Source organism: Schistocerca cancellata, chromosome 8 (genome assembly GCF_023864275.1).
Source record: "Schistocerca cancellata isolate TAMUIC-IGC-003103 chromosome 8, iqSchCanc2.1, whole genome shotgun sequence".
Lineage (NCBI taxonomy): Eukaryota > Metazoa > Arthropoda > Insecta > Orthoptera > Acrididae > Schistocerca > Schistocerca cancellata.
The window spans coordinates 256,246,011-256,534,368 of record NC_064633.1 but is presented as its reverse complement, the minus strand read 5'-3'; positions in this window follow the sequence as shown (position 1 = coordinate 256,534,368).

Genomic DNA, 288,358 nt, shown 5'->3' with positions numbered 1-288,358 from the left:
TAATGTTCTCGGTATTCTCATTCCTGCTACTTCTCATAGTTTTTGTCTTTCTTAGATTTACCCTCAATTCATATTCTGTAGCTATTAGACCGTTCATTCCATTCAACACATACTGTAATTCTTCTTCACTTTCACTGAGGATAGCAATTTCACCAGCGAATCTTATCATTGATATCCTTTCAACTTGAATTTTTATTCCACTCTTCAATTTCTCTAATTCCTCCTTGGTATATAGACTGAACAGTAGGGGCGAAAGACTATATCCCTGGCTGACACCCTTCTTAATCCCAGAACTTCGTTCTTGGTCGTCCACCTCTTGGCTCTAGCACATGTTGTATAGTACCCATCTCTTTCTCTATAGGTTACCCCTACTTTGCTAAAAAATTCGAACATCTTGCACCATCTGATGTTATCGAACGCTTTTTCCAGGTCGACAGATCTTATTAATGTGTCTTCCCTTTTCTTTAGTCTTATCAACAGCAACGTCAGAACTGCCTCTCTTGTGCCTTTGCCTTTCCTAACAGTCGCTGATCGCTATCCTCAGTTCTCCTTTCTATTCTTCTGTGAACTGTTCTTGTCAGAAACTTGGATGCATGAGCTGTTAGCCTGAATGTGGAAACGGTGGAATTATTTGGATTATACTTTTCCCGAAGTCAGCTGGTACACCACCAGGCTCACACATCCTATACATCAACGTAAACAGTTGTTTTGTTGCCACATCCCCCAATGTTTTTAAACATTCTGCACCACCTCATCGTATGTCTTCCAAAGTTCTTTTAAATCCTTATTCTAATACTGGATCCTCAGTTTGTTCTAAATCGACTCCTGTTTCTTCTATCAGATCAGACAAACTTCCCCTCATAGAGGCCTTGAATTTACTCTTTCCATCTGTCTGCTCTCTCTTCTGCATTTAACAGCGGACTTCCCATTGCACTCTTAATGTTACCACTCTTGTTTTTAATTTCACAGAAGCTTGTTTTAACTTTTCTCTATTCTGGGTCAGTGCTTCCGACAACCTCCCGATTTTTTCATCTTTTCATGCAGCCGTTTCGTCTTAGCTTCAGTGCACTTCATATTTATTTCATTCCTCAGCGGCTTTTATTTCCGCATTCCTAAATTTCCTTGAACATTTTTGTACTTCCTTTTTCCACCGATCAACTGAACTATTTCTTCTATTATCCGTAGTTTTTTCGCAGTTACTTTCTTTGTACCTATTTTCTTCTTGCCGACTTCTGATTGCGCTTTTGAGGCATGTCCATTCTGCTTCTACTGAACTGTTTACTGGTTTCTTCCCAGTTACATTTTTTGCACCTACTTTTTTCTTCCTGAATTCTCTGATTGCCCTTTTTAGAGAAGTTCATTCCTCTTCAACTGAACTGCCTACTGAGGTATTCGTTATCACAGTATCTATATTCTCAGTGAACTTCAAGCGTAATTCTTCATCCCTTAGTACTTTCGTATCCCATTTCTTTCTGTATTGACTCTTCCTGACTAACATTTTAAACTTTAGCCTACTCCTTATCACAACTAGAATGTGATCTGAGTCTATATCTGCTCTTGGGTACGCCTTCAATCGTCTGATTTCGGAATCTATGCCGGAACACGATGCAACCTAACCGAAATCTTCGCGTATCTCCCGGCCTTTTCCAAGTATACCTTCTGGTCTACTGATTCTTGAACAGAGTATTCGCTATTACAAGCAGTAATTTATTGCAGAACTTGATTAATCTGTCTCCTCTATCATTCCTAGTACCAAGCCCATAGTCTCCCGTAATTCTTTCTTCTACTCCTTCCCCTGCAGCAGCATTCCAGTCCCCGAAATTTATTAGATTTTCATTACCCTTTTGTACTGAATTACCCGATCAGTATCATCATATACTTTCTCTTCCTCTTCTGCTTGCAATGTCGGCATGTTTAACTGAATTGTCGTCGTCGGTATTGGTTCGCTGTCATTTCTGATGACAACATCCCTATCACTGAACTGTCGACAATAATGGGCTCTCTGTCCTACCCTCCTCTTCATAACGCGTCCTACTCCCTGACTACTCACTGAATCTCCCCCTCCTCCACCCTCCCATGTGTAGACTGAGCTTTTGCATTTCCCGTTTCAGATTTTCTATCTTCCCTACCACGTTCAAATTTCTGACAATCCGCGCTTCGACTTGTAGAACGTTATCCTTTCTAACATTCTGCGTGGTGTCTGTTTGTTCTATATCGTGTCTCCCTACCACTTTCGCGCAACGACGCTCTGAGCGTGTTCTTTTTAGGGAATTGACTAGATTGAACCTGGGACCTGATGCTGGTAAGGAGACGCCAGACCACACAAGACATGTAGAGTTCAGAAGAGTTCAGTGAGACTAGCGATGATATAACCAAATACTTAATGATTTCAGTGTCAGCTCCACTGCACTCCCTGTAAAAGAATCTTAATACTAACTAAATTTAGTGGAAGGGGTTCAAGGCTTTCCTATTTTTAGTTAGCTGGTAAAATAACGTCGAAAAAGCAGTTAAGTTTACCATTGGAAATTTTATTCTACTCACAAAACATTGTTTATAAATTGCACTATTGATAAAAGGAAATGTTTTAATACAGGATGATAAAAACCAACTGCGTTCAACAAAAATGTGAACGAATATTCCCTGAATGGGTTTCCAAGTTCTACAATGGATCGAAGGATGACCTATGCCATATTACATCTATAATCTAGGTTTAAATTAAGTTTCACAAAAGAGAAAACTATCAAAATGGTCTACAGTGACCCTCAATTATCTTTAATTACCTATCTAACCTGTCGTAAATTACAGTGGCTGATGTGGCTTCTCAATAACTGTATAACAGAAAAATCATCACGTTTCAGATTTTTACAAGTGGCAAATGTGAACACCATGAGCTTTAATTGACGATCGACACTAGTATCATGCAAAAAAGGGGGTGTAACAGATGAGACTTCTGCAGTTCTGAGTGAAGCTTTATGCACTGTTATGCAGCATCGCGTGTGTTCATTACCTTGTCGGTGTTCGTCAGGGGGCGGCGGGCAGCACAGCTCTGCTCACCTCGCCGTCTCGGAAGCAACTCTCCCCTAACTTCTCCTTACTACAATTTACCGAAGTTCGTTTAAAAAAACTATCTGGCTGTGTTTTCATCTGACCAATCAGGGTCTCAATGTTAACCTTAAGCTCCACCTACAAAAATTCTGTCTATCCAATGAGAAACGTTATACTTGTCGTGGTGGGGCAATGTTTTTAACGTTTGCAACGTAACAGAGACGAGAAAAAGTCTCACGCTAAAACTTGCAGCTGGTGTGGTCCTTTTAATGTTATCATAAGATCTATACTGTTCTTCTGGAGGGCTCTATCTTTTAACATGGGCTGGGGGGTGGTCCTGACGTAACAGAGGCGCGAAAAAGTCTCACGCTAAAACATGCGGCTGGGGTGGCCCTTTTTGTGTTATCGTAAGATCTATACTGTTCTTCTGGAGGGCTCTAGCTTTTAACATGATCTGGGGGGTGGTCCTAACGGTTAGCTGGCGACGTGGGTGTCCGTCCCTTATCGTAGGGCCTTCTAACTTAACACGGTTCTGCTCTCGGCTTCTGTCCTCGTTTCTCCCCTCGGAACTGCGTCTGTCTCACGGTTGGAAGGTATGACATGCATTTAGGCATTCTTGTGTTAGTCTGTGGTATTCCATTTGCTCACTCGTTACTCGTATTACTTTGGTTAATTTAATGTCACGATTTATTCGGAGCTATGTGACATACTACTGGATTTGCTTATCATGGCAGGGTTTTCATAGAAGGTGTTGGATTTGCCTGACACCTTACACCTTGCGTCGGTTATTCAATCTTTTTCTCATGGTTACCTCCCCCCTGGCAGTACCCTCCAGGAGATCCTTTCGTTGGTTATTCAGTCTTTTTCTCATGGTCACCTACCCCTTGGCAGTCCCCTCCAGGAGATCCGAATGCGGATTACTCCAGAATCTTTTGCTAATGGAGTGATTATCACGACATTTTTTATTTAAAGGCCACATGTCCTGCGGATACACATTATGTGCCTTTAACGTCGTGGTTTCCATTGCCTTCTGCATCCTCATGCTATTGATCATTGGTGATCCTTCCGCCTTTAGGGGCATTTTCCACCGCAAGAGCAAGAGAGTGCCCTGAACCACTGTCCGCTCCTCCGCCCTCTTTGACAAGGACGTTGACAGAATGAGGTTGACTTCTTATGCCAAAAGTCTTCGGCCGCCTATGCTGATGATTTTTATTGAGAATCTAAGCTGTGGTGGGATTTGAAACCGGGACCGTGATCGTTTTGATTAGTAATCAAAGACGCTACCCCTAGATCTCCGCTTTATCAAACACCAAACCATGGGATTGATTACCAAACAACTGAGACAACTCAGTCATCCTTTTGATCAACCTGTATTTTCTCCCTACAGTCTGCCTTGATGCTGGTGCAGCACCGTGATAAATAATCAGCCGCAACATTATTGATGTCTCTTATGTGTCTAACGTCTGCGGAGGACTGTGCTCTGAAGTCCGCTATGCGACACTGGCGGGGCGATGTTAGGTCTGTCATCTTGGAAAAGCCTGCTGAAAGCGGCATTTGATCTGTATAAATTGTAAAGTGATTGCCTTCAAGATATTCTTTGAATAATTTATCAGCTGCGTGAACGGCTAGCAATTCGCGGTCTATAGTGATCCATTGGCGCTGTGCTTCTGTCAAGAGGCGGGAAGAATCGTCAAGGGTTGCCAATCACCACTGATCCTCTCTTGTAGCTTCACGCCGACTGCCTCCTGGCTGGGGTCGACCATGACTGCCAATCTGGCATCGTGAATGGGACGGTGTAATAGCACAGCTTTCTCCATAGCATCCTTAACATCCTTAAAGATCTCCAGTAGATCCTCGTTCCACGGTACCTTCTTGATCGCTGAGGTCAAATTTTCCTTCAGAAGGGCAGTCTAAGGAGCCTCTTTCGCAGCTGCTTGTGCAATATGGCGTCGGCAGAAAATAATCGTATCCAAGAATTTTAGTAATTTCTTTAAAGTCCTCGGAACCGAGAAGTGACGAATGGGCTGGACTCTTTCAGACCCCGAGAAACTGTACGCTTTCTTTCTCGAAAATTCACTTGTCCCTGTTGATTGCCACTCCGAACTCCTTAAAACTCTGGAAAAGTGTTCGTAGGGGCACCTTAAGTTGTTCCTTATTGTCGGAGAAGACGAGAATGTCGTCTACGTAACAGTATAGAAATTGAAGCGAAGAACCTGGTGAATGAACCTTTGCCTTCATTGAGCGGCATTGTTAAGACTAAAAGGCATAAAGTTGAAATGCAGTAATGATAGCAGTCTTCTTCTCAGCGCCCTTTGCGACCAGAATACGTGCATACGCCTTGCGGAAGTCGATTATGATCAAAAGACTCGCTCCTGTTATGGCGTTGTTGCAGTCTGCCACCTGAAGTAACAGTTATTTATCGGGAATAGTACGGGGATTTAGGACTCTATAATCTTCGCACATGAGTCATTTTACGTTCTTCATTCTGACTAGGTCGATAGGTGATGCCTATCTGACAGAGACACGATGCCTTCAGTAATCTGTCTCTCTATGTCATCCTTAGCTAAGGCAAACGTTTCTGGCGTGACCGGGCCATAATTGGAGGACGGGTGAAGTTCGAATGTAGTGCTGAGTGTCGTGCTGCAAGCCGTTCCCGGTTTCTGATTTCTATAATCTTGCAGTACCGCATACATCCGCTGGAATCTCGCGCCAATTGAGCTACTTCTAGGAGTCGGTCAGGAGACAAGTCTGGTGTCCGTAGGAAGAATCGCAAAAAAGTCAGTCCTCAAGATCGGTTGCGTCATGTTTGCCACTAGGAATGATCATGAGACTGTGTTGTAGCCCAAGATGGAGGGTCAAAACTTTTCTTCCTGTGATCTCAATTCTGAAATTATTTGCCGCCATTAGAGTTATCGAAGCCTTGGAAGCGTTGCCTGTGAAACTTCTAGCTGGTAACACACAGCAGTCAGAGCCTGTGTCTATCAAAAACGTTGTTCCAGACCTGTTGTCCCTCACAAATAACGGGCGAGACTGCTTCTCGGTTGCGCACTCAAGGGCAGTCTGTTATGTCAGTTGTCTCCTATCCACCAGCTACAGCTCCCCAAAACTATAGTTTTCAAATCCCTCAATAAATGTTATACACTATCTTCTCGTAGGCCTCTGAGGTGTTTAGTAGTCAGTGACTTCTGCCGGCGTAAAACATTTCCTTGAGTGCATTGCGTCCCGTGCGTTCAGTTACACGTCACAGATACGTGACCTTTTGACTGCCGCTCGTCGAACAGCGAGCCCGCAGAAATCTTCCCACGTGACGTAGCCTGGTACATCCTGCATTGCTTACATCCGGTAGGGATCGGCGTCTGTAACCCTGGCGTGGTAGACGCGGGAGAAAAAGAAGTAGGGCGATTTTTTTTTGCCGACGACAACATACGCCTTTCTGGGGTCAGCGACTGGTGTACTGGTTTGCGTTTCTGTCTAAATGGCGATGGAACCAACATCACAAAGTTTGAACCGAGGGTTTTTGTTTATCTGTATTTACTTTTGTTACCGGAGTGGCTATTCACTCGCTTTTCAGAGGCGCCACCGTGGCATGTAATTCCCTCACACACTTCGTCAATTTCCAGAATGAGATTTTCACTCTGCAGCGGAGTGTGCGCTGATATGAATCTGCCAGGAAGTTTCACTCCGCCAATTGCTCTACTTTGCTGAGGGGCATGGTTGGCATCGTTCCTGAATCGGGGCCGCCTTGACCTTCGTTACTGGTAGTGCACGGTTCGGGGCCTTCAGCCATACCCATCTGTTTCAAAAAGTCACAACTGTTACGCTCTGAATATTTATCCATGACGTCGGATTTGTCGGGTAAGAAGGCCAAGTGTAATTCATTGTGCTGCTGATTGTTGTTGGTAGCGGCTTACGCCATTATAGCCGTAGGAAAGCCTCAAGCAACAAATCATTGCCAACTACTTTTTTTTTCTTTATTGTGTTTCAATTCCCCATCGGGGCGGGCTGGCAGCAGCATATGCGCTGCTCTTCAGCCGAAAGACATAGAACAAGCAATAGAAGACATTTAAAAATAATATAAAGGAGAAAACAAGGTGTACACAGATATAAAAAATGGGGAACATTATGGAAGACAATAGATAAAAAGGGGCGACTGTAAAATGGAGATGAAAACCGTAAAAAAGTAGCGCAGACAAGAAACCACACACTGGGACAATTAAAAAGAAAGGCGCGGTATGACCGGAGCATAAAAGTATCGACGGATGGCGTGGCACGTAACAATCACTGACAGTAACACCTCTCGACGCACAGGAGAACTGCACCAAACACAATACTGACGTGGCACACTGATGATGATCAAGACGGAAGGTCTGCCAGGCGCAAGGAGATGAGGTAGAAGGGAAGAAGGAGGAGTGGGGAAGACAGGAGGGGAGATGGGCGGGGGGCGCGCCGAGAAGGGCCAGGGAGGGAGGGACGTGGGAGGGAGAGAGGCAAGGATGGGGTGCAGGGTCTCGGGGGGGGGGGGGGGAGGGATCAACTAGTGATTTTAGTGCGGTATATACGATATTGCAGTGCCTGTGTTATTCGAGTACAAAGCTCCTTTGGACATGCACGCAATTGCTAATTCATTTAATGTAGTGATTTTAGTTGTGCCAACACTTGCTATGTCGACATCTCATCAGTCAGCGTCACCTGTAACGGTTTATACAATCTGCACTCCGGAGTTAAAAGTATACTCTTTGATTAAACCCGCTTTTAGCATATCGTAACTCTGTGAACTTAACGAGTCCTCTTCTCGTGTAATTTTTGCCTTCCAAATGTGCCATCACACAATCAAACATGTCGAGTGACGCTAGGACCCCATGTTGCAAAAGTATCTCCCTACCTATCTGAGCCATAGGTGCGCTCGTTTCGTCAGAAGCTGGGAAGTTTATCATTTCCGAAGTTCCTATCTTGCATTATAAAGACTGTACGTTCATTTGAAGAGTTTGTCTCTGCTTTTGTGTCCTGTATAGACATAATCGCTGCTCTGGCTCCGACTTGATTGTAGCGCCGTCGGTATTGTTTATCATGATTCTAGTTCTTAGCCGGAGTCACCACTGTAAATATCTACCTAAAGTGAACAGAAACGACGACGAGAAAGAATAAGCTCATACTTACATAATAACTCAATACATTCACGCTAAATCTCAAATTACAAACACTGCTAATTAGCACCAAAACATATCGATAGCGAGCGCCAAAACCATAGACCAAGAAGTTCAAACACACTGAAACAAATCACTACCGTCTATATCCACTGATCGATACCACTTGTCGCTACGAGATCACCTATAGCAACGATTCTCCAACTTTTTTGCTGACAGAGCCTTTTTGAAAGACTAAATATTTTATGGATACCTGCAGTAAGTAAAACATAGGTATATGTTCAGTCCTTAATTATAATCGTTTAACGAATATCATACAAAAATTTGTACATATACACTACTGTCTCATATAACAATATAAAGAGCAACACACAATATTACATTACACAAAATATAACTAAGGATTCCACTGAAAACTAATGAAATTTTTGATTAATTGTTTAATGCCTGGCTTGATAGAGCAGAATTGGAGACACGTCTCAAGTTCAACATAAAGCGTACTGCAGTATTTCGTCTTTTTAGCTGCATATGCTGAGAATCCCGTTTCAGGCAAGTATGCTGCTGGGAGCGAGAAAAGAAGAGCCAGGGCATGGGTGCCAAATTTTAGATATAATCACGCACCATGCACTGACAATCATTAAATGACATTTTTTGAGCAATGGTTTCATGCTTGAATCTGATATCATTTCTAGAAGGTAGCATAGATTTCATTTGACAAATTTTCTGGCTTCTGCAAATTCGGTACAAAAGGACCCAGAACGCTTGAATTCATTTTCAGTTTTGCATTCTACTCTTCAGGAAAATATCTGTCAAAAGATGCGCGCACATCATGTGCACAATGAACTAATCGTCCATATATTTCATTCGGTACTTCTGCTGTCTCATCAACAAACGCGTTCAGCATTAAAGAGCTTCCTGTTTCTCTCTAACCAATTCGAAAATCTGATTTTTTAGGGCGATTATATTGTTAGTAATACTGCAAACTGCTGTCCGTTTTCCTTTTAAACATAGACGTAACTCATTAATTTTTCCAAATACATCTACCAAAAAAGCTAGTCTGAACAATAAAGTCACTTCGCTGAAACCGTTAATATAAAAGAAATGTCACTCATAAAAGCTTCTAATTCAGATCTTAGTACGAATAATGTTATGATTTTACCCCGAGATAACCATCTAACTTCGGAGTAGAGCACTATTGTTTTATATAGACTTCCACAATGTTTACACATCATTGAAAACAATATGCACTCAAGAGGGCGTGATTTAACGTAATTGATTAATTTTACTGCTTCATCATGAACCAGTTTTAGATCTGGCAGCATCATCTTTATCACAAGTGATTGTGTATGCGGGACACAATGGCTGGAACTACAGTTTGGTTCTCCACTTGTTAGTGATACGGCTTCTTCTGTTTTACCAGTCATTACCTTGGACCCATCCGTACAAATATTGATCCACACTGCATGGTTTTCTTCAAAAAATTTATTCATCGTGTTAAAAAAAAATTTTCCTGTAGTGCTAGTGGGCGTCGATGTGCACGTAAGCATGTCTTCTTCGAGTGAATATCTATACAGAGGGGTCCAAAAAAATGTATCCACTGTTTAAAAGTCCATAACTGGCAAACTAATTGACGGAGTGGACTCATCTTTGCTAGTGTAATAGCTTGTAGTTCCGGCAATCACCACACAAGCGTTATATTGCGTTGTTTTGTTTTGTCAGATGACAATCGCTAGATAGTTTTTTGTTCTTAGTTGCATCTAGTTACTCGAGTAAACATGGCTGGCTCAAGGCTTACAATCGATGAAAGGAAATCAGTTTTGAAGTGGTATTTTAAGTACGAAAACATTAATGAGGCGAAATGAACATCAAACAGAGCCACCGACACGTTTAACGATTCGTCGCATTAGAGACAAATTTGAAGCCGAAGGCTGTGTTAAAGAAGTACACAAACAACGATCTGGACGATCTGTAAGAGTAACAAATCCAGCTAACTCCCGTCGTGTGTTACAACAAATCACTCGCTCACCACAGAAGTCTGTAAGACAGTGTGCCTGTGAAACTGGAGTGAGTCGCTCAAGTGTTCGACGAATTTTGAAGACAGCAAAGTGGAAGTGCTACATCCCACGATTTCTACACGCAATGAGCGAAGACGACCCAGATCGTAGAATGGAGTACTGCGAGAGTTTTACTAACATGGTGCGCAACGGTGAAGAGTTTGCAGAGATGATTGTGTGGTCTGATGAGGCACAGTTCAAATTCAGTGGTGCAGTAAATCGCCACAATTGCATCTACTGGGCCGCCGAAAATCCGAACGTCCATGTAGACAAAGCCATGAATTTGCCAGGAGTAAATGTGTGGTGTGGGATGTCTTACCGGGGCTTGATTGGGCCATTCTTCTTTGATGGCACAGTTACCGGTGAGGAGTACCTTCAGAAGCTTCAGACATCCATTTTACCTGCCATCCGAGACTTATATGGAGGCGGAAGAGTTTACTTTCAACAAGATGGTACGCCAGCCCACTACCAAAATCGTATTAGGGCATATCTCGATGAAAATCTGCCAGGAAGATGGATAGGCCGTAGAGGTGCTGTGGAGTATCCACCACGTTCCCCAGACCTAACTCCTCTGGACTTTTACCTGTGGGGAACACTAAAGGACGTCATTTATCGTCAAAAGCCACGCATGTTGGATGAACTTCGAGACTCCATCGTACATTCACGTGCAAGTATCCAACTGAATACGTTGCAGTCAGTATTTAGTGCTGCTGTTCGGTGGCATCGTTTGTGTGTGGATGTTAATGGTGACCAATTCGAACACCTACAGTGATATCTTTAAGTTGGACTTTAAGCTACACTTTCACCAAAAATGAGACAACTCCATCAATTAGTTTGCAAATTATGGACTTTTCAACATTGGATACATTTTTTGGACCCCTCCGTATTGATATTGTGCAGTTATCTGCAACAAGGCCAATCCAACAATATCAGTCGACTCATATATTGGAAAAATGAATTTGCTGTGCTGAAGGTGGCAAAGTAGTTCTTATTTGATATAATCTGCACCAGCGGCAATGTAGAAAGACACTTTGCAGCACCTAATATACACTGTTATGTCCGACAAACATTGTTTTATTAATTTCTCAATGACAGTGTGCGCTTTACCCACTTGTGCAATACAATAAATCACCAAATACGATGCCTTTTTCATTCACGCCTTGGGTAACAAACTTCACAGTTTTCTGGCTTCTTAATAAGTCGTTTTTTTCTTATCTGTAAAAAATTCTTCATTCTTGTCTTTGCAATTCGTATGTATAGTATCTAAAAGTTAGCACATCTTAACAGGTATCACCGAAATATTCGGAAGTAGCTTGCTATGTAACATTCAGAGAGGTGAGCTGTAAGAATCAACAAATCGTAGATTGATTTTTTCCGGGTTTAGTGAGTCGTTAGATATTTTACTGCTCGAAACCATGCATCTGGAAGTCGTTACGTTTCATTCTTGAATCTCAAAACGTTGGTCAGATATCTTTCATGTGTAATGCCACATCTTCGACACAAACCTCCTTTGAACTTGCGATGCACAGTTTTGTAGTTTTTGACCATAGCATGGATGTAGATTTTTATTTTGCCGTTTGTATTCTCATTTCCAGCTGTTACGCACTTAAAGCAAAAGTAGTTTTTATTAAACGAACACTGAGATGATATTAATAACAGTTGTTGTTCTCAGTGTGTGAGAAGATTGCTGTACTTTGTTCTTAGGTTGATTTTGTTTCGGTGGAGCCTTCACAGAGGCCTTGCGGAACCTCAGGGCCCCGTGTTGATCTACGGAATTCGCTTGCAAAATACTGTACGTGCACTTGCAAAGAAAAAATACGCCATAAGATACTTCTTCAGCGAACACACAGCGCTCAGTAGCAGTGCTCTACTGATTTGGTGAGCAATGGTGTAATTTTAGTGCGATTTCCGGTTTATATTTGAAGAGAAATGGTGTGATTGTCGTGCGACATTTGCCGTGTACTGTAGCACATCAGCACCGGCCGTCACTGGAGCCTATTCGGAACAGACGCACTGCTGACGTTCGCCATTTTCGCCGTGTAAAGCTGGGCTCAGCCTCATGCGCTGAGATGGGGAGGCACCCCCTAGAGGGCAGCCTGTCGGCGCAGCTGGATCAGCTCGCTGTAATCTGCGCATCCCTGAGACAGAGCAAGGCACCTTTCGCGGACGTCATGAACATACAGCGCGGGGTCCATCACCGCTCGCACCGTCAACAGTCAAATGGAACAGTGTTTCTAATACAAGGACTGAAAAAAAAAAACAGGAAGAAATCGATGCTAAACACCAAGAGGAAATACTGCGTCTTAAGCAGAGTGCCTGACGTAATTAATCTTTTGTCAAGTGCGCATATATGAGAGTCATTCAGCAGTTAGACAAAGCGATAGGCGACAACACTTGGTTCAAATGGCTCTGAGCACAATGGGACTTAACTGCTGAGGTCATCAGTCCCCTATAACTTAGAACTACTTAAACCTAACTAACCTAAGGACATCACACACATCCATGCCCGAGGCAGGATTCGAACCTGCGACCGTAGCAGTCACGCGGTTACAGACTGTAGCGCCTAGAACCGCTCGGCCACTCCGGCCGGCAGGCAACGACACTGTAGTTTTACCTTGACCCAGAATGTTGCCGAGGCCTTAGTACTCGTCTTAATAGACATATTCAGTTTTTCTCTCGTAAACGGAAAAGGAGCGCAGTCCAACGTACTCCTTCTCTCATTAATGTCACATAGGTCACTCCTGGCCCAACTTTTTCTTCCCTGTATGTCAATAACATGCCATCGGTTGCCTCCTTCTCTATCACTTATATGCCGATGAAATGCAGCTTTACCTAAGTGACTTGAAGATCGTTCAAATACAAGATGATCTGTCTAAAATGATAACATGGGCACATAATGTGAAAAAGCCATAAGTAATCTTAGTATCCTATTAGAAATTCCTTGAACAGTTCCCTTCCATTTTGAAGTGCAGAAATGGACCAAAAATACTTTAGATATTGCAATACCTGTGTGATCCTGTCGACATAAAAGTTTTCTGGGTATGGTACCGCGTCATAATGTAAAAAACTACTGCTGCTGGAGAAAAACCAACGTTTCGGCCACGGTTGCAGCGGCCTTCTTCTGGGTCTGTGTGATTCTGATTACTATGCAAAGTTCCTTTGGGCATTGTAAATTGTCCGTGTCTTTAGAAGTCAGACCTGGAAGCTGGAGAGGTCTGGAGAGATTGAATAAGTCTCCTTATCCGTTCTTCCCACCAAACTGTCGTCTAATAAAGTTTCGTCCCCAGCGCGGAAGACAGCTCATCGGTCGTAGGATCTTCTTCGATGAAGGCTGCTATACTGTCAACTTGAAGCTGCGATTGTACTTTTTATGGGATGCCACATGCCCAGGTTAGTCTCTGTATCTGCAGAGGGCGAGATCTGTAGTACTGACAATGACAGTAGGCGATACCTCACATTAATGTATCGTGTTTGTTTATGTTTTAAATAATCACACATGTTACACTGTCTTTTAACACACGACATAGCTTTCTTAACTGTACGGTAATTGTTCCATCCAATTTCCGATATAGAGTTCGACGTGTCCGGCTCTGAAGAACGACCGAGACATAGTTACGCGTCCGTCCATCTAGAATGCCCGAAACAGAGTTACATGTCCGTCACTCCAGAACGCCCGAAACAGTGAATAGTGCAGCCGAAGTTCTTCGTTTCCCAGACGCGCCGAAGCGACCCGAAGGTATCTGAAGCACTTCAGTTGTAATATCGTTACTCTTATGTTTCTGAAAACTAGTGAAATTCAGTAAACAAAAATGAGAGATTGTCATACTAAAAAGTTGATTAAATACAATGGAAAGTATACAAATAATGAATGAGTGAAGTTAGGCGTTTTGGCGCCTACCACCCGAACGCGTCAGCCAATCACAAGCAAAGTACAATAGGCGGGCTCTCCCATGGGACTGGTACATACTGTACCATCTGTCATTTGTACCTCACTCCCTCTGTACGATGCTACTCCGAGGGTATCAAGCTGCATCAAGGCGAACTTCGAGCAAAAGAAAATACTGGCGTCCACAGCCAGGAATATCACACATTCCCCTCCTTCTTTTATTTCCGAAATTGGCCTGTTCTCGAAGATAACTAATACATTTGGAAATGAGAAAATTTTGCGCAAAATTAAAAAAAAATGAAGTTTCTGATCTCTCAGTAGCTCCCTCACTCTCTCATTCATGCCAATTCTTTAAAATAAAAATAACTAGGAAACTGTTTCTCCTTAAATATCCCTCCAATTAACCAAAACCATTGACTTACTACTGCTAAACTTATACTTTCTCATCTTGTTCTCTCAAAAAACCTTAACTAAACACACATTACATCATGATCTTCTTCTTCCTACAAAATATGACTTATGATTTTCAGCTCGTAGCTGTCCTTTAAATTTTCTGTAGTCTTGTTATTCAACAATAAACATCGGCACCTGGATCATTAAATCTCTTCATAAACACTCACTACACTTACTGATGCTTATATATGATAGGAACTAAATAATATACGTAGTCAGCGCAGTGCCGTCCATCTTTACACAACACCCGTCTTTCATCTAATATTAGCGCAATCCATCCACTTTTATCTAGTAACACTTACATTTTTTATCCAACATTAGTGCAGGCCATCCACTTTCACCTAATAACACTCACTATTTTTTTTTACTAATGCCAGCACTGGACCGTCCACATACGTTGTTTACTATCACATGGCTCAGAAATGCTCTAAATTATGACAGCATGTAAGTGTCCTTACATAAAATTAATATATAAATGTTACATAGTTTTACAATATCTACTATATTGCATTGATTGCAATGCATTAATATTTACAAAGCCTTTGTCACCACCATAGTGATTACAGGGCTTTCACTTGAATTGCTTCCTCACGTTTGTTTTCCTAACCTTGACTCATCGGTCAGTGCACTCTCGCACCACTTGTTACTATTTTGTCTTTACACATCTGGAATGACTCATCCCATTCAGCGTTAACTTTCATTCAAGTTGATATTGGCGCTCGGCGCACCGCTATCTTATGTCTACGTATTGAAAACGAAAATGATATGAGAATATCTCCTATTTTATACTTCAGGTTTTATTTTTATTTCAATCGATAACTTAACTAGGAATTCAAACAAGGTTCACAGGTCTTTTGAGATAACTGAAGATACCCTAGATCGTGATAACAGAGAGAAATAGTGAAACAAATCCTGTTGTCTTAATTCGTTCGTAGCTTATTATGGACTTTTCTGCTTAAACATGTAGAAACTGTGAATATAACAAATATTTCTCATGTGCTTTATGTATTTGTAGCTATGTACTTATTATTGTCCGTGTCCTGTGTGAGATTCATGTCTTGTGTTCATTAGCTGTGTGGGTAACGTTTCTGCGTCGTGTACAATTAATAATAATTCTTTGGCGGAAATACCTCGCCTACTAATCCTTAAATATGTGGCCGACTCTCACGTCACCTATTACCTGCTTATTCCCTGTCATCATATTTGATAGGTCGACTTCTGTGGTCGATCCAAAACTCTTTCATTTCATTGATATACGAGTGGTCGGCTTCTCTCGTCAATCCAAAACTCTTTCATCATCATTTTAACTGCGGCTTGTAATCACTTGCAGACCATCTACCAATTGTTGCTAATAAAGTTTAATCTAGTCGTCTCAGGACCATTGTGTATTGTTTGTTCTAATTGTGCCCACTTCCATTGTTTGGCACCATCCTCTTCCTCTGCGTCGGCTGCAAGCTAGCTAAATAAAGAAATATAGAAGATCGTTTTCTCTGTATATATGCGTATGTAATTTCTTTGTGTTTCATAACATACATAAAAAGTATTTGTACGTAGTTTACAGGGTGTTCTCCTTCCTGAATGGATGATGATCTTAAGTCCTATAGCCTAGGTTCTATACTTGTTTTGCAAATTTTATGCTGCATGTTATTTTTTGTTATACATAAGTATAGTCTACGATTGGTTGCTTAACTATTTAGTTAGTGTGTCATTTGTTTCAATTGATTCCTTTTTTGTCTGTTTTTTATCTTTATATCTTGAACAGAGAAGAAGGATAGATGACAGATTTTAGTTCAGAATCATAAAGAGGGAAGAACTAACAGCGTGAAAAGAAAGGAAGTAAACCGCTAGTTAACTAGGGTACCTGGTAGGCGTCATCTACCTAGCAATGCAAAGAGTACTATTGCTCCTGTGATTATCTTTACGGCGTTCTGCACTCCACCTGTTTTTACGCCAGCCTTCCGGCACTTGTCTGTCGCCTGAAAGCACGTCCAGGAGGTTGTTCACTTCACTTTTGTTGGTTCAAATGGCTCTGAGCACTATGGGACTTAACTTCTGAGGTCATCAGTCCCCTAGATCTTGGAACTACTTAAATCTAACTAATCTAAGGACATCAAACACATCCATGCCCAAGACAGGATTCGAACCTGCGACCGTAGCGGTCGCGCGGCTCCAGACTGTACCGCCTAGAACCGCTCGGCCACCTCGGCTGGCTCACTTTTGTTGACTTGAATTAGTTTCTCCTTTACAGATACTGGAAACTTACGAACTATTATTTCCAGTAGGTCAGAGTCACGTAAAGGATTAGTTAAATACTAGTTCTTTACCCTGTAGTGCTGGAAGAACTCTTTATAACTTTTGCAGCCACTGTTTTCAAAGCTCTTAGCTTCAAATAGTTCTGTTCTTATACTGTTTTGTTTAATTATGGACCAGTATTGGTTTAAGAATGCTCTAACAAATTCCTGGTATGTTTTACATGTGTTACTGGCTCCTCTTCCCCATGGTATTGCGTCCCCTTCAAAACGACTGACTACAAAATTGATTTTTTGCTGTTCTGTCATGTTGTCAGGTAAGATGCTCTCAAACTGACGAATGAAATCATGATGTGTACTACCTTTGCTAGAAAAGTTATGAAATTTGTAAGCAATGGAATTACTGGCTACTTCATTAATATGAACAACACCATTACGTTTTTCCCGTTCAACCCATGGTTCAAGTTTCTGTTTTAACACAACTTCCATATTATCTATATTTTTACTCACCTTACTTAGTAGAGGTATGTTTTCTACCTTCTGTTCTATTTCTCTCAAAAGACTCTGAATCGTATTTGTGTTACCATTACAAACAGATCCTATTCGTGATACTTTACAGCTAAGGACTACGTTTTCGTCCTTTGAATCTACGACTCATTTGTTCTGCATTTCATGGGTGTGTTTGCAGGTCTTATTCATTCTACTATGATCATTACTTAATTTAATGACTTCATCCCTGACTGACAATACAAAATTATCTTGGTCTTGCATGAGATCATTTATTTTTGCTACTTCATCATCAATCTTATAATTAACCTCTTGCTTACACTTGTGTGATTTTGACCTCATTCTTTACTCTCATGTTCAATTTTTTTCTCACTAGTTTTATGAAAATCAATCCTGGTCTCTAAATGTTTAAACCTACGATTGATTTTCGCTTCTCCTCTTTTGTTTCTTCTATTTTATCAGCAATTAACTTTTCCGCTTGTTATTTCTTTTCTTCTAGCCCTGTTTTTAATTCTTTTTGCCCCTGTTCTATCTTTTCTTCGAGCCCTATTTTTAATTCTTTTTGACCAGATACTAGCTCCATTGATATTTCAACCATACTTTTATTATTATCTTTTGTAGACAATGTATCTTGTAGTCAATGTATCAGCTGATGCTGTTCCAAGGCTTAATCCGCTTTTTCTACTTGTTGATTAATTAGCAATGATGGTATCAGAGTTATCATCTCTGACATCACCATTCATCTTATTTAACTCATCATTATCATTCATGCCATCTACGTCTCTCGAAATTCACTATTGCTGCTATTTGATATTAAGTTTTGTTGGAAAACTTGAGTTTCAACATCAGATGCTTCTGGTAAATAGCTTTCGTCCATTTGATTTTGTACACTTTTCTCTTTACTTACATTACTAATTTCATCCGACATGTAATGTAATAGGTTTGCTTCTTCAATTTCATTATAATGACGCTGCAATGCCTTCTTACTTCTAAGATTGTACCGTGTTTCGTTTTCCCCCAACATTCTGTTATTAAAGAAATTATTACGAAACAATTTATTAAAGTTCTTAAAAATCCCTATGGTTGTCAGTACTAGCTTCCTCTCGCTAGCTGCAAAGTGATAGAGTACACGCTACCTTCTCCTGCGCAATTCTGCTGCTCGCCACATAGTTTTGTTCGTGTTGGGTGTCTTCGACAGCGATAGTCGACCACAGACTCCTGTACCTGCTGTTTGCCGCTCTCTGACCTGCTGCAGCTGGTGGAAGCGACAGCTGTACGCTGCTCTACTAACTGCTCCCTGAAGCGTTGTTTCTCGTAGCGGTGGAATAAAATGTAATCCCTTTGGACCGCGCACACACTTATAACTTTACACTTCGATCTGTGTTTTCGCATTTTCGCTTTCAACTAAGCGTTGTGGATTAATTAGCGGCATTTATAATTATTTTGACCTAACAGTCCAAAGAAATTTACAAAAGTCGAAACAGGATATAATTTCACAGTTCACACAGTGTGGTTTTTTATCTTTTTCACTGTTCATATACTGTTGATTCAAGCGTTATATGATAATTATGACAGTCCACTGTTCTCACTACGATTTTCACGTCTGACCCAGTTCACAGTTCTCGTTAACGAAAAGAAGCCTCTTCTTTAAATATACGTTACCCACCAGGGTCGCCATGTATAAATTATGCGTGTGTTTGGAAGTCAGATCTGGAAGCTGGTGAGATGTGGAGAGACTGAATAAGAGTCCCTAACCGTTCTTTCCACCAAGCTGTCATCATCTAAAGTTGTGTCCCTACCACAGAAGACAGCTCGTCGGTCGTGGGATCTTCTTCGATGGATGCTGCAATGCTGCCAACTTGAACCTGTGATTGTGTTTTTTTATGGGGCGTCTCTTGCCCAGGTTGGTCTCTGTATCTACAGAGAGCAAGATCTACTGACAATGATTGTAGGCGACACCTGTATGCTGTTTATTTATGTATTAAATAATCAGACATGTTACACTGTCTTCTACACCACTTCACATAGCTTTCTTAATTGTACGGTAACTGTTCCATCCAATTTCCGATGTAGAGTACGACATGTCCTGCTCTGAAGAATGACCGAAACATAGTTACGTGTCTGTCCCTCTAGAACTTTCGAAACAGAGTTACATGTCCGTCACTCCAGAACGCCCGAAACAGAGTGACTAGTGCAGCCGCAGTACTTCGTTTCCCAGGCGCGCCAAACCGACCCGAAGGTGTCCGAAACACTTCGCATGCAATATTATTCTCTTATATTTCTCAAAAATAGTGAAATTCAGTAAAAAAAATGATATACTCGTAGGGTAACCCTGAGAAATTGTCACGCTAGAAAGTGGGTTAAAAACAATGAAAAATATATAAATAATTAATGAGAGAAGTTAGGCGTTTTGGCGCCTAGCACCTTAACGTGCCGACTAATCAGAAGCAAATTCAGTACAATTGAAGGGCTCTCCCACGGGACTGGTACATACTATACCATCTGTCGTTTGTACCTACTCCACTTTTGTACCATATGCTACTTTGCGTGTATCAAGCTGCATCAAGGCGCCATGAATATCACAACATGCAAGCATGCATACAGTCGCCGTGTGCAGGAAGACTTCCGTTGGCCTGTGTGCCCTCAAAAAGTTTAGGAAACGTACTTAGTTTCATGATGCATGAATCAATTGCCCGATAAATCGTAACGATAGAGGACGAGATTTAATATTCGCACCGCACGTTGATTTGTATATATGGCTAGGTACTGAACATTTATAATAATTTTTCTTTGTTATTATTATTATTATTAGGCTGTGACTTAGTGATTTCTGCCCATCTTCGTTTACACATTGATATAACAGAAATTTTTTACGATGTGGAAGGAGTTGTCAAGAAGAAACTTTCTGAGCTATTTTCTGTTTTAATGTTGAAGTCTGTCAGACATTTTATATCAATATGTAAGTTATCGAACATCTTGGTAGCGGCATTATCCATCGTTCTTTGTGCTATAGGCAACCTTAACGTGGAGTAATGAATGTCGTTTTCTTTCTGGTATTGTAATTATGATCATCAATGTTCCCTTTGAACTGCGGTGAATTATTTACAACAAAATTCATAAGGGAATAAGTATACTATGAAGCAGTAGTCAGAATGCGCCCAAATCCTTAAACAGATGTGCACTAGATGCTCGTGAGTGATGTAATGCTTCATGCAACAGTATTTTATTCATCCGAGAACTTTTAAAAGTTGAATGTTAATAAAGATAGCTCACTTTCTCAAGGACTGCATAGATAACAGATTCGTTATTATCTCTGAGGTGGCTTAGGTGCCTCACATTTGTTCTAAGAACATATGAATTATTATTACTGATCTATTGTACTTTTTGTCGAGAAGAATTTAGACAGAGCAGCTATTTTAAGAATGTTTTATTTGTTCTCAAATAATAATTAACGTTTTAATTTCAGGGGTGTCAATAATTTTTACCTTGTACCCAGTAGTCCCTTGTGCTAGTGAGACTATTTTCACTGGATTCGATATTAGCCGACTCTGTAATTTAGTTAATAATCTGGTCGATGTTTGTGAAGGAATCGTCACTGATAATTCGCCACGGAGGCACAAATTTAAAACCATCAATCGAACCCACTGTGTTTTACTTTAAGTGTATTGTAAAATATGAAGCTCGATTACTATTCCGTGAGCTCGATTTCTGCTTTTGACTATTTTATGCTCCTTAGATAACGAGGCATTAAGCTGTCTCAGCGGGTGGCTATACTTCGTGACGCCTATTGATAGTATTTCGGAGCACATCTAAATTTATTTTTGCCCACTCAGTACATAAAATTAGCAGATAACTGGCTAATTGATGTGTACAGATGGTCTGGCGCAAACTGAATTTTTCCTTGTCTCTACTCTCTTTGCTGTGTCAGAAAAAGTAACATCACAGTAAGAAAAAATGGCTCTGAGCACTATGGGACTTAACTTCTGTGGTCATCAGTCCCTAAGAACTTAGAACTACTTAAACCTAACTAACCTAAGGGTATCACACACATCCATGCCCGAGGCAGGATTCGAACCTGCGACCGTAGCGGTCGCGCGGTTCTAGACTGTAGCGCCTAGAACCGCTCGGTCACCCCGGCCGGCTCACAGTGAGAATCACATATTGTTCTTACAGTACGTTTTGGAGCGATGGAGACTTTCTTTCTTAAAGATGAGTTATCCATACGACATTATTGAATGGAAGTGTGTAAAATACGCCAACTTACTGATTTGTCTCTGTCCAAGATTTGTAGGTCAAATATGGCTGAACTAATTTGCTTTGGAGTTCCAGAATTTGTTTTGGAGTTCCAGAATGTGCTTTTTACAGTTCAATTTCTGATCAGTATGGATACCTAACGGTTTTGTAGTTTCCACCCAATTTATTAGTTCCTCAGCATGTGTTACAACTATCATTGATGTAGTGCCACTACATATGCAGACCTGAATGTTTGTGTTTGTTTCAAATTGAGGGTGAGACCATTCGCAGAAAACCAGTCAATGGTACTTTCAAAAATTTCGTTTATTACTTCTTCTGTTACTGTGTACATGCTTGGACTGATTACAATACTAGTGTCATCTGCAAAAAGAAATAATTCTGTCAGATGCATATTAGACGAAAGATCGTTTACACATATGAGGAACACTAGTGGACCTAAGATTTACCCATGGGGAACCCCATATGTGATTTCTCCCCAGTCAGAATAATGACCCCAGAGTACATTGCTTGAATTACTAAGTACAACTTCCTGCGTTCTTTTGGTTGGGTTGGTTGGCTATACCATGAATCCCAAAAAACTTCAAATTAAATAGGAGAATATTATGATTCACACAGTCAAATGCCTTAGATATGTCACAGAAAATACTAGTTGGCGTTATTTTCTAAAATATGGTGAGTGAACATGGAAACGGCACAGGAGGTGGAAAGTAGATTTGTTGCACTGAACTTCCACTATACTGGCCTAATTCGGCATGGCACGAGTAGTGAAAACGGACGTTTCAAACAACCATGAATGTGTGCGTTACATCTGCAACATTCTATCACAATGAGTGTGCTTAAGGATACGAAATGAATTCTATAACCAGTTATAGGCGATGGCTGATGGGATGCAAAGAGCGACGCCGCTGAAAAGTGGATGATGGGAAATGAATATTTTCGAGTAATCGGTTACTGTATTGACTGTGGAAGTCTGTTTGGCTTTGGTCGATGCCTGGAGAACGCTACCTGCAATCAAGGCTAGTGTCAACAGTGAAGTACGGAGGAGGTGGTAATACAGGATAGGGGAGATTTTATTGGTTAGTGTGTGTTTTTTTTTATTGTGATTAAGAAAATATCAGATGTGGAAGCATACGAACTCATTTTACGTCATTATGCACTGCATGCAGCAGAGAAACTGTTTGGGGCCGATGATAGTATCAGTCTGACACTGCTCACTATCATAAAGTAGCGTCTGTGAGGCAACTGAATGTGGAAGTGAAATTCTTGAAATGGACTCGTCTGGCCAGAATCCTGACCTGAACCCAACGGAAGAGCTTTGGGATGATTTAGAAGTCGTCTTCCAGAGTCCATCACTTCCTTTTCTGGCACAGCTCTTAAGGAAGAACGGCTGCCCTTCTTCCACAGATATTTAGACACCTCACTGAATGTCTCCAGCAGATTTAAAGGCGTCATTAAGGTAAAGAATGGACAAATTCCACATTAATTTTCACTAATAAATGGTCGGACCAGATAGCTTAGGGTAGTGACCAAACGTTTAATAAAGCAAGGAGAGAAAATTTCTTAAAAAATATGGCGCAAAGGACAAAGAGCTGATTTGTACTGCTATCCAAGATTGTCTCTACCAAAAGAATAATTCACATCTACCAAAATGTTCTGTTTTCGTTCTAAGATTTCACCTGCTACTACTTTTATGCGAGAAGGCTTGTGGCTGTAAGATCAGCGCGTCACATTTTGGCGCTGCGAGCGGTCACCACATTTCTATTGTAAGGTTAAATCTGAAAGTTGAGGCGGCTATGTGTGCTCACGCACATGTATTGGACTCTGCTAATGGAGAAAATCTTTGGAATAAGGGAAATCCCAAAAACAGAGAACTTTAGTGTTGTTGTTTTCTGTATTTGATCGTAGGCCACTATGCCGAGAGAACTGTCTGACCCGCTCCCACCCAACCCCACCCCCCAAAAAATAAACGGGGTGTATGGAATGTTCTCTTTCCTCTACCTTCCTCTGAAGTGGGGACAGGCAGATAGTTGCACTGTCCGAATTGTGCTCGTATCCCTACGTTTGTCGCCATGAAAGAGGGTTCCTTGCACTGTTTGGTATAAATAATGTTAACAGTTGTGTGTATACAAATGTATGCGATTTTTTAATGATACACAGCTACACAAGTCGATCAAACTATCATTTCAGTACACACTCTGACAAATAATCGCACTAGGCCTTCGTATTTTATCTGAGATTTCATTCTCTGCCCTGAAGAGCAGAGAGGACGGTTAGGGCACCAACATATTGCATATTCAGCCGAATTAAACGAACTAGTAGTGGAATTCCATTCGGGAATATTTAGAGTAGATTTGTGGTTATGGTATTTATCGTATATACAAGAGAAATATCCTAAGATCCGTCGACGAAAGGAGGGATTGGAGGTGTCTTTAATTTCTGGAATTATACGTGCCAGATAGTTATATGAAGGCTTAGGACACTGTGTCGGTTTATGTGCTAAGAAGATACTAACTGTTTATGAGATATGAAACGAGTAAATTCGATAACATCGGTGAAATATTCAGCTCATCTACCTATATCCCTTCTTCTGTTGTACATTTTATTCTCTACGAGGCCGAATGTTTGAGTAATGTCAGCTAAATACAAAGTCAGCCGTAGTGGAGGAGGGAGAGACCGAGTAGGAAATATTTGGGACGGGATTTCCTGTTCTGTCATTATTTTTCGGCCAATACATGACAGACAAATATTTGCAGCCTAATTTCTGTTAACTTTTATTTTCTTTTCTGTCCACAGAGTAAAAGCCAATACTAACTCTTCATGGACACTACACCTATGTCAATAGCCTCTAAAAGTGAGGGCATAATAAGCATTTTGCTTAACAAACCAAATGGGGAAAGAGTTTATGCTAATAACGATCTGCACACACACACACACACACACACACACACACACACACACACACACAACACACACACACACACACACACACACACACACACACACATACGCGCGCGCGCGCGCACACACACGCACAGATACATATAGTGTGCTTCAGATAAGATGTTTTTCTCTGTAACTCACAACATAATGACCGAAAGGAACATTTATTTAGATAGTTAAGGAAGGGAATGTCATTCATTTTTAAGTAAAACATTTATCCATTGAAGACATAAAGTCTGAAAATAAGCCCGTTATCATATTTTGGCTCTCTATTTTACAGGTCCGTCTTGATCACACAAACTTTTACACTTCACTAAATCTATAAAAACCTGGTGCTACATAAGAAAGATAAAAAAGTGTTTACATGATTAACAGCCATGTATACCAGACATACATATCAAAAAGATTCTGATATAGTTTCAACGTCAGGCTAAACATCTAGGTACATAGTAAGTGCTGGTGATGATCAGAATACGTCTGGTATTTGTACACCGGAACTGATACTAGCAGAGGGCACTATAGCTAGGGTACATAATCATTAACGCAAATGTAAAGATTAAAATGCGGTATACGTATTCATTAATTGAAATTACTTCACATGCCAAAACAATAATCTAACTATAAAACACGTACTGATATACTGTACATGGAATTAGATCCATACTTAAAATCCACATAATAAGTGCAATTACTAAAAATGTGAAGCTCATAAGCTGGCAAAGTAAAACACATCTATAAAACGAAATGTTTCGTTTGTTACAGATCCGAAAAAAATGGTTCAAATGGCTGTGAGCACTATGCGACTTAACACCTGAGGTCATCAGTCGCCTAGAACTTAGAACTAATTAAACCTAACCAATCTAAGGACATCACACATATCCATGCCCGAGGCAGGATTCGAACCTGCGGCCGTAGCGGTCACGCGGTTCCAGACTGAAGCGCCTAGAACCGCAGGGCCACACCGGCCGGCTACAGATCCGAAGACAGCAGTAATAGTGAAGTGTAAAAGTTTGTGTGATCAAGACGGACCTGTAAAATACAGAAGTAAAACATTGTTGCAAAATAACATCTTCGGTTTCTCTACTGATAATGCGTGTGATTTTCCTTCGTTAGTAACTCAGCAGTGATTAAGACGGCTTCTTTTTTTACTTCTGTTATTTACTGGGAAAAGACAACCGAAAATGTGAAGTAGTATAAATTAGTAGGTGATTTCAGCTCTTCCAAATGTGCCGCATACATACGATCCGGCGAAGAAATGTCCGTTATGTTACAATAATATGGCGGTTTGCGCCTCGTTTCTTCTCTTTGTAAGCTACTCATCATCATCATCTTGGACAGTTTCCAGCCACTGGCTGGGTCTGTCGGGAACACAAGCCTCTCCATCGTGTTCTCCCCCTCTTCCACCTTCGTCCAGTTCCCTCCTCTTCTCATCACACATTCCTTCACTCCCTTCACCCATCTATCCCTTGGTCTTCCTCTGGGCCTCTTCCCCTCCAGTTGCAGATCAAACATCCTCTTTGGAATTCTTCCCTCATCCATTCTCTTCATGTGTCCATACCACTGCAGTCTTGATTTTTCTATCCTGTCCTGTACTGGTTCCTCCTTTAGTCTTTCCCTCACATACATATTTCGCAATCTGTCTCGTCTTGTTACACCCAACCTGCTCCTCTGGAACTTCATTTCACTAGCCTGTATTCTACTTTTGTCGCTTTCGTGCATTACCCATGTCTCACTTCCGTATGCCAATACGGGGACAAAGTAGGTTCGGTATATAATTCCCTTGGATTTCTGTGGCACCTCCTTGCTCCAAATAAGCCCCCTAATGCATTTGTAGAACTGCCCAGCTTTTCTGCACCTTTCATTTATTTGCATTGCGTTTCCCCCCTTACTTTAAATCACGCTTCCCAGGTATTTGAAGTTCTCTACCAATTGTAGTTTTTCCCCTCCACAAGTTATATCCACATTTGGCCTATTCTTTTTCCTTGTTGTGACGATTATTTCACTTTTCTTTGCAGAGAAATGCATTCCATATTGTGCTGCCGTTGCCTCCCATGCATCTAACTGCTCTTGCACCTCCTTCTCGCAATTTCCCCATAACATCAGGTCATCGGCAAAAAGCACTGCTTTCATTTTATGATCTCCAATTGCATCAGATACTTGCTGTAGGATTTCATCCATAACAATAATAAACAATAAAGGCGAAAGTGCACTTCCCTGTCGCAGCCCATTTTCCAGCTTGAACCATGCAGTACGTTCCCTCCCCACTTTCACACAACTCTCACTTCCCTCATACATTTTTCTGACTTTTCGTGTTATCTCTTCATCTATACCTTTTGCGTTCAGCACATCCCAGAGCTTGTCCCTACAGATACTGTCATACGCCTTCTCAATATCCAAAAAGGCCATGATTAAGTCCTTCCCGTACTCATAGTGCCTCTCCTGCAGTTGCCTTACCGCAAATTGTAAGCTACTCCGCCTTGTAATTCTTAAATCATGCCACTTTCTTAAATGTCGTAAATACCAACTGACGGCCAATTCCAGGTACGAATAAAGTTGTTATTCTTGACAGAATGCTGATTCTAAATTCTAGCTCCCTAACCCGTTGTAGCTAACGCTACTGCTCGGTTGCTTGCGCTTTCGTATGGTACTCGTAAAATTTTGAGCCCATTTCTCGGAGATGCTTCAGAAGCCCACTATACTGGAGCAGCTCTCGTTGCATCTGAGCACCTACTATAACCGTGCGAAAGACGGACAAGTCGGCGACCCATTGGGAGAACGTCTCCTTGCGAAGCACGGCAGAGACCGATCCAATATAAACACTGCTGTGGAAGTGCATGTATGGCAGTTACGATAGTACTGTCGCTTTTTTCGTATATTACAGCAACAATTTAAACCGCACCCTAAGGCACGGTCGCATTGTCTGCCTGCCCCTGAGAGAAGATGGCACTGGATGCCTGAGACGGTGAGCGCCACGGGTCTGCCGAGATTTCAGGCGTCGCGACACAGTGTGGCGTGAGTCGGGACGCTGCAGTGACCGCAGCCAGTGTCCCGGTCTTCCGCTCGCTGGCGGCGCGTCCCAGACGGCCCATTGTCCGGGCTGCGTGCGACCCTCAAACTTTTCCAGTTACGGATGCCGGGGTCCAGAGGCGACCCTGCCACCGTCCGCAGGGAGCTGGGTCCACCTTATAATGGAGCTCGCGGCGTGCTTGTTATGTTTACCTAATGAGCGTCGCGAGCAGCTCTGAACAAACTACTGTTACTAACACAAAAACGCTCTTCAGCTGCACTTCATGAAGGCATCTACACAATGAAACTCGCTTGCTGTGGCTGTATATTATGTATCAATTGATTTTTGCCAAACCAAGCACTACTGATGCAGCTTTAGATGGCTTGGTTTGAAAATGAACTTGGTAGTTCGAAACTCGTCGCCAGCATAACAAAATGGAACTGTGACAGGATTACCATATAGAATTTATGGAATCCAAGTTGCCATTCCTGTCATTACTTTGTACTGGGTTGGTTGGTTGGTTTGGGGAAGGAGACCAGACAGCGTGGTCATCGGTCTCATCGGATTAGGGAAGGATGGGGAAGGAAGTCGGCCGTGCCCTTTCAGAGGAACCATCCCGGCATTGGCCTGGAGTGATTTAGGGAAATCACGGAAAACCTAAATCAGGGTGGCCGGACGCGGGATTGAACCGTCGTCCTCCCGAATGCGAGTCCAGTGTCTAACCACTGCGCCACCTCGCTCGGTTTTTTACTGGGAATAACCAGGATGACAGAACATGAGATAAGACATCAGGACGTGCCATGTTGACTGGCACATTTGCCTTTCCCCATAGCCAGAGAGCCACACTCACAGGTGATTGCTGCGAGCTCTGTGGGGGAGGGGGGGGGGGGGCTGGAGCGTAGCAGTGACTGACGGAACGCAAGTCTATTGGTGTGAAGCCTCCTCCAAGCTGAATGGCCGAGCAGCTGTCCCGGGCCAGAGGACAGCGCCTCCTCTGGAGGTGGAGAAAGGGGCTTCTGCATTCCAAAAGGAGTACTACCTACGTACTCTACTAGCCGACAGCTGCATATGGGGTTAAGTGATACAGTATAGTGAAGAGTACAGTAATGCACTGACTAACAAGTGAATTTATTAACTAGTAATATTACGCTCAGAAGACCCTTGTTCTCAGCACATTTTATGGCTATTGTGTGATGGCGTGCTGGGCTTGCAAATGTGTTCTATAAAGGCAGGAGCCATTTTGATTTTGTTAATTAAATGATGTAAGCGTGACTGATTTGTATGTGTTATTGTAGAGAAGATGATATTGTCTTATGTGTGACTAATTTGGTTATGCCATGATGTTTGGTTTGTGAAAGTGATAGTCCTGTAGGTAGTCGGTAGTAGCTTGTCGTAGTGACTAGTTTGTGGAGGGAGAAGCTGTAGACGTATGTTTAGCTGCGTGCTATGTAGGTGAACTTAATTAAGCCTGAGAGTTGCCTTAGTGTTCTATAGTTAATTGCAGAAGCTACATTTATTATGTTTTCCTATTTGTGGCCAAAGGCTATTCATTGTAATTATTACTATTACCGCCCGGTTTTGCGTACTGGGGCTAAATTGATTTTCTATCTGTTTTATTGTGTTGAAGCCGTTTTAATGGTTACTGCCTTTTTTGAACCCTGCTGTCTAGAACTATATTGGGCTCAACTTAAGCTCTGTTCTTTTGTCAAGAGGATTTTATGTTTAATATATCAGACGTTAAAGTGAGCCCACTGCCGCACAGCACCAATCTCTAACCCCACTCCATTCAAATCCTAGGCAACAAGGGGATAACTATCATCGTACTAGAGGGACACAGGAAAAGAAATCGTGGATGGTGACATCAACCAAGACAGAAGAGTGACGATAAAAAAGCCACGAAGCAAAGCTGCAGCGTCTCAAGGGAGCCGTGAATACATTAACTTTGACGGTTAGTCATAAAGTCTTGTTCATCACATTGGCAAGAAAGAGCTACAAGACTTATTTCTCGTTTGTTTGCAAGGTGCTCTTGTGCAGTGCTGGCACGCATTGAAATTCGCGCGCGTCAACACCGTAGCACGCAGCAATATCGGCGGAATCAAAACGGATTATTCCATCGAAAAGTTGGGCCATTGTACTCTAATTAGCTATCAGCATTAGAAGGGGAACAACGATGCAATAACCCACGTTGAGTTGGTGCAAGTGTTCGATAGTAACGCACAGTTGTATGGCTCAGTGGTCGGGCTACACAGACTTTTCCAGTGTAGTCAAACATGTATCTGAATGACGAAGGTCGAAATAATAGACAGTTTCTCTGTAAATAACTGGGAACTGCAAGGAAGAAGTGGAAAGAATAAAACCAGTGAGGGAACATATTTCAGTATCTTAGGCGATCTGGACATGAAAGGGTCACAGGCCACTGGGCTCTGCCACTGCTGATAGCCATTAAAAGAGCCCGCTGAACCGAGGCCACAACGGAAATGTTACGGCTACATGAGGGGAATCTAGATAACTTCTTTGGCTGCAGAACCACCTTATACGAGTGCTAGTTGCATCACTATGATCCACAGACAAAGGAACACCAAGCAGTGCAAGAATGATGATTCACCACCATCGAAACAGGTTAAGATCGAACCATCGCTGTGATAAGTAATTTTTGGAACCGCCGTGGTGTGGTTCTACAGTTGGCAACGGCGTTGATGGCCTCTGGGCCAGGGATGCGCAGTAGACAGCTGTACAGCTAGCCAGTCGGCGGTAAATCTATTCCACAGTCTGTACTGTGTAAACTTCCTTCATGTTTGACTGTTCTGTCGTGTTTTACAAGCGCCAAACTACGACTGACTGAGTTTTTGTGGTATTCTGTGTGTTCTGTCAGTTTTTCATAATGGCTGAAAGATTTAGAAGGCGCCAAGTGTTTCACAGACAGTCATGGGACCTTGTTTTTAAAGTGTATTCGCTCTTCAAATGTGAGGCAGACTCAGGCGAGCCAGTCTGTGACGTTACCAAAGTGCAGGAAGGTACTAGTTGCCGTCTATGTACTTTCAGTCTAGTTGACGTCGTAGCATTCCTAGTGAGCTGCGCGGCCAGAGCCCATCAGCGCTGTCACCGACTACAACAGATTAAATGCCCAACTGCGAAACCATCACAGGGGCATACTACCAATTTCACTTGATTACGTTACGAGGGGTAGTCGAGACGAAGTGCAGTGGGAAGCAGTACAAGGTGGTTTTACAACGCGACACGCAACAGCTCGTTCTGCACAGGACACATGATGCTTCTTTGGGCGATCAATTTGAAATCTGCCTTCGGAGGACAAAGCGGATCAGGTTGTGGAAAGGGGCGAAGATCAGTTACTGTTAGTTACACAAGAACGCACAACTTTATTCCTCGGAAACCAATGCACAGTTTTCTGCTTAAAACAACAAGGATCAATTCACAGCTGAGGGCCCAAGTAATTTCTCAATAATAAAGTTTAAATAATTCCTTTCTAAGGCACAAGAATTTAGACAAACAGCTGAAGGCCTGTCTTAAGTAAAATTAAAATATCTTCTTGGGTAAAGGCCCATATAATATCTCAGATCAGCAAAGGAAATTCTTTAAAAGGCAAGCATTTACAAATCTCGGCTAAAAACCACATTAAGGAAATTTAAATTAATTCTTTGGCTGAAAGCCCAATAATATTTCAACATAATAAAAGCTACCTTTGAAGACAAACATTTACACAGTACAACAGAAAACCGTCTTAAGAAAACTGGAAATATCTTGACAGCTGAAGTCCCAAACAATTATTCAAAATAATTAAAGACAAACCTTAAGATAAGCATTTACACAGTATGGCTGAAGGCTATTTTAAGAATTCAAGATAATTAAAGGGAAACCTTACAGGCAGGAATTTACACAATACTGCTGAAAGCCAGAGATTTCATAACAGGTTCACTGATTACTCAACTCCAGTATGCAGGTTCTGTGGGCGACGAACTTTGAAGCTCTCGCAGCTAGTGGCACACAACTCCAACCGTGCGTGCACACTGCCAGCGGCCCCGGCCTGACCGCACACTGCAGAGACTTCCTCGCTGCTCCATCGCAACTGACTGACTGGCTACTCCAGTACGCAGACAGCATTCATATGCTCAGCGGAGATCACAGAATCTACACACAGTTCCACGTAAACACTTGCACCAAGAACTCTGACAATCCTAAAACCAATTACTGTGGAACAACAAGGAGAAATGACAAGTAACACACACACAGAGTTTGCATAAACAGTCGGTGACCAAATACACTACGTCCGATGAGACGACCAACCGAACGACCAACCAACGCTCGTTCCCGCTCTAGTCTCCTTCTGTTGGACAGTGCCTGTGTTTTGCCAGTGGTGGGCGAGTACTGGCTGTCCGGGTCTCACTGGCGCTTCATCCGCACTGAACCCCAGACACACGACGACCCAGAAATACTAGCGGTCGCTCCAGAGATAGTACCACAGCGCTCTTGGCGATGAGCACTGCTGCCGCCATTCACGGGAAAGCAAACCAGCAACCTAGTGACACCAGTAAATCGAATTAAAAGAAAACGAGGTGACAAACCATAAATACAAGATGACGAGCAATAAACGGCACGACTGCTAGCCACGCACAAGGAACAGTCCTATGGCAGGTTTTTCATGAAACATGACATTCGCATGTGGGAATGTTTGGCATCTACATCCGTAGTCCCTGCCGACTCACCGACATTGGGAAAATGTGTTGCACTGAAGTATGAATAGGCAGGGAGGGACTAACATCTCCATGAATTTCCATTATGAAATGTCAATTTTTTCGAAATGATGAAAAGAGAAATTTGTTAACACCTAATATAAATGTAAATGTTAAGAAGTCTTTTGTGAACGCATTTGTGTAGAGCGCAGCGTAATATGGTGGTGAAACGTGGAAGGAGAACAGTTTACATAAGAAAAAACTAATTTTCGGCATGTGGTTCTCCAACAGAATGATGAAGATTACGACGGCGTAGTGAAAAGTAATACCTGCGAATTTTTTCATGTGAGAACTCTTAAAGCTTCTTAAATAAAACAAACTTTATCAGCATTGTACCTGTTTGTTCTTCGTGTCTATATATTTGTAGCTCAACATAGGAACCCTGACGACGAACTTATTTCCCGAACGAGAGACCAGTTTGTTGATAGCGTCGCTGTAGAATGTTTGAGTTTGTTGATGGGGCCATAACCTCTCCTCCGCTTGCACCATTCCATCTCTGTAAATCTGAAATCTTCGAAGGTGTTGTTCAAGTTTAGGAAACAGATGAAAGTAGGATGGAGCCAAGTCTGTACTGTGTGCGGGATGATCGACGAGATGGATCCAAGGCGTCACATTGTTGCAGATGTCGCAGCGATCGTGTGTGGTCTGGCATTGTCATACTGACGGAGAGGATGCTCTATGTGTGGACGGACTGTTCGAATTCGTGCTTTCCATTGCTCACGCACCGAAGTAGTTACGTTAGACAGCTTCATGACACAAGCTACAATCTGGAGTCCTCTGGCGGCAGAGAGTTGCATCTTGCCACAGCGAGGCGGGAAAGCCGACAAAGTAAATTCCATGGCACATAATACCTCAACCGATTTTGCGAACAGAATAAAAAATTGGGAGGCATTACGTTGCAGCATGCCCTAGTAGATAGGTTAACGTAATAACTAATGAGATAGTCAGTCAATAGAACTATAGAGAAATGTCATTTTTATACAACTTTAGGCATCAAGAAATCGTGAGTTTGGTAATGGAGAGAAGCGTGGGGGTTAAGAACTGCAGGCATTGAGCAAGTCCTGACTACAGTAAGCAGGTTCAGATGGATGTTGCAGTAGCTACGCAGAGGTGACGGGGCGACCACAGGATAGTCCATTTTTTTCTTGAGTCATTAGTCTTCTTGCTGATTTGATGCTGGCCAGAGTGGCCGTGCGGTTCTAGGCGCTACAGTCTGGAACCGCTCGACCGCTACGGTAGCAGGTTCGAATCCTGCCTCGGCCATGGATGTGTGTGATGCCCTTAGGTTAGTTAGGTTTAAGTAGTTCTACGTTCTATGGGGCTGATGACCACAGATGTTAAGTCCCATAGTGCTCAGAGCCATTTGAACCATTTTTGAACTGATTTTATGCCTCCCGCCACGAATTCCTCTCCTGTGCCAACCTCTTCATGTCGGATTAGCACTTGCAACCTACATTCTCAATTATCTGCTAGTTGTGTTCCAAACTCTGTCTTCCTCTACAACTTTTACGCTCTACAGCCCCCTCTAGTGCCAAAGAATTATTCCCTGATGTCTTAACATATGTCCTACGATCCTGTCCCTTCTTTTTGTTAGTGTTTTCCATATTTTCCCCTCCTCACCGAATCTGCGGAGAACCTTCTCATTCCTCACTTTATCAGTCGATGTAGTTTTCAGCATTCTGCTAAACCACTATATCTCAAAAAGTTCGAGTCTCTTGTTTCCCAGTTTTCTCACAGTCCATGTTTCACTACCATACAGTGCTGTGCTCCAAACGTCCATTCTTAGAAATTTTTTCCTCAAATTAAGGACTATGTTTGATACTAACAGACTTCTCCAGGCCAGGAATGCCCTTTTGTCCAGTGCTAGACTGCTTATTATGTACACCTAGCTCCGTCCGTCGAGGGTTATTTTGCTACCTAGGTACCAGAATTCCTTAACTTCATCACCAATACTGCTGTTTAGTTTCACACTCCTTTCATTTTTGCTACTCATCATTACGTCTTTCTTTACTTTACCTATAATCCCTATTCTGTACTCATTACACTGTTCATTCCATTCAACAGATACTGTAATTCTTCTTAACTTTCTCTGAGGATATTAATGTAACCAGCGAATCTTATCACTGATATCCTTTCACCTTGAAATTTAATTCCAGTCTTGAATGCTTCTTTTATTTCCTTAATTGCCTCTTCAATACACAGGTTGTACAGTAGGGGTGAAAGACTACGTCCCCCTCGTATAGTCTCTTTAATCCGAGCACTTCGTACTTGATCTGCCACTCTCGTTTTCCCCCTCTTGGTTCTTAAAAAAACATATTGCATATTACTTCCCCGACAACTTTTTTTCAGAATTTCGAAAATCTTGTACAATTTTACATTGTCGAACGCTTTTTTCAGGTCGACAAAGGCTATGAACGTGTAGTGATTTTCCTTTAATCTTGCTACCATTATCATCCGCAGTGTCGTAATTGCCTCTGTAGTGTCTTTATCTTTCCTAAAGCCAAACTGATCGTCATCTAACACACCCTCAATTTTCTTTTTCAGTCTTTTGTAAACTATTCTATTCAGCACACTGAGCTATTAAACTGACTGCGTGATAATTCTCGCAATCTTTGGAATTGTGTGGTTGATTTTTTTCCGAAAGTCAGATGATATATTACCACATTCATACATTCTGCACACCAACGTGAGTGGTCGTTCTTTATCACTTTCCCCAATGATTTTAGAAATTCTGATGGAATGTTCTCCATCCCTTCTGCCTTATTTTTTTAGTCCTCCAGAGCTATTTATATTCTAGTTCTAATACAGGCTCTAATCTCTTCTACATCGATTCCTGTTTCTTATTCTATCACGTCATCAGACAAGTCATCCCCCTCATATAGGCCTTCAATGTATTATTTCCACCTGTCCGCTCTTTCCTCCGCACTCAATAACGAAATTCCTATTATTACTTTCAGTCTTTTCGCCTTAACTTCCTTGCACTTCTTGGCTATTTCATTCCTAATTGACTTTTGTTCCTGTATTCCTGCATTCCTCTTTACATTTTTGTACTTTATCCTTTCAGCGATCAACTGAAATATTTCTTCTGTTACCCATGGCTCCTTCGCAGTTATCTTCTTAGTACCTAAGTTTTAATTTCCAACTTTTGTGATTGCCCTTTTTAGAGATGTCCAATCCCCTTCAACTCAGCTTACTGAACTATTCCTTATTGGAAATCTATAGTTAAGAGAACTTCAGATGTATTTCATTCCTCAGTACTTACAGATTCCACTTCTTTGAGCATTGATACTTCCTGACTAGTCTTTTAAACTTCAGCCTACTCTTCATCACTTCTAAATATGATCTGAGTCAATATCTGCTCCTGCGTACGCCATACAATCCAGTATATGATTTCATAATCTGTGCCTGACCATGATATAATCTGACTGAAATCTTCCCGCATCTCCCGACCTTTTCCAAGTATTCTCCCTCCTCTTGTGATTCTTGAACAGAGTATTCGCTATTATTAGCTGAAATTTTTTGCAGAACTCAATTAGTTTTTCACCTGTCTCATTCCTAGTACCTAGTTCATATTCTCCCGTAAACCCTTCTTCTACTCCTTCCCCTACAACCGAATTCCAATGCCCCATGACTACTACATTTTCATCTCCTTTTACGCACTGAATTATCCGTTCAGTGTTCTCATATACTTTTTCTACCTCTTCACCGTCGGCTTGCGACGCCACCATGTACACCTTAACTATCGTTATCGATGTTGGTTTGTTGTAGATTCTGATGCGAACCACCGTATCACTGAACTGTTCACAGGAGCTCACTGTCTGCCCTGCCTTCCTATTCATAACGAATAATACTCCCGTTATACCATTTTCTGCCGCTGTTGGTATTACCCTGCACTCATATGACGAGAAATCCTTGTCTTCTTTCCATTTCACTTAACTGACCCCCACTGTATCTAAGTTGAGCCTTAGTGTTCCCCTTTTCAGATTTCCTAGCTTCCCTACCACATTCGAACTTCTGGCATTCCATCATCTGACTCGTAGAGCTGTCATTCCGTTGGTTGGGATAGACCAGCAAGAATATACAACTAGTATTTGGACCGAAGACCGCAACAGAAACAATAATAACAACGAATATTAGTTGGGACCATTCACATAGGTACCCACTTTATTTACTGCTATTTTGGACGGATATTTTACTTGGCAAGCATTGTTGGTTTGAGAACGAGCATATCCCAAAACCGCTCACCGACTAAATAAGCATCTATTTTAGTTGCAACTCTGTCTCTTTTTGCATCACAATAACAATTAAGTCGTTGCTGTTAAGTTTTTTACCAAGAAAAAAACTATCTTGCTTACTACGTTGTACATAGCAAGCGACATGCATGGTGTACCTTTTCAATTCGGTTAATCTTTTGACTTTATATATATGTATATATATATATGTATATAAAGTCAAAAGATTAACCGAATTGAAATTATATATATAATCTTTACGGCATACGAGTTGAATCATGTAAAAAATAAAGAAATATAAATTCTTTCATAGAAATATGTATAAGTTCAATTTCTACTTTGCTAACTGCGAAGTGACTTTTCAAACCACTATATAAACACTATGGGGTCAGAATTAGTACTTACAGCATTACTGGTATTCTGATACACTTAAATTCGTAATTTACGATTTCACGACATATTTCAGAGGTTTATGTCTTGATTTTGCTGAAGCTTGATTCCAGTAAGAACTCAGCATTGTAGGTCCTGAAAGTTGAAAATTACCGAACGTTTAATTCATGTGCACAAAATTGATGACAATAAGGTTTACAAGTGCTAGAAACTTGAAGCCCAATGTGTTCCAGCTTTCCTCACTTACCGTACAGTAAGGGTACCGTGACGTTCATGTCCGCATGTCCTGATCGGAGCGTGTTCGCCGTGCTATTGGACTAATAGAGTACCCACGACCGTAGATTTTGACACGGCCACGTGTGGCTTTCTGAAAATGGTAATTCCACGTTTTTGTAGGTGCAGCAGTACAGTGGGATTTCCCGCCAACCATTTTTGCATCGTGGGTTTTCCGACCAATGCTGATTTACGCCAGTCGTTGTCAACAGCGGATGTGTTGTCACCGTCAGTCAGGCAGAGCCTTTGCCGACAGCATTCGTTTATGTGTAAGGTACTTGAGTTCTCTTCACCTTGAGTAATGGAAATAATTACGGCGGAGGGAGTTAACAGGGTCTTCTCAAAAATGGCCATCACCACCTGGTGTACAGAGAATGTGATGAGAATACGAAATGGCTATGCGTGGATTCCGAACATAACAAGCACCGAGGTGGTTTAGAAATTGCTAATATCAGAATCTTGGTTGAACAGCAGTATTCTTGCTCACCTGATAAAGTGAGTGAGATTAAGAAACGGATGTATAATTGCATGAAAGGAGTCCTCGAAGAAAAGAAAGTGCCTATTTTCCAAATTTGAATAAGGAATTATAAGATTTGAAAGATAAAGGTTTAGATTGCATCGGAAATACTTCAATTTATGGGACCTCCAAGACGGAATTCTGTACAAGAATAAGCGAAATGATTGGAGCGAACAAGACCCATAGAAACATTTAGCAGATTCAGCTGAGCGAAGACATTTCGAAATTAACTGAAGGTAAATAGTTTTTTCGGAAATTGATAATAGGTCTATTCCTGACAAAAGAATCCCGATGCTCGGCTGTGGAACCTACACACATTGTAGCGGAAGCACAGAAAAAGAAAGGAAGGTATTTCCTGTTTTATTTTCTTTGTTTCCAGACAAAAGCCAAAACACATATGAAAAACATTTTTTCTGGATTGAAAATTAAGATGCCTGGATAGTCAGCGGGAACTAAACAGTAAACTTCGAAATTGCTGCAATTAAAGCTATGAAAACAATGTTGCCCGAAAACACCTTTCCGGTTGCAGTTCTCTCTTCAATTTCTGTGGAAGATTACAAGAACTAGACCTAATACAGAAATACAGTTATAGAGAAGTACGACTGTTTTGCCAAAAGTGTACTGTAATAGTACGTCTTCCTTCAAACAGTGTCGATGAAGAGTGGATGGTATTAATGGAGGAAATGCCCACTGGAGAGGAGGTTCAAATGGTTCAAATGGCTCTGAGCACTATGGGACTTAACTACTGAGGTCATCAGTCCCCTAGAACTTAGAACTACTTAAACCTAACTAACCTAAGGACATCACACACATCCATGCCCGAGGCAGGATTCGAACCTGCGACCGTAGCGGTCACGCGGTTTCAAACTGAAGCGCTTAGAACCGCACGGCCACACCGGCCGGCGCTGGAGAGGAGGTCATGAAATCCAAAGAATAATCCGGTCTATCAGTGGGTGGAATATCTCAGTGTACCAATTGAAATGTGTAATGTTTTTAACCAGCGGCACAGGACCGCGAATTATGTCGAAAACTGGCATATGAAAATAGACCCTTCAATAAGTACAAACTATCTTATTGTATACTTTCTGATAAAAAAAGTGTACGAGGAAGCAGCAAATTCTATATTTGAAACTAAAAAATATTTAAATTGTCTGCCTCTTCAAAATAGTAGAAGAACACACATACATTTTGATAAGAGGCTAAAAGGCACTGTAAGAATATATAGCGACTCGGAGGCATTAATAAGATGTTTAAAGTTTCTGGCGTTCTTACACAAAATCGAGTGAGAAATTAAAATTAATAATAAAAGACTGGAAGTTTAATCATTCTTTGGACCAACGTTGTAGAAAGGAAAAAAGATAAAACATATATAAAAAATAAAAAGGCAAAAATAAAATAATAAAAAAGCCAGTCGTAACCCCGAATAGGTTATTAAGAGATGTTCGTATTACAAAACGGTCGGCAGAGCATCCCCACTGTTACAGCTTCCTTCGACGGTCGTGGAACCCGTGACTTACATGTTTGTGGTCGTAAACACCACACTGACTTCGCGCGTCGCCACGACCACGGTTAGAAAACCGACGAGGCAATGGAAGCGTGAGAAGTGGAAATCCAAGCACCTAAATGGTCGGCTGACGACGAGGCTGCTTCTGAGGCCGAGAAATTGGTATATGATAGGCTGATACAGATAATGACAGCTATCTTTTTGCGAGAAGGAATTTCAGGAGTCAGAAAGCAGCGACACCGTTTTACAACTACTTTAAAGACGATACTTGTGGTACACACGCCACATCTGTGATGTTATTCCTTTAGACACTAGATGCACATTTTTTTATTACAGATTTGTGTAAATTAATAAAACTAAATAATAAATAATAAACAACATACGAGGACTCGAAGAAAGGTCACTGAGGAGTACTACAATGCATGAGCTGTTAACCTGAATGTGGAATAAATCCCGCACCTGCTGGCTCTAGCAAACGGTGGAATTATGTGGATTGTGCTTTTCCCGAAGTCAGCTGGAACACCACCAGGCTCACACATCCTATACATCAACGTGAATCGTTGTTTTGTTGCCACATCCTCCAGTGTTTTTAGACATTCTGCATTACTTCATCGTAAGTCCTCCAAAGTTCTTTTAAATTCTGATTCTAATACTGGATCCTCAATTTCTGCTAAATGGACTCCTGTTTCTTCATCTATCACATCAGACAAACTTCCCCCTTATAGAGCCCTTCAATGTACTCTTTCCATCTATCTGCTCTCTCCTCTGCATTAAACAGTAGTCTTCCCATTTCACTGTTATTGTAACCACACTAGTTTTTACTTTCATCGAAGGTTGTCTTAAGTTTTCTATATGCTGGGTCAGTCCTTCAGACAACCTTTCGATCTCTTCACATTTTTCATGCGGCTGTTTCGTCTTACCTTCCCTGCACTTTGTATTTATTTCATTCCTCAACGTCTTTTATTTCCGTATTCCAGGGTGTTTAAATGTTTATTTCTTTTGAGTCATCAGACTTCTGACTAGAGTGATGCAACCCGCCACGAATTCCTCTCTTGTGCACTTACTGCCTATGTCCTCAATTATCTGCTGGATGTATTCCGGTATCTGTCTTCCTCTACAGTTTTTACACTCTACAGCTTCCTCTAGTACTATGGAAGTAATTCCCTGATGTCTTAAAAAAATGTGCTATCATCCTGACCCTTCTCCTTGTCAGCGATTCTGCGGTGGATCTCCTCGTTCCTTACCTTAATAGTGTACCTAATTTTCAACATTCATCTGTAACACCACATCTCAAATGCTTCGATTCTCTTGTGTTCGGGTTTTCCCACAGTCCATGTTTCACTGCCATAAAATGCTGTGCGCTCCAAACGTAGATTCTCAGAAATTTCTTCCTCAAATTGAGGCCTACATTTGACACCAGTTCACTTCTTTTGGCCAGGCATGCTACTTTTGTCAATGATAGTCTGCTTCTGATGTCCTCCTTGCTTGGTCCGTCATTGGTTGTTTTGCTGCCTAGATAGTAAAAGTCCTTAACTTCATCTACTTCGTGACCATCAATCCTGATGTTAAGTTTCTCGCTGTTATCATTTCTGTTACTTCTCATTACTTGCGTCATTCATCGATTTACTCTCAATCAATATTCCATACTCATTAGAGTATTCATTTCAATCAGCAGATCATGTAATTCAGGATAGCAATGTCATCAGCTAATGGTATCACTGATATCCTTCCACAATGAATTTTTATTCCACTCCCTAACCTTTCTCTTACTTCCATAATTGCTTCTTCAATATACATACTGAACAGTAGGGGCGAAAGACTACATACCTGTCTTACACCCTTTTTAATCCGAGCCCTAGAAGCCTGTAACGGGAATTTCCGACCACCCTGTGTTAGCCGCCTCTCCTCATAGCTTACCAACACTTTCGTCAGAATTTAGAACAACTTGCACCATTTAAATTGTCGAACGCTTTTTCCAGGTCGACAAATCCTATGAACGTGTCTAGATTTTTCTTTGGTATTGCTTCCATTACCAACCGCAGTGACAGAATTGCCTCTCTGGTGCCTTTACCTTTCCTAAAGCCAAACTTCCGTCATCTAACACGTCCTCAATTTTCGTTTCCATTCTTCTGCGTATTAATCTTGTAAACAACTTGGAAGCATGAGCTATTAAACTGATTGTGCGATAATCTTGCTCTTGTCGGCTCTTGCAATCTTCGCAATTGTGTGAGTATTATTCTTACGAAAGTTAGAGGGTATGTCGCCAGACTCATACGTTCTATACACCAACATAAATAGTCGTTTTGTTGCCACTTCCCAAACGCTTTTAGAATGTGTGATGGTATGTTATCTACCACTTCTGCCTTATTTGATCTTAATTCCTCCAGAGTTCACTTAAATTCTGATTCTAATACTGGATTCCCTATCTCTTCTAAAACGATTCCTGTTTCTTTTTGTATCACACCGACAAATCTTTCCCCTCATAGACGCCTTCAATGTACTCTTTCACCAATCCGCTCTTTCATCTGCATGTAACAGTGGAATTCCCGTTGAACTGTTGCCACTCTTGCTTTCAATATCACCGAAAGTTCTTTCGACTTCCATATATGCTGAGTCAGTCCTTCCGACAGCCATTTTCTTCGATTTCTTCGCATTTTTCATGTAACCATTTCGTCTTTTCTTCCCTGCACTTCCCATTTATTTCATTCCACAGCGACATGTCTTTTTGTTTTTCTAAATTTCCCTGAACGTTTTTGTACTTCCTTCTCTCATCAATCGACTGAACTATTTCTTCTGTTACCCATTGTTTTTTGGCAGATAACTTCATTGTACCTGTGTTTTCCTTTCCAATTTTTATGACAGCCCCTTTTTTAGAGATGTCCATTCCCCTTCAACTGTGCTGTCCACTGAGCTATTCGTTAATCCTGTATCTATAGACTTAGAGAACTTCAAGAACTTACGACCCTCTTCAACTGTTGGCGGCCCCTATCAGTCGACAGATGAGGTCGGCTTGGACGCTTTTGTGCTGTGCGTGTACCTTCACGTTTCCACTTCACTATCACATCGGAAACAGTGGACTAGTGACGTTTAGGAGTGTGGAAATCTCGCTTACGGACGTATGGCACAAGTGACATCCAATCACCTGAACACGTTCGAAGTCTGTGTATTCCGCGGAGCGCCCCATTCTTCTCTCTCAGAATGCCTAATGACTACTAAGGTTGCTGATATGAAGCACCTGGCAGTAGGTGGCAGCATAATGCAGCTAATGCAAAACGTATGTTTTTGGGGTGTCCGGATACTTTTGATCAAATAGTGTATCTCTCTCTCTCTTCACCTTCAGTTGCGATGCCGGCGTGTGTACTTTAACTACCGGTGTCGGTTTTGGTCTTTTGTCGATTCTGATAAGAACAACCATATCACTGAATGTTCACAGTAACAAATTCTCTGCTCTACCTTCCTATTCATAACGAATCCTTTGCCCGTTGTACCATTTTCTGCTGCTGTTGGTATTACCGTTTACTCAGCCGACCAGAAATCCTTGCCTTCTTTCCATTTCACTTCACTGATCTCTATTACATCTAGGTTGAGCCTTAGCATTTCCCTTTTCAGAATGTCTAGCTTCCCTACCACGTCCAAGCATCTGACGTTCCACGCCCCGATTTGTTCTTTTTTTCTTTTTTTTTTTTTCATAGCATCTCCCCATTGGCAGTCCCCTTCCGGAGTTCCGAATGTGGGACTATTCCGGAATATTTTGCCAATGGGGTGATCATCATGTCACTTTTTCAATTACACTACTCAATTACTGCTATTTGGAAAAAAAATAGGAAAAGATAGAAAGGCATGAATACATAAACGGCAAGAAAGATAAGACAGGAAGCATCAAAAACAAAGGGACTGCCAAAGATTACGGGGAAGACACTGCGAGATAGAGAGATTAGTGAAAGTACTGGAAAAGGATATAAAGTGGACTCCATTAACGAGTGGGTACGTAAGAGAAAGCGTGAATGGAGTGAACAAAAAGACGGTATGGATTAACTGACGATGGGGAAACTCGCAAATAAATAAATAAATAAATACCTAGTAAACGAAATGTTGGCCGTCCGAGGAAAAGATGGAAAGATGGAGCGACAATGCTAGGATAGACTGGGCAGTAATGAAGGAAACAGGCTCTAGCCTAGGAAGAAACGAATAAGAAGAAGATTCTTAATTAGATGTTCTGTCAGCGTGTTAGTTTCTCATTCATCCTGAATGTTTCAATCTACCTCAGGAAAACATGTTTACCACTTCAGAACAGGAGAACATGCTAGCCATTTAGACAACACAGCCATACATGGCCAACGTTTGCAGTGCATTATTCTGCCAAGTCGTTATCCTTGCACAAGATTCTGTAGGGCATGCAGAAATGTCGCCTAACAAGTGATGGATACCGTGTCTGAGAGTCTCTTTGTGTCGCACTCGTCTGCAGATCTTCCTCGATTAGAGAGGGCCAACGGCAGCGTTTCTTGTACCATTTGTGCTTGTCAGTGCCATTTACAAGAATCGCGACGCTGACACACCGCTACAAGCGGCCGTGGTCTAAGAAATGACGGCAACTCTTTTACAGTTATTAAGAAGTAGGTAAAAAGACGAAGGCTAGTAGAAATGCTTGGGTAACGGGAGAACTATTGAATTTAATTGATGAAAGGAGAAAATATAAAAATGCGGTAAATGAAGCAGGCAAAAAGGAATACAAACGTCTCAAAAATGAGATCGTCAGGAAGTGCAAAATGGCTAAGCAGGGAAGGCTAGAGGACAAATGTATGGATGTAGAGGCTTATCTCACTAGGGATAAGATAGATACTGCCTACAGGAAAATTAAAGAGACCTTTGGAGAAAAGAGAACCACTTGTATGAATATCAAGAGCTCAGATGGAAACCCATTTCTAAGCAAAGAAGGGAAAGCAGAAAGGTGGAAGGAGTATATAGAGGGTCTATACAAGGGCGACGTATTTGAGGACAATATTATGGAAATGGAAGAGAATGTAGATGAAGACGAAATGGAAGATACAATACTGCGTGAAGAGTTTGACAGAGCACTGAAAGACCTGAGTCGAAACAAGGCCCCGGTAGTAGACAACATTCAATTAGAACTACTGATGACCTTGGGAGAGCCAACCCTGACAAAACTCTACCATCTGGTGAGCAAGATCTATGAGACAGGCGAAATACCCTCAGACTTCAAGAAGAATATAATAATTCCAATCCCAAAGAAAGCAGGTGTTGACAGATGTGAAAATTACCGAACAATCAGTTTAATAAGCCACAGCTGCAAAATACTAACGCGAATTCTTTACAGACGAATGGAAAAACTAGTAGAAGCCAACCTCGGGGAAGATCAGTTTGGATTCCGTAGAAATTTTGGAACACGTGAGGCAATACTGACCTTACGACTTATCTTAGAAGAAAGATTAAGGAAAGGCAAACCTACGTTTCTAGCAGTTGTAGACTTAGAGAAAGCTTTTGACAATGTTGACTGGAATACTCTCTTTCAAATTCTGAAGGTGGCAGGGGTAAAATACAGGGAGCGAAAGGCTATTTTCAATTTGTACAGAAACCAGATGGCAGTTATAAGAGTCGAGAGACATGAAAGGGAAGGAGCGGTTGGGAAGGGAGTGAGACAGGGTTGTAGCCTCTCCCCGATGTTATTCAATCTGTATATTGAGCAAGCAGTAAAGGAAAGAAAAGAAAAATTCGGAGTGGGTATTAAAATCCATGGAGAAGAAATAAAAACTTTGAGGTTCGCCGATGCCATTGTAATTCTCTCAGTGACAGCAAAGGACTTGGAAGAGCAGTTGAATGGAATGGACAGTGTCTTGAAAGGAGGATATAAGATGAACATCAACAAAAGCAAAACGAGGATAATGGAATGTAGTCGAATTAAGTCGGGTGATGCTGAGGGAATTATATTAGGAAATGAGACACTTAAAGTAGTAAAGGAGTTTTGCTATTTGGGAGCAAAATAACTGATGATGGTCAAAGTAGAGAGGATATAAAATGTAGACTGGCAATGGCAAGAAAAGCGTTTCTGAAGAAGAAAATTTGTTATCATCGAGTATAGATTCAAGTGTCAGGAAGTCGTTTCTGAAAGTATTTGTATGGAGTGTAGCCATGTATGGAAGTGAAACATGGACGATAAATAGTTTGGACAAGAATAGAATAGAAGCTTTAGAAATGTGGTGCTACAGAAGAATGCTGAAGATTAGATGGGTAGATCACATAACTAATGAGGAGGTATTGAATAGAATTGGGGAGAAGAGGAGTTTGTGGCACAACTTGACAAGAAGAAGGGACCGGTTGGTAGGACATGTTTTGAGGCATCAAGGGATCACAAATTTAGCATTGGAGTGTAGTGTGGAGGGTCAAAATCATAGAGGGAGACCAAGAGATGAATACACTAAGCAGATTCAGAAGGGCGTAGGTTGCACTAAGTACTGGGAGATGAAGAAGCTTGCACAGGATTGAGTAGCATGGAGAGCTGCATCAAACCAGTCTCAGGACTGAAGACCACAACAATAACAACAACAACAAGTACTCTAATGCATTCTATACCTCTTTAAAATAAAAGATCCTAGGTGTTGCCTTGAGCATCAGGCAATTATAAATGAGAAATCAAGTGAATAAACCCAATGTTAAAGTCAACTGAGGAATTTGAGATAAATTCGACGAGACGTTTTACGCCTGGAAGTATTATAAAAACAGAAGACAGGTGGTTCGTGGGTTACTGGAAAAGCAACTGCTCTTCACTCATGTATTTAAACAGTGATTATTCTGAATTGCGGACTGGCCTCCTGAGGATACAGCTGTGGCAGTATCGGGCACAAAAACACCTTAAAATAACATTTGCAGAGAATGAAGCTCTGGGAATGTTACTGTAAGTCACACTTCCGTTTTCCTGAGAAACTGAATAACGATACTCCAGAATAACACAAAGTGTATAATCCAGTTTTCACCCTTGCAAAATACACATTCGTCCTGTTTGACTTCTTGTACTGTATGGTGACTCGTCAGCTGAATTAGGCCACTAATGGACGTACATAATCACTTTGACAACACATGTAATGATTTTCAAGTAGCGAGTGTAAGAATCCATCATCATCTGAAACTCACGACGAATAGTATAGTGCTGCTTTCCACGTACCTAAAATGCTTACCGCATAGTGGTTGCAGAAATCAGGGTGTCCGTAAATAAAAGGGAATACGCGGGCATGCGCAAACACATTCATGGGTCTCCTTTCTGAGTTTCTGATGTTGTCTTTTTTCCTCAATTTACGTTTCGACAGGGTGTACCATTTAGAGCGTACGACGGAAATTGTGCGCCATTTTTATTCCGATTGGTTAACAATGCTTGATGTCGCTCAGTTGTCATCTAGAGACACTCCGGTTAGTAAATGATGTGTTGGCAAATATGCCAACACCTTGTAGATAGAGGAGGCCGAAATGCACGCTATAATCTAACGCAGACGGGCGTGAGGTCTGAAACAGGATACGTTATGAATGCTATAAAGAAAAGTACGTAGCTGCGGTTATACTTAACTTTAATCCATCATTTGTATACAGCATTCTTGATGATACAAGTGAGACTCTCTATAGAAATGGTTAATGGCGCCTTGCTAGGTCGTAGCCATGGACTTAGCTAAAGGCTATTCTAACTATCTCTCGGCAAATGAGAGAAAGGCTTCATCAGTGCAGTCGCTAGCAAAGTCGTCGTACAACTGGGGCGAGTGCTAGTACGTCTCTCTAGACCTGCCGTGTGGTGGCGCTCGGTCTGCAATTACTGACAGTGGCGACACGCGGGTCCGACATGTACTAATGGACCGCGGCCGATTTAAAGCTACCACCTAGCAAGTGTGGTGTCTGGCGGTGACACCACAGTAAAAATGATTAGCTTTACCGTTCAAAAACGTGCTGTAATCTTTAAAATTTATTACAAATACTAGAAAGTCCTTTAGCAAGTTTTTCACAAATTGCGGACTGGTTAAAGTTGGGGAAACGTACTCAGTTCATCAATTATTCGATGAGTAATTGAAAATTTGAGAAAACTGGACCAGTTGCTGAAGTTGTGGCACGAAATCGACATCGTACAAACCAGTCTGCTGGAAATATTGTCTCAGTAAATGGTAGTGAAGCCTCTTTATCTATACCAGGGCCGGCCAAACGCTGCATAGTGTGCAGACGTGCAGAAGTGCTGCACATGTGCGCACGTGTGCGACAGCGAGCGACAGCGACATCTGTTATTAGACATGTGTCCTAAATGAACGGCGGCGGCTCCACTTCCCTGTGGTGCAAGCAAGAGCGCAACATATCCAGTGTCATTTACCCCTGGTGACCGTAACCGTAACAGAGAAGTACTGAGAAACGGCAAGTACTGTGAAAAAGCAATGAACGGGAGATCTGTGTTCTCAGTCGTTTAAAAATGACTGGGAACTGCAATTCTTTTTTGTAGCAATTGGCGAAAACTCACAGTGTTTGCCGTGCCGCCTAATAATAGGCGTCCAGAGTAAGTTTTCAATTGAAAGACATTACAATACGTATTACAAAGACGAGTGTAGTGTACTCAACAGTGAAGAACGGCAAGCAAAATTAAATGTCCTTCAGAAAATGGATGAGACACATCAACTCGATTTTACTGTACTTCAAAGTAACTGATACTTCTTGAACTCTTAGTTTCTTGTGTTACATTTATGTCTGTTTTACTGTACGCTGTACAATGTACAGTTTTCAATTTTCCAGAATGGCAACCACACTAAATCTTCACTGCGAGCAAGTTTTAAAATCGCATTAAGAATTGCACAATCTGGGAAACCATTTTCCGAAGGGGAGTTTGTGAAGGGGTGTCTTATTGATGCTGCCGAACTTGTGTGTCCCACGAACGTTAGCAGGTTTCAAGAAGTCAGTCTATCCAAACAAACAGTGACAAGACGTATCAGTGCTATGGCCGGCGATCTGCACAGGCAGCTAATAAATAAGGCTAAATACTTTGTTGCTTTCTCTGTTCCGCTCGATGAAGCAACAGGTCTTACAGTTACAGCCCAGGTTGTGATATACATACTAGGTGTCGATAACGCACTTTGTGTAACAGAGGAGCGACATCTGTGCGCAGAAACATGCACTACATGAACGCTGACGGCTGCGGCGTGCACGCTGTGAGCCGGAAGTTGCACATGTGCAAGAGCACCGCACGCGTGCAGAATTTCTGGCCGGACCTGATCTACACCCTTACAGCGTTTAACTGACACAACAACTACTCCCAATTGACCAAATTGCACCTGTCCGAATTCGCAGATTGAATGTTGGAAAATTAAAATTTGGATGACAGTTTTCCGACGAATGAACATTTATCAATGCGCATTTCCAGGAGGACGTCTACGTCAACAAGCATCCTCGTAAAACGCTTCCGCAGCAAATACATGTGTAACCTTACCACAACCTCCGGCATACACTGTTACCGACCGTAATTACGTGTACCTAAGTTATCGAGAAGACATCGATTTCAAAGAAAATAATCAGAAATTTTGTGGAAGAGTGAACAACTAATCGGTAATATATTGCTAATAACGAGATATGAGTGCAAACATACGTAATTTCAATTATTAATTTTAAATGGTTGGTCAAATTTGTGATCAATGAAGAAACTGTAATTAAAGGAAATTTTAATTTTGTAGTGAAATAGTACGATCGCCAGTGTTAGAGTTCACAATTACTTCCTGAAGGCAATTAGCCTTGACGGAATTTAACAATCAGTAATAGGGATATGGGCAACGACGGGTAATAGCTAACAAAAACATTCACTTCAAAAAAATTATAGTGTTAAATGATGTGATGACTTTGATTAATCAACAAGAAATGAACTTTGAATTTAAGAGAGAAAATTCTGCTATGCTTTCTGATAAACGTATTATCTTTTACATTAATAAGATATTTCATTCTTTATGTGATGCTCGAACTTAATAGGATAAAGAAACGGTTGTAGGTGACATCGATCTGGTTTAACAATCTTTATCAAATTATTGTTAAAGTTCATACAATTTGCTATTGACCCAAACGATCGAAAATACTGGCAAACTAGAAATCTCGTCTTCCAGATGCATATATTACTTATGCGCGCTCTGGTAAAACAATCCTCTTCCTTTTTAATTGTCTTGAATCTACAACGCTGGAGCTATATGCGTTTGCGTCTTCCTTCCATCGCAGCTAAATAACATCTTACTCTGTTCGCTATTGACTCGCTAGTTTCCGTGCGTGGCCCAATGTGTTTCTCTTACCTTTCATACAACATAATTATATCTCTGACGTTAACAGGGCGTCTATTATACAAAAGTTACAAAAAAATTTCATTCGTTTGTATCGCATTAATTTGACTATATTGAATTGAAAATATTCAAGGTGATTCCGTGATGTTAAAAACTTTCAGTGATGATAGAGAAGGATAAACGTATCAATTGGAGGTAAGGGACCATAGCCCGGAAACGATTTAGCCGAAAGCTACATTGTGGAGAGAAAAGTCATGGTATACCTCCTAATATCGTGTCAGACCTCCTCTTGCCCTGCCCAGTGCAGCAGCTCGAAATGGCATGGCCTCGCGCCGGCCGGAGTGGCCGTGCGGTTCTGGGCGCTACAGTCTGTAGCCGAGCGACCGCTACGGTCGCAGGTTCGAATCCTGCCTCGGGCATGGATGTGTGTGATGTCCTTAGGTTAGTTAGGTTTAATTAGTTCTAAGTTCTAGGCGACTGATGACCTCAGAAGTTAAGTCGCATAGTGCTCAGAGCCATTTGAACCATTTGGCATGGCCTCAACAAGTCGCTAAGTCTCTGCAAGTCCCTGCAGAAGTATTGAGCCATGCCGCCTCTATGGCAGTTCATAATAGCGAAAGAGTTGCCGATGCAGGATTCTGTGGACGAAGTGACCTCTCGGTTATGTCTCATAAATGTCCAGCAATCTGGATGGCCAAACCATTCTTTCGAACTGTCCAGAACGTTTACAAACCAATCGCGAACAACTTGTGGCCCAGTGACATGGTGGTTTGTCCTACATAAACATTCCTCATTGTTTGGGAACACGAAGTCAGTGAATCGCTACAGATGGTCTCCAGTTAGCCGAACGTAGCCGTTTTCAGTAAGCGATCAGTTTATTTGGACCAGAGGACCCAATCCATTCCTTGTTAACACAACCCACACCATTATGGAGCGACTAAAAGTTTGCACAATGCCTTGTTGACAACTTGGGTTGTCTGCGCAACTCTCTAACCCTACCGTCAGATCTTACCAACTGAAATAGGGACTCATCTAATGAGGACACGATTTTTCAGTCGTCTATGATTCAACCGTCATGATCTCAAGCCCAGGAGAGGCACCGGCCGCTGTGGCCGAGCGGTTCTAGGCGCTTCAGTCCTGAACCGCGCTGCTGTTACAGTCGCAGATTCGTATCCTGCCTCGGTCATGGATGTGTGTAATGTCCTTAGATTAGTTACGTTTAAGTAGTTCTAAGTCTAGAGGACTGATGACCTCAGATGTTAAGTCCCATAGTGTTCGGAGCCATCTGAAACCAGGAGAAGCGCTACAGGCGATATCGTGCTCTTAACAAAGGCACTAGCTTCGGTCGTTTGCTGACATAGGCCATTAACGCCAAATTTCACCTCACGTTCCTGACGGATACATTTTTCGTATGTCCCACATAGGTCACTCCGGTTATTTCGCGCAGGGTTACTTGTCTGTTAGCACGGACAGCTCTACGCAAACGCCGGTGGTCTTGGTCGTTAAGTGAAGGCCGTCAGCCACTGTGTAATTCGCTATGAGAGGTAATGTCTGAAATGTGGAATTCTAGGCACACTCCTGATGCTGTGGATCTCGGGATATTCAAATGCCTAACGATTTCCGAATTCGAATGTACCATACGGGTACCTAAAACTACCATTCCGCTTTCAGAGTCGGTTAATTACCGTGGTGCAGACACGGTAGCTGCTATACACAGTTCAGGAGTGCATAAATTGACTTGTGATCATGCCCCGTTTATTAAGTGAGATAAAATGGGAGATATTTTAGTGTCACGCACAAAGAAAATTTAGTGGGAAAAAGAGGCACTAATGTACATAATTCCAATTTTGCTGATCATTTGTTAATTTCCGGTCACAAACAGGAAATCGTTGTAGAAATCTCCATGTTACATAGGCAAACAGAAGGTCGTACGCTCAACGTAATCGAAGAGCTGGAGCTTTTCAAGCATATTTTAAGGACGATGGGCTTCATCCTCAATGAACAGTTACAATTAAGTAACAAACATTTTTATAATGGTTTTAATTCGCTACTCGCTTAATTTTGATTCTTCTATTTTTTTACTATATTTTTATGCCTCTAGTTCCGAAACATCATTTTCTTCGAAACTCATAGAGGTGTTCTACTGTAGGTAACTTCATGCAGATGTTTGGGGGATTGTACAGCTGTTTGTATAAATTTTCTATAATATTCTGCCCTTTACATTATAGAAATTTCTGTGAAGCCTAATAGATGGCTCTTATACTTCATCTGATTGACTACTGTGTATTTTCAAAAATACGTTAAGCTCTCTTCCTCTGTAATTTTTTATAGTTAACCATCTTTAATTATTTCTGTTATAATGTTTCAATGGGCACATGTCACTGCCCGCGCTCGATAGGCGGCGAAACTTGTACTGTTTTCGTGGCAGCAATGTAAGCTATTGGGCCGATCAGAACGCGTTTTATTTTAGTTTGACTTGAGCATAGCTGCTCTAAATCACTTTCTCGCAATGTAATTATATGTAAGTGACCTTGTACGTCATGACAATTGTCATCTTGGTTAATGTGCATTTTATCATAGTTAATTTTCTATCTATTATTTTATAGCGTTTATCAAAATTTCATTCTGATGTAGACACCCTTAGTAGGAGTCGAAACCTACGTTAGTGTACCGAACAGTTATTTGCAACCGGTTGGCTGTATAATTCCTATGTTTGAAAATTATTTACAATTGCTGAGAAAGAGCCATGTTTAAAACTGTATTTTATACTTCTTAGTCCGTTTTAAAAACGTATTATATTAAAACGTTTTTATTTAAATAATTTTTTTCTGCTTATTAGTCTTCTGCGTCAATTTTTTGAATCGATTTCGTTCTTACTGATGAGTTACAACAGAGACATGAGTCGAATTTCAGGATTACTTTGGTTTCTCTTCACCAGAATCAACTAAAACATTGCTCCACCGTACAAGCATTTCGCGAAATATCTCTAAGGTAAAAATGAGAGATGATCGTTGTCACGTAGGAACATCCAGCAACCGTTCTTACCACGGAACATTCGCAAGTGGAACAGGTTAACGGAGAAATAGCAGCGGTACACAAATTTGCCCTCCGCTACACATCAGACACGAAAGCAGATTATTAGAGCATTGCCATCGAGTTCTGAGCTATGTTGAAAGTTTTAAGTCTCTACTCCTCGGGAAATTGGTTTAAGGTCAATTGCAAAATTTGTAGCAAACAAACAGCCAAGTAGAGGGCCTAATAAAAACGTGTTAATAATTCAACTTTTTAACTGACTTACACATCTTTTAAAAAAATGAAATTGTGCATGCGTTTTGAGACGTATTTTATGTCTATTCTGAGCCATCGATACATCTGTGGCACTAGTGGTGTTGTTATGATCTGTCATCCAGTCAGAACCTAGAGTGTTCATGTGAACCCACAGTGTCACTGCCCACGTAAACGCTGAATACGGGACAACAGTCTCAAATCTGCTAGCGACATCTAGAGTTGACATCACAGTACATACAATTCATGTAAAAAGGTATTGCGGGAAATTCGACTGTGAGTGAACTGTAGAACTTAGTAATACTGACAGAAAGGTATCAAGTAGGGTCGTTACTTTTAGTAAGAATATTACTGTGATGAAACTGGCAGTTGATTCTGAATTAGATTTCTCGATACGTTAAATCTGCAGCTTGAATTAGCTACTTTAGCTAGAGCGCTAATTACGGCCTAGACTAGGTGCGGGCAACCTTTGGAGATCCGAGAGGCCGATTCGCATACTTAATTAGAATAAGCTTAAGGGAGGCCTCGATCATGTGGCATATTCATTTAAAACTATAGAGTCCGTGACGCTCATATTTTTGCGGTAACGCACCGATATGAATGGCAATCCTTTCCCGACATGCCACGATTCCAAATTACGCCTAATAACATTTTTTTTAATAGTACAGTCATTTCATATTCGCCCCATCTTCAGATATATCTCTTTAAGTGTTGTCAGCATTGCTTCTTTACGTATGACGTTTTAGAACAGGCGTCTTAAAAACTTACGTTGCGAAATTCTGCAACGCCGTTAGTGAAGAAACAGTGTTCAAGACACGGAAGTAAATATAAACATATGAAGATAGGGTGCTAGGAGTCCTGAAATGTCATCATGAAAAAATGAACTCCTATAAAAACCACTGATTCACAATAAATTACAGGAAAATTCAACTGTTGCAGTGTTCTAATACGTCCACACACACTCTCTCTCCCACGACCTGCTTCCGCAATCTGGACTGATACTAATCGCGGGTTGGATCAAGCACGCAGGACACCGGTTGCCCATCCGTGTTCTACTCCGTGTAAACGGAAAATGGTTAATTCAACAATTTTTAAACAGCTCCTTAACCATTTCCACACTCTGTCTTCATCATTTACTTACATTTTTACGGCCTCTTTGTGCAGCGACCACTTTCAATGAGCTTAAAATCTTCTTTTCAGCGTAATATACTGCACGTTTTATTAAGTTGCTGTTTGCAGTGAAGCATCATGAGCATTATGTTCTCTTCGTACACTATCTACAAACTGCGCGAGACGGCAGTCGACTTGTAAGACAAAAATTCGGAAGGAATTTCATATTCATAGATAAATACTTCAGTTTTAGTCTATAAAAGCATGACACTAGCATTTATACCAAAGATTCGGCAAAACTCTCCGAAATTAGCTAAGATTTCACACTTTAAAAATAAGCAGATTATACGTAATTCTAGGGACACCTGCTTACTTTTAAAGGAATAAACTAATCAGATGTGTGCTATATTGAAAATGGAAGATTAACCGAATAGAAACGTTCACAAAAGATGAAGTGGGGGTGGATAGCGTTGTTGACTGCTAGTCAAAACGTCCTCTGTCCCGACTTCGAACCCTGCCAGTGCTTAAAATTTGAACAATAATCATGAGTAATGGCGGCCAGAATTTCCGGCATATGAAGTTACCCTCATTCTGCCAATGGCTTTGACAAATAGGGCGGAGGTATGGACAGAGGTTCAGGCAGGGAAACTGCCCCTAAAAGGCGGAAAAATAAGAAGTGATCAACGGAATGCAGAAGGCAATAGAAATTACTGAATTAAGGACACGTACTGTGTATCCACAGTACATGTGGCCTGTGATTGAAAAAGTGTCGTGATGATCTCTCCACTGGCAAAAGGTTCAGGACTAATCCCCCATTTGGATCTCCAGGAGGAGACAGCCAAGAGGTAGGTGATAATGAGAAAAATATTGAATAACCAACGAACGGATGAGGTTCTACATTTGGAGCATGGAATGTCAGTAGTTTGACCGTGAGAGGGAAGCTAGTCAATCTGAAAAGAGAAATGCAAAGGTTCAGTCTAGATGTAGTAGGGACCAGTGAAATGAAATGGGGAGGACCAGGATTTCTGGTCACACGATTGCAGGGTAATCAGCAGCAGAAAAAGTTTTGTAGGATTCTGCAGGAGTAGGAGGTTGGGGCGGAGAGTGAGTTACTGCCAACATTTCAGTGACAGGGTTGTTCCCATCAGAATCGACAGAAAACCAACACCGAAAATGGTAGTTGAGGTATACATACCGACGTCGTAAGCCGAAAATGAAGAGATAAAGTATATTAGAATGTTGAAAGGATAATTCGGTACGTGAAGGGAAATGAAAACCTAATAGTTATGGGGGATTGGAATTCGGTTGTTGAGGAAGAAGCAGAAGAAAGGGTCACAGGAGTATATGGGCTTGGTAGTAGTAATGACAGAGGAGAAAGACCAGTGGAGTTTTCCAATCAATTTCAGCTAGTAATAACGAACACTCTGTTGGAGAATCAAAAGAGGAGAAGGTGTATTTGGAAAAGGCCGGGAGATATGGGAAGATTTCAGATACAGTACCTCATGGTAAGGCAGAGATTACATCAGATATTGGACTGCGTGGCGTACCCAGCAGCAGATACAGACACAGATCACAATTTAGTAACGATGAAGGGTGGGCTGATGTTTGTGAGCCTAGTCAGGAGGAATCAATGCGTAAAGTAATGGGATATGGAACTACTAAAGTATTAAGAGATACGTTTGAAGTTCTCTGAGACTAGAGATTCTACAACAAGAATAGATCAATCCGCAGTTCAGTTGAAGAGGAATGGACATCTGTAAAATGGGCTATCTCAGAAGTTGGAAAGAAAAACACAGATACAAGGAAGGTAATTGAATTACCTTTCGATTACATATGTAAACAGTGCACGGGGTGGTCGTAACAATTTATTATGACATGTTTTCTGAATACTGCCTCACCTGAAAAAAGGGCCGGTATCGCGCTTGTAATGGTATCCAAACGTATTATTAAATGTAGTTTTCGTCTATTTTTGAACAAATCTACCTACATCTACATCTACATTTATACTCCGCAAGCCACCCAACGGTGTGTAGCGGAGGGCACTTTACGTGCCACTGTCATTACCTCCCTTTCCTGTTCCAGTTGCGTATGGTTCGCGGGAAGAACGACTGTCTGAAAGCCTCTGTGCGCGCTCTAATCTCTCTAATTTTACATTCGTGATCTCCTCGGGAGGTATAAGTAGGGGGAAGCAATATATTTGATACCTCATCCAGAAACGCACCCTCTCGAAACCTGGCGAGCAAGCTACACCGCGATGCAGAGCGCCTCTCTTGCAGAGTCTGCCACTTGAGTTTGTTAAACATCTCCGTAACGCTATCACGGTTACCAAATAACCCTGTGACGAAACGCGCCGCTCTTCTTTGGATCTTCTCTATCTCCTCCGTCAACCCGATCTGGTACGGATCCCACACTGATGAGCAATACTCAAGTATAGGTCGAACGAATGTTTTGTAAGCCAGCTCCTTTGTTGATGGACTACATTTTCTAAGGACTCTCCCAATGAATCTCAACCTGGTACCCGCCTTACCAACAATTAATTTTATATGATCATTCCACTTCAAATCGTTCCGTACGCATACTCCCAGATATTTTACAGAAGTAACTGCTACCAGTGTTTTTTCCGCTATCATATAATCATACAATAAAGGATCCTTCTTTCTATGTATTCGCAATACATTACATTTGTCTATGTTATGGGTCAGTTGCCACTCCCTGCACCAAGTGCCTATCCGCTGCAGATCTTCCTGCATTTCGCTACAATTTTCTAATGCTGCAACTTCTCTGTATACTACAGCATCATCCGCGAAAAGCCGCATGGAACTTCCGACACTATCTACTAGGTCATTTATATATATTGTGAAAAGCAATGGTCCCATAACACTCCCCTGTGGCACGCCAGAGGTTACTTTAACGTCTGTAGACGTCTTTCCGTTGATAACAACATGCTGTGTTCTGTTTGCTAAAAACTCTTCAATCCAGCCTACCTCCTGTAGGAATATGTGGCACATCTTTTTAAATTCACTATAATCAATAATCCTCCTGAGAAACAACGCGTATTTTGATGGTGAAGCCTCAAGAACATCAATCTCTGGAAAGGTAGCTGATGTTACGCTGGCAGAAAATGAAGGTCGATGGATGTTAAAGGTCGATGGATGTACGAGATCTTTTGTTAAAGAGAAACATCCAGTTTGTATCATGAGGAGAAAAACTCGCGACCGCCGCTTGTGTAGCTGTGTGGAAGCTGGCCTAAAAGGATACAAGGGTTGCATAAATGTCATCGCCATCAAGGCGCCAACACACTGTGGAGTCAACACAATGGCTGGCGACAGAGACTCCTCTTCGTTACAACCAAAACTATGCTGCTAACAACCTAAATATACAGGCGATCAAAAAGTTCTCGTTCTGTATAATCCGGAATCATGCTAGTCAGCAAAACTGCCGTGACCATGAGACAATCATCCCACCGATGTACCAGATTCAAGATATCTCTGTGATAAATCACCGTGTCCTGCTGCGTGAAGAAGACCGTTCGACAGGTATCTTCAACCTTCAAGACTGTTTTTAAGGGACCGGAGGTGTAATAATCGCAAGGAGAGAGGTCAGCATTGTACCGCTGGTGCTCGAGTGTTTTGCACTGCAGATCGACTGACATCTTGTGTCGAATCGCGACTTGTCGCTCCATTCCGAACTTGGTTTTCGACGTACACGCTGCCCCATACACAGTATTCATTCGCCAATGGGTACCTACTAGTGTTTGTTCTTGGCGACTTGTTTTTTAGTCGTCAATCTTATGACTGGTTTGATGCGGCCCACCACTATTTCCTCTCCTGTACTAACCTCTTTATCTCAGAGTAGCACTTGCAGTCTACGTCCTCAATGATCTACTGGATGTATTCGAATCTCTGTTTTCCTCTACAGGTTTTTCTTTCTACATCTCTCTCTGGTATCATGGAAGTTATTCCGTGATGTCTTAACAGGTATCATGCCATTATGTCCATTTTTCTTGTCAGTATTTTCCATATATTCCTTTCCTCGCCGATTCTCCAGAAAACCTTCTCATTCCTTACCTTATCAACTGTACATAGTTTTCAACATTCTTGTGTAGCACCACAGCTCAAATGCTTCGACCAAACTTGGTATCGGAGTGGTTAGCACAATGGACTCGCATTCGGGAAGACGACGGTTCAAATTCGCGTCCGCCCATCTTGATTTAGCGCTTCCGTGATTTCACTCTATCGTTTAAGGCAAATGCCAGGATGGTTCCCTTGAAATGGCACAATCGCTTTCCTGCTCCATGCTTCCATAATCCGAGATTCTGTTAAGACTTAAATGACCTCGTTGTCGACGGGACGTAAAAAACAAATATACTCCTCATCCTCATGCTTCTCTAATGTCCGATTTTATTTTTTTCCGGTTTTTACGCGGTCCATGTTTCACTAGCATGCAATTTCTTCATCAAATTAAAGACTATGTTCGATATTAGTACATTTCTCCTGGCCAGGAATGCTCTTTTTCCCAGAGTTAGTCTTCTTTTCGTGCCATCCTTGCTCAGACCACCATGGGTTATTTTGCTGCCTAGGTAGCAGAATTCCTTAACTTCATTTACTGCGTTATCACCAATCCTGATGTCAAGTTTCTCACTGTTCTCCCTTTTGCTACTTCTCATTACTTTCGTTTTCCTTCCATTTACTCTCAGGCCATATTCCGCAGTTCGTTAGACCGTTCAAGAGATTCTGTAATGCTTCTTCAATGCCACTGAGGGTAGCAATACCATCGTCGAATCTTATGATTGACATCCTTCCACTGTGGATCTTAATTCCGCTCTTGAACCTTTCTTTTATTTTCATAATTCCTTCTTAGCTGTATACACTCATGCTCATAAATTAAGGATAATTGCAGAATGTGGTAGCATAGGCACATAGGGAACACACACAACACAGATCTGTAAGTCCACGGTATTGGTGATCAGTTGAGAAAACCGTCCCGAAACACATGTGCTACAAAACGCAACTGTTTCCTGCGCAGGTACCCCGACATCAGTGTGGGATATGATCATCATGCACACGTACAAAGGCCACACAACGGGTTGGCATACTCTGGATCAGGTGGTCGGGCAGCTGCTGGGGTATAGCCTCCCATTCTTGCACCAGTGCCTGTCAGAGCTCCTGAAGTGTCGTAGGGGTTTGAAGACGTGCAGCGATACTTCGACCTAGAGCATCCCAGACGTGCTCGATGAGGTTTAGGTCTGGAGAACAGGCGGGCCACCCCATTCGCCTGATATCTTCTGTTTCAAGGTACTCCTCCACGATGGCAGCTCGGTGGGGCCGTGCGTTATCAGCCATCAGGAGGAAGGTGGGATCAACTGTACCCCTGAAAAGGCGGACATACTGGGGCAAAATGACGTCCCAATACACCGGACCTTTTACATTTCCTCTATCAAAGACATGCAGTGGTGTACGTGCACCAATCATAATCCCACCCCACACCATCAAACCACGACCTCCATACAGGTCCCTTTAAAGGACATTAAGGGGTTGCTATCTGGTTCCTGGTTCACGCAAGATGAAAAACCGGCGAGAATCACTGTTCAGACTATACCTGGACTCGTCCGTGAACAAAACCTTAGAGCATTGTTCCAATGACGATGTACTGTGTTCTTGACACCAGACCTTACGTGCTCACCCGTGAACAGGGGTCAGTGGAATGCATCTTGCAGGTCTCTAGTCGAATAAACCATGTCTGTTTAGTCGTCTGGAGACTGTGTGTCTGGAGACAACAGTTCCAGTGGCTGCGGTAAGGTCCCGAGCACGGCTGCCTGCAGTACTCCGTGGCAGTCTGCGGGCACTTATGGTAAGATATCGGTGTTCTTGTGGTTGTAGACTGTAGACGTCCCGTACTGTACTCCTGGACACGTTTCCTCGTTTCCTGTCTGCTGGAATCGTTGCCATAATCTTGAGATCACACTCTGTGGCACACGGAGGATCCGTGCTACGATCTGCTGTGTTTGATCAGCCTCCAGTCGGCCTAGTTTTCTACCCTTCGTAACGACATCAATATGTGTGTTCTTTGAGCCATTTACAACACAGTCACCATTAGAACGTCTAAATACGTCTGCACACTTACTTGCTGCACCATACTCTGACATGCACCAACACACCTCTGCGTTTGTGGACTGTTACCAGCACCACCGTACGACGACCGCAGGTCAAATTCACCGCATGGTCAAACCCAGAAACCCCCACCAGAGCGTTGTTTCACCATGCATCAGCATCATCATTAATTTATGAGCATGTGTACAGATTGAAAGATAGAGGTGAAAGACTAAATCCCTGCCTCACGTCCTTTTTAATCCGAGCACTTCGTACTCGATCCTGCACTCTTATTATTCTATCATGGTTCTTATACATATTGTATATTACCCATCTTTCCCTACAGCTTACTGTGGGGTCCTGCCCACTCGTCTCGTATAGGGTGCCTAAAAGATGCTGCGTTCTCGGAATGCCATACAACAATTCTAACAAATCACATTACTAGATTTTATTACAGTAAAGAAGATCGACAATACTTAACTTTATATTACAAGACGGTGTCGCAAGCGATGGGCGATAGGCAAACAGTCAGTAACTTTCTCTATACACTACGTCCATACAAGCAATGGATATCGATCACTAACAACTGCTATCGTAGTGCTCTCCTAGTGCCGGTCTAGTACTGTGCGGCCGAGGCTGCCAGGAGCGGCGCTTATATTCTCTTCTTGTAGAGGCCGCCACTGTCGTGGTGCGGGCTGTTGGCTGACGTCGACTCACAGCCTTCTCTGCTCTTGTGTTTTTCATCTTCGTGGCGTCGTTTATCGATACGCCGGAACACTTACACTCATTTTTCTCAAAATTTCCAGTATATTACACCATTTGACATTTCGAACCCTTTTTCCAAGTCGACAAATTCCATGAACAGGTCTTTATTTTTCCTTAGACTTACTTCCATTATCAATCGCAACGTTAGATTTACCGGAATTACCTCAATGGTGCTTTCAGCTTTCCTAAGGCCTCACTGATCGTCACTTAAGACGTCCTCAGTTTTCTTTCCCATTGTTCTGTACATTATTCTTGTCAGCAGCTTGGATACAAGAGATGTTAAGCTGATCTAGCGATAATTCGCGCACTTATCAGCTCTTGCAGTCTTAAAAATTGTGTGGATAACATTTTTCCGAAAGTCAGATGGTATATCGATAGACACATACAGACACCAACATGAATCGTTATGTTGACACTTCCCTTAGGATTTTAGAAATTCTGATGGAATGTTATGTATCCCTTTTGCCTTATTCGATTTTAAATGTTCTAATCCTCTTTTAAATTCTGATTCCAATACGGCATCCGCTATCTCTTTTATATTGACCCCTGTATCTTGTTCTGTCACGCCATCAATGCCTTCAATGTACGCTTTCCTCTTACCCGCTCTCTCTTCTGCGTTTAACAGTGGAAACCCTATCGCACTCTTAATGTTACCAGAAATCATTTTCCTCTCCATTTCACTTCATTAACCCGCACTATATCTAGATTGAGCCTTTGCATGTCCCTTTTCAGATTTTCTAGCCTTCCTACCACGTTCAAACCTCTGACATTCCACTCCTCGACGCTTAGAAGGTTCTCTTTGGTTATTCAATCTATTTCTCATGGTCACCTCGCCCTTGGTAATTCCCTGCCTGAGTTCCGAATGGGGGACTAGCCCGGAATCTTTTGTCAGTGGGAAGCTCTTCATGACACTTTTTCAATTACAGACTACATGTCCTGTGGACACACGTTACGTGTCTTTAATGGAGTGTCTTTTGCATCCTCATGCCGTTGGTCACTGCTGGTCTTTCCACCTTTTCGGGGCAGTTTCCCACCCCAAGGGCAAGAGAGTGCTCTGAACCTCTGTCTGTTCTTCCAGCCTCTTTGATAAAGCCGCTGCCAGAATGAGGGTAACTTCTTATGCCGGAAGCCTTAGGCCGCCATTTATGATCGCTTTTATTCAAAATTTAAGTTGTGGCGGGGCTCGAACAGGGACGAAGACATTTCTGTTGTAGTCAGTGACCCTACCCTTAGGCCACCACATATATAGGGAACGACCTCCGGCTAGATGGTGAATCTCTACCATTTCCATCGTCCTGTGGAATTTCCTTCTACATTATCTTCTTTTTGCCAATCAATTTATGTCATCCAGTGACGGAACAGATATTCTCTTGCTCCAGATCTTCGTTAACGATAATACTAATACTATCCTTGTTATCTCCAATCCTTTCGAACGTGTCTCACAAAAAATCACCAATTTTGCATCAGTTTATTATGTAGTTGTTCTGCCTCGACGCAGGTAAAGGAATCTGAATTTAACGAGGCAGTTAATGTTGACTAAGGAAAATAGCTAAATATTGATATTAAATAAGGAAACTGTCATACTGGCATGAAAACTTAATTGTGTAACTTCCTTTTAAATAGAAAGCTTCTATGTAATATCTTGAATGAATGCCTGAACTGGAAATGCGTACAAAACTGGAGTTATCGTGTAGCGTGTTGTAATTGCAAGTGGTGTGCTTACTCTGTGTTACTGATAGCAAAAAGTTTATACGAACTAACTGGGCATTGCAACTTCCAATACCAATAAGGAAATACAGTCATTGCAAAATGCATTCAGCAGGAATGTGTCAATAAATTTTCCCCTTCCTGGGACAATGAATTCACGGTGTTCTTATTTCAATTTCCAGGAGTGTATATAGTGCGGCATTATGGGAGGAAGGATAATTGGCTCCCATTTTGTCGATGGCAATCTAAATGGTGCAATGTATGCTGATTTCCCACGTAATGTTCTACCAATGTTACTACAAGAGGTTTCACTGCATGACAGAATGATGAATGTCCGGCACACAGCTCGCGTGCGGTTGAAGCGGTATTGAATAGCATATTTCATGACAGGTGGATTGGTCATCGAAGCACCGTACCATTACCCGCACGTTCACCGGATCTGACGTCCCCGGATTTCTTTCTGTGGGGAAAGTTGAAGGATATTTGCTATCGTGATCCACCGACAACGCCTGATAACGTGCGTCAGCGCACTGTCAATGCACGTGCGAACACTACGGAAGGCGAACTACTCGCTGTTGAGAGGAATGTCGCTACACGTATTACCAAATGCTTTGAGGTTGACGGACATCATTTTGAGCATTTATTGCATTAATGTGTTATGTGTTGTTTACAGGTAATCACGCTGTAACAGCATGCGTTCTCAGAAATGATAAGTTCACAAAGGTACATGTATCACATTGGAACAACCGAAATAAAATGTTCAAACTTACCTACGTTCTGTATTTTAATTTAAAAAACCTACCTATTACCAACTGTTCGTCTAAAATAGTGAGCCATATGTTTGTGACTATTACAGTGCCATCTATCACAAAGTGAAAATAGTGGTCCAACTAAAACATTCATATTTCTTTATGTACTACACGAATATGTATTAAAAATGGGGGTTCCTATTTTTAAAAAACGCAGTTGATGTCCGTTTGAGCTATGGTAGCGCCATCTAGCGGGCCAACCATAGCGCCATCTGGTTTCCCCCTTCAAGCTAGACAAGTTTCGTTCTTTGTAGTGTTTTTTCGTTTGACGCTTATTTCGTGAGATATTTGGCCCAGTCACGATCAATGGACCACCCTGTATATGACAGTTAGCATCTTCTGTCCCATTCGGATAATTTCTTCGTGCTAAGTTGGAAGTCTTCCTATTGGGGTAGTGGCCGCTATTAAACATGAATAAAATATATTAATGTGACAATGACGGCTAACCACCACTAACAACTGAATCAAAAGCGATATTGTAAATAACTTGTATTTATTGTAAATTATCTCATGATAGAAATTAGATCATATTAAACATATCATGAATGAAAACAAATTAAACAAATTGTACACTGTTCTTAGATATAATACACTGGTAAGATTGGCTCTCAGATCTTAATGTTAAGTTCATGCGAAGTTAGATTAATTATGCCCCTGGATAAGAAAATGGTAAATGCGATCTGACTGCGTTCCTATAATCTCTTTTGTGCCTGAAATAATACGTACTTCGGACACCACCACTAAGAAACAAACCAAACAACATGCAAAAGGACAAATAACCAATAACGAATCGTAAGCAAAACTGCACGGTTGCTCAGTGGATGGCAAGAACACGATCCAACAACTATTTCTGAACTTTACTGCCGCTGCTACAAGTTTTACAATACTGTCTACCAGCGTTCTGGCTCCGTCGATACTGTTGGGCCGACGACTGCAGCTACAAAGTCGCTGAATTGAGATAGGTCTCTCAAATATCTTGAGCAGAATAAACTACTCAGAAACTACTAATACCACAAGCCCTATATTTCCTCTAAATGGTATACAACGCTTTCAAGACTGGCTCAACCACCTTTAAGATGCAGCCCAGTGTGTCTTGTACTAACGTGCAATACCAGTATGATAGCTCTGTGCACTGGTTGACTACGTTCAATGGTGATTGCCAGCCTATAAGGCGGAATCAACTGCAATTATCCTAGTATTCAATGCAATGCCTATTGTGGACGCTGATGTCCTACTGTAGCTGCAGACTCTAGATCATACAGCACAGTATTCAGAATCTATGTCCCTATCGCAGAGCTACCGAACTTTGCGACTGTCCGCTTTCACGGCACAAGACGCTCGCCCATGCCCGCTCCGCCCGATGCTCTTACGACAATTTTGCCGCCAAACTCTAATCAGCCGATCCCGACGCTGCAAAGGCCTCCCACATCTCCCTCGTGGAGTGATACAATTTCTCCACCTATCCAAAAATTTCTCTGTTCAAACAGCGGGCGTTGACCCTCAGCGTTTCCCGCACTTTCGTATGAACTGCCCAATCAGAGCTCAGCCCATTTTCCGCTAAAACAGCGCGCGACCGGGCGGCGCCAGCGCGTACGTTGGACGCTCTCTGTCTGCTCGACATTTCCCCTCTCTCTCTCACCTGGCACCCGGCGGTGTTCCTTTTGATGCTTGCCGGTCACTGGCCCCATCCCCTGGGACCCCCGGCCCCTGCACAATGCTCTTCTGGCGCTCGCCGGCCTTCGCCTCTCTGGCTGTGCTCGTCCACTCCTTGCCTCCACTGGCAAATCCACTTTGCTTGCACCTACAGCATGCAACTAAATATTATCATTACCAAAGCCCGTAGTATTTCAGACATGTGTTTAATCATCACGTGTCTCTCTTTATAATCCACCTAATAAGACTAATTAACCATTATATGTGTTTATTTACTTCAAACATGCAGAATAATCTGCGAAATGAACGTCACAAATGAAAGCCACCTTTCAAAGTCGCTCATTTTTTTGTCTTAGAGTGTATTTAAAATATTGTTATATGCGCCACACCATAGTAGCGCACATAAATCGATTCTAGTCTGCTCATGTCGGCCGGTACATACATAATTCTTATTTTAGATACGGTCATAACGATTAAATCGCACAGAATGTGTCGCATATTATATGGGAAGGTTTGTGGGCGCAGGGAAAAATGCAGGGTGTTTGGATCGAACTGCTTGGGGTGGGAGTAGGCGCTAGCTAATGGAGTGGTCTCGGAAGGAGAGGAATACGTGGCTAGAAGGCTAAGACGGCAAAGCAGGGCAGGGGCGAGGGAAATATGGATTGAGATTAGGGGGGCGACTGGCGGTGATCGCTGCGGCGGCTAACGCGGCGAATGCCAGGTCGCTGGGTCAGCGGCGAGGCGGCCGCTTTTTCGCCGCGCTGCCGGCCGTCCGGTTTATTTTTCCGGCGGCCGCGGCAGGCAGACGGCCGTGTTTGCGGGCTGAGCGACGCGCGCAAATGTTTGCTCACTCCCGCATGCGGAGCGGGCCGCGCCGTGACGGATTAACATGCGGACCGCGCCGCGCCGCGCCGCGCCGCGCAGCGCAGCCCTACGCCGCGGAACGCTAAGCGCGTAGCTCCACCACCACCACCAGCACTGCCTGTGCCATCCAGTAATTACCGGCGGCCACCGCTGGCCTTCCCGTCGACTTGCCGCTCCGGCGACCTCGGGTAATTTCACTCGTGGTACTTCCTCACGCCGCAGTCTCTGCATAAATGTAGAGCTCCACCTTCATAGCAACATACTGACAGGTAGGGCAAGAATTTAAAACTTGCAAGATCCCCTCGCTTCTAAACTGATACCGTTATTACTCAGCTTAGCCGCGAGTTCTTAGAGGGTGGTATACAGGGTGTTACAAAAAGGTACGGCCAAACTTTCAGGAAACATTCCTCACACACAAATAAAGAAAAGATGTTATGTGGACATGTGTCCGGAAACGCTTAATTTCCATGTTAGAGCTCATTTTAGTTTCGTCAGTATGTACTGTACTTCCTCGATTCACCGCCAGTTGGCCCAATTGAAGGAAGGTAATGTTGACTTCGGTGCTTGCGTTGACATGCGACTCATTGCTCTACAGTACTAGCGTCAAGCACATCAGTACGTAGCATCAACATGTTAGTGTTCATCACGAACGTGGTTTTGCAGTCAGTGCAATGTTTACAAATGCGGAGATGGCAGATGCCGATTTGATGTATGGATTAGCTCGGGGAAATAGCCGTGGCGCGGTACGTTTTAATCGAGACAGATTTCCAGAATGAAGGTGTCCCGACAGGAAGACGTTCGAAGCAATTGATCGGCATCTTAGGGAGCACAGAACATTCCAGCCTATGACTCGCGACTGGGGAAGACCTAGAACGACGAGGACACTTGCAATGGATGAGGCAATTCTTCGTGCAGTTGACCATAACCCTAATGTCAGCGTCAGAGAAGTTGCTGCTGTACAAGGTAACGTTGACCACGTCACTGTATGGAAAGTGCTGCGGGAGAACCAGTTGTTTCCCTACTATGTACAGCGTGTGCAGGCACTATCGGCAGCTGATTGGCCTCCACGGGTACACTTCTGCGAATGGTTCATCCAACAATGTGTCAATCCTGATTTCAGTGCAAATGTTCTCTTTACGGATGAGACTTCATTCCAACGTGACCAAATTGTAAATTTTCACAATCAACATGTGTGGGCTGACGAGAATCCGCACGCAATTGTGCAATCACGTCATCAACACAGCTTTTCTGTGAACGTTTGGGGAGGCATTGTTGGTGATGTCTTGATTGGGCCCCATGTTCTTCCACCTACGCTCAATGGAGCACGTTATCATGATTTCATACGGGATACTCTACCTGTGCTGCTGGAACATGCGCTTTTACAAGTACGACACAACATGTGGTTCATGCACGAAGGAGCTCCTGCACATTTCAGTCGAAGTGTTCGTACGCTTCTCAACAACAGATTAGGTGACCGATGGATTGGTAGAGGCGGACCAATTCCACTTACTAATGTTCTCCAAGCACTGCAGCGCTAAAACTGCAGCCACAACACACACACAAATTTTCAAAAATGCATCGACAACTTAAAGTATGATAGTTTCTGCTAAATAAAACTGTAATCTTCCATGGCGTTGACATTGTTTTAAATATACTGGGCATAGCAAAAATTACAATGAACAGTAATAAAATACTATACAGAACAGTCTTGATCGTATAATAATACATTTATTCATAAGTGGTGACAGGTACGACCGGACCATACACGTAATATAATACACACAAAAAATAATTTGTACGATGTTGTACTGAGTGATTATGTGTGGAGACGATGGCACAGAGCAGGAACCGCAGATACGGCTCTCTGACGTCGGCAGCTCACTATGTGGCAGTTGGCTTGCCCATCGCTGTCACCCTAAGTCATCTTTAGCCAACAGGATATAACGTATGCGACATATGTCAGACGGTATGAATATAAACCTTAATACTACACTGGGGATCACCGTAAGTTATTTCTAAATAAAAATTTATATGCTAAACAGTTAAAAGTTCACATAATACAACGTGAAAAAGTATAATTTAACAGTCAGTGGCATCAGTTAACATATTCGTAGGCTGCTTCCAGCAGGACTTAGTGTACACGAAAGATATCCACGATAGAGTATTTCATGAAATATTTATTTACTCGCATATTAAGATACCTCGTATTTTATTCTCAATGCAGAAAAAACTTTTCCAAACAACCATTTGTAATTAAATTCAAAACAGTGACTATCCATCACTCTGTGCCTATTACTAAGTTCTCTCAATTACTGGAAATATGTCTTCTACAGTTTGTAACACGCATGCAATGTTAACGTGTGGCGCTGAAGGGCGACTTGCAACCAACGCATATATGAAGACCGTACTAATAGAATACTGTGCAGTAACGGCACAGCATCTTTGATCGGTATCGGTAAATCATCCGTGTCGCTAGGTAGCCAGCGGTGTCCTGAAACCCATCTTTGGCGTACGTAATGTCCCGCACAGGGCAGTACACTAACTGGGATTTTCTCTGCCTCGTGATGACTGGGTGTTGTGTGATGTCCTTAAGTTAGTTAGGTTTAAGTAGTTCTAAGTTCTAGGGGACTGATGACCATAGATGTTAAGTCCCATAGTGCTCAGAGCCATTTGAACCACTAACTTGTAACTGGTGTCATTGGCTGCTCAGTTATACTTCTTTTACATTGTATTACACTACTGGCCATTAATATTGCTACATCACGAAGGTGACGCGCTACAGACGCGAAATTTAACCGGCAGGAAGAAGATGCTATGATATTCATATAATTAGCTTTTCAGAGCATCCACACAAGGTTAGCGCCGGTGGCGACACCTACAACGTGCTGACATGAGGAAACTTTCCAACCGATTTCTCATACACAGACAGCAGTTCACCGGCGTTGCCTGGTGAAACGTTGTTGTGATGCCTCGTGTAAGGAGGTGAAATGCCTACCATCACGTGTCCGGCTTTGATAAAGGTCGGGTTGTAGCCTATCGCGATTGCGGTTTATCGTATCGCGACAATGCTGCTCGCGTTGGTCGAGATCCAATGACTGTTAGCAGAATGTGGAATCGGTGGGTTCAGGAGGGTAATACGGAACGCCGTGCTGGATCCCAACGGCCTCGTATCACTAACAGTCGAGATGACAGGCATTTTACCCGTATGGCTATAACGGATCGTGCAGCCAAGTCTCGATCCCTGAGTCAACAGATGGGGACGTTCGCAAGACAACAACCATCTGCACGAACAGTTCGACGACGTTTTCAGCAGCACGGACTATCAGCTCGGAGACCATGGCTGCGGTTACCCTTGACGCTGTATCACAGACAGGAGCGCCTGCGATGGTGTACTCAACGACGAACCTGGGTGCACGAATGGCAAAACGTCATTTTTTTGGATGAATCCAGGTTCTGTTTACAGCATCGTGGTGGTCGCATCCGTGTTTGGCGACATCGCGATGAACGCACATTGAAAGCGTGTAATCGTCATCGCCATACTGGCGTATCACCCGGCGTGATGGTAAGGGGTGCAATCGGTTACACGACTGGGTCACCTGTTGTTTGCATTGACGGCAGTTTGAACAGTGGGCGTTACATTTCAGATGTGTTACGACCCGTGGCTCTACCCTTCATTCGATCCCTGCGAAACTCTTCATTTCAGCACGATAATGCACGACCGCAAGTTGAAAGTCCTGTACGGGCGTTTCTGGATACAGAAAATGTTCGACTGCTGCCCTGGCCAGCATATTCTCCAGATCTCTCACCAATTGAAAAGGTCTTGTGAATGGTGGCCGAGCAACTGGCTCGTCACAATACTCCAGTCACTACTCTTGATGAAATGTGGTATCGTGTTGAAGTTGCATGGGCAGCTGTACCTGTAAACGCCATCCATGCCCTGTTTGACTAAATGCCCAGGCTTATCAAGGCCTTTATTAGGGCCAGTGGTGGTTGTTCTGGGTACTGATTTCTCCGGATCTATGCACCCAAATTGCGTGAAAATGTAATGACATGTCAGTTCCAGTATAATATATTTGTCCAATGAATACCCGTTTATCATTTGCATTTCTCCTTGGTGTAGCAATTTTAATGGCCAGTAGTGTATGTAAACATTGAACTACATAAGAGATAAATGGTTGTTTAGATGTACCTTACAACAATAACAAGCATAGCATTACGATTTGTTGACGTATGTCGTATACGCATACTCTGCAAGGGACAACTGGACTGCTGTTATTGGCACAGGTTTCGAAAATCGTAGCTTAATTACCTAAACATTGTTTATCCAATCTTATAATGAAATTTTAAAACTTCCATACTTACGAAATGTTTACTAAATCATGTTTTTATTTCGAAGAAAAGCTTGTACACAGGGTTCATTACACATAATTTGTCTCGGTGTAGTGTATTTTGAAACAAGTGGTTCAAATGGCTCTGAGCACTATGGGACTTCATCTGAGGTCATCAGTCCCCTAGAACTTAGAACTATTTAAACCTAACTAACGTAAGGACATCACACACATCCATGCCCGAGGCAGCATTCGAACCTGCTACCGTAGCAGTCACATGGTTCCGGATTGAAGCTCCTAGAACCACTCGCCTACAAAAAAAATTGGTTCAAATGGATCTGAGCGCTATGGGACTTAACATCTGTGGTCATCAGTCCCCTAGCACTTAGAACTACTTAAACCCAACTAGCCTAAGGACATCACACACATCCATGCCCGAGGGAGGACTCGACCTTCCGACGGGGTGAGCCGCGCGAAGCGTGACAAGAGGCCTTAAACTGCGCGGCTATCCCGCGCCGCGGATGAATGGAAGACCCTAGCACAAGAACTGGTTTCCAGTCTTGTGACTGGTATGGGAGCACGTTACCGAGGATGCACTGTCGTCCGTGATAATCACAACCCTATTAAGGACCATGTCCCGCCTTTTCTAATGTCCAAGTGATGCGTATCACCTTTATCAGTATTAAGATCATTAGTAGCTTCAAGCAGAGATGATGCATAACTTTATCACAGCATAGATAACATACCTTTCAAAATTCTAAAATCACTGTGGAAAATCATAATCACATGACTGTTATCAAGTTGGTCTGTGGAATCTGAATCTAGAGATGAAACACTTTTGGAAAAAATATCATACACACGATCCCAGAGATAGCAGAGAGAGGTAAGTGCGAGAACTGGCACAATCTGCATCTAAACTGCTGACAAGAACAGTGTACAGAGCATTGGAAAGGAGAGGGTCCGTTATATGGCTATTACTTCTGCTTTAGGAAATCCAAAGGCAACAGAGATGCATTTATGACACTGATCTTGGCAAACACAGAAAAATCAAGATACGTTCGTTGAATTTGCCGATATAGTAAAAATGACTGACGATGTAAAATTGTGAAAGAGTTTCAGGGAAAAAGATGTAAGCAATACGGAAAGACGGGGAATATACAATCTGTGCAAGAACCAAAAGTGGAAAATACTTACGTAAGACCAAGAATGAGGTGCTCGAATTAAAAAGGGGTAAGACAGTGATGGAACCTTGTGCTGTACTGTTCCAGCCATACATCGAAAAAGAACTGACAGAAATAAAAGAAAGGTTCGGGAATGGGTTAAAATTTAGGGTGAAAAAATGTTCAATGATAAGTTTCGCTGATGACATTGCTATCCTCAGTGAAAGTGAAGAAGAATTGCGGGACAAAGAATGTCATGTACTTCCGATTTTACTTAATAGGTGAACAGTAAGAACGTAAACTTTACTGTCTGTGGAAGGTATTTTAGAGAACATTAACTTAGAATATTGTCACAGAGTAGTCACTGCAGGTTCAAGTATACCACTGTGAGAATGTTCTTTACACACATTAGTATACTAACGGTTTCCATCTTCTCGGTTTAAAAATAAGTTAAAATCTACGTTCCAGCCTAAAAATATACAGTTATCAGGCCGGACACCTTCCCAAACCTGAAACGGTTGTTCTCAATGCTATATTCATTTGGCATTTGGAATATTTCATTACTATTTCTTATTCCTGGAACATTCAAGGGAATGGCGTGTTGGAAAGTTTGTATTCATTGCGTCTGCTCCTTACCATTTTGGAATACATGTTACGAGAAAATGTAAGCTGTATTTATCCATGCAGATTTAATAATGTTTCGATTGTTTTAAATAGGGAATTCAGGTATTTTCCGTAAACACAAATGTGGTCGGTAACTAGAGAGTGGAAGATCACGCAACGGGAGAGTTCGGTGCTGCACATCATACAGCGTCACGCACAGAAACCATGCGAAAATTAATCGATTTTATTATTTTCTTTTTTTTTTTTTAGTTGCCACTTCGTATCGGCATTTAATTCATGTACAAATAGATGAAGAGAACGCAAATTTACGAAGTGGTGAAACAGGTGCAAAGTTTATTTGGTGTTGTCTACAGTAGGGTATCCTTTCGTTCAGGAATTGCATAATAATACGGTTCACTTCCGGCTCATACAGTACGTTTAAACCAGTATAAAGCGTTTTAATTTTTAACCGTGGCTCCACACTTTACCTTGCAAATATTTAGCGTTGACCTTTCGATTTTAACATTTCGTTCTTCATATTCAGCAAGGCCAAATATTTACTCTGTCAGTTGCTCTGTCAGTTGCAGCTTTCAGTGTATCTCGACCGAAGTAATAAAGAAATTTTTATACAAGTTAGCCTTCGCAGCAGAAAATATAGTAAGTAAAACAGTGGTTGATGGTAAATTTGAGAATTTATTTTCGTGTAAAATTATTGTAATTGAAACAGAAGGTAATTGAAGTCGGCAGTATGAGAATAGTGGCATAACACGCAGCACAAATCTAGGAAACTTTTGCATTGGCATAGTTATAGTGTTTAATTTTCATATTTCGCACCGTGTCATAATGTGTAGCCGGGCCGTCGTGATGGATCTTAAGAGGTTTTTATGAGTGTTCCTCGGGAAACAACTTGAGAAAGGAAGGCATTTTTAAAAGCCAAATATTTTGAAGCTACGGAGCATCGAAAATATGAGAATCGTATCGGGATCCAAACTGTCCGCACATGTCATCAACTGCTCCTATCAGTATCAGTGAAAACATAAAATAATACGAGGTTGAAGAAGTCGATTGTTGTCTTTACTGTTAAGAAAAAGAAACTTAAATAACAACGTAAAACGAAAGTAAACATGAATTACTTACGGATGAAGAATTGAGCACTATTAGTCTACTTGATATTATAGATTAACCACCGGATACCTGTGATCCGTCGCATTCAATCAAAGACACCAGTCGTTGTGGGAGCGTCTCCTTATGCTGTCACTAAGGCTGCATAGAATACAATTTTTAAATGTTCCTAGATAACGCTTGATTGCATAGAATTTCCTGGCGTTGTTTCCCCTGTTCTCGATTAGTTTATCCTGCCAGCCTCCGCCATGCGTCGACGTTTCTCAGTTTTGCCTTGAATCTTTCTGCATGTTAAAATACGAAATACGTATATTTAAATACATTCACAAAATTTTTTAAAAATATGTTCTTCCTTGGATCCACATGTAGAGCGTAAGCAGCAATACTATTAAGCGACACAACCGAACACAAATATACTGCTGATGTTATCTGCACGTAAGAAGAGCAGTGGGGGAACAACCAGTCCGCATACTGTGACGGAAGAATTACGTGACAGCCCGAAAGTGAATGTGTGGGTCTGTTACTTTTTCTCAGAAAAAAAATTAATTCTAACATTTACCTTGATATGCTGAAGCTGTTTGCGTTACCACAACTGACTGACCGTCAAACACGGTCGTTTTCGAACAAGATGGTGCACCACCACGCTGTGCTCAGGCTGTGCGAGAATTATTAAATCAGGTGTGCCCAGAACGATGGATCAGCAGGGGTGGTTCAAATGCCTTGACTCCTACGTCGCCTGACATTACACCAGTGGACTTTTTTCCATGGGGGTATATCAAGGTCAGAGTCTACCAAACGTTTGTCAAGCACTTCAGTGAATTAAAGAACCGAATTGTTGCTGTCATTGTCACAGATGATGTGGGTATGTTACACTGACTGCGGATAGAGCTTGTATACAGACTGGATGTTGTGCGTGCTACGAAAAAAGCACAAGTAGAAAATGACTGAATCGCACAAAAATTGTGAGACGATGTGTTACATAATATTTTATGTAGCTCGGATGTTGTAACACATTAAAATTGTACCGTATTTCTAGAGACACCTTGTGCTTTAGGAAGAGTGCTTAGGACAGAATCATCTAGCACCTACAATCTAAAAATATATTAAACCCTGATTTACGACGGTTAAATTATTTAGTGCTTAGAAACACCTTTGTTGATGGATTTGTATTTTAGGCGGAAATATTCTGCCCCATAAGCCATGGGTCTTCCGAGGTGGGATGTTAGCGTGCCTTGAAGATACAGATAGTAGTAGCAGTAATAAGGAGAGGCTAGACAAAACTGTCGTTCCTGAAGAGGAACATCAGCCTTTTCTGTAGCTGTAAGGGACTACAGTTGGGATGACTAACTGCTCTGGCCTTCCAACATTAGCAAACGTTAAAAGCAAGGGGAAACTACAGTTGTTCTATTTCCCGAGGACATGCAGCTCTAGTATAAAGTTTAATGATGATGGGATCGTCTTTGATAATATGAAGGTAAAATAGTCCTCCATTCGGAACTCTAAGCGGAGACTACTCTCGGGGATGTTGTCATCAGACGAAACAACCCTGACGCATTCTACTCATCAAAGCGTGGAATGTTAGAGCTCTTAATCTGGAAGACAGATTAGGGAACAGGTCGAAGCTAGTGAAATTTAGTGAACTGCAGTGCCTGGAAGAAAAAGATAGCTGATCGGATCTTTACAGGATTATCAATATAAAATCAAATATAGTGACTCAGGTATACGTCTAATAACGAAAAAAAAGATTGTGGATGAACTACGATGAATAGTATAGTGACAAACAACCCTGTCTGAGTAACATCCGCAACTGAGCATTATACCAGAGGTTGAAAATTCTGCTACAGTTGTAAGATTCTTTTATTTAACACGCGACCGGTTTCGGGCTCTTATACGCACATCTTCAGGTGTTGTAACTTGGTGCTGTGACCCCGAGTGCCGCGGTGGACGTGTACAAGACGGAAGAGCACGAAACCGATCTTGTGTTAAGTTAAAGAACCTTAGAACCGCAGCGGTATTTTCAACCTCTGGTATAGTGACAGAATTATCCCAGCCCAAATAGTCGGTAATCCAAGACCCACAATAAGAATACAAATATGTAAGTCTGTCAGCTCCACAGATGGTAAAGAAATTTATTTAATGTGTGTTGTGTGATGAGATAAAAGTAAATATTATTCATTAGTAGACACGAAGATTTAATTATGTTTGGGGACTGGAATTCGATTGCAGGAAAAGAGAAGAAAGAGTAGTGGGATAATACGGAATGGAGGAAATAAATTAAATGGGGACCTGCCTAGTAGACTTTTGCACATAACAGGATTTTGTTTTAGAGAATGAAAGCAGGATACATACGTGGAAGAGACATAGAGTAACCGGTGGGTTTTGGGTACATTATATAATAGTAAGATAGATATTTGGAAACCAGATTTTAAACTATGAAACATTTCCAGGGCAATAGTTACTCTGGCCATAATTTAATGGCTAAAATCTGGAGATTAAAACTGAAACTGAAGAAATTGCAGAAATGCGGAAATTCTGGCATGTATTAACTTAAAGAGCCAATGGTTACTAAGAGTTTCAAAGAAAGTATTAGACAACGGTTGACAGAAACGAGGGAAAAGAATGCAATGGAGGGCCATTAGAAACGCTTAGACAATACTCGATGACAGAATGAAATATAATAATGCAGCATATGAAACAAGCGAAAGGGATAACAAACGTCTTATAAATGAGATTGACAAAGTGCAAAACGGTGACGCAGGAATGGGTAGAGGAGAATGCAAAGCTGTAGAAGGACATCCGACTATACGAAAGACAAATGTCACCCACTGGTAAATTAAGGAAGGCTTTGGAGAAAAGAGAAGCTGTTGTATTAACATCAAGAGCTCAGATGGCAAACCAGTACTCAGCGAAGAAGGGAATTCTGAAACGTCGAAGAAATATACAGAAGGGCTGTTTTAAGGATCAAACTTGAAGACTATATTACGGAAAGAGAAGGGGAAGTAGTTGATGACAGGGGTGATAAGAAACAACGAGAAGAATTTGACAGAGTAATCAAAGACCTGAGTCAGAAAAACGTGAAGTAAACGACGTTCACACATAATTACTGAGATTCTTGGGAGAGCAAGCCGGGGCAGAAGTATTTCACCTTGTAAAATAACCTCAGACATCAAGAAAATATAACAGTCCCAGATACAAAGGAGCCAGGTGTGAATGTTACCGAACTATCAGTACAAATACTCAAGAGATTCTGGTGTTCACAGTTAGACAGTTCAACTAACCGTGGACACCAGGATACCCTGACGAACATCCCAGCAGGCAGGACCTGATATAGAAGCCTAGAATATTTTACCGTCAATGACAACGACGACAAAACCCTGCAGACTTACATGCTGACACTAATTCTTTACTGAAGAATGGAAAGTCTATAAGAAGCCGACCTCGCAGAAGACATGTTTTGGTACTAGAGAAACGTAGGAAAACGTGAGGCAATACTAAATGATCCTTTTATCTTAGGAATTAGACGGATGAATGGTGAACCAATGATTATAGTATTTATAGATTTACAGAAAACTTTTGACCATTGTGACTGGAATATAATCTTCGAAATTCTTAAGGGAGCGGCGATAATAGTCTGGGTGCGGAATGTTACTTACCATTTGTACGGCAACGAGACTGTAGTTACAATAGTCGATGGACACGAAAGGGAAGCAGTTGTAGGAGTGAGATGGGTTGCAGCCTGCTCACGATGTTATTTAATCTATGCACTGAGGAAAATTTGAAGGATACTGAGGAGAAATTTGATACGTGAAGAAAAGTTTAATGCAAACAAATAAAGAACCGCTGCTGACTGCACTGTAATTGTGTCAGACATGGTAAAAGACTAGCTGAAAGAAATGGGTAGCGTGCTGAAAAGGTGTTGTAAGATGAACATCAATAAAACCAAAACAAGGATAATGAAATGCAATCCAGTTAAATCACGCGATGCTGAGGGAATTAGGTAATAAAACGAGAGACTAAATGTGAAGCATGAGTTTTCCTACTTGGACAGCAAACTAAATAACGGCGATCGAAGTTGTAAAACACAGACTGACAGTAACTAGAAAATGACTTGTCCGTACGGTAGTCGTGTGTGGAAGTGAAATGTGGACGACAAATCGTACAGATAAGAACAGAACAGAGCTTTTGAAGGGTGATGGTACAAAACAATGCTAAAGATTAGATGGGTGGATAGAATAACTAATGAGAAGTAGGTGAATCGACCTGGAGGAAAATTGTTATGGAAGAACTTGAATAAAAGAAGAGGTCAGTGGGTAGGACACATCGCAAAGCTTCCAGAAATCGTAAATTTGGCGATAGAGCGAAGAGTAGGGATGAAAGCTGTAGGAGGACAAGCCTTGACTACAGTAAGTTTGAAGTGGTTAAGTATCGTTCAGTGCAGATGTCGACTCGGACTGTAAATCATTGATCCTAGAGGTGTCCAGTTTTGACGGCATATAGTCCTCCTCGTGCGCGGCGCTCCCGTACGGTCATGTTGTATTTCCGTGCACCGGCGAGAAGCACCCGAGCACGGCGGCCCGAGTGTCTCTTCTGCGAAGATAAACGCCAAGCACCCTTCAACATCTTGAAACCGACCCGCCTACGTCTCACTGTCTTACATGAAATGTATTCGCATTTGAACAACCATTAGCTGTATCAGTGAATTACGACAATGAAAACTGATGTCGTACTAGAACTCTAACCCGCATTTCCCGCTTTAAGTGGCCGGTAGCATTAACCGCCTTGGCTATCCATGCACGTCTCATGGCCAGTCTCAGACTTTGACAAGTCGTCGTTACTACGTCGCTATCAGTACTCGTACACACATCATGCAATTCCTCTTGCACTGCAATATCGTATTTATCCGCCGATACCAGTCAGCGACTTTCAATTAAAAAAATGTCCTCCCCTGTGCAGGAATTACATAATGTGTATAATGATACAAGGTGTGACGCAGGAACGACGACATAAACTGATCAGTCACAACATTATGACCACCGACCTACCTAATATCGATATAAATCCATCCAGACGACTGCAGCGTCACCGGGCGAGGAATGACTGCTAGTCGTACACAAGCACGGTGCATGTAGTATCAGAGAGCGTGTTGTCCGTGTATAGAGTGCGGAAGGCGCGTGATCTGTTTAAGTTTCACCGAGGGCAGATTGTGATGGCCCGGAGGCTCGGCAAGAGCATTTTGGAGGCTGCACCATTTGACACGTGATCGAGGAATGCTGTGGTGAGTGTCTTCAGTAAGTGGCGATACCAACTTGAAACCACATTCGACGTCATGAGGATTTGCGGCCACCCCTCATTACAGACGTCGGACACCGTAGCTTGGGCAGACCGGCAAAACAGGAAAGGCTTCCAACTGTGGCGGAAGTAACAGAGTTTACTGCTATCCAGAGATTTGTACTCTGGCTAGCAGTAAACACTGTGTCTAAACATGCAGTGCACAGAATACTCCTAACGATGCGCCTCCGAGCCGACGACCCATACATGTGCCAACGTTAACATAACGGCATCGGCAACTACGACTGAAATGGTCACATGACTAATCCGTCGTCTTCAAGAGGAACAGCTCCTTGACACCTATACTGCGGGTCGGATACAAATTGGCTGCGGCTACTGTGGGAAACATCCACGTGGGCATTCATGCCTCCAGTGGGGCTCGTGCAAGGCACCATGACAACCAAGGAGTGTCGTGCACTGGTTGCAGACTTACGTAAACCCCTTCATGATGATCATGTTTCCCGACGGCAGCGACATTTTTCAACAAGATAATGCGCCATGTCAGAAGGCCAGGAGTGCGATGGAATGATTCGAGGAATACATTGGCGGGTTCCAGTTAATGTGGTGGCCCTCCAACTTCGAGATCTGAATCCGGTCGAACACATCTGGGATGTGACTGAACGGAGCGTCGGGACTAATCGCTCCACTCCCCAGAATTTACTCCTTGTGTATGCAGATGTGATGCCAACGCCCTCCAGTGGCCTACCAAGGCATTATGGTTTCCATGCCACGACGCGTCGACGCTGTTATTCGTGTCAAAGGTGGACAAACCGGCTATCAGGTAGATGGTCATAGTGTTCTGGCTGATCAGTGTGTGGGAGTTTCGGTCTGGCCGTGGGTCGCGCGATGCTTCCCAAAGCAGTTACGGCGACCGTTCGCGTAAAGCAGGAAATCGGGGTTCTAGTCCCGGTCCTTATTCAGCTGACGGTTGTTCGTTCGTATTCGCCGCTGCAAATGCGTTTCATGTATTTCATAACGGCTGCAACAGCATCAGTGCCCCGTTCTCCTGCCTGAAGACTGCAGTAACATGTTCATTATATCTACGAATATAGTGACTTCTTAAGCGCGTTTTAAGACTAAAGAGGGGCTGCATGTTTTCTGTGAGAGAGCGTGATTGAGTGTACAGTAGAAAACCATCTGTGGTCAACTTAACTAGTAGGTGATTCGTGGAAGTACTGCAAAATTTTACGAAAGATGGAGAGCTTCAGCAACAGTTCGTTAGCGTTCCAGAACTAATTTGATACCTCTTTCCCTTCCATGATAAGATCGAGTAGGTGATGACTAGTGCCACCTAGGATGGTGCTGCTGTTCTGTGTTCTTTTACATCCAGACGACGATCGAACTATTCTGAACTGTCGTATTGTGAACACAATACGAGCTTACGGAAAATGAAGCTAGCCTTGTATCTGGGTTAGTGATTTCCTAATCAAAAGAACTCAGAATGTCTGTCTCAATGGAAGAAATGGATGGCTGGACAGACACTAGTAGTTTGCCCTAGACGTAAAAAGGTTGAGTGTATGTCTCGCTCTCTATGTGTTTCTGAGCTATCAGTATTCTGACGCAGTCATCCACGAATACCTCTCCTACGCTAACATCATCGTCTCAGAGTAGCACTTGAAATCTAAAGTCTCAATTATTTCTTGAATGTTTTTAAAAATCTGTCTGCCACCATAGTTACCCTCTACAACTCCTCTTGTACCAAGGAGGTTATTTCCTGATGCCCTAACAAACGTCCTACCATCCTCACCTTATCCCTTCTTGTCAGTGTCATGTCCCTCTGTTCTGCGATTCTGCCGAGAGCCTAATTATTCTTCATCAGTCCTCCCAAATTTTATCATTCATCTGTAGCGCCACAGCTCAAACGCTTCGATTCTCTTCTATTCCGGCTTTTCCACTACCTGTGACTCGGTACCATACAATGCTGTACTCCAAATGTACGTTAACAGAAATTTCTCCCTTAAATTAACCCCTATGTTTGATACCAGCAGTCTTCTCTTGGCCAGGAATGCCGTCTTTGCCTGTGCTGGTGTGTTTTTTATGTCCTCGTAGCGTTGCCCATCATGGGCTTTTGCTTCCAAGGGAACACAACTTCGTGTTCTGGGTAAGAAGCAATTATGGTGTTAAGTTTCTCGTTGTTCTCATTTATTCCTTTTTTAGTTTACCCAAAATATTCTGTAGTTAAATACATGTGATCATGCGCCAGGAGCGATCTAAAATGATACGAACATAAAAAAAACTACTTGTGGGATTAGAAGATGTCAGACTGATATCCACTGGAAGAACTGCAAAGGAATGTGGCTCGCTTACGAATTAGGAAGTTTCGCGGGCAAATAATGCAATATATTTTTCTCTTAAAGCGCGTTGATTTTATTCAGGATTCCAATTCTCCATATTATTCCTCACTCTTTTTGCTACAAAACCCTATGTTTCAACATAATCTCCGTTGAATGCGACGGCCTTAAACCACGTTACTGAGAGGGCCTGTATGCCCACATGGTATCATTCTACTCGACGACGTCGGAGCCAACGTCTTGCTGCATCAATAACATTCCCATCATCCACGTACTGCTTCCTATCGGATGCGTCTTTCGCTGCGACAAACTGATGGAAACCATAAGGTGCTAGATCTGGACTGCAGGTTGAATGAGGAAAAACAATCCAATGAAGTTTTGTGAGCTGCTTGTGTGATGCCTTGGGTTTCAATGGAGAAGTTAGTTTGCATTTTTGTTGATCGTTGCACATAAGGGAAGACATAAAATAGAATGACCCCTTCAGAGTCCCAGAAGTTCGTCGTCATAGGTTTACCGGCCGAGGGTGCGGCTTTGAACTTTTTCTTCAGAGGGGAGGTGGTGTGGCGCCACTCCATGGATTGCCGATTTGTTTCCTGTTCTAAGTGATGAACCAGTCTTTAATCGCCTGTGACGATGTTAAAAATATTGTCACGATCAGCTTCGTAGCGTGCAAGCAATTATGCACGGATGGTCCTTTGTTATTCTTCATGGTCACCTGGTAGGCGGCGAGGAACTCAGCGCACACAAGTTTCAGCAACCCAAATGGTGTACAAAGTGTGTCAACTCTACCAAAAAAGACATACAGTTGAACAGCGAGGTGTTTGATTACGAGCCGTCAATCACCCTGTATGAAAGCGCTCTCACGTTCCAACATTGCGGAAGTCTCAGCTATATTCGGTCGGCCGGCTCGTGGGAGATCGGTCAGGGTAGCACAACCTTGTTGCCGTGACGGCAGACGCCTCGTCCAACGGCTCAACGTGCTTTTTCTTCACGGTCCGGTTTCTGTAAATACTGTGCAAACACCTATCCACACCTGCGATGCTCTGGATTTCCGCCTAAAGAAACTGAACGACAGCTCTCTGGTTGGAACGCACCTCAGTTAAAGACGCCATTTTGAAAGCTACGTAGAGCGCCGCCACGTCTCGGAACTTCATGAAACTATAGCAGCCGAAGCGGAAGTGTTCCACGATGCCCCAAAACAAATTCCGCATTTTGTCAACCAAATCTGACCGAGAAGGAAAACATGATGCATTAGATAGCTCTGGAACCTCCTCGTCAATGTACTCTGTCTTAAATGAAAATGGAGTATATATGAACACTTTCCAAGAATGTGACTAGCATTAGGAAAAGTAATTATCTTCATTTAGCTAGATAAAATATAGGGTTATAAATACAAAATGAAGTAGGGTAATGCAGGAGAAGGTTTAGTCAACTTCTTCCTCTTTTGCTTGCGCCCTTGTCGCACATCGTGCTTAGTGTCGGCGTGGCTACGATCGGATTTGGCATTGTTACTTAAAGGGGTGGCTGGATGCCCTTCCTGCTGCCACCTCGTAACCCTCTGGATGGAATCAGTGTACCCCAGCTGTCAGTGTCTAGTGCAAACCATGAAATAGTGCGGACGTGTTTCAACTGTCTGCGAGTCATGTAACTGAGGCTGGACGTGGGGACCAGCTCAGTATTCACCTATTGGGATGTGGAAAACCGCCTAAAAACCACATCTAGACTGGCCGGCACACCAGCTTTCGTCGTTAATCCGGAGCTGGAGCGCCCACCCCAGTCCAGGAAGCAGCACATTAGCGCTCTCGGCTAACCTGGTGGGTGCAGGAGTAGGTTTAGTAATGAATAAAAAATAGGAGCGCGCGTAATCTACTACGAACAGCATAGTGAACGCATTATTGTAGCAAAGATAGACACGAAGTTCACGCCTATCACAGTAGTACAAGTTTATATGCCAACTAGCTCCGCAGATGACGAAGAGATCGAAGAAATGTATGATGAGATAAAAGAAATTACTCAGATAGTGAAGGGAGAGTAGTAGGAAAAGGAAGAGAAGGAAAATTTGTAAATGAAACTGGAATGGGGATAAGGAATGGAAGAGGAAGCCGCCTTGTAGAACTCTGCACAGTGCATAAATTAATCATAGCTGACACTTCGTTTAAAAATCATGGAAGAGGGTTCTATACGGGGAAGAGGCCTGAGGACACTGGAAAGTTTCGGATTATATAATGGGAAGACAGAGATTTAGGAACCAGGTTTTAAATTGTAAGACATTCCTAGGGGCAGATGTGGACTCCGACCACATTCTATTGGATATGAACTGTAGATTAAAACTGAAGAAACTGCGAAAAAGTGTGAATTTAAGGAAATGGGTCCAGATAAACTGAAAGCACCAGAGGTTGTAGAGAGTTCCAGAGAGAGCATTAGGGAATGATTGACAAGAACGTGGGAAAAACTGCAGTAGATGAAAAATGGGTAACTTGGAGAGATGAAATACTAAAGGCAGCAGAGGATCAAGTAGGTAAAAAGACGAGGACTAGTAGAAATCCTTGTGGAAATAGAAAAGATATTGAACTTAATTGTTGAAAGTAGAAAATATAAAAGTGCAGTACATGAGGTAGGCAAAAAGGAACACAAATCTCTCAAAAATGAGATCGGCAGGAAGCGCAGAATGGCTAAGCAGGAATGGCTAGAGGACAAATGTAAGGATGTAGAGGCATATATCACCAGGGGTAAGATGGTACTGCCTACACGAATTTTAAAGAGACCATTGGAGAAAAGAGAACCACTTGTATGAATATTAAGAGCTCAGATGGAAATCCAGTTCTAAGCAAAGAAGGAAAAGCAGAAAGGTGGAGGGAGTATACAAAGGGTCTATACAAGGGCGATGTACTTGAGGACGATATTATGGACATGAAAGAGGTCATAGACGGAGATGGAATGGGAGATATGATACTGCGTGAGAAATTTGACAGAGCACTGAAAGACCGCAGTCCAAACAAGGCTCCGGGAGTAGACAACATTCCATTAGAACTATTGATAGCCTTTGGAGGACCAGCCTTGACATAACTCTACCAGATTTCAAGAAGAACATAATAATTCCAATCCTAAAGAAAACAGGTATTGACAGGTGTGAAAATTACCCAACTATCAGTTTTATAAGTCACGGCTGCAAAATAGTAACACGAATTGTTTAGAGACAAATGGAAAAACTGGTGGTAGCCGACCTCGGGCGAGGATCAATTTGGATTCTGGAGAAATGTAGGATCACGCGAGGCAATGCTGACCCTACGATTTCTCATAGAAGATAGGTTAAGGAAAGGCAAACCTTCGTTTCTAGTATTTGTAGACTTAGTGAAGGCTCTTGCAATGTTGACTGGAATACTCTCTTTCGAATTCTGAAGGTGGCACGTGTGAAATATAGGGAGCGAAAGGCTATTTACAATTTTTATAGAAATCTGATGGCAGTTATAAGAATCGAGGGGCATGAAAGTGAAGCAGTGGTTGAGAAGGGAGTGAGACGGGGTTGTAGCCTATCCCCGATGTTATTCAATCTGTATATTGAGCGAGCAGTAAAGGAAACAAGAGAAAAATTTGGAGTAGGAATTATAATCCACGGAGAAGAAATAAAAACTTTGAGGTGTGCTGACAACATTGTAATTCTGTCGGAGACAGCAATTGCCCTGGAAGGGCAGCTGAACGGAATGGACAGTGTCCTGAAAGGGGTATATAATATGAACATAAACAAAAGTGAAACGAGGATAATTGAATGTAGTCGAATTAGGTCGGTGTTGCTGAAGGAATTAGATTGGGAAATGAGACACTTAAAGTAGTAGATGAGTTTTGCTATTTGGGGAGCAAAATAACTGACGATGGTCGAAGTAGAGAGGATTTAAAATGTAGACTGGCAATTTCAATGAGAGCGTTTCTGAAGAAGATAAATTTCTTAACATTGAGTATAGATTTAAGTATCAGAAAGTAATTTCTGAAAGTATTTGTATGGAGTGTAGCCATGTATGGAAGTGAATCATGGACGATAATTACTTTGGATGAGAAGAGAATAGAAGCTTTCGTAATGTGATGCTACAGAAGAATGCTGAAGATTAGATGGGTAGATCACGTAACTAATGAGGAGGAACTGAACAGAATTGGGGAAAAGAGGAATTTATTGGCTAGAACCACTTGATTAGAAGGAGGGATCGGTTGATAGGACATGTTTTGAGGTATCAAGGGATCACCAATATAGTATTGGAGGGCAGTTTGGAGGGTAAAAAAAGTAGGTGACCAAGAGATGAATGTACTAAGCAGATTCAGAAGGATATAAGTTGTAGTAGTTGGTTGGAGATTAAGAAGCTTGCGCAGGATTGAGTAGCATAGAGGGGTGCATCAACCAGTCTCTGCAGAGACGACTACAACAACAACAGCGTTAATTACGTGTTACATTGATGATATTCACGATAAGCGTTATGTTGTAGAAAATGTCACCTGAACAAACGGTGAACACACATTACAAACAATGAAAAAATATTTACATTCTGACTATTTAAAAGATTTTTTATGTATACGTGACAAATTATTTCTAATCAAGAATTTATATATGGTACAGAACGAATAGTTAAAGAGAAACAAATTTAATATACAAAAAGAAACACTCCTGCTACTAGTCAGATATTTTACTTCCATGCATGTATTATCAACAGTTTTAATAGCTCCATTTTTCACCTATTTCTGTGTCAGAGTTAGGTTCATTAAAGAGTAATGCAGATATTTTTTTAATCTTTTATGCTAGTGTTGTAGCTGTGAATATCTGTGTTACTCTCAAACTCAGATGGATTATTACTAATGAAGGTCATAAGTGAATAACTTTAACGTGAAGCTATGGTTAATACGTCTGTCATGAAGCAACATAAGAAAACAATGTCCACTTCTGCACAGTTTTGTATGGAACTAACCACGAATATATGACGATATATTGTATTTAGGATAGAGAAGACACGTTGATTCATAGCTTGATATATTAAAAATAAAAAGAAAGCATCAGAATAGGCATCTAGAACTCTTACTGAAGAACCACATGGGTCTGATCACTGCCAAAATAGCTAGTGGAATTTCTGGGTTTATCTCCTCCTCACTCCATCGCTATGCTTCATGGTTACATCATTTATACCTCTGCTCCTGTGTAATAATAAATAATACCTTATTCACAACATTGTGTAGTCAGAATATATTTAACTTGCAATCTAATCTATTACCGCCATTATAAAATAATAAACTATTTAATCTATAATCTATTAAATATTATGCCAAAACGCCCTATACAGTCAGATAATTTTTCGTTACATATTTAAAATCTTGATGTATTTATTTTGTGGATGTAGGTTCTTTGTTTAATAGTACACCAGTCAGTATTCTATGATACCAGCAGCCATTAATAACATCTTTGAATCAGTAACGACAGTAAAGGCGTACTAAGATTACTCATAGGTCGTAAAACCAAAAAAAGATATGTGAAACAGCCCGCCGGTGTGGCCGAGCTGTTCTAGGAGCTTCAATCTGGAACCGCGCGACCGCTACGGTCGCAGGCTCGAATCCTGCCTCGGTCATGGATGTGTGTGATGTCCTTAGGTTAGTTAGGTTTAAGTAGTTCTAAGTTCTAGGGGACTGATGACCTTAGATGTTATTGTCCCATAGTGCTCAGAGCCCTTTTTTATGCGAAACAGGAAAAAACTGTTATTTCTATGTTACACCAAGAACACATAGTCAAGGCATTTAAAACAGTATTTCCCAACATATACTATCTTGAGCTCGACGTATATGGTACGAGAAGATTCCACTTTTTAATTGCGTTGGAAATTAGGAAGGATATTCTAATTCCGTGAACTATTCGGTCACTCCGTGTACATTGAATGAAAAACTGATACAAGTAGAGTAATGAAATTTGCGAATACATTTGTCTAGGTAACTTATTCAAGTGATTAACATTGCACATTCAGCGGTTAATGTAAGCGCGAGGTTAGCCATTGTAGATGTGAAATGCTGGTACATTAATAAGCGATGCAACCGTCAGAATGTTGAATGCAAGCATGCAAACATGCACGCATCGTGTTGCACAGGTGCCGAATGTCAGTTAATGCTGCTTGCAGATGACGTTGGAGGTATCGTCCGATGAGTTCCACATGCACTCGATCGGAGACAGATCTGGCGATCGAGCAGACCAGTGCTACACGTCGACACTCTGTGGAGTATTGCGGCACAACAGCGGTATGTGGGCGAGGGTTCTCCTGGCACGCTGTTCATGTATGGGATCACAACATGTCGAATCACCAGACTGACGTATAAGTTAGGAATCAGTGTGTTTGGGATAACCACGATAGTGCTCCTGCTGTTGTGCGAAATAGCACCCCAGGCCATAACTGCAGATGTAGGTTCAGTGTGTCTAGCACGTGAACAGGTCGGCTGTAGGCCCTCTACTTGCCTTCCTCTAACCAATACGAGGCCATCATTGACACAGAGGCAGAACCAGCTTTCGTCAGGAAACACAACAGACCTTACCCAACAGCGGTGGTTTGGTATTAGTTGGTTGCAAACTACAGTTTCTGGCTCAGATCTGTCCTTGAAGTAACCTAGCCGTAACAGTTTGTTGTGTCACCGTGGTGTCAACTGCTGCTGCTCAAATTGGTGCCGCAGATACAGTAGAATGCGGCAGAGCCATACCTCGAACATGATTGTCTTCCTTGTGGGTGCTCCCACGTCGTCGTCTGGAGGCCATTCGTCTTGCGACCGTAGATTCTCGTGATCAGCGCTGCCAGCGATCACGTACAGTGGCTGCATTTATATCAGTTCTTTCTACTGAAGGAACATCCAGCTTCCAGTAGCCCTATTACACGACCTAGTTCAAAGTCAGTGGGGGATTGATAATGGTTTCTTCGTCGACTTACTGGCTTTCTTGACTATCATCAGCTCACCAGGACCAATCTCAAAGGTGATAAACGCCCACGACCAGCACAAAACTAAGCTAGTCTGATACGCATCCTTGTGGTGGCGCTTCTAGCGCCACTCTTATGCGACTTACGCGGCATCTGAGTAGACATCGTCTTTCAGCTGTAGATATACGCCTACCACTGCTGCTTGGTGTTGCGATTTTTGTCCATCGGTGCACAGTTTCTACTCTCCACGAAAGTTTCTACAACTGCAACCCATTTTTCGTATTAAGATACAAAATATGTCTCATGTGATCAAACGTGGAAAATACAGTTAATAAGGATATACTTTGAAGCGTATCTGGTGAACTTGAAGTGGCAATACTCGATTTGTCAGTAGGCTTATTACCCTCATCTAAGAGCACATTTTGCACGCTTATTTTCTTCGATTCTTTCTTAATTACCTGTGCTAATGGTCACGTAAGTTTGCATCTTTCAAACGGTCAGTAAATGTGACTCTCGTGAATGCAGGAATAGCGTCGCCGATGAAATGATTTTTCAGCCATTGAGACGTGAGGTAAATTCCTCTCAGAACTACGTTCACAGTCAAGTAATCTTTCTGAACAAGAACTCTTGGGAATTCTCATCGCTACTGAAGCGACAAATGTTGTAAATGTTCAATTGTATGAATCCTTTACATTGCTGAAAGGGAAATACGAGCGGAAATAAATTTCATTATCTCAGTGGCGTTAACAGTGACTCTGGCTGAAATGTACTTCTTAGTTCCATCTAACGCTTATAACAACTTTGAATGGACTGCACTGTGAACTTCTGAAGGTTGTTGTTGTTGTGGTCTTCAGTCCTGAGACTGGTTTGATGCAGCTCTCCATGCTACTCTATCCTGTGCAAGCTTCTTCATCTCCCAGTATCTACTGCAACCTACATCCTTCTGAATCTGCTTAGTGTATTCATCTCTTGGTCTCCCTCTACGATTTTTACCCTCCACATTGCCCTCCAATGCTAAATTTGTGATCCCTTGATGCCTCAAAACATGTCCTACCAACCGATCCCTTCTTCTAGTCAAGTTGTGCCACAAACTTCTCTTCTCCCCAATCCTATTCAATACCTCCTCATTAGTTACGTGATCTACCCACTTAATCTTCAGCATTCTTCTGTAGCACCACATTTCGAAAGCTTCTATTCTCTTCTTGTCCAAACTAGTTATCGTCCATGTTTCACTTCCATACATGGCTACACTCCATACAAATACTTTCAGAAATGACTTCCTGACACTTAAATCTATACTCGATGTTAACAAATTCCTCTTCTTGAGAAACGCTTTCCTTGCCATTGCCAGTCTACATTTTATATCCTCTCTACTTCGACCATCATCGGTTATTTTACTCCCTAAATAGCAAAACTCCTTTACTACTTTAAGTGTCTCATTTCCTAATCTAATTCCGTCAGCATCACCCGACTTAATTTGACTACATTCCATTATCCTCGTTTTGCTTTTGTTGATGTTCATCTTATATCCTCCTTTCAAGACACTGTCCATTCCGTTCAACTGCTCTTCCAAGTCCTTTGCTGTCTCTGACAGAATTACAATGTCATCGGCGAACCTCAAAGTTTTTACTTCTTCTCCATGAATTTTAATACCTACTCCGAATTTTTCTTTTGTTTCCTTTACTGCTTGCTCAATATACAGATTGAATAACATCGGGGAGAGGCTACAACCCTGTCTTACTCCTTTCCCAACCACTGCTTCCCTTTCATGCCCCTCGACTCTTATAACTGCCATCTGGTTTCTGTACAAACTGTAAATAGCCTTTCGTCCCTGTATTTTACCCCTGCCACCTTCAGAATTTGAAAGAGAGTATTCCAGTTAACATTGTCAAAAGCTTTCTCTAAGTCTACAAATGCTAGAACCGTAGGTTTGCCGTTTCTTAATCTTTCTTCTAAGATAAGTCGTAAGGTCAGTATTGACTCACGTGTTCCAACATTTCTACGGAATCCAAACTGATCTTCCCCGAGGTCGGCTTCTACCAGTTTTTCCATTCGTCTGTAAAGAATTCGCGTTAGTATTTTGCAGCTGTGACTTATTAAACTGATAGTTCGGTAATTTTCACATCTGTCAACACCTGCTTTCTTTGGGATTGGAATTATTATATTCTTCTTGAAGTCTGAGGGTATTTCTCCTGTCTCATACATCGTGCTCACCAGATGGTAGAGTTTTGTCATGACTGGCTCTCCCGAGGCCATCAGTAGTTCAAATGGAATGTTGTCTACTCCCGGGGCCTTGTTTCGACTCAGGTCTTTCAGTGCTCTGTCAAACTCTTCACGCAGTATCTTATCTCCCATTTCGTCTTCATCTACATCCTCTTCCATTTCCATAATATTGTCCTCAAGTACATCGCCCTTGTATAGACCCTCTATATACTCCTTCCACCTTTCTGCCTTCCCTTCTTTGCTTAGAACTGGGTTGCCATCTGAGCTCTTGATATTCATACAAGTGGTTCTCTTCTCTCCAAAGGTCTCTTTAATTTTCCTGTAGGCAGTATCTATCTTACCCCTAGTGAGACAAGTCTCTACATCCTTACATTTGTCCTCTAGCCATCCCTGCTTAGCCATTTTGCACTTCCTGTCGATATCATTTTTGAGACGTTTGTATTCCTTTTTGCCTGCTTCATTTACTGCATTTTTATATTTTCTCCTTTCATCAATTAAATTCAATATTTCTTCTGTTACCCAAGGATTTCTATTAGCCCTCGTCTTTTTACCTACTTGATCCTCTGCTGCCTTCACTACTTCATCCCTCAGAGCTACCCATTCTTCTTCTACTGTATTTCTTTCCCCCATTCCTGTCAATTGTTCCCTTATGCTCTCCCTGAAACTCTCTACAACCTCTGGTTCTTTCAGTTTATCCAGGTCCCATCTCCTTAAATTCCCACTTTTTTGCAGTTTCTTCAGTTTCAATCTGCAGTTCATAACCAATAGATTGTGGTCAGAATCCACATCTGCCCCAGGAAATGTCTTACAATTTAAAACATGGTTCCTAAATCTCTGTCTTACCATTATATAATCAATCTGATACCTTTTAGTATCTCCAGGATTCTTCCAGGTATACAACCTTCTTTTATGATTCTTGAACCAAGTGTTGGCTATGATTAAGTTATGCTCTGTGCAAAATTCTACAAGGCGGCTTCCTCTTTCATTCATTCCCCCCAATCCATATTCACCTACTATGTTTCCTTCTCTCCCTTTTCCTACTGACGAATTCCAGTCACCCATGACTATTAAATTTTCGTCTCCCTTCACTACCTGAATAATTTCTTTTATCTCGTCATACATTTCATCTATTTCTTCATCATCTGCAGAGGTAGTTGGCATATAAACTTGTACTACTGTAGTAGGCATGGGCTTTGTGTCTATCTTGGCCACAATAATGCGTTCACTATGCTGTTTGTAGTAGCTAACCCGCACTCCTATTTTTTTATTCATTATTAAACCTACCCCTGCATTAACCCTATTTGATTTTGTATTTATAACCCTGTAATCATCTGACCAAAAGTCTTGTTCCTCCTGCCACCGAACTTCACTAATTCCCAGTATATCTAACTTTAACCTATCCATTTCCCTTTTTAAATTTTCTAACCTACCTGCCCGATTAAGGGATCTGACATTCCACGCTCCGATCCGTAGAATGCCAGTTTTCTTTCTCCTGATAACGACGTCCTCCTGAGTAGTCCCCGCCCGGAGATCCGAATGGGGGATTATTTTACCTCCGGAATATTTTACCCAAGAGGACGCCATCATCATTTAATCATACAGTAGAGCTGCATGTCCTCGGGAAAAATTACGGCTGTAGTTTCCCCTTGCTTTCAGCCGTTCGCAGTACCAGCACAGCAAGGCCGTTTTGGTTAATGTTACAAGGCCAGATCAGTCAATCATCCAGACTGTTGCCCCTGCAACTACTGAAAAGGCTGCTGCCCCTCTTCAGGAACCACATGTTTGTCTGGCCTCTCAACAGATACCCCTCCGTTGTGGTTGCACCTACGGTACGGCCATCTGTATCGCTGAGGCACGCAAGCCTCCCCACCAACGGCAAGGTCCATGGTTCATGGGCGGGCTTCTGAAGGTATGAGGGATAAAAGACAACGAGCGAAGATTATTTGCAAATTGTGCTGAAACTAAACTGTAGTTGTAAGAGTCGAAGGACATGTAAGGGACGCTGTGATTGGAAAGGGAATGAGACGCGTTTGCAGCTAGCCATCGACGTTATTCAATCGGCACATTGAGCAAGCAGTAAGGAAATCAACGAGAAATTTGAAAAAGGAATTAATGTTTAGTGAGAAGCATAAAAAACTTTGAGGTATGCCGATGTAATTTTAATTCCATCAGAGACAGCAAATGACTTGGAAGAGCACTTGATCGGAAAGAATAATGTCTTGAAAAGAAACTACACTGTTAATATTAACAAAAGTAGAACACGAGTGGCGGACTGTAGTCGAATTAAATCAAATTATACAGAAATAATTAGATTAGAAAATGTGACAGCAAAATAACTTATAATGGCCGAAGAAGAGGAGATATCAAATGTAGACTGGCTATAGCACGAAATTGCTTTCTGAAACAGAGAAATTTGGTAATTTCTAATATAAATGTAAGCAGAGAACGTACGCACAGTTGGGAATATGAACCTCCTTCGGCTGTGTATTGGAATGACGAGAATGAAAATTTGTGTCGGACAGGACTCGTCGCTTTACACAAGCGCTTGCCTTAACTGCTTCGGTCATCCGAGTACGGATCATGGCCACGCAATATCTTCCATATGTCCTCAGACAAGCGTCACACCATGCACTTGTACGCTACGTATATCCTCGTGCATGAAGGACATATTTATTGAGAGTAGAGAGTCTAGTATTGGCCAATAAATATGAAATAGCAGTGGCTTTCTTATTAAGGAATAAGACGCAATGTTCTTTTGTACATACCAGAATGTCCGAAGAAGCGCTTCTGTAAAGGAGAGCTTCTGTAAAGTTTGAAAGGTAGGAGACGAGATACTGGCAGAAGTAAAGCTGTGAGGACGGGCCGTGAGTTGTGCTTGGGTAGCTCAGATGGTAGAGCACTTGTCCGCGAAAGGCATAGGTCCCGAGTTCGAGTCTCGCTCCGGCAAATAGTTTTAATCTGCCAGCAAGTTTCATGTCCGAAGACACATTGTACCGTACTTATATTCTGTATAGCTCTACGCGTTAGGAAGCTCCTTCTGAAGTTTTTTGTATGGAGTGTAGCCTCATAAGTAAGCGAAACGTGGGTCACAAACAGCTCGAACAAGAAGAGAGTAAATCTGGAAATATGGCGCTACAAAAGAATACTAAAGATGAGACGGGTAGCTCGTGTAACTAACAGAATCTAATTGGAAAAATATATTTATGGCACAAACTGACTAAAAGAAGGCATCATCTGATAAGACACACTATGTGATCAAAAGTATCCGGACAGCCCCGAAAACATGTTTTTCATATTAGGTGCATTGTGCTGCCACCTATTGCCAGGTAATCCATATCAGCGACCCCAGTAGTCATTAGATATCGTGAGAGAGCAGAATGGGGAGCTCCACGGAACTCACGGACTTCGAACGTAGTCAGGTGATTGGGTGTCACTTGCGTCATACGTCTGTACGCGAGATTTCCACACTCCTAAACATGCCTAGGTCCACTGTTTCCGATGTTATAATGAAGCGGAAACGTGAAGGGACACGTACAGCACAAAATCGTACAGGCCGAACTCGTCTGTTGAACGACAGAGAGCGCCGACAGTTGAAGAGAGTCGTAATGTGTAACAGGCAGACATCTATCCAGACCTTCGCACAGGTATTCCAAACTGTATCAGGATCCACTGCAAGTACTATGACAGTTGGGAGGTGAGAAAACTTGGATTACATGGTCGAGCGGCTGCTCGTAAGCCACACATCACGCCGGTAAATGCCAAACGACGCCTCGCTTGTTGTAAGGAGCGTAAACATTGGACGAATGAACAGTGGAAAAACGTTATGTGGAGTGACGAATCACGTTACAGTATGTGGCGATCCGATGGCAGGGTGTGGGTATGGCGAATGCCCGGTGAACGTCATCTGCCAGCGTGTGTAGTGCCAATAGTAATATTCGGAGACGGTGATGTTACGGTGTGGTCGTGTTTTTCATGGAGGGGCCTTGCACCCCTTGTTGTTTTGCGTGGCACTATCACAGCACAGGCCTACACTGATGTTTTGGTTCAAATGGCTCTGAGCACTATGGGACTTAACTTCTGAGGTCATCAGTCCCTTAGAACTTAGAACTTCTTAAATCTAACTAACCTAAGGACATCACATACATCCATGCCCGAGGTAGGATTCAAACTTGCGACCGTAGTGGTCGCGCGGTTCCAGACTGTAGCGCCTAGAACCGCTCGGCCATCCAAACCGGCACACTTATGTTTTAAGGACCTTCTTGCTTTCCACTGTTGAGGAGCAATCTGGGAATGGTGATTGCATCTTTCAACACGATCGATCGTCTGTTGGTAATGCACGGCCTATGTCGGAGTGGTTACACGACAATAACATTTCTATAATGAACTGGCCTACACAGAATCATGACCTGAATCCTATAGAACACCTTTGGAATGTTTTGGAACGCCGACTTTGTGCCAGTCCTCACCAACCGACATCGATACCTCTCCTCAGTGCAGCACCCTGTGAAGAATGGGCTGCTGTTCCCCAAGAAACCTTCCAGCACGGTGACTGAACGTATGCTTGCGAGAGTGGAAGCCGTCATGAAGGCTAAGGATCGGCCAACACCATATTGAATTGCAGCATCACCGATGGAGGGCACCACGAACTTGTAAGTCATTTTCAACCAGGTATTTGGATACTTTTGATCAGATAGTGTATAATGAACCATCAAAAAATCGTCAGTCTAGTAACAAAGAATTAGGGACAATAATCGTAGTGGGAGACCCAGGAATGAATGCATAAAGTAAGTTTCATATAAGCTCACACTCCGCTGCAGAGTGAAAAAATTCATTCTGGAATACTGTAAGTAATTTCAAAGTGGTGTAGCTTGCAGTAGGTATTTGGAGCTCAAGAAGCTTGCGCAGGATAGAGTAGCGTAGAGGACTCCATCAAAGCACCCTTCAAAAGAATAGTCCGATCGAATACTACAAGGTTAAAATAAATCATCTTCATCTAGAGGTGCTGTAGACCAAAAATGAAAATCAACGAGAGAGCAAAAGAATGAGACATAAAGAAAGTTCGTTTACTGAAGACTTCTTACTCTGTTACGAGTGTTACTTTGATTAACGAACAATAATAACTGAAATATCGGCAGCCGGCTATCGCTGCAGGTTGCCGCAGAACGCGGTCTGTTTCCGCCACGGACAGACGCTTTCGGCTGCGCGTCGGCTCTTTCCGGCTGATGCTGTGTCACCGCGCGTCATGTCTGAAATCCGATATTTCGCACAGGCTTTGCGCGCTTTGTTATGGAAGCTCAGAATGAAATGCTAACTCCATTCTCCCCCTGTCATTATATTCGTCGCCCGCGCAGCTCCCGGGCCCGGTCGCGCACAATGTTACATGTCTCTGCAGCCATTTATTTACTGCGGAGCCTGCCGGATGCGATACGGGACCGCTCACGTATTGTGTCAGATGAGAGGGTTAACATTTGGTATTTCATCTCTCAAGAACAATATGTCATATGGAACGCGTGGAGTTTCATTGTCGAACGATCATTGTTTCTGTAAAAAAATCAGGGTACTTTGTAGATAGTCAGGGGGAGCGCACGAACTCCGGCTCGGGTTGAATTGCAGGGACATCCTACGGAGTGAGTAACTGATTCACTATTGAGCCAGAAAAACCGAGCTGTGAGTGAACACATATACCTGAGAGGGCAGGGGGAGGCTATTTTAGCTAACACCGATTGCATGTCACCGACGTTTTTTGTGAAAAGCCCCAACGTTTTTACAATCAACCTGTTCAGTGTTTCTGCATGTAAAGAACAGGACGTCCTGCGAATAATTCGGATCATGAACGTATTTTCTGGAAGTTTCCTTGAAGTTTTCTTCAGAATGAATGAGTCGGCAGTAGTCGTTGAATTATCTAATTTTCTTTCCAGTTTCTCGCTGCCATCCATATTATCAGGTGGCTTATAAAACTCGTGTTCGGCCGACTACTCAGTATCGTCCAACAGCCTCTGGTCTTTACACTAGATCTATTGCTGCAAAACAGCCATACAAGATCGAAGTACAATTACAGTAGTAAGTAGGCTGTTTATGTTTTCTTATCGGCAACGTTACGTAGCGCTCGGTATGAAAATCACTGGCTGTGCTGTGTGCAGTCTGTAGCTAGTTTGCATTGTTGTCTGCCATTGTAGTGTTGGGCAGCGGCAGCTGGATGTGAACAGCGCGTAGCGTTGCGCAGCTGGAGGTGAGCCGCCAGCAGTGGTGGATGTGGGGAGAGAAATGGCGGAGTTTAGAAATTTGTAAGACTGGATGCTATGTATATTATGATTTTTCAACACTATTAAGATCTATTAAATAATTATTTTATGATCCACATTCTTCGAAAAAGGAGCTCTTGGAATGGAAAGAACAATAAGAAGGGACTGATAACAATAACTGCATATATAATTTTCTTTTCAAGTACTTGGTAATTTTTTTTTAGAATTAGTTTTTGTGGTGCACGACTTTAATTACATAGACATTAAGATGTGAATAGACATTTCTCGTACCTGCATTGTTGTCTTTAGTGTACTATTTTTTCTGCTTGAGCTTTGTCATGCTTAGGTATAAGTTATAGCATTTACTGCTGCTGTTTGCCAGGCATAGTGCTACTGAATTTTAATTTGTGTTACTCTTCTAAGCCAGTTTACTACTGATTTATTTTTGTTGTTTGCTGCACATTGCCTTATATTAGTTGTAATATTGCAATTGCTTTGCCTATTTAAATTTTTGTCATTGATGTTTGTGTTAATTGTTTTGTGCTGCTGCATTGCCTCGTCCCTTAGTTTAGCATCTGAGCTCAGTAGATTTAAGTTAGCTTAAGAGGAGGTAGCCTATAAGAGAATGAGTTGCGATGAATTTGAAGAAATGCACTGAGAGGTTATTCGAGAAAAATACAGAAAGCATGCTTGGATAGGATTTTTTGGTGGAAGCAAAGGTTGAAATAAGACGAAAGATCTATGGAATGAAGTTTTGGGTTGGACTGCAGTACCAAATGTTACACTGAAAACAAACCGTGTCCTTTCCTTTTGTGTTATCCCACTATGTTTTTGTGTACCCTTGTGTATTTGTTTTCTTCCTGTCTCTGCGTAGTTTCATAGAAGTTTTTCTTCTTCTAATACTAAGCTATATTCACTATGATGAGGAATAATGTTATCCACAAATATAATTGGCGTTAATAATATGTTATTTACCTTGTAAATATGCTTAGACATTATTTATTCTGTTTTGTTTTAATGCTCATGTGTGAAGTTGATGTTTCGCAAGTTATTCTGATCTTTTATGTATGTACTCATGTCATAATTCCTGTAACACTGATGTATATGTTATTTCTATTCTTTTGTAAAGCCTGTATTACTACAAATGTTATCTGTATTGTTATGTTTTTAATGATGTATTTTGTACCTTTGTTATTGTATTCTTATGTTATAATATTGTAATTGACACCAGTTCATCAAATTAAGTAACTTGTAAGCATTCATTTCACTGCACACATTTCTGTTGGTCATAGTAATGCACAATATGTGGGAAGTTGGGACTGTTAGTGTTTGCACGTGTGTTACTAATTCAGCAAGGGACTGGATAACAGCATTGCTGGTTCTAAGGACAATTCCAAAAACTTTGTGCGTGCACAAGTGGTGGTTTATGGACTTGCTATCTTCTCTGCAAGACTCTTCGATGGTGATTGTGCACCTGCACAGTCGCAGCAGATGGCTGCTGGCCATCGCTACAAGGACTACAGTGGGTCTACACCTTTGCTGACTCACCAATACCATTATTTCTACAAGGACTACAGTGGGTCTACACCTTTGTTGACTCACCAATACCATTATTTCTACAAGGACTACAGTGAGTCTACACCTTTGCTGACTCACCAGTACCATTATTTCTACAAGGACTGAAGTGGGTCTGCGCCTCTGGTGGCCCACCAATACCATATTGTCTACCAGGACTACAGTGGGTCTGTTCTGTGATGATCTACCTACCAATATTCTTCAAAACTTCGACTGACTCTGCGCTGGGTTTGCTCTGTTGTGGCCCATTACCTGTCTGCATATCAAGAGTCAGCACTGTCTTTCCGTTGGAAGGACAGCACTACTTCTTCGAGACTGCATGGAAATCCACTACTTCTGTGTGCAATTTCTTTTACTAATGAGACTTTGTGAAAAAAAACTGTAATTCCTATTATGATGAATGATCAGGACTATCTTTATGGACTGTGAGAAAATTTTAGCTTTTGACCAACATTATATCAATAAGTGTGTGCATTTGATATCTTTGTTGTTGTAATTATAAAAAAAAATTATCAAATCATTATTGGCCACTGCCCAAAACTATTTGTAAAATTTTTTGTGGGGAGCATGGGGGCTATGTAAGTAAGCTGTTTATGTTTTCTTATCGGCAACGTTACGTATCGCTCGGTATGAAAATCACTGGCTGTGCTGTGTGCAGTCTGTAGCTAGTTTTCATTGTTGTCTGCCATTGTAGTGTTGGGCAGCGGCAGCTGGATGTGAACAGCGCGTAGCTTTGCGCAGTTGGAGGTGAGCCGCCAGCAGTGGTGGATGTGGGGAGAGAAATGGCGGAGTTTTGAAATTTGTAAGACTGGATGCTATGTATATTATGATTTTTCAACACTATTAAGGTAAATACATTGTTTGTTCTCTATTAAAATCTTTCATTTGCTAACTATGCCTATCAGTAGTTAGTGCCTTCAGTAGTTTGAATCTTTTATTTAGCTGGCAGTAGTGGCGCTCGCTGTATTGCAGTAGTTCGAGTAACGAAGATTTTTGGTGAGGTAAGTGATTTGTGAAAGGTACAGGTTAATGTTAGTCAGGGCCATTCCATTGTAGGGATTTCTGAAAGTCAGATTGCGTTGCGCTAAAAAATATTGTGTGTCAGTTTAAGCACAGTCTTATATAATAGTTCTAAACGGGTAGTTTCACTGTAATACAAGGAATCAGAAATTTTACACATTACGATAAACATAGTCACTTATCAAACGCCTCAGTTTAGTGCAGAATTCTGTACGATAACTTTCTTATATTCGGTGGCAGAGTTTATACTCACACGTTGCGTTTGTTTCATCATGAGTTGTTACAAATAAGATCTGCCATTCTGGTAATCACGTGTCTCATCTTGAAGTTTTTCTTTGTCCATGTTCTGTCAGTCTTGTCCCCTGTGGCATAAAATCCAAGAGGTATGTCTTGCCTTTATTTCTTCAATGTTTCTTAATAGATTTTACGACGCCTTGGTGTGGGTAGCATCAAGTTTGTCCGCAGGTCCTCAGTGACAAATTCCCTCGCTAAAGGGTATACGAGACTGGATTCTGCAGCTTTTGACTCTCCGTATCGATTTTTTTATGTAAGACCCCTTTAGTATTTCTAGCGTTGTTAGATTTTTTACTGTAAGATGTGATCCGATGATCTTTTATATTTGGCGAGATTTTGGCTCTGTATAGTCCCACTGCCACCTCTAGGCAGACATATCTCATGTTTTGTATTTCGTGAATAGCCATTACTGCTTGCACTGCTTTCTCTGCAACATGTTTTGTGAAACAGTTTGCACTTGTTCGTATCGAGAAGCATAGGTATTTGAAGACTGCTATAATTTTAATTTTCTCTCCCGTATGAAGGTCTATGCCGGTGCACGTGCTTTTCTTTGATTTGTCAGCTATACCATTTATGTTTTTCCCACATTTATTTCGAAATCGTGTTTGGTCCACCAATATTCCGTATCGTTTATGGTTTCCTGCAGCTCTGTAAGGTCTTTTGAGCCTAGTACAACGTCGTCTGAATTTGCGTGTAAAGTTAAGCTCCCTCTGGGTATTATTACAATTACTTCCGCTACAAGGATAAAGCAGAGTTATTGAGTTCTAGGGTTTTTATTGTGTCCTTTATGCCGCAGGAGTAATAGCTGGAACAAAGCAGAGCAAATAGCTTGTTTTTTGTTTGTAAGACTTTTGTTCATGAATAATGACATCTAGGTCGCTTAATCGGTCAGCGCACGACAGTGCACTGTACCAATATGTTACAAAAAAGCCGCGCACGAAAATGCGAAGTTTCACGGGATAGTATATCGGGTTCTATTCATCACAAAGATGAAAAATCAAGACTTTTAGAGAGCCCTTGTATTCCTATCGGAGCATAATGTAGTTATCCTTCAGTACAGAGTCAAAATTCACACATTGCCTACTTCTTCCAGCCGAAGCAAATTGAGAAAATCGATTGGTGCTTTTGCATTAGGTTTGGTCTAGGGTAGACCTAAGGCGGCTTTTACTTTGTTCGTGGTCAGATCTTGAGAAAATTCCAAAAACCCATGACTTTTGGGCACGAGAAGGACCAACTGTGGGGATAGCCACTTCCATATTTTCTATTTATGACAGATCGTCGAAATTTGTCATATACGATGATATTTACCATATAAGATATTCTCTGAGAACTTCGAAACATCTTTCGATATCACTATCCGCTACCGAGATCCAGAGAATGAAGATACCGTACTTACTAAGAAAACCGTAAAAAATGGTTTCTAGCATTTTTTGCGCCATAGGCAGCAATTATATAAATGACCAACCGTAGCAAATCGTTCAAATTTTAACTGTAAATTTTGTAGATAGTCACATATATACGCCTTTTTCCGTTTTCGAACACCTATCCATTATAGAGATACAACCGAAAAACCAAGATTTTTGGGTAATACGAGTAAAAGTACCAATTGCGCGGATGGCCACTTCTGTAATTTCTGTTCATGACAGATTATCAAAATTTTTATCGTATGTTATTAAGATGATGATTTCGGGGAATATTGAAACTGTTTCGGTACCATTATCCGTTAACGAGATCGAGAGGCTCAAAGTTACCGTACTTAAGGATGTAATATCCAGTCTGAGGCGTAAATGTAGATTTAACTGACGTAGTAAATACACGGAAAGGGTTACAGGGTCATAAGCCCATCTCAAGGGTTCTGAAGTAACCAAACTATCTTTATAGTCAGAATTTTTTCACAAATAAAACTTTATGACGCACTGATTCCTATAAAAATATGGCTAAAGCGTAACTACAGTGCAACAAATGGGCTGAAAAGGTTCTGAAATGAACTTAAAATACATTGGCGAGGTTTAACACTCAGGTACGGGGAGGGCGAATTTTGGACCGAAATTTTAAACATTTGGGTGTAGGAGGATAAAAATAAGTTAGATTCCTGTCAGTTTGTGAACTGCCGAGGTTTGGTAGGTACAGTGTCAGTGGGAAAGGAAAGAAAAATGAGACGGTATAAGTGAGAGAGGGGACCATGACAGAAAGATGTACTGCAAATCAGTGGGAGGAAAAGGGCACAATGAGGTAGAGGTATATATAGACAGTGGTAGTGAGAAGGAGGTGCTAAGTCCTAAAGTTTATTTACGAAGAGGGACTGGGTAAAATGATTTATTGTTTTGTGTTAAGAAAAAAGCGCAAATATATTATAACGTCAAAGTTTCTGGTGAAGAGTACGGAGTGAGAACTGAGACAGCTGGTTTCTCCATATCCGTTAGTCATATACAGAGGAGCATATTTCCCTTTTGTGTGCTCCAGTGACAGTATTTTCCATCTGGTACATTATTATTTGTTACGACAGGTTGAGGCTACTACCACCATCAGATCCCGAGCTTACAACTCGAGGAACCAAGTTCGCTGTCTACTGCATTTAAATCTATAAGGAAGCCGGGCTTTACCAATTTATTACCTTTATTAATAAGTGCGACGTCATTACGTTGATGGTCATTCAACTAGTTGCAAATGTTATAAGAGACGGCGTTATGCGTTATGGAAACGTTTACTGCTAAATTTCCAGAAATTCATGTTTTAAGAAAGGACACGAAAACGATTACTTTCATCCACATATTAGTAACAGTGTCACAGTTAAAGAAACACTTATGTTTTGCGGAATCAGAGACAAAGTGACAGGAAAAGGAAATCATACGACAATTTTTCTGCAGTCGTACTTGCAGCTGCATGATTTTTGAATGTAGCTGGCAATACGGAATTTGTAGTTATAACTAGCGTGGACTGTACTTCACAATGCCTAATGCTGTATCTCGTCCGATAAAAGTATAAATTTCGACAGCAGTAAGAAAGGAAGGTTTCTAGAACATTTTTATCTAATTTACGATCTCTACCGCTAACCACAGGTAAGATAATAATTTTATTAACTGATCTCTTTCGTAATTGTGCTCTGTCTCTCTCCTTGGATTCTCTCTGTCGCTCCCGCCCCCTCTCTGCACTCCTTCCCCCTAGCCTTGTGTTTCGGGAGAGTCCAATAGCGCTTGAGTATCGGCACCCTTCGGTCAATCAGCCGGGGGACTTCGCGTGGAGTAGCTTGTCATACTGTCGATTGCCTACACACTGGCAGCGCTAGTCGCCCACCAACATCAACAGCAGCAGCGGCAGCAGCAGCGGCAGCAGCAGCAGGCAGCTAGTGAATATCAGCAAAAAAATATTAGTACTTTCCAAATACTGACATTGTCAAAATGTATTGTTACTCTTATAACTGTTTATTTCAGCGCCTGTAAGTCATGTGTTCAGTTGAAGACACGCCTGCATTGAGCAAGAAGGAATTCGACCAGGCTATCTGCCGTAAACAGCAGACATATGTGATCATAGCTCTCTACATCGGGAATGGAAGGCCACGACAGTTGCGGAATATAAGAATATTTTTCTTGCAAATAATGGACATGCAGCAGAATCCAAAGAAGCTGCATTTTGTGACAGACACACCTCGCTGCCTGTACTGGAATTGTGTGGCATCCTGAAATGCCAAGTTCATCAAGGCACTGTTGGTCCCCATCGCCCACTCCTCGACGGCGATTCGGCGTAGATCCCTCAGAGTGGTTGGTGGGTCACGTAGTCCATAAACAGGCCTTGTAAATCTATCCCAGGCATGTTCGATAGGATTCATGTCTGGAAAACATGCTGGCCACTCTAGCCCAGCGATGTCGTTATCCTGGAGGAAGACATTCACAAGATGTGCACGATGAGGGCGCGAATTGTCGTCCATGAAGACGAATGCCTCACCAATATGCTGCCGATATGGTTGCACTATGGGTCGGAGGATGGCATTCACGTATCGTACAGCCGCTAGGGCACCTTCCATGACCACCAGCGGCGTACGTCAGCCGCACGCAATGCCACCCCAAAACAGCAGGGAACCTCCACCATGCTAACTCGCTGGACAGTGTGTCTAAGGCGTTCAGCCTGACCGGATTGGCTCCAAACACGTCTCCGATGATTGTCTGGTTGAAGGCATATGCGACATTCATCGGCGGAGAGAACGTGATGCCAATCCTGAGCGGTCCATTTGTTGAGCCCATCTGTACCGCGCTGCATGATGTCGTGGTTGCAAAGGTGAACCCCGCCATGCACACCTACTGCGCATAGTTTTAGTCTTACTGTGGCAGCACGAAAAGCATTATTCAACATGATGGCGTTGCTGTCAGGGTTCCTCCGAGCCATAATCCGTATGTTGCGATCATCCACTGCAGTAGAAGCCCTTTGGCGCCCTGAGCGAGGCATGTCATCGGCAGTTCCTATCTCTCTGTACCTCCTCCATGTCCGAACAACATCGCTTTGGTTCGCTCCGAGACGCCTGGACACTTCCCTTGTTGAGAGCCCTTCCTGGCCAAAGTAACAATGCGGACGCGATCGAACCGCGGTACTGACCGTCTAGGCATGGTGTACCTCCTTCCTGGTGGAATGATTGGATGATGATGATGATGTTTGGTTTGTGGGGCGCTCAACTGCGTGGTTATCAGCGCCCGTACAATTTCCCAATCTTTGCTCAGTCCAATTTCGCCACTTTCCTGGATGATGATGAAATGATGAGGACAACACAAACACCCAGTCATCTCGAGGCAGGTGAAAATCCCTGACCCCGCCGGGAATCGAACCCGGGACCCCGTGCTCGGGAAGCGAGAACGCTACCGCGAGACCACGAGCGGCGGACGGAATGATTGGAACTGATCGGCTGGTGCACTGCTCAAGACAAAGGGGTGTGATGATAAATCTGGATGTCAAAGCTGAATGCGGTACAAAGTAGTTATTTTAAATCGAAAGGATCGTCGTTTCCAATACGATCATTGTTTTGATGATATCTCCTCATCACTCGTGGCACATATTTGAATAAATTCTTACTTACGATTGGGAATTGTATCTCAGAATGTTAATTAATGCAATCAGAATGCTGAAGGGATTATCTTTGTTATACAAGCAGTTACTGTATGCCCGTAATATGCAATGACCATTGTCTACTTTATCATACAACCAACTCTTTATTTTTGACAGCTTACTATTGAAATCGGTTTTCCTTTTCGAATGTTTCTTCATACTTAATGTCTTCTGCTGTCTACCATTTTACATTTTTGTGTAGGTGATCAGCAATTCATACCTCACAATAAAATTCGTCGACAAAGTGCGAATATGAATTTTTTTGGCTTTGTGAGTAACTTTAAAACGTGTTTCTACAACAACTGCTACACTGGCAACACACACGGACATACATATACGGAAGCGCCAAAGAAACTGGTATAGACATGCGTATTCAAATACGTACGGCGATATGTAAACATGCTGAATACTCCACTGCGGTCGGCGACGTGTATAGAATACAACAAGTGTCTGGCGCAGTTGTTATATCGGTTACTGCTGCTGCAACGGCAGGTTATCAAGATTTAAGTGAGTTTGAGCGTAGTGCTATAGTTTGCGCACGAGTGATGGAACACAGCATCTCCGAGGCAGCGATGAAGTGGGGATTTTTCCGGACATCCAGTTCCCCAATGAACTGTGATTATCAGCAGTCCGGTGAAACATCAAATCTCCGACATCGCTGCGGCTGGAAAAAGAGCCTGCAAGAACGGGACCAACGACGACTGAAGAGAATCGTCCAACATTTCAGAAGTGCAAGCTTTCCGCAAATTGCTGCAGATTTCAATGATGGGCCATCAACAAGTGTCAGCGTGCGAACCATTGAACGAAATGTCATCGATATGGACTTTCGGAGCCCAAGGTCCACTCGTGTACCCTTGATGACAGCATGACACAAAACTTCACGCCTGGTCTGGACCCGTCAACACCGATATTCGACTGCTGATGACTGGAAACATGTTGAATGGTCGGACGAGTCTCGTTTCAAATTGAATCGAGCGGTTGGATGTGTAAGGGTATGGAGACAGCCTCATGAATCCATGGATCCTGCGCCGGCCGCTGGTGGCCGAGCGGTTCTGGCGCTACAGTCTGGAACCGCGCGACCGCTACGTTCGCTGGTTCGAATCCTGCCTCGGGCATTGATGTGTGTGTTGTCCTTAGGTTAGTTAGGTTTAAGTAGTTCTAAGTTCTAGGGGACTCAGCAGTTGAGTCCCATAGTGCTCAGAGCCATTTGAAACATTTGAACCATGGATCTTGCATATTGTAAGCAGGGGACTATGTAGGCTGGTGCAGGGTCTGTTAATGGTGTGGGACGTCTGCAGTTGGATTGATATGGGACCCCTGATACGTCTAGATACGACTCTGACAGGTGACATGTATGTAAGCATCCTGTCTAATCACCTACCATGTCCTTCGGGAGGACGACTGTTCAATCCCGCGTCCGGCCATCCTGATTTAGGTTTTCCGTGATTTCCCTAAATCGCTCCACGCAAATGCTGGGATGGTTCCTTTGTAAGGGCACTGCCGACTTCCTTCCCCATCCTTCCCTAGTCCGATGAGACCGATGACCTCGCTGTTTGGTCTCTTCCCACCAACCAACCAACCAACCAACCAACCACCTACCATGTCCACTATGCATTCCGACGGATTTGGGCAGTCCCAGCGGGACAATGCGACACCCCACACTTCCAGAATTACTACAGTGTGGCTCCAGGAACACTCTTCTGAGTTTAAACACTTCCGCTTGCAACCAGACTCCGCACACATGAACATTATTGAGCATATCTGGGATGCCTTGCAACGTGCTGTTCTGAAGAGATGCCGGCCGGTGTGGCCGTGCGGTTAAAGGCGCTTCAATCTGGAACCGCGTGACCCCTACGGTCGCAGGTTCGAATCCTGCCTCGGGCATGGATGTGTGTGATGTCCTTAGGTTAGTTAGGTTTAAGTAGTTCTAAGTTCTAGGGGACTGATGACCACAGATGTTAAGTCCCATAGTGCTCAGAGCTATTTGAACCATTTTCTGAAGAGATATCCACCCCCTCGTAATCTTACGAATTTACGGACAGCTCTGCAGGATTTGAGGTGTCGGTTCCCTCCAGCATACTTCAGACATTACTCGAGTCCATGCCACGTCGTGCTGCAGCACTTCTGCGTGCTCGCGGTGGCCCAACACGATATTATGCAGGTGTACCGGTTTCTTTTGTTCTTCAGTGCACATCATGAGTGTACGCGTGTGAGCGCGCGCGCATATTGTGTGTGTGTGTGTGTGTGTGTGTGTGTGTGTGTGTGTGTGTGTGTGTGTGTGTGCACGATTATTTTCCCCAGAATTTCGAACGTTACACCATTTTACGTTGTCGAACGCTTTTTGCAGTTCGACAAATCCTATGAACGTGTCTTGATTTTTCTTTAGTCTTGCTTCTATTATCGACCGCAACGTCAAAATTGCCTCTCTGGTGCCTTTACTTTTCCTATAGCCAAACTGATCGTCATCTAACACATCCTAAGTTTTCTTTTCCATTCTTCAATATATTATTCTTGTAAGCAACGGATGCATTAGCTGCTAAACTGATTGTGCAATAATTTTCGCACTTGTCAGCTCTTGCAGTCCTCGGAATTGTGAGGATGACTTTTTCCGAAAGTCAGATGCTATGTCGCCAGACTTACACATCCTGCACACCAGCGTGAAAAGTCGTTTTGTTGCCACTTCACCCAGTAATTTGAGACATGAAATATTCTTAATCCCTACTCGCTAATTCGATATTAAGTCTTCCAAAACTTTTTGATATTCTGTTTCTAATACTGGATCCCCTATCTCTTCTAAGTCGACTCCTGTTTCTTCTTCTATCACCTCAGGCGAATCTTCTTTCTCACAGAGGCCTTAAATGTACTCTGTATACCTATTCGCTCTGTGTTTAACAGAGACATTTCCTTTGCACTCTTAATGTTAGTGCCCTTGCTTTTAATTTCACAGAAGGTAGTTCTGACTTTACTATATAATTTATTTTTCGATTTCTTCACATTTTTCAAGCAGCCATTTCGTCTTAACTTCCCTGCACTTCCTATTTATTTCACTTCTCAGCGACTTGTATTTTTGTGTACCTGAATTTGCCTGAACACTTTTATGCTTCCTTCTTTCATCAATGACCTGAAGTATTTCTTTTGTACATCAAAACTAGACATGATTGTCTTATTGGGATTGCCGCGATCGTTCTTTCAATAAAAATATGGCATTCCAATCTTTGATCGCTATTTTTTATTTTCAATGACCGGTTTCAGGCTACCTGCCCATCTTAAGATATGTCAGATAAAGTTAAAAATATAATTAACAATCGAGTTATAGTTACTGACAGAAGTATCTTAGTTTACAAAAGTAAATGTTGGAATGTATTAAATACCAACATGCCTTATATTGCAGTTACAGAGTAACCTCTCAGTACAGAACTATTGGTTCGCTGCCTTAACTGTAGTAATTTTTAGTCTGTTAAAACCTTATATCACAGTTTGGAGAAACCTGGTTGGTATAAGTAAAAAGTGCCCTCTATCTGTAAGAACTGTGAATATGTACTAAGCTGTTATTTTTTTACCATACATATTAATGGCGAATATACTTTTTAATAATAAGACAATTTTAAAGAAATCACATATGAATAATTTTTGTAAAGTGGACCATGAACTGAAATAATTTACACTAATTAAATTTTTTTAAAGATCTTTAAAATATACACTCCTGGAAATTTAAATAAGAACACCGTGAATTCATTGTACCAGGAAGGGGAAACTTTATTGACACATTCCTGGGGTCAGATACATCACATGATCACACTGACAGAACCACAGGCACATAGACACAGGCAACAGAGCATGCACAATGTCGGCACTAGTACAGTGTATATCCACCTTTCGCAGCAATGCAGGCTGCTATTCTCCCATGGAGACGATCGTAGAGATGCTGGATGTACTCCTGTGGAACGGCTTGCCATGCCATTTCCACCTGGCGCCTCATTTGGACCAGCGTTCGTGCTGGACGTGCAGACCGCGTGAGACGACGCTTCATCCAGTCCCAAACATGCTCAATGGGGGACAGATCCGGAGATCTTGCTGGCCAGGGTAGTTGACTTACACCTTCTAGAGCACGTTGGGTGGCACGGGATACATGCGGACGTGCATTGTCCTGTTGGAACAGCAAGTTCCCTTGCCGGTCTAGGAATGGTAGAACGATCGGTTCGATGACGGTTTGGATGTACCGTGCACTATTCAGTGTCCCCTCGACGATCACCAGTGGTGTACGGCCAGTGTAGGAGATCGCTCCCCACACCATGATGCCGGGTGTTGGCCCTGTGTGCCTCGGTCGTATGCAGTCCTGATTGTGGGGCTCACCTGCACGGCGCCAAACACGCATACGACCATCATTGGCACCAAGGCAGAAGCGACTCTCATCGCTGAAGACGACACGTCTCCATTCGTCCCTCCATTCACGCCTGTCGCGACACCACTGGAGGCGGGCTGCACGATGTTGGGGCGTGAGCGGAAGACGGCCTAACGGTGTGCGGGACCGTAGCCCAGCTTCATGGAGACGGTTGCGAATGGTCCTCGCCGATACCCCAGGAGCAACAGTGTCCCTAATTTGCTGGGAAGTGGCGGTGCGGTCCCCTACGGAACTGCGTAGGATCCTACGGTCTTGGCGTGCATCCGTGCGTCGCTGCGGTCCGGTCCCAGGTCGACGGGCACGTGCACCTTCCACCGACCACTGGCGACAACATCGATGTACTGTGGAGACCTCACGCCACACGTGTTGAGCAATTCGGCGGTACGTCCACCCGGCCTCCCGCATGCCCACTATACGCCCTCGCTCAAAGTCCGTCAACTGCACATACGGTTCACGTCCACGCTGTCGCGGCATGCTACCAGTGTTAAAGACTGCTATGGAGCTCCGTATGCCACGGCAAACTGGCTGACACTGACGGCGGCGGTGCACAAATGCTGCGCAGCTAGCGCCATTCGACGGCCAACACCGCGGTTCCTGGTGTGTCCGCTGTGCCGTGCGTGTGATCATTGCTTGTACAGCCCTCTCGCAGTGTCCGGAGCAAGTATGGTGGGTCTGACACACCGGTGTCAATGTGTTCTTTTTTCCATTTCCAGGAGTATATATATATATATATATATATATATATATATATATATATATATATATATATATATATGCAATACCATATTGGTATTGATTGGTAATGGAGAGGATTTCCCTGCATAAGAACGTATACAGCGCCACGGCAAGTCCTCTTCCGCCGCGCCCAGTTCACCTCGCCGCCAGTAGGCTGAGGGCCGTTCCGCTGCAGCTGGTTCTTACTGGAGCGTGCTGTTGCATTCAAGACTAAGCCTAAAACATGTTTTTAAAAATTTCATAACTCCTGTGCATAAAATCACTTTGCTCATTAAGTAGTGTGTCTAGGTTTTTCATTTGATGAGCATATACTTCAATCTCTTCGAGCACGTTGAGATAGAGACTTTTTGGAGCTTTATGTAGCACCTCCATTTGTTCAATTATATTGCTCACTTCATATTTACTATCCATTAGATGCGCTTCAAATGCTGTCCGATTGATATGACTGCAATATTCCCCGTATCGAATTTCAAAATTCCGCCCTGTCTGCCTTATATAATAACTGTCACATTCAGCACATTTGATCTTGTACACTCCGGAATTGTTGCATTCTCCATCCGGCCTTCTCCAAGTATACTTCCTCCTGTTATGGTTATTGAACAGAATATTCGCTACTACTTGATGAAATTTATTTCAAAAATCAATTAGTCTTTCGTCTCTCTTATCCCTTGTCCTAAGACTATATTCTCCTGTAATCTTTTCTTCTCCTTCCCCTACAACTGCATTCCAATCCGTCATGACTATTAGATTTTCATACCCCTTTATGTACTGTATTACCCTTTCTATATCCTCATAAACTTTCTCTGTCTCTTCATCTTCAGCTTGCGACGTTGGAGTGTATACCTGAACTATCGTTGTCGGCGTTGGTTTGCTGGCGATTCTGATAACAACAATCTTACCACTGAACTGTTGATAGTAACACACTCTCTGTCCTATCTTCCTATTCATAACGAATCCTGGTGCCATTATACGCTTTTTCTGCTGCTGCTGATATTACCCTATACTCATCTGACAAGAAATCCTTGTCTTCTTTCCATTTCATTTCACTGACCCCTACTATATCTAGACTGAGCCGTGGAATTTTCCATTTTCAGATTTTGTAGCTTCCCTACCACGTTCAAGCTTCTGACATTCCACGCCCCGACTTGTACAACGTTGTCGTTTCGTTGATTATCTAATCATTTTCTCATGGTCACCTCCCGTTTGGCAGCCCTTTCCTGGAGATTCGAATGGGGGACTATTCCGGAATCTTGTGCCAATGGCGAGATGATCATTACACTTTTTCAATTACATTCCACATGTCCTGTGGATGCAAGTTACGTGCCTTTAATGTGATGTTTTCCATATCCTTCAGCATCACCATAAAGTCGATCACCACTGATTCTTCCGCATTTAGGGGCAGCTCAAATTATTTATTTCTGATTTTAGGGATTCGTGACTTAGTAGAATACTAGTCGCTCGATCAATTGTGAACAAACGTAAACTGAGCTATAAGGTGAAAAGAGAATGCATTCACAACAGCATCACCTGTTCTTGGTTTGCGAAAAATGTCATACTTAATGCACCCTTCTATTAATTGAAGGTTTAAATCCAAATGTTTCAATGACTGATTGGCCGCCATTTGTTCATGCGTGAAAGATAATTTGGGATGCACTTACAAAATTCATCCGTTAGTACACTTGCATCTTCATCCAGGGCGTTAAAAACGATTAAAATATCACCGACTTATCTACAGCAGTCCAGTACTTTCTAAGCAAGAGGGGCCTTCTGCTTAAGCCGCACGGGATTAGCCGAGCGGTCTAGGCGCTGCAGTCATGGACCGTGCCGCTGATCCCGGCTGAGGTTCGAGTCCTCCCTCGGGCATGGGTGTGTGTGTTTGTCCTTAGGATAATTTAGGTTAAGTAGTGTGTAAGCTTAGGGACTGATGGCCTTAGCAGTTAAGTCCCATAAGATTTCACACACTTTTTTTTTTGGACTTCTGCTTAAAACAAGTGCATTCCGAACTGTTGACGAGCTAGGTGCCCCTCTAAACGGTTCCCCATGGGTAACCTACATACATGGCTAACCGATATATATATGCAGTTGTAAGAAAACAAGTAGTTATAGGAATTGGGGATTTTAAGGAGAGGTGTGTACTTCAGACATTATATTTTACCATAGTGTTTAATTAGCCTTCATTATGTAAATGATGGCCACATACCAGGCACAACTAGCGACATCGTTTGGTACTTACAATCAGCTGTTCAGTCACGTCAGAACAGAACGCGGCTCGCTGTCGCAGACGACACGCCGCGTTACGTGGGTGTTCTTTACTCTTGTGCGATAAGCCTGTTCACCGCAAGTCTATCCACACACCGGTTTTCTCCGTTATTTGGTGAGTGCGACTGTGTAATCACTCCCTGTTAGGTTCTTCGTGCCTATAGTTACCTATTTTAGAACGAATTTTTATTAAAAAAAACTTACTTTTTCAGGCTTCTGGTTTTGTATTTGACGGCTGCAGTTAAGCTCCATTCAATGTTTAGTTTTTGACTAGTGCGGCTTACACTGTCTAAAAATCACTCCGTCTTCAGGCCGTAAGTGGCCCATCGGGACCATCCGATTGCCGTGTCATCCTCAGCTATGTATGCCCATAGGAGGGGCGTGTGGTCAGCACACCGCTCGCTCGGTAGTTACGATGGTTTTATTTGACCGGAGCCGCTACTATTCGGTCGAGTAGCTCTCAATTGGCATCACGAGGCTGAGTGCACCCCTCAAAATGGCAGCAGCGTATGGCGGCCCGGATGGTCACCCATCCAAGTGCCGGCCACGGTGATCTGACGGCAAGGCCAGTGCCTTACACTGTTTAAGGGAAGTTATTTTTACATGTTACTTTTATCAATAATTTCTGAGAAGGGTTGGGTAGGCTCGTGGTCACAAATTACGTCGTACATACGTTATTGTTATTTTATAGAATTCTGAAGATGCTCCAAAAGCGCTGAACTCGTCAATTTTAAAATAAATACCTGCAACAGAAACTGCCTTTTATTTGTAAATTTGATTAAGACTCTTGAACCATGCTGGAAAAGGATTGAAGAAACATTTTGCTTTCTTAGGCGAAGGCGGGTCAGCATATTGGTAGACGCCTTGGATTTGCGATTCACTACGTGAGAGACAATGCATAAAAGGGTATTTGGGGATATTCTACACTCTCTCTACGTTGATGCAGTTACGAAATGCACTTGCTGATGCCACATTTTTATTCTCTGTTCTGCGGAATTATCTACGGGTATTGGTGCTAAATTCCTATGACTATTGCTTCTAGGCATATAAACATTAAGCAAAGTGTAGTAGAAGAGCTACAGTTACTTATGACTGAGGAAGCAGTAGATTTTGTGTGTGTGTGTGTTGTTCTTAGCATAAGTTAGTTTAAGTTAGACTAAGTAGTATGTAAGCCTAGGGACCGATTATCTTAGCAGTTTCGTCCCATAGGAACTTACCACAAATTTCCAAAAAATTCCTACTGCTCTCTCTGAAATTCTCGACAACCTCTCGTTTTTTCAACTTATCAAGGTACCGTCTCTTTAATTTCCTACCTTTTTGCCATTTCTTCAGTTTTAATCTACTGTTCATAGTCAATAAATAGTGGTCAAAGTCCGCATCTCCTTCAAGTTTGAAATCTGGTTCCGAAAATTCAGTCTTAGCATTATACGAGTATAATGAATCTGAAATCTTATGGTGTCTCAAGGTGTCTTCCACGTATACAAGCTTCATTCATGATTTTTAAACCAAGTGTTTAAGATGATTAAATTATGCTCTGAGCAAAATTCTACTATGTGGCTTCCTCTTTCTTTACATTTCCACAATCCATATTCATCTCGTACTCTTCCTTCTGTTCCTTATCCTAATATTGAACTCCACTCCCCTATCACAATTAAAATTTCGTCTCCTATAACTATCTGAATAATTTATTTTATCCCATAATATATTTCGTCAATCTCTTCATTATCTGCGGATGTAGTTTGCATGTAAACTTGTATTATTGAGGTGGATATTGGCTTAGTGCCTATCTTGCTACTACACTTTGTTCAAATCATATTGCATTCTTTTTCTGGATAGCAATCAACTCAGGTAGTTTGTCAGTCAGTTTATTCCGCATTCGTTTCAAGTATGTCAAAACTGGTGGCAGAGGCCGGCCGAAGTGGCCGTGCGGTTAAAGGCGCTGCAGTCTGGAACCGCAAGACCGCTACGGTCGCAGGTTCGAATCCTGCCTCGGGCATGGATGTTTGTGATGTCCTTAGGTTAGTTAGGTTTAACTAGTTCTAAGTTCTAGGGGACTAATGACCTCAGCAGTTGAGTCCCATAGTGCTCAGAGCCATTTGAACCATTTTTGGTGGCAGAGACAGGTATTCACGAGGGATAATTCTGACTGTCTTGTCTGTAAATTACTTCGAGCATATATTTAGAAAACTGACTGTTGAGGACAACATAGCAACAACTGGACAGGAATTTTTCGAATCAATGGACTTATTGGAGGGCATCAGTAATCTTAAGGTTGCGATAGATTAAGTAACTACAGATTTTGCAAAGAATGTTAAGTCTGACAGGAAAAAATGGCAGAGTACGTGAGTAGTCAATGTCAAATGTTACCTCTGGGAACGAAGACGGGAGCCCAAAAGAACACAATTTAAAAACATTGTTCAATGCGCCTTAGACCAGAATGTGCCGCTAGGTTTTAAGGAATGGGAAACACGCATCGTGGTTCATCACCCGTGAAAAAAAGTTGCTAAGAAAGCAAATACGATGACAAAGGTTGAAACGAAATCAAAATGAATGTAAAAGCAATCGGAGAAGCATTCAGTTAACTCGGAAATAAAATTTTGCCAGTCAATCAGACCAAAAATTCTAAAAAGCTCTGGTCTTACATAAAGTCAGTTGTTTCACTGTCTGTTATGAAGGTGTTTTTATGGGCCACATGAGGGTAGCAATAGGACTCAATATATTAGATGGCTGCAGATTCCTTCCACGGTTCTCTCTCTGAAACTGTATATGCAGACACGCAAGACTGGGCCAGCTGCTCTTGTCACCGTATAATAGGCTTTATGGCTCATCGAAATGTATTGTATCATTGTTGAGGTAAAATGCCAAGAAAGTATTTCTCCTTTGTGGCAGCGAACGAAAAGTTTCATATCAGTTAATTCATGTGAAGTACTTTTCAACCAAAGCCTCACATTCTACGCTTCATATTAGTTGCTCGTCACAGTTGATGAATGTGGGCAGAAAGCCGAACTGTTACTCAGTTCGTGAGCATGGAGTCACATCTGCCAGACATTGTGTGGCCTTTACACAGTGTAATGATATGCAGGGTCGCCGACCATGGAAGTAGTGGAAAGTGTTAGGTATATTTAGACAAATTTTGCGTAACACTAAACCAGCTGTTACACAGGCTGGGTCTGGGAAAGTTGCTACATTACGAGCATGTAGGAAAGTAGCTGCCTTTCGTGTAGTCGCTGACATTACGGACGTTTCTTTCGTATTTAATGCACATCAAACTGTTACATTCCTGCAGCATCCCATTTTTGTGTCCAAATGGAATTGTCCTTATTTATGTCGTATCCTCTGCGTACTGATAATGAGCTGCACTCCCCGTTGGGCAATGAAGATATGATTTACGTGGCCTCATGTTTTGAAAATCGTAGACACAAGTAAGGGGGTCCAACGATGTACATGTTATGGGCTGAAACAATTGATTGTTTTTCTTTTTTTTTTGAGTCATGAAATTTCTGACTTGTTTCACGCAACCCGACACGAATTCCTCTCCTGCGCCTCCCTCTTCATCTCAGAGCAGCACTTGGCACTTACATCCTACGTCCCCAATTATTTGTTGGACATATCCCGACCTCTGTCTTCTACTCTCTCCGGTACCAAGGAAGTTTTTCCCCGATGTATTAACACATATTATATCATCATCCCCTTTCTATTTCTCAGTGTTACCCATGCGTTCCTTTCTTAGCCGATACAGTGAATAACCTCTTTATTCCTCACCATACCAGTCCACGCAACTGTCAACATAGTTCCGTAGCACCACTTCTCAAACGCTTCGATTCTCTTCCTTTCCGCTTTTCCAACAGTTTGTGATTCACTACCATACAATGCTCCAAACATAGCTTCTCAGAAATTTCTTCCTTAAATTAAAGCTTATGCTTAATACCGACAGACGTCTCTTGGCCTGAAATGTCCTCTTTTCCTGTGCTGATATGCTTCTTATATACTCATTGCTTCGTCCACCAAGGGTTATTTTACTTTCAAGGTAGCAAAATTCTTTCGTCTTGTTTGTGATTACTAATTTTGATTTTAAGTTCCTCGGTAAACTCATTTCTGCTACTTGCACTATCTTCTGCTGCCTTCTGTTTACTCTCAGTTCATATTCTATACACATTTGGCTGCTCATTTAGTTTAGAAGATCTTGTAATTCATCTTCTCCTTCACAGGGGACATCAATGTCATCAGTGAATCTTATCATTCTGAATTATAGTTGCACTTTCGAACTATTATTTCCCTTATTTCTTCCTCGATGTATACGTTGAACAGCAGGGGCGTTAGATTGCATCCTTGTCTTACACCATTTTTAAACTGAACATTTCCATCTTGAGCTTCCAGTCTCTTTGTTCGCTCTTGGTTCTTGTACATATCGTATATCACTGGTAACTCTTGTCGACACCTTTTCTGTGTCTAAAAATCCAATGAACGTGTCTGGAGGTTTCTTCAATCTTGCTTCTACTATCAACCGAAACGTCAGAACTCTCTCTGGCGCCTTTACCTTTTCTAAAGATAAACTGATCATCATGTAACAGACCCTCAGATTTCTTTTCCGTTCTTCTGTATAATACTCTTGTCAGAAACTTGGGTGCATGAACTGTGAAGCTGGCTGTAATATAATTGTCGTGCTTGATGGCTCTTGCTGTCTTCCGAACTGTGTGGATAACGTTTCTCCGAAAGTCTGATGGTATACTGCCAGTCTCATACATTTTACACACCAGCGTGAACAGCTCTTTTGTTGCTACTTCCATAATTGATTTTAGAAATTCCGCTGGTATGTAATCGACCTCTTCTGCCTTATTTGATCTTAGGTCTTTTAAATTCTAGTTCTAGTACTGGACCCTGATCTCTTCCATGTCTACTTCGTTTCTTCCTATATCACGTCATCATACAGGTCTTCCCCTCGTAGAGGCCTTCAGTGTGCGTCCACCTATCTGCTGTCTCCTCTGCGTTAAACAGCGAATTCCCATTGCACTGTTAATGCTACCGCCCTTGCTCTTAATTTCACCGAAGTTTGTTTTGAATTTTCTGTATGCTGAGTCAGTCCTTCTGACGATCATTTCTTTTTCGATTTCTTCCCATTTTTCTGCAGCCGCTTCTCCTGTGCTTCCCTTCACATCCTTTTTATGTCACTCTTTGTGATTTATGTTGGTGTATTCTTGTTTTACCATGAACTTTCTGGACTTCGTTTGTCGAACAATTGAACTGTTTCACCTGTTACCCAAGCTTTAGTCGAAATTATCTTCCTAGTACGTATGTGTGTCTTGCCAACACTTGTGATTATTCTCTTTTGAGATGTCCACTCCTCTTCAACTGAACTGGCTACTGTGCTATTCCATACCGCAGTCTACACATCCTTAGCGAACTTCGAACGCCGTCTCATTATAGTATTTCTGTATCCAAAGTCTTTTCATTGATTCAAACATATGATTCTCTCACACTTCGTTCTACTCGTCATCATTTTTAAATTATGAACTTAGATTCTATATGATCCAGGATATGCCTGAGAATCCATTGTCCGATTTCGGAGACATCTGATTATAATGTAATAAAAAAAAGATAAATTAAAAATAGCTTCAGCAGTCTGTATTCCCAACTTCATTTATTTATTTAATTCTGCGAGTATTTTCCGCCATTTTCAGGCTCCGTAACCGACCTGTAGCAAGTTGGACGCAACATAAAATAAAATTACAAATACAGACTGCTGAAGGAGTTCTTTATTCGCTATTTTATACTGAACAGCCGAAATTCCGCAACCGTCCTGTATGAACGTGGACTTACAAAGACATGATGTAATCCAGCTGGAATCTTGTAACAACTCCAGATCTTTCTAACGTATAGCTTTTCCGTTGTTATTTCTGAATAGTGTATTGGCTAATACACACTCAATAGTCAATTTGTGATTCTTCTTTTTCATTTCTATTAGCAAGCCCATATTTTCGTGTAACTTTCTTCTAATATTTCCTGTATAGCCGCATTCCAAGCCCTCCACGATTGTTAGATTTTCATCTCCCTGCACATAGTAAATTACCCGTTCAGTACCCTCGCATCGTGTGTAGGTTTAATAATCTTGTGTTTGCGACTTCGGCATATATGCCGAAAGTATTGTTGTCATAGTTCGTGTGCTGTCGAGTCCCCATCACTGGACTGTCCACAGCAATCCTACTGCCGATACACCATTTTCTACAGCAGTTGATATTACCCCTTCATTCTTCTGATGAGGAACCATTACCATCTTTCCATTTCACTTCGCTAACCCCCATTATATATGGAATGAGCTTAGCATTTCGATTATGAGATTTCCTAGCTTCTCTGCCGCACTGGAAGTTCCAGCATTCAATACTCAGTCCCAAAGAATATGAATCCTTTCTTTGGTTCATCCGTCTTCTGTTCATGATCACCTCTCCCTTTGCTGTCCTCTCCTGTGAATCTTTCAACAATGCAGAAATAATCATGACGCTTTTTTATTAACAGACCACATGTCCTGTGGATACACATAATGTATCTTTAATGCAGCTGTTTCCGTAACGTTCTGCACTCTCTATTAACTAATCTTTGCCGTTTCTTCATCTTTTACGGCAAGACTTCGCACTGAAGCTCCGTCAGCTCATCTGGTCTGTTTGACGAACGAGTCAGATTTCTTATGGGGGAAGTTTTCTGCCGCTAATGCTGGTGATTTTTGTTAAAAATTAAATCAGTGTCATGTTTGAAAATGGGACCTTGGATGTTTTGATTACTATTCGAAGACGCTACCCCTATATCACGGGTCATAATCAGTTGATAGGTATATGAAACTAAAGAAAAGGGTAAACATCTGTGCAGATGACAGTCCTAACACAGCTACTCAGTTACATCCTCCAGTAATCTGTAGCCTCCCTCATAAGCTATTTTAATATCCAAGTCAAGTGGTGAAACTACAAGTAAATCCAAGGAAAGGCATTATCATTCTCATTGGCCACAGTACTTTGACTCGATATTTCCATTCCTATGCCATAATCGTAATCTAACCAATTTACGTACTAACAAAAAAAAACCTCAGACAAGAAATGATAAAATTAGACTTGGAAAATGAAGTACTCAAAACCAATAACAGCCTAAAACAAACAAAGTTAGTTAGAATCTCTGCTAGTAATTTATAACGTCTAACAATTATCATTCTACGTTAATCTTTACTTAAAAATTCGTCCAATCTGAATATAACGATAGCGCCAGAAATTCTGCAATATAAATTTCAGGCATCACATGAAATACTATAGTATTAAGCACTCCACATGACCTGTGAGCGCAGGCTTCCCCAACCTAAATTGAAAACAACTGAAGTTCTGCATACAAATATGTGAAACAGCACATCAGTCCTATACTTAAATAAAAAAACAATGTCAGCACAAACTGTTCTAACCACACATATTGATTCCAACCTGCTGAATTTGGTGAAAGCCTGCCAATGCCACTGCCGGCAACCAACACGATGATATCTGGCGATACCTGCTCAGTGGCGCACTCTCCTCCCAACTGAACAACATCTTGCTATGACTGGTTGGCAATGCAGCGTCTTCCCGACACTATAACATATGGCAATGCCTGCCTGACAGTGGAGCCTCCTCCTGATCCAATGGCGTCTCGCGATGCTCTCCTGGCAGTATAAACTCCTCCCGATTCGATGGCATCCAGCGACACCCGTCCAGTGGTGCAGGTTCCTCCCAACACGATAAAATTTGGCAACGCCTGCCCAGTGGCACTCGATGGCATATGGTGACTCTGCCTGGCGGTACAGCCCCTGATCCAATGGCGTCTAGGGATGCTTTCCTGGCAGTATACACCCCTCCCCATTCGATGGCATTCAGCGACATCCGCCCAGCGGTGCAGCTTTCTCCCAGCACCATAAAATATGGCAACGCCTGCCCAGTGGCACTCGATGGCATATGGTAACACCTGCCTAGCGGTACAGCCCCTCCTGACTCGACAGCATCTGGAGATACCTTCCCAGTGCCACAGTCTCCTCCCTCCTCGACAGCACCTGGCGACCTATGCCTTATGGAGCAACCTCCTCCTGACTCGACGACATCCTGCATTACCTACGGGTTGGCGCAGCCTCCTCCTCACTCTATGGTATTTAGTGACACGTGCTCGGCTGCACAGCCTCTTCCAGACTCGGTATCATCCTGTCATGCCTATCTTGTGAACACCCTCTTCGCAACTCGACAGCATCTGGCAACAACTGCTTGGAATTGCAGTCTCCTTCCAGATCGACAGCATCTTGTATTGGCTGCCCATCACCACAGCCTCCTCCTGATGGCGTTGTCTGCTATTGAATCGCTGTCAGCTGGCGCCACGTGCCTGGTGGCGCAGCCTCCTCCCTAATCAATGGCATTAGGTGATGCCTGCCTGGCACTGCGCATTTCTCCTGACTGTACAGCATCTGGCGACACCTGGCCATCAATGCAGCCTCCTTCTGAATCAATGGCATCCAGCGATACCTCCCTGGCAGTACTGTTCCATATACAGTGGAATCCAGTGATACCCGCCCAGCAGTCCAGCCTCCTACTGATTTAATGACACCCAGCAGCAGCTGCTTGGTGGTGAAGCCTCCTCCAGAATCGACAGCATGAAGCGATGATTGCCTGGCAATACAGCCTCCAGACCCCTTATTTGTCAATTCCACACTGCCACCAAGAGACTCTGCTGTTCGTGCCAATCTGGCGCTCGTTACTGATGATAAAATACTGTTTTCACCCCTGCAAGATGTGCTCTTAATAGCCTACATCCAACGGCCTTGTCAAAGAGGGCAGATGAGCGAACAGATGTTCAGGGCACTTTCTTGCCCCTAAAGGCGGAAGAATCAGCAATGTTAAACGACATGAGGATGCAGAAGGCGATGGAAACCACTGCACTAAAAACATATAATGTGTATCCACAGAATATGCAGGTTGTAATTGAAAAAGTGTAATGATGATCTCTAGATTGGCAAAACATTCTTGACTAGACCCCTATCGGGATCTCTGGGAGCGGACTACCAAGGGGAGGTGACCTTGAAAAGGATAATGTTCTACGACTTGCGGTGTGGAATGCCAAAAGTCTGAACGTCGCAGAAAAAGCTAGAAAATCTAAACAGGGAAATGCTAAGGCTAAATACAGATACATTATGGGTCGGTGAAGTGAAATGCGAAGAAGACGAGGATTTATGGTCAGATGAGTGTAGGTAGTATCAACAACAGCAGAAAATGGAATAACGATATTGGATTTGTTATGAACAGGCACGTAGCGGAGAGATAGTGTTGCTGTGAACACTCCAGTGATAGGGCTGTTGTCATCATAATCAACAGCAAACCAACACCGACAACGATAGTTCAGGTATACATGCTGAAAATGAAGAGATAGAGAAATTATACGAGGATACTGAACGGGTAATTCAGTTCGTAAAGGGAAATGAAAATCTAGCTGTCATGGGGGATTGGAAGGTGGTTGTAGGGAAATGAGTAGAAGGAAGGGTTAGAGGAGAATATGGGTTTGGCACTAGGAATGAGGAAGGAGAAAGATTGATTGAATTCAGCAACAAATTTTAGTTACTAATAGCGAATACGCTGTTCAGGAATCACGAGAGGAGGAGATATGCTTGGAAAAGACCGGAGATACGGGAAGATTGCAGATTATATCATGGTCAGACGAATATCCTGAAAGCAGAAAAATGTTCAAATGTGTGTAAAATCTTATGGCACTTAACTGCTAAGGTCATCAGTCCCTATGCTTACACATTACTTAACCTAAATTATCCTAATGACAAACATACACACCCATGCCCGAGGGAGGACTCGAACCTCCTCCAGGATCAGGCAGATACTGGATTGTAAGGCATGCCCCGGAGTGGATATAGACTCAGATCACAATTTAGTAGAGATGAAAAGTAGGCTGAAGTTTGAAAGACTATTCAGGAAGAATCACTCCGCAAAGGAGTGGAATATGGAAGTGCTAAGGAATGAAGAGATACACTTGAAGGTTTCTAAGGCGATACTGCGATAGGGTATGGCTCAGTGCACAGTTCAATTAAAGGGAAATTTCCCTACAACCACCTTCCAATCCCCCATGACAGCTAGAATTTCATTTCTCTTTACGAACTGAATTACCCGTTCAGTATCCTCCTATAATTTCTCTATCTCTTCATTTTCAGGATGTATACTTGAACTATCGTTGTCGGTGTTGGTTTGCTGTTGATTATGATGACAACAGCCCTATCACTGGAGTGTTCACAGCAACACTATCTCTGCGCTACGTGCCTATTCATAACAAATCTAATATCGTTATTCCAATTTCTGCTGTTGTTGATACTCCCTACACTCATCTGAACAGAAATCCTCGTCTTCTTCGCATTTCACTTCACCGTCCCATAATGCATCTGTATTTAGCCTTAGCATTTCCCTGTTTAGATTTTCTAGCTTTCCCTGCGACGTTCAGACTTTTGACATTCCACACCGCAAGTCGTAGAACATTATTCTTTTCAAGGTCACCTCCCCTTGGTAGTCCGCTCCCATAGATCCCAGTAGGGGTCTAGTCAAGAATGTTTTGCCAATCTAGAGATTATCATTACACTTTTTCAATTACAGCCTGCATCTTCTGTGGATACACATTATATGTCTTTAGTGCAGTGGTTTCCATCGCCTTCTGCATCCTCATGTCGTTTAACATTGCTGATTCTTCCGTCTTTAGAGGCAAGAAAGTGCCCTGAACATCTGTCCGCTCATCTGCCCTCTTTGACAAGGCCGTTGGATGCAGGCTGTTAAGAGCACATCTTGCAGGGGTGAAAACAGTACTTTATCATCAGTAACGAGCGCCAGTTCGGCACGATCAGCAGAGTCTCTTGGCAGCACCACTGTGGACGACGGCGGAGCGGATAAGATGGTAGTCATCTCGCACTGTGGTCACTTTGTGTCGTCCAATACCGTGTCGGACCTATGTACTGCTGTCTTTTCTCGACTAGTTCCACATACGCCTCACTGTTGAAGCAGCGTGCCCTGTACGAGACGCAATGTCACGGAACGACATGTTCACCTCCTGGGGAGAAATCAACGCACTCATATGCCGACATTTCACCCTGTGATGTGAGGGAGGCATAGTGGCACTTGGTTACACGTTTCCACTTCGTACGACGGCTCCGCACTGACTGAGCATTGCGCAACGCTGACCTGTCCCGTCAAACGAAAGAGGGTGCTTTTGGGCCTACGTGCACACCACCTATCTGCCATTTAAATCACTTATTAACGTCCCGCTGTTCTACACACCCTCTTATAGTGACGTGTTGCAGACCATTTCTTCTTTTTTTACAAACAGTAGTTAAGAATGATGAAGCAATACTGAGCAAGGTATTAAATTCTGAGAACATTGGGGCATCTACATACAAGTCGTCTTCAGAAGAAAAAGGTAACTATCTACACTCATGCTCATAAATTAAGGATAATAGCAGAATGTGGTGCCACACAACGTGGCACTACACAAAACTGGCGCTAATAGCATAGGAACATAGGGACCACACACGACACAGATCTGTAAGTCCATGGTATTTGAGATAAGGTAAGAAAACCGTCACGAAACACATGTGATACAAAACGCCACTGTTTCCTGCGCATGTACCCCGACATCAATATGAGATATGACCGCCATGCGCACGTACACAGTCAGCACAACGGGTTTGTATACAGTGGATCAGGTGGTCGAGCAGCTGCTGGGTTATAGACTCCCATTCTTGCACCAGTGCTTGTCAGAGATCCTGAAGTGTTGTAGGGGTTTGAAGACGTGCAGCGATACGTCGACCTAGAGCATCCCAGACGTTGTCGATGGGGTTTATATCTGGAGAACAGACAAGACACTCCATTCGCCTGATATCTTCTGCTTCAAGGTACTCCTCTACAATGGCAGCTCGGTGGGGCCGTGCGTCATCAGGAGGAGGGTGGGACCCACTGCACCCCTGAAAAGGCGGACATACTGGTGACCTGTTACAGTTCCTCTGTCAAAGACATGCAGGGGTGTATGTGCACCAACCATAATATCACCCCACACCATCAAACCACAACCTCCATACAGGTCCCTTTCAAGGAAATTAATTGGTTGCTATCTGGTTCCTGGTCACGCCAGATGAAAACCCGGCGATAATCACTGATCAGACTACACCTGAACTCCGTGAATATAACCTGGGACCACTGTTCCAGTGACCATGTATTGTGTTCTTGACATCAGGCTTTATGTGCTCTCCTGTGACCAGGGGTCAGTGGAATACACCTTGCAGGTCTCCGGGCGAATAAGCCACGTTTGTTCAGTCGTCTGTAGATCACTGTTCCAGTGGCTGCGGTAGGGTCCCGAGCAAGGCTACCTGAAGTACTCCGTGGCCGTCTGCGGGCACTGATAGTGAGGTATCGGTCTTCTTGTGGTGTTGTAGACTGTGGACGTCCCGTACTGTAGCACCTGAACACGTTTCCTGTCTGCTGGAATCGTTGCCATAATCTTGAGATCACACTTTGTGGTACACGGAGGGCCCGTGCTACGGCCTGCTGTGTTTGGCCAGCCTCCAGTCACCCTAGTATTTTACCCCTCATAACGTCATCAATGTGTGTTCTTTGAGCCATTTTCAACACACAGTCACCATTAGCACGTCTGAAAACGTCTGCACACTTACTCGCTGCACCGTACTCTGACATGCACCAACACACTGCTGCCAGCGCCACGCCTCATGCAAAATGCACCGCATGGTCATACCCAGATGTGATTTAAACCCGCAAATCGCCCACCAGAGCGTTGCTTCACCATGTATCAGCATTAGCCTTAATTTATGAGCATGAGTGTACAGTGAGGGTAGGCACTTGTTACAAAATACTCTTCCTCTGTTCCACTCCGCTCCCTAACGACACCGAGCGAGGTGGCGCAGTGGTTAGCACACTGGACTCGCATTCGGGAGGACGACGGTTCAATCCCGCGTCAGGCCATCCTGATTTAGGTTTTCCGTGATTTCCCTAAATCACTCCAGGCAAATGCTGGGATGGTTCCTTTCAAAGGGCACGGCCGACATCCTTCCCTCATCCGATGAGACCGATGACCTTGCTGTCTGGACTCCTCCCCCAAACAACCCAACCACTCCCTAACGACACTTTTTTCACCCCTTACGTGTATATTAATGTACTATAACTGTATCGCAAATATGTGCATTGTTTGTATAAAATTGTCATATCAGCAGTAATTTTCTTTGTAGGGTGATTTGAAAATCAAACTAGTAACCATCAAGAAACTAAAAAAGATAATTCTCAATGCAACTTATGAAGGAGCTACAACTATTAATTTCAAACGAATATCTGTTGAAAGAAATTACTAAGGAAAGGAAAGTCTAATTAGTAGTGTTGACTGCACGAATATGATTTGTCATTGTCGAAGTTAATGAAGGACGCAGATGTATAACATGCAGCGGATGAGAACTGTCAGTTGGAATACAATCAGTCCGATACTGCACATCACAGACGCCACGTTCTCACATGTCCATTATGACGAACGCTAATGAGCGCGTGCAGTCTGCTACATAGGGAATGACATTTATCTCAGATATTTGTGTACCCGTCACCAGTGATAATGTGAAAAACCCTCATTAAAAGTTTCGTTCAGTAAAATAAAACACGCAGAATATTACCTGGTAGGAGGAGCAGAATAGGACGGAACTGAAGAAGCACTACTACACTGACAGAAATGTCCGTGGAGGATAACCAGCAAAAATTAATGTCAGACACGTACCGACGTGATAAAAATCATGGGATAGCGATATGCACATATATCGTTGGCTGTACTATAGCGTACACAAGATACAAAAGGCCGCTGCATTGGCGGAGCTGTCATTCGTGAGAAAACGTATCCGACGTGATTATGGCCGCATCACAGGAAGTAACAGATCCTGAACGAGAAATGGTGGTTGGAGCTAGAAGTGCTGTGGGTTTCTCCACCAGACATCACGGCGCCTAGAGTTTAATCAGCCATAGATTGCCCGCCTCGCAGGCACACCGAAGCACTACACAACCGACATGCAATATTGATGAACGGCCACAACAACAACCACAACAGCAACACCACAGCAAAGACACCTGCGGCCACCAGGGGCCACTACCAGCCCACATAAACATAAGGAAGAGGTCGCTGCAGATCCCAGAACTATTTTCACGCGTCAGACCACGTGATGGAAAATAGTTCCGAGGTACTCATCCGCCGAAGCGCTATATAGGCCGGCGCTCGGCTGCATATCGACAGTTCATCGACCGCCAGCAAACATGGATAGCTGCCGCCCCGGCAGCCTGGCTTGGATCTTCTTGCTGATCTCTGGATTAGGCTTGGTATATCAGAGAAGTCTTTGGCGGAGACTAGTAGGAAATTATTTCAGTTGTTTTCTGTATTATTCTTGTCTGTAGTTGTGATTCGAAGACGGATCCCTGTTTTGTGTTGGTGTTATACTTGGAGAATTTGTTTTGGTTAATTGAACACTTCAATAAATTGTTTTCGGACTTTGATCGTTAGTTTCTTCTGCTTACGCACACATAGCAAGAAGCATGGGATATCAGGCATTACCTCTCACCACGACCAACAGAGTGATGATTGAGTGGCGTTGTCAGTGTTAACAGACAAGCAGCACTGCATGAAATAACGCTAGAAATCAATGTGGGACGGACGACTAATACATCAGTTAGGAACGTTTGGCGTAAATGGGCTGTGGCAGCAGACGACCGATGCGAGTGCCTTTGCTAGCAGGTGTCCAGGGCTCGTGAGCATTTCGGTTGGACCCTAGACGGCTGGGGAACAGTGACCTCGTCAGATCAGTCCCGATTTCAGTTGGTAAGGTTAGTATTTTTAACGTCCCAGCACCATCGAGGTCATTAGAGACGGAGCGCAAGCTTGGAATAGGGAAGGATGGAAAGCGGCCATGCCCTTTCAGAGGAACCATCCCGGCAATTGCCTTAAGCGATAGCGATTTATGGAAATAACTGAAAACCTAAATCAAGACGAATGAAAGTGGGTTTGAACCGTCTTCCAATATGCTAACCACTGTGGCATCACGATTGATCAGTCAGTTGGTAAGAGCTAACGGTAGAGTTAGTGTAGTGCAGATCATATGAAACAAAGTTGTAAACAAGGCTGATGATGACTCCATAACGGTATGGACTGTGTTTACGTGGAATGGACTGCGTCCTCTGGTCCATCGGAAACTGTTATTGACCGGAAATGGCTACTTTCGGCTACTTGGAGACATAAAGCCGTTCATGAACTTCATGTTATGGATGACAATGCGCCATCCACGGCCACAATTGTTTGTGACTGATTTGAAGAAAATTCTGGACAATTCGAGTGAAAAATTTGGCCGCTCAGATCGCCCTACGTGATTCCCCTCGAACATTTATGGGATATCATCGAGAGATCAGTTCGTGCACAACATCCAGCACCGGCAACACTTTTGCGTTCATAGACTGCTATAGAGGCAGCATGGCTCATTATTTCTGCAGTGTGGTATAGTAGTGCGTATGACGTCTAGGTTACTATGCCTTTATCGTAATCTCGTTCCCCGAGTCTAGCTGATAAGTTACACGACAAAAAGAAATAGTCAATTCGTTTCTCGTTTTCTGTTTTTGATTAAAGCGGCCCACCGTTACATCCTCTCCTCTGCTAAACTTAACTTTCATCCAGCGTCCTGAATTATTTCTTGGATCCATTAGAATATGTCTTTGTCTGTAGTTTTCGATCTCAACAGCTGCCTCTATCACCACTGAAATTATTCCTTGATAACTTAACGTATGTTCTGTCATTATGTCCCTTGTACTAGTCCTTTCCACAAAATTTTCTTAGACCCTGCGGAGAACCGCCTAATCTCTGAGTTTATTGGTCTATTTAATTTTCAGCATCATTATGACACCAAATCGCTGGCAATCTAATTTTATTTTCCTTTCCGTTTTTCTCTTCCTCTATATGACGCTCCAGACGTACATTCTCAGATTGTTTTTCTTTTTTTTCCCCCTCAAATTAAGACATATATTTGATAATACGAGGGAGTTCTGGAAATCAATGCCTCCGAATATTTTATGTGGACTGTCTTAATGTTTTTTAAATGAGTCAAACTTTACTGACACTCTACATCTTTATTCTTCGTATCCGCACATTTGCAGCCCTTTGACGCCAGAGGTCACAGATTTGTAGCGTATAACAGGGCGGTAGGTAACGTAACAATGTCTGTGCGTGAGGAACAGTGTCCTGTAATCTAGTTTCGAATTGGAAGAGTTCGTCCAGAGGTGGAGCACCCTCTGCTTCAGTCTGACAATGCCAGACCACACACGAGCGCTGCGAAATCTGCAACAATCCGACTCCTTGGTTTCACTGTCGTCGATCGTCCCATATACAGTCCCTATTTGGCCCTATCCGATTTTCATCTATTTTCAAAATTTGAAGACCTTCGATGAATTCACTTTGATACTGATGAAGCGGTGCAAGCAGAGGTGAGGCGTGGCTACGTCAACGAATTCAAACATTCTACAGTGACGGTACCAACAAATTGGTCTCTCTTTTTACGGACCTTCAGAATGCTGAAGGTGAAATAGGACCACAACTTTTTATTTATTGAAATAAATGGTTCGAATTTCAAATGGAAATGCAGATAGTTTAACATACAATAGGCAAGCTCCAGTGAACAGTACTAAGAGAATCATTTTCTCTTCGTACTGTTCACTATCGCCAACGGCCTTGTCGCAGTGGTAACCCCGGTTCCCGTCAGACCACCGAAGTTAAGCGCATTTGGGCTGGGCGCTGTTGGCAAGCGGGGTGCACTCAGCCCTTGAGGCAAACTAAGGAGCTACTTGATTGAGAAGTAGCTGCTCCGGTCTCGGAAACTGACATACACGGCCGGGAGAGCGGTGTGCTGACCACATGCTCCACCCCTCCCCCTCGCACCACCAAATCCGCATCCAGTGGCGCCTGTGGGCTTAGGATGACACGGCGGCCGGTCGGTACCTTTGGGCCTTCTTGGCCTGTTCTGGAGGAGTTAAGCTTTTTTTTTTTTTACTATCGACAAATAATGAGATACGACGGAAGTCCAACCATTTACTTCAAACTGGTCACTCGCTGGGAGAAATGTATTCTTCGCCAGAGTGACTATGATCAGAAATAAATATGTAGATATGAAGAACAAATATGCTGAATATTAATAAGGTTAGTTTTACTTTAAAACATTTAAGAGTGTTCCCATAAAAAATCAGAGGCTTTACTTTGCAACACGTCCTCGTCATTATCATCTTTTACTTACAAATGTCCCTTTTTTTTTTTTTTTTTTTTTTTTTTTTCCGTGAATCAGTATACTTCTCATATCTTCATTGGATCGTCTGTCATGTGTTAATTTGATTCCAAGGTAGAAGATATCCTTCACTTTGTCTGCTGCGTGGTCCCCAGTTTAGACATTAAGTTTATCGCTAACGTTGCTGCCGCTATTACTCATTACTTTAGTCTTCCTTTGGTATATTCTCAGTTCATAATGTGTGCTCATTAAACTACTCGTTCAACAGAGTACGTGTTATTCCTTTTGAAATTCGATTGAGATACCAGTATTTGAACGCAACTTTTTTTTTTTTTTTCTTATCCTCTCCCCGTGAATTTTAATACTACTCTAGTCATTATTTCTTCATTGATTCTTCAACATAGAGGAGAAAGACTACATCGTTGCGGTTGCGCTTCATTCGATCTGAGCACCTCTGTCTTACACTAATATTCTTTCCTCTTAGTTCCTGTACGTATTGTATATTACTCCTCTTTTACAACAACTCATACCTGTTTCCCTAAGGTTTTCAGATATCTTATACTACAATACATTGTCTAACGCTTTTCACCGAGACAAATCCTTCGAAAATATCTTTATTTGTCTTATGTTTTGCCTCGATTGTAAAGTCTAACATTGGAACTGCCACTCTGGCGTCTTTACTTTTCCTAAAGCCAAAGATATCATCATCTAACAAAGCCTCATTTTTATTCTGTATATTTTTCATGTGAACAGCTTGGATGCATAAACTGTTAAGCTAATTGTGCGATAGTTAACGCAATTATTTCCTGTATCTTTGTGGTTGCATGGAAAACCGAACGGCTGACACTGACGTTTATTAAATAATAATTTTCTATAAATTTTATATTACAGTCTGTAAGCTTCTGATTGGTGGTATCGCTTCAGTCCTATTACAATGTTCCAGCGAATTGTTTGGCATATTACGAGGTGAAAGTTGTGTTAGGTGCTTAAACGTTTATTAGTGACTACTTACATGTAGCACAGCCCTCAGTTCACGTCACTTGTTTTTGGTATGGTTTCACAAGACTACTACCACCTCTTGTCTGGAATTGCTAGGTGTAACGGGAGAATAGGTAATTTTCTCCTTATTTCCTAGCGAGAAGTGTAGTAGGCCATTTGACCTTCCTAATGTATTGGTTACTTTATTACATTTCATTTACTGTTGCACACTGTTCCAGTTAATTTGACATTTCTGTCACACAACGCTACTTGTTTTGCATACTTTTTTATATGCAGACGTTACTTCGTCAGGTCATTGGGGTGCCTCGATGATGCTGCGGGAGACTCTATGCAAGGGCCGGCCAGAAATTGTGCACGCGTGCGCTGCTCTTGCACATGTGCAACTTCCGGGTCACAGCGTGCACGCGGCAGCCGTCAGCGTTCATGTAGTGCATGTCCCTACACACAGATGTCGCTCCTCTGTTACACAAAGTGCGTTATCGACACCTCGTATGTATATCACAACCTGGGCTGTAACTGTAAGACCTGTTGCTTCATCGAGCGCAACAGAGAAAGCAACGAAGTATTTAGCCTTATTTATTAGCTGCCTGTTCAGATCGCCGGCCATAGCACTGATACATCTTGTCACTGTTTGGATAGACTGGTTTCTTGAAACCTGTTAACGTTCGTGGGACACACAAGTTCTGCAGAATCAATCAGACACCCTTTCACAAACTCCCCTTCGGAAAAGGGTTTCCCAGATTGTGCAATTCTTAATGCGATAATAAAACTTGCTCGCAGTGATGATTTAGTGTGGTTGTAATTCTGGAAAATTGAAAACAGTACATTGTACAGCGTACAGTAAAACAGACATAAATGTAATACAAGAAACTAAGAGGTCAAGAAGTAGCAGTTAATTTGACGTACAGTGAAATCGAGTTCATGTGTCTCATCCATTTTCTGAAGAACATTTAATTTTGCTTGCCGTTCGCCACTGTTGAGTGCACTACACTCGTCTTTGTGATATTTATTGTAGTGTCTTTCAATTGAAAGCTTACGCTGGACGCCTATTATTCGGCGGCACAGCAAACTCTGAGTTTTCACCAACGGCTGCAAAAAAGAATTGCAGTTCGCAGTCATTTTTAAAAGACTGAGAACATAGATCTCCCGTCCTTTGCTTTTTCACAGTACTTGCCATTTCTCAGTACTTCTCTGTTAAGGTTACGGTCACCAGGGGTAAACGAGACTGGATATGTTGCGCTCTTGCTTGTACCACAGGGAAGTGGAGCCGCCGCCGTTCATTTAGGACACATATCTAATAACAGATGTCGCTGTCGCACACGTGAGCACATGTACAGCACTTCCGCACCTCTGCACACTGTGCAGCGTTTGGCCGGCCCTGCTCTATGCTATGCCACGTCTCTGGGGCGACAGACCCCAGATAATCAAAATGTCTCGTAGTGGGTGTTGTTGCTTCAGTGGCAGCGAGCTGTTTTTGTGTGTATGGTACTACTACTTCTATGATGGTCTCAATTACTTCCCTGATGGTCTCCATACGCATTTACAAGTGCATATACCTGATCCTCGCACATCTAAGTGCTCCAGTGATTAGCCATAGGCCTCGGTTTCGTAGGATTTGCAGCGGTTTGAGATTGTTGTTACGGATGGTATCCCACGAGGAGCATCCGTATAAAGCTGACGGCAGGATCTTTGTTCGTTAGAGGCGTAACATAGTCATCACATTCAGATGTTCACTCTATAGAAGTGGCTATAATTGCAGAAACAGTGCATGGTGGTGTTTCTTTTTTTCCCGAATGTAGTCCTTGACGAGCAGGTTCCGGTCCAATGTCATTCCCAGCTATTTCACCTGATTTGTCTATGGGCGTGCGATGTTGTGTTATGTCACTCATTCACCTTCCTTTGGTACACAAACTGCAACAGATTTCAGCTGGAAGTGATAAATACAAATTGCAATAGTGCCAGTATCCGATTAGCATTCACGTTCAGAAATACACTCGAGTATGTTCCGAGAAGCTTCAACCGGTTTCACTGTGTATTTAAAAATGATTATGATTCTGTTAAGCGTTTAATCACATGTGTATGAACAGGGCGACAGGGCGTATTATTCATTAATTCAATATCAAACAAGTAAACTTTGAATGTCTGCGATATAATACAGAAACTTAGTTTATATGAGTGTAAGTAATAGACACGTGCTTCCAATTAACACGTTTCTTTCCCAGAATTTCTGTCCAGTCTGTGAATATTATCGATGTATCTCATTAATACCGTTCTTATGTTTCGTTACTGGTGTAGGCGGCACCTATTATCGGTTATCATTTTCAACACTATTATATAAAAATAATTTCGCAGTATTCAATTAACGCAGCAGCAAAGCATTTAATATCAGAAGAAGCGTTGCTCTGTTGCACATAGCGCACTCGACCAGCCGGAAACGTCTCGCTGCCTATGCATATTTTAATTGGCTGACGGGCACTGACAGTGACGACTAGCTCGTGCGACCATGACTAAATGCAAATTAGAACTAGCATCGATACGCTACCTCATAAAGATGTCATGACAGTTCTTTCATAGGCATATGGTGTTATTAATATGCCTTACTAACAGTGCTGAAAAGTACAAGAAATAATTCTCATATTGTAACGATATCTGTAAAAAGAAAAGTTCTCATCGAGTTTCTGGAGGAGACGCGGGTGATACAGTAGCAAATGTCAGTTAGACCATATCTCTCTCTCTCTCTCTCTCTCTCTCTCTCTCTCTCTCTCTCTCTCAATGTGTGTTATTCGTCTTGAAGTTGAGAGTGGGACCATTAGTAAGAATACACTGAAAACTATTATAGAGTGGTTTCCTGTAAATGGTGTCACTCCCAGTTAAAAAAAAAATCGCGCCCTTTAAATTTCCTCACCTGTAGAGGTACTACATCAATGATAAATTTAAGACACGATGAGGAAATTACAGATAAACTGCACAATTCTAAATTTTTAGCTGTCCATATTAAGGAGAAATTAAACTGAAAGACACGCATTTTTGAACTCAAAACAACTAAGTGCAGCTACAGTGCCACTTCGAATCATTGCAAATGTTGGGGAGAGAAAACTCAGATACTTAACGTATTTTGCGGAGTTTCTTTCAAAAATGTGGTATGAAATGATACTCTGGGATAACTAATCCTTATAAAAGAAAGTTTCCATTGCTGGAAAACTTACTGTGAGGATAGTAAATGGTGTACATCCATTATGATCTTGAAGACAAGTATTTAAGGCGTTTTGATTACTGATTGACAGTATATTTATTCTCTCATGAAGTTTACTATCAATAACTCACTAACGGTCAGATGAACAACGATGTACATAGTTACAATACCAGAAGACGGAATGACAATTATTATTCCACATTAAGATTGTATTTATCACAAAAATATGTACATGATGCTGCCACCACGAATTTTACTCACTTGCCCAGCTATATAAAATGACTGACAGACAGCGAATTTAAGTCTTAAAACAAACTGACAAAAAAATTTCTTCTATTCTGTAGGTGAATTTATATTTTTATTTAATGAAATTACAACCAAATAGCCATATACAGTTACTTTGCTTAAGATTTTCATTTAAATTCACATTTTACATTTTTGCATATTCATTTATCGATTTCACTCTTTTTATTGCACAGTTCTGTGATTTCGTTCACAGGCTTAGTTACACAGTTCACATACACATGTTGTGGTTGGGTCGTGATAAGTTCTGTTTTTGCCAATTAAATGATGAAAGCCGTGAATAGAAAGTCTAGTTACATGTCGCTGTTCGAAGTTTGCTGCTGTCCATAAGCGGTTCGTCATTGCTTCGGTGCCATAGAACTCCGGCCATATTTTTTCTCGTTTGTCCTCCCAGATCTTCAGTTGCTTTCTGGAAGCCCAGGTGTGTGGCATCACATATATAGAAGTTCGATGTCTTCAGTTAGGAATGTCTCTTTCGCTAGCAGGTACACTAGTCTAGATCTTGTTGTCTATGAGAGACCTTGTACTTTTTTTAGATAAGTTGATTTTACCTTTTCTAGATTTTTCCTGTCAGGTGGTCCATATAACATCCATCCCACAGGCCAGAATTGGCAAGATTTTTGTGTTGAATAATTTCATGGCTGTTTGTAGACTCAGTAGGCGGATGTTTTTGATGTCCTGTATTGCTATTATTGGTTGGGCTGCGCGTTCTGTTGTAAGTTTTGTGAAGCATTTGGCTGTTTGTTGCAATGTCACCCTTAGGTATTTAAAGTCTGATGAGATTTTTATTTTTTGTCCTCTGATGCTGATTTCCGTATTCTTGGGTGTTTTGAATCTTTTTCTGAAAATTACCATTTCTGTCTTTGTTACATTTATGTGTAGTTTGTGTTCACTGCACCATTTGTCTATTTTCTCGATGATTCTCTGCAGCTTCTGTATATCTGTTGAACCTCTCGGCTATGATGTCAGCGTATGCATATACATATACATCTTCATTTTCTCCAATTCGGAGTACTTCTTCAGTGGCAAGAATGTACAGCAAAGGGCTCATTGGGTCACCCTGTAAGACTTTCTATTTATGTGATATGGAAAAAGGTGATGAACAAGAATTACTAATTCACATCTATATTTTTTAAAGAAAACTCGTAAATTGTCAGCATATAGTCACATTAACATGAAAATATTTAATACTAATGTAAAGTGACTGGTTCCACAACATTACGGTTAATCGTAGAAACGATCGACGGTAAATAAAACTAATTATTATAATCTTCCTCTCATTACTGGTAAAATAGCCCTTTGCTTAAATGTACCAATGCACTTAAACTTCTATCTAAACATATTAAGTGCAGCTCATGGTATATATCAAGATGTCATTTACCAAATATTGCGTTCCATTCTTCATGTAAGGTTTCGCAACAAAGAGTCAGTGTTAATATCTAAACAGTGTGTACCCCAGTAAAGGAAACTGAAGTGAAATAAAACAGATGTTTATTTTTCGTTTAAATCACTTTCTATTCAGAATAGACTCATTGTGAGCCAATGCGCAACTGGAAGCGTTGGAAAAACTGTTCGAAGCATTTCTGATACTCAACCTTGAAATTGCCTGCAGTACCATAATTGCAACCTTCTGATTATGTGAAATAATGTCAAAACGCTTTTCTTTCATTGCCATTTTCATGTTTGGAAATAATCAGAAGTCGCACGAAGACAAATTAGTCATATAAGGAGGGTGTTAAAGCACCAAGACACATTTTTGGGCCAGGAAATCTCGTTCGATCTTGCTTGTTATCTAATGCATTGACGCGCAATAACACCACGTGCCTTCATTCTGGTGTTGACATCGACTCTAAAAATCCTCGCCCATAAACGGTTTAAAACATCAAAGTAGTAATCTACATTCGGCATTTGTCAATCTGGAGTGAATTATTGACGGATGATTCTGACAGAAAGAAACAGTGAGGACTGTCTTCACACGACTTTTCTGAAACCGGAATTTTTTCGTTTTTGGAGATTCTGGACTTTAGTATTCCAAGTTTTGGCACTTTGTAAGTTACTCATACTGGCAACACAATGTTTTATCACCCGCTAATTTGCAAGACATGAAGTCTGGATCCCTAGCGGTCGACCTTTTCATGTATCTGCAGAGTTCCATTGTGGAATCTTTTCAAATGTCAGTGGGTGAGTAGTGCACAAATTTTCAGCTAGAATGCCATGCACAGTTAGTTTATGATTTTCAGTGAGCTCTTCAGTTAACATGATAAAAGCACAAAGATCATTTCAAAGAATTTGAGTCACTCTTTGAAAAATTTCTCCGACTCGAACTGTCAGAACCACTTCTGGACGTCGATCACCTTCAGTGCTCTCTGCACCATCACCAGACCCTGCGTATCACAAACATTTTTATAACTCTTTTTCTTCGCTGCCATAAACAGTTTGTAACTTTCCAAAGTGCTTGCGTCACTTATACCCCGTTTAAAATAAAACTTGATGTTCGCACATAGTTCCATTACTCCTTGCACGACCGAAGTTCAAAATATACTGTTAACCTTTCGGTTATTACGAGCAGTCTCTGATTCCAGTGCTGTTAAATTTAAAATGGAAGATAGTAAAAATACCACTGTAGCTGAGTCAAGCATCCGTTCACGTATGGAATTTGTATTTACGCGAATATAAAATCGGTCACCTTTCCTCTGGTAAAAACAGCGTACGTTACAGGTTAAACGTGAACCATAAATAAATAAATTCGTCCATTTGGCTTTTGCACTGATGAACGTAAATTACCTTTACGTGGAGCGTGCTGCGTCGATTGCTTCCTTCATTGGCAAGACATTCTGTTCGTATTTTAAGAGTGGGGTAGCTACAAATGGACGCCCGCAACTATAAGTGGTCGATCAAAGTTTCGCACAGTAGTGAAAGTGTGAGCATTATTTTCATAATAAATGGCTAAGTATTAATACAACCAAAAGAAATTAACGAATTAATACACTTTTCCTCATTAAGAATTCTATTACGACCGAAACTACGTTATCGTCTACGTGTAAGACATTACTTCTGAATTTATTTCGTGAAGGAGATATGAAAACGAGGTTATCAGCAAAGGGGCACATATTTTCGCTCGTCTTGTTTGGACTGAGGTACTGAGGCAAGTATTGTTTTTAAAATGATATGGCACAGGCTTTTAACGGTGTTCCTAGCCCATTAAGTAGACAATAAAGTGATACAGAAAGAACTTTTCGCAAAAAAATCAGCGAAATGTGCTGAAATTAACTGGCAAGGCAACCGGATTGTGCTGTGCCTGTGTAAGCACCGTCAAGCGGGGTTCTCATGCCAGACTCAGACTGTATACACACACACACACACACACACACACACACACACGTGATTAAAGGAGTTTACACCAGAATATCGGATCAGACCGAGTCGCCACTCCATTCCAACACATTAATCACATACGTGTGCAATGTATTTCAAAGCCAACAGTAACAGCTGATATATCACTGTAATCAACTTTTAACGAATGTCAGCTGCAGTTAAAAATGTATACCAATCCATTAAAGTGTTTTCTAGAGGCACGAGTAGTAATCGTGTGCTAAAATTACATGCCCCCCTCCTTGTACTGTCATTTGCTGAGAATCTCGTTTAAATCACTTGAACCATTCATGCTGTAACACTAAAACATAGTGCGATGCAGTATTATTTTGTATTTTTTGTATTTTGTCCATTTATCATTGATGTAAATATTGACTGCTTCTTTATGTATTAATTGAAATATTGTGACATTATTTTAGTACAAATTGTTGAAAACGAATTTTATAAAATTCGAGAGTAGACACACTTGGCAGCATCAGTGATCTTGCTTTATATGAAGCCAACGATTCGTTCTGAATTGTAATGGGACTCGGAACTATAGTAAAGAGGTGCCGTGATGCTACAAACGTGAAGCAGACGTCCGTCATGTTAGCTTGTGGTGGAAGTATTATGATAAAAAATAATGCCAGCTTGCATTATGTAAGGATGAATTATTCTGATTATAGTGTAAAGTGTAAAGGAATCTAATTTCATTATTAAGGGGTTCGTTGAAGCCATATTTTCTGTCATATACACTCCTGGAAATTGAAATAAGAACACCGTGAATTCATTGTCCCAGGAAGGGGAAACTTTATTGACACATTCCTGGGGTCAGATACATCACATGATCACACTGACAGAACCACAGGCAACAGAGCATGCACAATGTCGGCATTAGTACAGTGTATATCCACCTTTCGCAGCAATGCAGGCTGCTATTCTCCCATGGAGACGATCGTAGAGATGCTGGATGTAGTCCTGTGGAACGGCTTGCCATGCCATTTCCACCTGGCGCCTCAGTTGGACCAGCGTTCGTGCTGGACGTGCAGACCGCGTGAGACGACGCTTCATCCAGTCCCAAACATGCTCAATGAGGGACAGATCCGGAGATCTTGCTGGCCAGGGTAGTTGACTTACACCTTCTAGAGCACGTTGGGTGGCACGGGATACATGCGGACGTGCATTGTCCTGTTGGAACAGCAAGTTCCCTTGCCGGTCTAGGAATGGTAGAAAGATGGGTTCGATGACGGTTTGGATGTACCGTGCACTATTCTGTGTCCCCTCGACGATCACCAGTGGTGTACGGCCAGTGTAGGAGATCGCTCCCCCACACCATGATGCCGGGTGTTGGCCCTGTGTGCCTCGGTCGTATGCAGTCCTGATTGTGGCGCTCACCTGCACGGCGCCAAACACGCATACGACCATCATTGGCACCAAGGCAGAAGCGACTCTCATCGCTGAAGACGACACGTCTCCATTCGTCCCTCCATTCACGCCTGTCGCGACACCACTGGAGGCGGGCTGCACGATGTTGGGGCGTGAGCGGAAGACGGCCTAACGGTGTGCGGTCCTCGCCGATACCCCAGGAGCAACAGTGTCCCTAATTTGCTGGGAAGTGGCGGTGCGGTCCCCTACGGCACTGCGTAGGATCCTACGGTCTTGGCGTGCATCCGTGCGTCGCTGCGGTCCTGTCCCAGGTCGACGGGCACGTGCACCTTCCGCCGACCACTGGCGACCACATCGATGTACTGTGGAGACCTCACGCCCCACGTGTTGAGCAATTCGGCGGTACGTCCACCCGGCCTCCCACATGCCCACTATACGCCCTCGCTCAAAGTCCGTCAACTGCACATACGGTTCACGTCCACGCTGTCGCGGCATGCTACCAGTGTTAAAGACTGTGATGGAGCTCCGTATACCACGGCAAACTGGCTGACACTGACGGCGGCGGTGCACAAATGTTGCGCAGCTAGCGCCATTCGACGGCCAACACCGCGGTTCCTGGTGTGTCCGCTGTGCCGTGCGTGTGATCATTGCTTGTACAGCCCTCTCGCAGTGTCCGGAGCAAGTATGGTGGGTCTGACACACCGGTGTCAATGTGTTCTTTTTTCAATTTCCAGGAGTGTATATATGACGTTTGGTTGTGCTGTTTACTTTTACTGTAGTGATTTTATTTCTGTCATTTAACTTTAGATTTCCTGTTAGTCCCATTCCGAAAGCTCTCTGGCTGAACCTTGTGAGAAGAAAGGACTACAATCTGAGCAAACGTAGCAAAACATGTTCTCAAAATTTTTGGGAAGAGAATATAGGCTGTACATTAGTTTCGTCGCTGCGTATTAATGGAACTATTGGATTACGAAAGCAACATTTTCACTTCACGAACTCACTCTTGGGCATGTAGTGAACCCAGGAAGAGGGGTTATGATACTATGTGAGGATTATATAAATGGCTTTTTGATTAGAGATAGAGATCCCTTGGATCAAAGTTATACACAAGATGAACTTGTCTGATTCTGACACTATAATTATGTGTGTTAAAAGTAGTTACGTAATTTGGGACTGTAGGTATGAAAGTGTACAATCCATGAGCTACTGATGTTTATGTGGACACGTGGCTCTTGGATACGGAACGTGGCTTTAATTAATGAAAGGGAACACTCAAAGGACACAAAGTGAGAACGATTTGACCACAGATGTCGGTCATTGTTGCTCGACAAATGTTGCATGCTGGACAGTGTTGCGGTATAGTGGCCGAGTGTGTGTGTGTCGCTCGAAAACACTATACGGATAAATCTAGGCAGAACTTAGTAAGACGCCCTGTGACTGTTTGCGGAAGCGTGGCAGTTTATTTGAGAACCCCAGATATAGCTTTAATTCGATTTCGACGATGTCTCCTCTGGAGATGGTGTATTCTCAATGAATTTTCGTGTATGGTTTCGGATCTTTGTAATTAGACTGATCATTCCGAATCACCTATGGCATAGTGAAGTAAATTTAGCGGCGTAATACTTCTGCTACCATATAGATTTGGTTTGTTTAACCCATTCCGTTCAAGGAGTGTATGTGATTGATTATACATGCTTGTTATACGAATGTTGGACATTCACTTGCTGCTGCTCTTGAAGATTCCTTCCAAACGTTCTTTCAGTACTCAAGATTACACACTCTCTCATATATAAGAAAGGATTCACAGCCATACTTTCAGATGTCTTTGATGAAATCAGTAAGACGTCGCGCTCACGTCTAGAACGCTAATTTTAAGACGAATTTTTAGTGAATTATCTTAATACTGCTTCCTCTACTATACAAAAATGAACTCAAAATTTCACAATATTAGAGCTGTTACAGATCAATGTGTTTCTTCATTGAGCTATAACTCAATCATAAAGCAAACCAACGTACATTACATACTAGAGATAACATGCTGATTACACGAAATTCGATCATGAAGTTCAGTCTATGTAAGTAAATTAAGGTTGGACATCTTCTCTTGACTTTTTCATTGGTGTTCCTAGAGACTCACCTGAATGGGAAAGCTAAAAGTTACTTCATTTCAAGTTTGCTCTAGCTGCCAGTATTATGTAATTCTAGTGCAAAAGAAATTCAAGCCTGAGAGCATAATAGTAGTAGAGATATAATGTAAAGTATGTAACAGTGCATGTCATGCTAGCTGCTGTAAATTTTTAACTTTCAATGCAAGAGAACTTTACAGACTGACTTATTGACACACAAGTATTTAACAACCTGAAACCTATGACACCAATATCAGCCAGGTAAACCCAAAACTTGAGCATGGGCGGATGTATTTATAAATGCATCTTATTTTGTGTGTCACTTGATTATGGAGGAACGACGATTCAAGTATTAAAGTCTTCAACCCAAGACTTGTGGATATTTAAAGTGAGCAGTATAGATTAATATTGAAGATAATTTCCCCCAGTGCAGGCTACGCAATGTCTCTTTTTGTAATTATACGATTTGTGTGGGGTAGAGCAGGCATGTGTTATCGTGTTCTTTCTTTATTACTATTTTGTAACAAACTATACACCTGTTATAATCGCTTAGATTAGTGGCTAAAATTAAATTTTAACTTCACATGTACTTTATACTAGATGTTGAGAACTATAAGGCCTAAGCCTCACCGTCAGAGTTTGATTGAGGTTGTAGCATTCTTCTGAACTTTGTTGACCTTATGGTGAATCATCTTTATCTAGATCTGTAGCCCCACACTGTATGTATGTATCAACATTAACAAAACGTTTTCTCACAGATTTCTTGGATGTTCAGTTCCATAAGATCCCAAAGCACAAAACATAATTTTGTTGGTCTGTGCTGCTCAATTGTTGTATAGGGTTGACAGCATAATTTAGTTCCTAAGTCATTTAAGTAGAAGTAATGCTTCATAACTGAAGGTGTATTGGCAGTTTTGTCTGAACCTAAAACCACCGAATGTACTTAATGAAAATGATTATATCGAAGTCATAACTGTGTGCATTTAGTATATGTTCCTTACTAGTGGGGCATGTTCTGGTTCTAATTTCCCATTAATTACAAACATTACAACAGTCAAAATACACTAGATACTAGCCTATATATGAAAATTACGTGACTTAACATAAATAATAAATATAATTTTAAATATTAATTAACATTTCATAAGGGAGTGGCTACATTACTTTTTAATAAGTGAAGGCTGTTGATACTTGGCTAAAAACAAATGGTTCAAATGGCTCTGAGCACTATGGGACTCAACTTCTGAGGTCATTAGTCCCCTAGAACTTAGAACTAGTTAAACCTAACTAACCTAAGGACATCACAAACATCCATGCCCGAGGCAGGATTCGAACCTGCGACCGTAGCGGTCTTGCGGTTCCAGACTGCAGCGCCTTGAACCGCACGGCTACTTCGGCCGGCGGCTAAAAAGTTTAGGCCCTTAAGACCAGTGATTTTTTTATAAATTTGATTTTCGTGTACATATATTTTACCTCCAAACTTACTTTTCATGCTTTGGGCTCTTAAGGTTCTAAGTGCTTCATAAATACTCGGAATTAAAAATTAAATATTTTGTGTGTTACTGCTTTCTCAGCTTCTTGTAGGTAAGGCAGTATATAGCTATTTATTTTGAGGATGTTCTCATTCATTGTTTTAATATTTCTTGCGAAGAAAAACCTTCAATTTTGCGAGGTTTCCCTGCAGTTTACTTTGACGTGCAGCATATTTCGAACAACCCAAGATGATATGTTCAAGACCTTCGTTCACTGAACATGGGAGAGTCTATCACTCCAAGCCTTTAGGGGTGTCCAGGGTGAGAATTTCCCATCCATATTTTAATAATGAATTTTACCTATCTCTTTAAGAGATGTTTCTGATTGTACTAAGATTTTGTTGGTGTAATTAAGTTGGACGGAAACCAACAAAAATCCATTTTTCTGCTGCGATGTTTGCCACTGCTCTTCCCATTGATAATATGCCTTTTCTTTTTGTTTTGAAATTTTGAGAAAGTCAGCGTTTGGAACCTCTGTAAATATCAGGTACCTGAGTGACGGTTTAGCTGCGTTAGAGGTACAGATTTGTTTTAATTATTGGCTTTCATTACTAATACTTACTGAGCAGTCTTCCAGACTTTGGGGACATCGACGAAACTTTTCGGCTCCTGACTTAGTTCAGAGCAGCCCTGGATATATTCGCAGGTTCTCTTGGCGACTCTGTGACTTGCCGATTCATTATTAATTCAACCACGTCGTAGATATAGCAGGAATGAGCTCTCCATTTTCCTTGCTGTAGTTGCTTCAAAGCCATTCTAGTCAGGCAGAATTAATGTTTTGTTCCCTTCTTCAGTTCACATTTAATTACTTATCTGATTGCCGCTACCTCGGCATTGTAAATATTACTTAACAGAGGCAAAAACTTTTAAGCTACGTGGAACCAAGGCCGATAATGTGCGCAACAAACTCGCTCATGTGTCTTGGATTTTTCAGTATATACAGAGTGAATCACCTAAAACGTGCACCACAAATATTGCGGAAGTGGAAAGTGTTATTGGTATGCATTTTCCACAGAGTGGATTCGGAATCAGGGGCTCATATTGGTAACCAATATACAGATTGTAACAATACTTAGAAAGTGTATTTTTTGCAGTTGTACACTTTTTTAATGGAACGATGTTTATTGACATTAATAAACCAAAAGTACGGTAAATAAGAATGACAGTGGTGTTTGTTGCGAGATTCTAGTGCGAGTCGTTTACGAGATGTGCAACTGTCACTGCGGGAACTTTTCAAAATACAATACATGGGCTAGCACACGCTAAAGAACGACAAGAGTGTGTACACTTGTCGTGAGGATTCTGACCAGTAACGAGACAATTAACCATCAGAAGTTGTATTCAAAATGACCAATCGTAGCGGAAATATATGGTTCCAGTGTGGTATAGAACGACTGCAGGACACATGCTAGAATTTCAGGAGAGATGGCCGAGCAGGCTGCAGTGCAACGTCGTGACATATCATTGGGAGCAACTGGTATATCCTTGTAGACAGTCTCTTTCAGCTGTCTCACAGAAAATGTCTACAGGTGTGAAATCTGGCAAACGGACTGCACGAGGTACAGGTACTCTGCGTCCAATCCAACCATTTGGAAACATTTCCTAAAGCCATGCTGTTGTACTTCGTGCGCTGTGGGTTGGACAGACATCATGTTGGTATGACAGGATCCTCCTAGTCTGCACGGATCTTACAGCGTCTGTTAGGAAGCTGAAATACTTGCGCGCATTCAGTGTTCCATTTGTGAAATACAGGTCTATGAGCTGCTGCTTCACTATCCCATAACACACCTTTACACTCCATGGAAGCTGACGTTCCACCTGACGAAGCCAGTGTTTGTAAGGAAACAGAACAGCTTGAATGACTAGAGCTAGGACGTTCATATTCACACGCTATGAACATTAGTATGTTCTGGGGAAATGACATTTAAACCATATCGGCCCATAGGATCAAGATCGACAATTTTATCGCGACGCAACACCACCAACCAGTAAAAGGAGCCTGTGGCTCTCGTTGTCGCTATAAACCGAAGATAATGGATCAGTGTGATTTGAGCAGAAGTGCAAGGTGTCTCACAGGCATATGAGCGAACCATGCCATCAAATTAGTGAGTTTGATAGAGGGTGCATTATTGACAAGATAGAATGTGATGTATTCAACTGGGAAACTGCTATTCATGAGTAGATAGAAAAAACAGTTTCTAATTCTCTAGCTCAGTTGTAGCTCAACTTTCTCAATCGATAAACATAACGTTTTCATTTTACTGTAAGTTTGATTTTCATGTATAACTCATTTTTACATAAAACACTTGTTTTATTATAAAATCCATCGAAAATTATGAGAAGAAAAAGATTTTAATTTCGTATGTGCACTTCTCATAAAACAAAATTTTTCTTTTTTTAAAACAAAATAAATGTAAAAAAATAAATATCGAATTAGGGAAATTGATATATTCATCTTATTTAACTGAGCAATTAGAATTAATTGAAATAAAGAATTGGATAATATATTCTAACCAACATCCTAAATTTTTCAGCTTTTATTTACTCCACCTTACCGGGAAATATTTAAAAAGAAAATGGAAACATGAAGTTAACACTTCCCAAATTTTATTCATTTATGTAATAAAAAATTTTCAGTAAGTATTTTATGTTGTGAATCATAAGTTGGATTCTTTTTATCATACATATCATGATATATCATTTGGTATATTTTCATTAACAATGCATACAATTTCATTGTTATTTTCTGTGTACTACTTGTCCTGTTTATGACATGGGATAATTTTGAATAATACTGAATAGACTTATATTTACATTGTTATTTCATTGTGTTATACTTTTAAAACTTCTAAAAGTATTGTAAACGTTTAAGAAACTATTTGGTGGATCAAGATTCCATAATTCTCGACAAAAAATTAATTTTTTGATTCATTTACATCGTTATTTTGTAATTTAATGTAATCGAATAAGAATCATTTAACTGATTATTTTTTGGATTAGTTAGGGTGAAAACGACGAAAATAAAGCGAGGCATGTCAAGTTCACCAGATTAGTTCAAATTTTCTTTTGCCATTTAATCCATCAATCTCTCTTGTTTTTGGTTCAAAGCAAGAAGTTGGAATTTTTCGACTTTTCACCTTTTCACCTTTTCTTGATCCAGTTCAAGTGAATATCCTGGTCCATATTCAACGAAAGGGACACAAAATTCCATACTTTTAACAACAATTTTACTTTCTTTTAAAACTCTTATCTTTATAACTACCCTATCTAGTAGAGGCTGTTTTTGATGCTGGAATGAGTACACTTAATTTATCTAAAGAACTGATGTATGATTTTTTCACTACATAATTATGAAACCAGAATATGCAGAAAATGTTCAATTGTGTTTTTACGATATGGACTGTTATATTTACAACATACAACCTGAAGCTTTTTGTGAATACATGAAAAAGATGATACGTAAATTTGATACTAGTGATTATCCTCAAAATAATACTTACGGTGTTCTGCAAGTAAACAAGAAATTGTAGGAAGTATGGAAGATGATTGAAATGGATAAACAATGCTTTAAGAGCAGAAATGTCATTATGAAGTTGATGATAAAATCGAGTAAACATCTAAATGAATTAAGATATGTGTTGTTAAAAACAGAACAAATTTGGAAGATTTTGAAGACTGTTTGTTCAACAATAGCGAACAATATAGAAAAATTAATAAAATTCGAAGTGAAAAACATGATACATCCACAGCTGAAATAAGCAAGCATACTTTGAGTCCTCATTATGATAAGATATATACTGAAAAATAACTGCCTTATGGATGGTACTAATAAAAATAAAAATCTTAATAATTCACTCTTCTAATTCTTTTAAAAAGATTAGTGACATAGAAGTAAATGAATCATATTATATTACAGGTTGTGAATATTTAAATGGCAATATTAGTGGAGAAAAATTATGTATGAAGCTTTGTAATATTTTAAAATTATTTTTCCAGAGAAGTGTCATAAGATAATAACTAATTGCGACTTTCAATTTTTTGATGAATGTACACACGTCAAAAAAGGTTTGCATCACCCCAGCACCCAGATCTCTTGAAGATAGACGTTGACTGTGGATGCTGTATCTCAGACACAGTCCCTTGACTGTTCAGAGATGTCACTAAACCCACCCAAAGATGTAAACAACCATGCATGAGCAGCACCTGTTAGACAGAGGGGGTCTGACAGCTTATCAGTTTCAGGCATTACACCAGGCAGTTCGATCGAGTCCACATTGTTACTTTGGGCCAGGAAGGGCTCTCAACAAGGGAAGTGTCCAGGTGTCTCGGACTGAAAAACAGAGATGTTGTTCAGACATGGAGGAGGTACAGAGAGACAGAAATTGTTGATGACATGCTTCGCTCAGGCCGCCCAAGGGCTACTACTGCAGTGGATGACCGCTACCTACGAATTGTGGTTCGGAGGAAGACTGACAGCAACGCCACCATATTGAATAATGCTTTTTGTGCAGCCACAGGACATCGTGTTAAGACTCAAACTCTGTGCAATAGGCTGCATGATACGCAGCACAACTTCACTGACATCGTCCGTGGCGATGTCCATCTTTGCAACCGCAACACTATGCAGTGCAGTGCAGATGGGGCCCAAAAACATGCCGTATGGACCGCTCAGGATTGGCATCAAGTTCTCTTCACCGATGAATGTCACATATGCCTTCAACCAGACAATCATCGGTGGCGTGTTTGGAGGCAACCCAGTCGGGCTGAACACTTTAAACACACCGTCCAGCGAGTGCAGCATGGTGGAGGTCCCCTGATGTTTTGGGGTGGCATTATGTAGGGCCGACTTACGCCACTGGTGGTCATGGAAGGCGCCATAACGGTTGTACGATAAGTGAATGCCATCTTCCGACCAATAGTGCAACCATATCGGCAGCACATTGTCGAGGGATTCATGGAGGACAGTTCGCTCCCCTATCGTGCACATCTTGTGAATTACTTCAGTATAACGACATCGCTCGACTATAGTGGCCAGCACGTTCTCCAGAAAAGAATCTTATCGAACATGCCTGGAATAGATTGAAAAGGTCTGTCTATGGACGACTTGACCCACCAACCACTCTGAGGGATCTACGCCGTACCGCCGTTGAGGAGTTGGACAATATGGACCAACAGTGCCTTGATGAACTTGCAGATAGTAGGCCACGACGAATACAGGCATGCATTAATGCAAGAGGACGTGCTGCTGGGTATTAGAAGTACAACAGTCTGGACCACCAGACAACGTGTTGTTTCCATGAGCAACAAAAAGGGCCGAAGTGGTATTTATGTTGATCTGTATTCCAATTTTCTGTACAGGTTATGAAACTCTCGGAACCGAGGTGATGCAAAACTTTTTTTTATGTGTGTAATGTTAAACTGAGGCATAAAGGAATGAAGAAAATAATAATGATGACAATGAGTCTCACTCAAAGAATTCACAGAGTGAATTGTAGATCGTATTTCATATGAAATACGATCTAGAGTTCACTTTGTGACTTTTTTATTTGAATTAATTGTAATTGCTCAGTTAAATAAGATTTACTTATCAATTTCCCCAATTCTATTTTTTCCTTACATTTACCTTTTATAAAGTAAAATAATTTAGTTTTCTGAAAAGAGGACGTAAGAAAACGAAATATATTTATTTTCGTAACTTATTTTTATATAAAATCGGTGTGGTACAGACAAAAACCATCTTGTATTAGAATGAAAAAGTTATGTTTTGATGTAGAGTGTTGAGCTAGAACTGAACTACTGAGTTAGAAACCGGCTTTTCTATCTACTTTCGTGTGGGGCGAAGTGTTTTAGGAGTGCAACGGGTGTGTGCCAAATGCTTCATGGACGTCCATAGAACACGACAGTTTGGGTAAGGTTGCACCATCCTGACGACATCTGAGAAGATCGACATCTCATCCCAATGGTATTGCACGACGAATCTGCTTCCTTCCCGGCTGTGGTGTAACAGTGGAACAGTGTAACACATTGTACCCTGTCAGGTGTGATAGTCCGTCGTCGTTTATTACGGCTTGGTTTACGTGCACGACGTCCACTTCTCCACCTACCTTCGATGAATGTACAGAAACATGCTGGACGGAAATGGTGTATGGAGCCACATTACTGGGGTCAGGAATGGCATCAGATAGTGTTTTCGGAGGAATCCAGTTTCAGTTCGTTTGAAAATGGATGACCCATTTTACTTCACTACAGACAGGGAAGCAGCATCACAGTGACTGCATTCGCACAAGACAAACAGCACCAACTCAATGCTTTGGGTATGAGGTGCCACTGGGTACACTCACAAGCAACGTGGCCAGTGTGACAAAAGTTAATGACATGCTGCAATCAGTAGCCACACCCCTTCTACACAATACCCCAGACGCCCTTTCTCAGCAAGATAATGCACGACCGCGTATTGCACGAACACGTGTCTTCTTGGTGTCTCAGGATGTCAGCCTTGTGCCCTGGAACGCCAGATCAACAGAATTGTCACCAATCGAAAATGTGTGGTATATGGCAATGCTACAGGTGCAGTGTTGTGACCCAGTGCCAACCACCACAGACGAACTTTGGAACGAGGTGAATGCAGCATGGACGGCTATACCATAGGATGCCATTTGCGCCTTAGACACGTTGATGCCATCACTCATGGAACAAGTTATTAGAGTTCATTGCGGACGATGTGCCTACTAGGCAAAAGGACACATCACTTCTGCAGAACATACTAATGTACATGTCCTGTGAATGAACGTCGTATCTCTAGCCGTTCAAAGTGGTCTTTTTTATCAGAACATAAGTGTATGTTTCGGCATTTTGCATGGCTATTACTAGTAAATGTGGCTTCATCACTGAACAAGATATACGCTAAATCAGTATTATCTCGTCTTAATGCTCATGTACAGAAGTTAACACGATTCTCTCGATTGTTTCCACGTACTTTTTGATGGAGGGAGATGTAACAGAGATGAAACCTGTGTTGATGGAGACCATGTGGGGCACGTGCCTGACTCATTCCCCTGCCTCGTGTGATTACGTGGGGGCTAGCGTACGGATTAACTATGACCGGTTGAAAAGATTAATAAATCACTACCGAGATGGTTGACGCCTATTGGAATATCTTGCTGCACACTGTACAAGAACGAGCCGTATCTCCCTCTACTCTCGGTATACCATGAACATATCAGCTTTCTCTGCATTTGTAAATCCCATTGACCATTCACGTCCTACTGCCTGGACTGTCATACACTAACTTTCTATCAAGTCGCAGTGCACTCAAGGAACACACAGGCACATTGTAAGCAAACTTAACAATATCCTACCCAGTAACTACGTAGGTTGAACAGCACAAACAAGTGTCGGTGTTTTCAAAATAAGATATCCCGTAAGTGAATCTCACCAGAATCCTGCAACAAACAGCAATGATATTCTAATTTATCCTGCGTTTAGTATGCTAATTTCTGTAGGTACTGTTCCATTTAATCCCCCTAAGACCGAATTTTTTCGTTACACGGAGTACCACTTGTCTCTAGTGACCTCGCTAGAATATACTTCTTACTAAGGGTGATTTTAGTAAGTGTTGAATACAATAACATTCTTTAAATTCTTTTCAAGTTCTAAAACTTGATGGTAGTGGAATGAACATGAATGAAAATGCAAAGTTACTTTTAACATTTTAATTCAGTAAAAGGTACAAACGATTCTGATGAAACTGGAAATATTTTTTGATCGAATTCCAAAGTGACGATTATGAGGCATTGTATTTCAGGCAAAAAATTTCCGAGTGGTTTTTACCCACAGGACATCCACATCTTGAACACTTACCAGTGTGTTTTCTATATACATATCTTTCTCAAAATGGACACGGTCCTCGTTTCCTCATCTGTGGTGTTGGTGAATGTACTAGTGAACTATTATTGTCTAAATTTCTGCCAATGAGATGCTTTCCTCGTTCTATGAGGAATGCTCACCTCTAGTAATTACTCCTTTCTGTCTAGTCGTGTGTAAAGGGCAAGCATTTTATAAATACATTTATTGCACCAATGTCAGTCATGTTATTGAACAATATCATTGGCCGCCTTTTGTTCATCCTCTTTGCAGCGTCCGTTCTGACCAGCCTGTCCATTGTTTCTACTCCTGACTTTGCTTTTATATAATATACGATCATTATTGGCTTGAACTCTTCACGATCTTCTACTTCCTTCTTTGAATGCATTACACTCAGCGAAATTACAACTTTGCCCATTTTTAGACAATACGAAACAATTGTTACATGCTCTTGGACCTCAGAAACGGCTGAACATTTTACTCGACCTTTGGTCTGAGTTAAATCTTCTCTTTTATTCCTTCTAATTGCTCCTAAAAGTATGAGATCGATTTTCAAAAGTACTCTCATTAAAATAAGGCTTGTGAAAAAACTGTCAGCTGCTACATTTCTGCCACTGTTTTCTAACCTTTTCACCGTATTTAAAGAAACTCTCCTGCCTTCACCAACTTTACGTGAGCCGCGCGGGATTAGCCGTGCGGTCAAAGGCGCTGCAGTCATAGACTGTGAGGCTGGTCCCGGCGGAGGTTAGAGTGCTCCCTCGGGCATGGGTGTGTGTGTTTGTCCTTAGGATAATTTAGGTTAAATAATGTGTAAGCTTAGGGGCTGATGGTCTTAGCAGTTAAGTCAGACAAGATTTCACACACATTTGAACATTTTTTCGAACAACTTCACGTGATTCATGTTCTTGTCGAATAGAGTAAGCCTGTAGGCTGAAAACGTAAAATGTTGTGCTATCACATACAGCCCGTAACCTGAAACCATATTTTTCCAGGTTTTGAAGGAATATATTGCGGAAAGGACGTCTGTCATGAAATGTCAAAAGTTGTTCGTCAGTCGTTATGTTGCAGTGAGGAATACATGAGTCACGAAATGCCTTTACCCACATTTCAAATATTTCTGATGCGAGCCAGGTTGTCAGGTGTATGATTGCGTCGTTTCGCATCCGCTTCATATCGGATGCATTTTAAAATTTGCGTAAAACGATTTCTGGCCATTGCTTCACTAAAAACGGGTCTACCATCCTACTTATTTCACAGGTGTGTAATGGGCCTGGCACTAAGACACCGACAAAGCGCTTCAGTTTAGATGCGTGTATTGGTGTTCATCTACAACCGCAATCATGACATCCCTCTTTGTTACTCCACTTTTGTATTGCATCAACTCTGTACTTCGTAAGAAACAACTGGAAAGCTGACCCTATGGTGTCCACATTTCTTACTGCCAATTTTGTTGAGCATGGCTTCACTCGCATTATTTTGTATCTTTCCCCTCTTCCACATGTTCTACTCAGCTCGTGTTTGTGTCACAATATTCCTTTGTTTCTTGACCTAGACCAACGAGATGAAATCTGTATATCGTGCCACTAGACACTACCTCACGTATATAGTAACTAAAAGTACAATAACTGCTTATCTGTAAAACTTAGAGGTGTGCATTAGTCCCTTTACTGACTGGACATTTGCAGTGCCCAAATCGTCTTGCGAACTTTCATTTGATTCGGGAATATTCTATTCTAATACTTCTATTTCGCCATCACCACATGAGACATCAGAAACCGTATCACTATTTGATTCTCCAGAGAGAGGATTACCTTGCAGTAGTATTGTAAGTAGGCTGTTTAGGTTTTCTTATTGGTAACGCCATGTAGCGCTCTGTATGAAAAATCACTGGCTGTGCTGTGTGCAGTCTGTGGCTAGTTTTCATTGTTGTCTGCCATTGTAGTGTTGGGCAGCGGCAGCTGGATGTGAACAGCGCGTAGCGTTGCGCAGTTGGAGGTGAGCCGCCAGCAGTGGTGGATGTGGCGAGAGAGATGGCAGAGTTTTGAAATTTGTCATGAACTGCTATATACATTATGACTATTAAGGTAAATACATTGTTTGTTCTCTATCAATATCTTTCATTTGCTAACTATCCCTATCAGTAGTTAGTGCCTTCCGTAGTTTGAATCTTTTATTTAGCTGGCAGTAGTGGTGCTCGCTGTATTGAAGTAGTTCGAGTAATGAAGATTTTTGTGAGGTGATTTCTGAAAGGTGTAGTTTAATGTTACTCAGGGCCATTCTTTTGCAGGGATCTTTGATAGTCAGATTGCGTCACACTAAAAATATTGTGTGTCAGTTTAAGCACAGTCGTGTATAATTGTTCTAGGGGGACGTTTCATATGGCGACCCTGCCAGGATACCTCACTGGAATCTTCTGATTTTTTTTCTTGTAGTTTATGTATTTAGTGTAGCTTTTGTTTATTGCTAGCGCATAATTATAGAGAGAATTTCCTTGATAGTTGTGGTTTTTCATTGTTGCACAGTAAAACAGTTGTGGCATGCATGTAGATTTGCACCAAGTATTTTGCAGCTGCAATTAACTAGATTTTATTTTCAGTGCTATGTTAATGTGTTCTCTTATTTTTGCTCTTCAAAGTGTGTTTTTCTGTGTTATCGTGTGAAATATTGTCACAATAATGGCGTGTGAAAAACGTAACACTAGGCTCCAAAGTAAACTGAGAAATAATAGTGACGACGAGCGTAGCTTATCAGCACCACTGTGTAGTGAATTAAAAGACATTCCAAGTAGTAATTTGGTAATTGTGCATAGGGAAATTGAGCGGGCGTCAAATAATGGTGTAGACAGTGAAACAGGTTGTGAACAGGGAAGCATTATCGATCGATTGGTCGGCAACAGCTCGCCTCAGGAATCCGAAATGACAGGACACAATTTTACAAATACTGTAGATTCAGGTTTTGCGTCCTCACCGTTTTCTCAAATAAGTAGAGACACATTTTCAGCTTGTCAAAATGTGAATGTTACCGGAGCAAATGCACTGCCAAAAGCGTAGAGGAACAGATTCCAGACACTAATGCATTGTTATTACAACAAATGCAACAAATGGAACAAAATCAGAGACAAACACAGCAAAAGCTTCAAAAGTTAGACATAATGGAACAAAACCAGTGACAAACACAGCAACAGTTAGACACAGTGGAACAAAATCTTCAAAAGTTAGACACAATGGAACAAAATCTTCAAAAGTTAGACACCACGCTTGAACAAACACGTGAAGATTTAACTACTGAGTTAAATAACATTGAATCGAAATGTCAAAAAGTCTGTAATGACGTAAAAACACAAATTTGTGAGCATTTTCAACCTATTTTTTCACGTCATGAAAATGCATTACAGAATCACGAAGCAGCCATAAAAGAACTGCAAACTATTGTTCATGAAAATCATGAGACCTTGCAAGCTAAAATGGACTCAGTTGCATCTACCGATTCGGTTACGCAACTTGCAAAAACTCAGGAAAACTTAAAGGACACAGTAGATACTCTGAAAATTGGTTCAGAAAGACACATGGAGGAAATTAGTTCATTATCAGAGAAAGTAGCCGAACTTTCGGATCAGGTCACTAACTTATCTACGAAGGTACATGATAATATGAAGGACACAAAACCGGTAGTCTTTAATGACACAGAAGAGTGCGAACAAATTAGGAAACTAAAACAAAATCTGAATCAAATTAATACGCAACACCAAAGAGAAATCCGGGAAGTACAAGATCAGCTGACACAGGTAATACGAGAATTACGTATTTCAGAGGACACTCGCGCTCCAATACGGGAAGAGGGACATAGAAATACGGAACAGCCACAAAATAATAACACAGGGCATTTCGGAAGTTATGAAAGAAATTGGCAATGTGCACCGAATTTTGAGATGGAACCGCCGACACGACGTAACAATGACCGACATGCTACTCGCCGACACGTTGATTTTGACTATAAGCTGTTCATTACTACACGTAACTTCAAAACGTTTAAGAATTCTGCCAACGACATTCATCCACAAGCGTGGCTCCATCAATTCTCTCATTGTTTTCCTCCCAACTGGTCATTGGAGCACAGGTTAGAATTTGTGTGGCTACTTGGAGAATGAACCAGCTGTAAGAATGCGATCGGTCATTCACGATTGTCACAGTGAAGGAGAATTTTACCATGCGTTCCTCTCAGCATATTGGTCACAAGCTACACAAGACCGAGTAAAACATAGCATCATGATGATGAAACACTTTGAACAATTTGAATTTTCCAGTCTTGTCAAATATTTTGAAGACCTGTTGCATAAGAATCAGTACCTGTCAAACCCATACAGCCCCTCAGAACTCATCCGCATTTGCTTAATCAAATTACCTGAACATTTACGGCATATTATTTTGGCAGGACGTTGCAAAGACGACATTGAAGCTTTTCAGGGACTCTTACAAGAATTAGAAATTGACACAGACAGTCGCGGGATGCGAAAACAGGAAAACAATCACTACAGGTCACATCCGTCACAATTCCGTGACGACAGAAACAATAAATGGCCACGACAAGCCTATTCTTACAACGTAAATCGTGACCAAAACAGACACCACCCATATGATAACCACTGGCAGAGTAATAGTTACAGGGAAAGATCACCTTTCCGCGGTAATGACTATCACAGAGACAATCAGAGAAACAGACAATATGGGAACCGAAACAATGATTATCACGGTAGACAGAATAACTTCAGACGCAACGGTCCACCGTGCAGTGGTAATTCAGGGAGAAATTCTCCACCACATGACCGACAAACAAGAAACTATGTAAACTACCGACAAAACGACAGACGTGAATTTCATCAGAACTGGCGGGTTTCAAACAGAGCTGGGCCCTCTCGGCAAGGCGAATTTGTGGAAGTTAGGCCTCCTAATCCCAGTAACGACGCGCGGCAACAAAGATACACACAATGACTCGCACCGCAGGCATACACGTGCGCTGGCTGGCTCCGAGAAAAATAACATTATATCTGGTACTGCTAATGAGATTTTAATGCAACATTTTGGTTCACTTGAAAATACATTCTGGATTTAAAGTACTTTCTGGGAGATACCAGATGACACAGTGGTTAGTTAATGTGACAGCTGCACGATTATATCACGACGTTACTAATGTGTAACACAATTTACATTGTTGCTTTTGCGGTGTATCTGTTTTATATCTGCACTGTTTTTCTGTATTATTCTGGAAAGTAAAACATGTTTTAGTAGTAACTTTTGTCGTATAGCTACAATGAGACAGCCTTTTCCGTAGCACAACAATACGTTACAGCACAGTAATTTCTTCATCACAATAAGCGTAATAAGTAAGATATCTATATGCAAAGCATTTCACTTTTGTTTATCATGAGGTAAGTACATTGACTTCTGCAGAACTTAGCTTTTGGAGGACGATAACTACGACACTTCCACAGAGATTATCTTACAGCAAGACGCACATCTAGCGCTACAGGACATGTATTTGAGTGATTAATTTTGTACTTAAAACATTTATTTTTAAAGATTTTTGAATTACAAAGAAAGTTTTTCGTGATATGTTTCATTCCATTGCTGTAATCTGTAACACCTGAGGGTATAATTACAATAATCCTCAGGGGGATGCATGCTTACTTTGTGTATCATGTGTTTGGCAAGCACAAGGAACCCTAGCTAATATGGTATTTGCTTATACAACTTTACACATTGGTACCATATTTCTCTAACACAAATTACACAGCTATCTGATCATTTAACTGAGAGAGACGAACTTTTTTACTACGGCAGTGACAGATGTTTACGTAATTACACCGTTGGATAACTTCCCACTTACAAAATTGTATTTTGTCTGTACTTCGTGAACTGTTCATATTTTTTCGGAACCATTGTGATACTATGAGAGCTGTGAATGATGTATCTGGTATGACATCATGATTTTTAAAGTACGTTTGAGGTAGATGACACTATTGAAATGAGCAGAGAATTTTCTTTAGGTTTTGAAATTATTGCAGAAAGCTACGTAGTTTTTGAGATTTGACTGAGGTGTTATGATGTTATTTTTACGATGACAATGTGTATTATGCTGTTTAGGTATGTTTATGATCAATAGGCTGATGCTATATGAGTTATTTGATTATGCTACATATGGCTTATGATGAAATATTGAAGAAGTGTCGACAAATATGTATATGTGTAATAAGGTAAGGAATAATGAGTAGTGGTTAGGGACTCTGATTTATGAGAAGGATTTTGGAAACCAAGAATTGTACTTTAAGAGTTATGAAATGTATGTAAATGCGTGAATGTATTACAATACCGACGAAAATTTTTTGGACTCTGTTATATCAGTAGCATTTTCTTTCTACAGATTTGTAACGCAAATTCTTGACCTGGGAAATATTTTTATATGAGACTGCCACTGTAGCAGAAACTGCTGTCGTAAATATTTCAGTAAGAAAGGTAAGTGACCTTGACGTAATGCATTTTGGGCGCCCAGCTGAGAGGTAGTCGTCTGACAAAAGAAAGCCATTAGGTGAAAAAAAAAAGGGAGGCCATTATCCTCGCCATTGACATTCCTTTAGAGAAAACATTGCAAATGCGACACCCTCATTACTTGGAAAGATACTTACATCTGCACACCTGATTATGACAAGCGTCTTTCTACGAGAGTTGAGAGAATTTCTACTAACTTATGAAATGTCACATGACTACTGAATGATATTTTTATGTTTTCGTTTACGTAAATGCTTATTTCATTTAATATCTGGTTTCCAGCTGTGTTGCAGCGTTAGTTTTATAAAATAAACTTCGATGCATTTGCTAATGTGAACACTTCCTGTCAACAGATCTATTAAATAATTATTTTATGACCCACATTCTTCGATAAAGGATCTCTTGGAATGGAAAGAAAAATAAGAAGGGACTAATAACAGTAACTGCATACATAATTTTCTTTTCAACTACTTGGTAATATTTTGCGTAGAATAAGTTGTGGTGCACCACTTTAATTACATAGACATTAAGATGTGAATATGCATTTCCCTTGTCTGCATTGTTGTCTTTAGTGTAATGTTTTTTTTGCTTGAGCTATGTCATGTTTAGATATAAGTTGCTGCTGCTGTTTGCCAGGCATTGTGTTACTGAATTTGACCTTGTGTTACTCTTCTAAGCTAGTTTTACTACTGTTCCATTTTTCTTGTTTGCTGCACAGTGCCTTATATTAGTTGTAGTACTGCAATTGCTTTGCCTAGTTAAAATTTTTGTCCTTGTGGTTTATGTTAATTTGTTATGTGCTGCTGCATTGCCTCGTCCCTTAGTTTAGCATCTGAGCTCAGTAGATTAAAGTTAGCTTAAGAGGGGGTAGACTATATAAGAGAATGAGTTGCGATGAATTGGAAGAAATGCATTGAGAAGTTATACGAAAAAAAGTACATAAAACAGGTTTAGGTAGGATTTTCATGGAAATAAATGATGAGGTAAGAAATGTGTGAACATATAAATACAGAAAGCATGCTTAGATAGAATTTTTTTGGTGGAAACAAAGGATGAAATAAGAGGAAAGATATATGGAATGAAGTTTTGGGTTGGACTGCAGTACCGAATGTTACACTGAAAACAAACCCTGTCCTTTCCTTTTGTGTTATCCCACTATGTGTTTGTGTACCCTTGTGTATTTGTTTTCTTCCTGTCTCTGTGTAGTTTCATAGATTTTCTCCTTCGTCTTCTAATATTAAGCTACATTCACTATGATGAGGAATACTGTTATCCTCAAATATAATTGGCATTAATAATATGTTATTTACCTTGTAAAGATGCTTAGACATTATTTATTCTGTTTTGTTTTAATGCTCATGTGTAAAGTTGATGTTTCAAAAATTATTCTGTTCTTTTATGTATTTACTTATGTCATAATTCCTGTAACACTGATGTATATGTTTATTTCTATTCTGTTGTAAAGCCTGAACTACACATGTTATCTGTATTGTTATGTTCTTTAATGATGTTTTCTGTATCTTTGTAATTGTATTCTCATGTTATAAAATGGTAATTGACACCAGTTCATCATATTAGTAACTTGTAAGTTACATTTCACTGCACACGTTTCCGTTGGTCATAGTATATGGACAATATGTGAGAAGTAGGGACTGTTAGTGTTTGCACGTGTGTTAATAATTCAGCAAGGGACTGGATAACAGCATTGCTGGTTCTAAGAACATTTGAAAAAAATTTTTTTGTGAGTGCACAAGTAGTGGTCATGGACTTGCTATATTACCCGCAAGACTCTTCAATGGTGATTGTGCACCTGCACAGTCACAACAGATGGCTGCTGGCCATCTCCACAAGGACTACAGTGGGTCTACACCTTTGATGACTCACCAATACCATAATCTCTACCAGGACTACAGTGGGCCTGTCCACACTTTCTACGAGGACTGCAGTGGGTCTGCACCTCTGGTGGCCCACCAATACCGTAATCTCTACCAGAACTACAGTGGGTCTACTCTGTGATGACCTACCTACCAATCTTCCTCAAAACGTCGAATGACTCTGCTGTGGGTTTGCTCTGTTGTGACCCATTACCTGTCAGCATGTCAAGAGTCAGCACTGTCTTTCAGTTGGAAGGACAACAATACTTCTTCAAGACTGCATGGAAATCCACTACTTCCGTGTGCATTGTCTTTTACTGCTCAGACTTAGAAAAAAAAACACTGAAATTTTACTGTGATGAACAATCTGGATTGTCTTTATGGACTGTGAGAAAATTTTAGCTTTTGACCAACATTGTATCAATAAGTGCGTGCATTGGATATCTTTGTTAGTGTAATTATGAAAAATTTTATCAAATCATTATTGGCCACTGGCCAAAACAATTTGTAAAATTTTTTGTGGGGAGCATGGGGGCTATGTAAGTAGGCTGTTTAGGTTTTCTTATTGGTAACGCCACGTAGCGCTCTGTATGAAAAATCACTGGCTGTGCTGTGTGCAGTCTGTGGCTAGTTTGCATTGTTGTCTGCCATTGTAGTGTTGGGCAGCGGCAGCTGGATGTGAACAGCGCGTAGCGTTGCGCAGTTGGAGGTGAGCCGCCAGCAGTGGTGGATGTGGCGAGAGAGATGGCGGAGTTTTGAAATTTGTCATGAACTGCTATATATATTATGACTATTAAGGTAAATACATTGTTTGTTCTCTATTAATATCTTTCATTTGCGAACTATCCCTATCAGTAGTTAGTGCCTTCCGTAGTTTGAATCTTTTATTTAGCTGGCAGTAGTGGTGCTCGCTGTATTGCAGTAGTTCGAGTAATGAAGATTTTTGTGAGGTGATTTCTGAAAGGTGTAGTTTAATGTTACTCAGGGCCATTCTTTTGCAGGGATCTTTGATAGTCAGATTGCGTTGCGCTAAAAATATTGTGTGTCAGTTTAAGCACAGTCGTGTATAATTGTTCTAGGGGGACGTTTCAGTATTTCGAGTACTTCCTTTTGGGGAAGATAAGGAGCCATTTTCAACTCAATGCAACAGACACAGTACAGGTTCCACAAGCATGAAATACATAACTGGTGCCACATGAAGTCCTGTCGAAAAACACGCTTTCCAACAATATTTTCAAGACTATAAAAAAGCAACAATTTTAGATTGCAAAACGTCATTAATATATCATACTCCAAGAGAACTGTGGTCGAATATGACCCTAGATGTATTCAGTTGTTCTATCATGATGTTCTGCAAAACTAAATACCTTCAAAAAGTTTTATTAATGCATTATGAAACTATTACTTATGTTGAGAAATGTTCGGTTTTGTCATAATTTTGAGGAGTATGGAAAAAGGTTTACTTTAGAGACAATTACGCTCTGTGGTCACTACAGACCCTACGGCAATAAGAGGATTAAAATGTGTATATTTGCTCAAAAATAAACTTTATAAGCAATATTATATTCTATTTATTGGCTAACAATTCCAATCCATTCTGTGAAAACCCAACATCAGCAGCACATCCCGTTTCCGCTATATCTGCTGGGTAAGTTTCGGTGATTCACCCTGTAAATGCAATAAATCTGGCCATTCGCTTTCCAGGTAATTTATTACTTCCCTATTAGCTTTAAACCTTTAATCTGATAGATAAAAAACTTCATGTTTGTGTACTGTTATTTCATTTTTTGTACTGAATGCTGTTGATGTTCGGTCCTTCCGTGTCAAAGCGAACGTAAATCCGAGATATCGGAAGCCTCCTATCGACGGAGACGTTCGTTTGTGTTCTTCTGGTTACCTTATTTCTGTCAAACGTTTAGTTTTAAGTTTGATGGGACGAATAATTACTAAGGATCTTCGAAGTAGTTACTTTTTAACAAGTAGTTCTGTATGGGGTTCTAGTATAGGGTCATAAGGCGTTGACGACTTAATTGCTGCTAGGCAGTGCCTAATAGCCCGAAATAGAAGTACATGTAGTTTGTGTACTCTATGGTTTGGCGAATTTCCAAATATGAAACTTCCGTTGTCCATTACCGAGCGTATTAGTCCACAGTATATGATGAGGAGGATGTTTGGTTTGGTTCCCAACCACATGCGATTTACATCCGGTAAGACATTCAGAGCTTTTTCTGTTTTCATAACAATACGATTAACGTGTTCCGGCCAGGATACTCGGCTGTCCAGCAAAAGCCCCAATACCTTTGCTGATGTTCCTATATAAAAACTGAAAGTGATCAGGATTATCGTGTTGATTGGGTACGTTCGGTGTTTTCGTGTAGAGTAAACTATAGAAGATTCTGGGTGTCACAAACTGGGATCGTTCATCAGAGGCCATTCAGATAGTCTATCGGCGGTATTATTCATCCATGAGCAATAAAGTTCCAGGCTGATAGAAGCTGCTGATACGCAGACGTCATCTGCATGTTTGTAGCACTTGAGGAAATTCGTTTCACAGATCTGCTACGAATAAGGCGTATAAGGAGGGGGGAGGGGGGGAGGGGGGAGGGGGGAGGGGGGGGAGGGGGGGCTAACAATAGCACCTAAGGTATTCCTGAGAAGAGTCCATATAAACTGGTCTTGCTTCCTAAGATAAACAGTTATAGTGCGTAAATAATTTTATAGAAATCGATGAAAAAGTGTGGGAAACAAGTAGTCTAACCTGGAAAAGGAACAAAATGTCAGCAGTCTTATGCTCCCTATACAACCAAGAATAAAACTGTAAGACTAACTTTCTCATTGAAAGCTTTTTCGGTGCCCATCGTCAGGATTCACAAGAAGCCAAGAAGGCCCCTCCCTTTCCGAAAGCCGTAATGTGATATTGGAAACATTTTATTATGTTGCAAAAATCACTCGAAACGTAATTGGAGAAGGCGTTCAGAAGTCTTCAGTAAACACTATGACAGTACAATATCTGAATATGCTGCTGAAGGATCCTTACTGAATTTTAGTATAGGTACATTGATTTGTATGTTCAATTCTCGAGGAAATTTGCTAGCCCATACTTTTATCTGTGGCGCTTCTCCATTCAGCTGCTCCACATCTGAGAGAGAAAAAGAAAGGGACATTTATGGTTTCGATTCGATTACGAGCTATGCTTGAGACTAGGAATATTACTCTTTGACGAGTTTTCGCAGCCTTTGGATATAACTATTTTACACACTATCTTAAGGCATTGTAATATCGCTTTCTGTAACAAGATTATGGTGAGATCGTTCAAGGAAAAATTAATAATTGTCATTTAATTATTAAACTAATTTCTACTGATTTCCTTTTATGATAATTGCTGTGATTCTATTTGTCTGCCAGCTAATGGTCAAGTGGAACAGCAGCTGCAATCTTCGGCCTTGTAATGAACATTTCCATTCATAAAATAACAATTCAAATGTACTTACCGGTAATCACTGTGTTCGTGGGAACAATTATTACAAATCTGTTCAGAATTTAAGTGAACGGTTCTCTCTTTAAACCCTTTTTCTTTTGTTTGCTTCGATTGTTGTATTTCTGCGATGTACAACCGTTTTCTGTTGCAGTATGTTGTTGATTATCGGCTGAGAAGTGATCTCCATGACGATCAAGATAGGAGTGTTGAAATATGTAAACTTCCATTGTTTACGTGGGAACGTATATTTTGGAGACGTATATTTCAGTACTTTTAAACGCGTTTTTTCTGTATTTATTATGCACTGAATATAAAGATTTTTGGGGAACACACTGATTATCTTCTGACCATTATGAAAAATTTGTCGGTTGTGCACGTGTCACAAAAACACTGTAGTTACATGTTCTATAGATAATTTGAGAAATATTTTTATCGAATGTATTTGGTAGGAGTCAGGTTCTAGTACACATACAAGTGATTAGTTTTCTCAAGTGTTATTCTTCTTGTCTTATATTTTAGGAGGATCGAAGCATCTTTTAAGCCAAGTCTGACAGTCAGTAGCGTTGTGCGCTTCTCGACCGAGGTGTGCGTGCAGGCAGCCGGTCCGCAGCCGAGATGTCACCTGGCGGACTGCGGCCTGGACGCCGTTGATGACGGCTGGCGGGTCCGCAGGAGGCCGGCGGCCACTGGTCACTCTTTGAGGACTGCAGCCCGCGGCGCGCGGGTGCCTCCGCATCGAGCATTCCGCAGAGCCTGAAAGAAGCCGCGCGTCATTACGTGGTTCCCCGGTACGGTAATCCAGCGTAATTAAACACGCCGGCCGACCGGCCTGCAGACCCCGCTCTGATGAACGCAGCTGGCGCCCGGCCCAGATGAGCGCGGTATTAGCTACTTATTCTCTTTTCCATCAACACGATCCGCACCCTGATTACGCAAGGCGGACGAAATGAGTGGCCCGCTGAAAGGGAATGGAACGAATTTAATATAGCTGCAATTCGTACTTTCGCAATTACACCGACGAACATTCTCATTTGCCTTTACGTCTTTCCTAATGTTGTCAGTGCTCCGAGCAGAAACGGAGCCGTCGTTGCGCGGGAGTTTAATCTTACGCGAAGAAATGAATTTAATACAGCCCCCCCCCCTCGCAAATTCATATTTTCATAATTACGCTGTGCACGTTGTATGGCTTTACGTCCCTTCGAATGTCGTCAGCGTTGAGCGCATGGTTCCTAAACCCCGGCAAATAAGTTCTGGCACTTGGACAATGAAGCGGTCTCTCCACAGAATTGAGCAATCTTGCTGTTCCAAAGCTCACCGCGCCGTGGCACAAATTTCTGTGCGTGCCTTCTCCGTACAGCGGCACAGTGGTTTCATATTCGCAACAGACAGACATATCTATACTGTTAGTATTATTATAGTACTAACTGACAAACCTGACAGTGCCCAGATATTTATTATTAATCTTATAGCCGGCCGGAGTGGCCGAGAGGTTCTAGCCGCTACAGTCTGGATCCGCGGGACCGCTACGTTCGCACTTTCGAATCCTGCCTCGGGCAGGGAAGTGTGTGATGTCCTTAGGTTAGTTAGGTTTAAGTAATTCTAAGTTCTAGGGGACTGATGACCTCAGAAGTTAACTCCTATAGTGCTCAGAGCCATTTCAACCATTTTTAATCTTATATTACAAACTAAACCGAAAAATGAATTGTGTTTGTAGTGTACTATTGCGAGGTGCCGGGGCTAGCAGTGTATTTAACACTAAATTCTTCTAGAATCTACATATGTAAATGATGCTCTAAGACCCCCACCCCATTTCTAACTCCGACTTTTGCTGTTGCACAAGGATTAAAAAAAATATGCGAACTGACTCTAATCAACCCTGCCAGTGGAGTAGGTAGAGAGTTTGGCACCTGCAAAATTTAATTTGATAAATAAGTTAAATAAACGAAAGTTTCATTAACATAGTGAGGAATGATAGGGTTGCTCTACCGATTAACAGAATGAAAGTTCTGTCCAAAATAACAATATGATTTATTAAGACTAAACACAAAATAATAAACAAAACACATGAAACATTTATAATACATCAAATTGGCTCAAATTGGATACTCAAACAAACGCTATGAAGGTGAACATGTCCCTAAACTAGATTGTGAGGTTTAAGACGAAGTGGTATGTGGAGCCAATTCCTTGCCACTCAAATCTTAAGAGAGACACACAGCTAACCCAACATTAATTGCTGCTACTCAAGACAGAACAAAGTTAGAAAAAGATGAACAGGCGCGCTCTGCTGAGCTCTGATTATCACCTAGGAAAATCCCTATCTGCCGGTGCTGCGGACATACATTACCAAACTGTCTTCTTAACTGCCAGAACACGATTTGGCGTACCGGAGGCGATGGCTGGTTGCTTCGACGTCCTCGACCGAAAGGCGAGAGCCGACTACCTAGAGCACCCATACAGGCCGAACACACAACATTCCCGCCCCCACGACAGTGGCCGTGGTTAAACGTTCCAATCAGCAACTCGAAAACCGGCGGAAAATTCCACTCTATTGCCGGAGCACTACCATTCCACCAATGGAGATTCTTGGCGCCAATTTCTGCGCTGATTTTGCTACGTCACGGAGCTCTGCCCTGAGCAAGCCAATCACAGTTACTATTTTGCAGAAAGCAAAGCCTGGGTACACAAGTCATTCCCACGCCTCGCTGGTAGCCCGCCAGAAAGTGTTTTCGCTAAGTTTCTGCGAAGTAACGGAACCTCTAGCCCAGCCGCTACTTCAGACCCCTCCGGGCATGTCTTTTGACAATGTCGGCGTCTGCAAAGCATTCACTCGACTTCCTCACACCCGTCGGCTTAACGCTTTCCAGATCAGCAGAGCCCGCCTGTCACCGGACCACCCGGGTGACGAGAGACACTGCGTGGGAAGTCCACGTGTGAAGGAATAGCGACTTTTCACTGCATGCAATTAAAGAGGAAAATCGTAAGATAGAAATATGAGAGGGGGCTCATGCCATCTCTCATAGCCCCTACGCAGTTTAGATTGTAATTGGTGTGTGGTTGGCTCACTTAGGAGCAAGGTAGTAAGTCAATCGCCCATGAACAATCTCGCAAACTGGCTGCACATGCCGCACTCTATAAAGAAAATCACTGCAACTGAAAAATGCAGCTCATAGAGGGAGGATTATTTATGATGTAGCCAACTTCACCTTCTTAATATGGAACACTAACACTCACATCACACATCCATACCCAGGGAGCCCCTTCCAAACACCGATTCACACAGACATTCACTGTCTAAATATGGCCCGGGCATGTGAGCCAAATATGGAGCAATTTATTCTTTACAATCAGAGTTGGAGTGCTCCGCAATTAAATGCCCAAGATGTTACAACAATTTTAATCATTAAACTAACCTGAACTCACTCACACATGATACTATTTAAGTTAACAATCTCTTTGTGAGCTTTCAGAATCTAATTACAACCTCCGATTCAATCTGTCTCCCTGCAGCAAGAATAACCTTTACAAAATGTTCCCTGAACTGATGGTCCATTCACAATGACAGTGGTGGTATCTGCTTCGGTTTATGGGGACTTCAGGCACACTGTTTGCATACACACAACAATAAATACAAAATACAAAAAAAACATGGTGTGGAGAACAATACAGTAATTTGTAATAAGAATTACAGTGTAAAACACAAACACATACAAGGTATAACATACATTACAAAAACAACACTAGAGAAAGAAATTTAAGAAAAAAAAACAAGGTTCATGGGGCATCAAGTTGTGCGTGCACATTGCACAAAGTTCACGACTGTGCTGAGAATGAGGCACTAAATCACATTGTTAGAAATATTCGAAGCACTTCACAAATTCCACAGTACTGACATCACATAGGACTAAACGTCGGGTGTTGTTGCTACGTTCTTGCAATGGCAATAGGGTGTGCTGGAGCATCTGCAGTACTCTGTTGAGATTGCACCAAGACCTACGCATATGATCACGGCAGTACGGTAGGAAGACACAGTGATAGGCTCTCCTCACATCGATTAATTGTCTCTGAGGTCTACTTGTTGGGATACATCACTAGTCTAGGTCTCTTCTCTCGCTGGACAGTACTTTACGTTTCCCAATATTGCAGTTCGATGAGGGATGATGGCACGTGGAGCGACTCCACAAGTGTGTGAGGTCATCCATACAGGATCGAACTAGGAGTGACGATTGCTAAAACTGCTCTCTAATAGAGAGGAGAAGTTAGAAATGAGACCATACATTTGTTAGTGTGGCACGATACTGCTTTGTGTATGCAGATCGGCCAATGCTAGTAAGTTGGAAAAACCCAAACAGGTGAGTATATAGCGTCCCTTTATGTCCTGAGGCACATGAGGCGCAGGTTCTGACACGATATGTGATCTTCTTCGTGTACTCACGACAACGTGGTCTGCCGCAGGGAATCCCTCCAAACGGCTACCGCGTCCGGAGACCTAGCAGGCTGTCGTGTGTGGGTCGCATGTCAGTGTCAACGGCCAGCCTCACTTGCGCTTGTGGCCCGGCGAGGATCCCGCCTAATCCCTCAGGTATACGGCCTGGTGACTGTCAGCTTGCAGGACCGGACGCTCGCCTTCTTGCAGGTAGCCGAAGACCTCTTGTTTTTGCGCTGGCTGGCCTCTGCATTGCCACGATACCTGTCATCTGCACAGTTCTGACAAAAATCTTATGCCTAACTTTTTTTCCATGACCTTCTATTATAATAAATTTACATAATGACACATTGATGGTCTGTCATTTCAGACACTCTTATTTTACTTTTATATTTATTAATCTATGGCTATCATTATAACAAAATAGAGACCAGTCTCACTACTGTACATGGTGTGTGACGCTACACTGGATGAGCAGATAAATGTGTGGGCCCGCACGAATATTACTATTACTTATATAGATCGACAGTAGACATGCTCAAGAATTAACTACCATATGCCAACGATCTACATTCTATGTCTTCTGAATAAATTATGTTATTATGCAGGCTGAAGTTTTACTGAGCTATAAAGAACATGCAACTATTCTACGTTCGCTCGCCGGTCGTCCCTCCATCTCGGGTCTGTGATTCGATGACCTGAAAAATAACATCCCAACAGGCGCGCGCCAAACACTTATGGTAGAAAACCCCCACAATATTAAGGATCTAGCTATTGTTAAATCCTAAAGTTTAACTTATCCTAGTATATAGTACTCTTCTTTATTTATTTATTTATTTATTTTTTTGTTTACCTTATACAACACTCTTACATAATTCCTGTCACACTGAGATGTCTCGCTGCTCGCCGCTATTGACGACAGTGATGTGCGCGCCGTACGACATGGCCTCCGAGTTCTCACTACGCCTCCCTGAAACTCCAGAGACTGGGTTAGCCATGGCTATACAAGACAATAAATTTATAGTTGCAACTTCTTTCTCTATGTTATGCGGTTTTCGCGATCAAAGCACACCTTTCCAGAGGCGATGTAATATGACCAAGCCAGGACTGGTTCCTGTTGAGGATTCCGTCGCCCACCACACACCAGCTACACAGTATGTCACGAATCTCCAAGTATAATACCTTGGTTATTCATCTGTGACAGTCACGAGCAGCACGCTAAATCCCCAACCAGCACATTGGCACGTAGGCTTTATGCCCGCCTTTCTACCGTCTAGGGCACTATTGGAGTCAAACGCTCACAGGTTCACCCCGACTTGCAAGACAACGATGCTGGCGCATCACTGTAAAAACTATACTGCCCATATTCATCCTCGAAATCACGCAATGTACCACAATCTTGCAGTGCACTGACGCGTGCGTGCAAGCATTGGTATGAACGTCTCACGAACTGGTTGTGGCCGCTATGGAGCGTATCACGACTTCTCAGAACGCTTCTAAGAGCACGTTCTTCTATGCGCCCGTTTGTGCGACATCTCCTCACTCATCATTATACCTCAAGACGGACACCAGACAGGAAAGGACTAAAACATTGCTCATGGAAAGGAAGTGTCTCCAACTCCATCGACATTGGAAGTCGCGAACAGAAACAAAAAAGGATAGCAGCAGTAACTTCTTATATGAGACAATGCAGCGTGTTAATAATTTAACAATCTTAATCTATTAATGCAACAATTATTGTTCCCTGAAGAAAGGTTCATATATTTGCCTATTCTACTATGTACATCACTTAAACTACTGTTATTCCACGAACTTCTTTGTGTGAGAGATGTGGTGGAATCCTATGGACTAGCGCCAATCCCTTGTTAGATTCCGCCTCTTCTGACGTGCATTAGGATTTGGAGGTCTAATTTCAATCTCCTGGTTCTCCTGTTGTCCTTGATTTCGCTCTCTCCAATTACAGTCGCTTTGCCGTTCGTCATTCCTCCTGTCCCAGATTGCTTGTCTAGATTGACCCTGTTCCCTGACGTTCTGGTTTCCGTGTCTCTGGTTTCCATAGCCTTGAATAACGTAACCTAGATTTCCGTAACCCTGGTTTCCTAACTGACCAGTGCTATTATGCGATCTGTTGTCGTCTTCCCTTGCTGGCCCGTGGTATTTGTTATTTTGCGCCTGCTTCCTGTCCTTTGCGTCTTGTTTATCGAAGACTACTTCGAGTTCGCGCAGTAGACTCTTGAATGCATCTATGTCAGATCCACACTTCCCGACAAGTGTCTGTTGATACCTAACTGGTAATCTGGAAAAGCAAAATTTAATGATTTCTCCGTTGCTATATGGACTATCTAAAAACTGATTCTTCTTGAGTAAATCATCAAAAAATTTGGTTGCGCTTCTATGCCCGGACACTTCCAGTTCAGGACAAAATATTATTTCCTCTTTAATCCTGTCTTGCGTTTCCTTTGACCAGTAGGTCCGCAGGAATGCACCAACAAATTCCTGATAAGTCCGACACGTCGCTACCACGCCCCGCATCTTTTCCGCAGCTTGGCCTTCGATGTGTCCACACATGAATTCTAATTTTGCCTGGGTTGGCCATGACGACGGTAATGAATTTGTAAATTGCATCACCCAGCTCTTTGGATGCATCGACCCTCCATTATCTTTGAATTTCTGGAATTTTAGTATCGACAGGAAGTGATTGTAATCAAAATTCTGTCCGATCCTCGCACTGGTGTTGTCACTCGTTTCCGATACTTCCACGTCTGCTGAGTGTCCTGATCTATCATGCTGATAACTGTGATGTGCTACGTCTGTATCACAGTGGAAGTGGCATTCAGCATTCACTCTTCTAAGTGGGCTGCAATTATTGGAGCTATTACTCGCTGTTTCTGCGTGTGCATTGTTCGTTCCGCACGCTGTCACTGGGCTAGAGCACGGCGGGCTTTTCCTCGGAGAAGCAATTCTGTGTACTCCATCATTGGTATCCGAACGCGCGGTGCTCGTGTGCCCGTTTCGCTCTAGTTTTGCTATCCGACACTCTACTTCTTTCATTCGTTTCGTGATGTTAATAACCGCAACTTTACCTTGAATTTTTAAGACTGCTAGGGATTTTGAGTGGGCTTGTGTCGCACGTCGCAAGCGCCCTGCGAGTTGAGAAGTTACTTTTGCAATTTTCATTGCCCCTGTTGCTGCCGTTTTGGCTAGGCCTGCTACTTTTTGTGATACCATTGAGATTCGTTTTGCTTCTCCACATTCTTTCTTTATTGTTAGTAATTCCCCCCGAATTTCCCCTCTATGCGAAATTATTGCCTGAGTGTCCTTCTTTACGCTGTTCGTCAGCTTCTTCCTTCTCCTTCTTACGCTGTTCGTCAGCTTCTTCTTTCATTGATCGTAGGAAGCTCAGTATTGGGTTAATGTCATCATTTTGATCCTCGTCACACATGGGTGATGTAACTCTGGACACCTGGGCGCTAGAGCTCTGACGTGACCGAGCTGGCCTCTGTCTGCACTCGTTCGTTTGATTATAAACTTCTGCTGCCGTCTCGACCTGTGTGCCTGTCTCTGTTTCATCCTCTACCTCACTATCATGGTCGCGACGTTGCTCTAACATCGCGTCCAAATCACCTTCCTCTTCAATGATCCTGTCGTCCGGTGCTGCTATAAATGTGCCCATCTCATCTCCGAACCTATCCTCATCAGTAACCTGCCTCTTATCCATTATGCTATTCTCTTTTGTTTTAGATTCGCTCGATAATAGCCGTGCCTTACTTCTCGTGATCATTCATGAAAAAACAAATTTATCTAAAATTCACAATAAAAATCATCTACTCCCAATATTTTTCACATAGACATACAATTTCAATAACGCCGTTTCAACGCTGTAACTACAAGCACGATTTGTTGTGGTACAGAAACTGCACACAACCCCAACAAAGTGTGATGTGGTACGGACACCACATCAAAGAAACACAAAAAACAATGAACAAACAAAAAAATATATAAACTGAAAACAAAAACCGTAATCATGCGCCGCTACTTAAAACTAAACGCGGAACTACCAGAAAAAAAATCTTGGGTATTAATCAATAAAAAAAGTTAAGCAAAAAAATTCTGACTGTCCCTACTACTAATAATACTTGCTTATCAGCGCATCACAGGAAAGATCCGAGGCTAAGGGTCGCCATTTTATGCGAGCTGCCGGGGCTAGCAGTGTATTTAACACTAAATTCTTCTAGAATCTACATATGTAAATGATGCTCTAAGACCCCCACCCCATTTCTAACTCCGACTTTTGCTGCTGCACAAGGATTAAAAAAAATACGCGAACTGACTCTAATCAACCCTGCCAGTGGAGTAGTAGAGAGTTTGGCACCTGCAAAATTTAATTTGATAAATAAGTTAAATAAACGAAAGTTTCATTAACATAGTGAGGAATGATAGGGTTGCTCTACCGATTAACAGAATGAAAGTTCTGTCCAAAATAACAATATGATTTATTAAGACTAAACACAAAATAATAAACAAAACACATGAAACATTTATAATACATCAAATTGGCTCAAATTGGATACTCAAACAAACGCTATGAAGGTGAAGTTGTCCCTAAACTAGATTGTGAGGTTTAAGACGAAGTGGTATGTGGAGCCAATTCCTTGCCACTCAAATCTTAAGAGAGACACACAGCTAACCCAACATTAATTGCTGCTACTCAAGACAGAACAAAGTTAGAAAAAGACGAACAGGCACGCTCTGCTGAGCTCTGATTATCACCTAGGAAAATCCCTATCTGCCGGTGCTGCGGACATACATTACCAAACTGTCTTCTTAACTGCCAGAACACGATCTGGCGTACCGGAGGCGATGGCTGGTTGCTTCGACGTCCTCGACCGAAAGGCGAGAGCCGACTACCTAGAGCACCCATACAGGCCGAACACACAACATTCCCGCCCCCACGACAGTGGCCGTGGTTAAACGTTCCAATCAGCAACTCGAAAACCGGCGGAAAATTCCACTCTATTGCCGGAGCACTACCATTCCATCAATGGAGATTCTTGGCGCCAATTTCTGCGCTGATTTTGCTACGTCACGGAGCTATGCCCTGAGCAAGCCAATCACAGTTACTATTTTGCAGAAAGCGCGGGAATTTTCCCGCCACAACTGCCTGGGTACACAAGTCATTCCCACGCCTCGCTGGTAGCCCGCCAGAAAGTGTTTTCGCTAAGTTTCTGCGAAGTAACGGAACCTCTAGCCCAGCTGCTACTTCAGACCCCTTCGGGCGTGTCTTTTGACAATGTCGGCGTCTGCAAAGCATTCACTCGACTTCCTCACACCCGTCGGCTTAACGCTTTCCAGATCAGCAGAGCCCGCCTGTCACCGGACCACCCGGGTGACGAGAGACGCTGCGTGGGAAGTCCGCATGTGAAGGAATAGCGACTTTTCACTGCATGCAATTAGAGAGGAAAATCGTAAGATAGAAATATGAGAGGGTGCTCATGCCACCTCTCACTATTACGGATAGTATCTTTACGTTGAGCGTAGCTGCTTCGCGTGTCTCAAATGCGATTTTGTAAACGTCTCTATAGCAACGTCTCTTCTTAGCTCTATGATGAATGTTTTAGCCTATTAACATTTGTATTGTTGAAAGCTTTCACAGGCTTTGCCAGGTGTCAGAGATCTCCGTGGCGCGAAGGCAGGAGTGTGTTAGTAGTAAAGAATAAATGTATTTAAACTTCGCGTACGATGCTGCATTTTTTTTCACACATCTCATTGTCTATGACGTCATATCTGCTGAACCGTAATAGGGAAGGTGGTTCTTACCCTGACAGTGATTGTTGCCAGATTGAAGGGATGGGTGAAACATTTTTGTAACACGTATGGATTACGACTGACCATATCTCATGAGCCTCTGCGATACAATCTTGAATAATTTTTCTTATCCTTTAAGGACAAAAGTCCTCTATGATAGCTCTCGTGATCTTGATATTTCTTGGGAAGTTGGTAGTGGATAGTCGTCGTTAATGTTGTATTCTTTCTCATCTCAGGGAGTGGCAATAGTTAATTTTCTTTGCGAGAAGACGCCACAAACTACTGTCTTTAAAAGCGGTTCGTAGTAGAACTGTATATTCGTAGTATCTGTCTCTCTTTAACTTTGATAGGTTAATCAATGAACAAAAACGATAGTCTATAAGGAAGTCCTGTCCAAACAAATTTTACATTCTCGCACAAAAGTGAAAAGGTTTTTGTGATTTATTATGAATTCAATGTTCATTAATGGTGGAAGTCCAAGATCCTATTCTTATGTTAATTTTTCGTTCGAATTTATTAAATTGAGTTTCGCTGCGTAATGTAGCTGTCGAAAGTAGATAAAATTTTCAAAATTTAAGCTTTGAATTGAAATTTAACGTAACTGTAAGTTCTGGCGCTTAGAAGTTTTTAGTACACTATTTACTCCTTTGAAATGGTTGTTCTTAAATAATTCACAAATAACGAAATTATTTGATATCATGGTTCAGGGCCGTATAAAAGTGGCTTCATGCACCGTTGTGACCGTTTACTTCAAAATTTCCATTTTGTTGACATGCAAAAAATTGCTTTCATAGACAAAGGTAATTGTTATTACTTGAACTGAAAAGATGGAAGACAGAGAGGATCACTAGAGTCGATGCACCAACTCGGTTTGCGTTAAGTATGAGAAAGGAAATCATATGGGTTCTTTTCATAGGACCATTCCGAGCGATTCAAGGAAATCACGGAAAAGCTAAATCAAGACGCTCGGGCGCGGATTTGAACTATCGTCCCCAAGAGTACGGGTCCATTATGCTAACCACTGCGCTACCTCGCTTGGTCTGAATTGGAATAAATATCTTGCTGGAATACTTTTGCTCTTCGTATATCTGCTAGTCTTAGAGGTAATTAAGCAGCTTTTATATCTAACCTAAAATCATTTTTTCTCGAAAACTCCTTTTCTATTGACAATTTTTTATTCAAAAAACTATTAACCTGGATAAAAATAATAGTCTGAATTGTAATTTCATGAGTAGTTTAGACGCCGTCATACCAAAATGCAACCCCTATCCCCCCCCCCCCCCAACAAAAAAAAAATGCTACGACATGGATTATAGCAAAAAGCATATGGTGATCTCTCGGACTATAAATTTGTTTGTTCTATCTTTTCTTTTGTGTTATCTCTTCCTTTCATTTAACGTGATTTCGTGATTTACAGTCCTGCCTGAAGCCCTTATTTACTTTTCTACGCTCAATGTGATGAAAATTTTCGTTATGTAACATTTGTTAAAAGAGCACTAGCTGAAAACGGACTTAGGCAACCTTGTTTCAAGAGTGTTCTGGGCTTGCTTAGTGTGGTTCATATTCCAATATATGTCTCCTTGCATTTGGTATTAAATGACACTGCCTAAGGCTGGACCTGTAGAATAGCTGGAAGAAACATTTATTTTCTGGATTTAAAGTACGTTTTATTTTATTTTATTTTACAGCAGGATGTAACCTCTGGGGGGTGAAAGTTTACTTTGAGTGTGAGCGAGGATATCTGATGCCTAGTTATGCTAATTTGTTTTCAATATTTCCTTCGGCTGTTTTTGATTTAGAAGACAATTATTTTATTAGCGACGGAGTTCTTCGAGAACGATTATTATTTCTCTCCAGCATCCAGTGAATGTTTTCTGTCTGCCACCAAGTAAAATGGTTCAAATGGCTCTGAGCACTATGGGACTCAACTGCTGAGGTCATAAGTCCCCTAGAACTTAGAACCTCTTAAACGTAACTAACCTAAGGACGTCACACACATCCATGCCCGAGGCAGGATTCGAACCTACGACCGTAGCGAAAGCGCGGTTCCAGACTGTAGCGCCTAGAACCGCTCGGCCACTCCGGCCGGCGCCACCAAGTAAGGTTGTAGGCTTTAAACTCTAGTGCCGGATTGTCAATTCGTCCGTCTGCAGCTCATTGTGGTTTCGACCCTCGTCTTTATTTGGTTTTGATAAAAGGAACATCATGTCAAAATATTCGTTTCTGAAATATAACTAAAACGAAAATGGTCAGAGCCTCCGCTTAGTAAGCAGGATACCCGAGTTCGAATCCCAACCAGACCCAAATTTTCAATTTTCGCCATTGAGTTCGACTGATCCCCATTCGCAGCCAATGTCTGTAATTTCTTTGTGTGTTAAATCATAATGGCCGCTGGATTGAAAATTGTATGTATATATAACGTTTGCTGACGCCAAACACGCATTCATGCCCGAGGCAGGATTCGAACCTACGACCGTACCGAAGGCGCGGTTCCAGATCGTAGCGCCTAGAGCCGCTCGGCCACTCCGGCGTGCTTGACGTCAGCAAACGTTAGTACGCATATGAAAAAGACAATTCTTTTCTTGGTATCTTCATTTTAGTGAGCAGTATTGTCTTTTGATAGTTTGTCATCTTATGCATAAAGTATTGTCTTTCAAGTAGGAATGTACGGTAGGAAGTGTATTCGAAGAGAAAAGATTCGAAAACAACATATCCAGAGCGGCGTCGAGGCAGCATGTGATCGAAGCGTCCAAAGAATATACATTAGATTGAGAGCAGTTAGGATGGAGTCAACGCGTCTGCTAATAAACTGACAGTGACCAGGCTTTATATGCGAATTACAGACTGAGCTACTGAATTAATTTTTTTTTCTGATTTCTCTGTTATATTGCAGCACGTGAAATGGAAATGGAAATGCCGTGTGGCTAGGGCCTCCCGTCGTGTAGACCATTCGCCTGGTGCAAGTCTTTTGAGTTAACGCCACTTCGGCGACTTGCATGTCGATGGGGATGAAATGATGATGATAAGGACAACACAACACACAGTCCCCGAGAGGAGAAAATCTCCGTCCCACCCGGGAATCGAACCCGGGCCGTTAGGTATGACATTCCGTCGCGCTGACCACTCAGCTATCAGGGGGGGGGGGGGGGGGGGCGGGCAACACGTGAAATGTACGAGTAAAATGTGTATTGCAATGCAGACATCAAGTGGCAAGATCAAAGACCTTGACGCTTAGGTTTCACAATAATAATCGCTTGTCCAGACTGCCCAGAAATTGTCCTACTAGGTAGTACATTTACACGGAAAGCATATGAAATCAATCATCGAATCGTCCTAGCAATGCATCTGCTTGGAGTAGGGACAAATATAACTCTAAAGTTTTGCGCGTTCATGGAACTGCTAGTTTAAACAATATTTATTAACAGATGACTGTCCTTTTTTCATGAAAATTGAACGACTTTATTGAGACACTCGGCAGTTACACAAAAGTCAATATTTCTAAATCCCCTACGTGGTTCACCATCTTCACTCATGAAGGTGACATTTTTTTTTTATTTTTCACAGATTCAAATTGGAACAGATACAGTACATGCTGCATATCGCCTCAAAGTCAACATACCTCTAGAGAATTGCTGCAGTGTCGCCATTTTGTGATATTTTATGTAAAAAATTTATTGTTTATATGCTTAAATATCCCAATTATTATTTCTCTATCACTTTTCCTTCCGGCCAACAAACTGTCAAGGAAACGCTTTTTTTAGGCCGTTACAGTGGTGTTCCTCGTTAAGCAGTAGAACAGGGAAGAATTTTTTTGAGGTTTTTTTTTTATTAGCTCGAAATGTACTTTAGGGAGTCTGATTTTAAGATTACTTCATATAAAGTGTGCCATAAATATTAAAATACGTTAAAACTGCGATTTATGGTACGGGGGTCTGGCGCATCCGCGAATGCAGTTGATGTAATAACATATTAATTACCGGAGTAAAACGTTAGTGCTTGAAAATGACAAACAAACGTATTTATAAGGATAAAAAAGGTTCTAAAAGTAATCCCAATCGTCCGGGAAAGGCTTCCATTCATAATCGGAAGCCAATTAATCGACACAATTTCGTCAAAATGATAAGAGTTTCGACATCGACAAAAAAAAGGCCAACTTCGCATGGCGATTAATGGACTTTTCACTTTCAAAATTAAAAACACTAGCTTAAAATTTAATAGCGTGTTTTTTTTTCAAAACAATGTCTCTTAAGTTGACGGGAGATATAACACATGAAATATACATGCAGTAATATTATACCATTTGTAACTTGGAGTCGTCGTTACCTCTACTGTAGTATGTAGGATTTTTGCGACATATTTTCAATTTTTATGCAGGTTCTTATAACGGCAGATTTGTCGAAAACACTGACTTTTGTTTTGGAGTGCAATCGTATTGTTAAAAACATTTTTGAACTATTATTCTAATTTGAAAATTGTAGCGTTCACAGCTCCCACCAACTGTCCTCGCACTCCGTGGAGGGCTTTCGTCGATATCGTGTAGTGTGCTCTTGGTAAAAGCTTTTTAATTAAGAAAAGTACATAATACAATTTTACGGGTGTACAATAAAGATCTAAAGTCAGTTTTCTAATTTATTATATCATTGAAAACGGAATCATGACTATCGATTCCAAAATTGACCGTCACTCTGGTCTACCCCCTTAATGCCTTTATTCACTGCTAAATGCGGTAATGGTAATGGATGGAAGAATACAGTAGCACCATACCCTTATAGAATCGATGAGACCGGTGACGTATCTTCAGACGTTCTGAAAAATACCACCCACACAGTTCAGAAGACACCAAGGGCAGATAAAATGCGAGAACTATGCACTGTCAGGTTAAGAGCTCATACGTCCAAGCTGCTAAAAGGGGTATTACAGAGAAGAATGGAAGAGAAAATTGACAATCTGTCAGGTAACGATCACTTTGGCTTTAGAAAAGGTAAAGGTACCAGAGAGATGGTTCTGACATTGCGGTTCATTATGGGAGAAAGACTGAAGATAAATCAAGGAATGTGCATTGGCCATGTCAATCTAGAAAAAGCGGTTGACAATATAACATGGTGCAGAATATTCAGAATTCTAAGAAAAATAGAAGAAAGCTACGGGTAAGACTGATGATGTACGATACGTACAAAAAACAAGGGGGAGCAAAAAGTCTGGAAGACCAATAACGAAGTGCACAGATTAAAAAGGGCGTAAGATAGGGGTGCAGTCTCTCGTACCTACTATTCAATCAATACATCGAAGAAGTCATGTCGGGAATAAGAGGAAGTTTTAAGAGTGGGATTGTAATTAATGGTGGAGTGATATCAATGATAAGATTCACTGATGGCAGTGCTATCCACAGTGTATGTGAAGAAGAATTACAGGATCTGATTAATGGAATGAACAGTCTAATGAGGGAAAAATATGGGTCGAGAATAAACTGTAGAAACACAAAGGCGATGAGAAGTAGCAGAAATGAGAAAACAATGGTGATTACGAAGTAGACGATTTTAAGGAAATGAATTCTGCTATCTTGGAAGAAAAAAAAAACACTGACGAAGCAAGGAGTACATAAAAAGCATAGAAAAAGAGATAATTCCCGGTTAAAAGAATTTTGTCAAATATATGACGTAATTTGAGGAAGAGATTTTTGAAAATGTATGTTTGAGGCACAGCATTTTATGGAAGTAAAACATGGACTGTGAGAAAACCAGAAGAGAATCTAAGCATTTGAGATGTGGTGCTACAGAAGAACGTTGAAAATTAGGTTGACTCATAAGGTAAGAATTGAGATTATCCGCAGACTCGTTGAGGAAAGAAATACATGAAAATCACTGACGAGAAGAAGAGACTAGATGATGGGACAGGTGTTAAGTCATTGGGATACATGTTGCCAATAATTGAAGACATAGGCTACAAGTGTTACGTTAAGATGTAGAGGTTGAAGTGGGAGAGGCAATTGTAGCGGGCTGCATGGAACCAGTCAGAAGACTGATGACTTTGAAAAAAAGTATAACATTTCTAGTGAACGGAAGTCTCCTTTTCAGAAATCTCCACGAGACTTACAACGCAGTAGATACCAGCGCTGAGGTTGATACCGTGTTCCTTGATTTTCGAACGGCACTCGATACATTTTCGCACTGTCGCCTTATGAATAAAATGTGAACGTTTGCAATTTCATCATCTTTGGGACAAGGTATATGATATCTTACCAAACAGAACACAGCATGTCATTCTTAACGGAGAGAAATCTAAAAACGCAGGCAGTGTTGTTGTTGTGATCTTCAGTCCGAAGACTGGTTTGATGCAGCTCTCCATAATACTGTATCCCGTGAAACCGACTTCATCTCTAAATACCCACTGCAAGCTACATTCTTTTGCATCTGCATACTGTATTCATCTTTTGGCCTCCCTCTACAGTTTTTACCCACACACATCCCTCCCCAACATTAAACTAGTGATGCCTTGATGCCTCAAAGCGTGTCGAATCGATCGATCCCTTTCTTTAGTCCTGTAGTGTCACAAATTTCATTTCTCTCCAATCCTGTTCAGTACCTCCTCATTAATTACATGATCTACCCAATGTTGAGTGTGCGCCTGCAACATAATGTTCCGAAAGCTTCTATTCTCCTCTTGTCTGAACTGTTTACCTCCAACGTTTCACTTCCATACAAGACTACACTGGAGAAAAGACTTCCTAACACTCAAATCTATATTCTATGCTGACAAATATCTCTTCTTCAGAAACGCTTTTTTTTGTCTTTGCCAGTCTACGTTTTATATCCTCTTCGCTTCGACCATCAGTTACTTTACTGCCCAGGTAGCAAAATCGTCTCTACTTTTAGTCACTCATTTCCTAATCTGATTCCATCAACATCATCTGATTTAATTCCGGTACATTACATTATGCTTGCTTTGCTTTAGTTAATGTTAATCATATATCTTCTTTTCAAGACACTGTCAATTCCATTCTGCTTTTCCAAGTACTTTGCTAACCCTCATAGCCACTGTAAACTCCGGCCTGGCCTTGCGTCGGCCAGCTCGCTGGTACCAGCACACTCAGGTGACCCCGCTATTCAATATTTCGAGGCTCTCTATACAAACAGCGAACAGAGAAACATATAGAAGACAGTGACAATAAGAAGGGACAAGTCGGTAGCAGATGCCTTAAGGCATCAGTTAGAAATTTCCTAGACGAAATAGTGGAGGGTAAGAACTATGAGGGGAAACAAAGGAATGTGTCGAACGAATAATTGAAAACATTGGTACCAACTGCTGTTCTGAGATGAAGAGGTTGTCACAGAAGAAGCATTTGTGGCGCGAAGTTTCGTACTACTCAAATGACTGTTGGAAAAAGAAACGAGGAAGGGGAATGTACTGTCTACTAAACTATTAGAAAAAAAATCCTGTTAACGATGTAATTACGTTCGTGGCGACAAAGTCCTTTACAGATCGATAATTTCATAGTTCAAGCAACGTGGAAGGGTGCATAGAAAATCGTATTCGGCCAAGTTCGGTCATTAATGGAGCTCACCTAAAACTGTGGTTCAGCAAACTGATATAATAACGTAAGTTAGTTTACCGTACGAAAAATTACTTGCGCCATTTAAAACGACAGCATTACGAAAAACCGTCAATACGATGCTCAGATGACTACTCTTATCTGCTACAACATTGTTCACAAATCAAAGTCCGTACTGTTCAGTACGAGAATTTAGGAGTTGTTAGCACACACTTAGAAAATTAATGGACATTATTTAGTTCCAATATGACGAACGTAGCGCAATTATGGGCAACGTTAAGGTCCCGAGTTCGAGTCTCGGTCCGGCACAGTTTTAATCTGTAAGGAAGTTTCATATCAGCGCCCACTCCGCTGCAGAGCGAAAATCTCGTTCTGGAAACGTTTAAACTGATCATAAATTGCGCTCTGAAGAAGTTTGTGTCGAGAGGGTAGACTAAGGACGGGAAAGGTCCACAGTGGTTTAATAAGGAAGTTTGGATTATGCTGAGTAGGCAAAGACTGTTGCGCTCTCTGTCAAGAAGAGAAAGCACTAATGACAACAGGCAAAAGTCAGTAAAAATTCTTGTGTCTGTAAAAATATCAATGCACGAAGCATACAACACAACCACCATCGTATCTTAGACTGGTATTACGTTATCAAATTTCTTTGACAAATGATTTTGATGAAATATTTATATATCTTTGACAAATATCTTCGACGAGGCGCAAAAGAAGTATTACACTGTCATCAAATGTTTCGTCATAGCTCCTTTTACATCAGTCTTGTAGTAACAGATAATATCAAATGCGAAATTGCTGTTTTTAATGTTGTTAGTTTCATAGTTCCCAGACACTGAACAGGTCAGTGATTTTTCCAGTATGAATGCGAAGTAATATTAAACTCGTTCAAAAATGGCTCTGAGCACTATGGGACTCAACATCTTAGGTCATAAGTCCCCTAGAACTTAGAACTACTTAAACCGAACTAACCTAAGGACATCACACACATCCATGCAAGATTTGAACCTGCGACCGAAGCAGTCCCGCGGTTCCGGACTGCATCGCCTAGAACCGCTAGACCACCGCGGCCGGCATTAAACTCGTGTCTCACCTCCCGCTAATGTGAACATATAATAAAACCCGAGTGCTATGTAATGTACATTGTTCACAGTGCTCGAGTAGTTATCGTATCATCGAAAGTCCGCTTGCAGTGAACAGAGGACAATCGCTTTCTTTGGTCATATCTGAGGCGAGGCGCTCTATTTGATCAACTAAATTTGACGAAAAGCAACATTTGATCGGAGATCCCTATTACGCTACGTCAAATATATTGGACAAACCGGCTTTGTCAAAGAAATTTGGCCGCTGTGGCCGAGCAGTTCTAGGCGCTTCAGTCTGGAACCGCGTGACCGCTACGGTCGCAGGTTCCAATCCTGCCTCGGGCATGGATGTGTATGATGTCCGTAGGTTAGTTAGGTTTCAGTAGTTCTAAGTTCTAGGGGACTGATGATCTTAGAATTTAAGTCCCATAGTGCTCAGAGCCATTTGAATCATTTTTGAAAGAAATTTGATAGCGTAATACCGACCTTAGCAAAAGATCTTGCAGAGAACTCAAGAATATTCTGAATCTGCGTATAAATACTAAGCGGACCGCAGGCTTCTATCCAGTCTTTCGTTGAATAGTCGGTTCTGCCAATAGAAGACAGAAAAAGGAAAGCTTCAGATTTCGCATTTAAGAAATCATTCACGCAGGAGGTTCGTATAAACAAACCGTTGTTTGACCGTCGCGCAGATATCGGTATAGATGTCATAGAAAAGCGCAGAAAAGCAACTGAAAGAATTGTAAACAAATAAGTCGCCGGGCCTGGTGGGATCCCAGTTTGGTTTTACGGAGAGTACTCTACGTCACTGACCTCAGCAGTTGGTTCCTACAAAACCTTACCACAAATGTTTACCAAGTTTACCAAGAATGAACCCGCAAATTATCAGACTAATTACTTTAACACCAGTTATCGAACATACGTATTTATAGTTCGAATGTAATAAATTTCGTCGAGATGGGAAAGCTTCTGTGAAAAAATCAGCACGGATTCAGAATGTATTGCACGTGTGAAACGCAGTGTCCTTCTCTCGTTCGATATCCAGCTAACAATGGATAAAAAGCAACAGGTGGATTCTATATTGCCAGATATCCGGAAAGCGTTTGATACGATGCCCCACTGCAGACTCTTAACGGAGGAATTGGAAGGAAAATCAGCATTGGCCGTATTTTGTTGTTTAATTGTCAGCAAAATCGATTTTCGGTCACTTAGCGACCATCCTCAGTGCTGTTGAAACGTCCCTTTAGAACAATTATACATGACTGTGCTTAAACTGACACACAATATTTTTAGCGCAACGCAATCTGACTTTCAAAAATCCCTACAAAAGAATGGCCCTGACTAACATTAATCTATACCTTTCACAAATCACTTACCTCACAAAAATCTTGGTTACTGGAACTACTGCAATACAGCGAGCGCCACTACTGCCAGCTAAATAAAAGATTCAAGCTATGGAAGGCACTAACTACTGATAGGCATAGTTAGCAAATGAAAGATTTTGATAGAGAACAAACAATGTATTTACCTTAATAGTGTTGAAAAATCATAATATACATAGCAGTTCATAATATCCAGTATTACAAATTTCGAAACTCCGCCATCTCTCTCCACACATCCACCTCTGCTGGCGGCTCACCTCCAACTGCGCAACGCTACGCGCTGTTCACGTCCAGCTGCCCAACATTGGCAGACAACAATGCAAACTAGCCACAGACTGCACACAGCACAGCCAGTGATTTTCATACAGAGAGCGCTACGTGGCGGCGGCGTTACCAATATAAGAACCTAAACAGCCTACTAACATAGCCCCCATGCTCCCCACAAAAAATTTTACAAATTGTTTTGGGAACTGGGCAATACATATTTGTTAAAATTTTTTCATAATCGTAATTACAATAACAAAGAAATCAAATGCACACACTTATTGATACAATGTTGGTCAAAAGCTAAAATTTTCTCACAGTCCATAAAGATAGTCCTGATCATTCATCATAATAGTAATTACAGTTTTTTTTCACAAAGTCTCATTAGTAAAAGAAATTGCACACAGAAGTAGTGGATTTCCATGCAGTCTTGAAGAAGTAGTGTTGTCATTCCAACGGAAAGACAGTGCTGACTGTTGACATGCAGACAGGTAATGGGCCACAACAGAGCAAACCCACAGCAGAGTCAGTCGAAGTTTTGAAGAATATTGGTAGGTAGGTCATCACAGAGTAGACCCCCTGTAGTCCTGGTAGAGATTACGGTATTGGTGGGCCACCAGAGGCGCAGACCCACTGCAGTCCTTGTAGAAATAATGGTACTGGTGAGTCAGCAAAGGTGTAGACCCACTGTAGTCCTTGTAGAAATAATGGTATTGGTGGGTCATCAAAGGTGTAGACCCACTGTAGTCCTTGTAGAGATGGCCAGCAGCCATCTGCTGCGACTGTGCAGGTGCACAATCACCATCGAAGAGTCTTGCAGAGAAGATAGCAAGTCCATAAACCACCACTTGTGCACGCACAAAGATTTTGGAATTGTCCTTAGAACCAGCAATGCTGTTATCCAGTCACTTGCTGAATTATTAACTCACGTGCAAACACGAACAGTCCCTACTTCTCACATATTGTCCATATACTATGACCAACAGAAACGTGTGCAGTGAAATGTAACTTACAAGTTAATAATATGATGAACTGGTGTCAATTACAGTTTTATAACATAAGAACACAATTACAAAGGTACAAAACAATACAGATAACATTTGTAGTACAGGCTTTACAAAAGAATCGAAATAACATATACATCAGTGTTACAGGAATTATGACATGAGTACATACATAAAAGATCAGAATAACTTTCGAAACATCACCTTCACATATGAGCAACAAAACAGAATAAATAATGTTTAAACATCTTTACAAAGTAAATAACATATTATTAGAAAAATTCTACAACATAGCTCTCCTCAGCTAAACACATAAAGACAGGAAAAAGACAAATAAACAAGGGTACATAAACACATAGTGGGATAACACAAGGAAAGGACAGGTTTTGTTTTAGTGCAGTATTTTGCAAACAAAACTTTCTTTGCTTCTTGGAGATCTCCCTTCATTCATCATTATTCCCAAAAAGTCCTATCTATACCTCCTTCCTGTATTCTATTCATATTTCTTTCAAAATAATTATTTCTGATTGTACAACACTAGTTTTGGCCCAAATCTTTTTCATATAACTTCGCAATGCATTCTTTACCTATTATCCATAGTCAGTTTCTTATATAGTCTACCCCTCTTAAGCTAACTTAAGTCTACTGAGCTCAGATCTAAACTAAGGGACGAGGCAATGCAGCAGCACAAAACAATTAACGCAAACAACAATGAAAAAAATGCAGATTTGCGAAGCAAGCAGCATTATAGAAATTAGCAAAGCAATTGCAATATTACAACTAATATAAGGCAATGTGCAGCAAACAAGAAAGATAAATCAGTAGTAAACTGGCTTATAAGAGTAACACAAAGTCAAATTCAGTAACACTATGCCTGGCAAACAGCAGCAGCAAATGAAATAACTTATATCTAAACATGACATAGCTGAAGCAGAAAAAAACATTACACTAATGACAATAATGCAGACAAGGGAAATGTATATTCACATCTTAATGTCAATGTAATTAAAGTGGTGCACCACAAAAACTAATTCTACAAAAAAATTACCAAGTACTTGAAAAGAAAATTATATATGCAGTTATTGTTATCAGTCCCTTCTTATTGTTCTTTCCATTCCAAGAGCTCCTTTTCCGAAGAATGTGGATCATAAAATAATTATTTAATAGATCTGTTGACAGAAAGTGTTCACATTAGCAAATGCATCTAAGTTTATTTTATAAAACTAATGCTGCAACACAGCTGGAAACCAGATATTAAAGAAAATGAGCAATCTCTCAACTACAAAGACAATAGATGTAAAATGTTTCATCATTTCATTAGGCATTTTAGTAAATATAATAAATTACGAGCTCCACAGTATGCTTTCAACAAGGAAATGTCAATAGCGAGGATAATGGCCTCCCCTTTCTTTTTTTCTACCTCTGCCTCTGAAAAGGCACACACTAATGGCTTGTTCTCCAGGCATCTGACACAGCTGGGTGCCCACGACGCATTACGTGCAGGTGGTCACTTACCATTCTTATGGAAATATTTACGACAGCAGTTTCCACTACAGTGACAGTCTCATATAAAAATATTTCACAGGTCAAGAATTTGCGTTGCAAATGTGTAGAAACAAAATCCTATGAATATAACGTTGTCCAAAAAATTTTCATCGGTATTGTAATATATTCATGCATTTACATACATTTCATAACTCTTAATGTAAGATTCTTGGTTTCCAACATCCTTCTCATAAATCAGAGTCCCTAACCACTACTCCTTACTCCTTACCTTACAACACACATACATATTCGTCGACACTTCTTCAATATTTCATCTTAATAAATATGTAGCTTAATCAAATTCCTCATATAACATCGGCTTATTGATCATAAACATACCTCAACAGCATAATACGCATTGTCGTCGTAAAAATCACATCATAACACCTCAGTCAAATCTCAAAATCGTCGTAGCTTCCTCCTATAATTAAAAAAAATTCTCTGCTCATGTCAAAAGTGTCATCTGTCTCAAACGTACTTTAAAATCATACTCCCTTACCAAATACATCATTCAAAGCTCTCATAGTATCACAATGGTTCCGAAAAAATATGAACAGTTCACAAAGTACAGACAAAATACAATTTCATAAGTGTGAAGTTACCCAACTGTGTAATTGTGTAAACATGTGTCACTGATGTAGTAAAAAAAATGTTTATCTCTTAGTGAAATGATCAGATAGCTGTGTAATTTGTGTGTTAGAGAAATATGGTACCGATCTGTAAAGTTGTATAAGCAAATACCATTTTAGCTAGGGCTCCTTGTGCTTGCCACACACATGGTACACAAAGTAGGCTTGTACCCCCCTGAGGATTAATGTAATTGTACCCTCAGGTGTTACAGATTACAGCAATGGAATGAAATGTATCACAGAAAACCTTTGTATAACTGTACTTCAAATATCTTTAAAAATAAATGATTTAAGTTCAAAATTAATCACTCAAATACGTGTCCTGTAGCGCTAAATGTGCGTCTTGTTGTAAGGTAATCTCTGTGGAAGTGTCGTAGTTATCGTCCTCCGAAAGCTAAGTTCTGCAGAAGCCAATTTACTTACCTCATGATACACAAAAGTGAAATGCTTTGCGTTAGATATCTTAGTTATTACGTTTATTGTTGTGATGAAGAAAGTACTGTGCTGTAACGTATTGTTGTCCTACGGAAAAGGCTGTCTCCTTGTAGCCATAGCACAAAAGTCACCACTAAAACATGTCTCACTTTACAGAAGAATTCAGAAAAAACTGTGCAGATATAAAACAGATACACCGCAAAAGCAACATTGTAAATTGTCACTCATTAGTAGCGTCGTGATAAAATCGTGTAGCTGTCACACAAACCAACCACTGTGTCATCTGGTATCTCACAGAAAGTACTTTAAATCCAGAATGTATTTTCAAGTAAACCAAAATGTTGCATTAAAATCTCATTTGCAGTACTGGTAAATGTTCTAAGTATGTGAGCCTTATAGTCGTTACGTAATCGTGCAACTAACAAGCAAGAATGCACACACAATAACACTGCATCATCTGTTCACTATAACAATGCACTCGTAAATACTGTCTAAATATGTTCCCTGGGTTCTAGACTAGATAGTTAACTTCAAAACATTATTGCATGTTAACAGTTTCTCAGTGTGACAAATTGTACTAGCAGCATGAAGTGAAAAATTTTATGGCAAAGACCAAGTTAAAAAGCAGATTATCTCTCAATAAACGGTTTTACATGTGAAATGTGGTGCAATCCGTTACTCTTCCTAGTACGCAGAAGTTCAACTTGAACGGAATTATCACGCGCTATACGTCGGTCAGGAATGCTAAATTTTTTCTCAAGGTTAGCGTCTATGTTATGTTTCTCTGGGCCAGCCAGCGCACGTGGCTGCCTGCGGTGCAAGTCATTCTCTGTCTCTTTGTTGGCGCGTGTCGTTATTGGGATTTGGAGATCTAACTTCTACAAAGTCACGTTGTCGAGAGTGCCCTGCTCTGTTTGAATCCCGCCAGTTCTGATAAAATTCAGGTATGTCGTTATGATTATCTCGTCTGTTGTCATGTCGGTAGATTTCATAATTTCTTTCATGTCGGTCATGTGGTGGAGAATTTCTTCCTGAATCATAACTGTGCGCTGAACTGTTGCGTCTGAAGTTATTCTGTCTCCCTTGATAATAATTGTTTTGGTTCCCATATTGTCTGTTTCTAAGGTAATCTCTGTCATATTCTTTACTACGGAAATGCGATCTTTCTCTGTAGCTATTATTCTGCCAACGGTTGTCATAAGGGTGGTGTCTGTTTTGGTCACGATTTATGTTGCGAGAATAACCTTGTCGTGTCCAGTTATTATTCCTGTCATTGCGGAATTGTGACGGATGTGACCTGTAATTGTTGTGCTCCTGTTTTCGCGTTCCGTGATTGTCAGTGTCAATTTCCAGTTCTTATAAGAGCCCCTGAAAAGCTTCAATGTCGTCTTTGCAACATCCTGCCAAAATAATATGCCGTAAATGTTCAGGTAATTTGATTAAGCAAATGCGGATGAGTTCTGAGGGGCTGTATGGGTTTGACAGGTACTGATTCTTGTGCAACATGTCTTCAAAATATTTCACAAGACTGGAAAATTCAGATTGTTCGAAATGTTTCATCATTATTATGCCATGTTTTACTCGGTCTTGTGTGGCTTGAGACCAATATACTGAGAGGAAGGCATGGTTAAAATTCTCCTTCACTGTGGCAATCGTGAATGACCGATCGCATTCTTACAGCTGGTTCATTCTCTAAGTAGTCACACATAAATTGTAATCTGTGTTCTAATGACCAGTTGGGAGGAAAACAATGAGAGAATTGATGGAGCCACGCTTGTGGATGAATGTCGTTGGCAGAATTCTTAAACGTTTTGAATTTACGTGTAGTAATGAACAGCTTATAGTCAAAATCATCACGTCGGCGAGTCGCATATCGGTCATTGTTACGTCGTTTCGGCGGTTCCATTTCAAAATTCGGTGCACCTTGCGAATTTCTTTCATAATTTCCGAAATGCGCTGTGTTATTATTTTGTGGCTGTTCCGTATTTCTGTCCCTCTTCCCGTATTGGGGCGCGAGTGTCCTCTGAAATCCGTAATTCTTGTATTACCTGTGTCAGCTGATCTTGTACTTCCCGGATTTCTCTTTGGTGTTGCATATTAATTTGATTCTGATTTTGTTTGAATTTCCTAATTTGTTCGCACTCTTCTGTGTCATTAAAGACTACCGGTTTTGTGTCATTCATATTATCATGTACCTTCGTAGATAAATTATTTAGCTGATCCGAAAGTTCAACTACTTTCTCTGATAATGAACTAATTTCCTCCATGTGTCTTTCTGAACCAATTTTTAGAGTATCTACTGTGTCCTTTAAGTTTTCCTGAGTTTTTGCAAGTTGCGTAACCGAATCGGTAGGTGCAACTGAGTCAATTTTAGCTTGCAAGGTCTCATGATTTTCATGAACAATAGTTTGCAGTTCTTTTATGGCTGCTTCGTGATTCTGTAATGCATTTTCATGCCGCGATAAAATAGGTTGAAAATGCTCAAAAATTTGTGATTTTACGTCGTTAGAGACTTTTTGACATTTCGATTTAATGCTATGTAACTCAGTAGTTAAATCTTCACGTGTTTGTTCAAGTGTGGTGTCTAACTTTTGAAGCTTTCGTTGTGTTTGTCTCTGATTTTGTTCCATTGTGTCTAACTTCTGAAGATTTTGTTCCATTGTGTCTAACTTTTGCTGTGTTTGTCTCTGATTTTGTTCCATTATGTCTAACTTTTGAAGCTTTTGTCCCATTTGTTGCATTAATTGTAATAGCAATGCACTGGTGTCTGAAACATGTTCCTCAGTGCTTTTCGGCAGTGAATTTGCACCGGCAACATACACATTTTGACAAGCAGAAAAAGGGGCCTTGACTCATTTAAGAAAACGGTGAGAACCCAAAACCTGAGTCTATAGTATTTGCAATATTGTGTTCTGTCATTCCCGATTCCTGAGGCGGGCTGTTGCCGAGCAATCGATCGATAATGCTTCCCTGTTCACTAATTGTTTCACTGCCTACACCATTATTTGCAGCCCGCTCCATTTCCCTATGTACAATTACCAAATTACTACTGTGAACATTAGTTAATTCATTACACAGTGGCGCTGACACACTGCTTTCGTCTTCACTGTCATTTCTCAGTTTACTTTGGAGCCTAGTATTACGTTTTTCACACGCCATTATTGTCACAATATTTCACACGATAACACAGGAAAACACAATTTGAAGAGCAAAAATAAGGGAACACATTAACATAGCACTGAAAATAATATCTCGTTAATTGCAAGCGCAGCTGCCAATGTACAGCAATGAAAGGCTGAAACTACAGAGGTGATTTTCTCTACAATTACGCGCTAGCAATAAACAAAATCTACACTAATTACACAAACTACAAGAAAAAATCAGAAGGTTGCAGTGAGGTATCCTCGGCTAAGGGTCGACATATGAAACGTCCCCTTAGAACAATTATACATGATTGTGCTTAAACTGACACACAATATTTTTAGCGCAACGCAATCTGACTTTCAAAAATCCCTACAAAAGAATGGCCCTGACTAACATTAATCTATACCTTTCACAAATCACTTACCTCACAAAAATCTTGGTTACTGGAACTACTGCAATACAGCGAGCGCCACTACTGCCAGCTAAATAAAAGATTCATACTACGGAAGGCACTAACTACTTATAGGCATAGTTAGCAAATGAAAGATTTTGATAGAGAACAAACAATGTATTTACCTTAATAGTGTTGAAAAATCATAATATACATAGCAGTTCATAATATCCAGTATTACAAATTTCGAAACTCCGCCATCTCTCTCCACACATCCACCACTGCTGGCGGCTCACCTCTAACTGCGCAACGCTACGCGCTGTTCACGTCCAGCTGCCCAACACTGGAAGACAACAATGCAAACTAGCCACAGACTGCACACAGCACAGCCAGTGATTTTCATACAGAGAGCGCTACGTGGCGGCGGCTTTACCAATATAAGAACCTAAACAGCCTACTTACACTGTAATATACAATTAAAATTGGTAGGCGCTGGTATCAAGCTATAAACATAAGCTTAGTGCGATCACATAAATGTGATCGCTCTAAGCTCTAAGCTTAGATCGCTCTAAGCTCTAAGCTTATGGTTATAGCTTGATACCAGTGCCTACCAATTTTAATTGTATATTACAGCACTGAGGATGGTCACTAAGTGAGCGAAAATCGATTTTGCTGACAATAAAACAACAAAATAGGGCCAGTGATGATTTTTCTTCCAATTCTATCCACTGTTTGCTCATAGTGCACAGAACACTCCATGGAGTCGCCAATCTTAACGAAGGTTCGATCATACGCAGTAGGTTCCCAATCATGTGAGTTCCCGGATATGAGAATGGTTCCAAGACCTGTTAAGTAATAGAGTACGTCATCACCGTCGGCATGTGTTCATCAGAGACAAGGCTATTGTCAGGAGCTCTCCACGAAGGGTAATACGACCGCACTTATTCCTTATGCATATGAGTGTAATGGCGGACAGGGTGAGCACCAATTTGTGGCTGTTTCCTGATGATGCTGTGTTGTACTTGAATATGTCGTCGTTGAGTGACTATGGGAGGACTCAAGATGACTTACGCAATATATATATATATATATATATATATATATATATATATATATATATATATATATATATATATAATTTTTGGTTGGTGACTGTCTACGGCTGTTAACGCTAGAAGGACAGCACCTGTATTCTACTTCTGTAGACTTATTTCTCCTAAATGGATTCTTCTACTGGTCCCATTTTCTATGACGTTTCATAAATATTTGTTAGGTAGACGTCTGCAAAGAATTTACCTAGTAGAACGATGTGAAAATTTTCCCAAACAATTCCTACTACAAGTACCGAAATCCGTCATTTTGACGGGTACCCAAATGTGAACAATAGCTTGCGGACATGGCCGAAGCTATTGTTGTTTACCACCATAATTTGATTATTGTCTTCTGCAGACCCACAGTCGATGAGCAACGAAGCTTTGTTGCTCAAATGGCGCAGTTTGTGTTCACATTTCAGGTGTTTCGTAATGGTGGTTCAAAGACGTGATTTGTTTGACGAAGAAATTTTCAACTATTTGATGCCAATTTCAGATGGTGAATCCGAAGAGGAGATCCTCGTGATGTTTGTGAAGCTGATGAATTACGAGAAGATGGCGCTGCAAGCGCTATTGATGATGAGGAATATATCCCTCCCATCAATAAAATCAGTGACTCTTCAGACAGCGATGTTGCAGCTACTGCACAAGAGAAAGCCGAGAAGTTGGAAACCAATGTTACTTTACCTATAACAGATACGTTTCTATAGCCATTCCACTATTATTTTATATTTTATCGCAACTGATATTTCGGCAAACATTATAAATGTTTTCTATTTTGCTGTATTATGATTTGAAATTCATTGTTTTTGTTATAACTGAATTATTCAATCGTGTACCGTATATTCAGGTACGTCAAACAACAGTGTGCGCTTTCCTCCAGCTAACACCACTAGAGGCATTCGTGGCGGAGTGAAATAAAAAATTTAAATGGAAGGAAATCATTCCATTGGTAGTAGTGCGACAGCTAATGACAAAACAACATGGACTGTTACACCTACGAAAAATGTTCCTGAAAGACGTCTACAGCAGAACATCTTGAAGGTAGCATCGGGACCTACAGGCTATGTGAAGAAATTTGTTAGGAAAGGTATATTCTAGTGCATGGAGACTGCTACTTGATGACAGCATGCTTCAAAATATAAAGAAGTGTACAGAAAACAGAGCACGCCAGGAGTTACATATCACTCACGTATTTACGAGGCTTATGTGGACCAAAAAACTTTCCGTTGAAGCCGTTATGGTCGAATACATGGGGACCAGCATTTTTTCGGAACACAATGAACAGAAATAAGTTCACCGAAATTTTGCGGCATATGCGATTTGACGAAAAGAGCACACGTTCACATAGACTAAAGACAGATCCTTTTGCACCTGCTACCCCTGTGTGGAATCCTTTCATTGCCAGTTCCTTGCTGCGTTATATTCCAGGGTAAAATAACACTGTGCATGTTTCCATGCAAGGCTAGATGCTCTTTGATTCAATACATGAGCAATAAATCAGACAAATTTGGAATAAAGGTTTGGTTTCCAGTTGATATGAACTCTAAGTATCTGTTGAATGGGTTTCCTTACCTAGGCAAAGATGTTCAACGTCCCACAGGTGTTCCCCTTGCAGAGCATGTTGTAACGTGTCTTATGCAGCCCTTTGTTCCCGCAGGAAGAAACATAACCTGCGACAACTTTTTCACAACGAAATGCCTTGCAGAAAATTGAAACGTTAGAGTACAAGCATTGTAGACACAGTGAAGATTAAAATGGTTTAAATGGCTCTGAGCACTATGCGACTTAACTTCTGAGGTCATCAGTCGCCTAGAACTTAGAACTAATTAAACCTAACTAACCTAAGGACATCACACACATCCATGCCCGAGGCGGGATTCGAACCTGCGACCGTAGCGGTCACGCGGTTCCAGACTGAAGCGCCTTTAACCGCACGGCCACACCGGCCAGCTACAGTGAAGAAATAGAGAAGGGAAATACCTCGATGAGGAAAAGCTGCTGTAGCACCTTTGTACACAACTAGTCTTCATAAGTCAGCTGACATGACTCTAAAATGCTATCAAGGGAAAAAGAAGAAAAATTGCTTATTTTGAGTTCAATGCATGACACCGCAACTGTCGATGAACGACATCCTAAAAAGCTATCAGAATCGTCAGTGACCTACTACAGCCGGCCGGAGTGGCCGAACGGTTAAAGGCGCTACAGTCTGGAACCGCACGTCCGCTACGGTCGCAGGTTCGAATCCTGCCTCGGGCATGGATGTGTGTGATGTCCTTAGGTTAGTTAGGTTTAAGTAGTTCTAATTTCTAGGGGACTTATGACCACAGCAGTTGAGTCCCATAGTGCTCAGAACCATTTTTGACCTACTACAATAACACCAGTATGGCGTTGACGTAATCGCTCAAATGGCTCGACTTTAGACTGTGAAGTATGAATGCCGCAGATGGCCCATGCACGTTTTTCTCAATTTCTTGGACTTAGCAGCTGTAAATGATTGGGTACTCCATAAGGAAGTAACAGGAGAAAAATTAAGCAGACGTCAGTTTATATATAAATTGGCAGATGAGTTGGCTACAGCACATAAGGCCGCAAGAGTACAAAATACTCTTCCCAATACAGCATCACAACATTGCAGCATTCGGAAGACTTGTCATACTGGAGGGTGTAGAGGCAAGAATAGAAGCAAGCAATTATGTATGAAGTATGGCAAGGATGTTTGGGCAATGCTGAATACACCTGTATGAGGTGCCACAACGGAGCAGGTGGTTTTGAATGAGTAAATGGAGAGTTATAAACGTTTTCTCTAGAATATATTACGCTTTTCAGAAATTTGTGTTAAAACACATGGTTTTCCTTCCTACGGAAATTTATCTATTCCATATTTTGTTACATTATGTTTTGATTAATTTTTAGGTGTAAAATGTTCACTGTACCATGTAATTCTACAGAAAAAAATTAAACTGTATCCTGGTAAACTGTGTAACTTGTCGGAAATAAATTTATGTATGCTAAATTGTGTTACTTTTTTGAAAACGGCAAATGAAACTATACTCGTCAAAATGATGGGTTGGTCCTTTTAAGTAGATCGAAATCCCCGGTCCTTCTAGTGTCAAATATTTTGAGAAAAGCATATTTGTGCCATCAGCTGAACAGCGTATGTTCATTCTCTACTGGCTTGAGTTATCACAACCATCTACACAGCAGAAAAACAGTGTATATCAGTTGGTGCATCAACTGAGGAAAATCTATATTTGATCCATTGATGTACATTGTTTTCCTCCTATTAAGGCGGTTGTAGTAACCGAAACCGGTAGAGAATAAACATACGCTTGAACAGCCGGTCGCTGTGGCCGAGTTGTTCTAGGCACGTTAGTCCGGAACCGCGCTGCTGCTACGGTCGCAGGTTCGAATCCTGCCTCGGGCATGGATGTGTGTGATATCCTTAGGTTTAAGTAGTTCTAAGTGTAGGGGACTGACGACCTCAGATGGTAAGTTACATAGTGCTTAGAGCCATTTGAACCATTTGAACAGCTGGAACATCTGATGGCAGAAGTATGATATTGTCAATAGTTAGTGGGATGAATGGCTGCTTGGTCTACATGTAGAAAAACGTAAATACATATGAGTGGGAAAAGCCATTGCCGGCCATGGAGGCCGAGCGGTTTTAGGCACTTCAGTCCGGAACCGCGCAACCGCTACGTTCGCAGGTTCGAATCCTGCCTCGGACATGGATGTGCGTGATGTCCTTAGCTTAGTTAGGTTTAAATAGTTCTAAGTCTAGGGCACTGATGGCCTCAGATGTTGAGTCGCATAGTGCTCAGAGCCATATGAAAAGCAATGGTGTAATGTTCGAATACAGCATTAGTAGTGTCCTGTGTGACACAATCAAGTCGACTAAATATTTAGGCGGAACGTTGCAAAGCGATGTGAAATGGAACGAGAAGGTAAAGACGATAGTACGGAAAGATATTTTTAAGAAAATATGATTCATCTGTAAAGGAGACGTCTTACAGAATTATAGAGATGTCCATTCTCGAAGACGTCTCGAGCGCTTGGGGTCCGGAGGCAGGTTGCTAAATTTGTTACTGACTGCTTCAATTAACGGCCGAATATTAGGGAGATGGTTCGTGAACTCAAATGGGAATCCCTGGAGGGAAGATGTTCTTTTCATGAAACATCATTGGGAAAATTTAGAGAATTGTTATTTGGAAGCTGACTGTCAAAAAAATCTACTACCACTGACGTACATTTCACTTAAAAACCACGAAGATAAGATAAATTAGGGTTCCTACGGAGGCTTATATGCATTCATTTCTTCTAGCTCTATTTGCGAATGGCACGAGAAGGGAAGTAGTTTCAGCCGTCTTTATTCTATAGGAATAAGACATACACGAGGATGAAATAGTACACAGGTGTGTTGTACCTCGCCAGTACCCCCACCGCAATGTGAGCTTACTTAGGACGACACACCTCAACGAGTAGTGACACAAGGTACCCTCCGCCATGTACCATACGACGAGTCGCAGGGTATGTGTGTAGATGTATATGCAGCAGTAGTCTGCTAGATACGAAACAGATTGCGGAGAGGTATGGAGACTGTGCTTTGGCTTTTACTGAAATTATACAGTTTTTAACATTGTTGTCTCTAAACCGTACATAAATGTCGACACAGGAATCACACAGCCAGCCGGTGCAAATAAGTGTTTGGTACATTGACCTAGGTTTCGACACTTCTATGGATGTCTTCATCAGAATGAAATTTTAAGATACTCTGTAAAATAATACATAAAAAACTAAGTTTGACAAAAATATTTTACAAGATGACAACTGTCATGGCATACAAAGGTTACAAAACTGCATTGCGTCTAAACAATGGTCGAAGTGTCGAGCAGATACACTAGAGCCAAAAATTAAAATTAAACACATTCCAACCTTTGGCACGTATGCTTTGCTAGGAACAACATCAGACCGATCGGCCTAGCGGCTTACATTACTGCCAAAAAAACACTGCAAGTTACGCCGCCTATAGGGAGAGGGCAGTCACATGTGCCAATTTGAGACATTATAACAGAAGTAGTTGAATTAAACAACAATTAATTATAAAAACAAAATGCAAAGGAAGAGAGCTTAACGTATTTTCGAAAATACAAAAAAGTCGAGCAGATAAAGTATAATACAACCAACTGTTATGCTGTACAGAATTACCATTATGTAAAGTATAGGATATTACGGAATATCTATACAAACAGCTGTTGTTGTTGTTGTGGTCTTCAGTCCAGAGACTGGTTTGATGCAGCTCTCCATGCTACTCTATCCTGTGCAAGTTTCTTCATCTCCCAGTACCTACTGCAACCTACATCCTTCTGAATCTGCTTAGTGTATTCATCTCTTGGTCTCCCCCTACGATTTTTACCCTCCACGCTGCCCTCCAATACTAAATTGGTGATCCCTTGATGCCTCAGAACATGTCCTACCAACCGATCCCTTCTTCTGGTCAAGTTGTGCCACAAACATCTCTTCTCCCCAATCCTATTCAATACTTCCTCATTAGTTATGTGATCAACCCATCTAATCTTCAGCATTCTTCTGTAGCACCACATTTCGAAAGCTTCTATTCTCTTCTTGTCCAAACTATTTACCGTCCATATTTCACTTCCATACATGGCTACACTCCATACAAATACTTTCAGAAATGACTTCCTGACACTTAAATCTATACTCGATGTTAACAAATTTCTCTTCTTCAGGAACGCTTTCCTTGCCATTGCCAGTCTACATTTTATATCCTCTCTACTTCGACCATCATCAGTTATTTTGCTCCCCAAATAGCAAAACTCCTTTACTACTTTAAGTGTCTCATTTCCTAATCTAATACCCTCAACATCACCTGACTTAATTCGACTACATTCCATTATCCTCGTTTTGCTTTTGTTGATGTTCATCTTATATCCTTTCAAGACACCATCCATTCCGTTCAGCTGCTCTTCCAAGTCCTTTGCTGTCTCTGACAGAATTACAATGTCATCGGCGAACCTCAAAGTTTTTATTTCTTCTCCATGGATTTTAATACCTACTCCGAATTTTTCTTTTGTGTCCTTTACTGCTTGCTCAATATACAGATTGAATAACATCGGGGAGAGGCTACAACCCTGTCTTACTCCCTTCCCAACCACTGCTTCTCTTTCATGTCCCTCGACTCTTATAACTGCCGTCTGCTTTCTGTACAAATTGTAAATAGCCTTTCGCTCCCTATGTTTCACACGTGCCACCTTCAGAATTTGAAAGAGAGTATTCCAGTCAACATTGTCAAAAGCCTTCTCCAAGTCTACAAATGCTAGAAACGTAGGTTTGCCTTTCCTTAATCTTTCTTCTAAGATAAGTCGTAAGGTCAGTATTGCCTCACGTGTTCCAATATTTCTACGGAATCCAAACTGATCTTCCCCGAGGTCGGCTTCTACTAGTTTTTCCAATCGTCTGTAAAGAATTCGTGTTAGTATTTTGCAGCTGTGGCTTATTAAACTGATTGTTCGGTAATTTTCACATCTATCAACACCCGCTTTCTTTGGGATTGGAATAATTATATTCTTCCTGATGTCTGAGGGTACCTCGCCTGTTTCATACATCTTGCTCACCAGATGATAGAGTTTTGTCAGGACTGGCTCTCCCAAGGCCGTCAGTAGTTCCAATGGAATGTTGTCTACTCCGGGGGCCTTGTTTCGACTCAGGTCTTTCAGTGCTCTGTCAAACTCTTCACGCAGTATCGTATCTCCCATTTCATCTTCATCTACATCCTCTTCCATTTCCATAATATTGTCCTCAAGTACATCGCCCTTGTGTAAACCCTCTATATACTCCTTCCACCTTTCCGCTTTCCCTTCTTTGCTTAGAACTGGGTTTCCATCTGAGCTCTTGATGTTCATGCAAGTGGTTCTCTTATCTCCAAAGGTCTCTTTAATTTTCCTGTAGGCAGTATCTATCTTACCCCTAGTGAGATAAGCCTCTACATCCTTACATTTGTCCTCTAGCCATCCCTGCTTAGCCATTTTTCACTTCCTGTCGACCTCATTTTTGAGTCGTTTGTATTCCTTTTTGCCTGCTTCATTTACTGCATTTTTATATTTTCTCCTTTCATCAATTAAATTCAATATTTCTTCTGTTACCCAAGGATTTCTACTAGCCCTCGTCTTTTTACCTACTTGATCCTCTGCTGCCTTCACTACTTCATCCCTCAAAGCTATCCATTCTTCTTCTACTGTATTTCTTTCCCCCATTCCTGTCAATTGTTCCCTTATGCTCTCCCTGAAACTCTGTACAACCTCTGGTTTAGTCAGTTTATCCAGGTCCCATCTCCTTAAATTCCCACCTTTTTGCAGTTTCTTCCGCACAGACAAAAATATACCTGGATGATGGCAGCTTAATAGTACACACCTATGACATTCGAGGAAAACTTATTCAGCATCTATTGAGAATGAAGTAGGTTCAACTAAATGACAACATTTTTTAAGTCGGATTATTACCAACACTAAAGTTTCTAGCTTCCTACACTATCGCACACAAAAACATTAAAAACAGAAAAAAACAGTTTTATTACCTTCTTCCAGTTTTTCCAAGTGTTATTTATCTCCATATATAGTATATAAAAATAAAGTCATTGTTATTACAGTATTATTTCTGACGAATGGTGGTGCAATCCACGTGAGGTCAAGTGGCTGAATTGACCGCATAAGGAGCATTATTCACGCAGTCAAAACGGTTTGGTTGCAGGGGCCGAATACACAGCCCCTAAACAGTATTAGTTTAGAAAAATGCCTGCGAGGGGTGAGGCGGAGTTTGGGGTAGCAGTTCTTTTCCACGCTCCCTTTCACCCTGCGGTTGTCAGTGTTCAGTGCAGAAATGTTGCCTTGGCGTGGCGTGTTTAATTGTACGACGTGTAAGGTTTCTAAGTCTGTTCATTTATATTTTACAGTAATTTATATCTGTGTTGATTTGCTCCTTTGTTTTGTAGTTGTCTCTCGTTTGCGAAGGGAAGTGCTTAATTGGTGTGTTGGTAATCTACCTCTACGATGTCTTCAGAGCACGAGAATGGACAGACTATTCGCAGTGCGGATCGTGAAACAACTAGAATTGTTATAAAATAATGTAATATTGAAGCTAGTACAGGCAATTTTAGATGTGTGGAACGAGAAAGTAGATTGCAAGATGTCAACTATGCCAACGCACGTATAGGAACTATCAGAAAAAATTCGAAAATAGACAGTTGGTGAACCCATCTCCTTTTTAATCCTGGTACAAAGCGTCTCAAATCCGCGGCAGATTAGTTCCACTCTAATAATTCTGGCACGGGAGTGACGGGAGACACCATATTTCTACTTAAGTGAGAAGGAAGCCCCCTTTTTTGGTCATCAATCTTTTGACTTGTTTGATTCGGCCCGCCACGAATTCCTCTCGTGTACTAACCTCTTCATCTCAGAGTAGCACTTCCAACCCTCGTCCTGAATTATTAGCTGGATGTATTGCAGTCTCCGTCTCCCTCTACAGTTTTTGTACTCTACAGCTCCCTGTAGTACCGAGGAGGTCATTCCCTCATGTCTTCACAGATCTCCTATCATCCTGCTCCTTCTCCTTATCAGTGTTTTCCACATGTTTCTTTCCTCTCCCATTCTGCGCAGAACCTCCTCATTTCTTACCTTATCAGTCCAACTAATTTTCAACATTCGTCTGTAGCACCACTTCTCAAATGCTTCCATTCCTTTCTCTTCTGGCTTTCCCAAACTGCATACAATGCTGTGCTCCAAACGTCTATTTTCAGAAATTTCTTCCTCACATTAAGGCCGATATTTGATATTAGTAGATTTCTCTTGGCCAGGAATGCCCTTTTCGCCATTTATAGTCTGCTTTTGATGTCCTCCTTGCTCCGTCATTCATTGGTTATCTTACTGCCTAGGTAGCAGAATTCATTAACTTCATCTACTTCGTGATCATCAATATTGATGTTAAACTTCCCGCTGTTCTAATTTCTACTACATCTCATTAACTTCGTCCTTCTTCGATTTACTCCCAATCCATGCTCTGTACTCATTAGACTGTTCATTTCATTCAGGAGATCATGTAATTCTTCTTCACTTTCCCTCAGGATAGCAATGTCAAGAACGAATCGTGTCATTGATATCCTTTCACCTTGAATTTTAATTCCACTCGTGAACCTTTCTTTTATTTCCGTCATTACTTCCTCGATGTACGGATTGAACAATAGGGGCTAAAGGCTACATCAAATCTTACACCCTTTTTAATACGAGCACTTTGTTCTTGGTTGTCAACTCCAATTATTCCCTCTTGTCTGTTGTACATATTGTATATGACTCGTCTCTCCCTATAGCTTACTTCACTTTTTTCAGAATTTCGAACATCTTTCACCATTTTATACCGTCGAATGCTTTTACCAGCTCGACAAATCCTATGAACGTGTCTTGATTTGCTTTTAGTCTTGCTTCCATTATTAACCGCAACGTGAGAATTGCCTCTGTCATGCCTGTACCTTTCCTAAAGTCAAACTGATCGGCATCTAGCACATCCTCAATTTTCTTTTCCATTCTTCTGTATATTATTCTTGTAAGCAATTTGGAAGCATGAGCTGTTAAGCTGATTCTGCGATAATTCTCGCACGTATCAGCTCTTGCCGTCTTCATAAGTGCGTGGATGTTACTTTTCAGAAAGTCAGATGGAATGTCGCCAGACTCATATATTCTATACACCGACGTGAACAGTCGTTTTGTACTACTTCCCCCAACGATTATAAAAATTCTGATCGAATGTTATCTATCCCTTCTCCCTTATTTCATTTTAAGTCCCCCAAAGCTCTTTCAAATTCTGATTCTAACATTGGATCCCCTATCTCTTCTAAATCGATTCTTGTTTTTTCTTCTGTCACAACAGACAAATCTTCCTCCTCATAGTGGCTTTCAATGTATTCTTTCCATGAATCCGCTCTTTCCTCTGTATTTAACAGTGGAATTCCCATTGCACTCTTAGTATTATCACCCTTGCTTTCAATGTCACCGAAGATTGTTTTGACTTTCCTGTGTGCTGAGTCTATCCTTTCGACAATCAGTTCCTTTTCGTTGTCTTCACATTTTTCTTGCAGCCATTTCGTCTTAGCTTCCATGCACTTTCTATTGATATCATTCCTCAGCGACTTGTGTTTCTGTATTCATGAGTTTCACGAACATTTTTGTACTTCCTCCTTTCATCGATCAATTGAAGTATTTCTTCTGTTACCCTTGGTTTCTTCGCAGTTACCTTCTTCTTACCTATTTTTCCTTCCCAACTTCTGTTATGGCCCTTTTTAGAGATATCCATTCCTCTTCAACTGCACTGCCTACTGAGCTATTGCTTATTGCTTTGTCTATAGCCTCAGAGAACTTCAACCGTACTCGTCATTCCTTAGTACTTCTGTATCCCACTTCTTTGCGTCTTAAACTTCAGCCTACTCTTCATCACTGCTATACTGTGATCTGAGTCTATATCTGCTCCCGGGTACGCCTTACAATACAGGATCTGATTTCGAAATTTCTGTCTGACCATGATGTAATCTAACTGAAATCTTCCCGTATCACACGGCCTTTTCCACGTATAGCTCCTCCTCTTGTTATTGTTGAACTGAGTGTTCGCTACTACTAGCTCAAATTTATTACAGAACTCAATTAGTCTTTCTCCTCTCTCAGTCCTTGTCTCAAGCCCATATTCTCCTCTAATATTTTCTTCTACTCCTTCCCGTACAACTGTATTCCAGTCCCCCATGACTATTGGATTTTCATATTACTTTATGTACGGTATTACCCTTTCACTAACCTCATATATTTTCTCTATCTTCTCATCTTAAACTTGCGACGTCGGCATGTATACCTGATCTATCGGTGTCGGTGTTGGTTTGCTGTCGACTCTGATAATAACAACCCTCTCACTGAACTGTTCGCAGTAACGCACTCTCTGCCCTACCTTCCTATTCATAACGAATCCTACTTTCGTTGTAACATTTTCTGCTGCTGTTGATATTACTTTACATTAGTCTGATTAGAAATCCTTGTGTTCTTTCCGTTTCACTTCACTGACCCCTACCGTATATAGCTTGACCCTTTACAATTCGCTATTCAGATTTTATAGCTTCCCTGTCTGCAGGAAAATTTCTATTGAGTGCCAGAACACTGCAGTTAAAAAGCTCCCAAAACAGAAGTATTATTGCCTGGATCGTTATGTCACCATCTTCAGATGATCGGATACGTATCTTCAACACCTCTACTCGTGGCGTGGCATATTGCCTTCTGGCTATTTAAAACACAGAGGTAAACTCTTAGGAAAGACACTCCTATGTATCACTAAGTACACTAAAGTGAAAGATATAACTGTATTAGCAAGGTATGGTGATGTCAAATATATCTGACAGAGGACATCGACCATTGCCAGATGTGTGTATGTTGATAACCGGCTCCGTACGTCCGGCAAGTTGTCGAAAGAGCTATTACGTAGTTCTGACAACTTACGGGCAGTACAGAAACTAGTAACCACGATATATATCAAATCTGTACGATAATACTTTTATTCTGGTATCTTTTTTGTTACTGATAGAGATCGCTCTGCTCCTGACACTGTCAGGTAGCTGCAGAATATTGTAGCTTGGGAGCCATACACTTCGGAAACGTCAGAACTTTCCTCTGCCAGAACAGGAGCACTGTTCGTTTAGGTGAACCTTTGATGATTAATAATCATTCAGTTACTAAACGCTGACAGAGCGAAAATGGCAAGGTGTCACTAAGAGTACCAGCTCATGAAACGACTTATTCGAATACTTACCGGCTTTGTTCCCCCAGGAGTGGATTTATCAATGGAGCGCATTCATACGACTTTCCCTTCCTCGCTCATTTTTTATTTGCTGCATTTGCGCAAAAGAAAAAAGAATATTACGAAACGAGGGTATAGACATTTCATTCTGAGTTAGAACCAGAAGAGACATCTTCACAGTACTCGACGTCTTAAATAAATATGACAAATGGTACGTCGTGACGAAAAAAGGCATTTCAGCAGTTACATTCACACTATCGCATTAATATTTATTAAGTAACTGCCGTGTAAGTGGTTACAAAAATAAAGAATTTTACAATCTTTTTTCCGTACTTATTCAGTACCCTGAAAAAATGATGTTGGTTTAACGCATTTACGTCGCATATGTGTAAACAAGTCATCCACACGGTGTTGACTCAATTATGCTAAGGACATTTTTAGTACTGGATGTCCTATTACATTGCAACCTCAACCCTGTTCTGTACATTCATTTCAGCTGTGGACCATAGAGACTTGATTCCCCAGATCATCATATTTCTTCTTTTTTAAGTTGAATTACACTTTATTTCAGGGTCAGTGATTAATTAATCTTGTCCCCTTTGACATTTCCATAGTACATCAAACGTATGATAAATTATATTATGATGTTGACTACTCCGATGTGTGTTTCAGTTCAAGATTTACGCTGACCTATTTTACTGTGTTATGCATGCTCGTACAGTGACAAAACCCGGATATAGGTTGCACTTCCATTTTCATATATGACACGAATGCTATGTTTCTTTTTCGACCTCCGATTGGTCACGAAATTTTATTTGCATTAATTAGCTATATCTTCCAGTTGCTTTTCTACATAGCTGTCGCTGAGACTTACACCTTTGTTGTAATAACATCCACGTCATTGAAGGCAGCCGCCTGTGATTTCCGCTACTTCAGTACGCTGATCAGCAGCTCGTTGCAGGCGGCATAATTCTGTCCTCATAGCCAGTGGTTCATGTAAGCGAAAAGACGAAACTCAGCCAAATGTAAGTTGTATGGTGGTTGATCAAATGCTTCCAACCGAAAACGTTGCAGGATTTCGTGCAGTGTCGGGCGAGAATTGTCATGAAGAAAGCGAAGCATGGCAAGTTAAGTGGGCTATAAGAAACCAGGCTTAACTTCCCAGGAGGATTCCACATTTGCGTGAGACATTGTTTTCTAGGTATTTTTATGGCTCTTTGTGCGCACAGAGCTGGAAAGTACGACATGACGAGATGGATCGGAATGTTTGCCGGATTTTCACTGTAGTTTTAATCTCACGATCGATCAGAGTCTAAAAAAATAACCCTCATAATTGTGCCTAAATCCAGAATGATCGTACTGAACTCTAATTAGCGACAATACCACTTATTGGTTTTCCACATTTCTGTGTGCTTAATAGAGACCTGAAATCAGAACATAATTTTTGATCTGCATTAACTTGAAAATAGCAAGGGGACAAAATTAGCTTATCGCTAACAATGAAAGAAAGTGTCAAATTTAAGAAATCAGTCGACGCAGAAAAATGATAATGCACTTATGCATAACAAAGGCTACTGAGACAGACTACTCTCTCAAAGTTAAATACATTTATGATGGAGATATTTGACAAGCTATGAATCAAAAGAGCGGATTGAGTATTGCTTTTATTAATGGTTGGTGCAAATATGTCACATCCTGAGAAGTTATTTTCCACGGGTGTGTAAAATATTTCTAATAATTTTTGTCGTTTTTTTACTTTCGTTGTTGGGCTATGCAACGTACATGGTGGTTGGTTATCTTTCGTTGTTTTAATGCGCGCTTTATGACCACATGGTGTATTTTTGTGGGACCGTCAGTTTTTCGACTGGGTTGACGCAGTACACCACGATTCCCGCTCTCCGCTAATGTCTTTTTGTAACAACGCCAACAGCAACGCCCTCAGTTATTTGTAACACGTATTCAAATTACTTTTTCCCACTGAAGTTTTTGTCCTCTACAGCTTCCTCTAGTACTATGTAAGGTGTTCGTTGACTAGCATATATCTTATTATCTTTTCTTCTAATTAGTGTTTTCCACATACTGATTTCTTAGCCGATTGTGTGGAGAGCTTCCTCGTTTTGCATCCGATCAATCCACTTAACATTCAACTTTCTTCGGGGATAACACGTCTGAACTGCTACAATTTCTTCCTCTTTCCCGCGGTCCAGGAAACACAAACACACGAAGTTATGTTCCTCTTGTACATCCGTAGAAATTTCTTTTCCACGTTAAGACATAACTTATTATCTTATAGACGTCTTTTAAGTCGTTGTGTACTCTATCTACTTCTTATGTCCTTCTTGCTTCTTTCTTCATGCGTGGATCACTTCCAGGGTAACTGAATTTCTTCACATTGCTTACTGCATGATCGCCAATTACTTGTTGGCTGCTAATCACACTTCGGCTGGTCTATGCTCAATTGATATTATATGTGCAGTAGACATTTCCCTTCAACACGTCCTGTAATTACACATTTAGGAGAGGACAGCTCCATCATTAGCAAATCTTGCCATAGGCATCATTTCAATGAATTTTAAACCCGTTATATTGTTTCTTCGGTTAGCCTGAATGGTAAAGAAGGAAGGTTTTACCCTTTCTGGCAGCATCCTTGAATTACCCCTTTTTATCTGAGTACTTCTCTGCTGACTTCCGTTACTATTTTTCGCTCTTGATTCTTCTACATACTATATTGTAGAAACCTGTATTTCTCAAAAATTTAGCTTTTGGTAGCGAAAATTTCGACATCGCCTACACAGAATTTATGTTAAATTTATGAACGGCTGGTATCAGGCAACATACCCATCTTAAGCGTCTCACCGTTAGGATCGTTTTAGGTCTTCTAATCTTTTTGACAACTTGAACCACACACTGTCACTCATATACACACAGCTGTTTGCAGTTCATATTTTAAAGACAAAGAGGATGATGTAAGGGTAATTACAGCCTGGCAGTGAAAATGGTAGTATGACCCAATATTGGTTTCGTATAATTAAATTTAAAACATTCCTATGCAGCTGAGGTTGACATTGTAGTCACCAGGAATGAAGTTCCTGAGTTGCCTTATAGCTACAGAGAACCGAGTATACAAAAAAAACCCATACTCTATAGTGTGTAAGTATTTTTGTGGTGTTTTCAGACATATTGGAACATTTTATCTATGTGTAAGTCGACAAATTTTATGAAAGTATATTTATTTATTTTAAACATAGCTGCGCAACAGCAACGGTTCCACGTAATAAGACTAAAAACAGCCGACCAGTTGCAATGGATAAAGTAATCTTTACCTAGGTTTCGACAGATTTAAATCTATCTTCTTCAGAAGGCGGCAGTATTACATTAATATGGGATGATGTAACACTGCCGCCTTCTGAAGAAGATAGATTTAAATCTGTCGAAACCTAGGTAAAGATTACTTTATCCATTGCAACTGGTCGGCTGTTTTTAGTCTTATATTTATTTATCTTATTTAAGTTGTTGTCTCCAGAAAACCACTTATTAACTTCAAATAATATATCGTCGTCATAGCTACAGCAAAATGTCGGGAATTGATATATCTGTAATGACTCAAACAGTCTGATGAAATTAGGGATTATTAGAAATTGTGGAAAAATGACTAATATGATAATTTTTCCTTAGAAGGTTTACATGTTCTGTCATGTTAATATTGCACATGATACGTGTCATCTTTAACATTGGAAAATATCTGATGCTCATTTTCCACGTTCCATATCCACTTACTGTGCCATTACCACCATCAGAAAATTTGGGGTTACTACAATTACCAGAGCTTCCAATGATGATGGACGAGTTGCTTGTCTAATTTTGCTGGCACCACTGGACGCCTGCTGCATGGCGAAATGTTTACTGTGATAGATGTTTTTAATTAAACTTGTAGTAAATTGCGGGGTGCTGCTGCTTAAAGTTTGGGAATATTAATAATACGGAGCGTAGGCGCAAGCATCATGATGAACAGCGGAGAGCAACGCCGGCGTGGGATGGGTCAATGCGACCTCGGCGGCCCCTGGTGGGTAGGCTTTCCCGCGGTGCGCCGCTAACAGCCTGCGCCGAGTCTTCCGCAGTTCCAGAAACAATCTCAAGAGCAAAAGTTCTGATTAGATTCTTGCCGCTGTAATTTGATGTAATGTAGACGGTAATTCATGGTGGGAAAGTGCGAGAGCGGAAGTTCCCCTGTACTCGCGTACAAGTGCACTGAAAAAGCCTACGGCAGCTTGCAGCAAGAAATGGTCACAAACTGATCACCGCTGTTTAGTATTGAAGAATATACTTACACTATGCTTATAAAAAATTACACATTTGTAATTTTAAAACGAAAATTAATGTTGTAGTTATATGACACGAGGCCTGCGACTTTACTCACAACGTGTTGAGAGAGGCTGTAGAGGACCTGTAGGCAGCATGTACCCACCATACTAGTGGGCAATCAACGAATATTATCACATGTTTTTGGTGTAAAATTCACTTAAAGCATCTCCTATCTAGTTTACTTCACGAATTCTTATCTCTTATTAGGTCATACTATGTAACTCCTCCCTCATTTTTACTGATTAATGCTACCCTGAGAAGTTTATTTCTGTCAGTCTTCTGTATTCGTTTGAAGCAATTGCTCCAGTATTTGGTTATTTTATCTTGCCATACTGTTTCTTTTCTTATGTAGTCTGTTTTAAAGTAATGTTATGTTCGCCCCAGAAATTTAATTTCAGTGGTCTGCTTTAGAATTAATGTTCTTATCTTCTGCATTCAGCTTTCGTATCCATACAAGGTGTAACATCCCCTCAGCAAAATTAATGAATAATTGTGCTGATAAACCTCTTACATTATTTGCTTTTCAAACAGCTGAGCAAAACTGAACGTACTCAGACATTACTCTCTTTACTTATACTGATCAACACTAAACTGACACACAATATTTTTAGCGCAACGCAATCTGACTTTTAATAATCCCTACAAAAGAATGGCCCTGACTAACAATAACCTATACCATTCATGAATCACTTACCTCACAAAAATCTTCGTTACTCAAACTACTGCAATACAGCGAGCGTCAATACTGCCAGCTAAATAAAAGAGTCTAACTACTGAAGTGACTAACTACTGATAGGCATAGATAGCAAATGAAAGATTTTGATAAAGAACAAACAATGTATTTACCTTAATAGTGATCAAAAGTCATTATATATATATATATATCAGTTCATGACATCCATTATTACAAATTTACTGTCTCTGATGGACACACGTCCAGATCATCCGCTCTCAAAACTCCGCCATCTCTCTCCCAACATCCATCACTGCGCAACGCTACCCACTGTTAACAGCCAACTGCCCAAAGCTACAATGGCGAGTATTACAACAATGCCAACCAGCCACAGACTGCACACAGCACAGCCAGTGATTTTAATACAGAGCACTACGTGGCGTTACCAATATAAAAACCTAAACAGCCTACTTACAAAGGGGAAGGAAAGGACCACATTTTATGGAACTTCATTCCCGTATCTTGGCGGGCTCTGCTCTTGAACATGTTAGGCAACATATATCAGTGAATCTGACCAACTTCCACCAAGATATTTTTTTGTACCATATGCAACCCTTGAGTGATGCTGTCAAGGCAAGGATATCTACAGTAATTTCACATCCGACAGGATCTTTGCCAGAAAACACCGTTACCTTTGTTTTAGCTTCAGAAATTTCGAAATCTTAAGTTCTTCATAGAGTGATCACTGTAAACTGGTTTTTGATTCTAGCTGTATTAAGGTAAAATTTGCATTTATTAAAATATTCAAAACTTTCTGTTTGTGTTTTCAAGGTCCATGTGATTAAACCGTATTCAGTTTTGAATGATGCCATTTACATAGATATTGAGTAGACTGAGCATCCATGTAAAACACATTCATTTATTAAAATCTCTTCTGTCTTTGTCCGTCCCATACTTTTTTATAATAAATTTGAGTCTTAGTAAGCACTTTTATCAATGTATCAAGCTGTCTACTATTTCACATTATCGACAACAGCTGCTTCCCACTAGCACTTCTGAACATGTTGATGAGATCTGAAAACGCTTGTGTGTTCCTAAAGTAAATTTATTTCATTTCTCTAATATCTGCTGCAAAATAGATACAATACTTGTTACTGATTTCCATTTTGTAAATCCATTTTATTCTTATATCTGTATAACGTTTTCAGTCCTTACTGTCAATTTTATTTCCTTGAATGTAGAATTATGTCCACGACAGAGAATGTGTTAAGAGGTTCTGAAAATGGAAAAGGATTAATGGGAATCTAAGCACAAAAATACAGGCGAGTTATACAAAGACTTTTATTCAGATAATATCTACGCATTAATGTTTAGTGTTAACTAATGAGTTTTTATTCGAAGCAACGTTTCTAGGTAGTGTTCTAAACATTCTGCGTGGTGTCTGTTTGTTCTACATCGTGTCTCCCTACCACTTTCGCACAACGACGCTCTAAGGGTGTTTTTTATGGAATTGAATAGTTTGAACCTGGGACCTGTTGCTGGTAAGGAGACGCCAGACCACACATGACATGTAGAATTCAGAAGAGTTGAGTGAGACTAGCGATGATATAACCAAATACTTAATGATTCAGCGTCAGCTCCACTGCACTCCCTGAAAAAGAATCTTAATACTAACTAAATTTAGTGGAAGGGGTTCAAGGCTTTCCTATTGTTAGTTAGCTGGTGAAATAACGTCGAAAAAGCAGTTACGTTTACCATTGGAAATTTTATTCAACTCACAAAGCATCGTTTATAAATTGCACTATTGAGAAAAGGAAATGTTTTAATACAGGATGGTAAAAACCAACTGCGTTCAACAAAAATGTGAACGAATATTCCCGGAATGGGTTTCCAAGTTCTACAATGGATCGAAGGATGACCTATGCCATATCACATTTATAATCTAGGTTTAAATTAAGTTTCACAAAAGAGAAAACTATCAAAATGGTCTACAGTGACCCTCAATTATCTTTAATTACTTATCTAACTTGTCGTAAATTACAGTGGCTGCTGTGGCCTCTCAATAACTATATAACAGAAAAATCATCGCGTTTCAGATTTTTACTTCAAGTGCAAATGTGAACACCATGAGCTTTAATTGACGATCGACACTAGTATTACGCAAAAAAGGGGGTGTAACAGATGAGACTTCTGCAGTTCTGAGTGAAGCCTTATGCGCTCAAAAATGTGGCATCGCGTGCATTAATTACCTTGTCGGTGTTCGTCAGGGGGCGGCGGCCGGCGCAGCTCCGCTCACCTCGCCGTCTCGGAAGTAACTCTCCCCTAACTTCTCCTTACTACAATTTACCGAAGTTGGTTTAAAAAAAACTATCTGGCTGTGTTTTCATCTGACCAATCAGGGTCTCAATGTTAACCTTAAGCTCCGCCTACAAAAATTCTGCCTATCCAATGAGAAACGTTATACTTTTCGTGGTGGGGCAATGTTTTTAAAGTTTGCAACGTAACAGAGACGCGAAAAAGTCTCACGCTAAAACTTGCAGCTGGTGTGGTCCTTTTAGCGTTATCGTAAGATATATACTGTTCTTCTGGAGGGCTCTATCTTTTAACATGGGCTGGTGGGTGGTCCTGACGTAACAGAGACGCGAAAAAGGTCTCACGCTAAAACTTGCGGGTGGTGTAGCCCTAGCGGTTAGCTGGCGACGTGGGTGTCTGTCCGTCCCTTATCGTAAGGCCTTCCACCTTAACACGGTTCTGCTCTCGGCTTCTGTTCTCGTTTCTCCCCTCGGAACTGCGTCTGTCTCACGGTGGGAAAGTATGACATGCATTTAGGCATTCTTGTGTTAGTCTGTGGTATTCCATTTGCTCACTCGTTACTCGTATTACTTTGGTTAATTTAATGTCACGATTTATTCGGAGCTATGTGACATACTACTGGATTTGCTTATCATGTCAGGGTTTTCATGGAAGGTGTTGGATTTTCCTGACACCTTACAGGGTTTTACGACAAATCTCTACATATTATTTCGAAACAATTTCGTTTCTAAAACTTATTCCACAAGCAATTAAACCCTGGTCCTACACGTAAAGGGTAATAACTTAGGATGAAAGGAGAAGGTGATGGAAAAGAACAGTTCATGTTTTTCGTTATTGAGAATGTATTGGTAAGGAATCGTTTGTATTTACTGAAGCTGGAGGAGGACTCGTTTTTTTCGGAATTTCTTAAGAATTCTTAAACCTGTCTTCCAATATCTCTAGCGAATGACTGGAACAAGAATTTCGCGATGGAACTTTACTATCAAACAACAATTTTTCTTTTGTACGAATATTGCTGTTACTTTGAATTGGAGATTAATTAACAAGGCTGGCATATACATTCAATACTTTTCCTTTTCCTGTATTTTAGCAACTATACTTTAAGGAGGCATAGGCAAAGATAAGAACGTAAATTTACAATAATTTGTAGGATTTACTCGGTGCTCCTCATGGCCGGATATTCTTTTAGAGTGTAACTGAACTAGGAGCAGCTGTTAACAGGACGCGAAAAGTGACTGTGACGAAACATCATTTCGTGCTTTCCGTCTCAATGTGAAACTATATGAAATATTTTTCAGTTTTTTGTTTAAAAACGTTTCTGAGGCATTGAAGATTCTTAACGATACTATTTTTGATCAGTCCCAGGACGTTATTGAACTGTTTCATTCACAAATGATCTCACTATTTTCTAGGATTAAGACGTAAACTCAATAAGAGACCCTGGCAGTCAAGTGGTGCTGTCTGGCCGGTGCGTCATCTACCTGTCCAAGGCGATATATACAGGGCATCATGGAGGAACATATGATTAAAAATGAATTTCTATTATCATTAAAGTGTCCTTTCCCGAACAGGAGCAGCTGCTTCTCGTTGAAGTAGCTCCTTATAAGTCCTCATGTGCCTACGTACTTCTCTTTCTAATGATATTAGGTCCTTATCAGTATCCTCCTTGTAGAAACAAGCTGGAAACGGTGACCACGCAGCTACGAAAGTCAGCCGTTGGTAATTCTGTTCGCCTGTACACCATTAAAAATAAGGAAAGTAGTGAACAAGTTGCTGAATACATCATAATAATTTAAGAAAGATTCTCTTCAGTTGAGACAGACATGAGGGCATAGTATATGACGACGGTTATGATGAAGGTGGTGCCATAAGGATGATTAGAGACTTCAGGGCACCAAATGTTGTGGTTTTTAGTTTCAAACCTCAGATTATTAACCACTGTTAACTGCTTCTACTCCACTGATATTCCGTACATTTGCAGCTTTTTGCTAGATGTGGCACATAAAGTGTACCCTTCTGCCCGAAAATCTTTGTTGGATGATTAATTACTGTGAGATGACATGATGATGATTTAGAAGTTAATTATAGTGGAAGGAATTTTAATGGAAGGAGTTTCTTCAGCCTTTTTTAACCTTGAAGGGAAGAACAAAGATGTGTCACAATGACTACACGTCGAGGAGCGTCGGTAGTTACTTCAGTTGTGGAGTGAAAGATTCGAAGGTAAAAGCCTAACCTGATGGCGATACAGATTAGTTGATTCATCTAAAATAAGTATGCGAATGGTGTAATTTTAGCACATGATTCTGTCACAGCATTCATCTCAGAGGACACAAGTCTGTAGGGATATCACAGGAGGAAGCACATCTGGTGGGGAAATTCTTGAAGTCTTTTTATTTCTCGGGATGAGTTTTTTCCTTCTGGCATCCTTCATTCCAGAGCTCTGGATCATCCGGCTCGGGCATTTCATATTGCAGATCCTCTAGCAACCGAAAGCGAACCTAGCTAATATGGGATGAAGGAAGTCGTATTGACTCAGCGATGTAATATTGCCGCTATTTCCCCTGCGGCAGTGGTCACGGTATACATTAGTAGGCCGTGCGGCGGCATTGGCGGTGGCTGCTGCCCCCTAATATCTCTGGACCGCGTTCGTCTGTCTCCCTCCAGCCGGCACGCCGCGTCTTTCCGTCTCAATCACCTCCTACCAGTGGTCAGTGGTATTGCAGTCCTCGCGACACCACTTCAGTCAAGGAAAAAAATATTACCGCCAGCAATTTACTCGTTTGTGACGGCTGGTCGAATTTCTGTACCGTATAAATTGATAGGTTACGCAAACGATGCAATGTGATTTGAAGTTTCGTTGGCGATAACTATAAAATAAGGTTTGTTAAATAAAGAATTTTTTAAAGTAAAAAAATTAATAGGTAGGTTGAAATTTCGCTACTACAATTGAAGTACGATAACTAGTTTCACCAAATGTATTTGCTGTTGCGAATATGGATAATAATTGACCGGGACTCGATCTGGAATTTTCCGCTTATCGATAGCGGTCGCTTAAAATTACTCTATCCGAGCACGCGTCACGACCCTGAAATAAACTTCAGCATACATGAAATGTGTTCGAAGTTGCGAATATGGACAACCATCATGTGCATAATGGAGTGACGACAAAAAACATTGTGCCGACCGAGACTCGAACCCGGATTTCCTGCTTATCGTGAGCGGTCACCTTACCATCTGGCTGTTTGAGCACGACTCACAACCACACACAAACTTCCATACGTCGTCAACCCTGTGTCTACAATCTATAATCTATACTGGGACATCCATTATGTACGAGGGTTGGAACTTTAATAGTGGCAACTATTTATCTACAGCTCGTACAAAATAGATACGTGTTTCAAAGTTTTACTGACTTTCAAAATAGTCACCAGCATTATGTATAGCCCGTTGCCAGCGATGTGGAAGTCGTAGGATACTCTTAGCAGTGCCAGTTGTGTTGACAGTTCGAGCGGCGCGGTCTATTGCCCTACGAATCTGTAGCAGTTCAGAAGCGAATGGCGTGAAGTGTTCCCTTCAGTTCAGAAATAGAGCTGAACTCACGAGGGCTTAAGTCAGGGGAGTGCAGTAGGTGGTATGACACTTAGCAGCCCCATGAGTCAAACAAATCAGTAACAGCTTGCACTGTACGTGCTTGAGCATTGTCCTGTAAAATGATGGTCGGGTCATTCAGAAAATGTCATCACTTCTGTCTCTATGCTGTTCATTTTTGGAACACAACCTACGACCAGCTTAGAGACAGAAGTGATGACAGTTTCTGCAGGACCTGACCATCATTTTGCAGGACAAAGCTCAAGCACGTACAGTGCAAGCTGTTACTTATTTGTTTGACTGACGGGGCTGTTAAGTGCTATACCACCTACTGCACTCCCCTGACTTAAGCCCTCGTGAGTTCAACTCGATTTATAAACTGAAGGAAACACTTCACGGCATTCGCTTCTGAACTGCTACAAATTCGTCGGGCAATAGACGGCGCCGCTCGAACTGTCAACACAACTGGCACTGCTAAGAGTATCCTACGACTTCCACATCGCTGGCAACGGGCTATATACAATGCTGCTGACTACTTTGAAGGTCCGCAAAACTTTGAAACACGTATCTATTTTGTACGAGCTGTAAATAAATAGTTGCCACGATTAAAGTTCGAGCCCTCGTATATTCCCGTACAGTGGAGACATTTTAACTGAAAGTCGCTTGCCCGGCGTCGATGGATAAATACGATACTGTAGCGCCTGCGTTATTCATAAGTACGATGCATGTCGTATATATCCGCCCAAGGTGAGCGAGTGATTTTCACTTAAAATGTGTTTCCCGTACTGCACTACAAATAATTGTAAATGCTGTAGACACATGGTTGACAATTTATGGAAGTCTGGGTCTGGGCGTGAGGCAAGCTGGGACAGCCTAATGGTAAGGCGACCGTTTGCGATAAACAGAAAATCTAAAACTATTTTCAGAGCGTTCAATGTGTAAAAAAAATGGGTGAATATGCTTTGAAACGCTCATCACCTGTAGTCACTCAACGACATACATTCCTAATACCAAGACAATGACAATAACTAGTTTAAAAACATCACCGTGAGCAAACCAGGTTGAGGACGGCAATCTCGCAGGATGACAATAACAGTGGAGGAATTCAGCCAGTTGCATGACTGAATGTTGCGTCAAGATCTCATTATTTGCGATTCTATACTAGCTATTACAGTGGAAATAATTAATGCAACGGTTCGAAAAATTTTCAGCTTTTCCGTAGAGTGGCTATCACCACGCAGGATCATTCTTTGCCGGCCGGAGTGGCCGTGCGGTTCTAGGCGCTACAGTCTGGAACCGAGCGCCCACTACGGTCGCAGGTTCGAATCCTGCCTCGGGCATGGATGTGTGTGATGTCCTTAGGTTAGTTAGGTTTAATTAGTTCTAAGTTCTAGGCGACTGATGACCTCAGAAGTTAAGTCGCATAGTGCTCAGAGCCATTTGAACCTTTTTCGATCATTCTTTTGCAAGCCAGACTACGGGAAAGCCGACAATTTTTGCACCCTTTGCACGTACTGTTCCCACTATAATACCTGCTACACAATTACAAATAATGAGCTCTTCATGTATCTTTTACTCATGCAGCTGACCATTTTCTTTCAATATTACAGTCGTCCTGCGAGATTACAGTCTGCAGTCTGATTTGATCATGGAGATGTTTTTAAACTACTTAATGTCATTTTCTTCGTATTCAAGAATGCATGTCATTGGATTGATTGAATGACTACATCTAATGACGTTTTTCTGTGTAGATTAACGGTTTTCTTTTTTACATTGTGATGGATCTGGAGATGGTTACAGTGGTTACAGAAAGCAATCGAATCGAAACTAGTATCGTACTTGAATTGTAATAGGAAAATTGCAGTGTACACATTAGCAGTATTTTACTTTAATTTTTTTTATTTAATAAACTACATTAACAATGCCGTCTCCTCCCTGACAATGTCAAGCTTCATTTATAAAATTAGGCTGATAATGGGTAAAACGTTTTACGGAAGGACTATAGTATTTCGCATTTAAAGCTGCCACTCTCTCTTCAGTGAGTTATTGCTTAACCTCTTCAGGCCTGGGTACGCATACGTGGACGTCTTAAAATTAATAAACGGCTTTTACACCTTCGTGTTCGTTGCTTAGTTTTAGTTTTTGCTATTAGGTTGTACCAAACTCCGCTTTCAGTGCCACTTAGGTTGTTTTGAAGATATGACTCAGCAGTACGGCGAAGAATGCTCTAAATGTGCCCATGAAGAGTAAACTTCATGCGCAAGGACAGAATACATGAAGTGAAGTATATATACGTGAATACTTAAAAGCAACTGCCTTTTAAAATTTTACAAGCAAAAATCTTAATATGTGTTATAAAATATATGTTCTTTAACCGATTAATACTCGAAGTACACACATGTGTACCTTAAATTTTTTAGTAGAAATAAAAGAATTAAAACATTAATTTAGGATGTAACTATGCGTGATAGCAATTAGACAAATAACGAAAACATTTTTCTTCAGTTATTTTAACACGGGAACTGAAGAGAATATACACGGTGGTCACAAACGGTCTGAGAAGCTTGAAAGAATGTTGTATGGTAGATTGTGCTTGAGAAATAACTGTTAAGAAAATAATTTGATAAGATACGCAGTTTCCGAGTTAATTAGCACTGAATTTAGACAGTCATCCGTTCCGAAGTTGAAGTGGCCTGCCAGAGACAGTGTTACCAATCGCATTCTTCGATTGGTTTTCTAAAAACGAACAAGAGAGAGATACAAAGCTTTGAAATGGGACAGTAATGAGGTTCGAACCTAAGCTGAAGACTTATCTGTCTTGTGCGCTGTCATCTACGTTATGAGAACAAATCATGTTAATTGTAGCTGGTGGGTCACTTGAATTTCCATGCGCAGCAGCCTGATTGGCTAGCTTCAATACTGATTAAATTTCTTAATAAATCTAATAAAAGCCCACTGATGATGCTGAAACTTCGGCGAAAAATCGCTGTTTAATAAAATGAAAGACAAAAACTGTGTTTGATCAAGACAGAAGCTTTGCAAAAACCAAGTCTGTTTGCAAGCAAATACCGACAGAATAGCTTCCACTTCAAAATGATTATTTCTTAGCAATTATTTCTGTTCACAGCCAACCCTGCAACACCCTTACAGACTTATCGGACTACATCTGACCAGTGTCTATCGAAATTAATTAATAAATTGAATACATTAATTGTAAATCGCCATTGCAGCTAATGGCCCATTATACTCTCTCCCACTTCTATTGTAGCATGAAGGGCGACACTGATAGCGCATTTATTGGAATAAACGGGAACGTTACAGATATGGTCGGGGAAGCTGCCTCGGAAGCCTAAGCCAGTAAAAACTGGTGCCAATTTCGGCCGCTTGACGGAGGGTCTTAAATGCAGTGGTTTCCGTTGCCTTCTGCATCCTCGTGCCGTTGATCATTGCTGATTGTTTCGCCTTTAGGGGCAGTTTCACTCCAGAAGGACAAGATAGTGCCCTGAATATCTGTCCGCTCCTCCGCTCTCTTTGACTAGGCCGTTGGCAAAATGTATCCAAAGGACATATGGGCCTGTAACTGAAAGACTCCAGAATAGTCCACCATTCAGATCTCAGTGAGGGGGCTGCCAAGGCGGAGGTGACTATGAGAAAAAACAATTCGATAACCAACGAAAGGTTAAAGTTCTACGAGTCGGGGCGTGAAATGTCATAAGCTTGAACGAGGCAGGGAAGCTAGAAAATCTGAATAGGGAATTGTAAAGGCTCAAGCTATATATGGTAGGGGTCAGTGAAGTGAAATGGAAAGAAGGATACCTAATCAGATTAATATAGGGTAATATCAACAGCAGCAGAAAATGTTATAACGGGAGTAGGATTCTTTATGAATAGGAAGGTAGGGCAGAGAGTGCGTTACTGTGAACAGTTCAGTGAGAGGGTTGTTATTATCAGAGGCGACAGCAAACCAACACCGATAACGATGGATCAGGTATACATGCCGACGTCGCAAGATGAAGATGAGGAGACAGAGACAATATATGAGGATAGTGAAAGGGTAATACAGTATTTAAAGGAATATGAAAATCCAATACTCATGGGGGACTTGAATGCAGTTGTACGGGAAGGAGTAGAAGAAAATGTTGGAGGAGAATATGGGCTTGGGAAAAGGACTGAGAGAGGAGAAAGACTAATTGACTTCTGTAATAAATTTCAGCTAGTAATAGCGAATACTCTGTTCAGTGAGTGAAGAAAAATCGACACACCTTCATAGGATTTGTCGACCTGGAAAAGGCGTTTGACAATGTAAAATGGTGCAAAATGTTCGAAATTCTGCGAAAAATAGGGATAAACTATAAGGAAAGATGGATAAAGTGCAATATGTACAAAAACCAAGAGGCAGTAATAAGTGTGGACGACCAGGAACGAATTGCTCGAATTAAAAATAGTGTAAGACGGGGATGTAGTCTTTCGCGCCTACTGTTCAATCTGTACATCGGAGAAGCAATGATGGAAAGAAGAGAAAGGTTCCCGAGTGGAATTAAAATTCAAGGTGAAAGTATATCAATGGTACGATTCGCTGATGACAGTGCTATCCTGAGTGAAAGTGAAGAAGAATTACGTGAGCTGCTGAATGGAATGAACACTGTAACGAGTACAGAGTATGGATTGAGAGTAAATCGGAGAAAGAGGAAAGTGATGAGAAGTAGCAGAAATTAGAACAGTGAGAAACTTAGCATCAGAATTTATTGTGACGAAGTAAATGAAGTTAAGGAATTCTGCTACCTGGGCAGCAAAATAACAAACGACGGACGGAGCAAGGAGAACATCAAAAGCAGACTAGCGCTGGCAGAAAAGGCATTCTTGGCCAAGAGAAGTCTACTGGTGTCAAATATAGGCATTAATCTGAGGAATAAGTTTCTGGGAATGTACGTTTAGAGCAGAACATAGTATGGCAGTGAAACATGGACTGTGGGAAAACCGGAAGAGAATTGAATAGAAGCACTTGAGATGTGGTGCTAAAGACGTATGTTGAAAATTAGGTGGACTGATAACGTAAGAAATGATGAGGTTCTGGGCAGAACTGGAGAAGAAAGGAATGTTTGGAAAGCTCTGACAAGAAGAAGGGACAGGATGATAGGACACCTCCTGGCACATTAAAACAGTGTGTCGGACTGAGTCTCGAACTCGGGACCTTTGTCTTTCGCGGGCAAGTGGTCTACCAACTGAGCAACCGAAGCAAGAATCCACACAGCTTTACATCCGCAGTACCTCGTCTCCTACCATCGATATTCCCAGAAGCTCTCCTTAGAACCTAACAGTACTAGCACTCCTGGTGAAAAGAATATGGAGGCATGGATTAGCCACAGGCTGTGGGATATTCCCAGAATGAAATTTTCACTCTGCAGTGCGGTGTGCGCTGATATTAAACTTCCTGACAGCTTAAAAGTGTTTGCCTGACAGAGACTCGGGACTTTGGATTTGGCAGGCAAGTGCTCTACCAACTGATTTACCCAAGCACTACTCGCGAAACGTCCTCATATTGTGCACACATGATTTGCCAACGAAACGCAATGGTCCCGAGTTCTCGTCTCGGTCCATCCCACAGTTTTAATCTGCCAGGAAGTTTCATATCATCACACACTCCGCTACAGCGTGAAAATTTCGTTCTGGAGGTGATAGGGCATCTGTTAAGACATCAGGGGATGACTTCCAGGGTACTAGAGGAAGCTGAGAGGAAGCTGTAGAGGGCAAAAACTACAGAGGAGGACAGAGATTGGAATACATCCAGCAAGTAATTGAGGACGTGGGTTGAGATGAAGAGGTAGGCATAGGAGAGCAATTCGAGGCGGGCGAAAAAAAAAAAAAAAAAAAACTACAGTCCCGGTAGCCTGCCATCCGCTGTCTTCGGCACAATTTCACAACTTTAGGGGATCGTCCCTTTGGCCTAGCCCATAGACGAGTTGGGTGCGGATTTTTGAGTTTTTTCCCCCCGCTTGTATTCACTCTAGAACCAAGAGTAGGTAGGCCTGGCTCAATGAAAAATTCGAACCGCGAGCCTGTAAATCCCCCAAGTCATGCAATTCTCTCTAATTTTTGCTCAGTTAATCGCAGTTCTTAGTCGATTTAAGTGGCCTTCCAGGGTCCGTCTCTCCAGCCGTCGGCGCGCTGTCGTGCAAGGCGTTTTCGTGAAGTGGGCTGACCAATCATTACTCTCCCTTCCGGCATACCACGTTTCTTCTCTGGTTGGGCCCTTTCTGCTGTTTAAATTGTGTTGTGCGGTAACTATCTTTTCTATACTAAGTGTGTGTGTGTGTGTGTGTGTGTGTGTGTGTGTGTGTGTGTGTGTACTCCTTTTGTGTTGCATCTCTCAGTTCCAGGTCACTCTTTACCCACAACTAGATTGTATTGTAAAAATTGTTGAACATGATTCTGATAGTCAAATGTTATACTCTTTGCTACACTCCGTAATTAGCTGCTGGTACTTAGTTTTCAATACAAATTGCGTTCAGTAACGGTGACAGGGATGAGTTACCTCTTTCTTTACAAGCTAAGTAACTGTTAGTAAAATAATCAGAGGACGCGAACCTCTCCTGCACGTAGAATAACAATTCCGCATTCGTATAGCAAGGAGTAAATTATTTACCGATATTAGTACCGTGTGAACGGATTTCACTTCCTCTATCAGATACAGTAATGGATTCCACCTCGTCACACCCCCGCGCTACTGAAGGCCTTGGTGAATTTTCTTTTTCAGTCATGAGTCTTCTGACTGGCCCAACACGAATTTCCCTATTGTGTCAGCCTCATCATCTCAGAGTAGCATTTTCACCCTCCGTCCTCAATTATTTGTTCGATGTATCCCAGTGTCTGTCTTCCTCTAGACTTTTTAACCTTCTACGGCTCCCTGTAGCAGCATCGATCTTTTCTTGAGCTCTTAACACAAGCTGTACCATCTTGTCCCTTCTATTTGCCACTGTTATCCATATTTTCCTTTCTTCGCCGATTTTGCGGAGTAACTCCTTTCTTAACAGTCAGCATAGTTTTCAGCGTCCTTCTATAGCACCACATCTCAAACGTTTCCCACACTCAGTGGTTCACTAAGACCCAACAATGTGCTCCAAACGTGTATTCTTAAAAATTTGTTACTGAGGTTAAGGCTGGTGTTGTCACTAGGATATTACTTCTGAATAGGAGTGCCCTATGCTTGTCTGCTTATTATGTCATCCTTTCTGCTATTTATCACTGTTTTCGGCTGTCTTTGGTTTACTATCCATCCACATCCTGTCCTCATTAGACCATTCCTTTCAATACTTCCTGTAATACTCCTTCATTCGCAGTGAGTATAGCAATGACAACACTGAATCTCATCATTCATATCTTTTCACACAGAAATTCAATCCTACTCCTAGAACTCAATGTTATTTACGTGATTGCTTCTTTGGTGTACAGATTTAACAATAGTGACATAGGACTATATCGCTGTCTTTCACACTTTTTTTAATCGGAGCAGTTCGTTATTTGTCTTCTATTCGTATTCTTCTCTCTAGTTTCTTGTATGTAATGTGTATTATCCGTCTTTCTCTTTTCCTGTTTTTCGCAGAATTTCGAATAATTTGCACCATTCTAAAATGTTGAACTATTTTACCAAGACGTCAAATCTTGTGAACCTGTCTTGATTTTTCTTCAGTCTTGCTTCCATTATCAGTCGCAACTTAAGAACTGCTTGTCTGAGCTCCTCACTTTTACCGAAAGCAGATATAATCTTCATATAGCGGCTGCTATATTTTCCATTCTACTGTAAATTACTCCTGCCACCGACATGGATGCGTGTAACATTAAGGTAATTCTGCGATTTTTCTCGAACTTATCTTCCCTGTATTACTGTGTAGATGAAATTTTTCCAAACGTTTAGTGGTATGTTTACAACGTGAGCCGTGCGTGGATCGTGTTCGTGCTATCTCTTATTTAACATCTTTTTTTTCTTTCTTTTTTACCGTATTGCCACCTTGTTATGTTAATTTTTAATTACTGGTGTCACTGAGTTGCTGCCTTGCCTGCCCGTGAGCGGCAACAGCAGCAGTTATCTATACAGTCCCTCCCGTGTTATCTCCGCTGGACTGTTATTATTCATTATCTATGATATTAAACAATAATCTCGATTGATTCAGTTTATTACATCAAAATGTATGTTAAAGTAACATGAAATCTGGACTAACACCATAGCAAGGGTAGATAAAGGATTTGGGACTGATTCTAACAATCGCGTATCGGTAGAAAATAATTATATTTGCGAAGTCGTATCGTGATTGCCGAAATATTATTATTAAAAGACAATAGCGCTATAGACGAGCATGCGTTTGCATCGGTGGCCGGAGTTGAAAGCATGTTGATCTTAAACTCTACAAGCAAGTCTTCAGAATGAAGCTTGAAATTATCGAAACTCAGTAAAAATTATTTGACTGTCCTTACGTCTTAACTCAATATGGACAGTGAAGTGACCACAGAATCAGTCGTTGGTTAAGTCTGCAACTAAGTTCAACTCATCCATAAAATTTTCTACGTCCCCAGCTCTTCTGCTCGAAAAGGCAACTGGATGCTCGGCTGATGAGATGCAAAGAAGAAGTCAGGCGAAGAAAGACCCTGATGGATTACTGTCTGGCCGAGAAGAGCCCTGGCGTAGAAAGGAATTTGTACTGAATGCTTCCTAAAATGAAGACTCGTATTTCTCTCGTTTTCGTTCGTCATGTCGCTTCAAATGGCTGAACGGCGGATATTCAGAGCATTGAAAAAGAAAAAAAAAAAAAGATTCCTTGAAAGCAACTGGTCCCTTTCCTCAGCTTCTATTTCAGATGGTTAAATAGTAGTATACTCCCTGATACTTCGTACTGAAGAACTGTGTCCTGCTGTCTTTCTGTCCGTGTCTATTGCAATGAGATGAGATATTAGCAGCACAGCTGAGTTTCTCTTTCTAACTTCTAAATTATAAAGGTGCGTTAACTCCTGTGTTTCCCTTCCACTTTTTGATGTTGTCTGTTGGGGATGGTGTATTTCGAAGGAACGTAGCTTCTATTTCTGTTCACAATAACATTATTTCGGGCTTCGCCAAAACCAGCACATCTCCTGCCAGATTCAGGTTGTTAATAACAATCTCTGTTAGTGGCCCTACACTACGGGAGATGGAATATGCATTATCACATCTGACTGTCACTGACCAGGAGCGGTGGTTCGAAGCAAAAGCTGGTCTGACCAAGTGGCACTGACCTTCGCCACTGCTAGGGAGTCTTCCTGCAGATTTTCCCCTGTTATCCCATACGACCAACTGTGCACCTGCGTGCTTGCATCTCAGCTCAGTGAGTCCTCACAGTTGCCTCTGATTTAGATGAATCATGCAATTCAGTATGAAAATGTAGTCTATGTTAATTGAGTACTGGCAGTGACTCGTACTGATACAGACGCCATTTATTGGTGGGGATTAATTATTCAGGTTCGACTGGTGTATTTAATTCTAGTTTGCATCAGTTATGGGACAGATTTAGGAAGGAAGGTCGCATAATACTTCCGCAATGTCAGTACTGCTATAATGATTCCTTTTGCTTTCTTTTGCTTTTTTTAAACTTGAAACCATACTTCATATCTTAAATTTTGTTTCCTGGGAGTGAATCTGTTTGTGCACTTAGCATTTGCTATGTATTACAGGAGCCATGTGCTTTTTTTTTAAATTTAGAAATCTTATGGGACTTAAATGCTAAGGTCATCAGTCCCTAAGCTTACACACTACGTAACCTAAATTATCCTAAGGACAAACACACACACCCATGCCTGAGGGAGGACTCGAGCCTCCGCCGCGACCAGCCGCACAGTCCATGACTGCAGCGCCTGAGACCGCTCGGCTAATCCCGCGCGGCGGCCATGTGTTTCTCATTTGTGAAAACGATAAATGGGGGTCACTAATACTGTTGAGGATATAACACGTCCGCAGGAACGTAAATGTTGGACTGAAGAGAAATTCGGCTAATGTCAAATCTGGTGTCAAATACCCTATGTGAGTTCATGGAGTGGAACATCTATGTATCTAGTGTGTGAGAGCTGTGTGGCACAAACAAGGCGATAAAATTCTTTTCTAGATTTCTCCTCTAAAGCTTAGTAAATTAGTCTCTAGAAGGAGATTCCTCGAAGGAATGCTTTTATACCTGCTTAAGGAGTATGTCTGCTGCAAGATAAAATCGGAATAGTGCTGCTCAAACGGCAAGGGAATCAATGTAGTCATGCTCTTCTTTTGTATATTAATGACCTTGCAGACAATATTAATAAAAATCTTAGTCTATTGCAGATGGCGCAGTTATCTGTAACAAAGTTCTGTCTAAAAGAAGCTGCATAAATGTTCAGTCAGATCTTGATAAGATTTAAATGTGTGAAGAGATGGATAATTTCCTTTACATGATCAGAAATGTAACATTTGGAACTTCACAAGACTTTCTACGACTATGAAACTTAGAAATGGCCAACTCGTACATATACCTGGGTGGAACACTTGGTAGGGATGTAAAATGGAATGATCACATAGGCTCAGTCGTAAGTAAAAAAAAAAAAAATGGTTCAAATGGCTATGAGCACTATGGGACTTAACATCTGAGGTCATCAGTCCCCTAGAACTTAGAACTACTTAAACCTAACTAACCTAAGGACATCACACACATCCATGCCTGAGGCAGGATTCGAACCTGTGACCGTAGCGGTCGCGTGGTTCCAGACTGTAGCGCCTAGAACCACTCGACCTCATCGGCCGGCTCGTAACTAAAGCTGGTGCTGGACTTCAGTTTATCAGCGAATGTTGGGGAAATAAAATCAGTCTTCAAAGGAGACTGCTTACAAATCACTTACGTGACCCATTCTAGAATATTACTCGAGTGTGTGGGACCCGTATCAAACAGGACTTTCGGGGGATATTGAACGTATATAGTGGTCAGCACGAATGGGCACAGGCACAGGTTTGTTTGACCTATGGCAGTATGTCACAAAGATACTGAAGTAACTGAACTGCGAGACCCTTGAATATACCATCCTGAAAAGCATATTTACAGAGTTTCAAGAACAGGCTTTACATGATGAATCTAGGAATACACTTACCACTCACATAAGGATCGTGAGGAGAAAACTGAATTATTTAAGCACACACAGAGACATTTAAACAATCATTCTTCCCACACTCCATACGTGAATGTAACGGGAAGAAACCCTAACACTTGTACAATCGGATGTGACCTCTGGCATGCACTTCGCAATTGTTTGCAGAATGTATTTGCAGACAGAACTACAAATGTTTTCACTTTATTCTTAACTGAAAAGGAACTAGTGCAGGCTGTGCTCACCATACACTCAGAAAAAAGTACTTGTTGTTAGTCAAAATGCATGGTCCTCTCGGCCTGTAAGATCTCATTGGACCTTACTGATGTGAAAGTGTCTGTTTGATACTGTTGAATGCTATCATGTATGGATATTAACATCTTTACGTCAGAAACCAAATAATTTTTTGGCAATTTTTGGCAATCCAGATTTCATAGAGTTAGAATATCTCCTCTGAAATCTTGGAAAAACTCGATTGATGCATCCCCCATGTATTTAGCCAGTTGTGTCGAAAACGCTTTCGTTTTCGTATCTGTTGATCGTCTTGGCTTTGAGAGGCATGTATGTTGTGTTTCAAATATGACTTTTTAATGTGGATGACTGTAACAAGTGAATGTGGAAAGTAGTGTCATGTTTGTTGTGCTGATGGTGCCAGAACATACAGTACTTGCGCTGTGTAGCTGTAGAAGCAAGTACTAGTAGCCTAAATGTTAACACCGGGGCAACACTTTAAGCGACTGTTCGCTTTACTGCATAGTGAAATTGATCCCTGTTGTGATCGCACCTGAATCTACTTTTTTCAGTACAAATTCATCAGTATAAGTTCAAACAATTACAGTTTCAACGCATCTGATTTGTTAAACAACCACAGAAACTCCTTAGTTCTTAATTCCTGGCGATGAAAATTCGCTGACGATAGTGAGGGTGAAAATATGTTTCCGCCACCAGAATTCGAACGAGATATAGCGAAGCAACACTGCAGTTGTAGTTACGGAGACGTGTGACAGATACGTAATTTTAACGTAAAAAAGAAACAGAAAAGAAGTAACTATTTTATGAAGATGACTGCACTTAACAATCTACTAAAGAAATTATGGACGCAACATGGGTACGGACGTGTGTAAACTTGCTCGTACCTGTGATATTAAAATAAAATATTTCAAAGCGGCAGTTTCTTTTAATATTGCCCATCACGCTCTGAAAACATCGAATTGTTAAACCGTTGTTGATATAAATCATTTTCCACGTTACGGAGATGTGTTTTGTGGTAAAAATCAAGCAATACACACTGAACATTGAAATAACAATGCTTTTAGTAGCAGCTCCAGGTAAACATCGGATTACTCTGGTTTATTCTCACAAACATTGTATTCTGCTGTCATTTCGAGATTAATTTAAACTGCTCGTGTGTAAACAGTTCAGCTGCTACGAACATCGTGCAGGATTACTGACTCCATTTCACAAGCAAACTCTCCCCTGAAACGTTTGTACCATTTCCGACAAGTTAACGTAGCTTCACTTGGATTCACGTTGGTTTCCTTATACTGTCCATTTCGTATTTCTGTCTTCACGAGGAATTTAGATATGTGGGAAGGAAGTTAAAATTCCCTTAAAGACTGACTGGTATCTAATGTGTCTCACGCGAAACTATCTTTCTTCGTTTGCTGATGAGAGATCAGCTGTAGCCTTTTACCTTATTCATAATTAATGCAGACTGAACAAAATGCCTACCGATGCAGTCTTGATTACATAAGGTAAGGATGCACCGTAATATGCAATTGGAAATCTGCAAATCTTCGCTTAAAGGAAAATAAACAATATGTATTACATAAACAGACGATTTTCAGCCTTGTTCAACGATCATGCACGCACTCGACAAAATTTGGGTAGCATGGCTATCACACCACAAAGAAACCAAAGAGGAATTACATCTGGAAACCACAAACTTCTTGCACTGTGGTGCTACCCTCGTCTTCGGTCGACCGATATTCAAGAAGGCAGCCGAGTTATATCGCTGAGGAACATTTTGAATTAATTAATCACCTAGAGAGTTGTGAATATTTTCCGGAACGGCGTGGCTTATTGGGAAGAAGCGCTATGAAAGCACTCGGCAGGTTAGTTTTAGGTTTATTTTGTGTCTCCGCACGGTAAGTTAGAGGAATGGGGCTGTACATCATTTAGGAAAACTATCAACGTATTTTTTCCTGTCGTTATCAAAATGAACTAATTTTTCCTGTGCAGTGTCTTCACAGTACAGCTAACAATAAAAGCTATATTTTCTTCGTACATCTGTGACATATACTCTAAGAATCCCTTCCAGCGCTTTATGGTTGACTTTATCAACAAACGACTCTAAGCAAAATTCTGAACAGTGATTAAGTTTACAGTGCAATTATACAAATAATTATATTAGCTTATGCCACTGCTAAACTACTTGTAAAAGAATTACAGGGCATAATCTTATGTAAAAAAATGAACAATATAGTGAACACAGAATACGGATTAAGTATAAACCAAAGGAGGACAAAGAAGTGTTGAGGAGTAACAGAAATGAATTAGTGACGAACTTAAGGGGCTCCGGAAAGGCTCAAAATCATGAAAAGTTCAATTTTTACTTTTTTGTGTTTTCTGAATCTGCAGACTATTACCTTTTAATAGATATATAATTTATTCAATTCCGAAGACTACAACAATGTTTAAATTTTTTTTGAACTGTGTTCTACATGGGCGTGACCCACTGTGGCGCTGTTAAACTGCTGTCAAATGGTGTTATTATTAACGTCCGTGTTCATCAGGTACATTTTAGTGATGTGAGATAAAGTATGTGTTGTGGCTAACCTGTGATGGTTCAATATACACTCCTGGAAATTGAAATAAGAACACCGTGAATTCATTGTCCCAGGAAGGGGAAACTTTATTGACACATTCCTGGGGTCAGATACATCACATGATCACACTGACAGAACCACAGGCACATAGACACAGGCAACAGAGCATGCACAATGTCGGCACTAGTACAGTGTATATACACCTTTCGCAGCAATGCAGGCTGCTATTCTCCCATGGAGACGATCATAGAGATGCTGGATGTAGTCCTGTGGAACGGCTTGCCATGCCATTTCCACCTGGCGCCTCAGTTGGACCAGCGTTCGTGCTGGACGTGCAGACCGCGTGAGACGACGCTTCATCCAGTCCCAAACATGCTCAATGGGGGACAGATCCGGAGATCTTGCTGGCCAGGGTAGTTGACTTACACCTTCTAGAGCACGTTGGGTGGTACGGGATACATGCGGACATGCATTGTCCTGTTGGAACAGCAAGTTCCCTTGCCGGTCTAGGAATGGTAGAACGATGGGTTCGATGACGGTATGGATGTACCGTGCACTATTCAGTGTCCCCTCGACGATCACCAGTGGTGTACGGCCAGTGTAGGAGATCGCTCCCCACACCATGATGCCGGGTGTTGGCCCTGTGTGCCTCGGTCGTATGCAGTCCTGATTGTGGCGCTCACCTGCACGGCGCCAAACACGCATACGACCATCATTGGCACCAAGGCAGAAGCGACTCTCATCGCTGAAGACGACACGTCTCCATTCGTCCCTCCATTCACGCTTGTCGCGACACCACTGGAGGCGGGCTGCACGATGTTGGGGCGTGAGCGGAAGACGGCCTAACGGTGTGCGGGACCGTAGCCCAGCTTCATGGAGACGGTTGCGAATGGTCCTCGCCGATACCCCAGGAGCAACAGTGTCCCTAATTTGCTGGGAAGTGGCGGTGCGGTCCCCTACGGCACTGCGTAGGATCCTACAGTTTTGGCGTGCATCCGTGCGTCGCTGCGGTCCGGTCCCAGGTCGACGGGCACGTGCACCTTCCGCCTACCACTGGCGACAACATCGATGTACTGTGGAGACCTCACGCCCCACGTGTTGAGCAAATCGGCGGTACGTCCACCCGGCCTCCCGCATGCCCACTATACGCCCTCGCTCAAAGTCCGTCAACTGCACATACGGTTCACGTCCACGCTGTCGCGGCATGCTACCAGTGTTAAAGACTGCGATGGAGCTCCGTATGCCACGGCAAACTGGCTGACACTGACGGCGGCGGTGCACAAATGCTGCGCAGCTAGCGCCATTCGACGGCCAACACCGCGGTTCCTGGTGTGTCCGCTGTGCCGTGCGTGTGATCATTGCTTGTACAGCCCTCTCGCAGTGTCCGGAGCAAGTATGGTGGGTCTGACACACCGGTGTCAATGTGTTCTTTTTTCCATTTCCAGGAGTGTATATCGCTGGTGTGATTGTCGATTGTTTCATGTTTAGTTACTCTGTCGTTATCTCGAAAATATTCGTAATTAATTCTGTTTCTTGAGTCTCTGTTTTGTTGAAGTATAATAATGAGTAAAAGTAAAGTTGCTGTTGCGACTTTCAATGATGGCAACATTGTAAGGTGCAAGGTATTTAGAAATATGGGAATGAAGATAGGTTCTAACATGGTACGAGCGATGCTTGCTTTAGACAAGGAACGCCTTCGGGCTGCAGACAGGGCTGTAAAGAGTCTAGAAATACAAGCAAGAGTAAACAGGAGGAGGAACAAGAGGAATCTGGAGGAGGAGTTTGCAGAGGATGAAGATAATCCATCCTATGGACCTGGAATGCACTAAAAAGTTAATCCAATCTTTGTCGCTCGATTCCCAAAACTTTTATTTTCTCATACTAATTACATGTTTTCTAAGGATCTTCAATAACATATTTGTTTCATACTTTCAGTAAATGTTACACAGTACCTTCTGCATAATTTAACACAGCCTTTTTCCAAAAGACTATATTTTTGAATATATAAATAAAAAATTGCAAAAAAATGTTGTGAATTTTCATTACAATTGAAAAAAAAATCATCTTTAATAACTGAACTAAAATTTTGTAAAATCCCTGTGTTACGTTGTAGCCCATATTCCAATAAATAATCTGTAAAAAGTTCAACTTCCTACCTCAAATACTTTGTGAGGAAAGATGTAATTTATAAGCGTTATATTAACATTGCAAGTATAGGGCGTTCCGGAGCCCCTTAACACCTAAACAGGGAACCTCTTAGCAGGCGAGGTGAGGGAAATCTGCTAACTAAGTAGCAAAATGATAGAGAAAATAAGGAGAACATAAGAAACATGCGATGCCTAATCAGTATATTCTCATCTCCTATATTCCCAACACTTTCCCATCACCTTTCCATTCTCCACGTGGTGACTCATTCATTCTTCTTATGTCAAAAGTTGTAAAACTCTCTGAGCTTTCGGTACAGTATCGGCATGTGTAGCATGTGTTGCATTTGCACCACCAGTCACAAACAAACCGAACACTGCTATATTCAACATTACCGGTAGCTGCATCATCTGTACAAAAGTCATCACCAGTATCAGTAGGGACACCTGCTGCTTCACTAGCATCATATCCAGTTCCTTCGTGAGACCTGGCATCAGTACTGTCACCTGTACCCTCACCAGCAAAATCACCAGTGCTGCCACCATCACCATTCCAAGTTCTACATCCTGTTCCACCGCAAGTATCACCATCATTTCTTCATTAAACTTTTCCGACCTATTATACCATGATTCGCTGAATTTCTTGTTGATGCCCAAAGTTTCGTCCTAGTCTGTGGAAGTCGTTTCTGAAAATATTTGTATGGAGTGTAGCCCTGTATGGAAGTGAAACGTGGACGATAAATAGTTTAGACAAGAAGAGAATAGTAGCTTTCGAAATTTGGTGCTACAGAAGAATGCTGAAGATTAGATCGATCGGTAGATCACATAACTAATGAGGAGGTACTGAATAGAATTGGGAAGAAGAGAAATTTGTGGCACAACTAGACTAGAAGTAGGGATCGGTTGGTAGGACGTGTTCTGAGGTACCAAGGGATCACCAATTTAGTATTGGAGGGGAGCGTGAAGGGTAAAAATCATAGAGGGACACCAAGAGGTGAATACACTAAGCAGAATCAGAAGGATGTAGGTACTGGGAGATGAAGAAGCTTGCGCAGGATAGAGTAACATGGAGAGGTGCATCAAACCAGTCTCTGGACTGAAGACCACAACAACAACAGTTCTCTATTTTAAGGAAGCGCATACAGTTACAACTCATTCTTCTAATCGGTCTGATGTCATAAGAGTATTTGGACCACAACAACTTATAGTCCAAATATGTATATCTGCGTCTTAAATATTTCTCTGTCAGACTGTATATACTTGCATCGAATCGCCAAAGAAAGGATGTTACACTTGTAGCTAGAGGATAACCCCTTGCAACTATTTCCTATACAACACTTCTTGATTACCTTTGTATTTAGTGCATTACAATGTTACATGATTCAAATCCGCCACGCCAGAATGAACCTCATCGCAGTGCCCAGAACCTATAACTTTTAATCGGCGTAAACGTCCGTGTCCCAGCCTCATTCGAATGATGGAAGTCATGTGACGTCTGCTAAGCTGAACAGCCGCTACGTCTCTGCATGGTGTCGTCCGAAGAGTGAGGTCCCAGGTTTCAGGTGGCACCTCACAACGGCACCACGAGGTAAAGACAGTCGCTGCCAGATGCAGCAACTGAGAGAGGGCGGTACAGACACGCCTCAAGAGTTTCCACATGCGGCCGCTACCGGAAGTTTGCTTACGTCAGAGCGCAGCGCCGCTCAGCCCACTCTTCAATCTTTGTCTACGACGACAGCATCGCCTTAGCTCAGATCCGGCTGCGATATGACAGAAGTATCAGTCAGAATTATGTATCAAAATTGACAACCCGTTAGACACTGAGATGTAACTTTCATTCTGTATTGGTTCAAATGATAACAGTTATAGTGGTCAGCAACAGTAGCAAATACATAATTACATTTCTGTGAACATGGATTGTCTCCATATTAAGTATTTCAGATTATTCAAATTTTAATAAAGCCATCAAATGTCTTATGTGTGTTATAATATCCGCTCGACCTCCTCCAGAAGTCTATCTAGGATACGACACAGTACAGTATGCCCGCATATTGCTGAGATACATGCCTTTCGAAGCTACTGTCACGGTAAGCAGCGTTCTTCATCGTAGATTTGAGATCGACGGAGTTCTCCTACTGTAACGCTCCTCTTTGCTAGGCGGTAGACTGTTTCGTTATGCGAAATTCATTGACCCCTCTTATGCACTGGCAAATGAACGTCAGTGTCATTTGCCCTCATTACGTCCAAAAAGTATCTACGAGTATTAGTCTGCTTGTCGAATTTTGGATTTTTTGATCATAACACTATGGGAGTGTCGATCATTACTACATTCATTAAATATCATATTTAGATCGCGATGCTTGCACATGTATATTCCCGCTTTCAGACCTCCCATGCCTGCTGCTTGTAGTGATATGTATTACAACATGTCATTTGTGCCTAGAGAACTCGGGAATGGCCTGTAGAGCCGGTATTTGCAGTTGTACAAGGTGTAATAAAGTAAATACTTGGTAACTAACCAAAGCCGAGGTGGAACTGTGAAACTATCCTTTATCATGTGCATATTAAACAACGTACAAAATCAGAGTCTCATAAAGCATTGCACTATCACTATTATACGTTGTCATTATACGAAATGTATGGTCGAAGAGCGGCATGTTGCACCACTACCAGCACACGCTCTTGCATGAGGGTCAACAGTAGAAAATAACATTGAAGACCGAAAGGGGTAAGCCTCCTCTTACGTACATTAGAGACCTCATATCAACGTCTCGCCTCAGTGTTATCAATAGCTCCGAAAGTGTTTCAGCTATTTTTGCTCATCTGTTTCTTGCTCAACTCAGTGCTTTGTGCTGTGTCAGGCGTTGACTTTGATAATGACGTATTTTTTCCGCAATAATTGGTTCTTCCCACCTGCCCCAGTCGCATTGCATATTATGGCGCCGCTTCCAGGACAGGGAGATGCATCGGCCGCGGGATGAATCTGCCAGAGGATTAACGACGAGGCTCGATATGCCGGCAAGCGTGAATGTTGTTTTTACGCGGTTTCCAAAATCCCAATATGAGAATATCCGACTGGTTCCAAGTCCTGCCTCAGTTACAAGATTCACAAACATTTAGAAAACATTCGCTCTCTTTAACATGAATAACACTATACGCAGGCTATTGAGGGACACATATTCCATGCTGGGCGGTAACGGGATGGAGATCGGAAGATCTGGCCGCTCCTTAAATTAACCATAGCATATCTGTTAATAACCATGCCCACTTTGCGCCGATGCAGGACAAAGGTACAAGGAAAAGAATGGAATAATTACTCTTTCTCCATCACATTTGGAGACAGCCTTTTATATAGTACACACTTCTGATTTACCCCTATTACCTTTTGACTCTTAAGTGACGGACTTCTCACCTTCCATAAAATTCTTTTCAGGGCGATGTCTCATGCATTAGTATTTACTATGACAACCCGTTTTCCCACATTATGTCAATTCATTCTAAGGTAATGGCTCCTTTGGCGTAAATGAAACTGGAAATTTTTGGTAGCAGGGAATTTTAAGATATAACTGATAATGAGTATTGTGTATTTCCTGATTTCTATTCAGACAATTCCCCCAGACTGTTTTCACCAGTACTTCGACAATGAAGCAGTTTCAGTGCTTTCCAAGGATAGACAGGTTTATTTATACTACACTGTACCTCTGCAACTAAAATGAAAAGCAACAATTTTTAGGCCCTTAATAGCCTTAACAGAAAAATCAAAGAAAAAAGGTGATCATTACAAAAGCTGCTAAAGGCAACACCACAGTCATCATTTGTGATAGTGATGAGATAAGGAAAACTGATGTTTTTATAAGGAATGGTATAGATGAAATTAAAAAAGTCTCAACACAAACCTATCAGAAAAAATTAATGGGAAATTAGTATTAATTTTCCTCTCTCATAAATGAAAGAAATGTCTGTTAAATTAATGAACACCCTCTTTTCAGAAATTAGGTCACAAGTTAAAATTGGTAAAGTTAAGCAATCTATCCGACCCATTATCAGTAATAATGTGTCCTAGCTACAAACTTAACAAATCACCAAATAATTGGTTACATGCTGCATATACTTTCAAGGAATGATTAGACATAAAATAGAACAGCTGTAATTTAGTTACAGGGGTGGGCAAGGAATCGGTGCTTTCAGGTGCCGGGGAAAGTTACTTTGAATGTACACACATCAAAAAATGTTTTGCATCACGTTGGTTACGACAGTTCCGGAACCTGTACAGAAAATTGGAATAGAGGTCAACATAAACATCATTTCCGCCCTTTTATTGCTCTTGAAAACCACACATTGCCTGTTGTACCACCATACAGCGAGACCTGCAGAGGTGGTGGTCCAGACTGCTGTACACACCGGTACTTCTAATACCCAGTAGCACGTCCTCTTGCATTGATGTATGCCTGTATTCGTCGTGGCACACTATCCACAAGTTAATCAAGGCACTGTTGGTCTAGGTTGTCCCATTCCTGACCGGCGATTCAGCATAGATCCCTCAGAGTGGTTGGTGGGTCACGTCTTCCATAAATAGCCCTTTTCAATCTATCCCAGGCATGTGCGATAGGGTTCATGTCTGGAGAACAAGCTGGCCAATCTAGTCGAGCGATGTCTTTATCCTGAAGGAAGTCTTTCACAAGATGTGCACGATAGGGGTGCGAATTGTCGTCCATGAAGACGAATGCCTCGCCAATATGCTGCCGATATGGTTGCACTATGGGTCGGAGGATGGCATTCACGTCTCGTACAGGCATTACGGCGCTTTCCTTGACCACCAGCGGTGTACGTCGGCCCCCATAATGCCATCACAAAACACCTTGCTGCACTAGCTGAACAGTGTGTCTAAGGCGTTCAACTTGACCGAGTTGCCTCGAAACATGTCTCCAGCGAATGTCTGATTGAAGACATATGCGACGCTCATCGGTTATAAGAGCGTGATGCCAATCCTGAGTGGTCCATTCGGCATGTTGTTGGGCCAATCTGTACCGCGCTGCATGGTGTCATGGTTGCAAAGGTGGACGCCATGGACGTCGGGAGTAAAGTTGCGCATTATGCAGCCTATTGCGCGCAGATTGAGTCGTACACGACGTCCTGTGGCTGCACGAAAAACATTATTCAACATCGTGGCGTTGCTGTCAGGGTTCCTCCGAACCATAATCCGTAGGCAGCGGTCATTAACTGCAGTAGTAGCCCTTGGGCGGCCTGAGTGAGGCATGTAATCTCCTACAACATCGCTTTGGTTCACTCCGAGACGACTGGACACTTCCATTGTTGAGAGACCTTCCTGGCACAAAGTAACAATGCGGAGGCGATCAAACCGCGGTATTGACCGTCTAGGCATGGTTGAACTACAGACAACACGGACTGTGTACCTCCTGCCTGGTGGAATGACTATAACTGATAGGCTGTCAGACCCCCTGCGTCTAATGGGCGCTGCCCATGCATGCTTGTTCACATCTTTGGGCGGGTTTAGTGACATCTCTGAACAGTCAAAGGGACTGTGTCTGGGATACAACATCCACAGGCAACGTCTATCCTCAGGAGTTCTGGGAACCGGGGTGATGCAAAACTGTTTTTGATGTGTGTATAAAAAAAATGGTTCAAATGGCTCTGAGCACTATGGGACTTAACATCTGAGGTCATCAGTCCCCTAGAACTTAGAATTACTTAAACCTAACTAACCTAAGGACATCACACACATACATGCCCGAGGCAGGATTCGAACCTGCGACCATAGCGGTCGCACGGTTCCAGACTGTAGCGCCTAGAACCGCTCGGTCACACCTGCCGTCTGTGTGTATAAAGAAGTAGGTTAAATGCTTCAGCTTCTTAATTAATTGATTTACTGGCCCATTCCTCCTGCCAATGTACTCGTAACTGCGTAAGCAGTCTGAATCAATGATTGGACACACGGTTATAATTTTATACAACTCTCTCTCTTTGTAATGGGACTGAGCGGTACAACTGCTGAAACTTCTGCAAGTGCTCTAAGACTCACCTAAAAGTCTCTAGGCTACAAAGTGGCACATCATTAGGCGCACCGCCCCTCGCTCTCCCTCGTATAATTTCACCCACATTCATTTTCTATATTATTTGTGACAGACTGAACAAAAATTTTGCACTAGGGCACAATTGCCGCCCCTCTCAGTATGGTGGCCCAAGCGGCCGTTGTATCTCATGAGGGTTAAACACTGCCTGACTACGATAGCATTGAAATCACAAACAAACGTTGTAAGACTAAAAGACAAAAAGAGGCGAAGTCTATAAACGGAAACAACCTACATCATAATGACTAAATATGTAGCCATGACGTTCAGTTGCAGTATTTCGCAGAAGACTGAAAACTCTTTTAGAAAGCCTAACATCAGAATCTGTTTTCCAACTAATGATACTTTAAAGATGCGATTACGTCTTAAAGTCACTCGGAAATGTGTCTACAGAAATAGTCGTAACGGATGTGACAGCAACTATGTGGGCAAAACGAAAACGACATCCGGACCAGAACTTAAATTAACAAAAGACATTCAACAAAAACTTAAGTTTTCAGTTTTTGTTTAGTTGGTTTCATGATGAGATCTTGTTAGCAGAGTGTTCACGGGATCGTCTGTTGTGGAGCCTCGTGATAACGTATTTGCTGTTAAACGAGCTTTCTATGTAGCAGAAGACCTTATGGCGCGGGTCGCTCATGCCTGTAAAGCGTGACAGTGCGCACGACAAGACTGATCCGTTACAGCTGGCCCGTTTTCACGGTGTCGCCGTAAAACTGAAGCTGAAAGGAACTACAAGGACATCAGACCCCGTCTGCAAACCGTGAATCCCGACGCCTAAGAAATGTTTAACATTCGTCATTTGACTCCTCTTTTCGTTCTATAGTCCTTCGCAAGCCAAATTGTATATATTTAAAAGCTTTATGTTGACTTACTTCGCTTCGTTTGGTTTTTTAAAATTTAAGTTACTTTCAAATCTCTAAATTTTGGTTGACTGTACTTCAAGAAAATATTTTGCTATATGTTTTAACAATAATAATAATAACAGCAAAACAAATATCCTCATCATCGCAGTGGGAGTCTTACCCTCTCATAATAGCAGATTATTTTAGAAAAGTTCTTTCAGTCTTTTTGATTCTTCTGATAAACAGAAATAAGTAACTTATAATAATAATTTCTGAGAACATTTCTCATGGATAACAGTAGTCTGGCAAAAAGGACTTTGAAAATGCTAATAATACGTAAAAAATATTGAAAAATCCTATAAACATATACAGTTTAAATGCAGCGACAAATAAAAACAAAACTTTATCAATTCCTCTTCTTTGTAAAATGTGCTCAGATATGAGCCGGTTAGTCGAACAATCGGATGGAAAGCCACTATAAAGTTCCCAACTCTGGCGAACATCAAATATGATTACGAAACAACTTCGATCCAAATATTTGCGGAAGCCTCACTTTGGCAATGCGGGCTTACTGTGGAATTTATTGGTCGGTACCAGTGCAACCGCAGCCCTTTAAAGCCACAAACACTGCGCGGCTGTGGCCCGCGTTCTCTCTAGATAATAACCACTTTTGTCAGCTCTGTTGCAAGTTTATCGCGAAGCACGATTCTCAGAGAAGTGGGGATTACGTGACCGATAAAGTACAGAAATCGTGAGTAAAAATGGTAGTATATTTGTAAGTTTACAACTGTCCAGTAGCTGCGCCTGAAGGAAGCACATAAGGAGGAGGGTTTATGAGGTCTGAAGCAGGCTCACGTAAGGCAACATGCAACAGCAGTTGTGGCGCACATACCACTCGTAAAAGCAAATGTTCTCAGCTTGTGGAGATAACGCCCACTGTTTTATTGCGTGAGAAGGGAATTTCGCCTAATAGTAGCTTTGTTAAATACACTCAACTAGTCACTCATTGCTGTAGACCCGCCTCATATAATCTTGCAGCAACTGCACTCTGTGAGCTCAAAGATGATCTATTTAAAAAAAAAAACGATTTAATGGAACATTATAGTTGTTTTAGTATCCTAGCTTCCAAAGTCTTTACAATCTTCCGCGCCCGCATCTCGTGGTCGTGCGGTAGCGTTCTCGCTTCCCACGCCCGGGTTCCCGGGTTCGATTCCCGGCGGGGTCAGGGATTTTCTCTGCCTCGTGATGGCTGGGTGTTGTGTGCTGTCCTTAGGTTAGTTAGGTTTAAGTAGTTCTAAGTTCTAGGGGACTGATGACCATAGTTGTTAAGTCCCATAGTGCTCAGAGCCATTTGAACCATATTTTTTACAATCTTCCGCCTGCAAGTATCTCTCTGACATAGCTCTTCTGACTCTGTCTTGCCATCGGGTGTCCTCTTTTTTCTATTACTTAGGATCAATTCCATCACCTGATTAAACCATCTGTCCTCTTCCAAACGGCACACATGTTCATACCATGTGAATCGTTTTCCTCCGATTCTATTCATTCAATAATGCCCGGTTCATTCTCTTACCTACGTCCGATCTGATACAATTTCATAATCGGAGAAATTTCTGTACGTCGGTCATTCTAAATTACATAACAGCATCCAGTTACACTTTATATGAAAAATTATAACCACTCTGCTGTATTTTATTGTGTTCAATAGAGCCTCCCTTTCAGCTCATCACAGTGCCTACATTGGCTCATGCTTTTCAACTGAACTGCAGCTTACCTTAATTCCTTCGGAAGCGTAGAAATTAAAAATGTTATTATTCACACAAAACTCTTCTCGAGCATTATCGACGAGGGTTGTCGACTTGGTTTGGGTGTTGAAATCACAGGAATCTTCTGCTATGTTGCAACACAACACTGTGAAACAGTATTACATGGGATACTTAAATATGTCGTCCAGTTCGCGCAAGTTGCACATGTGTTGTGCTTCTATTGCTGCTGGAGTCGCAAGCATGTCTCTCAAACGGAAAATGAAATGAAAATGTGATTAATTACAACAACGTCTACAAGTTCTGTAATATGAGAATTTAGGGATAGATGTGGGGGAGGGAAAGGCTATCGGAGCAAGCCCAAAACTTCGTCTGGTACTGATGTTTTCATCTGTGATATCCGAACGCAACTACAAGAGGTGCACCAAAGGGGTATGTGAGAATATTGGTCATCAGTCATCTGAAAAGATGCAACCCGACACGGATTCCTCTCATCTCAGGGATGATCTTTCACCCAACTTCCTCAATTATTCCTTGTACAAATACCAGTGTCAATCTTTACTTACAGTTTTACCGTCTACAGCTCCGTATGTACCATGGAAATTTTTCCTGGATGCCCTATCACCATGACCCTCCTATTTATCAAGGTTTTCCACATTCTCTTCACGCCAATTATGTGAAGAACTGCCTACTCTCTTATTAGTTCGACTAAGTTTCAGCGTACTTCTACAACGATATATCCCATATGTTTCGAATCTCTTCTTTTCCTATTTACCACAGTCCACGAGTCAGTTCCACACAATGCTGATGTTTGATATTAATAAACGTTTTGGCCATGAATGCTCTGTTTGCCTGTTCTTGTCTGCTACCAATGTCCTCCTTGTTCCGTTCGTCATCTCTTACTTTGGCTTGATGGTAGTAGAATCCATTTGTTTCATCTACTTCTTGGTTCCCAATTCTGATAAGTTTATCGACAATGTCATTTCTGCTGTTCCTCGCTACTTTAGTCTGTTTACTATCAGTCCGTTGTGTGTGTTCATTAGTTTTTTCATTCCGTCCAACAGCTCCTGTTACTCTTCCTCATTTTCACTGAGTGTAGCAACACCGTCACAGAATCTTATAACTAGTATCATTTCACCACAAATTCTATTCGCCACGTAAACTCTTACTCTGCCACAAAGAATGTACAGGAAATGAATTAAATCCTCTCTAGTACTATAAACGGATTGATGGGGATGAAATCACTGCAGATGCAATGGTATGAAATCAGTGCGTACCGTTTAGATGTTCTGGACGTGCCATGTAATAGCTGTCTAGTGACCATTGAAAACCTTTGCCTGATCGGGACTCGATCCTCTATTTCTATATTTCCTGCACTGCATATTAATTAATGTCATCCTACTTGATTCATTCATTTCATTTCAAACCATTTCATTAGTTTCAAAAACATGAAGATGTACCTTGAAAAGTTTTTGCTTCAGATACGTATTGTACCATGCGAGTATGTTACAGCTCTGCGTTGCGGTTTACTGTTGGTGCAGTCTCACAGGACATGCTCCTCAACTACATCCCATCGTCGATCGAAATTAGATGGCCACACATGAGCGGATTTTAGAGACTGGCCACGACTATTTCCTACGGATTATGGAAAACTCACGTGCCCCAGCATTGTACACTCCTGGAAATTGAAATAAGAACACCGTGAATTCATTGTCCCAGGAAGGGGAAACTTTATTGACACATTCCTGGGGTCAGATACATCACATGATCACACTGACAGAACCACAGGCACATAGACACAGGCAACAGAGCATGCACAATGTCGGCACTAGTACAGTGTATATCCACTTTTCGCAGCAATGCAGGCTGCTATTCTCCCATGGAGACGATCGTAGAGATGCTGGATGTAGTCCTGTGGAACGGCTTGCCATGCCATTTCCACCTGGCGCCTCAGTTGGACCAGCGTTCGTGCTGGACGTGCAGACCGCGTGAGACGACGCTTCATCCAGTCCCAAACATGCTCAATGGGGGACAGATCCGGAGATCTTGCTGGCCAGGGTAGTTGACTTACACCTTCTAGAGCACGTTGGGTGGCACGGGATACATGCGGACGTTCATTGTCCTGTTGGAACAGCAAGTTCCCATGCCGGTCTAGGAATGGTAGAACGATGGGTTCGATGACGGTTTGGATGTACCGTGCACTATTCAGTGTCCCCTCGACGATCACCAGTGGTGTACGGCCAGTGTAGGAGATCGCTCCCCACACCATGATGCCGGGTGTTGGCCCTGTGTGCCTCGGTCGTATGCAGTCCTGATTGTGGCGCTCACCTGCACGGCGCCAAACACGCATACGACCATCATTGGCACCAAGGCAGAAGCGACTCTCATCGCTGAAGACGACACGTCTCCATTCGTCCCTCCATTCACGCCTGTCGCGACACCACTGGAGGCGGGCTGCACGATGTTGGGGCGTGAGCGGAAGACGGCCTAACGGTGTGCGGGACAGTAGCCCAGCTTCATGGAGACGGTTGCGAATGGTCCTCGCCGATACCCCAGGAGCAACAGTGTCCCCAATTTGCTGGGAAGTGGCGGTGCGGTCCCCTACGGCACTGCGTAGGATCCTACGGTCTTGGCGTGCATCCGTGCGTCGCTGCGGTCCGGTCCCAGGTCGACGGGCACGTGCACCTTCCGCCGACCACTGGCGACAACATCGATGTACTGTGGAGACCTCACGCCCCACGTGTTGAGCAATTCGACGGTACGTCCACCCGGCCTCCCGCATGCCCACTGTACGCCCTCGCTCAAAGTCCGTCAACTGCACATACGGTTCACGTCCACGCTGTCGCGGCATGCTACCAGTGTTAAAGACTGCGATGGAGCTCCGTATGCCACGGCAAACTGGCTGACACTGACGGCGTCGGTGCACAAATGCTGCGCAGCTAGCGCCATTCGACGGCCAACACCGCGGTTGCTGGTGTGTCCGCTGTGCCGTGCGTGTGATCATTGCTTGTACAGCCCTCTCGCAGTGTCCGGAGCAAGTATGGTGGGTCTGACACACCGGTGTCAATGTGTTCTTTTTTCCATTTCCAGGAGTGTATTATTGCAGACCAGACCGGAAGGCTGTTATCTGCAGTTCGCGGAAACGGCGTTCCCTCGCTGGGCACACATTGGCATATTCTTGCGACGGGCCACATTCCCAAATTCCGTGAGTTTTCCTTTGGTTTTCAGGTGACACTAAGGTTTAGCTGCGTCACGTGTCGTGTAGTGGACCAAATGCCATATTACATATTATACAGTTGCCCTATGAAAGGCCTTGTTAGTGGATACTGAGTCTCGAACATTATACGAACAAGAACATAGAAAATAGGGTGTATGAATAGATGACTGAAATATTTATAGACAATATTCTAACTGTGGACAAATGGACAAAGTCTAGTAAGGACTAAGCTACAAAATTTTGGGTGAAGATTTAAAAGAGAGCTCAGAAAGGTGGAGGCCTCTATAAGATGTGGAAAGACGGAGCAGCTTTTGTATAAACCAATAAAAATTTCACTATTGCGTTATTCACAATTATGTTAAATCCATTGTTTTACGCCGGCCGGAGTGGCCGAGTGGTTCTAGGCGCTACAGTCTGGAACCGCGCGACCGCTCCGGCATATTCTAAGTTCTAGGGGACTGATGACCTCAGACGTTAAGTCCCATAGTGCTCAGAGCCATTTGAACCATTGTTTTACTGTTATTAGGAGTTGCTGTACTTTTCAAACATTATGGGTGCCCTCTTCTTAACATAGTACCATTACTGTGCCGAAAATTCAGAAAGATAATCACTATTCTGGTGAAATGATTTCACAAATGATTATGTGTTGTTTCTGTAGCATAGACCCACGATTTTTAAAAAGAAAAACATTACATTAACTACATATGATCAATATAATACCATCTCATTGTTAATGGTTCTTGCGGCCGTCACTTGGGTGTCTCTGAGCCTCTGAATCAGATCCATATGGGTGGAATGTTGCCTTTCGACATTCCATTTTGTTCATGCGGAGATGGCTGCTGTAGCGCTGCTTCCGCTCGAGCGCTTGGTTAGGGACCATCGTCGCGGCGTTTGCGGTGGAATAGCGCGAGGCGAGAGTGGGTAGTCACCTAGTCTGCTTCAAATGTAGTACATCTCTTGGAAATCTGCACCTTAACTGCAGTCGGATAGAGTCAGGATGGGATGCGGAGAGCTTGGGTGGGGACCAGAGTTGGGCTGCACTTGGAGGTAGGCAGTGGAGCGGAGTTTGGGCTGCCTAGCACATGAGCTAGAAGGAACAGTTACAGACGGTGTGCTGAGTTCCTGGACAGCGAGGAAAGAAGCAGCAGAGCCAAGTATGAGAAACCTTGACATATTGGTGTGCTGAAGAATGGTCGACGTGACATCACTAACGGTCAGCACAGGGTGTGGCCACTGTGTTGATGTAACAGCCTGGTGGAGCTGTTGCTGTCTTCTCTTGACCGAGTGGATAGCGATTCCCGTTCAAGCGGTGGAAGGGGCTTTAGCTTGCCAAGAGGAGCACACCTGCATGTTTTAGTGGCTGACAGATGCATCCTGGTGATTAAATCATTCCAGTCGAGTATACAGAGCCGAGTATAAGTGACATATTGGTTGTACTGGCTAGAAAGCAACGTTAAGCACGAATATCCGTGCTTATCGTGTGACAGTTTATGGTTGCCATTTGATATCACAGCATGCATACAGGTGTTTTATGAAAGTGAGAGCCATTTCGGTTTTGGTAAATTACACGTTGTGACTATTATTGATTTGTATTTTACAGAAAGTGATCTTATTCTATTATGCACTGATGCAATTTGTAAAAAGAAATCACCTTTTTGTTTCCTCTGTGAAACATACAAACTGACCAGTTTGTATGTTTCAGTGTGCACGAGATCACTGAGGTATACGAGTAGGTAGTTTTGTAGAGCGTTGGTGGTATTTTGTTGTAGTAGTTAATTGGTGCTGGCAGTAGTAGTAGTCCTATATTTAGTTACATGCTGTATAGGTATTCTTAATTACATCTGAGAGTTTTAACATCTTATAGATAATTGCAACATACCTGATGAATATAAATTTTGGATAGTGTTAAATATAATTTAATAGTTTCAGAGACGAAAATGCTCAATTTCTTTGTAGACAGAGACTAGCTAGCCTACTGTAAAGTCTTGATGAGAGTGTAAATACTGAAGGAAAATACCAGTTATAAAAATATGAATTCACGAGCCAGCATATGAAGCGCTGAGTCAACAAATTGAAGAAAGAAAGCAAACACTGCAAACGAGAACAATGAGGCTGGCTGAGGACTAAAGACCTAGAGGATTGAAAAATGTTTTTAGAAATAAAGAGGGAGGTTAGTAAATAAATTATTAACAACGAAACGAGATACGGGAAAAGATGTAAGGAGATGGCTAGGGGGTAAAATGGCAGCAGAAACCTCGAAACCACCGAAGAATTTAACAAGTTGGTGTTACTAGCTGTCAATGTGGACTTGTTCCTTGACGAAAATTATCGTACACACTTATTGTGAGAAATGTTTACATACTATGATAGGCTTAAAAGGGTAGATTACTTTTGTTCAAATTATGGTTTAATTTTCTTACAGTTTATGCCAGCTAATCTTGATAGTGGCCATTGACCGAAACTGGTAAATAACAGTGCAAAATAAATGACAGCTGAAGGTTTCGCCATGAATTTTAACAACTATTTGGCGGCTGGATACCCAACCTGCGAACATACATAAATTTAAGAGGAGATGTGAGAGAATAGACAAATATAAAATTATTGGCATTAGAGAATGGAAAATTATTTCAGGACAGCTCTTACAGAAGAGAGAATGCGGTATAAGGGTATAGAATAGGATTTCGAGAGTGAATTATTTGTGGGAAACGAAGAGCAAATACAACAGAAGTAGGAATATCTGTGAAAGAAATTGAAAACTGAAATTCTCGCAGGCCAGCAGGTATTCAAATAAAGTTAGTGAAGTATGCGTCGAGTGTTATATGTGAATATGTCAATAACATGTTTTGTGCATGTATGTTAAAGGGAGTAGAAGTGCTCAAGCAATGGAATTTGCCATATCTACGTCCAGTTTATAAGAAAGGTTCTAAAAAGGTAAGTGAAAATGTCGTGTAGTCACTATTACAAACTCAGTTGGTAGGTCGTAGTGTTGCCGGTGCAGGATTTGGTGTACGAACAGACGTCTCGATTATGTCCCATTAATGTTCGATATGATTCATATCGGGCGATCTAGGTATCCAAATCATTCGCCCGAACGGTCCAGAACGTTCTTCAAACCAATCGCGAACAATTGTGGCCCGGTGACGTTGCGCATTGTCGTACATAAAAATTCCATTCATAAATGGCTGCAGAATCGTGCAGGCAGAATCTGCATTCATCGCTGAAGACTATGGCGCGCAATTGCATCAGCCAAATTATCCTCTGACGGCACCAATCGAGCTGTGCATATCGATGCTGTGATGTGAGTGGAAGACGGACTAGAGGTGTGCGTGCGCGAAGTCCCACTGTTAATAACTGGTCCGCAACAATTTGTGTTGACACGTCTGGGCCCACAAGACCTGTTAATCGTGCTGTGGTAGCTCAACTGTTTGCCACTGCTGTTCTTACAATACGATGGTCCTCGCTGGCGTCTGTGTTGCATGGATGTCCAGAACCTAGTCAGGTGTGAGAATGTTCACGTGACCACTGACATCAGCATAGTGGCACAACTGACCCACAAAGTCCAACTTGTGTGTTACTTCTCTGAAAGGACCATCCTGTCACTTGGAAGGGCACAATTTGTCTTCTTTCAAATTTGATCAGTTGGCTGTAGGAAGCACGAGTGCGTCTCCGTGGTATGGTTGCCTCCTTGCATTAACGTTAGCACCAAACAGCCGTCTGGCTGTGAGCATTCTGTATTGAAGGGTAAACAGATGACGTTCTGGTAGCTATGCCGCTGCGTTACCTATTGGCAGACGACGCTGAAACCAGTACTTCTACTGTCCCACAGGTGGCCATAATTGGATCAAAATCGACAGCGTCTTCCCAGGTGTACAATTTTTTTTTTGCTGTTGTGTGAAAAGAAGACTGCACGGAGAATGACAAAACACCATAATCTATTCAGCTCACGAATACAAGACTGAAGACACACAACAAAAATGGAATTAAATCAGAAAACCAGGTTGCATACCCGAAATATATGAGAAGCAGACCGCGAAAACTCACGAGAATGGTTCAGTAATGCAAAGATATTCTTTCAAAGCCAGTTTCGGTTGAAAAAATTTTGATTTTTTGTAGACATTTAGGAAAATTCCCGCCTCAGTCGCCATAGTTTCACGATTTTCCGGCAAGTGGCAGCGCTATACATAGCCTTCAAAATGCCGTTTTTAACGGAGATGCGTTCCAAGCGGAGAGCTGTCGTTAAGTTCATTTTGGAGGGAAACCAGAGCATCGCAAATAATCATAGATGCTGGCAGAATGTCTGCAGTGAAGAAAAGTACAGTGAGTCGTTGGAAGAGAGGTCTGCCAACATCCCACAAAGTCGTGGAAACCTATGATACACTCCTGGAAATTGAAATAAGAACACCGTGAATCCATTGTCCCAGGAAGGGGAAACTTTATTGACACATTCCTGGGGTCAGATACATCACATGATCACACTGACAGAACCACAGGCACATAGACACAGGCAACAGAGCATGCACAATGTCGGCACTAGTACAGTGTATATCCACCTTTCGCAGCAATGCAGGCTGCTATTCTCCCATGGAGACGATCGTAGAGATGCTGGATGTAGTCCTGTGGAACGGCTTGCCATGCCATTTCCACCTGGCGCCTCAGTTGGACCAGCGTTCGTGCTGGACGTGCAGACCGCGTGAGACGACGCTTCATCCAGTCCCAAACATGCTCAATGGGGGACAGATCCGGAGATCTTGCTGGCCAGGGTAGTTGACTTACACCTTCTAGAGCACGTTGGGTGGCACGGGATACATGCGGACGTGCATTGTCCTGTTGGAACAGCAAGTTCCCTTGCCGGTCTAGGAATGGTAGAAGGATGGGTTCGATGACGGTTTGGATGTACCGTGCACTATTCAGTGTCCCCTCGACGATCACCAGTGGTGTACGGCCATTGTAGGAGATCGCTCCCCACACCATGATCGGGTGTTGGCCCTGTGTGCCTCGGTCGTATGCAGTCCTGATTGTGGCGCTCACCTGCACGGCGCCAAACACGCATACGACCATCATTGGCACCAAGGCAGAAGCGACTCTCATCGCTGAAGACGACACGTCTCCATTCGTCCCTCCATTCACGCTTGTCGCGACACCACTGGAGGCGGGCTGCACGATGTTGGGGCGTGAGCGGAAGACGGCCTAACGGTGTGCGGGACCGTAGCCTAGCTTCATGGAGACGGTTGCGAATGGTCCTCGCCGATACCCCAGGAGCAACAGTGTCCCTAATTTGCTGGGAAGTGGCGGTGCGGTCCCCTACGGCACTGCGTAGGATCCTACGGTCTTGGCGTGCATCCGTGCGTCGCTGCGGTCCGATCCCAGGTCGACGGGCACGTGCACCTTCCGCCGACCACTGGCGACAACATCGATGTACTGTGGAGACCTCACGCCCCACGTGTTGAGCAATTCGGCGGTACGTCCACCCGGCCTCCCGCATGCCCACTATACGCCCTCGCTCAAAGTCCGTCAACTGCACATACGGTTCATGTCCACGCTGTCGCGGCATGCTACCAGTGTTAAAGACTGCGATGGAGCTCCGTATGCCACGGCAAACTGGCTGACACTGACGACGGCGGTGCACAAATGCTGCGCAGCTAGCGCCATTCGACGGCCAACACCGCGGTTCCTGGTGTGTCCTCTGTGCCGTGCGTGTGATCATTGCTTGTACAGCCCTCTCGCAGTGTCCGGAGCAAGTATGGTGGGTCTGACACACCGGTGTCAATGTGTTCTTTTTTCCATTTCCAGGAGTGTATTTTCCGCTTGTTGGCCAGGCGCACACATCTGTAACCCTATAGCGATGGAACGTGTGGACATTTTCATTCGAGATGATCGACGGATCACAATCTAACACTCGGCTGCTCTAATGGACGTCTCCCGTGGTAGAGCTGACACACTCGTCCACCAGCTGGGACACTCAAAAGCATGTGACCGGCTGATTCCTCGCGGACTAACAGAAGGCCAAGAAGAGCGATGAAGGACCATCTGTGCGGAACTGCTTGCACGTTACGATGTTGATCGTCATATTTTTGTATCGAACATCGTCACGGACGGTGGAAAATGGATTCATTTATTCGAATCAGAAACAAAACACCAATCCATGGAGTAGCGCCACAGTACCGCTCCTCCGAAAAAGATGTTCAAAGCCGGATCCTCAGCCGCTAGTCATGGCGACAGTTCTCTGGAACTCTGAAGGGGTAATTCCGTGTTATATTCTCCCTTATGGTGCAACGATCAACTCTGAAGTATATTATGCTATCCTCAGAAAACTGAAGGATTGACTTCAGCGTGTTTGTGACCACGAAAACGCAAACAAGCTTCTCCTTCTCCCTGACAACACAAAGCCTCACACAAGTCTGCAGTGAGCTCAAGAAACTTCATTGGACTATTCTTCGTCATCCTCCCTACATCCCAGATCTCGAACCTTCCATCTGTATGGCCCAATAAGGGATGTACTCCGAGGGAAGCAGTACGTGGGTGATGGGGAGGTTACTGGTGCAACAAGACGTTGTCTCGGACGTTGACCGTGGTATTATAGAGGCATAAAAGCTCTCCCAGTAAGGTGGCGTAAGACCGTCGAATTGAACGGAAATTATTTTGAAAATTACGATTTTTAGCCAAATTAATTAATAATGTATTTAAATGCTGGCTAAAACAAACCTGCTTTCAGAAAAAAATGTGTTGCATTACTTTCTGAACGCCCCTCGTACATCACCGCAGTACCAGAAAAGTCTGCCAAACACCCTCAGATGGCCGTCAGCTCCTGACTCCTCCTGCTCAACCTTTCAAAAATTCAACGTGGAAGACTCCAAGCTACTGCCAATGTGACGGATGAGAAATGTAGCCAAATTTACGATATCTTGCGGAAAGACCGGCAAACTGCTATTTTTTTCATACAAGATGCACATTTTATTACTTCCAGTTTGACACGAGGCTGAAACAAAGTTACCTTCATTGGTCGGGCTGTGCACACCTTGTGCTACGTGACGCTAAATCAAATTTTTAGAGTGTAATGGTACCAACTCCCTTATGATAACCGAGTGGCACCTCAGTTTCTGGGCCTTTAAAGTTAGCGCAGAAAGGAATAAATGTAATTAAAAACTTATCGGTTATTAGGCCGCGTCACATTTCTACTAAAATGATCGACGTTTCGACCCCTCTGCTGGGATCTTCCTCAGGATGTTCTGATGTCCACTACTGCAAATACACAGCTACTTCAAGTCTGTGGTCAAAGTGCAGTCCACTGTACAAGGAAAACTCATTCTACAAACAACTCCCTACGGTGTGGGTAAGAGTTCTAGCTAGTAGTAGTGGACACCAGTAGATCCTGAGGAAGAACCCAGCAGAGAGGTCGAAACGTCGATCATTTAAGTAGAAATATGACGCGGCCTACTAACCCAGAAGATTTTAACTACAGTGACAACGGCCACGGAAGCCTGCAGAATTACATAAAGGAATAAATGTTATGCTCAAATTATATCAAGGGGATATCAAGGCAGTTGGGGAGTTTACTATCACGCAGACAGGCACCGGTCGTGTTCACACAAAATCAGCGGCCGGTTGCTCGACACCCCATGAAGCGTGCTTGAAATAATATGATTCACAGACTGCCGTCTGCCAAAAAAAAAAAAAAAAAAAAAAAAAAAAAAAAAAATGGCTCTGAGCACTATGGGACTTAACATCTGAGGTCATCAGTCCCCTAGAACTTAGAATTACTTAAACTTAGCTAACCTAAGGACATCACACGCATCCATACCCGAGGCAGGATTCGAACCTGCGACCGTAGTGGTCGCTCGGTTCCAGACTGAAGTGCCTAGAACAGCTCGACCACAGCGGCCGGCTGCCAACTAAGGAAATCCGAGACCGTCTGAACTGCTAAGAGGGCACGAAGCCTTCTCTCCAAATACACATTTGCAATTCTGACAAACACAACCGTAAAATAGTGACCGAAAAATGTTTTGATATCGCTTAGTGATATGTAACAGTAATGTCACAGCAAATTTTTCCTAGACAATTGACCGTGTTGTATCTTGACGTATTAGTTCAGATTTGGAAAAGCTTTACTTTTTCATAGTAGTTTTTAGGATTTCATAAAAAAGACTGCAGCACATAAGTAGAGGAGTGACATCTTCAGAAATGAAATAAGAAAACACGTTAGAGGTACATTACTGGGCTGGATAGAACGGGAAGTCTGAAGACTGCTCCAAGGTATAACATTCTCTCCTACTAATTGTCACAAGAGCTTCAAGTAGCACAAGAAAGTAGAATACGTCGTCCCTCGTTTTCCTAGAGTACCTCGCTTAATATATTCCATTTGTGATTAGTTCCGCACGGATCTCATTCACCTGGTCAAAGCAGAGGTTCTCTCTTGTATGTCGTTCAGTGAATGGGCAATATCCACAGTTCTGCAAATACGCAGCTACTTGAAGACTGTGGTCAAAGTGCAGTCCACTGTAGAAGGAAAACTCATTCTACAAACAACTCTCTACGGTGTGGGTAAGCTATTTCTCCACAATACCCTTTCTTTCAGGAGTGCTAGTCCCGCATGTTACGCGAGAGAACTTCTGTGAAGTTTGGAATGTAGGAGATATAGTAATGGCCGAAGTGAAGAATTGAGGGTGGGTCGTGAGTAGATAGCTCAGCCTGTAGCGAACTTGCCCGCGATAGGCAATGGTCCCGGTGTACAGAGGGGCATTATCCGCCAGGAAGTTCCAAATCAACACACGCTCTTCCGAAGATCTAAAATCTGTTGCGGCTATTCTTGAGAGCTTATAATCTAAAACTTCGTAATTAACTGTTCGATAGTTTACTACCAGAAATATTTCCGTTGACTGAAAGACAGACGATTGGGTGAATTCTATAATAAAACTTCCTGAGATGCAAGTAGTTGCGGCTCAAATATTGCAGTATTGAAGGTCCAAAGTGTACATGGACATACTGTGATATTCTAATTCACTCATGGCAGCACATATTTCTTTGGTGGAAGGAGCGGAATATGACTTGGTAAGGCAGTACTTAGTTTGGAAATTTCTGGAATTTCACGGTCTCTACAAGAATCACTAGGTGTTGTCAGTTTATTAAAAGCTAAAAGGTAACACTTATTTACGAATTTTTCTATTACTTCTTCTTGGAACAATTCCCTATGTAAAGTTGAATAACAAGTTTTTGTTTTTCTAATATTTGTTTATTTCTTACTAGTTTTCGGCTTACTGAGCCATCTTCAGGAAACAACTGACTAGCGTCTGTAAGGGATACTAGATTTTAGGTATCCAAACACTATGAGCAAAGATACAATCCACTTGCACGGAAGGTTGAGCACCAAACTTGTTTTTTAACACGGAAATTACTCTTCACGCAATGGACAATATTGACTGCAATAAATAATTAAACTACACAATATTAAAATATTATAATGCTTAAATTTGTGACACCTTGACATTAGTTGAGAAGCCGTCAAACTGAACACTTCATTTATATTGTGCACCAAACATGTGCAATAAAAACAGCGTACTTGTTACAGAGTACTTGTTATTCAACCTTAAACAAAAGGTTAGAGATTAACATTTAAACGATCGGCCCATACGATGTGACGTTTAAAGTAACTGTCCAGTATGTAGCAGCCAGCTGCAACATAAATTTAAGTGATTCCAAATTATTACTATTTATTTATGGGCTAATGATGTCCACTGTCCAAGACATAAATTAAAAGTTGATTCGTATGTACCTGTATATTTGTGTGTTTGTGTTGCTGTCTTGTGTGTTGAATGTGTCCCACATCCATCTAGTTCGTGCGAAAGTCCAGAGAGCACTCTCTACCCTCTTTTTTGTTTTATGGCTTTTAAAATTTCTCAGAGATACACAGGATGTAATGGGGAGCAACTTCTTTTGATCACTGAGTACGATGTACTGGACAACATCACATAGGTATTTACGTCATTTGTGGAATAATAATTATAGCTGTTACAGGTAGTATGTTTTAGGTTGGTTGGTACAAGTGGCACAAGCAAACCATTAAAGCTTATTTTCTCCTGGGCAGCAGATCAGGACTGAAGTGTGGATGCGTGGAGGCAAAAGGGTAGTTTATACTGACAGGAAACATTCACTTCGTGCCCCTGGTATGGTAATGCAGAAAACATCACGTCGTAAACTTTGTGATGTGTTTGTGGAAAGACTCTTCGAAGCAGATAAAAAACAACCAACACATTGTCGACTACATATAAAAACCGGTATAAGCGCCAAAAATTAAAAAAAATCGTTTTATTGTCCAAATATGGGCTATGTGCCTAACCTTCCGTCAGTAACAACCGGGCTATCTAGTAATCAGTGTGGTAGCGGTTTAAAACATTGCCATCAGAATGCGCCAGGTGCTAAGTGCCACCTGTTCTGAAACAAAATCCAGGCTGTGTGCCCGTGCTGTCCTTTCAGGTTATGGTTCTATTGTGTTCGAGTTTCAGTGATTAGTCCTGTATATTGTGTTTACTATGGTGGTTTATGTGATGGATGAAACAAGAGAACGTTGGAAAAGGGGTGAAGGTAGTGTTTTCCAAATAAATAAGAAGCTAAGAGCCGAGGGAAAAGCATATGAGAACAATAAGAAACTTACTGTACCTCGAAAACAACCTCCACCTGATGAGGTAAGTGTATATGACAACTTTAACGCCTTAGGACTAAGGCTTTTTAGAAGAACTTCGTTTGATCATGATTTTTCTGTGGCGTTTTAATAAAGCTAACCTATGTTTAGATTAAGCAGACCACGTTAGGTTATGTCTGACATGGTTCCTGAACTATAGTAGAACTGCTAACTGTAGAAAACAAATAGGTTATTTGTGGCAGTCATAGATTATTTAATGCCTCTAATTCTCCTGTTTGTATGTTGTAGGTTTCATGCCGGTGCCGCTATGAATGTAGAGACATCGCATTGGAACACAAATTAAACATATTCAATCAGTTCTACTAACTAGGTGATAATGGTAAGCAAAACTCTTCTTTGATGGGAAACGTAAGTGTATGCAATGTTAGAAGAAGACGTCATGGTTATTACAAAGAACCCGAGGAGTGTCGCAGACAGCCTAATGTTTTTTATACAGTTCCTGATGACGAAGTTGGACATTTTCAAGATTGCAATAAAACCTATCTGTAAATACACAAAATATCCAGGCGAAGAGTGGAAACCTTGGTAAAAGCAAAAGAGAATGGTGAAGTTACCTACATTGAACGTAGGGAAAATAAAAACAAAGAAAGGAAATATACAGCTGCTGATGTAAAATGAATTGCTGAACACATCAAAAGTTTCCCCAAGGACGAAAACAATGACACAAGGGCTAAAAGCTCCCTTCTATTTTTAAGCCAAAATTTAAATTACAGTAGAATGTATGAGGATTTTGTTACGCTTTGTCCAAACTCAATCATTAGAGATTTGTACTAAAAAAGGTGTTGAAAGAACACTTTCCCAAACTGAAATTTTACCGCTCAAGGAAAGATACCTGTAACAAATGTGATCTTCTTAAAAGTAAAATGTTGAATGACTCAACCAATAGAGCTGTACATCGTACTTCACTACAATTTCAATATAGACACCCTGAAAAAGCTAGAGAAGAGATGAATCGTGATCATGTTTCTTCTGCCACTCCTACAAATGATAAATGTTTCCATAGATATAAAACAGGTTTTTTCTTTGCCATCATTGTCACACTGCAAAATTTATTATTTACGTCAACTTTCTTGTTACAATTTAGGATTGAACATGGCAGATAATAATACAGATTTTATGTTTCTTTGGCACGAGGGCATGAGTGGCAGGGGAGGCAACGAAAAAGCGAGCTGTGTGTTAAGGGGAATTAAAAGTAAAATTACACAAAAAAAGTTAATAGTGTGGTCTGACAACAGCTGCGGCCAAAACAAAAATCAAATGGTAGTATTCCTATGGATATATTTGGTCTGTAATAATTTCTTTGACGAAATGTACCACATGTATATCGTCTCTGGGCACTCATACTTAACCTGTGACCAAGACTTTGCTCTAATTGTAAAAGGGAAAAGAGCAGAAAAATTTGAAGTTCCTTGGGGTCGTGTGAGAGTTTTGTGTAATGCCAGTAACGAAACTGCTTTTCTAACAACTATAATGAACGATGATAATTTTTATGACTTCTGCAAAGTAGCTAAAGAACACTTCAGCACAAAAAAGTTAGTAATTTCCAAGTCCTTTTGGCTCAAAGTTTCCAAAACCAACTCAGGAAAAGTGTTTTAAAAAATTCAATGAAGTTGAAACGTGGACGCAAACGAATATATTCAAAAATATGTGAAGATGAAAACCACAAAAGGCTTAGGTCTACCCCAGCTTGAACTAACAGATTGAAAACTGAGAAGACTTAAAAAAGATGATACCTTATCTCAAACAGGAAAACAAGCTGTTTTACCAAAATCTGATTTAGTAAACACAGCAGCTATTTGTAGACTGTAACATTTTAATATTTTGTTTATAAAATAGCGGTAAATTAATTGAATATGTAACCTTATAAACTTTGTAAAAGGCATTTATTTTGAAATAAAACTTGTAATAACACAATAACGTGCTTGAGTTTGTCCTTGTTCTCTGACTAGTTTGTTTGCTAACACAGCACTTCTGTAGGCCTAACTGACTTTTCATAATAATATAGTTATTATAGAAAAACTGTAAACAGTAGTTTCCAGATTTTTATAATAGTAAGATTATTATTATTATCCATCCCACACCCCTTTATTTAAAGCTATAAGTGGTAGACTTAGCCCGGTTTTTATGTTATAGAGGTTGACACATAGCCCTGTTCTTGTTTTGTTCCATCAACAATATTTTTGTTGTTGCCAAATGTTTTACAGTAACTTTACTCTAAAAATGTTTGTAGATTAACTGTCTTCATTTGTTTAGGGTTCCAAAAAATAAGGACATAAAAAAGGAATGCTTTCTGGAAGATTTTTGTGTTTTCCTCAAAACAGCAGTTGTGGTGCTTACCACGGATTTTATGATTAGTCCACAATTTATGTGTTTACATTTTAAGGTACCACATATAAAAAGAATCTGAACCTGTACCCGCTACACCATGTATATGAATGTGATTCTGTAGTGACACTTATATGCAAGTAGCGCAAGTAAATCTACCATTTTGACGATGTTTATCGCATACTAAGATTGATTTAATTAAATAGAGAAGGATTCATCGCTTGAAACGAGAGGTATATTAAACGACTAGTGCGAGTTGCTGGAGAATGTTCTGCTCTGGTGGTAGTGATTCCTTTCTCGTTCCGGGCGCTCTAAACACAGTATTCTGGTAGTGCAGACCGCCGGTTCTCGCTTTGGCCCATTGTTCCATGGTTGCATTTGGTTTATCGGACGTCACGTAGCTTCAGCAAGATTATCATTAGTCATTCGATAGACTGCCACTAGTCTGGGTTACCATCTTGTGAAGTGAAAGCAAATATAAGCTGCCTATCTCATCGGTCGCGAAAGTTTTGGTTGCCGCACCTTCTCAGAGGTCGATTCCTGGAGCACCGTGTGGATCAGTTATTTGTTTTTTTAATTAACTCTTGCTATTGTATTTGCTGGTTTACAGTAGGTTTCAAAATTTTTTAAAAATATTTTTTTTTGCCGTTCCTGGCGTGCAAGGCCTTCAGCCGTGATTGTAGTCGGTTGCCTTAAAATTCTAATTTGGTATTTGTATTTACACAGTAAGCCTTTCAAACCTTATTTACTGACTTTTCTGGTGTCTGATGTCGTCTGATGTTTTTGTGGCGACTTGTCTTTAATATTTCAATACCTGTAATTTGTAAGTTGCAGAGAGTTTTAAACAATTCTTTATATACTGCCACTCCTGGCGTGTAAGGCCTTCTGCCCAGATCACAGTGGCTTGCTTTTAAAACATTATCTGTTGTACCTGTATTTAATGGTGATTTGCTAGATTGTAACTCGCTGAAAACACTATTATTTACACAGCTGTTTATTCTTTTGTTAATAACGTGTGGTATTTTTTTATTTATTGTTAAGTATGGAATCACTGGTTTAAAATAAAATGTGTGTAACTGTAAAAGGCAACCAATAGTAGCTGATTATGGCCCCGTCCATAATCGTAACCGAATCCTGCCTTCCCTTGAGTACCAGGTCGCAGAGATATTAGATGAGACAGGAGAATTTTACTACAAATCATTAATTCTAAAGCCAACATTTGCATGATTTTAATAGCACCTTACTCTCGGCCAAATTACGTCGCTTCGTGAAAATTTTATTTCTAATACCAGAACATTTAAACAGTCACGCAGGTGAAATAAATTCAGCATTACGGTGTGTGTTCGATTGACATTGACATCTGAATACAACTGTGAGTGCTTCATCATCTTCCATTAGGTAATGTAATGAAATACGCTTTATATTATTCTTGATTTCCATGTTTGTTCGTTAAGATAATAAGTGACAGCCTGCATGTTATTTGAGTCTATGTCCAGTGCACAGGGACCAATAGATCTTTTTAGAAATTACTGGAAATGTTTGGAATCGATTGGAAAAATGTAGCATCTAATATAAGAGGCCGATAACACTAGAACTGGCTGGATTAGCCACCACATCCGTACTTAAAATGAGATCTACAGCTATTTTCCAATGTAACGCCAATCCACCAAAACTTTGCAATTCCACAAGACAGTGTGTTAAGAAAGCGTGTAACAAACTCAGGAATACAGCAGACTTTATCCTCCATTACTAATAAAACTATTGAATTCCCCTCTCGGTCAGGTGTTTGCACCACTGCAGTTCGGGCCCTCCGTTCGCTCTAGAGAAAGCGAATGTCAGCGAGTTGGTGGACGCAGCGCCTTGCTGAGGCTCGGTACGGCACTGCGCGACAGCTCAGGACGGTCGGAAGTACGGACCTTTATCGGCCATATCATCTGGGAGGTAGATCGGGCCGGGGTGGGAAGCAGCTGACGAGACAGCAAGGTGTAGCCAAGGGCTGGGGATTGTCACTACGGCTGAACTTGTATGTTGTTGTTAGACAGGCCTTTGATGTGTCTAGTGAGAACTAATCCGTGACGTGGTAGACGCACGAATACTGGTCGGAAAAGTAAACACGATTTAGGAGGCTGGGAGTTGAATTCTGTGTGTGAAACTGAAAACACCCTGAAGGAAGCTCAAGAGCGCCGTCTGGTGTCAGAGTGGGTAGTGTGGGAGTGCAGCGAGGCAGTGGTGCTGAGAATGACGAGGAATTGGTGTGGCCTGCTGTCGATACGACGCTTCGTCTGGCGCGAGCAGCGGACGGTGTACTTCTGTGTACGTCCATAAGGTACAGCAGCTGGGAGCGATGTTGAGTTACTGGAAGCCCTTCTAGCTGACACGGTTAGAAGGCAGTGTATGTGTGGTGAGGTACTCATAGCTCCATAGAGTACCGCACCACAGTCGACGAGCAGCGCTAGTAAAAGTCGTAGCACAGCAAGCTGTATGGTTTGGCAGTACGAACTATACCGAGGTCCGGCACGGTCTGCTCTGCCAACGCATAGACATTACGTGTGTGGGTAGCGATTGGTCGATGCTTCGTTAAACACCGGAGCACTGAGCTACGGTGGACAGTTCTCTTCAGTGCGCCGAATCGTATACAGTCGCCAGCTACCGCCGAGTCTACAAGCTGCACTGCTCATCCGTCGTCTCCGATATTTAGACTCCGTAGGCATCGTAGTCCAGCTCTAGACTCTATGTAGGCATCACTCAAAGGAACACTGACAGGACTTTAATATTTTAGAGGAGTTGTAATACTTTCAAACGTCTTATTGTGCTGGACATTTCACAAGAAGAAGCGTAATTTAAGTCTAGTATTTTTTGTATTTAATAATTATCATTTTATTACTAATTGTTGGGAATCTCTCTGATTGAGGCTAACCTATTCCGTCCCTCTGCATTTCAACATATAGAGCCATTTTGTCGTACTAACCGTTCTGTCTGTACTCCAAGGTTCTAGATGATCAAACATGGCGACATTATAGTTGGGCCTGTAACGAGTGGAGCAGTACGCTGTACGATTGAATTGTATTTTGGTGAACAACGGCAAGGGGAAATTGTGTTTTGGGAGTAAGCCTTCTTGTAATCTGTTTTGTGTGTGTCTTGTTATTTCATGTACGGTGAATAATGAGATTCTGTCGATTGTTTATATCTATCTGTGTTATCTGTATAGCCATTGCCTTACATAGGGAGGTTGTTTAGCAACAGAGGAGTCACTGACGTCTACCTGCCAAGATTCCTGCAGTCGCCAGAGCGTCTGGAGGCCGATATGAATTGTGCAGTAGGGAGTAAACATAGCTGCCTCGGAACCTCCTATTTGCGTCCGCATGGTCACGTGTCCATCTGGCGCCACGACTACGTTCCTCCGCGAGGGGTATCAGCCCCTCGACAACCAGTTCCACTCGGGCTTACAGACTGACTCTCAGCCACCTCGAGTCTGTGCTTCGGACCATTGCACATGCCCCTGCCGTCTCACGCCATCGTATGGATCATCAGATACTGCACGGCCGTCAGCCGCTCCCGTGCTGGACTTGCGTCTCGACGGCGCAAAGGCTGACTGCCTCGTGGTGCAATGCCTCCCGGCTTATCATCACTTCCGATGATCGTGGACCTCACTATAGTTAGCATCCACTACACATCGTCCAGATGGTCCCTTCGGTTGTACTCAAAGTGGACTTTCGTCTCTGAAGCTGCACTGAGTTTAGCATAAGGTTAATAAACAGAGAGCTGCAACAGGTGAATATAATCTCTACCAACCTTACTGTACTTAAGGTGTCGGGCATGTTGTTGTAGCAGGCTGTATTTTGTTCCCCTTAGTAAAGTTCATCGCTGTGTAGCCAAACATTATACTGGATACAATGTATTATGTTCATGTTTGGTGACAGGATATTGTGCCCCTTTAAGGGTCTTTTATGATTTTGGGCCAAGAGTCCATTTTACTGGATATTACTTTATTACATCAGGTGAATGGATTATTTAATAAATATATTTGCTAATTGCTGGTTGTGCTTCCTCATTCATGCCTTCCTTTTTTTGTATGGTACATATTGTCAGTAATTTGTATCTGATTACGAGCCCACGCTCACACAGGCCGTAGCCAAATTCCACACCCATCGAAATTCTGCTTTACAACTCATTGCGAATGAGGTTTCTTCTAACTTTAGGATATTATAACTTCTGGCGAGGCGCGGGTTTACGATTTAACACGCAACAGAGGCGCTTTTACGACGTGCTCGAAAGCGTTTTTGAGACCACCACGTTTGCCCAATGAACAGCTTTGTGTTGATTACTCATGAGTGGGTTCACTAGTAAATTCATTTATTCCTGTTTTCGAAGTGGAAACTGATATTATTCGTTATAGAGATGCGTGTTAAACTGATGTTCCAGTAAAACTGTAAAAAATTGTATTGGTCCATTCTAGTAATACACTGAAAACACTTATATCAAATTAGTTTCAGTTAGGCTACGAGTTAGATTTCTTTTCTACTCTAATTGAATTCTGGGTAAATAACTAGGCTGCGCTGTTAGTTAAACACTCATTTAAACTTGGCTACAATTTGTTAGTTGTGATGACATTTCGGCTTTCTTTGCATATCCAGAAGAATCATTGTAAGAAGTTCATATGCATGTGTACTGCCGATGATGATCAAAGACTTTGTTGTATTAGATAAACGAAAAGATCCATTTGGATTTACTGGGATGTTTGGGAAGTGATTGTGTCCTGTTTGGAGACGGATAGTATCTCTACTAACGTTCGTACTTAATATGATGCTACAACTTCCAATTATTTGCTCACTACATTGCTCCTACAAACCCATCACAACACCTTAAATACAGAACTATAACTTCAGATCTGATGTATGAGAACTTAACTCAACGTCTCCACGTCCATTTATGCTGTCACGAAAGTACAATGATGAGCCAAAACATTGTGATCACTGCCCATTGCTAGACCGAATGCCACGAGGAGGTGGTGTGGGCATGTGCTGAGGTAAGAAAAGTTTGCAATGTGTTTGGGGAATAAGTGCAAAGACTTTTGTTGGTTACTGAGGACAGTGCACTAAACAGCAAAACATACGCATTTACTTAGTTTGCAGAGTAATAATTGTAGGTAATATATTTTTAGATTGGTTAGTACCTACAAGCACTTGTGACAAGCAAGCCATTAATGCTTATTTCCTGCTGGGCAACAGGTAAAGTGTGGGCACGTGGAAGCAAAATGGTTAATTTATACTGACAGTCACAGTACACTCAGTGGTGCAGTTACGACCATGCAGAAAACGTTGTGGGGAGACTGCTTGATGCAGAGAAAACACAACTAACACATTGAAGTGGGTTCATATTAAGGTAGCAATGATTACAATGTATAGATTATATCCCTAATCCCTGTATAATCAGAGCGCAGACGAATGGGGAACCATAACCATTCTAGTGACGCTACATTCCGCAAATATAGTAAGTGACAAGGTGATAGACGTACATTGCACATCGCAGAATGTTGGAATGGAGGCTTGCCCACTTTGATCGGCTAGATAGATAGCGATTTGAGGCAGATATCTCGGGAGGGTACAATTCCGGTGCAGGTTCATGTGCCTCTGGTAGCTAATGTCTCTAATTTCTTTGTGGACTGATTCATAGTGGATGCAGGATTAAAGTGGTGTCTGTTCTTTCGGACATGTCCAACGGAACAGACACCACATATATAATAAATGAATACATTGCCAATTGTAGGCTGTATTGTGCTTTATTAAGCGTGTCCACGATTTTGATAAAGCACAATACAGGCTACAACGGGCAATAATAAATTCTCTCTTGTTAAACAAACTTTGTTCTACCATTTATTATATATGTGGTGTCTGTTCTGTTGGACATGTCCGAAAGAACAGACACCACTTTAATCCTGCATCCACTATGAATCAGTCCACAAAGAAATTAGAGAGATTAGCTACCACTGGACATTAATTTATATTAATGAAACAAGTTAAAAATTTATGCCAGACTGGGATTCGAACTAAGGTTTGCTGCTGACCATGCAGATACGCTGACCACTGCTGTTTAGCGCACATTGTTGAAACGGTGCCCTAAGTGCACCGATGTCGATCCAACAACGTCGTCAATTACGATTACAGTGCACACGGGGCTATAGAGATAGGACTGTGGATTAATGGAAAAGTGTCTCCTGGTCAACTGAATTCCATTTAGTGTTGTGTTGCGTCCGTCTGGTTTGGCAGATAAGAGACGTTCACATAGATTTGGTAGAAAAAAGTTTGTTTAACAAGAGAGAATTTATTATTGTCCGTTGTAGCCTGTATTGTGCTTTATCAAAATCGTGGACACACTTAATAAAGCACAATACAGCCTACAATTGGCAATGTATTCATTTATTATATATGTGGTGTCTGTTCTGTTGGACATGTCCGAAAGAACAGACACCACTTTAATCCTGCATCCATTATGAATCAGTCCATAAAGAAATTAGAGACATTAGCTACCAGTGGGCATTAATTTATATTAATGTAACAAGTTAAAAATTTATGCCAGACTGGGATTGGAACTAAGGTTTGCTGCTGACCATGCAGATACGCTGACCACTATGCCATCCATACACATTTGATGGAGTGAGTAATGCGGCTAATGAGCAGGGGTACTACATTGGTAGTGAGTGGAATAAGTTGAGAATTTGGGTGTGATGGGCGACGTGTTATTGTAGGATTCAGCAGCAACTACTTTCAGTCAAGTGGCCTGCGAAGGAGAACAGGTGCATGGGACCAGCATCTTCTATCAGTGCCTGTGATGTCGTCTGGTGGTCAGGCTTATCGTGGACAAAATGTCTACTTGCAGGAAGGCTGGTCCCTAGGAGTTATGTAACCATTTGTGTCAGGCATAACATTTACTGTTGCCCGAGTAGGCCCAATGCCTACCCACAGCAAGCTACACTGTGTCAATGGTCGTGTCCAGTTACTCCATCATCCAGGCGGACAGTTGCTCAAAACATGCACCGTACCATGGATGCACGCCTGTCGGAGCACTATCATTACTTGTGGACTATATCGACATTATTACGGACCAACTGCATCCTTTCATACTTAAGGTTTCCCCCAGCAGTGATGGGGGCGTAACTGTCTGTGTCACAAAATCATAGTACAGTTGTTTGAGAAGCATGATAGCAAACTCGTGTTATTTTCTCTTATCAAATTCACCTGATCTGAATTCGACGGAACACGTAAGTGTCGTATCGGGTATAAGCTCCGCTTCCATGTACCGCTGAGCCATAATTTACGGGAAACGTGTGACCAGTGTTTAGACATTGAGAAGCCTACTTTGCGGCGGAAATGTAAGGTATTCTTGAAGTAACCAAGAAGAAAGTTCATAATAAAAGTCATTTAATTCACTGAAACCACAATCTGAAATCGTAGCCTGCAAATATTATCAAAAGCTGACTCATAGGATAATCTGTTCATCCATAGAAACCGGCAGCCCATAAACACACAAGAATGTTACACAATCACTTCTGTGATCAGCTGATCCAGTACATTAAAAGCAAAACATTCTTCATGCTTTGAATTCCGAAGACAATCCCCCCCGTCTTAAAATTAACTGCCAGTGGTGACTCGGCCGTAAAATAATCAACAATAACTTTATTTAATGTTACTAAAGCACCTATTAACAAATACTTGTCCGAGCGTGGTGTCGCAGTGCTTAGCACACTGGACTCGCATTCAGGAAGACGATGGTTCAGTCCCGCGTCCGGTCATCCTGATATAGGTTTTCCGTGATTTCGCTAAATCGCTCCAGGCAAATGCCGACATGGTTCCTTTGAAAGGGCACGGCCGACTTCCTTCCCGTCCTTCCCTAATCCGATGAGACCGATGACCTCGCTTTTGGTCACTTCCCCCAAACAACCCAACCCAACAAATACTTGCATCATATGTAAGACACCAGTATAACAGAATCTGATTTAATCAACATATTTTTAATGGATGAGACCGTGCGTCAGGTAGAATTCCATAACTGTGTCTCTGAGCGAGACCATTTCCAAACATGCCATGTATCTAACTGAACAAGAATCACTAGTCTTTCACTAGTAATACTGACACCTTTGTCCCAGATCCCTGTCCCAGCAGGCAAATCGAGGATTCATAGACAGGAACTCATACGATGCGTGCTCAGTACGACACTCTACTACAGCTTCACACTTGCAGTGTCGATAGCAGAGCTTCAGAAACTGTAAAACTGCCTGGAACTACCCCATTGGACAATGTTCTAAAAATAAAGTGACAACTGGATGCTCATCAACACTACTCGAATCAACCACTGGTGATAATCAAAAGTGTCTACCGTTGTGCCATTTCACCATTGTATTACTTTCCTGAATGCACATATTTTTGGCCGAGCGGTTCTACGCGCTACAGTCTGGAACCGCGCGACCGCTACGGTCGCAGGTTCGAATCCTGCCTCGGGCATGGATGTGCGTGATGTCCTTAGGTTAGTTAGGTTTGAGTAGTTCTAAGTTCTAGGGGACTGATGACCACAGCAGTTAAGTCCCATAGTGCTCAGAGCCATTTGAACCATTTTTGCACATATGATTCCATACAATTGCAGTTCTGTTACATAAGAACATATGGCGACGATCAACGGCTTACGGAAGCACAACGTTATGAATTAATTTACGAGGAGAACATGGCTAGTGCTGTAAGGTGCCGGCCGTGGTGGCCGTGCGGTTCTAGGCACTTCAGTCCGGAACCGCGTGACTGCTACGGTCGCAGGTTCGAATCCTGCCTCGGGCATGGATGTGTGTGATGTCCTTAGGTTAGTTAGGTTTAAGTAGTTCTAAGTTCTAGGAGACTGATGACCTCAGATATTGAGTCCCATAGTGCTCAGAGCCATTTGAACCATTTTTTTTTCTCTAAGGCGATTTTCTAGAAACTTCGCTAAATGGAAGAGGAGCTTACCCGTAGATATTTGACCGTTTCTAAGAAAACGACGGTTCCAGATTTCGAAGTAATTTAGATGCCTTTCATGGCGCTATAGTCTCAGCTGATATGATGGCACAGTGGTTTGCGTTGCGGTCTCTGAGTTTTACATCCCACGTTCGAAAACTGATTTTCTTTTTATTTTTTTTTCAATTATTACTACGCGAATACTTCTTATCAACTTAAGGCGTAACAGGCGTTACAACTGGGTTTCACAATAAGTGTAATACACTTATTATATAAAATAATTGTAATATAAATATAATATTTGCCTGTTGTATGGTATTTTCAAGGGCTACAATCTTTTTAGATTCCCATGTGCTTATATTTCATTATTAAATATCAAGTCATAATTCATTCTTGTTTTTTATTCTTATATTTATTCTTTAGGGAGATATGCTGCATTCCGTCGGAGGATACCGTTAGTTGAAACGTCCGGAACATATTAATTTTGAACACCATCAGCACTGCGTGAAGACAACACCGTCGCATGAAACTTCCTGGCAGATTAAAACTGTGTGCCGGACCGAGACTCGGACTCGGGACCTCTGCCTTTCGCCAGCATGTGCTCTCATCTGAGCAACCCAAGCACGACTCACGACCCGTCCTCACAGCTTCAATTCTGCCAGTACCTCGCCTCCCACCTTCCAGCCTTCACAGAAGCTCTTTTGCGAACCTTGCAGAATTAGCACTCCTGGAAGAAAGGATATTGCGGGGACATGGCTTAGCAACAGCCTAGGGGATATGTCTAGAATGAGATTTTCACTCTGCAGCAGAGTGTGCGCCGATGTGAAACTTCCTGGCACATTAGAACTGTGCGCCGGACCGAGACTCGAACTCGAGACCTTTGCATGGCAGAATTGTTGCTCTGGGGGCGGGCCGTGAGTCGTGCTTGGGTAGCTCAGATGGTAGAGCACTTGCCCGCAAAAGGCAAAGTTCCCGAGTTGGAGTGTCGGTCCGGCACACAGTGTTAATCTGCCAGGAAGTTTCATATCAGCGCACACTCCGCTGCAGAGTGAAAATCTCATTCTGGAAACACAGTGGCATTTCTTTGTATGAATCTCACTCGGTAAAGAAACTTCGTTAACATTTCCCAAGATTTCACGCGTTGGAAATAATTTCGTGAGAAACCTCGCGTAACAGAACACTTTACCGAAAACTGGGGCTTGCAGTTGGTTATGAGTGAAGATACACTACACGAATTTTACTGAAGACAACCTCAAATAATTTTCTTATTAATTTATAGTTTCTTTCTGTTTTATTATATTTATTCACCAGAGATACAATTAGCAGACAAAATAAATACACAACATTATTTTAATATGCACTGGAAAGCATTGGTCTAGTCATCTATGGACATTGATAGATAAATGGAAAACAAAATTAAAAATAATAATCGAATTTCAAGTACGGGATGTAAAATGAAGAGGCCACAACGCTAACCCAACGCCACGATTTTAGCTGCGATTACTGCGCATTGAAGGCTTGTTTTGATCCTTGTTGCATTGAGCGAAATTTCTGGGAAACGGGGTTTTTGCCCTTGCCGTGTTCTCCTCGTTTGCGAACTTCAACCATCGCCGTTTCCGCCTTTACTTACCACAGCGTGGTAAACACTCTTGCTGCTATTTTCACCTGGCGGCTCCATTCCACACTGCCACGCCACCTCGCAGCTTGGTTTCTGAGGAAAAAGACGTAGACACTGATCAGTAGCAAAACCCCAGTCGATTTGCGCAATCGTGTCTACTAGCAAACTGCCTAGGACTTCTTAATCCGTGCCGCGCAGAATAGCTGCCGTATTGCGTTCTAAACGTGGACCACCGCGCTATTATGCAAGTGGTCGTAATGTTTTGGCTTATTAGTGGCAGTTTCATTAGCGCGTGCAACGCAGCAGCAAATGATCCTGTGTTCGTTGCAGTGAGTGCAGGAGAGACAAAGCAGCAGATATACGTCATTTAGTAGCAGTATAGGCCGCGGCGCTTTGGCTAGTGATTTCTGCGGCCCGGCAGTAGATGTGCCAGCGAAGCCGCGCGTCGCAGCGGGCTGGCGCCGGCGCTCTGACAGCCGGCTTAGCGGCGCAGAGCTCAGCGCAGAGCCGGCGGGGGGCATCGGGCGCAGTCGTAATTGACGCGTAACTCCCGGACTCATACGGACGTAATTAGGGCGGATTCCGCGTTGTCAATCCCCCGGTATCAGCACGGATTCCTCTCTGCTCACTGCGCTTCGCTCCCAGTTGCCTAACCGAGAGCGGGAGGCCTCCTTACCGTTTACCGTCTCCCTGTCACCCAGTTCGCACAAAGACGTGGGATAATTAGGTGAGTTATGAGGAATTATAAGCCCTTTCTCTCCACGTCGCCCTATCGCTTACATACTTATTTCGATGCACATTTATCGCAGAAGGGAAAGTTATTAAATTTAAATTAATCAAGGAGCTGCTTTATGTGGTTCGTATGGTTCAAATGGCTCTGAGCACAGTGCGACTTAACACCTGAGGTCATCAGTCCCCTAGAACTTACAACTACTTAAACCTAATTAACCTAAGGACATTACACACATGCATGCCCGAGGCAGGAATCGAACCTGCGACCGTAGCGGTCGCGCGGTTCCAGACTGAAGGGCCTAGAGCCTCTCGACCACAACGACTTTATGTGGAACATCGAGTTCAGTGAACAGTTCGAAGGAGTCACCGTGAGTAGTCCATCTAGTCCGGTGCGTGCCGAATTTTTCACGGAGCATTTCCAAAAATAGATGATGGTCTTGGCACTTAAGGTATGGCACAAGTACACGGTCTTGAGGAACCACTGTGAGGAATCGCTTTGTGGCTTCCTTAGACATCTAAACGGTCTTCATACAAACTCGACGTTTGCTGTTGAGGTAGAAAATGATAAAAGGTTATCCTTTCTAAACGCGCTGGTTACGAGGAATGGTGAGAACCTTGGCAACGGTGTGTGTCGAAAACTGACACAGACCCACCTGCAGGAACTTTTAAATCAGTGCAAAGAAGGGCAGCTCGTTTTGTACTAACGCGAAATAGGGGAGATAGTGTCACAGACATGATACGTGGAGTGGCAATTATTAAAACAAAGGCGTTTTTCGATGCGAAGGGATCTTCTCATGAAATTTTAATCATGTTTCCTCCTGCGATTGCGAAAACATTCTGTTGGCACCCACCTACATAGGGAGGAACGATCATCACGATTAAATAAGAGAAATCAGGGCTCGTTTTTCCCGCGTGCATTTCGAGAGTGGAACAGTAGAGAGACAGCTAGAAGGTGGTTCATTAAACCCTCTGCCTGGCACTTTTTTGTGAATAGCAGAGTAATCACGTAGAGGTAGATGTAGAAGTCAGAAAAGAGAAATGATTCATTCAAAGTACACGCAAGGCGAAAATGTGAACCGAAGAGCCTCGGTACCTGATGCAACATTAGGAATGCATTCTGAGGAGCACGGGTTACTACACCAGTTGCACAAGAAGTTTCACAATACATTTTTGTTGCTGACTGGTTTGATGCGGCCCGCCACGAATTCCTTTCCTGTGCTAACCTCTTCATCTCAGAGTAGCACTTGCATCCCACGTCCTCAATTATTTGCTAGACGTATTCCAATCTCTGTCTTCCTCTACAGTTCTTGCCCTCTACAGCTCCCTCTAATACCATGGAAGTAATTCCCTCATATCTTAGCAGATGACTTATCATCCTGTCCCTTCTCCTTATCAGTTTTCCACATATTCCTTTCCTCTCCGATTCTGCGTAGAATCTCCTCATTCCTTACCTTACCAGTCCACCTAATTTTCAACATTCGTCTATAGCACCACATCTCAAATGCTTCAATTCTCTTCTGTTCCGGTTTTCCCACAGTCCATGTTTCACTACCATACAATGATGTACTCCAGACGTACATCCTCAGAAATTTCTTCCTCAAATTATGGCCGGTATTTGATATTAGTAGACTTCTTTTGGCCAGAAATGCCTTTTTTGCCATAGCGAGTCTGCTTTTGATGTCCTCCTTTCTCCGTCCGTCATTGGTTATTTTACTGCCTAGGTAGCAGAATTCCTTAACTTCATTGACTTTGTGACCATCAATCCTGATATTAAGTTTCTCGCTGTTCTCATTTCTACTACTTCTCATTACCTTCGTCTTTCTCCGATTTACTCTCAAACCATACTGTGTACTCATTAGACTGTTCATTCCGTTCAGCAGATCATTTAATTCTTCTTCACTTTCACTCAGGATAGCAATGTCATCAGCGAATCGTATCATTGATATCCTTTCACCTTGTATTTTAATTCCACTCCTGAACCTTTCTTTTATTTCCATCATTGCTTCCTCGATGTACAGATTGAAGAGTAGGGGCGAAAGGCTACAGCCACGTCTTACACCCTTCTTAATACGAGCACTTCGTTCTTCATCGTCCACTCTTATTATTCCTTCTTGGTTGTTGTACATATCGTATATGACCCGTCTCTTCCTATAGCTTACCCCTACTTCCTTCAGAATCTCGAATAGCTTGCACCATTTTATATTGTCGAATGCTTTTTCCAGGTCGACAAATCCTATGAAAGTGTCTTGATTTTTCTTTAGCCTTGCTTCCATTATTAGCCGTAACGTCAGAATTGCCTCTCTCGTCCCTTTACTTTTCCTAAAGCCGAACTGATCGTCACCTAGCGCATTCTCAATTTTCTTTTCCATTCTTCTGTATATTATTCTTGTTAGCAGCTTCGATACATGAGCTGGTAAGCTGATTGTGCGATAATTCTCGCACTTGTCAGCTCTTGCCGTCTTCGGAATTGTGTGGATGATGCTTTTCCGAAAGTCAGATGGTATATCGCCAGACTCATATATTCTACACACCAACGTGAATAGTCGTTTTGTTGCCACTTCCCCCAATGATTTTAGAAATTCTGATGGAATATTATCTATCCCTTCTTCCTTATTTGACCGTAAGTCCTCCAAAGCTCTTTTAAATTCCGATTCTAATACTGGATCCCCTATCTCTTCTAAATCGATTCCTGTTTCTTCTTCTATAACATCAGACAAATCTTCACCCTCATAGAGGCTTTCAATGTATTCTTTCCACCTATATGCTCTCTCCTCTGCATTTAACAGTGGAATTCCCGTTGCACTCTTAATGTTACCACCGTTGCTTTTAATGTCACCAAAGGTTGTTTTCACTTTCCTGTATGCTGAGTCTGTCCTTCCGACAATCATATCTTTTTCGATGTCTTCACATTTTTCCTGCAGCCATTTCGTCTTAGCTTCCCTGCACTTCCTATTTATTTCATTCCTCAGCGACTTGTATTTCTGTATTCCTGATTTTCCCGGAACATGTTTGTACTTCCTCTTTTCATCAATCAACAGAAGTATTTCTTCTGTTACCCATGGTTTCTTCGCAGCTACCTTCTTTGTACCTATGTTTTCCTTCCCAACTTCTGTGATGGCCCTTTTTAGAGCTGCCCATTCCTCTTCAACTGTACTGCCTACTGCGCTATTCCTTATTGCTGTATCTATAGCGTTAGAGAACTTCAAACGTATCTCGTCATTCCTTAGTACTTCCGTATCCCACTTCTTTGCATACTGATTCTTCCTGACTAATGTCTTGAACTTCAGCCTACTCTTCATCACTACTATATTGTGATCTGAGTCTATATCTGCTCCTGGGTACGCCTTACAATCCAGAATCTGATTTCTGAATCTCTGTCTGACCATGATGTAATCTAATTGAAATCTTCCCGTATCTCCCGGCCTTTTCCAAGTATACCTCCTCCTCTTGTGATTCTTGAACAGGGTATTCGCTATTACTAGCTGAAACTTGTTACATAACTCAACTAGTCTTTCTCCTCTTTCATTCCTTGTCCCAAGCCCATATTCTCCTGTAACCTTTTCTTCTACTCCTTCCCCTACAACTGCATTCCAGTCGCCCATGACTACTAGATTTTCGTCCCCGTTTACATACTGCATTACCCTTTCAATATCCTCATACACTTTCTCTATCTGTTCATCTTCAGCTTGCGACGTCGGCATGTATACCTGAACTATCGTTGTCGGTGTTGGTCTGCTGTCGATTCTGATTAGAACAACCCGGTCACTGAACTGTTCACAGTAACACACCCTCTGCCCTACCTTCCTATTCATAACGAATCCTACACCTGTTATACCATTTTCTGCAGGTGTTGATTTTACCCGATACTCATCTGACCAGAAATCCTTGTCTTCCTTCCACTTCACTTCACTGACCCCTACTATATCTAGATTGAGCCTTTGCATTTCCCTTTTCAGATTTTCAAGTTTCCCTACCACGTTCAAGCTTCTGACATTCCACACCCCGACTCGTAGAACGTTATCCTTTCGTAGATTATTCAATCTTTTTCTCATGGTAACCTCCCCCTTGGCAGTCCCCTCCCGGAGATCCGAATGGGGGACTATTCCGGAATCTTTTGCCAATGGAGAGATCATCATGACAGTTCTTCAATTACAGGCCACATGTCCTGTGGATACACGTTACGTGTCTTTAATGCAGTGGTTTCCATTGCCTTCTGCATCCTCATGTCGTTGATCATTGCTGATTCTTCCGCCTTTAGGGGCAATTTCCCACCCCTAGGACAAGAGAGTGCCCTGAACCTCTATCCGCTCCTCCGCCCTCTCTGACAAGGCCGTTGGCAGAATGAGGCTGACTTCTTATGCCGGAAGTCTTCGGCCGCCAATGCTGATTATTTATCAAAATCTAGGCAGTGGCGGGGATCCAACCCGGGACCGAAGAGGTTTAGATTATGAATCAAAGACGCTACCCCTAGACCACGGGTACTTACCTCACAATACATATCGATCGACAAAATGACTCGCTAAAGAAAAAATGACGGGTACGGCCTCTCTGTCATCTCCACGGTGATGGGCAGATCTGGCCATATAGTGTACACAAACGGAGTAAAAACTATTTAAAAACGGACGAAGAAGATCAGTGTCTCAGATGGGTAAAGCATAAAAAAGACCTACCCACAATGTAGAGTTTAAGGTGGCTTCTTTATTCACTTAGTGCATCCTGCATATGAAAGGCTTATTTCAATAGTGGTACAAGTCCATTACCTCCACCTTTCTGCCTATAATGCTTCTGCAATTAATGATCCAAACAAACAGAAAGAAAGGTTCATTTCTAGCAAGAAGCCATATGCTTGGATATTTTTGGTATTTCAACTGCAAATTTTTCAGCGCTCATTTAACTTTAGGACTCTGTATCTCAAAATGAACAAAAGTGGACTTGTACCACTATCGAAACAAGACCTTCATATTTTCTTTATATTGTTCTGCTCTAATAGTACTCCACAGGCCCATTAATATAATGAATGAATAATTGAGGTGTTCTTTTCCTAATTGCAAAATGCATATGTAATTCAAAATGTCGTTCATGCTCCAGCTAGAGAAGCTGCGGAGCAGCCTAGCAGAGAACGACGGCAGAGGGGCGCAAGCATTCGTCCTCCGCCATAAACGTGTAGTGCCAAATGGACTTCAGGGCCGATACAGTCTCCACCCTTGCGCTTCCCCCTTCTCGTGGCTAGTCATGTCAATGCGATGGGAGGTAACGCAACAAGTGGCTTGAAGGCAAGCGTGCAACGACACGACGCCCGCGTGGAGGAATGTCACTGATACTTAAAGAAAGAGGAGGTTGGAAGGCGCAAGAGAGGGCGCCTCAACACCTGCTCTGTAACGTGGCTAGAAAGGTGGTTAACTTATGCCAATGTCCTCACCCACAAAATAAACAAAAAGTCCTATTCTTGTTGATGCTCTGTCGTGATCTTAAAATGTCATTGGAGTGGTGGTCGCATTCTTGGCGAAGCTTGTCTTGGATGGCGCTCAGAACCATTTCCGTTATTGATAGATAACTTGCAGCATTTCCAAAAACTGGATCGAGAAGTTAAGATTTCAGACTCACCACGTCTTCTGCCTGCACAAACGACCATATAGCTGGCAGCCTCACAGGCCATACACCCGAAGATGGGGCAAGTATGCTATTAACTGCCGTTCACAGCCGGTCCGCTCGCAGCTGAGTCCTGGAGGTTACTTGCTGAGATTAGGCCAACAATACTTTCCTGTGGAATAGTTCAGCGGGCGTGGTATTTGCTAGGTTTGCGAAGTTAGTCGTTTGGGTAACTGATAACCACACTTAGTTGTTTGCGTTGCAGTATGCACTTTGCATCTGTGAACGGAGATTGTTTGTCTGAGTTCATTCTCCATTAGCAAATCACAATTTCTCGATGTACCAGCAGATGGCTACACTGAAGACATCGACAATAGTTCGATATTTGTACCACATCAATAGATGTCTTAAACAGCAATTTAAAAGATCAACACAATCGTAAATTAATTATTATCCACATGTAACATGTTGCAAATATTCTAAAGCGTCTGCAAAACAGAGTATCAGTGCGAAAAGTACGATGTTTAAATTACTTCCCGATGTCAACATATGAAAAACGGTGCTTGACTTCACAGCATTGAAAAAAAAAAAAATCTGCAGTGTAAAAGAAAACACAAGTTATTTTCCGCGTACACATATTCACCAAATTAGTTCCCAAAATTCTGAAGTATATGTCTAATGGTAGATTTTGGCAATTGACGTGTTATAAGTTAAGCCTAAGAATTCGATGTCGTAAAAGTATCCTGATCAGACTTATGACAGTAGAAAATCACATATGAGCTAAGCAGGCAAACAGACATACTGGATGTAGCCACTCACAACCCATCCTAATACACAATATTTCTGAGATAGTGCAAAAAGTACAAAGCTTAAATTACTAGTTGATGTTAATATACAAAAACGTGTTTTAGATTGCAATTTTGCAAGAAACGTCTGCAATGTAAAAGGAAGTGTGAGTTAATTTCCACATATACACATATTTGTCAAATTACTGTCCAAAATTCTAAAGTATCTGCTCCAATGGTAGATTTCAACAGGAACATGTGAAAATGTTGGCCTAAAATTAGGTGTCATAAAACTACCCTGACCAGGCTTCTGACAACAGAATACAAATGTTAGCTAAGTAGTCACATAGACACACTCAGTGTAACTAAATAGGCATACACTCAAATAAAATACTTCCGCTATAGTGCAAAATATACTATGTTTACATTGCCAGCTGAGGTTCACACACCTTCAGGGTATACATTCCAGCATTTACAAAAGTTCTTAAGCACCATTTTGTAAGGAACATAGGTAAAGCATTGTATTATTCACTAGAAACGTTATAAGCGAAGCTATTCATTGCAGTGCTCTTCGCATTGTTTAATATGTAAAGTGAGTATTCGATCTGTACAGTTGCATTTCCGCAAATTAAGACTTGCAAAAAGAAAAGCCTGTAGCCAACAACACTATCACGAACACTTAAGCTAGACAATTGTTTTATTAGGAAAGGAAGGAAAGAGGAACATGTTGTTTACTACCAAAGATGTTATATAGACGACACAAGAACACGTACAGGTCGTAAACACGACAAAAGACCGTAACAGTGAGAGATATGACATTCCCAAAGACAATATCAGAGTCGGTATTTCGGAAAAAGCGACCCACTGTAATAAAGGGTGTCAATTTTAAGTTGACAAACCAGAATAACTCGAAAAATAAGCTTCACATCAAAAAATGTGTAGAATCCAAAGTTGATTATTTGCTAGGGGGACATCTGCTGGTGATAAAATTAGCCCACCGCCCCAGCTCCCTTGGGGTGGGGTGGGAGGCAACTTTAAAATTTCAAATGGGAGCCCCAGTTTTTTATTGCTGAATCAGATTCTACATAAAAAATACGTACATTTTGTCTTAAACATTTGTTTTGATTCTTAGTAGTTGGATCTATAATTCAAGAAAATCTATGTTCTCATTTTTATGTGGAAAATGGTTACAGGTAAATAAAAAATACTTATTTACTTTGTAAATTTTGACTCGCTAAAACTAAAACTCTCCCTCTCTCCCCATAGGGTGGGTTTTGAGAGAGAGGAATTAGAGTTTTACAAATGTTGACCCACGAATTAGAGTTTTACGTATGTTGACCCATGATTTAGAGTTTTACAAATGTTGACCCACCTCCAGGGGGCTGGGATGGAGGGCTAATTTTAGCACCAGCAGATGTCCCCCTCGAAAATAATCAACTTTGAATTATGCACATTTTTCGTGTGAAGTTTATTTTTCGAGTTATTCTGGTTTGTCAAATTAAAATTTACACCCTGTACATTGAGAGATTAGCAAATATCAGTTACACATTGCCGTATCTAAATTGTCTGTTTAACTCATTATAAAACATATTATCATAATATAAATATAATCGTTACGAAAATTCGATTGTACTCTCCATTGCTTTAAAGCTAAACACACGCCGCAACACGTATGATCGTCTACATTGAGCTGCTTCAATATTCCAGGCAGCTCTTCCATTCTATTAAAAGATATATTTTAACGTCGGCTAATTCTACGTTATAATGTGCAGCCACAGGATGCTGTATCACCTCGAAATGGTTTCCAGAACTTCCTTGCCCGTTTTCTGCCACTGCCCTCTTGCTGTCACACTGTCGTCCCCGTTCAGAAGAAACGGTTACTTCGCCTTGATGCCACAGGGACTTTGAGAAATTACTACGCTAAATAATCCACACATCTCCTTTAACATTAAACACTGTCCCTTCTCTATTTGCTCCTGACAGTCCACTTGATCACATATAAGAACCACAATGATACCGCATAACGGTTCTATAAGGGGCATAAGAACACTTAAATTCTTCCTGCTAAGAAGCGTACCATGTTTGATATAATTTATATCACTAACAATATTGTCCATGTTCTCCATTAATAACAATATACCTAATCTTTCATAGGCTAGTCTCTTCTTCCCCCCTAATAGCTGAGGCATATTAGCACATTGGAGGAAGACTTATCAGTACATTCGACTACCATAGAAGCTTCCTTTTACTCTCTAATGGTCAAATATGGTTTTACTTCTGTTCACTTGATCTCACTTCTAATTTTGCCTCTACTTGCTGTCTAACTGTTAAGCTGTGGCTCAGTTGCACTACTACATGTATGAGTGTGTCAGTTTCTCACAGGGCTGTGAGGTGTTGGGGGTCATGCATGAGATGTCAGGTATCAAGGCTCAGGGCCCAGGCATCAACTATCAGGTGTTAGGTGTCATGCATTAAAGATCATGCACCAGACGTCAGACATCAGGCGTTAGGCATCAGGCAACCAGCACGCCCATTCGAATCAATATTCGGTTAATAGTAGACAGTACAGCAGGATCTCATCCAGGCACGCTGCTACAACACATTATAACCAATGGTGCAGCAATTTAGGCGTAAAGTGGGCAGAAAAGCAAGGTATCTGACGTTACTCACAGGTAAGCAGAATCACCTAGGGAATTTCATGTCAATGGTCACATGATCAGTGCAGTGGTTGATTCATTGCAATTTGTAAGAACTGAGATACAGATGCAGGTATACATTTGTAAAATATATTTATATAATGATACGCATGCAGTCCGTAGTTTCCTTGATGAGAATGGAGGTGGGACTGCTTTGACTTCCCTTCACCAATGCCAGAGGTGTTGTCGGAGGTAGTATCAGTTGCTGCAGCGGGGTAAGGGGAGGGGGAGGGGGAGGGACTGGCGATGGTGGGGTTGGTGGGGTGGCAGCTGCAGTATCAGATACATAATGCAGGAGTATCCATCCTTTGCATTCTGTCCCAGATCATACATGGGTGGATCCATAGCGAAAATTGACCAGAAATTATTGTTTAGCTGGATCCACCACAAGCTTTACTGGGAATTTTACGCAGGTTGATCCACCCCGAAAAGTATCCCTAGGTGTACCATGTCATGGTATGATATTCCATGATGTACCACAAGATGGATCCAACCTAAACAATATTCCTCGACCTAGCAGTGGCAGATCCTTGTTTCGGACTGTACTACATTATAAAGAATTGCTTTGTGTAGATGAATCCACCCAACTGCTTCAGCTTTGGAGCAGGTGGATCTGCCCCGAACAGTATCCTGGATGTGGTGCATGATTTATCCAGCCCAAGCAATATTTCCCGATGTACTGGATGACGGATAAAGCCAGAGCAATATTCATGGACATAGCGTTAGCAGATTTACATTTCAGATGCACCTCCAGACCCATCACAGGGCGCTGCAAATACCCCCTGCCACCGCCACTGTCTCCAACGGTGCCGCCAGAGTCGGTGGAGTGAGTCTCAAAGCACTCCCACCTCCAGACTTATGGAGAAAACTTTGGACTGCATTGTGGTATAAACCTATATTACGGATAGATGTCTGCTTTTATATCTCAAGTCGTACAATCTACAGTATATCTACTACTGCAATGATCAAGTGATCATTAACTTGAAATTAGCTAGGTAATTCTGCTTACCTATGAGTGACGTCGGATGCCTTGTTTCTTTGTTCACCTTATGCATATGTAGTTGCGCCATTGGTTATAATGTGTTGTGCCAGCGTGACAGGAAGAGGTGCTGCCTTACTATTTACCATTAACTAAACATAGATAGAACGGGTGTGCTGGTTGCCTGATGCCTAATTCCTGCATACGACGTCATACACAATATCGGGTGCATGACACTTGATGCCTGCGTTCTGATGCCTGACACACGATGCCCAACGCCCAGTGCCTGACAATACTGTGGGAATCTGACACATGCATACACACACTAGTGCAACTGAGCTAGAAGTTTACAATTATATTGCAAGTACAAGCAAGTTTAGAAGAAAGAACTCGAGATCAGAAGTACCATCACGTTTGATATTTAGAGTGTAAAAGGAGGCTTGTGTAGTAGTGCGATATATTAACAAGTCTTCCTCATAAATGCAAAACGTCCCTCAGCTATTAGGAAGAAAGAAAAAACCAACTTACGAACGCTTTGATTTGTGGTTGTTATAGGAGATCACAGACTATCTTCTTACTGATATTGGAATATAAATTACACCAAACACGGTACACTTCTTAGTAGGAAGAATTTAAGTGTACTTACAGTCCTTACAGACCTCTTTTGTGATAACATTATGGTTCTTATAACATGTGAACAAGTGGACTGTCAGGAACAAATAGAAAAGGGACAGTCTGTAATGTTAAAGAAGAACATGTGTGGATCATTTAATTGTTATCTACGTAGTAAATTCTCCAAGTCTGTCAATGTGGGATGTGGTATTAAGGCGGAGCTACCTTTTCTCCTACAAGAGAACGACAGTGTGACAGAAGAGAAATAGAGGGAAAGGTTGGCAAGTACGCACTATAAACCATTTCGGGGTAATACAAACATGCCGTGGCTACACCATGTAACGTGGAGTTAACCGAAATTAGAATGTATGTTCTAACGGTACAGCTGACTGGAATATTGCAACAGGTTAATGTAGACGGCCATTACCTTTTGGATTTGGACTTTACACCAGATTTTGCTGTGATTTTTTAACAAAGTGGAAATGTGCGACTATCTAATATCAAGCTACATGTTTGCTTGGAAGGAGACTGTCAAGGAAAGAACAATGTGATTGCGGACAACGATAAGCTAGTAGGAATACATTGCACGCAGTACAGCTAATTTTGCTAAGTGTGAGACCCACCGGTTCTCTAGTTGTGCTGGTTGGTTCCAACAGGCACGGTGTCAAGCTGTCGGTGCTCAGGTTCCCATAATTGGCTGATACCAAGAAGAGTTTTGCGGGCCTGACCTGTGTCGCAGGTTGTTTTGCGGATCAGACCTATGTCTCAGGTTGCACCAGCAAACATGGTATTTCTTTGCTGAGTAGTCAGATTTCCGATTCCACTGCAGCTGCACGTGATGCAGAAGTGTGCTTTGTGATTCCAATTCACGACAATTGTATAACAGTGGGTACCAGAGTCTCAGACAGGGGTGCAAGGCCGGCCTGATTGGCCGAGCGGTTCTAGGCGCTTCAGTATGGAACCGCACGACCGCTACGGTCACAGGTTCGAATCCTGCCTCGGGCATGGATGTGTGTGATGTCCTTAGGATAGTTAGGTTTAAGTAGTTCTAAGTTTTAGGGGACTGATGACCTCAGAAGTTAAGTCCATAGTGCTCAGAGCCATTTGAAGCATTTTTGAGGGGAGCGAGTAATGGCGGAAGGGAAGGACTACGTGGATACATATAAACGCACCAGCTCTGCTAGTTATTAGTGCGATATTGCTGTTCACAATAAAATTTTATTTGAGCCACTACAGTTCACGTCGTCTGAATGTTGGCGTCTTCTCTGACATTGGGTTAAGGCAGGTGGTGTTTGAAATAGAGGACGTGGTCCGTCATAAGAAGGAGCAACTCACACAATACAATGCCTGTGCGATAGAATATTGTACATTGAGAGCCAATTAATCAACTGGTTTAGGCCAACATTGATGTCTTCCCCAACAGCGAGCGCCTTAGCGCTTCAATATAAGTGTTTTCAGTGGCACTGCAGTCAAGGTACTGGATCGTATGACAATGTATTGTTTATTACTGAATAACGAAGTGCTGAAAACATCTGAGTGCTATGGGAGCTGATATTTTTTTCTGCTGATCAGCTAGCCTCCACGGCGAGACGCCAGGCTGGGTCCGCTGTCGGATCGCGAGGCGCTAGCTGCGGGAGCGACAGAGTTCGTTGCCCACCGAACCTGGACGCTGAAGTTGAGTAATCAGTTAACCTGTTATGAAACCACAACTATTGTGACATCTCTTCATTCATTTGTGGGTTGTTGCTCCCTGGGCAGTTCAGGCTAGCAGCAGTGATTAATTATTAAACTGACCGTTACTTGCCAGTGAAGCGCACCAGTGGTATTTTCTGCCCTGTAGCCGTTAATGCCCCAGTTACCTGCCCTGGTCGTTAGCGTAGTTTTCCGACAGTGTGCCTTTCCCCATCGTGTTGATGCTGTCCAGCATAGCGTGTAGTTCGACAGCCTTCTAAGATGTTTTGTTCATATTTTTCTAAGAGTGGTTATTGTTCCCTTGGTTCTTTTTAGACGCCAATTTGCGAAGAAGTAGTGCTGTTCATATCCTTGTCCTCGGCCAATATTTTCCGTTGTTGTGCCATTGGTCGGATGGAAGGGAGTTGGTTTAATTGTTGGTTGGTCCTTGGGCCGTCCCTAGTTTGGGTTGCCATCTGATTACTTAACTTCAACTCTTGGCTGCCTGTCTCACCTCAGCTTATATTTGAGCTACCTTCTCAGGCCGACCCTTGGAACACTTATGAGCACTACTTGTTCTGTTTCTTTTCGACTGTGATTTTAATTTTAGTCCGAAGTATTGTGCAAGGCCTTCAGCTGTGTATTAATTTAGTTCTTTTTAAACCTTACATAAAGGCCTTCAGCCGTGTTAAATTAAAATTATGAAGATTGATTTTATTTTAAAAAAATATTTTTCCTTAAAATTTGTTCTATCTCAAATTGTTTGTAATCCAGGACCTAAGCCGTTAGTTGTTCGATGTGTTAAGTGTGGCCTTCAGCCGAGGATTTTTCGTGAACCCCTTTTAATAAGGCCTTCAGCCGTGTGTATTCTTTAAAGGAAAATTTTGCTGTAAGAAGCAAAGAGTTTATTTTAAATTGTTTGTCTGATTTGTTGTTCACGCCTTCAGTCGTTGTTTCATATTTGGTTGTGGCCTTCAGCCATGCAATAAGTTAATATTTCTTTAATTAGGCTTTCAGCAGTCCTGTTGTAAGTTTAAAAAGAAATTTCTTGGTTAGAAAAATTGTTTATTAATGTGTTTTAATTATAGTTGTCCTTCAGACGTGTAGTGTAGGCCTTCAGCCGCTAATTGTTTTCAGTTGCATGTTTTTTTAAAAGAAAATTTTTACCTTCTATTTTTAATAGCTTTTGATTTATAAGCCAGGCCTTCAACTGTTCTTGTTTTTGGTGTGGTTTTGGGCCTTCAGTCCAGAAATCACCACAAGTTTTCTTTAACTAGGCCTTCGGCCATATTGTCTAATTGTGATCTTTTAAAGCAATGTGTAAATATGTGGTCTTAGAAAAATAAAGTTGTGTGTTTGATTGTGCAACTCACAGAAACTGTTGACGGCCCCATCCACAGTCGTAACCTTATTCTGTGTGCTCTCTGAGTACCTACCTACCAGGTTTCAGTGGTTTTGAAGGAGGAGAAAAAATAACCATATATTGGAAAAGTCTACATACATGGGTAAAGGCGTAATAAATTGTTATTGATCGTGTACGGCACATAAGAACTGGATGACAGATGACACTTTAATATCACTCAGTTATATAAAGTGCCACGCAGTTTGTTGGAGCATCCAATCCGGAAATGTGTCTCCCACACTTGTATATTGTGAATGTCAGTTCCGCTAGCAGTGGGTTTGAAGCCCCTCTGATGTTTGTCTACTGCCATACAGATAGACCATTAACTATATCCTATCTGCTTACAGCTATAATTAGCTGCAATGACTCAGACAGAACTATTATATTAAAACGAGGGAAGCGTTGTTCTTCACAATACCGTTGGTGGTACAGCCTGTCAGCCACTATTGGTACTCTGTCACACAAATTACAAGATTTGCCATTACATTATCCCATTACATTTTTAGTCCCAGATACTTTTTTATGGAATGTGCTATGACACCATTAATTGATATAGAGCGCACATATTCCGCTTCAGTGAACTAAGCTTTAAATCTACAACAATGGAAACAGCCAGCTTCGGTAGTTCTGTGTTTTATGGGGTAGAGGATATTATTTGGTTGGTGACGACACCACGCATATACGGTGACATTGGGATTGTACTACATGATAATACAGCTAGGGTTGACTGTTTAACGTGGGTGACTTGCAGTTGTAACCTGAAATTTATATATTGTAAGAAAATGAAACTCCTACAGCCATCCTTACTATATGATCTTATCCATTGTGTAGCTACCAATTTCAGTGCTTCAATACGCCATCTTCAGGTCTTAGTTGATGCTGAAGGGGTTATCGTGATCCGTATATACGCTGAATCAGCAGCCAACGTAACTGGTTTAAGCAGACTGTCTCTAACTGTGATATCAGCACTCCAACCATGGTTGGAGTGCTGACTTTAATTGCAGATAGTCTCCATATACTAGTTATATTGGCCACTGATGCAGCGTATACAGGGTGAGTCATAAATAAGGAAAAATATGTCATGCAAATTGTCACACACTGAGCTACAAACAAATTCGTTTTCCGCAGGTTGCTATGTCAATAAATCAGAAAGCAATTGAATAGTAAAAATCTGGAAATATGAAGTGGACTTTTGGGTGTTACTGTGCGCCGACATTGGCCAAGGGGACAGATCGGCAGGAGGACACAACATGCATGTGTTGTAGGTAGTCTGGCCGCTCACGAGAAGGCGGAGCATGCGGCGCCAAGCGTAGGTCTGCGTGACACAGCGAGCAATGACAGCGCCCACATCTATCTCGTACAGATTACGCTGGCCGGTACCATGTATCGTGGCTAGTTGGCATAGGGAAAGGAACGTGAGGAGGGGCTGCACTACTGTACATGCACGTTTTATAATTTCGTTTTTGTGTCCCAGACTTAGTTTTAAGAAACGAGTACATAGATGCAGAACACGAAATACAACTACGTAGGTAAGTGGCAGATAATATAAACAAATACAATACAGCTGTAAATATCGAAATTAACATAGAAACACATGACCAGAAGCTGAAATGGCGGTTTATAAGTACTGTTTGAAATGACGGCCAAGAATGTGTGGCAAAGTTGAACTCTTCGCAGGAAAGATTGCTGAACACAATCCAACATGTCTCTATCTCTTTGCGTAGTATCATAGGCATGTTGTATTCTGCGTTGAAGGGTGTTGACATCAACAACCTTTCCTTCATAAATCACAGATTTCAGATGGCCCACAAAAAGAAATCCAGTGGATTCAGGTCTGGCGATCATGCTGGCCATGCTACAGGACCTCCACGATCGATCCATTACGAAGGGAAGGCATTGTCCAGGTGGGGTCGCACTGTGCCGCTGTAGTGAGTGGGGACACCATCATGCATGTACCACAGGTTCATACGAGAGGCCAAACTAACGTGTTCCAGCAATTCCGGTATGTAGCATCCAGGAAACGGAGATACCACACTCCTGTAAGCCTTTGTGGTAGCACATGTGGCCCTTTGAGATGGTGATCAATAATACCACACCAGATACTGACACCGCATCGTTGTTGGTACTCTCGTATCACTGTGCTGTGGGGGTGTTCTTCCGCGCACTCGGCCAATTATGCGAATTCACTAAACCTTCCTTCATGAAATAGGCTTCGTCGGTGAACAGTGTTGTACGTGAAAAATGCTGGTCGTGGGTCTGACGCCGTAGGATAAAGTTGCAGAAGTTCAGCCTCCTCTGGTAGTCTTCCGGCAATAATGCCTGTACCTTCTGCATGCGAGCCGGCCGCGGTGGTCTAGCGGTTCTGGCGCTGCAGTCCGGAACCGCGGGACTGCTACGGTCGCAGGTTCGAATCCTGCCTCGGGCATGGGTGTGTGTGATGTCCTTAGGTTAGTTAGGTTTAAGTAGTTCTAAGTTCTAGGGGACTTATGACCTAAGATGTTGAGTCCCATAGTGCTCAGAGCCATTTGAACCATTTCTGCATGCGAAAGGGATGGTAATGGTTTCTATGGAGTACTCGCGTAACAGTATATTTTGACATTCCGACCACAGTGGCGAGAGACCTTGTGCTTATTGTTCGGTCCTCCGCAACAGTTTGTAACACTTTTTCTTCGTCATCCGCACTGTACATCGACGGTCGGCCACGACCACTATATCCTGGAAGTGCTACACATGCACCATACTCCATCAAGCGCCTGTACACAGAGTAAAACGTTTTTGCTGATGGAAGGCGCCAGCTAGGAAACCTCTCGTGATACAGTTGCCTTGCAACGTCAGCTCTTCCATCTGCAAGCCCATAGGTGAGGTGGATGTCGGCGTATTCCTCGTTTGTGAAACTTGCCATGGTACTGTAGTAACACTGCGACGCGACCGTTAGTAGCCGTCAACACTGCGAGTATGGGGGCAGAGTGAGCAGCGCAGAGGTGTTGTAAACACGTCATGCTCGCCATGGTTTATTTCCGCCATTGACCACTCTTCCCGCTTACAGGACACACATTCCTTAACATGGGACTGTACACTCCGTTACCGCCGGCAACGTGTGATTCACAAATTCTGATACAATTTCACATACATTACGATGGAATTTGTTCTTTCTCGTATCTTTCAAACGCTGGCAGATACACATCATCTCATTGGTGTGTCATTTGTTGTATCTATGGGTGAATGACGTGTCGTGATCGTGAGGCTCGTCGGTGTTTCGTTCAATGATTAAGAGGTGTTTTTGTTTTTCGTACACCGTCCACCGACGAGAACGAAATTATCAACGGTGCGTCTCGCGTTAGGCATAGCAGCATGCGGTCCTCGACTTATTTTTCCTCATTTATGACTCACCCTGTATATGGATCACGATAACTCCTTCAGCGTTAACTAAGGCGCATTGAAGCGTTGAAACTGGTAGCTACACAATAAATGAGACCACCGTAAGGATGGCTGTAGGCGTTTCATTTTCTTACAATGTATAAGCTATAACTGGAAGTCATCCACGTTAAATAGTCAACCCTAACTTTACTATCGTATAGCATAAGCCCAGGTGTCTCTGTATATGCGTGGTATCACCTCCAATTGAACATTATCCTTTACCCTGGAAAAACTCCATAGAACTACGAAGCTGAGTGTTTCCGTTAATGTAAATTTAAAGCGTATTTTCGTGAGGTGGAATCAATGCGGTGTATATAAATTAATGGCATCATAGCATATTCCGCATAAAAGGTGTACACTGTATATTGCAGATTCATCATGTATTTTATCACTTGAGATGAGTTACATAAAAGTTTTTTACTCTGGTTGTATGTGAGTGTAAAAGATATGTTCGAATACTTTAGTTAATGGCTCCATTTTTCTTGTCTGTAGCCAACCACCAATCATCTCACAGTACGAGTAATAAGACAATTATCACAACAACTAACAGCTCTTCCTCTCTTGATATTAAATTTTAACTAATTATTTAATGTGTGGCAGCTTCATTGCGCCATTTTGTTGTAAAATTTATAATATAATAGTAGTCACCCAGCAGATACTTATGCCACCGCTACAGTGTCAGTCCGATGCTTCACAGTCGAATAAAGGGTGCTCCTAATTAGAAAGGGACTAACTGCCTCAAACGAAGTTATAGCGTTGTAATATCCACAAGAAATTTAGCAAATGACGTAAGTCTTCTGGTTGATAACGGGGAGACCGAGAATCCCCACTGAAAAGAATGAGTAGCAAACTTCGCGTAGAATGTAGATTGACAGTAAATAAAGCTAAAGCGGAGGTGATACAGTGCCGTAAAAAGGAGAATTACCACATGCTTTACATCAGAAGCGAGGAAGACATGTTAAAGGAAGGAAGCAAGGAAGACTAGATTTTAAAATCCGATCTGAGCCGTTTTAACAGTGATGTATGACTAACCTGATTTGGAAAAACCACGACAAAGCAAAATGTGGCTGCTCGGAAGGATAGTTAAGCTGCTGTTGATCTGAGTGTGAGTCCACTGTCGTATCACTGCCTAATCTCAGTCAGTGAATGCATGTACGATGTGATGCTGTAAATGGATGCACAGAATGAAATGCGCCATACTGCAGACCACGTGCAAAGTGTTCAATTTACCCGTGATGAAATCAACTCCATGAGCTACTTCTTGCAACGCTGGGGAATGAGGGCGACGTTCTGACCTTGTGAGCGTTGCCTAAATCTGCTGTAGACTTTCCATCAAGGACTCAAGAAATTCTTCTGAGGAGGCCATTTCGTTCGAAAATGAAAATCCTATTCTCATAGCTAATAACTGTAGTGTCCTGCGGTTGGCAGGAAAGAATTAACGATCAACTAAAACGCCTCGTTGGCGAGCACTAATCTCCAAAATCAAGAACAACAAGAAGCAGATATCCTTGTGGTGGCAATAGGCAGATAAGAAGTACAAGACAATGAAAAGAAAATAACCAAAATACTACTCTACGAAATTACCAAGATACAACTTCCTACTGAAGGCTACGACGAGTGTCTACTAGGCTAGAGCCATCGTAGCTATTGGCGGGATCTGTCCTAACTGTGGGTACACATTGCCCATCTGACTCTGCTGGTGTGTTTATAATGCTAATTCGGCAGGGTGCTACACATAGTAACAGTTCCAATTGGTGGATCTCTGTCACACTGCTTTTCATGAAGTAGCTCCATGTTTATGCGGTAAGTCTGTTGTTGTTTACATCCACTGGCGATGTTTCGAGCTGAGCTCTTGAAGGGAGGACGGCAGTCCACCTTGCTTGTCTGTTGTGTGGCCCTCTAACTGATAAGGGGCGGCTACGGCAATTTCTTCGCATCGAAACCTAACACAAAACTCGGTTTAATGGCACTGAGATCCCCAATTTTCAAAGACGACTTCTGCCTCTGATGCTTTAGCTTCACAAAGAGAATAGGTATTTCACTAACGTGAAGCGACACATGCTGCAGGAGAGTTTTCGACAGTTTCAACTGATTAATTTAAATGCCTCAGTTTTTACATGTTTTCAGTGTTCTTTTACTTTTGTCAGTATAGTGCAACCTTTCTTCGTAAACATTTCATTGTATTACTTTAAAACTTTTAAAAAGAATCTGTATCAGTATGAGGGAGGCAGCTTTACACTGGCGACATGGTTTCCTATACTTGTAATTTCCATGCATTCTATGTATGAATTTTTTGTCATTGCATTGGTACCAAATTTTGTATTTCTTTCCTCTACTATCTGCACAATGAACCATAGGCATAAAATTAATGCAGCTGAAGAATCAGATATTTTGAAATAAATAAACGATGGTAATTCCAAGCTGTTTGAGAGTCTACGCGAGTTTTGTAAAATGGAGGACAAAAATCTATGAAACATAATGTATAAGGTAAGGGCAACATAATTTATTCTCCTTTTTATATGCGTAGCTTCAGACACCCAGTCATTTGGAGCCGATTTCTACTCAAAATATAATTACCAGAAATTATAGTTAAGCCTAATAATTACATACTGGATTTACAGAATGTCTGACTTTGCATTGCAGGTGTGCAGAATGGCGCAGTGATCCTAAACTATATTAGCGATTAATGTCATCAGGTTCGTGCTCTGCTGTGTTGTTATTTGTGTGCTGATATCAAATGAAAATACGAAGTTAACACACGTAAATTGAACCACCTTTTTTGGTATGGTAAGAGTTGGGAAAATCAACCTCAGTGCTATTCGAATTTTGACGATAGTGAATTCGATGTTGCAGCCATCGAAAACATTGTTGCTTCTGCATTCAAAACGTAATCGTACTCAGAAAGACAAGTAATGTAATATAATGCAATGTCATCTACATTGACGAACGTGACAACCTATGTATGAAACTTAAGATTACAACAAAACTGATAAGCACGTCAACTGACATACTAGATTTAACGTTACAACAAAATGTGTTCAACGTACACAATAATGACGCCTGGTGAACAGACTGCTGAATCCTTAGAGCCCCTGGTCTGCCATTTACCAGAAACTGCAGTCATGAGCGAACCCACAGTGCTTCCACTCAACGGACCTTCATTCAGACTTGAGGACCACAACAGACGGCGCAGTTCCTCGTGTCGGCTGCTGCCATCGGCACAGCTCAGCCTAGCCGGCCGCGGTGGTCTAGCGGTTCAGTCCGCAACCGCGGGACTGCTACGGTCGCAGGTTCGAATCCTGCCTCGGGCATGGATGTGTGTGATGTCCTTAGGTTAGTTAGGTTTAAGTAGTTCTAAGTTCTAGGGGACTGATGACCACAGATGTTAAGTCCCATAGTGCTCAGAGCCATTTTTTTTTTAGCTCAGCCTAAATTATAAATATCCTCTGCCACTGTCTCACATCCGTGGTCACGCGCTGCCTTAGCTGTTTACACTTACAGCGTATCTTCGATCCAACACCAACTGCCCTCCGTCGGCCTGCAAAGCCAAATTTAAAATCGCATTTCTCTGCCAACGGTACTGACCTCTCGCGGCTGGTCACGCGCCACAAATATTCCAGCTTGTCACTATATGGATACTAGCCTCTAAAGACATCGATATAACAGCGCGGCACAGTCGTTTCTCTCATGTTAATTATCTGCACTGTCTACAAGAAATTTATTATCTGTACTTTCTACAACATAATTTATCTATGACACAACAATTCCTTAACAAAGCTACTTCATGTTCAAACAATTGTAATTACGTAATTAATACTATTTTATATGAAACGATGAGCCCCGGCGTAGAATAGCATTGAATGGATTTTGTAAATTCTGTTAACAGCCATTGTCCCCTCCATTCAAGGGGCTGTGAAACATATGTTTGTATTTCGTTATTACAGCATTAGAATTCGTATGGTTGAAGCAATGTTTATACCTATGTAAAGAATTAATATCTTTTTACAATTTTCGATCACATTAAAAGTGGAGTACTCATAGCCATCTTCTTTACCTTTCTTCCTAGGTTCATTAGATGGTCAGGTCGTGTAATTCGTACGCTCTTAAACATTGTTTTTAAATAACAAGTAATGAAAAGTTAATTATATTTTGTTTGTAAATATTATATCTAACCCTGTGATCCTGTAGACGATGAAATCTCTCGTGTTTTTGTCAGCCTGTTAAATTGATTGGAATTCGTGGGTTTGCGATACCACAACTCTCACATTTGACAGTGGCTGACTGCTTGTGGCAGTCGGAGTAAAATAAAAGAAAAAAATTAGTTCGTGGAAGACAGCGTCGAATACTGTTGCTAGATATCCTCCGACGTGTGAATACCACTCACTGTTGTTCTATCCAGTGGATGCTACTGACGGATCACTGGTGGTAGCATATGAGACTCTGCACTGTCTGTTGACTGTGATATATATTTTTCAGGAAGTATGGAAAGTTTAACGCTTCTAAACTGAACAGTCGTGATGTTACAGACGCTGTCGTCCATGGGGCCTATAGCAGGGATAAGAGCTTCGCATTAATTTGTTCTCTTTAGTCCATTCTTTAGTGTTCCAATTTTTAAAACTGAAATAAAAAATAATATTACAACAACCGGAACTGACCGTTTCATCTCCTTCCTAATACTGTAGCAAATTTAGCTTCTTAATGCTGATCTCCGCGGTACGCGACGTAAATAAAGAAATAGCGAAAAAATTAATGAGTATAACTATTTCTTTGAACGCAGATACTGAACAATTTCTCAAAATTTCCATCTATGTTAACAGTCTGATCACTGTCGATCTCGATTAACGAAGCTCTTGAACATTTACGTTGGGCGCATGTGCTCTGCATAGCTAGCAAGGTGACGCAGGACAACTGTAATGAAGTATTGATTTTGGCTGATACCGCAAATAAGCTGCAGGTTATTAAAGTTGGTCAAAGCAATTACTGCATACAATATGTATTACTTTTTCCATAATGTGGTTCCTGCAGTCGAATTTTGAATAACTTCACGTTATTTTAAAACGTTCTAATGGCGACCCTAAAGTCCCTAGCAGATACATGTCTATCGAGAAATATCTACATCTTCATCTAAGTATATACTGTTCAAGATACCGTACGGGCTTCAAACGTGGTCAGGTGATTGGGTGTCACTTGTGTCATACGTCTTTACGGAGATTTCCACACTCCTAAATATCCATAGTTTCATTGTTTCCGATGTGATAGCGAAATGGAAACGTGAAGGGACACGTACAGCACAAAACCGTACAGGATGGCGTCGTCTTTTGACTGACAGAGACTGCCGAAAGTTGCAGAGGCTCGTGATGTGTAATAGGCAGACATCTATCCAGACCATCACACAGGAATTCCAAACTGCATCAGGATCCACTGCACGTACTATGACAGTCAGGAGGGAGGTGAGAAAACTTGGATTCCATGGTCGAGAGGCTGCTCATAAATCACACATCACGCCGGTAAATGCCAAAGACGCCTTGCTTGGTGTAAGGAGTGTAAACTTTGGACGACTGAACAGTGGAAAAACGTTGTGTGGAGTGACGAATCACGGTACATAATGTGGCGATCCGATGGCAAGGTGTGGGTATGGCGAATGCCCGGTGAACATCTGCCAGCGAGTGTAGTGCCAACAGTAAAATTCGGAGGCGGTGGTGTTATGGTGCGGTTGTGTGTTTTCTTGGAAGAGGCTTGCACCACTTGTTGTTGTGCGTGGCACTATAACAGCACAGGCCTACACTGATGTTTTAAACACCTTGCTTCCCACTGTTGAAGAGCAATTCGGGGATGGCGATTGCTTGTTTCAACACGATCAAGCACCTGTGGAGGAGTGGTTACACGACAATAACATCCCTGTGATGGACTGGCCAGGAAAGAGTCCTGACCTGAATCCTATAGAACCTTTGGGATGTTTTGGAACGCCGACTTCGTGCCAGGCCTGACCGACCGAC